This window comes from Salmo trutta, chromosome 27 (genome assembly GCF_901001165.1).
Source record: "Salmo trutta chromosome 27, fSalTru1.1, whole genome shotgun sequence".
Lineage (NCBI taxonomy): Eukaryota > Metazoa > Chordata > Actinopteri > Salmoniformes > Salmonidae > Salmo > Salmo trutta.
In genome coordinates, this window is record NC_042983.1 from 26,719,459 (window position 1) to 26,921,621 (window position 202,163).

Below are 202,163 nucleotides of genomic sequence, written 5' to 3' on the forward strand. Positions count from 1 at the left end.
AAGAAGGCGCAAGAGCGCCTCTTCAACCTCAGGCCAAAAATTTAATCAAGGACAACAACCACCCGAGCCACTGCCTGTTCACCCCGCTATCATCCAGAAGGCGAGGTCAGGACAGGTGCATCAAAGCTGGGACCAAGAGGCTGAAAAACAGCTTCTATCTTTATTTTAGTTATTTTTATTTCACCTTTATTTAACTAGGTAGGCCAGCTGAGAACAAGTTCTCATTTACAACTGCGACCTGGCCAAGCTAAAGCAAAGCAGTGCGACAAAAACAACAACACAGAGTTACACATAAACAAACGTACAGTCAATAACACAAAAGAAAATAAAAATCTCAAGGCCATCAGACTGTTAAACAGCCATCACTAACATAGGGAGGCTGCTGCCAACATACAGACTCAAATCTCTGGCCACTTAAATAAACTGACTTAATAAAAGGTCTCACTAGTCACTTTAAATAACGCCACTTTAATAATGTTCACATAGCGTTATCACTCATCACTTTAAATAAAGCCACTTTAATAATGTTTACATATCCTACATTACTCAACTCATATGTATATACTTTATTCTACACCATCGACTGCATCTTGCCTATGCCGCACGCCATCACTCATCCATTGTCACGTCCTGACCATAGAGAGCTTGTATTTTTCTATGGTAGAGTAAGTCAGGGCGTGACTGGGGGGTTTTGTCTAGTTTATTTATTTCTGTTTGGTTCTAGTTTCTTTTTTCTATGTTGGGGGTTTTGTCTAGTTTATTTATTTCTATGTTGTTCTAGGTTATTTTTTCTAGGTTGGGTTTTTTGTATGATTCCCAATTAGAGGCAGCCGGTCATCGTTGTCTCTAATTGGGGATCATATTTAAGTTGTTGTTTTTCCCACTAGTGTTTGTGGGAGATTATTTTGAGTTAGTGTATGTTGCACCTCTTCGTCACGGTTTGTTGTTTTGTTTATGGTTTATTGTATGTCTTGCATAGTTTCACATTAAACTTTAAATATGTGTAACGATACCCACGCTGCGCTTTGGTCCGTTCCTACACACACTCGTGACATCCATATGTTATTTGTACATATTCTTATTCATCCCTTTACATTTGTGTGTATTTGTGTGTAAAAGGTAGATGTTGTAAATTTGTTAGATTACTTGTTCGATTTTAGTTGGAACTAGAAGCACAAGCATTTTGCTACACTCGCATTAACATCTGTTAACCATGTGTATGTGACCAATAAAATGTCATTTGATTTCATTCCCCAGTGAAAGTTGCATTAGGCTATTAGATGGAGGACTCCAGAGAATCTATGCTTTTAATTAATTTGATTTTACTACAGATTTTTTTGGGGGAACCCCACTCACACTAATTCTATTCATTTCAGTCACTCGGCCAATCTTGGCTCAATATAATGTCATTAGCGATTTTTAGGCATATGCTGGTGGCCACGTAAATTATAGGACGACTTGGGATACATAATCCACGACAGCACATCAGTGTCACAGGCTATTTTTCTAGGGTAGGCCTAATTAGCAGTCGCTAGCAGACAGCAGGTTTATACAAATCTCGGCTGTTGAAAACGAAATGTTAGTCGAAAAGAAATGTGAGATAACGTCTAGATGATTTTTATAGTGGAGATCAAGTTTATAAATTGCTTGGCTGGGCTGATGAGACAGTGGATTGCAGTCAGATGTAACATAGATCATAGATTTAGCCGATGGTAACTTGTGGAATAGACATCGGCTGGAATGCGGTTTTAACCAATCAGCATTCAGGATTAGACCCACCCATAGTATAAAGCTAGCTATGTTCAGTGAGTTACAAAGGACTAACACGACCCAAATGGTCTCAAGTGGAGATCGCAAAGAGCACTCCAAGATTGAATGATGATACCGAATAATGGTTTATTTCGTTTCATGTGTACTATGGCAGCTAAACGCTGAATTACAGTAACACAAACAATATATTGTACTGTTCAAAAGTTTGGGGTCACTTAGAAATGTCCTTGATTATGAAAGAAAAGCACATTTTTTATCCATTAAAATAACATAAAATTGCCCAGAAATACAGTGTAGATATTGTTAATTTTGTAAATGACTATTGTAGCTAGAAACAGCTGATTTTCTATGGAATATCTACATAGGCGTACAGAGGCCCATTATCAGCAACCATCACTCCTGTGTTCCAATGGCACGTTGTGTTAGCTAATCCAAGTTTATCATTTCAAAAGTCTAATTGACCATTAGAAACTCCTTTTGCAATTATGTTAGCACAGCTGAAAACGGTTGTTCTGATTAAAGAAGCAATAAAACTGGCCTTCTGTAGACTAGTTGAGTATCTGGAGCATCAGCATTTGTGGGTTCGATTAGAGGCTCAAAATAGCCAGAAACAAAGAACTTTCTTCTGAAACTCGTCAGTCTATTCTTGTTCTGAGAAATTAAGGCTATTCCATGCGAGAAATTGCCTTGCTTGCTGGCTAGCCAACTATGGCTAACACAGTCATGTCAAATAAAATAAAATGTTGTTGGTCACATACACATATTTAGCAGATGTTATTGCAGGTGTAGCGAAATGCTTGTGTTCCTAACTCCAACAGTGCAGTAGAATGTGTCTGCAGATAGAATAATATCAAAGTAGCGTCATTTGCATTTAATCTGTAATTTAGTGACATTTATTTGGATATAAATGCTACTGTAAAATGAGAAAATGTCATGCATTTTTTAATGTTTATGTTGTTCATAGTTCGGTTGATAGCTACAATATTACTGCCGACATTTAATATAATATTTGTTTAGTGGTGGTGGGGGAGGAAGGGTAGAATCGAGTGGACTTGGGCCAATGCTGCGCCGATTCTGGCCCTAAAATGGCAGCTTTGGCTCAGTTCAGTTTGCCAGATCTGGGCCGATTGACTCGGGCCTAGTCTGTACCGTCATTGATTTCGGACTCTGGCTGCCAGACCATGGCCAGAAGTTTTAGATCTGGCATGCCAGAATCAGGCCAGATGTGGGCTAGACCTTTGTGCTACCTGGGATGGTGCAGTTGGTGAGAAGCAACTGCAGCTACGTGAAGGTGACTTAATCAAAAACTGCATGACCTTTGATCAAATGATTTCAGTAAAGTTCATGTAGTTGACGTGTCGGAAAAATTTTAGAATCATAATGCAACACACTTTGAAAGGCTGTGAATAATGATGGTCAACAACTTGACAAAAGTGATCCACTCCAATGCGCCCAATGAGAAGTTTCCTTAATTGTTAATTTTCTCAAAATCTAAAGACACAACCTAGATTTGAGAACGTGTTTTAAGTAGTTGAACATATTACTCCAACCAAGTGAAAGTGGCAAACTGACACGTTTTTATTTTCGTCAAAAAAACTTTATTTCTAAGGTGTGTCTTTAATTTTGACCGCAAGCACATGCGCAGTTTGGCGCAAGATACCGTTTTTACGCATGCGCTTAGCTAGACAACGTCGCCATGACATCGCTTACAAGCGTTATCGGGGATTTCTATTGGAGAAGCAGTTTCTGCCCATCTTCATGATTGTACTCTCTTTGGCTTCATCGTTGACTGACAGATTTATTTGCATTGCACGCCACCCCCTGCCACTATCTTGACTGCTAAATTGTTTTGTGTGTAGCCCCTCGACCCCGGCGTTGCTGGTTCGTTGGTTTGCAGACGGAAGAAGACACATGAGGTTGTTGTAGGAGCGGGAAAAAATGGCGACGAACATCGACTACAGAGCTAACACATTGAGGAATCGAAATATGGCCTGAGTCTCACCGATTCTCTGTGGAAACGTGTGAGTTGGCTATTCAATCTATTCCATTAACGTCTTGGTAAATGTTCATTGCGGGCCACGTTTTGTAGGTGTTTGCTTCGTAACATTTTTCATATTTCTGAACTGGATCAATAGAAAGGCAAAGGGGGTTCCGATTCCACTCCCCTTGCAATTTTAGTTCCTGTTCGACAAGTGACAGAGCTGGGACCGAAATGGTGTAAACTTGATTGTTCACAAGTTTGATTCTAATAACAAATGCAACAAGTGTTATTTGGTAAATCTGTGCAGTAATCAGAGTTTGCAATATGTTATCAGGGGTTACATTTAAGATAATCTAGATATATTATGTCAATGCAGCCAGAGAACTCAGTTCAAGCTTTGGCTACCTAGCTAATACTGTTGTGTTAAAGCAAATTACCCATTCTAGTATAAGGCTGCAAATGTCCAAATATTCTAGTTCACAATTTCACAAGAGGTGTTGTCTCGCATGTGCCGGATTGTGTGCTGAAGTCTCCTAATCCTTTGATCTGTTGCTGGGTTGAGGATTTCAACGGAAAGATCAACTGACATTTTGTGGTTAATCATTTTCTGGTCCTCTTCGATCTGAGGACTAGGCTTATAAACATGCAACGTCTGAAGACACACAGTGTGGCCACTTAGGTGTGATTGCAAAGCAGTACACAACTCTGGATTTCTTACATACTCATATTATTTGATTTATTCTGTTCGCTCTAGCCCTTAAACGACTTTAGCTATTAACGCGAAACCAATTTACAAATGTGCAGACTGCCCAAAATATTGTTGATGGCATGAATACTTTTTGAACTACAACAAAATGTAAATGATTCCCAATACATTTCAATGGCAATAAAAGTGGCATAGATTTACATCGGAACATTTAGGAAATGTGGGTGTATCTCCTCCACCATTTAAACTATCAACGTTGAGATGTTCAAACTGACCCAATATGGATTGGTTGCGTCGAGAATGTTGATAACATTTATACTTTTTGAACTACAAACATTACACATGAATAAACGTAGGCTTGAATGGGAAGTATTTGGATTTGCCAAATACACCATTTCAGCTATCAATGCCAAACTAACATTGAGATGTTCAGACTGACCCAACTAAATCATAAACTTTTATCAACTATAACTATACAAATGTGCATACATTAGCATAAAATAACCCACCAACAGTAATTATTGAACTGTTCAATCTAAAGATACCAAACCAACTTTCTCAGGTTCAGGCTATGTTCATTTGCATATTAGAACAAATGCCAATTCTAACCCAATAAGTTAAAAACACGAAACCAACTTTCAAATGTGCAGACAGCCCCAACTTAAATTGTTTAAGAAATTATTTTTGATAGCATCCATACTTTCAGTACTAGAACAATATTTAAATGCTCTCCCAATAAATTGCAATGGCAATAAAAGGGCCATAGACTTACATGGGGAACATTTTGGCACGCATCTCCACTTACACGTTTAGGCTATCAACACCAAACCAACATTGAGATTGCTTGCATTCAGATTCTTTATACTATTTATACCTTTTAACTATAACTGTTTTTTTGCTAAAATTAACATTGGTTTGAAATATACCTTGACTAAACCGCTCGTGTCGCGAGCAAAATAAATTTAGAAATCTGTTATTCAATTATTGCACCCACACTGCTCGCGAACGTTTGCGTTGCCAAGGGCTAAAATAGAAGCCCTTTCTATTTCTGACGCAGATCGCACTGCAAGTTCTGCCTCTCCCATCTCCTCATTGGTTTATAGAAGCAGGTACCCACGTGCCATCTCCTTATTGGTTATAGTAGGTGATTGAAAGACAAACTGTGTTGCTGGTCGTCGTGGTAATACTATGAAAGTTTAGATGCCAATCACCATATAAGTTCAAAGATGAAATATGCCTGGAAGGAGGAGAGATGACTAGAAACGATTCGGTTGGCCATTTTATGTGTGGATTAATTGTCGGAGTAGAGGACCTTGTGCATTTCAGGTAAAAGAATAACTCAAGGTTTATATCCCAGGACAAATTAGCTAGCGACAACAAGCTAGCTAAATAGGACAAATTAGCTAGCTAAATTGCCATAAATGTTTAATGCTTTTCGACCTGTCCCCAAATTAATGTCGATATTTTAACCTGCGTGTCGTGATCGCGTTTGGTGTAGGGGGACAAAATAAATGTATGTATGAAGACGGCGCACGCGCGCAGCCGGTTTGGGTTCCGTGTTAGAATCACAGTAATACAGTGGTAGCTATTTAAAATGGTCCTGCTCCAATTAAGCTACAAGAACAACTTTAAAACATTCAGGCTATCCTAACTTCAAATTCTTTAAGGTCTTTATCAACTATATTCATTTAGCATAAAATAACTCACCAACAGTAACCTTTGAACTGTTCAAGCTAGAGACACCAAATCAACTTTATTATGTTCATGCTATCCTATCAATCAATCAATCGACCCTTCACAAACTAGCATGCACACCATATTTTCTTCAGGAAATTTACTTTTCTAGTTAGTTATTATTCCTCGCTCTAGAGCTTAAACGATTTAAGCTATATACACACGAAACCAGCTTTCAAATGTGCAGACATTCCTAACTTAGATTGCTTGAGAATCTTTTTATAGTATTTATACTTTTTATACTACAACCATATTTGCATAAAACTAAATGCTAGTCAATAGCCATAGACTTAAATGGTAAAAAAATGGAGACGCATCTCCTCTTTCACTGTTTAAGCTATCAACACTAAACCAATGTTGAGATGTTCAGACTACTTGCATTTAGATTTTTGATACTATTTATAGTTTTTGAACCATAACCATTTCAAATGTGTATAAATTAACATGGATTTGAATGAGAACCATAGGAATACAGAGGTAGCTATTCAGAAAGGTTCCTGCTCCTTGGCCAATTAAGCTACAAGACTAACTTTAACACATTCAAATCCTTTAAAACCTTTATCAACTACAACTATATAAATTAACAAAATAACTCACCAACAGTAACTCTTGAACCGTTCGCGCTATAGGTACCAAACCTTTTTTCACATGTTCAGGCTATCCTATCTGACCACACAACTACTGACCACACAACTACTGACCACTCCCACACATCTACTGACGACAGCTACAAACACCACCCCAATGTTGACATGTGCAGACTGGCTCAGCGTAGATGGCTTCTACACAGATTTTTGCTATCATTCCTACTTCATAAACTGGAAAGTTTGTTGTATCGCCATTCATTTAAATGGCGGAATGCAGGCCTCAACATTAACTAAAATCACTGACACAACTTTCAGAATGTTTCAACGAAAACATTTTAAGCGCTTAAAACACATTATATGGCTTATTGATTATATTGTACTCACTCTAGCCTACTATACTAGCCCACAGTAACCCACTATAATAACTCCACAACTACAAACCTCAAAATAGGTCATAACTAACACACAGCCTTTGAAAACATACTACTGCTGTCACTCACTACTATTTCACAACCATAAATACTTCAAGACCAGCAAGCACACCACATTTACTTCAGTAAATGTCCTTTTCTTATTTTGTGTTTGTTTATGAATGCATGGACTCAATTATAGCTGGTTGGATGAATGTATGCCCATGGTAAAATATCATGGCCTAAGCTATGTAGTGTGTTTTGCCTACATTACACTTGCCTTTCTGGAGTCACCTTATGTCTTGGTTGTTCAGGACTTAAAGTTAGGCTATTAAAATAGTTATATGCTTTTCCAAGAGGACATTCAGAGCTAGTCATCATAAGATGCAGTTGATTATGGTTATAATGACACCAATCTTGTGTGTTGATAAGCTAAAAGTCACTACTTTTTCAGTAGTGAGAATGTGATATTGTGCACAGAGACAGAACTATAAGAATATCACTAGCAAACCATACGTTTTAAGTCTCGACCTATGACAACTTGTTTAGCAACACTTTTCAGTGTGACTAACTGTACTTACAATTTATTAAATGTATACATGACAGTGAACTTGTGGGACTTGCTGCAAAAATGTTATCTTCAGATCAGCTATAGGCCTAAATCCTATTCAGATAAATCACACCTATTGTCTTATTCAGTTATTTAGCCAAAGTCATTTGGATTGGTTGTAGAGTCGCTCAGTTGTGGAGAAGTTGGTAAATGTCTCCTTTTATCAGTATGTTTGCATTTTGCATGTTTAGTCTGGTTTTGCTAGTGTGTTATGTCATCAAATTATTATGCTCCCCCGTAGGTTTCTCTCCCGTTTGTCAGTAAAGTTCTGGGATCAAGAAACTCGCAGAGCCAGGGGAGATGGAGGAAGGTTTGACTTGTTGTTCTTCTAATTTTTGACTTGTATACTCAATAAAAAAAAATCTGCCAACAGCCAACCCCATAATACAAGTTGTTAACAGGAGAATGGTGAACTCTATCACCTGCCTTTTTAGGTGCTTGGTTGGTCTGGTAATACTTAGACACATAGCACATGTAATAATTAATATCTGATACATGTATTATTCTGCAGTTGTATAGATTAAGCTCTTTTATACACCCACAGATTCCGGGCACCTCGACAAGTCTGATCAAATGACCCACGGTCAACCAGCCTCTCAACAATCCATGTCTCCAAGTCAGTCATTCCAGTGTAACCATTGTGTCCTCCTATTCAAATCAAAATATTTCCTCCTTGAACACATGAAGAAGGTGCATGGCGTTGATGTGGATCCTTCACAAAATGATGGGAGTTGTAATCCCTCAGAGAGTTCCACACAACCTCACAGTAGCACTCTCTACAACAATTCAGAGGAGAGTTTCTCTTGCCGGCATTGTATGTTTACATCTTCCAGTTGGCCTGTTATTGTCAAACATGAAAGAACAAATCACAAGGTTTCGGTAAAGGGTCCTGGTAAGGGCAGGACCCTGAAAACACAGAAACGGTATTTAAGGGGCAAGCTGCTTAATGCCAAAGTGCCACTGCCAGGGAAGAAGAACCAACACAATGTGTCGAGACTCCAATGCAAACAAGGGGAAGTGGGGAGATTGAATTTCCCGAAATCCAAGTCTACCTCAAAAACCATAAACATTCCTAGCTCTAGTCTATTGCTGGAGAACCTGCAAGCTCAAGTGGGATCCTCAGGAAATATTTCCAAATTCAAAATTGCACATGGGTCATCTTTAAATTCCTCACAACTGAAGTTGCCCAACCTCTCAAGGCCATCACGTGCGCATGATGTGACCCTCATGTCACATGCGCCTTTCTTTAGCTATGACCAAGACGGTGGTAAAGGTGTCTCTAAAGTAACTGAAGAGAGATCTCATACAGAAAATGAACAGAAGGGCTCTCACTGCTGCTCACTCTGCAACTTTTCTGCAACTTGGCTAGAAGATCTTCACACTCACCAGCGAAGTGAGCACAGTTACCTTTTTTACAGCATGGGGCTAAGTCTGCTGGACGGAACAGCGACAGAACAGCGGGATCCCAAACCTGAAACGTATAATGAAATGTCACTAACAGAGCCATTGGCTAATGCCACCAAGAAGAGGATGCATGATGACACCGCTTTGAGTCCTGCTAAGAAAAATATCAAAACAAGCCCTGAAAGTACAGTCATCCAAAGCAAGCTGTCAGGGGGCACTGCTTTCACCTTTGAGGTTAGCGAGGATGAAGAGGAGGGGGATGCCTGGAGAACTGAACTAGATGCCTCAGGAACTGAAAAAGATGAGCACAATCAATTGGAAAATAGAGAAAGCAGGGACAAACACAAAATACTTTACCGTTGCAAACATTGTGACTACAGTCACAAGTCATCTCGCAGTTTGAGCACCCATTACCAGAGAATGCACCCTTACATCAGGTATGACTTTCAGTACATCATTAATCCAGATGATTGGACTGCCACCTTCCGTTGCTTGGAGTGTCCTGTTGAGTTTGCCACCCCTGATGACCTCAAGAAGCACTATAGGGATCATCACCGAGAAGCTCCAGATGTGTTCATGATGCGATCAGATCAGCTTGATTTGGTGTACAAGTGCTTTGCCTGCCCATTCACCATTTCTAATGGCAAATACTTGAAACCCCATTACAAAAACAAACATCCAAAACTGAAAATGAGCAGTCCTTTAATGTACTGCAGTTTTACTGCCAAGCCTTCTAAAGACGAACCCTCTAAATCACATTTAGGGCGAACTTCCAGCCTAAAGAATGCAGAGGTTGTCTCTCCTGAGAGATCTCTGTCCCCATGTAAAGAAACTGTTAACATCAACTCTACAACCCTAAAAGAATGTTCTGCTTCCATGGGAGTGGATGAGGAACTGTACCACTGCAAACATTGTGCCTTCAGCAATAAGTCAGTGGTTGTCGTGCTTGTCCACTACCAAAAAAGCCATCCGAAGGCAGGATTGACAATTGACGACATAAAACAAACTCTTGCCACTTCCAGGGACGCTAAGGACGAAACACAGGTGTCTCCTCAAAATATGGTTTTGGAACCATTCAAACTCCCAGAAGTAAAGTCCCCCAACACGTCCCTCTTTAAACCCGATGTTGCACAGGACGATGTAGAGAACATGTTTTTCTGCCAGCATTGCAACTATGGCAACCTCACAGTGAGGGGGGTGTTGAATCACCAAAGGTCAAGACACAGTGATCTCAATGCTACTGTTGAACAGATCCATTTCCATACTGCGGAGGTTCATAGTCAAAGCAAAATGTCACAGGGCATAGGAATAGTCTCACATAGCACTCCCCTCCAAAAAGATTTAGCACAGGAACATGTTTTAAAGCCATTCAAACTCCCAGAAGTTAAGTCTCCTAACACATCCCCTCCCATATCCAATGTTTCGCAGGCAGATGATGAGAGTTTGTATTTCTGCCAGTTTTGTGGCTATTGCAACCCCACAGTGAGAGGTGTTATGAATCATCAGAAGTTGAGACACAGTACTCGTAAGTCAACTGCTGAACGGATCATGAAACATACTGCTGCGATTCGTAGCAACCCCAAATTGAGAGGGGTTTTGAATCATCAGAAGTTAAGACACAGTACTCGTAAGTCAACTGCTAAACGGATCATGAAACATACTGCTGCGATTCGTAGCAACCCCAAATTGAGAGGGGTTTTGAATCATCAGAAGTTAAGACACAGTCATCGCAAGGTGACTGCCGATAAGGTCATCAAGCACACTGCTGAGGCTCATGGTCAAAGTGAAAAGCTTCAGTCTACTGGATTTGACTCATCAAACTCCTCTCTCAAATCCACTGTTGAGAACGAGATAGCTGACTTGTTTTTTTGCCAGTACTGCAACTATGGCAACCCCAGAGTTATAGGGGTTTTGAATCATCAGAAATTAAGACATCGTTGTCTTCAGACATCAACTAGTCAGATCCTTCAATATACATCTGAGCTTCGTAGTCAGAAAGATACATCTCAGTCTGCTGGATTTGACTCCTCTCTCTTCACATCTGATATTGGAAATGAGGCAGGTAACTTGTTTTTCTGCCAGTTTTGCAACTATGGGCATCCCTCAATGAGAGGAATTTTAAATCATCAAAAGAGAAGACACAGTGGACTCCAAACAACACCTGGCGACATCTTCAGGCATACTGCTGAGGTTGCAGGGCAAACCGAAAAATCCAAAAAGTCTAAGAGCGTCAACTTGACTAAGTCTTCTCACATCTTACCTCTTCCTCTTGTGACAGAAGAGGCTGTGTTATTCTGTCAGCTTTGCAACTATAGCAATCGAACCATGAGGGTGGTTGTGGAACATCAAAGGAAAAGACACCCAGATCTTAAAGCAACTGCTAAACAAATCCTTGAATATACTGCTATGATTTTGTCCCAAACTAGCAAATCGCCTAACTCATCTTTCTTAACATCTGATGTTGTCCAAGAAGAGTTAGATAAGTTCTTCTGCCAATATTGTGACTATAACAATCCCACAGTGAGGGGGATTTTTAATCATCAAAGTAAAATGCATTGTGATCTCGAAACAAACGCAGCGCAGATCTTAAGGCATACTGTTGTCGTCCGAGAGCAAACCAACAAATCTCAGCCAAAAGCAGTGAACTCACCAAACTCTCCTCACCTCTTGTCTCATCCTCTTTTGAAGGACGAGGTTGAACACATGTTTTTCTGTCAGCTTTGCAACTATAGCAATCCAACGGTGATGGGGGTTTTGAATCATAAAAGGAAAAGACACCTTGATATGAAGCCAACTGCTAAGCAAATCCTTGAATATACTGCTACAGTTTTGGGCCAAATGAGCAAATCCCACCCAGTACGAAGAAACTCGCTTAACTCATCCCAAGAAGAAGAGAGGAAGTTGTTTTACTGCCAGCATTGTGACTATGACAATCCGACAGTTAGGGGAGTTTTGAATCATCAGAAATTAAGACATAGTGATCTGAAGACAACTGCGGATCAGGTTGTCAGGTATACTGCAATTGTTCCCGGCTCAAATAAAAAATCAACAATGCAACAGCCTAACATGTCCTCCATGAAAGCCTCACAATCTCGCAAGCAGAAAGCTGCACTGCTCAGGTCCTTAAAGTGCCGCAAATGCTCTTATACAACTCCCCATATATATCTTTTGAAAAGACATCTGAGGAATAACCACCAAGAGAAAGCCCCGATCACTACAATTATACATTGGGCTTACGAAGATGGCCATTTACAGGAAGGTTATCACTGTGAGTGGTGTGCTTGTTCACATACTGAAGCGAAGGGACTCCTCCGGCACTACCGGCAACGTCATCCAGATAAAAAAACTGGACTTGAATCCATCATCCTGAGGTTACATGCCGGCCCTAAGATTTCTCGATCTAAAAAAACAAAGCCTAACCCAGAACACAATGAAAAACATGATCAGATTATCCTCAGTTTTGGGGATGTTCCAAAGACCACTCCATCTTTTCAGACCGGAGGAGGTGACACAAAAGTCTATCCATGCCGAGCGTGTCCCTTTAAGGCTACTTCCATGGGGGGTATAAGCAGCCACTACCGTGCAGTTCATCCATGGTCTGTCAAGGAAGATGGGTCTGTGTTAGATGTCATTAGTAGTAGGCAGACCCAAGAACCGGAGATCCATGAACAGCTTGATGTTCATGAAACCTTGAGTTCAAGCGAGACATATAGGTGCCCTGTCTGTTCTGGAGAGTTCAACACCCTCCATGGTATGTCTACTCATTGTGGAAAGAAACATCCAGAATATGATATGAAAGTCCATGAACAGCTTGATGTTCATGAAACTTCAAAGCCAAGCCAGCGATATAGGTGCCCTGTCTGTTCCGGAGAGTTCAACAACCTCCATGGTATGTTAACTCATTGTGGTAAGAAACATCCGGAATATGATACATCAACTTATGAAAGGGAAACTGAAGCGGAACTTAGTACAAGTGAGGGGACTCTGGTATTCAAGTGTTCAATCTGTCCATATGTGAACTCTCACGCTCATGGTGTTCTAACTCACTGCCAGATGAGGCATCCAGCCGTCAAAGCCAGAACTGAGAGACTTGAACAAGAAATTGTACACTTCACTGACCCAAATGAATGCCTGAAAGTCCGATCGGGTAAGCGGATGGGATTGGCAGGCTTCAGGTGCAATATGTGTCCAGTCATCCATGCAAAATTCAAGAAGTTGAAGGCTCACTATGAGATGGATCACAAACGATCTGCCGCAAATATATTCAAACCGGCTTTGAAACAATCTGCTGCCATTAAAAAACAATTGCTCTCCAAATACAGAGGCTCCCAGACCTCAATTGCCCAGGCTGCCATTTTAAAAAATGGGAAATCCATCATAGTCAAGTGCCACCTTTGCAAGTACCTTTGCACTACTAAAAAGGGCCTTGCCTGTCATCTTCGCATTAACCACAGTACAGTGGCTCCAATTGAGGACAAAGAGTTTTCCTACAAGTGTGCACTATGCTCGTATTCAACTTCGATTTGTAAATACCTTGCAGCCCACTATAGGAGGCAACATGGCAATGCTGCTTTCACCAACCACTTTGTTCCAGCATTCAGACCTCACCGCATTCTTCCAAACTCACCGGACCATAAGGCTTCTTTGAGTCAGGAAACCAAATCACCTGGTGAGAAGATAAGCTGTTCCCGCTGTTTTTTCCAATGTCTTAGTGAAAAAGGCCTGGTCTCCCATTATGCGATTTGCCACCCAGGAGTCTCTCCCAGCAAGCACAAATCTAGCAAACTTAGCCCGAATAACACACTGCACTCTCCCCCCAAGCCTAGAAATCATCCCCAGCAACAGAAACCTGTATGCAAATTATTTGATCCACAATGCGAGAAAGGCAAAGCATTGCGTCCAGTTAAATGCAAGAAATGCGTGAAGTTATCTTTCAACTCAAATCTGCTGCTAAGTATCCACTACACCAATTTCCACAACGAAGATTTCACACAAGACTTCACTATACTTTCAAAGTCTTCAGAGGATGGCACAGAGTTCTACAGATGTGGATACTGTAACCTCCAAATCCAGGGCAGTGCGGACCTCTGCTCCCATCTCGACCATCATAATGAGGAGTTTCAGAAGCTGGCAAATGGACAGAAGAGGAAGCAACGCCTCAGTGACCCACCGCCAAAAACCAAGCCTGTTAAGGTAAGTGGCACATAATGCAATAAAGTGCAACCCTATGTGTTTGTGATTGTTTGACAGATGGTAGGACTGTGCAACATTGGAAAAGTAAATCTGTTTTTGCCCTTTATGTAGCCTATGTGATCCTCAACCTTAACTTATTTCTGTCTTTCAGCAGGAAAGACAAGTACTGCCCAAGGTCCTGACAGCAGATGAATCGGACAGTCATTGGATTGTGACACAGGTGGAATCTGTTACAACAGGGATGAGTCCACTGGTGTCCCCTTCCCCTGTCCCATCGACAACAGAACCAGAGGGGGGGTCAGTAGGAGAGGAGTGCAACCACTGCGGGCGAACTTTCATGTCTTTGAAAGGTTTACGCTCACATGAGCGGAGCCATGCAGCTACAGCAGCCCTCAAACGGCTGGACAATGTACCTCATCAACAGAAGCAGATGTGAGAGGAAGAGATTTCTATTGTATATTTAAGCAATAAGGCCCAAGGGGGTGTGATTTGATTTGATATATGGCCAATATACCACAGCTAAGGGCTGTTCTAATGCACGACCCAACGCGGAGTGCCTGGATACGGCCCTTAGCTGTGGTATATTGGCCATATACCACAAACCCCTGAGGTACCTTATTGCTATTATAAACTGGTTACCAATTAGAGCAGTAAAAATATGTTTTGTTATTCTCGTGGTATACGGTCTGATATATCAGCATTCAGAGCTTGAACCACTCAGAGGGGAGTATTTATAGTATGTGATTGATTCCATCTTGTAATGTTACCTTAGGTACCACCATACAACATTCTTGTTTCTATATAAACCATGAAGATTTGCTTAACCATCTGGATAAATCAATATGTGAGATGTCTGCTAATGTCTCTTCAGGTTTGACCGCCATATTAGACATCGACCCGGGACCATCAGACCCTTCCACTGTGGGCTCTGTCGTTACAGAACTACCATCTTGAGCCTCTTGAAGAATCATCTGCTCAAAGTACATGGCGGTGAGGCAACCTTACTGCTACGGCACAGAGGCAACCTTACTGCTACGGCACAGAGGCAACCTTACTGCTACGGCACAGAGGCAACCTTACTGCTACGGCACAGAGGCAACCTTACTGCTACGGCACAGAGGCAACCTTACTGCTACGGCACAGAGGCAACCTTACTGCTACGGCACAGAGGCAACCTTACTGCTACGGCACAGAGGCAACCTTACTGCTACGGCACAGAGGCAACCTTACTGCTACGGCACAGAGGCAACCTTACTGCTACGGCACAGAGGCAACCTTACTACTACGGCACACTGTCATTGTCACAACTTTTCAAAGGCTTAACATATATATTTTTTTATCTCTGTCAAAAGAATCTGATACTGTATGAAATGTTAATCGAAATGACAAAAGCTGTGGAAAACATCTTAAACCTGTTTGCTTTTTTAATCTGTCTTGCTGGAGTAGCTCAGTACCCATCCAAGAACCTCCCTTCCTCTGTGACCGGTAGCGAGAACAAGGAGCACACCCTGAGGGCTGCTGAAGAGACCCAGAACCTGCCAGAACCTCAAGAAGGCAACCAAATGTCTGATGATTCTGAGGAATCAGACCTCACTGAAAGCAAGTGCTCCCTTTTACGTTCATTGTTTAGGATTTGAATTATTAAACTTCATGATTAGATTAGAACACTTCCTCTAAAATAAGCAAATTTGTTATGCAGCATACAGACAAGACAATCAGTAAAGCTATACAAAACCATATTTTTGAAAAATGCATGTCTTGTTATATACTCCTGAAGAGTATTTTGCTATTAGCACCTCCCCTACCTTTCTGTAAATCAGAGAAGTAATCTGCTGAGTGTCTGAATGTAATGTGGTACTAATATCCCGTGTATTTTCCGTTACAGAACCAGTATACTCGGAGCCCCCAGATGTCCAGAGGCAGCTCAACCACTACAGGCAGGTGGCTCAGGCCAAGGCCTCCAGCAGCCCTCCAAGCCCACAGACCACCAGGACCACTCAAGATGGCTTATTCGTCTGTGAGTTTTGTATCTACACCTCAACACACATCAAGAGTATGCGTCGACACTACATAAATCGCCACAATGGGAAAAGGCTCGTGAGGTGCAAGGACTGCTCATTTTTCACAGGCTTCAGGTAATATATTATTTTCAGAAGAATCTGCTCAAATGCCAATGCTTGCCTTTGCTGTGTCATATTTGTTGTTTAGTATACATATTATTGCTATGTCTAAAGAATAGTGATTGAACAAGAAGCACCTGTGACACCTAGTATTGCTACATTAACTGACTCTTTAAATGACGTACAAATGCTTCTCGGTCTCAATTGTTGCCATCTATTAAGCCTCAGTGTGCCATATTGCCAAGTTTGTGATAACATTTTTTTCTCTGAATGCTTACAATAGGAAGAAGTTGGATATGCACATAGAGACGGCACATGCCAGTAGCCCAACAGAAGCTCCTAAGGAGCTACACTGCCCTCTCTGTCTTTACCACACCAAAAACAAAAACCGCATGATCGACCACATCGTCCTCCATCGTGGTAGGTGTTCTTGTGGTATTGTTAAAATAAATCCATGCTTTATACATCATGACACTCATTAGACACCTTTTGTGGCTGTCTACCATTTATTCTGTCTTACACTTGTCAGTATCATACCCAGACTTTACACTGCTGATCCTGGTTTGCTTATTTTTTTTAAACAGAGCAGCCAGTGGCCCCGATAGAGGTGCGTCGTCCGAAGCTGTCGCGATATCTCGAGGGCACCGTGTTCCGCTGCCACAAGTGCACCTTCACCAGTTCCAGTGACAAGAAACTGCTACTGCACATGCTCAAGCACGACGATATCAAGCCCTACAAATGCAGACTGTGCTACTTCGACTGCACACAGCTGAGCGAGTTGGAGGCACACCTGTGCGATAAACACCAGGTTAGTGTTCTAGCTACACTCTCCTTATACCCCCTCAATCATGACTCCCATGCTAACTAGACTGTGGCTCTATCCAGAAACAGCTCCTAAGGCACAGAGGACTGCATAGGTTTAATCAATATTATTGTATATCCACCTTTTTCTCTGAAAGGTGGAATTACACTTGCAGTCCCAAGAGAGTGTGGATCTTTTGAGAAATTAATAGCCCATCAAAGGTCACAACTAGTAAAATGGGTATTGTCACACATTATTTTGCTGATGTTAATTCTGACACACTATGTTGTATCAAGTCTTCTCTGTTGAGTCATTTGTCCTTCTGTATCTGATGTAAATATGTAATCTTCCTTGTGGTGTTCTCTCTGGGAGGTTGTGAGGAACCATGAGCTGGTGGGACAGGTCCATCTGGAGGAACTGGAAACAAGACTGAGCAGAGTCAACGAGGAGGGAGAACAATTCATGGACTGTGAGGAGACCCAAGGGCAACAAGATGACGTGAACAAAGATGGCGATAACGAGGTGGCAGAGAACACAGCCCAGAACAGTGAATTCCATGATTTCAGTAATGACGAGAACCAAGAGGGACAATATAAGCAATCCCATGAGAAGCTAGAGAATGAGGACAAGAAGGTAGAGGAACATTTAATGGACTGTGAGGAGGAGAACCAAGAACCTGGAGAGATGGACATAGAAGAACAAAACAACCAATATCATGAGATGCCAGTGCTTAAAGATGAAGCCTGCAACTATCACGAGATGCCAGTGCTTGAAAATGAAGAGGGCAAAGAGGAAACACACAGTAATCATGGTGTGAGACAGGAAAATGAGGAGGAGGCAGTGAAGACTGACCGTCTAAAACCTGAGTGCAATAAAAAACCGGAGCAAGGGTCTGAACAGGATGAAAAATATGAAGAAAACCCCAAGAGTGGTGAGAAGCAAGATCACGAGGTGGAGGAAAACAACAAGGAAAATGGCAACATATCTTCACCAAAAGGTAAGTCAATTTTGACATGAAACTATTGACATCCAATTAATCAAACTGTTTCTGGTTCCCTGTCAGATGTTTAATTCTCCTTCTTATTCTGTTATCATTCCTGTAGATGCCTCCACTATCCTGAAGATAATAGCGGTGACCAGAAATGAGAAAGCACTTTCCTGCGAGCTCTGTGGCCGAACTCTCATGAACAGCACTGACCTGGAACGGCATGTGATGCGCCATGGCTTGTAACTCTGTGTCGGTGCAGCTGATGAGGATGTATTGACACTGAGGGTGTTGCTGCTTAGAAATGGGAGACATGTCATAACAGGGCTGCTTTTAACAGCAAGCTGAATTTGTGAAGTTCAATTGAATGTTATGTTTTATTGTCACTTGTTGCATACTGTTTCCACCTGTAAATAACTATTCTTGACTGGAGACATTGCAGCTATTGTCGTAAAGGACAGTCTTTCATTATTGTATATTATGTCATGCCAGAATGACTGTTCACATTTCCAACATATTGGCTGTTTTGATGCTTTGTAAATATGTTGATCTTGTTGTCTTTTAACATTTCTGTAATAAATGACTTTATCCTAGAACTATTCTATTTCATAGATATTTCATTTGTGAAAACGCTTTTCCTCGTTTTAGGCTATGAACTGTTTCTGAACCAATCAAGACAACATTTTTAAAGGAGGACAAAGCATTGATTAATGAAATCATTGACTAGGGAAATAAGTGCAATAGTTTTTGTAAATATGTGCAATGGATGGGGAATGGTGGATAGTTGCAACAGCTCCTGTGAATCTGCATTAAGTTCACAATTCATACGTATTATTTTTTCTCATATAAGTAGCCACAGTTTGTGTTCATAGCTGGGCCCAGTATCCCAAAAGCATCTTGAGGCTAAGTTTATCGTTAGAACCATTGAGATCGATGGTTCTAACGAAATGTATGCCTTTGGGAAACTGGGCGCAGGGCGTTGAAACATGCGCGGTGGTAAGCGGCTCATTGGGACCTCCCTATCCCATTGAAGTGTACATTACCTTAGGGTAAGGTATGACGCAAAGAGTCCGCACAGAACTGACCCATGCTTGGATCAGTGGAGGCCTTGCTTCTGTGCGCATACGTCACATTCTTGTCATCGTAAATGATAAATGAAACAAGACACCGCTTCCTGGTCCAGTCAGTTGGAGACTTCGAGAATCAGACGAGTTCACAACCCTAAAGCAAGCTCCTCGCAAATTGATATGCCACTGGATTGAGGGTAAGTAAAATGTATGGGGAATCTCCATGCATGGCTGATCACATTGTAACAACTAAACTCAACTCCATGGTGAAGGAAGTTTCTGATGAACCGTTGGAGTTCATCAGAAACTATTGCACTTCTTTCCCCAGTCAAGGATTTTATCATTGAGTTTATTCAGCTATAACAAACTATGATTACAATAACTGAATTAATTTGCTCACAACTTTAGGATGCAATGAATACCCCTGTTTCCATTTGCGATACATTGTAACCTTTGAGTTGTACTTTATTAAAACGCATTTTATCCATAGGTGTTATCCAACTTTGTAGGCTTAGCCTATCTGTCTAATGTTATGTGTCTGTCACACGTAATAATATCCATATAATTCCAATCTTCAAATGTAGTCAGGTTTTGAGTTTATTTGGTCATGAATGGAATTATATTATTTCCTACTTCCTCGAACATTGTCTTGCCTCACCACCTTGTTTTGTCGTTAACTCATTCTCTGTGAAGAGACTTGCACATCCACCGTCTGGCGAGGACGACTGAATAAGGATGTAAACAAGCATTTCGCTAACCGATTAAAATCAACCACTATTTACCGTAGAGCTGAGCGGCGACTGGTGTGAGCAGACTGGAGCTCCGACGTCTTTATCAAAAACTACAATTTCAGCACCCAAAGAATAGCCCGCAATTACACACGACATTGTTGATAACTTCATCTCTGAATAATGTTTATTTGATATGATAGTGTTTTGCTTTTGTTGTTTTGTTTGCTTTTCATGTATTGTGTATATGTACTGAACAAAAAAATCAATTTTACGGAGTTGAAATTCATATAATGAAATCAGTCAATTGAAATAAATAATGCCCTAATCTATGGATTTCACATTACAGGGCAGGGGTTCAGCTATGGGTGGGCCTTGGAGGGCATAGGCTCCACCCACTGGGGAGCCAGGCCCAGCTAATCAGAATGAGTTTCCCCCCAAAAAAGGGCTTTATTACAGACAGAAATACTCCTCAGCATCCCCCCCACCCCCCCTTAGGTGTAGTAGCCGGATGTGGAGGGTCTTGGGCTGGCGTAGTTACACGTGAGGCCAGTTGGACGCACAGCCAAATTCTCTGCAGTCAGCATGCCAATTGCATGCTCCCTCAACTTGAGACATCGGTGGCATTGTGTTGTGACAGAACTGCACATTTTAGAGTGGCCTTTTATTGTCCCCAGCACAAGGTGCACCGGTGTAATGATCATGCTGTTTAATTAGCTTCTTCATGTGCCACACCCCTCTGGTGGATGGATTATCTTGGCAAAGAAGAAATGCTCACTAACAGGGATGTAAACAAATTTGTGCGTATGGAAAATTTGGGGATTTTTTTTTTTTTCAGCTAATGAAACATGGGACCAACACTTTACATGTTGTGTTTACATTTTTGTTCAGTGTATGTATAGTGTAATTGTTTATTGATGTGGTCATGCAGGGCTCATCAGCGAAAGAGACTGGGTCTTAGCATGACTCCCTGCTTAAATAAAAGTTAAATAAATCTAGCCTAAATCGTAGTATACCCTTCAGGGCAGCAGACTGGGAGATTTAGGATGGCATTAACATTGGAGAGCTGTAATTCCTATGACATGTGAAGGCCCACTAAGTTGTTGACATTTCTTGTCAAGTTGTGTTGGTTCATTGTAGTGAACACCTACAGTGGGGGGAAAAAAGTATTTAGTCAGCCACCAATTGTGCAAGTTCTCCCACTTAAAAAGATGAGAGAGGCCTGTAATTTTCATCATAGGTACACGTCAACAATGACAGACAAAATGAGGAAAAAAAATCCAGACAATCACATTGTAGGATTTTTAATGAATTTATTTGCAAATTATGGTGGAAAATAAGTATTTGGTCAATAACAAAAGTTTCTCAATACTTTGTTATATACCCTTTGTTGGCAATGACACAGGTCAAACGTTTTCTGTAAGTCTTCACAAGGTTTTCACACACTGTTGCTGGTATTTTGGCCCATTCCTCCATGCAGATCTCCTCTAGAGCAGTGATGGTTTGGGACTGTCGCTGGGCAACACGGACTTTCAACTCCCTCCAAAGATTTTCTATGGGGTTGAGATCTGGAGACTGGCTAGGCCACTCCAGGACCTTGAAATGCTTCTTACGAAGCCACTCCTTCGTTGCCCAGGCGGTGTGTTTGGGATCATTGTCATGCTGAAAGACACAGCCACGTTTCATCTTCAATGCCCTTGCTGATGGAAGGAGGTTTTCACTCAAAATCTCACGATACATGGCCCCATTCATTCTTTCCTTTACACGGATCAGTCGTCCTTGTCCCTTTGCAGAAAAACAGCCCCAAAGCATGATGTTTCCACCCCCATGCTTCACAGTAGGTATGGTGTTCTTTGGATGCAACTCAGCATTCTTTGTCCTCCAAACACGACGAGTTGAGTTTTTACCCAAAAGTTCTATTTTGGTTTCATCTGACCATATGACATTCTCCCAATCCTCTTCTGGATCATCCAAATGCTCTCTAGCAAACTTCAGACGGGCCTAGACATGTACTGGCTTAAGCAGGGGGACACATCTGGCACTGCAGAATTTGAGTCCCTGGCGGCGTAGTGTGTTACTGATGGTAGGTTTTGTTACTTTGGTCCCAGCTCTCTGCAGGTCATTCACTAGGTCCCCCCGTGTGGTTCTGGGATTTTTGCTCACCGTTCTTGTGATCATTTTGACCCCACGGGGTGAGATCTTGCGTGGAGCCCCAGATCGAGGGAGATTATCAGTGGTCTTGTATGTCTTCCATTTCCTAATAATTGCTCCCACAGTTGATTTCTTCAAACCAAGCTGCTTACCTATTGCAGATTCAGTCTTCCCAGCCTGGTGCAGGTCTACAATTTTGTTTCTGGTGTCCTTTGACAGCTCTTTGGTCTTGGCCATAGTGGAGTTTGGAGTGTGACTGTTTGAGGTTGTGGACAGGTGTCTTTTATACTGATAACAAGTTCAAACAGGTGCCATTAATACAGGTAACGAGTGGAGGACAGAGGAGCCTCTTAAAGAAGAAGTTACAGGTCTGTGAGAGCCAGAAATCTTGCTTGTTTGTAGGTGACCAAATACTTATTTTCCACCATAATTTGCAAATAAATTCATTAAAAATCCTACAATGTGATTTTTCTGGATTTTTTTTTCTCATTTTGTCTGTCATAGTTGACGTGTACCTATGATGAAAATTACAGGCCTCTCTCATCTTGTTAAGTGGGAGAACTTGCACAATTGGTGGCTGACTAAATACTTTTTTCCCCCACTGTACTTACCTGCCTTATGTGCTTGTCATCGTGTGTGTGGTTGCATCCTCCCCATACACCATTATGTCAACATATACAGCAACTCCAGGGCAGACAGTCAGGATGGTAGACATGATTTTCTGGAAAAAGCAATGTGCCAGCGTAACCTGAACAGCATAAGAGTGCACCAGACCATCCCCCAAAGCCATTTCTTCCTTTAGCCACCTTTCCTTCCAGTTCTCTGCTGCCAATGACTGGAACGAACTGCAAAAATCACTGAAGCTGAAGACTCATATCTCCCTCACTAGCTTTAAGCACCAGCTGTCAGAGCAGCTCACAGATCACTGCACCTGTACATAGCTCATCTGTAAATGGCCCATCCAACTACCTCATCCCCATACTGTATTTATTTATTTATCTTGCTCCTTTGCACCCCAGTATCTCTAATGTAATTGCAAGAGTATGGGCTGAACAAATAAAATCCACAGACGAACCTTTGACTGAACAAAAAAATACAGTTTTCAATGTCTTAGAGCTGATTTAGATTACAATAGCCACAACATCAAAAGATAGTATGTATATTAATCAGATACCAAAAAGTAAAGCTTGCATTCATCATAAATATTCATGCTTGATATTTCCGCCTATTGTATTTCTGTGTTTACGGGTCTATATTTCCAAGATGAATTAAGATCTAATGCTGTTTGTTTATGTAGTGCAGACAACTGAACAGACTACTTGAATTTCAAATATTTGCAATATCAGAGCTTGCCCATCCTCCCTCCAGCCAGGCATTATTCTGCACTTTTTTAGTTTAAGGGGTGTCACGATCTATCAATTTAATCACTTTTGCAGTAAAATATTTTTGCACAACCATCCATTTCATAAATGGTAGACATAAGAGACATGGTTGTGTTTTGTTCTACCGCGGTTGGGGTATCTCAAACTATATCCCTTTTTGAGGACTGGCCGCTAGCCGGGTAGTAGTGCAGTGCCATTTCGTCTTCAAAAACTTCATTCAAAAAAGTTTCCTACTAACATCTCCATTAGGCGCTGACACCCATGTATGCATCCCATACAATTTATAATTTTAAAAAATCCTGTGTTTTTGTTTAATGAAGGAGTTTAATCAGAAAGGAGGAATGTCAAGTGAAATGGGATCTGAAGAGGCCGTTGGCTCCTCAAGAGTCATCAAGAGTGTTTTCTTTGCCCTCCTCTTGGACTTACTGGGATTCACCCTGATTCTACCTCTCCTCCCATCTATACTGGACCACTATGGCCAAACAGAGGTAAGTGCTCATGTTTGTCTGAGTTAAGTGAGCTGTCCTTTATATTACAGTTTAACATTTCAGCCAACTTTAAATTTACCCATGATACATCAGTCATCACGGTTTTTAATTATCTGGAACACGGCCAATGTCTGTTAATAGTAAATGTGAGCTCCCCTCTTAAAATCTAAATTTTCCTCCCCATTATCATCATTAGTTAAATACTTTAATGTCATTGTACTATATTGTGAAAGACAAGCATTATATTTGCAATAATGTTGGGTTATCAATGCAATTTCCCATTTTGGTAATGTGCCAACTCCAGATTCTGACATTTGATGGGTTTCTTTGTACACAGAATTTGGGGCCTCACTCTAGTGAGGACAAGGCATGCTTTGTGTGATTAAACTTTCCCATGAGACAGCGTAACAAAATGACAAACCTGTCAGCTGATCGTGTGTGTGAAATTTATCAGATTCAGGTCTTGCACTCATTTGTAAAAAATATTTTCCCGTTTTCCCTCTAACAGGACAGTGTCTATCAGTCACTACAGAGCATTGTGGACTGGTTCAGGGAAGCTGTCGGAGTTCCGATGGAAACAAAATACAACAGTGTCCTCTTTGGAGGTACAGTAACACAACACACTTTATTTAACTACATGTGGTTGTTACAGTTGAGCAAGATATTTTGATGTCTATATTTTAGACAAATGGCATTGCTCAAAATACTAGCTTGTCTTGTGAATGTCAGAAATAGTGTGGTGTCTGTGTATTAAAATGTGTGACTTAAAATTGACCAGATATTGTGTTATGTCTTAAAATTTGCCAGAACGCTCAACCAGAAAGGACCATAATTACAGATTATGCTCTCTACATTCTATTCTTCAGGTCTGATTGGATCACTCTTCTCTCTGCTGCAGTTCGTGTCGTCCCCTTTAACTGGGGCTGCATCGGATCATTACGGCAGAAAACCGCTACTCATTCTTACCACAGTTTGTGCAATGTTATAGAAATGTAGTTGATTTAAATAAGTGACTTGCCAATTAAGAATATTTCTATTGCTTTTTCATGGCTATGAAACTGGTTAACATATCACTACTTATCTTGGGCAACTCTCTCTGTCCATTTCGGTGTGTTATTTGCCCAGTTTGCCTGCCTGATTTAATATGGTTTTAATTGGTATTTGTTTGTGTTCCAGTTGGGATTGATGTCTTCCTATGCAGTCTGGGCAGTTTCCCGTAGTTTCAGCATGTTCCTTTTGTCTCGGGTGATTGGGGGTATTTGTAAGGGTAATGTGAGCCTCTGCACTGCCATGATTGCTGACCTTCCTTGCCCGAAGGCACGAAACAAGGGAATGGTAAGCACTGTGCATCAAGCTCATGCTAGGATTTTTTTTAAAGCCATACAGTACAGTATATGCCATTCAGGATTGAAAGATCTTAATTGAAAGGAGATTTATATTTTAATAGTATAATGAACCACGGACTATGCTGCTCTGTATTGCACTAATACACTAGTTGGTCTTTCTTTTGGCCTCCTGTATGCATTATTTTAATTTGGCAATGCATATTTTTTTGTTGTTAGATGATGGTTGGAATTGCCTTCTCGTTGGGATTCACGGTAGGCCCACTGATGGGGGCCTACTTTGCCATTAACTCCCGTAAGGAGGAGGTATTCTACCATGGCCCAGCTGTACTGGCCCTGGTCTTCAGTGCTGCTGACCTACTCTTCATCATTGTTATGCTGCCAGAGACCCTGCCAAAGCAGAACAAGGTGTGATTTCATTGGTATACCTCTTAGGAGAAACTGAAAACGGCACACTCAAAACTCATCACGGGTTGGGCAGTGTGCTTCATTGCACAGAAAGTAAAAGCCTTGGTCATTCACTATTATCTTCTCCCAGTAATGTTTTATTGCAATGATACTATACACAGTGTTTAATCCATATTAGTAAGCATTTCTGTTTATTATTTCTGACAAAGACTGGTATCTGCTCAGACCCAGGTTTCCTCAGTGACCTCTGGGATACAGGAATCAGGAGATCTTCTCAACCCAGTGGCTCTGTTCCATTTCTCTGCCCTCACAAGGACAGAGGACCCACCCTCTAAAGAGAGTGAGTACATATTGATTTATGTGATATTTGTACAGTATGAAATAATTGACAATCTAAATACACGGAACAAAAATAAACGCAACATACAACAATTTCATATATTTTTGTGAGTTACAGATCATATAAGGGATCAGTCAATTGAAATACATTCATTAGGCCCTAATCTATGGATTTCACCTGACGAAATACAGATGTACATCTGTTGTTTACATACCAACAAAAAAAAAGCTAGGGCTGTGGATCAGAAAACCAGTCAGTATCTAGTGGGACTACCATTTGCCTAATGCAACGCAACACATCTCCTTCGCATTGATCAGGCTAATGATTGTGGCCTGTGGAATGTTGTCCCACTCCTCTTTAATGGCTGTACAAAGTTTCTGGATATTGGCGGGAACTGGAACACACTGTCGTACACGTCAATCCAGAGCATGCCAAACATGTTCAATGGGTGACATGTCTGGTGAGTATGCAGGCCATGGAAGAACTGGAACATTTTCAGCTTTGAGTAATTGTGTACAGATTCTTGCGACATGGGGTCGTGGATTATCATGCTGAAACATGAGGTGATGGCGGCAGATGAATGGCACGACAATGGGCCTCCAGGATCTCGTCATGGTATCTCTGTGTATTCAAATCACCATTAATAAAATGCAACTGTGTTCGTTGTCCGTAGCTTATGCCTGCCCCTACCATAACCCTACAGCCACCATGAGGCACTCTGTTCACAACGCTGACATCGGCAAACCGCTCAGTTACGACGCCAAACTGCAGTGGTTACAAGCGGTCTGCAGTTGTTGAAGCCGGTTGGGTGTACTGCCAAATTCTCTAAAACAACGTTGGAGGCGACTTTATAGTAGAGAAATTAACATTCAAAACTCTGGCAACAGCTCTGGTGGACATTCCTGCAGTCAGCATGCCAATTGCATGCTCCCTCAACTTGAGACATCTGTGGCATTGTGTTGTGTGACAACTGCACATTTTTAGAATGGCCTTTTATTGTCCCCAGCACAATGTGCACCTGTGTAATGATCATGCTGTTTAATCAGCTTCTTGATATGTCACACCTGTCAGGTGGATGGATTATCTTGGCAAAGGAGAAACGCTCACTAACAGGGATGTAAACAAATTTGTGCTCAACATTTGAGAGAAATAAGATTTTTGTTCATATGTAACATTTCTGGGATCTTTTATTTCAGCTCATGAAACATGGGATCAACACTACATGTTGTGCTTATATATTTGTTCAGTATAAAATATCTATGAATATACATACAGTAATAAATAAAGACCCGCTAGTCTGTAATAATGTATATCTTGTCAAGATTTATGCTTAGTAAGATGGACAAGAATCTATGGAAAGTACTTCATAATAACCAAAATGTTGTGTTGAAATGTACCACAAAGCCTTTTTTATTTGTCCCTGTCTATTTTCTCTTGGACAACAGAAATGCAGAACCTGAAAGTGTTGGGCCTCGTTTACTTCACATATCTCTTCCTCTTCTCTGGTCTTGAGTTTACATTGAGTTTCCTCACCCATCAACGGTTCCAGTTTACAAGGTATGGGTTTAGGGACAAGGAAGGTCAATCCTCAGTCTATTTAGCTCCCTACACTTGAATTTGTTTGAATCTGTTCAACCAAAAAAGAGGCTACCTTAACTCCTTCAACTGTGCTACGATACTCTTCCATTTTTGCAGCATGCAGCAGGGTAAGATGTTCTTCTTCATGGGTATCACCATGGCACTGATCCAAGGAGGATATGCCCGTAGGATCAAACCAGGGCATCACATCAGGACTGTTCGTCTGGTAAATATCGTACTCATTACTACATGGCTAGGAAATCAGCATCAAGAAATCTTTTAAATACTCAAGATTAGCTCTGCTATAGAAAATGTTGCCAAAGTCAGTATTCTTAATGTATTTTAGGCAATCCTATTACTGATTCCAGCATTTGCTCTCATTGGACTGGCATGGAATTTGAAGATGGTTTACATAGGTTTGATTTTATACTCATTTGGTAAGTTTTCATATCTTCAAAGGTCATTTAAAAAATAAACTAAGTATATCCCTGAGGTGATTTTCCTTTACTCAAACATCTTCTTTGTCACAGCTGCTGCCATTGTTGTCCCTTGTTTGACAACGCTGGTTTCAGATCATGGTGAGATTTCTAACTGTACTATCATAACCAATATGCACTCGCTCTCTCTTACACACACACACACACACACACACACACACACACAAATCGAATCATTGTGTCATTGTGTAACATGAAACTCCTCTTCTAGGTTCGGCCAATCAGAAGGGCACAGTGATGGGAATCCTACGTAGTTTAGGAGCCCTGGCTCGAGCACTGGGCCCCATAGTGGCATCCTCAGGTGACTTTCTGCATTGAATGTCACATTTTGTAAGAGGGCAGAAGTATGATGTCAGTTGTCAAAGGCTGTGATTTGTAAATAATTAGAATTTCATAACATTTCTGCTGAATGTCTATTTTATTTTTTTGCTTTGCAGTTTACTGGATTGCTGGAGCAGAGACCTGCTTCATTATCAGCTCAACTTCTTTCATCATACCTCTGGTTTTACTGAGAAGACTGGGAGGGCTCAAACAAGAGTGAAGAGGGTGCTAAACAAGCTTTAACACAGGAGCGTTAAAGGGTTCTACCACGACAGACTGTTTCAGAGATACTCTAGACAGCTTTCATATTGTTTTGTTCATTGTTATTTCATTTGTTTACATTTGTTGGAATGCAAGCTATGATAAAATAAGTACATATATCATTGACAAATTGTGGTAATATTTTTACATTTTTTTATTACAAGTAGTCAATGTATTTTCTTCTCTCTAACCACAAAGCCTTGGCAGAAGATACCGTTACGCTTGTCTGCACTAAGGTCGGATTGCAATCACCCTTTTCCTCCTCATACTAGCAAGCAGTAGCCACCGCAGCCATTATCGTAAAACTAGCAGTATTTCAATCTTCTCAATGGAGCAGTGTGGGTAAAGGTAGGATGGAGTACAGTCACATATCCCATCCCTGCATTGAGGTACGTTTTCCGACCATATCTCGCGCCGGCTCCACGGTGTCTTAATGTAACCATGATTGCGTTCTGACCTCGGTGCAGCTCAGTGTAAACAAGCCTTGCCATGTAAAATTGGCTTTGTATTGTGGTTTCTGATGTTATACCGTTGAAGTATGTGATATCCAGATTTTAAAAAATAAAGAGAAAATATTCTCTCAATGTGACAAAGTATCTTGTAGACAATGAAATAACAGCATCCAAAATACATTCAATAACGACATTTGGGACTAGCTCATAAAATCAGGCTCTACCTTTTAATGTATCTGACTTATTTTGCATATGCTAATGTTTCTGTCAGATTTCTGTAATAGAACTCTATAATCAGCCATTATTTGTTATAATACTATGCTTAATATTGTTGAGTAACACTATGGGAGTATATTTGAGGTACTATTTGTTTATTACTTAAGAAAAGTAAATCAATGAGCTGTTAAAATAATGTTATGATTTTAATTGTATTTTTAAATAAATTGAGATTATTCAAAATATCTATATTTTCTACTATTTAGATATATAAATAAAAAAGTTCTGAGTTTGTTATATTGTGTTGCCTTGCCCTTTATGCAATATACTCTATTTACCACAAAGTGATCATGCAACATCCTTGTTCCCACAATAAAATTCATGAAAACAAAAATGTTTGCTCGTAATTGATGGTTAGGGTTAGCAGTGTGGTTAGGTTTAAAATCACATTTTAGGAAGACCAATTGTAGAAATAGGCAGGGTTTATGACTGTGGCTGTAGTAACTAATGATAAACGTGCAGGTGAGGGCGCTGCTGTACCTGTTGGTCGGTCATATAAGGTAAACTTTACATATAAACTAGCTTCTGAAGCAGAGTACCCATAAAACCTAGCGGTCAAACAAGGAAATACAGTAGTTACAATTGTTTTCCACCATTTATTTTTTCCATAGGGGATTTTAGAAACACTTAAGATATGAGCTGTGTTTCGTGTAGGCTTACCATAGTGTGACATTTTGAGAACTGTGTAAATCTCTCTAGGACAAGGTGACTTGTCAATATATTTGCCTGTATTTACCACACAAAAATGAAATGCTAATTAGCTGCTAATGTGACTATCATAAAGAACTACAAATGCCATGATGATCTGGACGAGACTGCCAAATCGAGGCTAAGGTAAAAATCTCTGGATTAACTAACTAAAGTTAGCTAAATATAGTAATTATTAAATTGGCTACATTTCTTTAAATGGACAATTCTGACAACTGTCTTGTGCAAGTTTTAAATTGACACGATACCAGTTAGCCAAGTTGTCAGCTAGAGATAAAGTGCAGAAGCTTGCAGTGATTTGTAGTTTTGCATGAGAGTTATTTGGATGTGCGAGACATGACATCAGAACAGTTACAGGGTGTGTTAAGTGGCGGTGTCCCATCCTTTCAGGTTGTTGCCCTAAGGAAGGACTAAATATATTTCAATAGTGGAGTGGAGTGTTTTTTTTTTTAATATGATTTTATTTATTTATTTGTATTTTTGAGAGTGTTGTATTACATGGTAGGGTAGGACACGGTGCACTGGGTGGGTTTCACGGAAGAATACTGTACCAAGTTATCTAGCTGAATAAACTAAGTTTGAGCCTATTCCTGGAAACATTGAACCACTGTAGTTTACATCAATTATAATTTCTAAAGTGGAAGTTGGAAAAGTTATATTTGAGTGTTTCAGTGAATGGTTAGTGAGGGAGGCCCTGCTCCCTCGCTTCCCCATTTTAATTCCAATCTCCTTTGCATTAGCGTAGCCTCTCCTGTAGCCTGTCAACTATGTGTCTGTCTATCCCTGTTCTCTCCTCTCTGCACAGGCCACACAAACGCTTCACACCGCATGGCCGCTGCTACTCTAACCTGGTGGTCCCAGCGCGCACGACCCACGTGGAATTCCAGGTCTCCGGCAGCCTCTGGAACTGCCGGTCTCCGGCCAACAAGGCAGAGTTCATCTCAGCCTATGCTACCCTCCAGTCCCTCGACTTCTTGGCGCTGACGGAAACATGGATTACCACAGAAAACACTGCTACTCCTACTGCTCTCTCCTCGTCTGGCCACGTGTTCTCGCATACCCCGAGAGCATCTGGTCAGCGGGGTGGTGGCACTGGAATCCTCATCTCTCCCAAGTGGACATTCTCTCTTTCTCCCCTGACCCATCTGTCTATCTCCTCCTTTGAATTCCATGCTGTCACAGTCACTAGCCCATTCAAGCTTAACATCCTTATCATTTATCGCCCTCCAGGTTCTCTTGGAGAGTTCATCAATGAGCTTGACGCCTTGATAAGTTCCTTTCCTGAGGATGGCTCGCCCCTCACAATTCTGGGTGACTTTAACCTCCCTACGTCTACCTTTGACTAATTTCTCTCTGCCTCCTTCTTTCCACTCCTCTCCTCTTTTGACCTCACCCTCTCACCGTCCCCCCCTACTCACAAGGCAGGCAATACGCTTGACCTCATCTTTACTAGATGCTGTTCTTCTACTAATCTCACTGCAACTCCCCTCCAAGTCTCCGACCACTACCTTGTATCCTTTTCCCTCTCGCTCTCCTCCAACACTACTCACTCTGCCCCTACTCAGATGGTATTGCGCCGTCGCAACCTTCGCTCTCTCTCTCCTGCTACTCTCTCCTCTTCCATCCTATCATCTCTTCCCTCTGCTCAATCCTTCTCCAACCAATCTCCTGATTCTGCCTTCTCAACCCTCCTCTCCTCCCTTTCTGCATCCTTTGACTCTCTATGTCCCCTATCTTTCCGGCCGGCTCGGTCCTCCACTCCTGCTCCGTGGCTTGACGACTCATTGCGAGCTCACAGAACAGGGCTCCGGGCAGCCGAGCGGAAATGGAGGAAAACTAGCCTCCCTGCGGACCTGGCATCTTTTCACTCCCTCCTTTACACATTTTCTTCCTCTGTTTCTGCTGCTAAAGCCACTTTCTACCACTCTAAATTCCAAGCATCTGCCTCTAACCCTAGGAAGCTCTTTGCCACCTTCTCCTCCCTCCTGAATTCTCCTCCCCCCCACTCCCTCTCTGCGGATTACTTTGTCAACCATTTTGAAAAGAAGGTTGACGACATCCGATCCTCGTTTGTTAAGTCAAACGACACCGCTGGTCCTGCTCACATTGCCCTACCCTATGCTTTGACCTCTTTCTCCCCTCTCTCTCCAGATGAAATCTTGCGACTTGTGACGGCCGCCCGCCCAACAACCTGCCCGCTTGACCCTATCCCCTCCTCTCTTCTCCAGACCATTTCTGGAGACCTTCTCCCTTACCTCACCTCGCTCATCAACTCATCCTTGACCGCTGGCTACGTCCCTTCCGTCTTCAAGAGAGTGAGAGTTGCACCCCTTCTCAAAAAACCTACACTTGATCCCTCCGATGTCAACAACTATAGACCAGTATCCCTTCTTTCTTTTCTCTCCAGAACTCTTGAGCGTGCCGTCCTTGGCCAGCTCTCTTGCTATCTCTCTCAGAATTACCTTCTTGATCCAAATCAGTCAGGTTTCAAGACTGGTCATTCAACTGAGACTGCTCTTCTCTGTGTCACAGAGGCTCTTCGCACTGCTAAAGCTAACTCTCTCTCCTCTGCTCTCATTCTTCTAGACCTATCTGCTGCCTTTGATACTGTGAACCATCAGATCCTCCTCTCCACCCTCTCCAAGTTGGGCATCTCCGGCGCGGCTCACTCTTGGATTGCGTCCTACCTGACAGGTCGCTCCTATCAGGTGGCATGGCGAGAATCCGTCTCTGCACCACGTGCTCTCACCACTGGTGTCCCCCAGGGCTCAGTTCTAGGCCCTGTCCTATTCTCGCTTTACACCAAGTCACTTGGCTCTGTCATATCCTCACATGGTCTCTCCTATCATTTCTACGCAGACGACACACAATTAATCTTCTCCTTTCCCCCTTCTGATAACCAGGTGGCGAATCACATCTCTGCATGTCTGGCAGACATATCAGTGTGGATGACGGATCACCACCTCAAGCTGAACCTCTGCAAGACGGAGCTGCTCTTCCTCCCGGGGAAGGACTGCCCGTTCCATAATCTCGCCATCACGGTTGACAACTCCATTGTGTCCTCCTCCCAGAGTGCTAAGAGCCTTGGCGTGACCCTGGACAACACCCTGTCATTCTCCACTAACATCAAGGCCTGATCCTGTAGGTTCATGCTCTACAACATTCGCAGAGTACGACCCTGCCTCACACAGGAAGCGGCGCAGGTCCGAATCCAGGCACTTGTCATCTCCCGTCTGGATTACTGCAACTCGCTGTTGGCGGGGCTCCCTGCCTGTGCCATTAAACCCCTACAACTCATCCAGAACGCCGCAGCCCGTCTGGTGTTCAACCTTCCCAAGTTCTCTCACGTCACCCCGCTCCTCCGTACACTCCACTGGCTTCCAGTTGAAGCTCGCATCTGCTACAAGACCATGGTGCTTGCCTACGGAGCTGTGAGGGGAACGGCACCTCCGTACCTTCAGGCTCTGATCAGTCCCTACACCCAAAGAAGGGCACTGCGTTCATCCACCTCTGGCCTGCTCGCTTCCCTACCTCTGCGGAAGCACAGTTCCTGCTCAGCCCAGTCAAAACTGTTCGCTGCTCTGGCACCTCAATGGTGGAACAAGCTCCCTCACAACGCCAGGACAGCGGAGTCAATCACCACCTTCCGGAGACACCTGAAACCCCATCTCTTTAAGGAATACCTGGGATAGGATTAAGTAATCCTTCTTACCCTCCCCCCCAAAAAGATATAGATGTACTATTGGAAAGTGGTTGTTCCACTGGGTATCATAAGGTGAATGCACCAATTTTTAAGTCGCTCTGGATAAGAGCGTCTGCTAAATGACGTAAATGTAAATGTAAATTTTTTATTTTTTCAAGTAAAGTATAAGGGAGTTGTACTCCAGTCTAGAAGGTGGCGGTAATGCAACATTTATTGGATGCCAACCACTGTTAAATCTCATCGAAGAAGAATGTGTCTCGGTAAGGTTGGTTTTTTAGCGTTCATAGCAATGGTTATGAACTGTACCGCAGAAATGGAATGTAAATCACAGAAATTAGATGTTGTGGTGGCAGCTGCAGAGTATTTGGGTGTACGAGATTTTACTGACAAGAGTTACAAGGTGCGTTGAGCAATAGTGTCCCGGCCTGGTGAATGGTAAGAGAGTAGTGGAATAGTGGTGAGGTTTTAATTCATGGGTGTAGGGTTAGTTGGTACACAATTTTTCTTCCCATTTCTTGTCACAAAGTGTAATGAATCCGCACCAGAACAGTAGGGGGAAACACAGGGCCAGATAAAAAAAAATAGGTGAATAGGGAGGCCGGGCTGACACTCCAGTACAGTAGGCGGCGTATTCACCTTTCAGTTGGTTGCTTTTCAGTTGGTTTCGCCAATACAACGAAGAAGAAGCTTGGGAGAAGGGTGCAATTGCGGCCTGCAATTCGGGGCGTTCCTGCATCCTCTTTATACTTAAATTTTTAAGCTAGGACAGGTGGGAGGAGAGGGCGCTCCAGTACAGCAGGTGGCGTTAATGCACAATAACGTTGGATGCCAGCAGCCGATAAACCTCAGAGAAGAAGAATGCGTGGGCGATACCGGTAGACAGTAGCTGTGTTCGAATAGTCATACTAACCGTACAATTTGTGACGCAATTGAGTATATAGGATCCTTATTGGTCATAATATGTGTATAGTTAGTATGCCAAAAGTTCCCGGATGTCGTACAAAATTCCCCAAAATACGAAGTGTACAAGCAGTGGACACCAAGACATCAGTAGATTTATAATTGAACACATTTATGAAGATTTTACACTATTGTGGAGAGATGTACTGCTTGGATTCTTTACCTACGATAGAAATAAGCTGAAACTATTTTATGTACTTAATTTCATTATTCTTTTGGCCAAATTTCATATTCACAAATGTAAATTTACAAACAAAACACCACATTTTCTTAACTTACAAACATTTATTTAACTATATTTTAAGACAATTAAATATGTGTATGTATGTCCCTTAAGGTCCTTATGTAATGTGATATTGTACCTCCTAGCCCAATTGTCCTTTGTATATTATTTCTATATACTTGTGTTCCCACATGTACTTCCCCTATTGATTTGTTGTTAATCAAAATAAAATACATAAGCAGTGGACACTATTTCCGTGCTTTTATGGACTATAATGCCGTTCTTCACGAAATGGGCGTGGCTTTTCAGATTTTGCAGTAAATTACGGAAAATATGCAGCGGAAGGTCTACGAGAGCGGATACAAGTTAATCGCTTTAACTAATTATGACAAATGTTAATAAAATGTTGAGCAATGTAATAAAGTCATCACTTTTCAAATAAGTTACACGTTATGTTGGCTGACAATTTCTTAGCAACGCTATCCTTACGAACCGCATAGAATTACAGCAGTATTTTATTTATATTTTTGTATGATTATTAATTGTTTTTGTTTGCATTACAGAAGTATGTAACGGTAGGCTAGCTACTGTTACAAGGTTAGTTGGCTACTAATACATCGAACTTGCCAGGCAGTATATTAACTATATGCAATCTAACTACCCAGCGTGTATTGATTTGATTATTCACGTCATTCTTAGATAAGTGGTATAGTCGCGTGCGTTCTCAATGGACATGGTTAATTATGTCTATCTACTCCGATTTCAGATAACTATTGTCTGAGCGTGCCAGAGCGCAGAATAATTGATTAATTTACGAACGTTCAATATGGCCGGTGTCAGTAAACGTCGGCAAAGAAGTGTAATGAAATGATTGTCAGCAGCAGAGTTCAGTCACCAACGCTCTGGATAACATGAAAACAGCCTACACGCTCTGCTAGGGCATGTAGAATGGTCAGAGTGAGTTACGCCCCGAAATGCGGGCTGCACACTATGGAAGCTTGGCGCTACATCATGTGCACTCTGGGTACTCAAATTTTCCACAGCTGACTTGCCTGAGAGTTGTGTTCAACCGATTTCATGCTATGTTTGTACAGTAACTGTGTAGTCAGCTAACTGTGTGTATATATATCCGACAGAAACATGATCATCTGACTTCAACTGGTAATCACGAAACAGGAGATGGACAAGGTAAGATTAGGGATGCGGTTTGTTATTGAGAAATGCCTATAGCTAGCCAAGCGAAGTAGCTAGCTAGCTACGTTCGCTTGCTGAATCCAGGTTGCTAGATAGCAACTGTTGTGTAATACTAAACTGCTATATGCCAGCCAGTTGTCAGTTTGTTTGATTGGACATGACTATCATGAAATTCGACCTCGACGATTTTATTTCTAGCTTATGTAGCTAGCTAAGATTGATAGTCGCTAGTACCGTTACATGTGCACGAGCTAGGCTAACCATAACAAACAAATTGAGCTTGAGTGGATGGGCTAGGTAGGCACTGGCGCACTACTGTATCCCTGACTGGCGCCACTAGCAATTGGAAACCGAGACTTGTTTAACTAACGTGTGTATTCGTGACGTTGCAGACCCAATGTCCTTGGCCATTGCACTTGTGTTAGCTTTGAAATGACTTCCCTTACCTGCTAGTGTTCACGTACACTTGTCGCTAACTTAGACATATGTTTCCTTGTTAGTTAAATTTCAATGTAATATTATTGGGTCATTTCTTATTTGCTTGGTATATTGCAGCAGAGCAAATTGTCACCTGCAGTCCAGCCCTTTGTTCCAAAGGTCCAGCAGGAAGGGAGATTGGAGGCCCCTAAACAACTGACAACTTCATCACTGCCCCTGTCACTAACAAACCCTTATCTGTTAGATCAAGGTTCTAGAAGGTAGGACTATTTCATTTATTTTGCCTTAATTGTTTCCATACATTCCTCTAAACCAAGTACTTGCCGGAGCTGGTGTCAGGTAGTGTGTTTTTAAATGGTAAACTATTTGGTATATTCTGTCATAGAGCAAAAAATAGCTATTTTGCCATTTGTCTTTAGTTTATTGCAGATTGCGTAGCTAACGTGATTGTGGAGTGAACTCTTATTCATTTCTCAATCTCCATCCAGGCATCAGGCTGGTAAGTCTACTTCAGGTGATGACTCGAGAAAGAGCCCCAGGCAGAGGCCATCAACCACTGATGGTATGCGAGGAGACGCACAGAGCAAGCATGGCTACATCAGCAGCCGTCGTACCAAAGGGACAACTGAAACCAGTGCATACACAGCTGGAGAACGACTCATACGTGATCAGCAGACAAAGGTCTGTTTAATTATACTGACCACATTGAAACCAAACTAGAATATAGCTTAATAAAAACTATTTTCTTTAATGTGTATTCATATATCTCAACTGATTTCTCTTCCCCCCCCCCAACTTCACAGGCATCAAAATCTAGTTCTGAGTTTGGTTCTCAGGACAATAACATGATCAGGACATCATTGGATGCACCAAGAAGAGGTAATAACACACGTTGCATATAACGCACAGATATTCATAATGTTTTGTTAATGGTAGGTATCAATGTTCCCTCAAATTGTGCAACTTCCAGCGTGTGTTTACTGTGAACACTGAGGCTGTACCCGCTATAAGTTACAGTTTCAGACAGTGGTCAAGTAGGCTGCTGTGCCTTTTGATCATAATTTAGGCCTTCCAGGGTAGCCTACCATCAAAAAGAATGGAGAAAATGTATCCCATAACATTTTAACATGGAAATAGCTGTTCTATCATCCAGCCTACAGTAGCAACCAATGTGTGGTGGTTAATGTAGTCCTACATTCCATGAGACTTTTGAAGAAAAAAAAACATGCAGGGCTTGACAAGGAGGTGACTGAAAATTATGTTTGATGCAATAAACCACTTTACAAAATAAAATGCATTATTATTACTACTATTACAGAGAATAAGACAAATTATGATACCCTCTGCCTATTGACTACTTCGTTTATTCAAGACCGTCTCAAAATACTGCCCCTTTAAGACAAAAATAAGCTCTTTACCTGACTCGCTTTTCAAAGATGTCTATAAATGTACTTGTTTTGTGCTCTTGTAGGAAGCAATCACTCCCCCATCACTGACTACAAATGATCTATAACTGGGCTAATAACTCACTAACTAGCAAAGGATGTGAACAAATGTGCTCACGTGGCTACATGCCGCTCTCGCTTTAATCTCAAAACAAGTGCAACATGACCTCATGCTGTAAACACAGGCCAGATCAAAGTGAAAGTGTAGTTAAACAGTGTAATTATTCCCTCCAAGGCAATCAAACAAGTGAAATTCAACGGCCCAGACACGAGACGTATGTGGCAGGGTCTACAGGACTACAAAAAGAAAAGCTAGCATGTCATGGACGCCCACATCACGCTTCCAGACAAACTAAACACCTTCTTTGCCCGCTTTGAGGATAATACAGTGCCACCGTCGTTGCCCGCTAACAAGGACTAACCATCTCTGCAGCACTCCACCAATCAGGCCTTTATGGTAGAATAGCCAGACAGAAGCCACTCCTCCAGTAAAAGGCACATGATAGACTGCTTGGAGTTTGCCAAAAGGCAGCTAAAGACTCTGACTATGTGAGACAAGATTTTCTGGTCTGATGAAACCAAGATGTAACTTTTTGGCCTGAATGCCAAGCATCATGTCTGGAGGAAACCTGGCACCATCCCTACGGTGAAGTATGGTGGTGACAGCATCATGCTGTGGGCATATATATTTTTTTGCGACGGACTGGGAGACTAGTCAGGATTGAGGGAAAGATGAGTGGAGCAAAGTACAGAGATCCTTGATGAAAACCTGCTCCAGAGCAGTCAGGACCTCAGACTAGGTTGACGGTTCACCTTCCAACAGGACAACGACCCTAAGCACACAGCCAAGACAACACAGGAGTGGCTTTGGGATAAGTCTCGGAATGTCCTTGAGTGGCCCAGTCAGAGACCGGACTTGAACCCGATCTTACATCTCTGGAGAGACCTGAAAATATCTGTGTAGCGACACTCCCCATCCAACCTGACAGAGCTTGAGAGGATCTGCAGAGAAGAATGGGAGAAACTCCCCAAATACAGGTGTGCCACGCTTATAGTGTCATACCCAAGAAGACTCAAGGCTCTAATTACTGCCAAAGTACATTCAACAAAGTACTGAGTAGAGTCTGAGTACTTATGTAAATGTTATATTTCTGTTTTTATTTTTAATACATTTGCAAACATTTCTAAAAACATGTTTTTGCTTTTATGGGGTATTGTGCATTATGGGGTGTATTGTCTGTAGATTGATTGGGGGGGGGGAAACTATTTAAATCATTTTAGAATAAGGCTGTAACGTAACGTAACAAATTGTGGAAGAAGTGAAAGGGTCTGATTGCATTCCGAATGCACTGTATATACTTTTTCCATTTGCAAGACACTTTTTTTTGTCTTTAGTGTGGTGTTTTATTTGCTTTGTCTGCAGGGGGTTTTAGAGGGACCAGATCTGCCCCAAAGTCATCAGAGAGATCTGAACCTGCCCAGGTGGATCTTGTCACATTTGAGGTGAAAATGGCTGAATTCCCAGAGCTGGGTGGTTTGGCACCCGGCAGTCCTGCACTTCCTGCCCCACAGAAACCTGGAACCTGCTGGGGATCAACCTCACCATCCCTCACCCCCCATCATCAGAGCTCAGTATCCACCAGTAAGGTAGGTCTACTGAGCTATAGCATGCTGTCATAATTTCATAAATTATAAATAACATTTATCTTAAGAAATGTCATGTGATTTTTGGATCTGTAGACTACACCAGTAAGAAAAGGACAAAGACAGGACCCCAGTCGATGCACCGCTTCCAGTGAAAATAGTGATGCATCCTTGACTATCGCACAAGGTACTGGACCTTTTTTAATTTAGCATTCAAAAGTAATGTAATGGTTTGTGCTGTATGCCATTAAGAAAATAATCAATGTACTTGACCCAATCAGGTCAGCCTGTGGAGGTAGTTTCACAGAGCAGTGGCCTAGCAGTGACCTCCTGGGCCAATGTGGCCTCCCAGCCTCCAAAGAAAGTAATCCCCAAGAAAACGGTCAATAATGGCACTCCCTCCCAGGTACTGTGTGTGCTTGATGCAAATCCTACTGTACATCTCGATCTAGCTAAAGTGCTCTCAAACTGATATGTTTAAGCTTTGAAGATTTGTTGAGGTAGAAATGAAGTTGACCAACATTTTCACTTTTGAAGAGAATGACCTTTTGTCTTGTCCTTAATTAGAAGGAAACATCTGTGCAGCAAGAAGAACAAGCCTCTGAGAAGAAGAAAAGGAAGAAGAAGAAGAAATCCAAAATGCCGGGTGAAGGTGGAGCGTTAGAGGAGTCTGAGGACCTGGTCATTTATCAGGAGCCACCCAAGTTTGAGGTGCAATAAGTCACTGTGCTCATGTACATATACTCAGTTTATTAGGTACACCCATCTAGTACCGTGTCGGTCCCTCCTTTGCCTCCAGAACGACCTGAATTCTTTGGAGGCATGGATTCTACAAGGGGTGGCGTTCAAACGTAGCTCAATTGGTATCAAGGGACCTAACCTGTGCCAGCAAAAAAAAATCCCCACACCATTACACCACCGTCATCAGCCTGTACCATTGACACCAGGCAGGATGGGGCCATAAATTCATGCTGCTAACGCCAAATTATGACTCTGCCATCAGCATGACGCAACGGGAACCAGGATTTGTCGGACCAGGCGATGTTTTTCCACTCCTCCAGTGTTGGTGATCGTGTGCCCACTGGAGCCGCTTCTTCTTTATTTTAGCTGATAGGAGTGGAACCTGTGTGGTCGTCTGCTGCAATAGCCTATCCGTGACAGAGACCGACAAGTTGTGTGTTCCGAGATGCTGTTCTGCACACCGCTGTTGTACTGCGCCGTTATTTGCCTGTTTGTGGCCCGCCTGTTAGCTTGCACGATTCTTGCCATTCTCCTACCTCTCTCATCAACGAGATGTTTTCGCCCACAGGACTGCTGCTGACTGAATTATTTTTTTGTTTGTCACACCATTCTCGCTAAACCCTAGAAATTGTCATTCTGAGATACTGGAACCGGTGCGCCTGGCACCGATGATCATACCACGCTCAAAGTCGCTTAGGTCACTTGTTTTGCTCATTCTAATGTTCAGTCGTAAAGTAACTGAATGCCTCTGTCTGCTTGCTTTATATAGCTGGCCACGTGACTCAGTTGGTGCGAACTATTTTTGTGAACGGGGTGGTGTACCTATTAAACTGGCCACTGAGTTGTATAGTTATGTTTTAATAATATGCTCAAAGTGCTTTCCATTGTAAAGAGGGATATTTTAAAACGCTTCAGGAGACCTCCCTTTTTCATATTATTTTTTTAATTTGATTTATTTAACCTACCTAGGGAAGTCAGTTGAACAAATTCTTATTTACAATGACGGCCTACCCCGGCCAAACCCTCCCTTAACCCGGACGACGCTGGGCCAATTTTGCGCTGCCCTATTTTTAATAAATCAAATGTATTTATTAATAGAGACCCTTTTACAACAGCAGTTGTTAGTGTTTATACAGAAACTGAGCCTAAAACCCCACGCTGATATTTAGTATCAAATAAATATAATTTATTTCTTGACTGTTTTATTTTCCTCCTAGGATGAAGAAGAGTTTCCAGACTTGTCTCTGGCCTTCGCTGGTTTAGCCAGAGTGCAAGGCCACAACTCGGTAGTGTTCAGCAACATGGCAAAACTAGTCAACAAGGAGGTATGGAATTAACATTACTCTTGAAAATACAAACCATAAGCATTATAAATGAAATTACAACTTCATTGAATTAATAATCCATACATAATCATGTATTTTTATTTCTGGTACAGGAGGGTCACAGAGAAGGAACAGGACTCCAGCCAGGTGACCAAAACAAGGACAAAGCCACGGCAGGAAAAGCTCTCCCTTCAGAGACAAAGAAGGGACAGGTCAGCACTGAACTTTACTCATTATTTATAGGAAAATATTGAAATCTGATTCAGGCTGGCATATTCTGTACAGACGCTGTTCATGATGTTAGAAGAGCAAATGGGCTAAAAAGGAATAATATAGCCTTAAAGTCAACCTCTGTTGTTTTATAACTTTGTCCAAATGGTTGTTCTTGTAAATGATGAAACCTTCTCATCAGAAAGCTGAGAAGACCAGTGGGAAGAAGAGCAAAGTCCCTGTGCAGCTGGATATTGGGAACATGCTGGCGGTTCTGGAGAAGAAACAGCAAACTCAGAAAGACAAGCAGGACACCAAAGGGGTCATCCTCTCAGGTTATATTACAGCAGAAAAAAACTTCTGTCATTTGTTTTTTTTTATTTAATCATGGAACTTTTAAATGAAAAGTTCTTGAAAAATAGCACTGATGATACAATGCGTACACATTGCTACTCACATTTTGCATCATGCTATTCTAACATCTTCGACACTTGTTACTATGTAGTTGGTGGGTCGCTACCTGTCGGCCATAAGAACGCACTAATCCAGAAGAAACCATGGACACAGGATAAGATAGCCCACAACCCCTTGGACTCGACCAGCCCTCTGGTAAAGAAGGGCAAGCAGAGAGAGGTTCCCAAAGCTAAGAAACCCACACCACTGAAAAGGGTGAGTCTCTCAGACCCCAGCTATCTGGAAATATGTATGGGCTGTGTTATCATTCCCTAGCTTGGATTTACTGACCTTTTTTTACTCCCACAAACATTTTCTGTGATGATTAAATGTTTTTACCCTATTGAATGCTTTGCTGAATGGTGCACTGCTATTGGACGAGATCATGCTTGATAAGCCTTACTTTAGCATGCATTTTAGACCAATCTGTCTTTAAATATGTTTTTACAGTTTGGTACTCTACTGCCGCCCTTTACCTGTATTGTTTTGTCTGTTCAATCTGCAGGTGATTCTCAAGGAGAGGGAAGACAGGAAACAGAACCGTTTGTTGGAGGAGCGGGCACTGCCCCCTTCAAGTGAAGAATCCAAGATGGCCGGCGACATAACAGAGGAGCTGTGTGAGGCCATCAGCATAGACCAGGACCAGCGTGACTCTACAGGTCAGACAACTTCACTTCATAATTTTTAGAGTAGGAAATGTACTTGGTCTAAGTATTTCTGACTAAGCGTAAGAGGTAATGTGTGTGTGTGTGTGTGTGGTACTTCAGATGTAAGCAGCAGCCCTACTAGCCCCTCTGTGCTTGAGGAGGAGCAGTCAGAAGTACATGGGGAGACTGAGAAGGAGGGGGAGACTGAGAAGGAGGGGGAGACTGAGGAGGAGGGGGAGACTGAGGAGGAGACGGAGGAGACTGAAGAGCCAACCAACCAGTCTCAGCCACAGCCCTGCCCTCCCTTTCGACCCAAAATCCACAGCAGGAAATTCAGAGAGTAAGCCATCATGGTTTCCATTTCTTACACTGACAAAATAAGATTCTAAACATATACTCTTAACCATACTGGATGACAAACACACTATTTAAATATTGTCTCCCAGTTACTGCAGCCAGGTGCTGAGTAAAGATGTGGATGAGTGTGTGACCAACCTGCTGAAAGAGCTGGTGCGCTTCCAGGACCGGCTGTACCAGAAAGACCCTATGAAGGCCCGCATGAAGAGGCGTCTGGTCATGGGCCTCCGGGAGGTCCTCAAACACCTCAAACTCAGGAAGGTCAAGTGTGTTGTCATCTCCCCCAACTGTGAACGCATCCAGTCTAAAGGTACAGTATACTCATTAGACTTAACTTCTACAACCTGGGTTTCCTGTGTTGACTGAGATTCCAGGGGTATTATCTCACCATTGGCTCTTAGAATTGTTGTTTTTCATTGTTTATATTGTACATGCAAGAGCAAAATGACAATACCCAGTCCTAATGTATGTAGAAAAAAAATTGAATACTTATCCAAAGTAGGTGAAATCATCTTTTCTCATGTTTTGCCCATTTTTCAGTGTTTACAGTGCACAATGCTAAGGATCATGTATTCCCTCTTCCACAGGCGGTCTGGATGAAGCTCTCCACACCATCATTGACACCTGTCGGGAGCAGGGCGTTCCCTTTGTGTTTGCCCTCTCCAGGAAGGCCCTGGGCCGGTGTGTCAACAAAGCTGTGCCTGTCAGCCTGGTGGGCATCTTCAACTACGATGGAGCACAGGTACGGTCATTCAATAAAACTGGAGGCTTAGTAAGTGCTGCTGGACATTTTTGTTTAGTCTTAATGATACAATGTTGGAGACTTGAGTCACAATGCATGATACAAACCAGAGACTAAGAAGATAATTGTTCTCTTGAAACTGTGAAGTGGTGCGTGCATGGATGTGGTTACAGATTGTCTTTGATTCTACAGGACCATTACCACAAAATGATTGAGCTGTCGTCAGAGGCAAGGAGAGCTTATGAGGTGATGATAGAAAACTTGGAGTTGACATCACAAGGAGAACAAGAGAACCAAGCGGATCAGCTGAGCACTGGGACACTGCCATCTCCACCAGCCTGCTCAGAAACAGAGGAGCCAGAGTACAGTAAGTGAACAAATTCCATTCACTGACTGTCAAAAGCAATTTACATTACGCTAAATACTTGTGTGGAATCTGCCATGACTGGAATCTCCTTTAAACATTTCCCTAGGTTAATTTCCATTTAGCTACATTCCTTGGTGATGCATGGGTAGCCTGATCTGGGCTTAGAACAGTTAGTGTAAATTGTGTCTTAGCTGATAAGAAAAACAGGTATTTACCAAGCCTGTTTCTCTGCTTAGTTTATGTAAGGTGAGGTACTAACTGAATGAAGGACTGCTCAATGATTTTTTATTTATTTTTTTCTTCTCTAAATCCCTTTTTTTTTTTTCTTCAGTAAAACTGTGGAAGAAAATGCTGGAGAAAGAATGCAATCACAAGTTTTTAAACTTTGAGGAGCAGTTTTGCTCTGTCCCCAGGGCCAGTGACTGTAAAGAACAGATGGATGAGAAGAGTTGATGATGGAGACTGTGCCTAAAAACCCACTTGATGCCAGCGCTGACTATCAGTCCTGAAGGAAATACTTGATGGCACACTATAGCACGATTAACCCCCTGATGTTGCATCCCAAATGGCACCCTATTCCTTATATAGTGCTCTATTTTCTTTGCCAGAGCCCTATGAGTGCTAGGTTAGGGAATATTGTGCCATTTCAGATGCTGACAGAGATCAAAATTGATCTATTTCCTGGGACCAAACCAATCACTAGAAGTGACCCATCAGCATGTATCTACACTGCTCCATGATGACCGAGTATGCAGAACAATTTGAGCTAGGTTTATTTACCTAATGTGCCTATATAAAATAGAATCAAAGTATACTTTATCTGTGAATGTTAGATGAGCGACATGACCTCCAGAGGTCTCTTTTTTTTCTTTTTTTTTTACCAATGGAAATGCCACCAAAACTAAGATGTTTTGTTTGCATTAGGCATATTATTTCCTTTGTCAATCATGTGTGTACTTACTGTATAAGGTTGAGATTCAGTGATTGTTTATTTGAGGCTACACCAGTCAACAAATGTCTGCTGTCATATACACTGATATGAATTTTGGTCTTTGACATTAGCCAAACAAAATTATAATTTTATTCTTGAGACAATGTTTTATTTTGTTTTTAAATAATTGTCAATACCTAATGAAGCTGATATAATTTTGTCACATTCTTGTAATAAAGACATTCATGTGCAATACTTTAATAGCATTTTTTTTATTGTTAAATGTAGTCTTTTATAACAGATTAAATTAATTATGGTTCAGTGATCAATAATGATCTGAAGTGATGTACATTGTTTTTACATGTTATTCCTTCTGATGCATCATTTTGAATGTGACTAGTGTCAATGCAGTAAAACTGCCCCCAAATGAAAATGATCAAAGCTGTACAACAAATCAGTTATTCTTGTTTTAAGTAATTACAATATAAAATCTTATTCAACGTTCATCAAATGTCTTAACCAAAACTATCCATATTCAAGAGTTAAGTGAGTTTGCTTGTTACGCTTTCTTGTGTAACCTGTGGTGAAATACATTAATCAGAAAATACCATATTTATCCAGTCACTGTATACAGTACATACAAAAATAATATCCTGAGGAACATGATAGTCAATTCTCTTGTCAGTGAAAATGTCACAATCCTGAGTATTTAATTTTTTTTGCTACATTGCAATGTCATTTCAGACAAAATTACATTTTATAAAATGTGATATAGTGACAGGCTCAACATAACCATTAGATCCTACATGCACTCCCTCTTTTGCAGGCACTGTCATATTAGGTTTACATGGCTTCCGTTGGAGACATTCCTCTGATTGATTGCCTCTCACCTTACAGGAAGTGCAGTTGAGGGGGACCGCTTCTCTCTTGAGCAGCACTACATTATCATTCCCCACCACACTTACTTTGCTATAGTCCTCCTGCCTCTTATCCATCTCGGGTACCAGCACCTGTAGGCCTATGCTCTTTGTCCACCTCTGAACCTCCACACAACCAATGGCCTTCGAGGGAGTGACAATATTCTGTGATGACAAATGTTTGTCATCACAGTTTGATTGGCTCTTGACCACTGTTTCTCTGTATTCTAGATGTTGTCTGGCTAAGCTGTCCCAGAGATCTTTATGATGGCTTAAGGATCGATACTTTCTGGAAATAGGCGCTTGCTTTGGCGTTTCAGTAACATTGTTGAATGGCTTCTTCTGAGGACATGGGAGAGATGTAACGTCAGTGGACAGGCTCTTGGTCTTCCTAAAAGTAGATTTAAGCCCCTCAGAAAAACCCTGTTCCACTATCTCTCTGCCTCCAACTTTAACTTCCTTATTATTAGCCTCCATCAAAAGGCTGTGGTCATAGCAACCATGATCTATGGAGTTCTTTGTCCTTGTTTGTCCATTCTGATGATCTGGTGTCACCTGTTCACTATCAAACACCAGCAGATAGTCCACCTGCTGGTCCTTAGTGGCTATGGTGGGAGGAAAGCCCTGGTTGATCAGAGAGCTTAAAATGTTCTCGGACCGCCCACTCTGGAAGAGAGTTACATAAGATGAACAATACTGGAAGAGGGAAATATTAACATGTAGACCTGCATGTCTAAATTCATGCTCTGAATAATTTGTGTGTGTGTGTGTTTCTGTGCTGTCTGGTGGTTGGGAGAAGAGCAAAAGAAGAATTTAGTATAAGATGGACAAGTATATTGCACTTTACCTTGAGGAGTTGTGTATCTAGTCCTGATATCTTTGGACCAGGAACAGGAGGCAGAAGACAATGCTTCACACTGGGACAAAAAAAGTAAAAAAATATCATTTTTATTGTACTCACGATTTGAATATATTATGGATCATTTGAAAATAATACTTTTAAAATATTCTGTTTAAGGAAAATATATACTATTTTCTCTTCATGGCCAGGGTGAAGGTAACAAGCAGGATTATAAAAGCAGAAAAGACGGTGACCACAATCCAGATCGATCGCTCCTTCAGAATGTCTACAAAACACACACATGGGAGAGAACCGCTTCAGACTGAATTTCAAATGCATACTGTATATCAGGGTTGTGTTCAATTCAGATGTCATTGAGAATGCCTCATGAATTCCAATTCAATTATTGAGTTTGAATTGAAGTAGTAAACATGATACAGAATTGCAATTCAAATTTTAATTAAAGGAAATAGAATTTAGTTCAGTGAAATTCAAATGCCTATTCTATATAAGGTGCAATCTACACAAATATACATCTTGAACATAAAACATCAAACGTTATTTACAATATCAGTCAAAAGTTTGGACACACCTACTCATTCAAGGGATTTTCTTTATTTTGACTATTTTCTACATTGTAGAATAATAGTGAAGACATCAAAACTATGAAATAATACATATGGAATCATATAGTAACCAACAAAGTGTTAAACAAACATAGCCTGTTTACTTTGTTTAGATACTGAAATCAAGTAGCTGACCTCTTGGCATTCTCTCAACCAGCTTCATGAGGTAACATTGTTGGAATGTACCTGGGATGTATTTCAATTAACATGTGTGCCTTGATAAATGTTAATTTGTGGAATTTCTTTCCTTCTTAATGCGCTGATGAAACTGGCTCTCATGAGGACCACCACAGGAAAGGAAGACCTAGAGTTACCTCTGCTACAGAGGATAAGTTCATTAGAGTTACCAGCCTCATAAATTGCAGCCATAATAAATGCTTCACAGAGTTCAAGTAACAGACACATCTCAACATCAACTGTTCAGAGGAGACTGTGTGAATCAGGCCTTCGTGGTCGAATTGCTGCAAAGAAAAGCACGACTAAAGGACACCAATAAGAAGAAGAGACTTGCTTGGGCCAAGAAACATGAACAATGGACATTAGACTGCTGAAAATCTGTCCTTTGTTCTGATGAGTCCAAATGTGAGATTTTTGGTTCCAATAGGTGAACGGATGATCTCTGCATGTATGGTTTCCACCGTGAAGCATGGAGGAGGAGGTGTGATGGTGATTTTCTGGTGACACTGTCGGTGATTTATTTAGAATTTAAGGCACACTTAACCAGCATGGCTACCACAGCGTTCGGCAGCGATACGCCATCCCATCTGATTTGTGCTTAATGGGACTATCATTTGTTTTCCAACAAGACAATGACCCAACATACCTCCAGGCTGTGTAAGGGCTATTTGACCAAGAAGGAGAGTGATGGATTGCTGCATCAGATGACCTGGCCTCCACAATCACTCGACCTCAACCCAATTGAGATTGTTTGGGATGAGTTGGACCGCACAGTGAAGGAAAAGCAGCCAACAAGTGCTCAGCATATGTGGGAACTCCTTCAAGACTGTTGGAAAAGGATTCCAGGTGAAGCTGGTTGAGGGAATGCCAAGAGTGTGCAAAGCTGTCATCAAGGCAAAGGGTGGCTACTTTGAAGAATCTAAAATATATTTTGATTTGTTTAACACATTTTTGCTTACTACATGACTCTATATGTGTCATTTCATAGTTTTGATGTCTTCACTATTATTCTACAATGTAGAAAATAGTAAAAATAAAGAAAAACCCTTGAATGAGTAGGTGTATCCAATCGTTTGACTGGTACTGTATATGCATATAAAATATTGTTGAAACATTTGATTTTCAGGACAAACTATTACATTTAATGACTAAGAATAACAAAACCTGTATACAAATATTATATTTAATTATTCACCTAAATCTTCCCAGAATGCATTATTTTAACCCTCAAGTTGACCATAAAGCCTTCAAAAAGAAGCCAAACAAAAAAAACAGTTGGTGGAAATATAATTGGCTACTCTAAGCACTAAGGTTAAAAGAGTATATGAACATTGTTTCCAGAGAAAAATTATAAATTCTTTGGTATCTGGAAGTGTGACCTGTCAGATTCAATGAAACTCTCATGTTTTATGACTTTGTGGAGTTTCTTTGAATTGCACTGAATTACATTTTACATCCTGTCACTCAAACTAAAATAAAAATTTGACATCATGTGGGGTGTGGCCAATTAGATTAGAATTGAACGGGAGAGGCTTTACGTACACACCTGGTGCTCTAACTGATGACGAATGTCAAGAAACAAGAGTCGACGAACGGATTTAGTTCAGTCGTCCTGATAAGCCCTTCCCAGCTAGCTAGTTTAAAGATTTGGCTCGAAACTTCAGGGATAATTAAAAACTTGTCTGCCGAAGTTGGGACTTGCGAGCTTGTTCAGAATCATTCCATCTTTATCAGGAGTAATTGTTCTTTTTTATTTTACAAAAATGTAGAGGTTAATGTCATAGTTCTACATTTACGGTGAATATCGCTACAATACATATATCCCGCTACTTCCCTCTACTGCGGGAGCGAAAGACACTGTTGTGTTACCGGCTTGCAGTGCATACTCTCCCCATTGAGCAGTAAACTATATAATGGTGACATCCAGACTGTTACTAGTACCCAATACCAATACTACAAGTTATTTCTTGTGAAGGCTGTTATCCTTCTCGAAATGAAATCAAATGGAAAAAATTGGCCACTTTAACTAACACCGCCGACATGTGATACAGCTTCCCAATTTTTTAATTTTTTTATTAAACCAGGAAGGGCTCATTGAGATTTAAAATCTCTTTTTCAAGAGCGTCCTGGCCAAGATAGGCAGCGCCAAGTCATTACAAAAATTACAGACAAACAACATGAAAAACTACAAGTAATCTAGTAAAAACCATAGAATTAACATGGGAAGCAACTCACGTCGGCAAGTTCTAGCCTCTGTCACCCGAAGCAAACAGGCTAGCAAGCACATAGATACAACACCCTTGCAGTGGTCATTCACAACGGCTTGTCCTAGTGTTAACTAATTGGCATGTCAAGGGGACATCCAGATGGTGACCAATACTACAATTTATTTCTCCCTCACCCATCGAAATTAACCACTTTCTTTTACAGGTTTTAACTAGCGCAATTCTGCTGCTGTTGTTGGCAGCTAGCCAGAATAAACGAATAAACTATACTGAACAAAAATATGAATGCAACATGTAAAGTGTTGGTCCCATGTTTCATAAGCAGAAATAAAGGATCCCAGAAATGCACCATACACACAAAAAGCTTATTTCTCTTGTACCATACCAAGAAGTTGATTATACAGCATGATGATTACACAGGTGCACCTTGTGCTGGGGACAATAAAAGGCCACTCTAAAAATGTGCAGTTTTGTCACAACACAATGCCACAGATGTCTCAAGTTTTGAGGGAGCATGCAATTGGCATGCTGACTGCAGGAATGTCCACCAGAGCTGTTGCTTCCATAAGCCACGGCCAATGTCGTTTTAGAGAATTTGGAAGTACGTCCAACCGGAATAAAAACCGCAGCCCACTTGTAAACACGCCAGCCCAGGACCTCCGCATCTGGCTTCTTCACATGCGGGATCGTCTGAGACCAGCCACCGGGACAGCTGATGAAACTGAAGAGTATTTATGTGTGGAATAAAGCACTTAAGTGGGGAAAAACAAATTCTGATTGGCTGGGCCTGGCTCCCCAGTGGGTGGACCTATGCCATCCCAGGCCCACCCATGTCCGCAACCCTGCCAAGTCATAAGAAATTCATAGAGCCTCATATATTTATTTAAATTTACTGACTTCCTTATATGAACTGTAACTCAGTAAAACCTTGAAATTGTTGCATGCTGCATTTTGATTTCTGTTCAGTATATCTTGCTGGGAGGGGCTCATCAGGACGACTGTGTTGTGTCTTTGGCGTCATTAAATTGAAGACTGTTATTTTATCAAATCAATTCTCTGTAATTATTATTACGTGATTAAACTGATCATGTAAATGTAATTAACTAGGAAGTCGGGGCACCAAGGAAAATCTTAAGATTACAAAGTTACACTTTCCTAATATAACTCTTCAGATATTTTAATATCTGATCAATTAGTCTTCTAATTAATGAATTATTCTTTACCTCACGTTAATCTCATTCCAAACGTCGAAAATGTTTGGTTATCTGCACGAACCCAGCCTTTACTATGAATCATCCATACACCAAATGTCTTAATCATTTATTTACTAACTAAACTAAATAATCACAGAAATGCATAAACAAACAAACAGTAGATATGGTTTCAAGGAAATTATAGGGGAGGTTCCCTATCATTGGGGCTAAGCCGATATGGCGGCTTGGTGGACAAAGGGAAGTGGGTGTGGACTGAGAAGGGCGGGAATTACAAGAGTCACTACACAGTTGATAATTATATTAATTGAAATGCTAATCCTTTGCACATGAACGCTCACTCATTCGGGAATAATTGCAATCAATACATATTTACACTCAGTGTGTCGTCGTGATCTCTGTTGGAATCGTCCGTCTTTCTGTTGGAAAGTTCATCCGCCCGTCTCTCTCTGCTCCCATGAAGTCTCTCGTGGTTGGATGGATACTTCAGAGTCCCATTCAGAAAAGTTCTTATAGAATAGATGTTTCGGCGGTTGTCGGTCTTCGCATTCCAGGTCGACATAATTCCTAGCTGCAGACTAGTAATTAGTATCAAAGATTTGCTCTTATTCTGTCGGTATCGATAGTCTCAAAGTTGAACCATTTCCACCCGTGTAGCCACGTGGTTTGGTTAGGAATTCAACCATTACACCCTTAACCTCAGTATAAGCTTTTGTTGTCTCTACTCAAACCTTCGCCCCCTCTGTGATCGAGGTACACATGGTCTAAAGAGGATTTCGCCAGGTGGGTTTTTTATTCGGAACAGTAGAAAAGGGCTGTCCCATGAGCCAGATCATGTCTGTGCTCACGGGGCCGGGCCAATGACTTAGTTACATTTTGAAGGGAATACAATTGTCTCACATTAATGGTTCAAAATCACATTACATAATTTCATCTTTACTCATTCATTTTATACAATAATTAGATGCAAACCTCATAACAGAGGCTCCTGTATAAACAGAGTTATGGTAATGTGGCTGTATTGTCTTTCAATGAGGTCACAACATGAAACAAAACGGACCCGGTCGTAGCTGGCTTCTCCACCGACCGTTTACACATTCTCCAAAACATGGATATTGTTCAGTTCTCAAGTTCTGTGATGTAGAAGAAGTTCCTTTGTTCTACTGTGAAACTCTCTCTCTATACTGCCTGGCCATGAGGAGAGAGTCTCCTCTAGGAATTTGCGACCTGAGATAACAGAACCTGGGTGTAAGGGGAAGAGAGAGGTGGTGAGAGAGAGGGGGATGGTACTCGCTACACCCAAAGAGGGCCACTTCATGACAACTGACTGAACCAAATCCATTCGTCTCCACTTGACTCTCAGCTGCGCAACATAACATTTGGGCACCAGGCGTGCAGGCCAGCTGTAACGGATTACATTTACGTTACTTTCAAAATGTAATCTGTAACAGTTACTGCACGAAAGGCTGTTAACTATTTGTATTTAATCATATCAGTAATGTTAGTTCATCATATAAGAGCTGTAGCTCACCGGTGAAGTGGAGCAGAGCATGCTGGGCGATCTCCAGCTCAGAGAAGAAGATCAGCTCGAGAGAAGTCAAGTGAGAGAAAGTTCCAGCCATCCAGTTAGTTTTCATTGTGTTAGCCAAGGACAGTGTGCGTCCTTATTGCTAAGCAAGTACATACATAATATCTTTCAGGACGACTGACTTAAAACCTAGTGGTAAAACACAGAAGTAGTTCCAATAGTTTCTTCACCATTTTTACTTTGGGGATTTATCAAAACACAACCCAACCAAGCCGCACTTCTTCTTGACACAATGCCCACTTAACCCGGAAGCCAGCCACACCAGTGTGTCGAAGGAAACACCGTACACCTGGCGACCGTGTCAGAATGCACTGCTCCCTGTCCGCCACAGGAGTCGCTAGTGCACGATGGGAAAAGGACATCCCTGCCGGCCAAACCCTCCCCTAACCTGGATGACGCTGGGCCATTTGTGCTCCACCCCATGGGTCTCCCAGTCGCAGAATCTCTAGTGGTACAGCTAGCACTGCGATGCAGTGCCTTAGACCACTGCACCACTCGGGAGGCCCACGCATACTCAGGCTGACTGGCTCTCGTTCAGGCAAATGAGAAATAAGTGCACTCAGGCTATCCCGGAAGGCCAAAGTTAGTTACTTTAAGGAGCAGTTCTCTCTGTGGGTCTAACCCCAAGAAATTCTGGAAAACGGTTAAAGACCTGGAGAATAAACCTTCCTCCTCACAGCTGCCCATGTCCCTTAATGTTGATGATGTGGTTGTTACTGACAAGGAACACATGGCTGAGGTCTTTAATCACCACTTCATTAAGTCAGGATTCCTATTTGACTCAGCCATGCCTCACTGCCCGTCCAACATTTCCTCATCTCCCACCCCTTCTAATGCGACTAGCTCTGATGCTCCTCCCTCCCCTTCCCCACTACAACGTTTCTCCCTGCATACAGTCACTGAGTCTGAGGTGCTAAAGGACCTCCTTAAACTTGACCCCCAAAAAACTATCTGGGTCAGATGGTTTGGATTGTTTCTTCTTTAAGGTTGCAGCCCCTATCATTTTCACACCTGTATCTGACCTTTTTAACCTGTCTCTCCTCTCTGGGGAAGTTCCCATTGCTTGGAAGGCAGCCATGGTGCGTCCTCTATTTAAAAGGGAGAGATCATGCTGATCCTAACTGTTATAGGCCAATTTCTATTTTGTCCTGTTTATCAAAAGTGTTGGAAAAACTTGTCAATAATCAACTGACTGGCTTTTTTATGTCTATAGTATTCTCTCTGGTATGCAATCTGGTTTCTGCTCAGGTTATGGATGTGTCACTGCAACCTTAAAAAGGTCCTAAATGATGTCACCATTACCCTTGATTCTAAGCAATGTTGTGCTGATATTTTTATTGACTTGGCCAAAGATACAGTAAATAATTTCATTCTTTTGGGCCGGCTAAGGAGTATTGGTGTCTCTGAGGGGTCTTTGGCCTGGTTTGCTAACTACCTCTATCAAAGTCTCCAAGGGAGTACCCCAAGGCTCGATCCTAGGCCCCTACGCACTTCTCAATTTGCATCAAATACATAGCTTAGGCAGTAGGAAGCACTCTCAGCCATTTATATGCAGATGATACAGTCTTATACTCAGCTGGCCCTCCCTGAATTTTGCGTTAAACACTCTACAACAAAGCTTTCTTAGTGTCCAACAAGCTTTCTCTGCCATTAACCTTGTTCTGAACACCTCCAAAACATAAGGTCATGTGGTTTGGTAAGAAGAATGCCCCTCTCCCCACCAGTGTGATTACTGCCTCTGAGGGTTTAGAGCTTGAGGTAGTCATCTCATAAAGTACTTGGGAGTATGGCTAGACGGTACACTGTCCTTCTCTCAGCACATAGCAAAGCTGCAGGCTATGTGCCTCCCGTGTAGTGCAGCAGTCTAAGGCACTGCACCGCAGTGCTAGAGGCATCACTACAGACCTGGGTTCGATCCCAGGCAGTGTCGCATCCGGCCACGACCATAAGAGACCCATGAGGCGGCGCACAATTGTCCCAGTGTCGTCCGGTTTAGGGGAGGGTTTGGCCGGCCGGGATATCCTTGTCCCATCGTGCTCGTGGCGGCCCGGGTGCATGCACGCTGACTTCGGTCGCCAGTTGTGTTTCCTTCCGACACATTGGTGAGGCTGGCTTCCGGGTTAAGCGAGCAGTGTGTCAAGAAGCAGTGCGGCTTTGCAGGGTCGTGTTTTGGAGGACGCATGGCTCCTGACCTTCACCTCTCCAGTCTGTACGAGAGTTGCAGCAATGGGAAAAGACTAACTACCAATTGGATATCACGAAATTGGGGAGAAAAAGGGGTAAAAAGTACAACAAAAATAAAAGTGGCAGGCTAAGGTTAAATCTAGTCTTGGTTTCCTCTATCGTAATCGCTCCTCTTTCACCCCAGCTGCCAAACTAATCCTGATTCAGATGACCATCCTACCCATGCTAGATTATGAAGATGTAATTTATAGATAGGCAGGTGAGGGTGCTCTCGAGCGGCAAGATGTTCTTTACCATTCGGCCATCAGATTTGCCACCAATACTCCTTATAGGACACATCTCTGCACTCTATAAACTGGTAATCTCTGTATACCCGTCGCAAGACTCACTGGTTGATGCTTATTTATAAAACCCTCTTAGGCCTCACTCCCCCTATCTGAAATACCTACTGCAGCCCTCATCCTCCACATACAACACCCGCTCTGTTAAAGTTCCCCAAAGCACACACATCCCTGGGTCGCTCCTCATTTCAGTTCACTGCAGCTAGCGACTGAAACGAGCTTAAAAAAAACAACAACAAAAAAAAAAACACTCAAACTGGACAGATTTATCTCCATCTCTTCATTCAAAGACTCAAATCATGGACACTTACTGACAGTTGTGGCTGCTTTGTGTAATGTATTGTAGTGTCTACCTTCTTGCCTTTGTGCCGTTGTCTGTGCCCAATAATGTTTGTACCATGTTTTGTGCAGCTACCATGTTGTGTTTCTGTACTGAAAATGATGGTGCTATGCTTTGTAGTACAGTTGACGTTGGAAGTTTACATACACCTTAGCCAAATACATTTAAACTCAGTTTCACAATTCCCGACATTTAATCCTAGTAAAAAATACCTGTCTTAGGTCAGTCAGGATCACCACTTTATTTTAAGAATGTGAAATGTCAGAATAATAGTACAGAGAATGATTTATTTCAGCTATTATTTCTTTCATCACATTCCCAGTGGGTCAGAAGTTTACATACACTCAATTAGTAGTTGGTAGCATGGTCTTTAAATTGTTTAACTTGGGTCAAACTTTTCAGGTAGCCTTCCACATGCTTCCCACAATAAGTTGGGTGAATTTTGGCCCATTCCTCCAGACAAAGCTGGTGTAACTGAGTCAGGTTTGTAGGCCCCCTTACTCGCACACACTTTTTCAGTTCTGCCTACAAATCTTCTATGGGATTGAGGTCAGGGCTTTGTGATGTCCACTCCAATATCTTGACTTTGTTGTCCTTACGCGATTTTGCCACAACTTTGGAAGTATGCTTGAGTTCATTGTCCATTTGGAAGACCCATTTGCGACCATGCTTTAACTTCCTGACTAATGTCTTGAGATGTTGCTTCAATATATTCACATGATTTTTCTGCCTCATGATGCCATCTATTTTGTGAAGTGCACCAGTCCCCTCCTGCAGCAAAGCACCCCCACAACATGATGCTGCCACCCCCGTGCTTCACGGTTGGGATGGTGTTCTTCAGCATGCAAGCCTTCCCCTTTTTCTTCCAAACATAATGATGGTCATTATGGCCAAACAGTTGTATTTTTGTTTCATCAGACCAGAGGACATTTCTCCAAAAAGTACGATCTTTGTCCTCATGTGCAGTTACAAACCGTAGTCTGACTTTTTTATGGCGGTTTTGGGCAGTGTCTTCTTCCTTGCTGAGCGGCCTTTCAGGTTATGTCGATATAGAACTTGTTTTACTGTGGATATAGATACTTTTGTACCCGTTTCCTCCAACATCTTCCCAAGGTCCTTTGCTGTTGTTCTGGGATTGATTTGCACTTTTCACACCAAAATACGTTCATCTCTAGGAGACAGAACACGTCTCCTTCCTGAGTGGTATGACGGCTGCGTGCTCCCATGGCGTTTCTACTTGCATACTATTGTTTGTACAGACAAACGTGGTACCTTCAGGTGTTTGGAAATTGCTCCCAAGGCTGAACCAGACTTGTGGAGGTCTACAATACTTTTTCTGAGGTCTTGGCTGTTTCCTTTTGATTTTCCCATGATATCAAGCAAAGAGGCACTGAGTTTGAAGGGAGGCCTTGAAATACATCCACAGGTACACCTCCAATTGACTCAAATGATGTCAATTAGCCTATCAGAAGCTTCTAAAGCCATGACATCATTTTCTGGAATTTTCCAAGCTGTTTAAAGGCACAGTCAACTTAGTGAATGTAAACTTCTGACCCACTGGAATTGTGATACAGTGAATTATAAGTGAAATAATCTATCTGTAAACAATTGTTGGAAAAATTACTTGTGTCATGCACAAGTAGATGTCCTAACCGACTTGCCAAAACTATAGTTGGTTAACAAGAAATTTGTGGAGTGGTTGAAAACGAGTTTTAATGACTCCAACCTAAGTGTATGCAAACTTCCGACTTCAACTGTACATGTGCGGGGGCACCCCTTTGATCTCAAATGAGTGCAGTCACAGTCGTGCTGTATGGTCCTGTATAGTAATAAGTCATCCTAGTTATGTTATAGCCATGCTTATAAGAGATGTAAATTGGAGATTGCATTCTGTCATTCACTATTGTATCTTATTTCTTGCTTTACTTGCAGGCCAAACAAACACATACACTTTGGTGGAAGCAAGTTGTCAGACCACTAAGTGCCATAGCCCATCCATACTACATACACTGCGGTGCTGTTTCGTGCCTGTGCATCTTCAGCATTATTAAACAACCTCAACTGGAATCCTACCTGTCTGCCATCTGTGCCCTTACCAGCACATGGGAGCGAACACAAAGTAAAACCTAACCTAAAGAATATACAAGCCGTAACGTAACTTTTGGATTACACAAACTCAGTAACGTAATCTGATTACTTTTACATTACTTTCCCTTTATGCAGCACTTGTCACGTGTGCGCCCTCTCCGGCCCCTAGGTCACCAGGCTGCTTGTTATGGCGCACACCTGTCACCAGCATTTCACGCATAATGACACTCACCTGGACTCCATCACCTCCTTGATTACCTGCCCTTTATATGTCACTCCCTTTGGTTTCTTCCCCAGTCGTCATTGTTCCTGTTTCATGTCGGAGCCGCTGTTTGTGTTTCTTGTTTTGTTCATTTATTAATTAAATGTATTCACTCCCTGAACTTGTTCCCAACTTTCAGCGTTACAGCACTGAACGAGTGTACTTGCATAATCCCTTAAAAGACCAGCAAAAGTACTGTTTGTCCATTTTGAAACGCCGTAGCCAGTATACACCTTCTCAAAGTTGTCAGAATTAATCTAAGATAACTAAAGAAATCTGTTATTAATTCTGATGTTTTTGCCAAGGAAAACAGTCATAATTTTACATCTTACTGCACCAAACATTTTATTATCTCAATGAAATAATTTGCATGAAAACGAGTCGTATAGCGTTGAACGACAAAGACTTTATGGAAGAATCCCTACTGTTGACCAATCACCGACGAAGGGGCGTAGACTTTGGCTTCGAACTTCGGCTTGCCTCCAGAAAAAAATGTTTTGTGGCCAAAACTAAAAAACATTTTTTTTTAAATTCACAAAATGTTGTCATAATATATGTAAGAACTGTTCCAAAATGTTTCAGCTGGGAAGCCTGTACGAGGCACAGGTTATTATCTGGCACAGCCACAGTCATAAAATCTGATTTGAAACCTAACCACACTGCTAACCTTAATGCCTAACCCTAACTTTAAATTGAGAACACAACGCAAATTTCTGTTTTTTTTTACAATATAGACCATTTTGACTGTGCAGCTGGTCCATCTAGCAGAAATCACTCAGTTCTGCCTCCAGGATAAGACTCGTCCCAATAACATCAACCTACCTGCTTCAGAGGCCTTAGAAGACAAAACATGTATTTTAGCAATTGAACGACATCTATTGTAGGATAAATTCATGTTAAAGTTTACATAGCTGGCCATAAATGGATGTTGCATTTTTATTTATGGGTTAGTTATGTAGACTTCTTCTAACCCATCGCTTTCTAATACAGATAATAATATGATTAAATTATATCTTCACATTAAAAACCAAAGTCTGTCAGATTTCCAGTCATTCCAATTAATTCAATACCCCTTGATCTTCAAGAATAGGACTTGGAAATATGGAAATACAGATAAACCAAATTGTTTTACCTGAGCATATCCCCAAAACTAAGGACAAATTAGCCTACTCTATTGTTAATGATTTTGTGGTCATCGAGGACTGATTTGGCTCATTGATTCGAGTTGAAAAAGGAATGCTGCTCTAAAAATGGCATGCTTTGAGCAGTACCGAAAAGTGCTATTTGCATGTGAAAAATGTATGCCATATGCTGTATTTGCTATAAGCCTATTGTTTACCTTTTTGTTGGTGCCACTTTGATATCTCGATAATTTGCAGCTATTTAAGTCTATCAAAAGTGCACCAGTTTGAGCATATGTCTGTTAGGCCTATGGAAATTTTATTTTTGAATCAGCACGAATTAGATTGAGCAATAAAAGCCCCAACTTGTGGTGTTCTTAAATTAAACTTGTTTATGACAGTATGGAGCACAATACTACGGGGCAGTTAAGGGAGGAACTCAAACTTTTATTTGATAGGCTGGGTGGGATCCGCACTTTCACTGCAGCTGTTGCAAAACTTTTCTTAAAGCAAACGGAACAAAACGGGGAGGGACCTACCTGAATTTATCCAATAGAAACTCTTGTTTTGCTTAAACGGTATCCGTAATGAATAAACCCCTGGTCACAAAAACAATGATTGATAGATGGTTGAATTGAAGAAGTTTAAACTATTATTGGGTTAAAATACACATATACGTACATTTGTGAACAGCCATCCACAGCAGTCACTCTCCGTAAAGATCAAATTGACAAATGAGAGCAGCAGTGTGATTCACACCAATGCCCTATGTAGCCTAGATATTGATAAATGCTATCCGTATCTCCTATATGCTACATGACTGCTACACCATTGGAAGACATAGCTTGGACGTTAGCCTATTCCTGCGCTTTTCTCGCAATCCATCAAACACATTTGGTGTGTCATCATAGTGGTCTCTGACTTGTGGTCTGACTCGCTCAGACGGAACAAACTTAAACTTGCGCCTTTTTTCAATGATGATTTGAATGTCATTGGGAAAATGGAAAGGTATCACATATTATTTTTGCAAACATCCTTTCTGAATTTTAAAGTAATCCTAGAAGTAATTATATCGTTTTTTCAAAAGTAGCTGCAATCTGAATACAATATTTTTGCTGGTAACGTAACGGGTTACAGTTTGGGTTCAAATGTGATCCGTTACTCCCCTACCCTGCAGACATGTCCGTATAGCCTCTCTAAAATTTCAACTCATGAGTTGAATAAGAGTCAGTTCCAAAATTCTGAATTGAACACAACCCTGCTGTATATCAACAGTAAGTATTGTATGTCCAAGTATGTTCACTCTGCACTTTCTGCTTATCTGAAATTCTCTTACTGGTGGACACATAACCTTGATCCCATCTGTACATCAACCACCTTGGATGCCACAAAGTGGTACAGTAAGGACCAAGATAGCATAGAATCATTGAGCTCTGCAACTTATTGAGGGAAATAAAATAATCATAAATCTTACAGTCAGGGACCTCTGTGTGTGTAGTGGTGCTCCACTCACTCCAGAGGCTATGGTCTAGTTTACAGCGAAGCTGGACCATGTAGACCTCTCCTGGATGCAGACTGTAGATGATCAGCTGGGTCTGCTTCCCTGAGGCATACTCCTGTAAAGACAAACACAAGGAAACTAAGAAGAGCCTGGACTTGACCAACTGTTTATATAAAGCATCAACTAAATGGATACTAAACAGTTAATAAAAAAGGCAACGTTTACATTTCTTAAACTCTAACTTTATACACATTCCTACATATTGACCCTCACTGAGTAAACTACAATGGAGAGTAAAATAAATAACAGGGAATTTATCAAATCTCTTTTTGCCTTGTCTGTCTACTCTATAGAGTAACCCATCCACACACACACACACACACACCTCCCACTCGCTCTCCTTCTTATTCTGTCGTTTCACCCGTAGTTGGTAGGTTAGAGTGATCCAGCCAGAGTGTGTGTCGGCCTCGTGAGGGGGCTCCCATTTCACCAGGAGGTGTGGACTTTCCTCAGTCTCCACCACAGACACCGTCACATTCTCTGGGGCATTGGGCTGGACTGCATGAAGCACAGTTAGAACACAATTCATTTCTGTAGGGCTCCAACAGGCTTAATCCATATTCAGTACGTTCTATATCAGGGATGGGCAACTGAAGGCCCACCCCGCCTTTTGTAGACCCGCAGATTGTGGAGACCTCAGTCGGGGTTTCAACTTACTGTTGACAATTGGAATAGTAGAATATACAAGGTGCAAGTTCAAAATTTGGTTGTGCATCAGCATGTCAGTCACTGACAGTCACTCAATTAGCCATGTCAGCTAACATGTTTTAGATTGGTAAATGGTCGAATTACTGACCGGGGGGCCCCCCATTGATTTTGTTTGTCACTATCACTCAGATATCATATAAAAACTGCAAACATTTCTCTTCACCTTATGGCAAAATATGTAGAATTGCAGGAAATGAGTTGTAAAACCGCACATTTTCCTCTCTGCCCCATGGCAATATGAGTAGAATTGCATGAGTTATCAAATTACGAAATCTTCTCTCTGCCCCATGGCAAAATATGTAGAATTGCCACGAACTTCCTTCAAAACTGCAAAATGTTCTCTATGCCCCATGGCAAAATGTGTAGAATTACAGGAAATTAACTCTAAAATGTTCCCTCCGCTGTCAAGAGGGGTGCCGTTAAAATGTTTTGCTCGCAAGGTGGGGGAAATATCCAAAAGACTAGGGCCAGCTCTGACTGCATACAGTATGTGGGAATGGATGTGGGTACACAAACCCGCAAGTCCCTGCAGCCCCTTGTGATGAGTTCAGATGTTTTGCCCATCCCTGCTCTATATAGACATAAGAATGGATGTTCGCTCAAACATATGCAAATCAAATCAGGTTTTATAAATGTAAAATCTAAACATAGTAATATTTTGTTTTCCTGTTTTTCAATGATTTATTTGTTTTTTTTTGGTCATAATGGAGTAGAACAACATAATATACAATTCCAGCCACATATCAATAAAGTATCACGTCAATAACCTAATTTGTTTTCTTTGCATTTATCCAATGCCAAAACAAACAACAAGTAAGCCAGAGTCTACAGTGGGGTCGAGAGCATGTAATCACATACTACAAGATATGAAATATGATCTAAGTTATGCACAAGACACAAACCAGTTCATCCTCATTCTAGTCCAGTAAGTTCAGGTGGTTCCTGTGTCCAAACCAGTCAGTGAGTATTTTTCTATTCTCCCAAGTTGATCTCAGGGATACTGCTTTACAGTAAATTGACATATGGTGACTGATGAATATTCTACAAATTAAAAAAAAAAAGTTAATGCATGAATGATCGGTTGATTATTTCTAACATCAGCAGAGCAGCTTACCAATATACATAACATCCACCTCCAGCGGGTCAGAGACAGTGCTGCCCAGAGAGTTGATGGCCACCACTGTGATGTTGTAGTTGACCCATATAGAGGTGTGGCTCTTGTTGAAGAAGCACGAGTTGCTCCCTGCAGCTTGGTAATCTGGACACTCGTACATTCCATCGGAGCTGCACAAAGACAAACAAGACCTTTTCTGACATTCATAGGGGTGAATGCTGGTGATGTGTGCTGGTGCGGGCATCACAGTAAACTTGCATTACATCAATGTAGATAAATACAACACGTGAACACTCAAGGCTGTTTTGCAATGCAGGGCTGATTGGCTGCCCTGGTGAAATTGATAAGTCAGAGGTAACTCACCAACAAAGTTGTGTACTCAGTTGACTGATCTTGCACGTGATAAGTATGGAGACTGAGCTAGTACTTTTCTACAGTCAGTGGATTTCAACGGTGTTCAGTGCTGACACAGGACAGCTTCAGTACACAAATCAATAATGTTGAAGCTGGGTAACTAGAACTACCAAGAGTGGTCTTGACTCTAGACCTACAGATCAACAGTGGACACAACAAAAATATGAATTATTAAAATGAGTGCTACGAACTCTTCTTTCTGGTAATAGAGGTGGTGGGTTGTGGGTAGTCCTCCATCAAAGCCAGGGTCCCACCGGCATGTAAAGGTCTCCTTCTCAGGGGATCTACAGTTGATGAGCACAGGTTTCCCTGGGGGAGAGATACCTGGGTGCACACACATGCCACAGCTGGACATTAGCTCATGACAATATACCTGCACATAACATGTTGTGGAACATCTATATTTATATTCCTGAAAAATGTACAAAGACTCCAGCCACCCGAGACATGGACTGTTCTCCGTGCTCCTGTCCGGCAGGCGGTACCGGTGTATCAGGGCTCAGACCAGACTTCTAAACAGCTTCTATCCCCCTGCCCATAACACTGTTAAATGGTTAACAACTACTGCTAAAATTATTTTTGATTAGATGTATTACTACCACTACAATACTGTTAATTGATTACGATTACCATTAGTTTCAATCTATTTATCCTGCTACTAGTGACTATTACCCCTGTTCACATTTAATATTGCAATTAGTATATTACCATAAGTATTTATATATTCCTGCTACGAGTCACTTTTTAGCCCTGTTTACATCTACACTGAATGTACAAAACATTAAGAACACCGGCTCTTTCCATGACATAGACTGACCAGTTGAAAGCAATGAGTCCTTATTGATGTCACTGGTTAAATCCACTTCAAATCAGTGTAGAAGGGGAGGAGACAGGTTAAAGAATGATTTTTAAGCCTTGAGACAATTGAGACATGGATTATGTATGTGTGCCATTCAGAGGGTGAATGGGCAAAATAAAAGATTTGTGCCTTTGAACTGGGTATGGTAGTAGGTGGCAGGTGCAAGAACTGCAACACTGCTGGGTTTTTCACGCACAACAGTTTCCCGTGTGTATCAAGAATGGTCCACCACCCAAAGGACATCCAGACAACTGTGGGAAGCATTGGAAACATGGACCAGCATCCCTGTGGAATGCTTTCGACACCTTGTGGAGTCCATGCCCTGACAAATTGAAGCTGTTCTGAGGGCAAAAGGGGGTTCAACTCAATATTAGGAAGGTGTCCCTAATGTTTGGTATACTCAGTGTATATCTGCCTATCATGCCTAAACTGACACTCTTGCACACACACACCAACCCACTACTTATGCTTTTTATTAATTTAACCTTTATTTAACTAGGCAAGTCAGTTAAGAACAAATTCTTATTTACAATGATGGCCGACACCGGCCAAACCCAGACGATGCTGGGCCAATTGTGCGCCGCCCTATGGGACTCCCAATCACGGGCGGATGTGATGCAGCCTGGATTCGAACCAGGGACTGCAGTGACGCACAGAGATGCAGTGCTCTTAGACTGCTGCACCACTCGGGAGCCATACTGTTTAAAATTATTACTTGGAGTGAAAACCTACAGGAGGGTCGCTCTCCAGGAACAGGGTTGGAGTGAAAACCTACAGGAGGGTCGCTCTCCAGGAACAGGGTTGGAGTGAAAACCTACAGGAGTGTCGCTCTCCAGGAACAGGGTTGGAGTGAAAACCTACAGGAGGGTCGCTCTCCAGGAACAGGGTTGGAGTGAAAACCTACAGGAGGGTCGCTCTCCAGGAACAGGGTTGGAGTGAAAACCTACAGGAGGGTCGCTCTCCAGGAACAGGGTTGGAGTGAAAACCTACAGGAGGGTCGCTCTCCAGGAACAGGGTTGGAGTGAAAACCTACAGGAGGGTCGCTCTCCAGGAACAGGGTTGGAGTGAAAACCTACAGGAGGGTCGCTCTCCAGGAACAGGGTTGGAGTGAAAACCTACAGGAGGGTCGCTCTCCAGGAACAGGGTTGGAGTGAAAACCTACAGGAGGGTCGCTCTCCAGGAACAGGGTTGGAGTGAAAACCTACAGGAGGGTCGCTCTCCAGGAACAGGGTTGGAGTGAAAACCTACAGGAGGGTCGCTCTCCAGGAACAGGGTTGGAGTGAAAACCTACAGGAGGGTCGCTCTCCAGGAACAGGGTTGGAGTGAAAACCTACAGGAGGGTCGCTCTCCAGGAACAGGGTTGGAGTGAAAACCTACAGGAGGGTCGCTCTCCAGGAACAGGGTTGGAGTGAAAACCTACAGGAGGGTCGCTCTCCAGGAACAGGGTTGGAGTGAAAACCTACAGGAGGGTCGCTCTCCAGGAACAGGGTTGGAGTGAAAACCTACAGGAGGGTCGCTCTCCAGGAACAGGGTTGGAGTGAAAACCTACAGGAGGGTCGCTCTCCAGGAACAGGGTTGGAGTGAAAACCTACAGGAGGGTCGCTCTCCAGGAACAGGGTTGGAGTGAAAACCTACAGGAGGGTAGCTCTCCAGGAACAGGGTTGGAGTGAAAACCTACAGGAGGGTAGCTCTCCAGGAACAGGGTTGGAGTGAAAACCTACAGGAGGGTAGCTCTCCAGGAACAGGGTTGGAAACCTACAGGAGGGTAGCTCTCCAGGAACAGGGTTGGAAACCTACAGGAGGGTAGCTCTCCAGGAACAGGGTTGGAAACCTACAGGAGGGTAGCTCTCCAGGAACAGGGTTGTAGATCCCTGCTCTAAAGATGGTCAATCATCTTTAGAGCTGTGGGGAGAAAGCCTCAATCTGCTCCACGCTGATTTTTTCAGTGGGTAAAAAAAGGCCATCTAATAATTTGGCCAGGTAAAAATGTATTTGAACACGCATTTCACCATCTGACATAATGGCAGCCTTTTGGGCTTTACATATTTTGAACAAAGAGCGATTTGGGAGCCAAATGAGCCGGCTCAAAGAGTCGGAATGCCCATCACTACAGCGCAGGCCCAACTGTCGAGAGGGGTAACGAGGAAAACATTTTTAAAAAAATGACATGCCCTCCTAAAACTGGTTCTGTTTGTGATATTAAGATTCTAACAATGACAGTGTGTTTATATAGACTTATTTACTGTATTACTCTTTAAAAATGGCAGAGTAACTAAACATTTACATTTGTCTTGAGTCATTAGGATGCCCTCTGTCTTTCTAGTGTTAATATACACAATCACAAAGAAAGACATTAATATTCATTTAGGAAGGTAATAAAAAAACATGATAGGCCTACAAGACAATTTATTTCAAAATAACAGAATAGCATGTTTTGAGTTTTATTTATCTGTGCTTAGTAGCCAAGGCCATATCAATAATGAAATCCAATGAAAGGAACTTGTTAGTTTAGCAGACATCATAGGCCCTGCCCTACCACAGTCAACACACATATCTTTTACAGTAAGTGTATAATGGAATAACAGAAGAATATTAAAGGATATTTTTCCAAAATGACTATTGCTGATTGTCGACAGTAGCCTACTTACATGAGGAACATGCATGGAGACACAGTTATTCTTGGAAAAAGGAATATTTTGAACCAGAGACCATGTGCGCAATTTGTAGAGTTGTTTGGCAAAAATAGGTTCATTAGAAACCTTGGAATCTGCTCTTTCTGATAGGGTATAGCAATCAAAACATCTGGCCTGCATGGACCTCTGTAGGATGATATGGAAGAAGTGCTATTTGGTTTGCTCTATTCCCTTCTTTGTCAACGCACAGTGTGCTGGTCATCAGTCTCTTCATTCTCTATTTGACAATTAATAATATTGTCACCCATCAGACTATTGTCAATTGAATCTTGTCTTTAGGCCACATCTATTATTATTATTATTATTATTATTATTATTATTATTATTATTATTATTATTATTATTATTATTATTATTATTATTATTATTTAGTGTGAAATACGTTTCAATATAGTTTAGGTGTATTTTGGACGGGCCAGCTGGGCAGACAACTGTCTTACAGTCAGAAAATACACTCATCTTATTTTAGTATTTCCAGTCTTTTTTCTGTCTGATTCCGATTTACATTTGGTGTCCTGAGGTTTCTTATGACCATTGTTAACATAATGCATGCATCATTTATTATGGAATATTTACACAATTGAAATATCAACGTCAGAATGACTGTCATGGCCATTCAAGTAGTTATGGAATTCCAATGCTCTGAGCTCTAGCTAGCTAGCTGGCTAATTGGTTTGTTTGAATGATACAGCTGGACACCAAACATACAGTAAATTGAAGAGTCGCCTGAAGCTTGAGAGGAATGGGAGATGCAGTAGAGCAAGCATGGGCAAACACCAGTCTCAACGTCAACAGTGAAGAGGCGACTCCGGGATGCTGGCCTTCTAGGCAGAGTTGCAAAGAAAAAGCCATATCTCAGACTGGCCAATAAAAATAAAAGATTTAGATGGGCAAAAGAGCACAGACACTGGACAGAGGAACTGCCTAGATGGCCAGCATCCCAGAGTCGCCTCTTCAATGTTGACATTGAGACTGGCGTTTTGCGGGTACTATTTAATGAAGCTGCCAGTTGAGGATTTGTGAGGCGTCTGTTTCTCAAACTAGACACTCTAATGTACTTGTCCCCTTGCTCACTTGTGCACCAGGACCTCCCACTCCTTTCTAGTCAGGTTAGAGCCAGTATGCACTGTTCTGTGACGGGAGTAGTACACAGCATTGTACAAGATCTTCAGTTTCTTGGCAATTTCTCACATGGAATAGCCTTCATTTCTCAGAACAAGAATAGACTGACGAGTTTCAGAAGAAAGTTATTTGTTTCTGGCCATTTTGAGCCTGTAATCGAACCCACAAATGCTGATGCTCCAGATACTCAACTAGTCTAAAAAAGGCCAGTTTTATTGCTTCTTTAATTAGGACAAGTTTTCAGCTGTGCTAACATAATTGCAAAAGGGTTTTCTAATGATCAATTAGCCTTTTAAAATTATAAACTTGGATTAGCTAACACAACGTGCCATTGGAACACACGAGTGATGGTTGCTGATAATAGGCCTCTGTACGCCTATGTAGATATTCCATTAAAAAAAACAGCCGTTTCCAGCTACAATAGTCATTTACAACATTAACAATGTCTACACTGTATTTCTGATCAATTTGATGTTATTTTAAAAATGGACAAAAAAAAGTGCTTTTCTTTCAAAAACAAGGATATTTCTAAGTGACCCCAAACATTTGAACGGTAGTATATAAACACACCATATACAGTGAGTGAACAAAACATTAGGAACACCTGCTCTTTCCATGATAGACTGACCAGGTAAATCCAGGTGAAAGCTATGATCCCTTATTGATGTAAAAAAATCCACTTCAATCAGTGTTGATGAAGGGGAGGAGACAGGTTAAAGAATGATTTTTAAGACAATGTTTTGACAATTGAGACATGGATTGTGTATATGTGCCATTCAGAGGGTGAATGGACAAGACAAAAGATTTAAGTGCCTTTGAATGGGTTATGGTATTAGGAGCCAGGCGCACCGGTTTGAGTGTGTCAAGAACTGCAATGCTGCTGGGTTTTTCATGCTCAACAGTTTCCCTAGTGGATCAAAAAAATGGTCCACCACCCAAAGAACATCCAGCTAACGGCAGGCCAGTAGTCGAAAACGGGTCATTGATGAAAGAGGACAAAGGAGGCTGACACAAATTGTTGAAGAGCAACAGACAGGCTACGACTAGTCAATTGACAGTCCAGTATAACATTCGTGCCCAAAGACCCATAAAAGAATTCACAGCTCATCGTAGCTTGACACAAATGGGGTATGGCTGCCAATAACCTTACAGAGTTCCACATCTTTCAGCAAAAAACAAGAAACTGCGGTTGCAGTAGGCAAAGGAACAATAACATGGGGCACTGGAGAATTAGAAACACATTGCCTGGTTTCTGCAGTTTCACTCTGATGTGAGGACTAGGGTATAGAGAAAACCACACGAGTACATGCATCCTCATGGCAGCAGTGTATCCATCTGTAAATTCATTTCAGCACGATAATGCCCCATGCCACAAGGCTATGATTGTCCAGTAATGGTTCCACGAACATGACAGTGAATTCAGCTTCCTGCAGTGACCTGCCCAGTCACCAGATCTCAATCCAATTGAGCATCTGTGGGATGAGATAGAGCAAGCTATTCGGAGTAGAGATCCACTACCAGCCATGGGGAAGCATTGGAGTCAACATGGGCCAGCATCCCTGTGGAACGCTTTTGACACCTTGTAGAGTCCATGTCCCAACAAATTGAGGCTGGTCTGAGTTCAAAAGGGGGTGCAACTCAACAGTAGGAAGATGTTCCTAATGTTTTGTACACTAAGTGTACAATGCCAACTTAGATTAATACAATATGATCCCAATTTTTAAAAAAAAGAATTCCCAAGACTAATATGTTGTTTGTTTGCGATGCAGCAACAGTTACATCCATGCCTTTATTATAACTTACCAATGCAGTCCAAGACTTCAGAAAGCAGCAACAACACCAATGCCCCTCCAACTTCTCCCCACATCTTGCCCCTAACCTCACAGACAGTGATGGTGGGCCCTGGAAAGGGATGTGACATCACATGGCTTAAGTTAACGCTACAAAAGTCTTGTTTTACTTGATAAAAAAACAACATATAAAGGGTAAACAATGGCAAACGTGCATAAAGATGGCAGAATTCAGGTATAAACTATGCCCCACGATATGGTTCAATGTGCCAATAAATCAGCAGTCTACTTTTTCGGTTTTTCATATTACCAGCATCTTGAAGCTAAAATTGGGATCATGTATAATGATGACCATACAAAAAACAGAGTAACGGAGAGCCATGTACAATACGGCGAACTTAGCAAAACCATAAACAAATCATAAATATCTCCTTTTAAATACACCATTGGCCCCCAAATTAAATGTAACAGAGGAAAAAATACATAATGATTAGACATCAAATGAATTAGACATCTAACTCATTAACAGCAACATCAATGAAATGCCATTAACCACAAAGTTAAGAAATCCCCCAGTCTTGACATTTTACAAGTAAACACAAGAGAGTGGATCAAAGATGAGACACCTGGTAATGGACTTTGAGAAGGTTGGCAGTTTAAAGCACTGTGAGAGGTAGGGTCCTGTCACTAGGGCCCTTGACTAAGTGATTGTTTTCAGAAGGAAGATAAAGGGTCATGTCGGACACACTGCACTGACCCTGAAAGGGGTGTTGAAAGTAGTATAGCTGGTATAGCTTTCTAAATCATACACATTTATTTAGTAAACCCTCTCACAATGCATACACACATACTATGTGTCTCTGCATGAAATATTAGCGATGCACTTGAGTAAAATGTGTGGTAGTATGTGAAATGATAAGTTGGACACAAACTTTGCAACCATATTCTTCAGGGCTATATTTCTCCTTTATATGATCTAAGGAATTTCACTACTAGTGCAAGAGAGTAAAAAGTCAAATGAAAGAGGAGTTTAAAGAGACCACTAATCACGATAGGAGGGATAAGATGAGCATTTAGGATGAGGAGGGAGGCTATTCTTGTACAATTTGGGATCATTTGGCCTAATTTCAAAACACACTTCTGACAGTTATGATTAATAACAGCTTCATTTACTTACTGAAACATATTTAGTGTTTAGTACTTTTACCCTGTTGGTTAGTCCATCTTTCTGAGTCTCTGCCCTGATATAAACAACTGAAAGACAAAAGACTAACAACCCAAAACAGTCGATAGAAAAGAGATGTGCCTAAGAATGTTATTTCTGCACCCGTGACCCGTCACCACAAACATTGGCTATGACACTGGGTCATTCAAAATAAACATAAATACAGGTAATACAGGTCAATACAGGTATGACTAACCCAGATAATTTACAAGGTTACGTGATGGTAGTTTCTCAGGGCAACGCTTAGGTGGGTTGTGGAGAGCTGGTGTATGACCTCATAGAAAGTTACTGAATTTGCTTTTGGTGTTGTTCAATATAAAATATGGTTGTGAGAAAACATTTGATATTAATAATAAACATTTCTATTTTTTTTATATTTTTTTACAATTACGTTATCTTAACATAAATAAAATGACAGTATCCAAGTGTAAATGTTTATTCGTAATATCGTGAGTTTGGCATACTAGTTATTTATAGGGCTATTTCAGGCCAAGTTCACATTGCCATTGTTTACAAGGCCAAAGACTGTTCCTGGACTATCTACTGTAGCCAACGTAACCCAAATTGTCATATCACATTACTTTAGTCTATAAAGATAAGTCTATAAAATGTAATTTACATGAAGTATGCAATACATGAAATATGTTTTAACTTACATAATGTTGTATTTGAAAAAACATGTACATTTGAGTAAAAAAGTCAAATGAGTTACAATGAAAAAAGGTATAGTACTCACCTAGGTGAAGCACGAATCCACTGGACTCGTGATTAAAATGCTGACACAAGAGGTGGTTTCTTGAATTACATGAATATTTCTTATCTCAACAAATATCACATCTTATTTTGTAGCCTACAGTTGTCGAAGCCTCTGCTGCGTTGGAACAATTCCCATCGCTACCTGTATAGTCAGAGAGGAAGAGGTTTTGCTCCACCCCAAATCTGCCCACGAAAATCAACCCACGAAATAAATATGGAGGTCAATGAGAGTGTCGAATTTGGTCAACAAAAAATGTTATTGCAAATTTTCTACATGGAGCTTACTTGATTGAATAGAAGTTTCGTAATGGTGAGGTTGTTATGAATGCATGGATATAAGTGGACGCACGTGGCATTTTGCCAACTTTGAAAAACGACTTTATATCTGGATATCTACTTATATATTTTAGCATGGACATTGCCATTGAGGGCTTCCACCATTTTGAAGTAGTCAACTAGTTTGGGATTCCTATTAGTTGTGAGCAATCAGCCAATGAAGAAGAAGAAAAATAATCTGCTTTAAATGGAGATGGCCTCAATGGCGCTACCCATGCTCTCGCAGACGCTATAATGGCACAGATTCAAATATGAATCCTCTATCTATCTCTATGGCCCGTTTATCACGCGTATCTGCCCTCATTAGCTAGAATCGTCGCACCTGATCTCGCCACTTCCAGCATGCCTTGCATCTTTGAGGACATGTATTTCTATTGTTAGAGCGGTCACTCTATTATCTTGTCAATATAATAAAGAATCTTTAATGGAGGTCAAATAAAATCAAATGTTATTTGTCCCATGCGCCGAATACAACAGATGTAGACCTTACAGTGAAATGCTTACTTACAACCCTTAACCAACAATGCAGTTCAAGAAAAATAATTAGGAAAATATTTACTAAATAAATTAAAAATTTAATAAAAAGTAACACAATAAAATAACAATAACGAGGCTATATACAGGGGGTACCAAGTCAATTTGTGGGGGTACAGGTTAGTCGAGGTAATTTGTACATGTAGGTAGGGGTGAAGTGACTATGCATAGATAATAAACCGCGAGTAGTAGCAGTGAAATGGTCCCACCTGATCTCGCCCCCACGCTCCTGCTCTCCATCTTTGAGGACATGTATTTTCATTGTTAGAGTGGTCACTCGACTATCTTGTCAGTATAATTGAACATATTTGGTATTACTAACCATTGAAAAATGTGAGATGATCTATGACTAGAAATAATTAAAGTTGAACCAAATAGATTAATACAAATAATTTATTTCAGATGAGGGAACTCTTTAGGCAGTTTATAAGTAATAATAATAGTTTTAAATCGGAATTATTCAACCCAATTTGGGTTTAAATGCGGAAGACACTTTTCAGTTGAATCCATTCAGTTGTACAACTGACTAGGTATTACCCTTTCCATTTCTCTTAATAATGCACCCTTGCTCTGTCATTCGTCCTTTCCTTCAGAGAATATCGTTATCAAGGAGGTAAGGAAGGATGCAAGTTTAGAGTATTGGGCCAAAAACGGAAGACCCATAACTAAACCGAAAGTCCCACCCAGTGGTAGGAGTGTATATCACTATTTGTAAGCTGTTTCAGGAAGCAACACCAACTTGTGTCTTTTTTGGCCCTCCCCAGAATGATCTTCGGAAATCCCCCAAACTTCTGCAGCGACCATGACCATGTATCTACCTCTTCTGTGTAGAACACCTGATTTCAAACTACGACATATTTTTCATTTCACAAATGTTCAGATTGTTTTGCAAGTAACTTTTTCAAATTGACTGAACTGAACTACAGTAACTCGTTGAGATGTCGGATTCATCTGACCGGTCTTTAAACTTACATTTTCTGAAAGAACCTGTCTTGAGGAAACTGTGTGAGGTTCTGGATAAAACCAACAGTAAAGGATGGCGTAAACTCGGGGAGATGGTCGGCAATGACCGGCGTTTTAGGGTGAGGTAAGCCTAATTAAGCAGTCGGACAGCCAGTCTGACGGTCGCGCGTAGTTCTTCCTGATGCGGTATTACCTAACGACCTAAAAGGAATAATAGCGCCATCTTGCGGCCGGTTGGGCTAGTCTGAAGGGTTATTCTTTAAACATGTTAGTTTACTTGTTTGATTTTACAGTAGAAATGTTATCCCTATCGTCAACATACTGTAGTACACCTCCCTCTTTTATCTTTTATAACACAATAATACATGTTATCAGTATTCCTGTGCATTTTTCATATCCTAAGTGTGAACTAACTTGTGAGCTATGTGCCTCTGTTGTTCATATACTTTTTTTCTTATTAAATAGTTTCATAGACAGTGTGTGCATTACTGTGTGCATAAATTCTGCCCTGTCCTCCACTGTGCAGTTCAGATGAGATGGAGATGTGCTCTCTGAAGGTGTTGGAGCTGGAGGGCAGCCCCAGCCGCGTGCTGCTCAGGCTCATGGGAGACAGAGGGTGCACACTGGGCCATCTGGTAGACTTACTACAAACCATGGGCCATACAGAGGCCCTACAGTGTGTCAAACCACCAGGTATACAGAGCATCTTTAGAAGATGTGTTCGCTGACTATTATCTGGTTTGTACTTGGAGGGAAGGCTCAGGATTATAAATGGGTTTAGCGACAAGTTAATCTCGACTCTTGATTTTGGTCCTTGTATGTAAATGTATTGATTATTTATTGCACATATATTTGAATCATTATTGAGAATTTCTTCCCATAATGGTTGTGTTTAGGTATCCAGATCCTCATTCAGCCCCAATCTGTGGCTATAATAGTGGGACACAACCTGCGACTCAGCTGTTATGCTGTGGGAAAGGCTGGTGTTCAATTCCAGTGGTTCAAAACCAAGGAGGAGGTGGGTAGCCTACTAGGGTGTGTTTTGAAGGTAGACCATACTGTTTATGCATTGGTTGTAAACATGTTATTATTAAACATGTTTTCAGATAATCATATTGCTGATATCTTGACCAGATAACATTGTGACAGCTGTGGCTTCATAATGATATATATATATAGATTTTTTTTAATCACCTTTATTTAACCAGGTAGGCTAGTTAAGAACAAGTTCTCATTTACAACTGCGACCTGTCCAAGATAAAGCAAAGCAGTGCGACACAAACAACAACACAGAGTTCACATGGAATTAACAAACATACAGTCAATAATACAATAGAAAAAGTATATATGCAATGTGTGCAAATGAGGTAGGATAAGGGAGGTAAGGCAATAAATAGGCCATAGTGGCGAAATAATTACAATATAGCAATTAAACACTGGGGTGATAGATGTGTGCAAGTAGAGATGTATATTTGATGTATTATGAATTGATCTGACACATTGTGACTTCTCCAGGTACACAACAGTTCTTCTCCAGACCTGGTGATTAGCCCAGTCCAACTGACAGACGCAGGCTTCTACATCTGCAGGGTTAATTGTGGAGACTCCTTTGAGTTCAGCCAGTGGGCTCAGGTGGATGTCCTGAATGTTGCAACATCTTATGGTGAGACACTATCTTTTACCTCCCAATCAGTTCATGGACAACATTGTTATTATGTCTTTCTTCCACCTGGGATTTTTGGAATTTTATTTCTATCAGTTTACGTTTTAATAAGGCTAACATTTTCTACACGTTGTCGGTTCCTCCTTTCTGTGAAAGACAGACAAAACGGGTGCGTTTGCTGAATGCTTTGTAGCACTAACGTCATCTTTTATCCCTCCAAAGCTTTCGCTAAACTCGCCCCCAGAGCGACTGCACATTGAATAAACTTATGTTTTGCATGCAGGGTTGGGGTCCCACTCGTTAGAGGGCAGGCTGAAGGTGGTGATCCAGCCCCAGGGCCAGAGACTGCTGGTGGGGGACTCTCTGCAGCTGGAGTGTGGGGCGGTAGGGAGGCCTATCCCCCGCTACCAGTGGCACAGGAACGGGGTGCCCCTTCACTTTCCAGAGGCCTCCAAGAGGAGACTCACGGTAAGGAGGTCAGAGGAGGATGCTAATATCCTTGAGCGCTTATGTAGAAAGTTCCACTTTTATACTGTTAAAGTTACACTGTTACAGTATATTTTGTAGTTACAGTACAGTAACTCTACAATACTGTTGAATGTTGTACAAATCAGATGAAAACAGTTAGAGTTAGTTGGAATTTTTTTCAAATAGCTTGATATTGTTGGTTAATTCAAACAGATTCCGTATCTGCTGCTGGAACATCATGGAAAGTATCGCTGTGAGATTTGTATTAACAACGAAAGGACGTGGACGAATGAAGTAGACGTTCTAGTGGGTATGTCACAGTCCTTTATTTTACAGTACTATAATGATGATATTGATCCTAGCCTAAACAAAAGGTCTGTTTATCAGTATACAATATGAGCTAAAACAACTCTCATTGAATTTGGTGACAGTTCTTGATGATTACTTACTCTTGTTCTTGAATGAAAGGACCAAGGATATCTGTCCAGTTTTCAGGGGCAATGGAGTGTTCTGAAGGTATAGTTGAAGTGCCTGGTTTCTCTTAGTTTGGCCGTCTGAGATGTACAGTATGTGCATGAATAAAACAGGGCCATGTTGCAAACAATGGGATGGCAAAATGAATCTGTTTTTATAGAGGAGGAGGGTTTGGTTCCAGGTGTTGCATGCATTTTTTTCATCCTTTGGATTTTTGCCTGTTCATTTAATTGATTTATATTTTTGAGAGCACAGCATAATCATGACAATCCCACAGAAAGTATGATATTGTCTGTAATTTGAAAAATTGTCTTTACTTATGCTCAAAATCGCTACATTTCAATTATATAATCATTCACAGCTTTCAGTGATTCAGCTTAGATGTCCCGTATTAATTTCCAATGAATATTTGTAAATGTCCAAGACAGGACATATTTTCAGTGGGTACTCATTTACTAATGGCTAACATTAGGCATGTTGATCCGTTAGGCTTCTGACTGACCCCCACCTAATCGGTGGCACTTTTTACTTTAATTCAGTTGAAATGAAAGCACAGGAAATATAAATTCTAGTAATTGTTCTAAAATTGTTTTCCCACAGATGATGTTTTTGCTTTTGGAGCTGGTAAGTGACGCATTGAATGAATATCTGAGATGATCTATCACTGTTTATTGGACATTGTTTCCAGCACATTACATATAGCAGTTTATCTCCTGAGAATGTTTATCAATCCACCATGTGTAATATCTGTATAATATAATGATAGTGTTGTGATTGTAGGTGTCAATGAACTAATCCTGAACAGCAATCAAGAACCACCTTATGGTACGCAGAACAAAACATGAATCCACCCAGTACTTGGTTACCTTTTATTACTGCTAGAATATCAAATGCCTCTTAACATTTCTTCTGTACAATTTTTTATCCATGTTGGTCAATATGTTTAATTTTTCCACAACTGATTTCAACTCGTAGTCATTGATGGTATTTGTCTCTCATCACAGCGACGGATAAAGTGGCCCTGCTAATCGGGAACCTCTCGTACCGGAACCACCCCCAGCTCAAGGCGCCAATGGTAGATGTGTATGATCTCACCAACCTCCTGCGCCAGCTCAACTTCAAGGTAGTATCGCTGCTGGATCTCACCGAGTCAGAGATGCGCAACGCCGTGGACGAGTTTCTGCTCTTACTTCACAAGGGTGTCTATGGTACGCCATTCATTATTATGGCCTATTAGAGTATGAGAGACCGACCTAGAAGAATTTGATCAGTCAAATATTAGTTTATTTGATCTGATTTAAAAAAATATAGGGAATCATAAAAAATAAATACTAGTTTTAAAAAGTGAAGTCTATTTTCAGTCTTATTTCATTCACTGCTCTATTTACTGTCTAGTTCAATTCACTAACCTTTTCCTAGGTTTGCTGTACTATGCTGGACATGGTTATGAGAACTATGGCAACAGCTTCATGGTACCGGTGGATGCTCCAAACCCCTACCACTCAGCCAACTGCCTGTGTGTGCAGAGCATCCTCAAACTGATGCAGGAGAAGGAGACAGGCCTGAATGTGTTCCTGCTGGATATGTGCAGGAAGCGGTGGGTAAAGACTTGTATACTGTGCTAACCATGATGTTTGTTTTATGTTTATTTGTTTTTCACTACTATTCAATGTCTCTTCTCTGTTAGTAACATGGGACATAGACCACTCACCATTTCCTGTTTGTTGTAATACTGTAACTATTACATTTTTCTTTTTAGAAATATTCATGATGATACAACCCCGAACATACCATTGAGGGTCACAGCTAACATTGTCTTTGGATATGCAACGTAAGTAATCTGATGATTACTCAAATATATGTCTAAACTTCTATTCGTAACATGTAACTTTGTATGAACAAATGAAATGACATATTCCCCAATTCTGTTCCATTCTTCTATTGTGCAGCTGCCAAGATGCAGAAGCGTTTGAGCTGAGCTCTAGTGGATTCACTAACGGTGTCTTCGTCAAGTTTCTGAAGAAACGTCTTCTGGAGGATGAGAAGATCACTGTGTTGCTGGACAGAGTGGCTGAGGGTAAGGAGCAATGGACCAATTACGTATTGGTGAACTAATCATTTAGTAAATGTCACCCCATCTATAGTATTTGTGGTCATGGAGTCAATGTAGCATGAAATATAATATTGATTTAATGCAGTGCCATGCAATATAAGTAACAGGAGTACAGAAACAAATCTATCCTATCCTACCCTGTATACTTCCATGCATCGATTATCATGGCAATAATACTTTGCCTAACAAATTTCTTCTGTGAGAGCCTGAGGCAATGTTATTATGGTGTTGTTTGTGTTATCCAGACATGGGCCAGTTCGATGCCACTAAGGGGAAGCAGGCTCTGGAGATCCGCAGCAGCCTATCAGAGAGGAGGGCTCTGACTGACCCTGTACTGCCTGGTGACAGCTCTGACATGGCCCTGGCTCACAACCGTCAGTGGGCCAAGGCTCACGGTAAGGACACGATCAACCAATGAAAGTAAATGCAGTACATTTCAATTTGAATTGTTTAGCTGAAGCGATCAACGTACTTATTGTGGACATAATGTTGTGTTTTCATTCTAGAACTGCCTGAGAGTATGTCTCTGGACTTTGACTGTGGGGCTCAGATCAAGCTGGGCTTCGCTGCAGAGTTCTCCAACGTGCTGGTCATTTATACCCACATCGTGAAGAAACCAGAGGACATGTTCTTCTGCCAGGCTCACGTCACCAACTTCTCCCCGGTGAGACGCTACAGTCTTTCGCCTTGTTCAATTATGCAAACGTGTTCCTTCCCCAAGCTCCTGTCACCAGTTTCTCACAATTTGTTCCCTGTCCCCTACCCCCTGTGTCCACAGATCTGAAAAGGTGTAGCTAATCCATCCAAGCTTTTCCGATCAGTGAACACCAAAGGGATAGGAGGATAGGGAAAGGAATTTAAAATCAATATGCCACTGATATCATTATGGTTTTCCTCAGCTCTGTTCAATTCCAATGAGAGCGATTGTCTTTCTTGGGGTTTACTGAAACAACATTAGGAGCAGAGTAAAGAGTCTGTCTGCTGAAGATGCTGAGGCTCCAGCACCTGCCTGAAAACTTTGCACATGCAGGTCATCTTGTCCTATAACATTTCCTTTGTTCTGTCCAGGACCTTGACGTTGACCCCAAAGAGATGAACAGGGAGACACCAGAGGAGACTGGCATCTACCTGCTCTCCAGCAGTCTTCCCCAGCACTGCCTGTACACACGCCTCAGCTCTCTACAGAAGCTCAGGGTAAGTGTACAAAAGATAATCACCACTTTCTACATTCTCACATTACTACGACATTATTATATTGTCTTTGCCTCTTTAGTTTGATATCTTGAAAAAAGGTTTTAAAAAAATCAACCTTCCTCTTTATATGTGTGCTCTGTGTCCCCTCTGTAGGAGTAGCTGGTGTCATGTTAGAGCAGAGCTCACCTTGGACAAAACTCCGCTGGAGCTCTAGTATAAACATATTAGGTTAATAAAATGTTATTCTACTCCTTGTCTTCTCCTCTGTAGGATCCGCTGGGGTTTACAGTTTGTCTACAGGGCTCTTTCAAGGCCATGGATGAGCTGGTGGACTGGACCACTGACGTCAACATCGGCAAGCCCCTGATCGCCAGACTAGACCTGTACCGCACCATGAGGAGGAACAGCTGCCTGCAGACCTGCCCCATGCCCCACAGCCCCTGCCATAGCCCCAGAGCCGAGCACCTCCACCACCACCCCCAAGACCTTCTCTCCCCACACTGCTCCAGCCCTTACCTGGATGTGTGCGAGCCTTTACAGGGAGCTGTGGGAGGCTCAGGTTGTGTGAGCTCCACTCTGTATGACAACTGTAGCTTCTCTCGCTATGGCTGTACTAGTAGTGACTCCCCTGGAAGAGCCAGCATTCCCATAGAGACCACGGATGACATAAATGAGCTGCAGACAGTCTTCATTAATAGCCTGCAGTTTAACCACCAGTGATGAGGCCCTCTCTAGGGCCTTGGTAGCCTGGTGCCACATCTGTTTCTGCTGTTTTGCTATCTCCTATGGCCATCAGATCTGGGATCAGGCTATGGTGGATGTTTGTAGGTCTACTCTGTAAATCCTAGTGTATTCCATGGCAAACTCTTTGATACAGTTGCCTGGCTTTAGTGGAGATTACATATATTTAGTACTTTAGACTAGATTTTTAAATTGAAATAACTGTCAGAGTTGTATAGCTGTACTTAAAAGGTAACATATCCAGCCTGCTGTGAAAAGGTTGTTTTTTGCGACTCTTTTTCCTTTTGTTAGATAATGATGATATGTGTAATATTAAGCTTTGCTAAAACGATCTTAACCAGCCTCTTTCATATTCTATAGATGATCTTTAAGAGCAGTTACTAAATGTAATCAAAATGTAATAACTTTATCCACAGGGAGGCGTTGTCTCACTATATAAACCAGAGTTCTGGACATGGATTGTTTTTCATGGGGTTCTTATGAATCGTCTCTATTTATTACAAACGAAAATACCAAATCCAGTTATATACACTGTTTTACAAAGGCTGAAAATTCAGAGGGATGTCTTTTTTAACATGAAGCAATTCAAAGCATTTATAACCATGATACCATTGTTTTTTTCTCCTCCCAATTGTACCCTCTTGCAAAGAAAACATGAGGTTTGCTGTATATAAAAAGAACAGAGAACCTTTTTTAACTACAACAACGAAAATACTCTTACTCCCTCCCAGCCCTGTGATGTTTTTCCTGACCTCTTCCCCACAGCTTTCTGAGAAAGACAGATTAAAAGTCATCTCTTTAACCCTCTATTGACAGATTAGCCAACCTAAGACTGGTTCAATTTAGACTTTGTGTAGAAGGTCTAATATACGTGTTTCGGATCAATCCAAGTCCACAGTCTAGATTAGAATACTTGAAAGCTGGAATATTTCAGGGAAGTCCAACCTTGGAAGTTATATCCTTGGTCAAACTTGGTGCTTAGGAACTAATCTCAAATCAACTGAACCAATGTTTTCTCTCATCACATGACACAGCACTTCTCCTCTGCTTTAGATTTCATCTCAACCATAGTTGCCGACGCTTTCTCCTTGATCTGGTCCATGTCCATGTTCTGTAGGTTCTGTATCTGTCCCAGGATAGAATCCTTCTCTTCCTCCTCTGTGGCGTCCTCGTCCACCATTTTGAGTAGTTCTTCAGGCACGTCGATGTCGTCTCCTGCCAACTCCATCAGGTTTGCATCCTGTTCACTCTAAACACAGCAACAAAGGCACAGGTCAGGCTGGCTGAGTAGGAGTGTATTATACCCATGTACTGTCACAATATCATCATGTTTACATTTTATTGTTTTTCTTCCTGGACTATCTTTTAGCATACAGTAGGTCCTGTTTTTACTGAGGGGATTTATGTCCAACAGCTAACACTTCAAACAACAGCTTAATTTAGCATCACATGTGACCCTCTATGACCCTGCAAGAGAGGGAGACTCCCTGCATAGCCTGTGAGACAGATGGCATACAGACACACACACAGGGCATGTTGGGTCTTGGGCTCAAATGTGAGATATCTGCGATCAGTCTTTTTTTATGCCTTAATCTTGTGACTGTACTTAGGCCTATCTGACTAGCAGGCCTTAGTCTCCTGTGCATGTACTGAGTCACTCTGACACTGACCGACACAACCTCTGCATCATGTTACTAATTTATGATAGTGTTCTCATTTACTGAGAAAATACGTAAGATTATCACCTTATGTTATTCATATAAAGGGAAAATTATATACTGAACAAAAATATAAAGGCAAGTGTTTGTCCCATGTTTCATGAGCTGAAATAAAAGATCCCAGAAATGTTCTATACACACAAAAAGCTTATTTCTGTCAAATTTTGTGCACAAATTTGTTTACATCCCACAACACAAGGCCACAGATGTCTCACGTTTTGAGGGAGCGTGCAATTGGCATGCAGACTGCAGGAATGGCCACCTGAGCTGTTGTCAGAGAATTAAATGTTAATTTCTCTACCATAAGCCACCTCCAACGTCATTTTAGAGATTGGCAGTACATCCAACTGGGCTCACAACCACAGATCACGTGTTACCAAGCCAGCCCAGGACCTCCACATCTGGCTTCTTCACCTGCGGGATCATCTGAGACCAGCCACCCGTACAGCTGATGAAACTGTGGGTTTGCCCAACCGAAGAAATTCTGCACAAACTGTCAGAAACCGTCTCAGGGATGCTCATCTGCCTGCTCGGTGTCCTCACCAGGGTCTTGACCTGACTGCAGTTCAGCGTGCGGTAACTGACTTCAGTGGGCAAATACTCACATTCGATGGCCACTGGCACGCTGGAGATGTCACGACTTCCTCTCCTTGTTCGGGCGGCGTCACCGGCTTTCTAGCCATCGCCGCTCCATTTTTCCATTGTTCCATTTGTTTTGTCTTGTTCCCTGCACACCTGGTTTTCATTCCCTAATCACACTGCATGTATTTATTCCTCTGTTCCCCCTCATGTCTTTGTGTGAAATTGTAATTGTTACGCGTTTGGTGTGTACGCGCCAGGCTGGGTTTTTCCCGTGGTATTTCACGAAGGTTGTTGTAACTTTTGCTAATTTTTTGTGACTGTTTCGTGTCTTGCACTTTTCCTTTGGCTGGAGGTTTTGACGCAGTGACGTCTGTCTGTTTTGTTGCCTCTACCCAGATAAAGTGTGCACCTGTTCACAACTCTCTGCTCTGCTGCATCTGACAGGAGAAGTGTGCTCTTCACGGTTGAATCCCGGTTTGAACTGAACAGAGTACCCCATGGTGGTGGTGGGGTTATGGTATGGGCAGGCATAAACTACGGACAACGAACACAGTTGCATTTTATTGATGGCAATTTGAATGCACAGAGATGCCGTGACGAGATCCTGAGGCCCATTGTTGTGCCATTCATCTGCCTGTTTCAGCCTAATAATGCACACCCCCATGTCGCAAGGATCTGTACAAAATCCTTGGAGGCTGAAACTATCCCAGATCTTCCACGGCCTGCATACTCACCAGACATGTCACCCACTGAGCATGTTTGGGAGGCTCTGGATTGACGTGTGCGACAGCTTGTTCCAGTTCCCACCAATATCCAGCAACTTTGCAAGGCCATTGAAGAGAAGTGGGACAACATTACACAGGCCACAATTAACAGCCTGATCAACTCTATCCAAAGGAGATGTGTCGTGCTGCATGAGGCAAATGGTGATCACACCAGATACTGACTGGTTTTCTGATCCTTTTAAAGGTATCTGTGACCAACAGATGCATATCTGTATTTCCAGTCATGTGAAATCCATAAATTAGGGCCTAATTTATTTATTTTTATTGACTGATTTCCTTATATGAACTGTAACTCAGTAAAGTCTTTGAAACTGTTGCATGTTGCGTTTGATCATTTTGTTCAGTATAGTTTTTTATTATTGAGGGCATTTGTATCAAAATAATTTCTCATCTTGTTTCATATGACATGAGAACGGAGGAGAATGAGACGAGACCGTCTTACCTTTGGTAGTCTGTATTTGTCTCTTAAGCACGTTCTCAGTGTGGCCCTCTCAGCCTTCTTTACCAAGAACTCTGAATCTCTCTCCATCCTATTTTCAGACAAGAACAGAAACCATGTTATCAAAACTATAAAAACGTCTAAGTATATTGTTGAATAGAATATCCAAAATGGTTAAAAGGCATTGTATTTTCACTGTGTGATACTGGTTGCGTAAAGGTTATCATTGTATTTTCAGAGATAAAAATGTGTTTCTAGGCTTTTGTGTAATCATAATTCCTAATGGCCATTGCCATTTTCATATCAGTCAATCACATGTTATTGGTGTCAGTTCTAAATCAAATAAAATATGAAGACTCGGTTTCTAGGGCCGCAGAGTAATACTTTTGTTTGTGTTGATCTCCAGATTATGACAGCATTTGTCAATCCTACCAATTTTAGCAATTGGAGACAGAAAGTAATTCAGAAATAATCTGGATGTGATGTAATCTAGGACTGCATGGTGGTAGTCTGCTTTCAGTTTGACTCTTGTGATATGATCCTAATATGTGGTAAAACATTCTTCACAAAAATGTTAAAATATTTTTATTTTACCTTCATCAGTGTAATACTCTTGACTCAAGGTACATTTACAGGTGGTTTTCTCATTGCATCTCCCTGTTTGGCTTTTATACTTAACATATGGTCTAATTCAAACATTCACTATATATAGAAAAGTATGTGAACCCCTTCAAATTAGTGGATTCGGCTATTTCAGCCACACCGGTTGCTGACAGGTGTATAAAATCGAGCACATAGCCATGCAATCTCCATAGACAAACGTTGGCAGTAGAATGGCCTATCTGAAGAGCTCAGTGACTTTCAATGTGGCCCCGTCATAGGATGCAACCTTTCCAGCTAGTCAGTTCGTCAAATTTCTGCCCTGCTAGAGCTGCTCCAGTCAACTGTAAGTGCTGTTATTGTGAAGTGGAAATGTGTAGGAGCAACAACAGCTCAGCCGCGAAGTGGTAGGCCACACAAGCTCACAGATCGGGACTGCCGAGTGCTGAAGCATGTAGCATAAAAATCGTCTGTCCTCTGTAGCCACATTCACTACCGAGTTCCAAACTGCTTCTGGAAGTAGCGTCAGCACAAGAGCTGTTTGTCGGGAGCTTCATGAAAAGGGTTTCCATGGCAGAGCAGCCACACAAGCCTAAGATCAGCAGTGGAAACACGTTCTCTAGAGTGATGAATCATGCTTCACCATCTGGCAGTCCAACAGACGAATCTGGGTTTGGCGGATGCCAGGAGAATGCTACCTGCCTGAATGCATAGTGCCAACTGTAAAGTTAGGTGGAGGGGGAATAATGGTCTGGGGCTGTTTTTCATGGCTCGGGCTAGGCCCCTTAGTTCCAGTGAAGGGAAATCTTAACGCTACATCATGCAATGACATTCTAGACGATGCTGTGCTTCCAACTTTGTGGTAACAAACCTTTCCTGTTTCAGAATGACAATGCCCCTGTGCACACAGAAATGGTTTGTAATCGGTGTGGAATAACTTGACTGGCCTGCACAGAGCCCTGACCTTTGGGATGAATTGGAACACCGACTGCGAGCCAGGGCTATTCACCCAACATCAGTGCCCAACCTCACTAATGCTCTTGTGGCTGAATGTAAGCAAGTTCCCGCAGCAATGTTCCAATATCTACATTTACATCATTTAGCAGACGCTCTTATCCAGAGCAACTTACAGTAGTGAATGCATACATTTCATACAATTTCATACTTTTTTTTTCTGTGCTGGCCCCCCGTGGGAATCGAACCCACAACCCTGGTGTTGCAAACACCATGCTCTACCAACTGAGCTACAGGGAAGGCTAGTGGTATAACTTCCCAGAAGAGTGGAGGCTGTTATAACAGCAAAGTAGGGACCAACTCAATATTAATGCTATGATTTTTCCACATACCTTTGATCATACAGTGTAGCTCTAATTTTTCACAAAAGGGAAAGTTTAAAACAAAGCTCTGCTCTTGCTTGCTATTGAATAAAAAAATTGCAATTTTAATAATTCCAAGGAGGTTGGGGTCAGATTCAGGAGCATAATTTTCAACGTATTTTCCATTTAATTTCAATTGTATTTGGCTGAATTGAAATGGAATGGACCCCAACCCTAAAGCATTCCTTTTTAGGGTTGCAAAGCTACCGGTAATTTACCGAAGTTACCAGAATCTTCAGTAATTTAGGTAATTAACAGAAAATCGATGGTAACTCTAGTCGTGACTTACTTTTCCTCCACCAGCTGTTTCTGGTACTCCTCTGCCTCCTCTCTAGACATCCCCTCGGTGGCCATGGAGACAATGTTTCCTCTGGTAGGAGGAGAGAGCTGGACTGGACAGAGCTCTACTACTGTAGCTCTTCACCAAACTGCTCCACTACTTACCATCAGCTTCAACTGTGTGAATATCCTACAAGGGGATTTGCAGGCAACACTTTTGTTTTTTCTGTCCTCAAGTTTTGGTCACTGAGTCCCAGCCTTCGACTGAGGGATGGCGTTGTGAAGGGCACGACTGATCCCTGATGGGCCGGCTGACTACATAAGCCCCCATAATCAGAGTCATTTCTGCCAACGCCATGATCTGGATTAATCCTTTTGGGGACAGATTATTTAAATTAAAACATTTAATAAAAGTAATAAATGTAAAGTTCACAGGGACTGCTTTTGAGATGGGTAACATTGTGGTGTAGACTGGTACAGTGGTATATTCCACTACAGACAGGGCAGAGCACTACTCACTAGGCCTAATCCGTGTCATGCTGCTTGTGTGAGTTTGACCTTAATCCCCTTATATCACCAACCATATCCTGAGTCCCAATAGATGTCCCAGACTGAGAGAGTGCAATCTGTATACTATACCACTGAGTAAATCACTAAGTCTGCACTCAGTTAATGAAACTATACTGTCTTGTCCAAAGTAAACAACTTGAAACATATATATTTCATTAGGACATCAAAATTGTGAATACAGAAGTAATTTCAAACGTTGCCAATATTAACACAGGTGATGTTAACGGTATAAATGTGATATTGCACGTATCATTTTGGGAAGTAATGGACACAGACTTTGAACAATGATCTCCAAGATGGCAGGCATACCATGTGACCTATAGCTGTCCTACATCACATCCGACATGACTTGTGTATCTATTTTCCTCCCCTCCCCCCCAAGTCATTTTTCAACCAAATGTTTGTACTGTACAGGGTTGCTGTTGCACAATGGGACAGGACTGTCTGTTCCCTGGGTCTGTGTCTGTATGAATAATAAAGGAACAGCAGTAGGCAGAGGAGGCAGTACGGTGATGCTGAGGGGAAGAACAAGGAGGGGAGGGGGGCCCATAGAGTGAGGGAGTAGCAGGAAGCTGATGAGAGAGAGAGCAGCAGGAAGCTGATGAGAGAGAGAGTAGCAGGAAGCTGGTGAGAGAGAGAGTAGCAGGAAACTGATGAGAGAGAGAGTAGCAGGAAACTGATGAGAGAGAGAGTAGCAAAAAGCTGGTGAGAGAAAGTAGCAGGAAACTGATGAGAGAGAGAGTAGCAGGAAACTGATGAGAGAGAGTAGCAGGAAGCTGGTGAGAGAGAGTAACAGGAAGCTGGTGAGAGAGAGTAGCAGGAAACTGATGAGAGAGAGAGTAGCAGGAAACTGATGAGAGAGAGTAGCAGGAAGCTGGTGAGAGAGAGTAGCAGGAAACTGATGAGAGAGAGTAGCAGGAAGCTGGTGAGAGAGAGTAGAAGGAAACTGATGAGAGAGAGAGTAACAGGAAGCTGGTGAGAGAGAGTAGAAGGAAACTGATGAGAGAGAGTAGCAGGAAGCTGGTGAGAGAGAGTAGAAGGAAACTGATGAGAGAGAGTAGCAGGAAGCTGGTGAGAGAGAGTAGAAGGAAACTGATGAGAGAGAGAGTAGCAGGAAGCTGGTGAGAGAGAGTAGCAGGAAACTGATGAGAGAGAGTAGCAGGAAACTGATGAGAGAGAGTAGCAGGAAGCTGGTGAGAGAGAGTAGCAGGAAGCTGGTGAGAGAGAGTAGCAGGAAACTGATGAGAGAGAGTAGCAGGAAGCTGGTGAGAGAGAGTAGCAGGAAGCTGGTTAGAGAGAGAGTAGCAGGAAACTGATGAGAGAGAGTAGCAGGAAGCTGGTGAGAGAGAGTAGCAGGAAGCTGGTGAGAGAGAGTAGAAGGAAACTGACGAGAGAGAGAGAGAGTAGCAGGAAACTGATGAGAGAGTAGCAGGAAGCTGGTGAGAGAGAGTAGCAGGAAGCTGGCGAGAGAGAATAGAAGGAAACTGACGAGAGAGAGAGAGAGTAGCAGGAAACTGATGAGCGAGAGAGAGAGAAGAGCTCTATGCAGCAGATTGTAAGGGACTAGCTGACTGACTAAAACAACCATGTTTTCTCCCTCGGTCCCTTCCCTTCAACTCATCCTGATCCTGCTTCCTTTCTTCTGGGGAAGCATCTATACAAATAAATAATAATCTGGATTTTATATGTATCAGCTTTGTAGACAGGTCTTTCTGCTTGGCCGGTTGTGATGTGACCTTAGCCAGTTGAAACATTGTGGCTGTGTGTCTTGGCTGTATCAGTACATCTGCAAAGGTGCATTTGATTTGCACAGTAACTGCATTGATGTGGTGTATTCAAGATGCCTTTAATCCTACACTATTATGTATTACGTTGGACCCAATGACTGGATCTGTTGTTGCCTTTGATACTGCATCACAGGAGAGGTCATTTTCCATTACTGAGCCACTTGTAGTGATGTGCTGCTGGCAATGGCTTTGAAGTGGGCACTGCAAGCACCATGTGCTTTACATGACTATTACTGTACATGGCCTACCATTTGTAGCAGTTAACTGCTTCAATGTCAGGTGTAGTGGTTAGACTACTGAGCTTTGAAAAACTATGAACTTTGTGGATGTGCTGATTGATTCGAATGTGGATTCAGTTAAAATGCTTTTGTCTCCATTATATCAATAGAAATTCAACAGCTAGATACTTTATGCTCTGAATATGGACTGCATGGGATCTGATGATATTACTCTGTGTGAATTTCAAGATTAGTTGACACTGGCACGTTAATTCACCCTAAATATCACCATTAGTATATTATTATAAACATACTTTATGTAGCTTGTAAAAAGCAAGCAACAATGTTTATGTTAATTTCTCTTACAGCAGAAACAAATCCTTCCTTGGTTTTGAAGGATCCAGTCACAACAGTCTTTAAGAGTGCAGTCCTGAAACATAACTATTAGTTCTTATTTGAGCCACTAGTTTGTGTTCAGAATTTGATATTGTAGTGTCACATTTGTATTCCATTCTTCACTCAGTCATCTTTTGCTACTTTAGAAAATGTTTGTATTTAATTTTGTCTGAAATTCTGGTATATGCTAATCTGAATGTTTTGTGTATAGTTTACAGATCTATTATAGCTGTATTATAGGGTTGGTTCATTAAATTAAAGATTACAATGTCTAGCCTACATGTGCAGTAAAAATCTATTTATAATACAGGTGACAGTCTGGTTGAAAAAGTTAAAATCTTGAAACCCATCGATTTAGAGCTAGCATGTACAGTTGAAGTCGGACGTTTACATACACCTTAGCCAAGTACATTTAAACTCAATTTTTTCACAATTCCTGACATTTAATCCTAGTAAAAAATCCCTGTTTTAGGTCAGTCAGGATCACCACTTTATTTTAAGAATGTGAAGTGTCGGAATAATAGTAGAGAATTATTTATTTCAGGTTTTATTTCTTTCATCACATTCCCAGTGGGTCAGAAGTTTACATACACTCAATTAGTATTTGGTAGCATTGCCTTTAAATTGTTTCACTTGGGTACAAACATTTGGGGTAGCCTTCCATCAGCTTCCCACAATAAGTTGGGTGAATTTTGGCCCATTCCTCCTGACAGAGCTGGTGTAACTGAGTCAGGTTTGTAGGCGTCCTTGCTCGCACACGCTTTTTCAGTTCTGCCCAGACATTTTCTAAGCCCTTTCTTGAGCTCAGGGCTTTGTGATGGCCACTCCAATACCTTGACTTTGTTGTCCTTAAACCATTTTGCCACAACTTTGGAAGTATGCTTGGGGTCATTGTCCATTTGGAAGACCCATTTGCGACCAAGCTTTAACTTCCTGACTGATGTCTTGAGATGTTGCTTCAATATATCCACAATATTTCCCTTCCTCATGATGCCTTCAATTTTGTGAAGTGCACCAGTCCCCTCCTGCAGAAAAGCACCCCCACAACATGATTCTGCCACCCCGTGCTTCACGTTGGGATGGTGTTCTTTGGCTTGCAAGCCTCCCCCTTATTCCTCCAAACATAACGATGGTCATTATGGCCAAACAGTTGTATTTTTGTTTCATCAGACCAGAAGACATTTCTCCAAAAAGTACGATCTTTGTCCTCATGTGCCGTTGCAAACCGTAGTCTGGCTTTTTTTATGGCAGTTTTGGAGCAGTGGCTTCTTCCTTGCTGAGCGGCCTTTCAGGTTATGTCGATATTGGACTTGTTTTACTGTAGATATAGATACTTTTGTACCTGTTTCCTCCAGCATCTTCCCAAGGTCCTTTGCTGTTGTTCAAGGATTGATTTGCACTTTTCACACCAAAGTACATTAATCTCTAGGAGACAGAACGTGTCTCCTTCCTGAACGGTATGACGGCTGTGTGGTCCCATGGTGTTTATACTTGCGTACTATTGTTTGTACAGATGAACGCGGTACCTTCAGGCATTTGTAAATTGCTCCCAAGGATGAACCAAACTTGTGGAGGTCTACAATTTTCTTTCTGAGGTCTTGGCTGATTTCTTTTGATTTTCCCATGTCAAGCAAAAAGGCACTGAGTTTGAAGGTAGGCTTTGAAATACATCCACAGGTACACCTCCAATTGACTCAAATGATGTCAATTAGCCAATCAGAATCTTCTAAAGCTATGATATAATTTTCTGGAATTTTCCAAGTTGTTTAAAGGCAGTCAATTTAGTGTATGTAAACTTCTGACCCACTGGAATTGTGATACAGTGAATTATAAGTGAAATAATCTGTAAACAATTGTTGGAAAAATTACTTGTGTCATGCACAAAGTAGATGTCCTAACCGACTTGCCAAAACTATAGTTTGTTAACAAGAAATATGTGGAGTGGTTGAAAGACGAGTTTTAATGACTCCAACCTAAGTGTATGTAAACTCCCGACTTCAACTGTACATGGACCGGTAATCCAAATAAACTACCAAACATTACTGGGTATTGGATGGAAGATGGAAGTGAAATTGTTACTATACTTTTGGAGAATGAACAATATCATCTAAACAGAGTATAAGTATGTATTTTTTGTTCCATCAGGTTTAGAGACTGTAAACCAGAAATGTCACTCAACTTGTATGTACATGTATGTACATCTACCATGGTCTATTATAATTGATATTCATAGAGTTTGGGAGAAATGTCCAAATTAGGCATCTATGTTTTACCGTATGCAAATATGCTATGGTAATATTTCACTTCTGCAGGAGTTAAAATGATGCACTTTGCCTATGCTATATTGTATTCCAGAATGGTGGGTTACATGACTACCAGCAATCACCTGTTTGTCAGACTGTATCCCATTGCCAGAGGCCAGAACCCATGATTTTCCAACATCTAATGATGTGGCTAATTGAAATTTGACAGTGAATGTTTCTTAGACTGACAAAACATCTTTATATTTTAGACATATTTTCCTTAGACATGTGCATGTGGAAATTAAGCTATGATTATATCTTCTTTTACAGGTTCAGCATTAATGGAGATACCCTTGGGAATTACTCATGCGTCTTTAGTGGTGTGGACAAGGAGGCGAAAATAGATTTCAATTTGGCAGGTAGTGTGTTGTATGTCATAAGTCGTTGGATATACTGAGACATCTTAGTAAAATATGTTGTTACTTTTTGGATCAACAATTATGTTCATGGACAATACTTTTTTTGCATTTTCACAGAAATAATCCCTGTTTGTATTTGTCCATGTTTCATTCACCATCATACTACCGGTACCTATGAGGTTGTGAAAATAGCAGTGATATCTGAGCAGTGTTTTTGGTTCGGTTGGTGACAGCTTGAGAGGCCTTCTGTTGCCTAACAGGATGTGTGTGTCTGTGGTTTAACAGAAATACAAACATCTTCCTGTTTGACAAGACTTCTTACTCTTGCACTTTTCTAGCCTATCCATCTTCAACTGCACTTATCATTTACACAAATTAGTTTGTGTGCAGCTCCTTATACTTTCGTAAACAGGTCAATTCTCTGCTTTGCTGACAATTAATCCCTTGAAGTCCCCATATGATGCCTGATTATCCAACTCAGATGTAACTTTCTTGTTGCATGTGGATGGTAAATACAAATATAATGATAGATCAGCTTTGTCAGTGTGCCTAAAGAATGGTTGTGCCGTTTTCCCACTGACTAAGCACCACGTAGTGACGAACAGCAGAACATCAGTTTGAAATCATTGGGCTGTGCATTCATTTAATTTCATACACACAGCTGAAATTCAACCCACTGACCTGTATGCAACAGTGTCCATTTAAAAAAAATTGTTTATTCCATTCTACATGAATACATTCTGCCAGATTATAACAGCGATCGATGTACTGTATGTATGCATGCATGCATGTTCAGTTGTGTCCTTTAGTTGATATTTGCCAATATTGAATACAGATGGAAACACTTCAACAGAAACCCTTCCTTCCTCCCACAAACACTAAATTCTCCATGTCAACCTGACCTGTTCAGTAGGAACTGGACCAGGAGCTTGAGGACCCTGTCGTCCAGCCCCACCACAGCCCCATCCTTCACCCCCTCATACAGACGCATGCTGTCTGTCCCCCAGCACACGTTCTTCCTGGGGTTCCCAGCGTCCGTCTCCATGGACAGGCCCAGGGTGTTGAGCTGGTAGCAGAAGAAGGAGAAGTACTGGCCGTCGGTGATCACAGCCTGGGACACAAAAGGCCTGGTCACGTCCTCATGGCTCCAGAAACCTGGTGATGTTTTGTTCAAGATTACAAATGTGCTTTAACAAATGGTGTTAGTCAGAACTATTAAGAATATATTAATTCAAGAGCAGTCAGAGAGAAAACAGTTGAATGGTAAAATGAATTTTTAAAAACGACTGATTATTCTCAGGTAGGTAAGGAGAATAACATCTGATATTCAAGTTATGACTAGACACCTTGATACATGGCCTGTGCTCCTGTCCATGCAAATAGACTGGCAATGCCATTGGCTCTCAGGTAGACCTCGACCTGGTCAGTCAGATTCCGTTTGGCCATTTTGTCCCTGCGGTACCTGTCAGGGACCAGGTGGAACTGGGTGTGGCCGTAACAGCCTGGATCATGAAGTTTGGCTCCTGGGAAAGCAAAGACGAGAAAATAATTATGTTGAAATATACACCCACACAGAATACTTTGACACTACCACCACTAGTGGACGAATTGCAGTTGGTTGATGCACCACCTATGACTATGACAAAGTAAATGGCTGAGGCTGAAACAGACCAGAAACCAGGCAGGCGCAAATACTTTGATCAATATTATTCAATTAACAACCAACACCTTGTGACAATAATTTCACATCCAAAGCCTACTCCAGGGATCATCAACTAGATTCATCTGGGGGACGATTTTTTTCTTGAGTGGATGGTCAGGGTGCCAGAACATAATTAAAAATAAATTTGTAGACAGCAAATTGACCGCAAGAAGCCCAAACAGATATAATATTGGACTAAAACAATTTCAAACCTCACTTACATTTGTATATGATCACATCTCTCCATTATGCGTGGGAATACTTTGGAATAGATTTCCAAAATTAAAATCACTTGGAGTTGATTTGCTGGTGTTTTTACAGTCTTATGTCCAACAATAAAAAAGTAAAAAGCACAAAAACAAATTGCACTGAAAATTTAGTCAGCCAAATAAAAATTTATCCCCCGGGCCACCAGTCCCAACTGGTCTACTCCATTATTACCTGTGAAGATATTGTTCTCATACTGTCTCCTGAACATGGGAAGCAGGTCTGGGGCAAACTTTATCTCTGGGACTTCAGCAGACATCACCACCTCAAGGGGGACAAACTGGAAGAGGGTCAGTGGAGATTCATTTGGAAACTACTTGCACTCAAATGTAGGTAAAAAAAAAAAAACATTTGGCCAAATCCCAGCTTCACATCAATGTTTTATGTATGATAATAGCCAGATGACCACTGAGTTTTGGATCAGTGTTGCTGTGTATGTATCTAGCAGATTTTAACAGGCTAATGTGATGATGCTCCATTAGCCGTTACAGGATAGGTATTGTTTGGCGTAGCACAGAATTTTCCACCAACCTTAACTTGCAGATACTACCTTAGTTCTCAATTCAGCCAAACATTTATCTTCTAAAATGTACATGTCCAGTTGCAGGTGGTTCGATTGAAAAAAATACTCCGTTATTAAAATAAATAAATGTTTGGCGCCAGGAAGTAATCCAACAATATGTACTAAATTTAAACGAGCCACCTGCAACTGGACAAAATTTTTTTAGAAGATACATGTTTGGCCAAATCGATAACAAAGATAGTATTTGCAAATTAAAGTTGGTAGAAAATTCTCTGTGCTTCTCCAAACAGTAACTATCTTGCAACCGCTAATGGAGCATCACATTAGCCTGTTCCAATCTACTAGTGACTGCATGTAGTACCTGTGGAAGTTGTTGAGGTATCCTTAACTGACTGTGTGGCTTATCATCAATCTGGAATCTGATTGGCTCGACGCGGCCACCCCGATGTCCCCTTGGAATGGTCCTCTGCCCTCTCATCCAGTAGAAGCTTACCTGAGGGTCAAGATCTAAACAACAGAAAGTGATGTAAGAGACAGCCAGTCTTTTGCATAGGAGACTGACAGAATCACAACTTCCCCTTACATATAGTGGAGTTAGTGCCACTGATGACTTTTTAATGCTTACATATCATGCCTTGGGCTGAGGGTGGAATCAGGAGGGATTATGAATAAATTAACAAATTAATGGTTTACCTAAACTTGACAGCTGGAGTACAGGGTTGTGTTTGGCCATAGTGTGTGTGAGTCCAGATACCAGGTTTCTCATAAAAGGTGCCACATAATGTTCTTGTTCCCTTTGCAAGAACGGTTGACGTTTCTTCATGTACCAGTTCTCTTGTAAAATTGAATGGCAGACATGGGAACGGATGTCAGCAAATGCAGTTTCGTCAATGGTGGATGACGCATTCTGAGTATCAGACACCGATTCCTCCTTGGTCTCTTCAACAATGAACTTCTCAGGTAAGCCAGGTAGGTATGCAGTCTTTGTGAAGTGCTGATACCATTTATCAGCATTAAGAGCAAAGGTTTGCGGACACAACACATACTTCTTTCGCTGAACTCGTGTGAGGAATGTCAGTTTTTCCTGCACATCGGCGGCACGTATTTTGTCAAGGTGTTCTGCAATCTGACGTCCTTTTGCAGACTTACTTTTAGCGGTCAGCGACGGTACAATGGGAGGGTATACAGGCTCCTGAATTGCTGTTTTTGTATGAACGATCCGGTCGCTTCTAAACACATGTCCATTTTTATGAAGTAATGACTGCAAGGGCAAGCGAGTGCGCGCCGCCATGTTTGTCGCTGATGACGAGGGCGAGGTCTTCTTCTCGTGCGTCTCGTGCAAACTGGTTAAATGCAGACTATCGCCACCACGTGGAGGGTAAAAATAAATACTGCGCGAGCGAAAAATATTTCTGGGCCACTCATTCTCTAGTGTTGTTTTCGGAATGTGTACGCTATTCATGGAATGGTTATTTTAATCGAAAATATTATGTTTACAGCATCTTACACCAATCATGGGAGGCAAACTTTTGAAATTGTAATCGTTTTGAAACACAAGAGAACGTTTAGATTCATGAATACAACTTTTTCATCGGGAGAGGGTTCACACTAGAAACATAGCCATAAAGTCAAAATTGGTTATATCGTAAAAAAAATATGAAAATAAAAATTAGCTTTTTAATTTAAGATTAGGCATACGGTTAGCAGTATGGTTCATGTTATAGTTAAGGTTAGGCTTAGATTTAACATCTGATTTTAAAAATAGAAATTGTAGAAATAGGCGAGGTTTATGACTTTGTGGATGTGTTAACTAATGACGACCCCGGGGCAGAGCAGACATCATATCCGGTAAGATTGCAAATCTCCAAACGGAATTTGCACAGTGCACTCATAGCTATGAATTTTCGCCAACTTTTGCCGACACAATGCTTCAGGAAAAGTGTTTACCATTCACGCATTTTGCGCCCTGCATGCCGAGCAGAGGTAGCTATTCTGAGAATAAACCTAATTGTTTTAATCTTAGTAACGTTAGTTAACACTTTCGTGTTGTTGACTTTCGGAGAACGTCATGGTCATAGGCAGGTGTGGCCTCCAGCTGACACAGTTGCAGTGCCCACTCACCAGGAGATTCGGGCTGTAAGAATGGTTCATGGACGTTTTGCAATTGACGGTGCCGCAGTATCTGCACTGCAGTGTTTGCAATAACATGCCTTCTTCTAAAGATCAATACAGAAGCTAATGCAAAAAAAACCTGCTAATTTGTCAACTTCTGTTTTTGTTTGTCATGTCACAGAGACACTTCTGCATATCAAACACAAAGAATGACGAGGTGCGTCTTGCTGAAGAAGCAAGCAAGAAATATGGATCTCCAGCTCCAACTATCTTTTCCAAAGTGATTGACAAAAGTATACCTGCGGATATCATTTATGAAGATGATAAGGTATACACCGCACACAGACGTATTCACATGCATATGTTTATTTTACTGTACTCCACGTAGACAATATATGATCAATATTCAGCCACAGGGTATAAGGGCATTATATTGATGTTCAATATTTTGGAATGTTATCATGTTTTTCTTTTCCTTTTCTTCAGTGTTTAGCTTTCAGAGATATCAGTCCACAAGCTCCTGTGCATTTCCTGGTTATTCCAAGGGACCCTATCCCAAAAATCAGTGAAGTTAAAGATGATGATGCTGAGGTAACCTACTGATTTGTCTCTACTTTCTCTTTGTCATTTTCTGATTTTGATCACACAAAAGAACCCTATTACGTTGAATTGTGTTTGTACCCCCCCGGTTTCCGCTCAAATTTGTCTCCACTTTTAAAACACTCTTTGCTATTTCATGTAGCTGTTAGGTCACCTCCTAGTGGTTGCAAAAAATGTGGCGAAGAAGGAGGCATTGCACGAAGGTTACAGAGTGGGTAAGTATTAAGATGACCATAATAAGTAGTGTCAAACTACATATGAGCTTCACACATTTCACAGAGACATATTTAGTTGTTATAGAAATGCAGTTACATATTTATCTTCCACAGTGATCAACGATGGGAAGCATGGTGCCCAGTCTGTATACCACCTCCACATCCACGTCCTGGGAGGCAGACAGCTGAACTGGCCTCCAGGTTAACAGATGGACTTCCTGTCTTAGAGGGGTTAGTTTCATGTAAACCTTAAAGAGCAACCAAAAAAACAACTTCTCATTTAGAAAACTCGATATGAGTCGGAAATATTATTCTGTCAAAATTGACTACAATGTGTAAATAAGATAATTGTGTTCATAAAGTCCGTCTCGTCCAAAAATAGTTTTGAAACTTGTGGTCAGGATTGCATCACAATGTATATTAAGGTTGGGTTTGTTTCAATCCTGCCCAAATTCCCACATCTGGCAGCACCCATGAAGTAATCATCAATTAGGAGCTTAATGCCCATGGTCAATTTGGGTTGACTATGGATATCCATATGGGGCTAGTTATGGACAATATGTTAAAATTCCAATAGCTCCAAATGTCAATGAATTAACCTCAAACCAACTATAAATTGTAGAAATTCATATACAAATATTGAAAGCATTTAATGAGAACTTAAAGGTGTGCAACATTAAAATATTGTCATTTACATTGTGTAATTTATTGATGGTCGCTAACTATCCCCGGAGATATGTTATCAAAGTCGAGCCAACTTTGCCACAGTTGCACACCAGCTGGCTTAAGCTAATTGGCTAAATAATTTGGCTAACTCTTCCCACCTGTGAATATACACAAGAGACACCCACATCAAACCACACCCGAAACCAACTCATGTTTGAATTCAGTCATGGCCACTAGCATTTCTTAATGAACCAATATTAAACTGAGGCCAAATCAGGAAGTGCAGTGGCCCTTTAACCTCAGTCACATACAAATATAATGAAGCTCTTGAGTCTGACTATGTGATTTTTTTTTTTTCCCCCCAAAGTTAAATATTTTCATCCTATTTAACTATTGTGTGATATGTTGATTGATGTAATTGTACCGTTTGCCTGTATGTACAAATATGGAATAAACAAAGTTGTGTGACTGATTTAAACAATATTTCTATATTTTGTCAAAATGAAAGCAACTGTTTTGGAGATGTCACAAGCTGGCCCAATTCCATAGGAAATGTCACATACGTTAGATGTTGTTGTTACTATGTGCTCTTTTGATATTGTAGCACCCTTAATATTTCTGGCAGATCTCCAGAAACATTTTGCAGCAATATAACTGAGGCACTAGCGGTTCTGGGGGGGGGGGGGGGGCAACAATTTTGGACCCCCTAAATATGGAGTATGAAATAATTTTTACATAACAAATTTTTGCTCTCGTTCTTTTTTTACACCCGTTATTAGACAGTGGCAACGATGATTATTATGAACATGGTATTTTGCCTGCTAATGCCTGCAATGCAGTGAAGAGAACGATATGACAACAATAACGTCTAATGTAACTGGCCCCAGCTTGCCCCCCCCCCCAGTTGAAATGGTCTAGAACCGCCACTGAACTGAGGGCAGGTGTTGTGTGACTGTTGGTGTGACTAAATGACCTTGGTGCCCAGGATATACTGTAGGTTACTCTGTATCATCTAGAGTGCATGGTTGAACTTTCACCTGCATTTACTAAAACCCCATGTCCATGTTCAGACTATTGCAGTTCTCAAATCGCGCAAACACCCATCAATACATGAACTAAGAATGATACTTTGACCTAAGATACAGAATTTAACCCCCAGAGATACATGTAATAACAGGTCAATAGCAATATCTATTCATCTTAGAACACAACTTGGTTCACATTCATTTGTTAAAAAATGTTCAGTGCAGAGGTTTTTCACAGCACAAAAAGGTATTGTTGCACAATGTTTGTTCCACAGATGAAATATCTGTGTATTCAAGGTATCCTCTTTCCTCATAAACTTTCAGAAGTTATCTTGCTTTATCAATTCATGTTATATCCCAATGATTTAAATCCGATAAGGGCTGAATCGATAACTTGCTTTGGTCCAGTCTAAATGACCAGTGTCTTAACTGAAAGTGGTTGTTTTACTTCATATTCTTTGAATCAGAAATATTTGTCCTCTATGCACAAAAAAAGTTAATGAAATTTGTCTTCACTGTGTTTTACATTCACTTAAAACGGCACAGCAATGTCAACACTGGCTTAACTCAGATCCCTATGCTATAATGTAGTCTGCTACCCCCAACAGCCTCCTTGTCAGTTTCCAGCACATATGGCTGCGGAAGGGAACCTTATTTCAAGTCTATTGGTGGAACGTTAACTAGCCATTTGACCCATAGTAGGTGTGGGGGAAATTACGTAAGAGTGCAGACGGACCTGAGTGGGACGGTACTGTCACCCGTACAAGACCTCCACAGGCTTATCAGCTGCTGTCCTGGGTCCCATGTTGTGCACATCACATCGAGGCCCATCCAAGTTTTCCCTGCACTCTCCTGCCAAGTTGATATCGTATAGCACCTGACTCTGTCTATCCCTGTCTGAACAAGGTCTCAGAACAAGGTAGGATTTCATCTCTGTCTTTTCAATAGAATGGTATTCTGCTGAATATTACTACTCTGGAATTAGTTCATCTCTTTTGTATTGTGTCCTTGGACTCTTTCACAATATGCTTATTTTTTTATGTGCCAGAGCACCACCTCAATCTACATCTCACAGACAGCTCTTGCAACATGTTCCTACAGTCCTTGCTCACATGTCAGAGTGGTGAACAGGGGTCATTTGTCTCTCTGTCTTGGTTTGTGAAATCAATTTGAAACAGTTCTTGCATTATTAACCTTTGTGAATATTTAGTATTAAGACGAATGTGCTAGTCAGTATCTACAGCAAAGCATTGACTGATGCTGGGATGTGTTCAGTTGCGTATAATTGGATGTATTGGTCTAACCATTAAAACCAAGAGTAACTGTGATTTTGACCTTTAGATTGCCCTCTGGTAAAAATAAAGTAGCCTTCACCATTGAATCTCAGTAGCGAAGGCATGTTCAGAGTGAAAAAATGTGACCAGTAGCCTATAATAGCCTCAAGCGTTGGTTGCCTGAGATATACAGTATATACAAGAATGTGTTCAAAGCCAACAAACAAACATGACCTAGCCTACATCTCAGGACATAAATGTAAAACCATGTTTGAACTAAACTGAACCAAGCTGGTTCCTCGTGTTTTATTGTTTGGCCAACAGGCTCGAGCTTCTTCTTTATTGTCTCCTGCTACAAGGTTCCTTGTTAAAACCAAAACTAAACCGTGCTAAACTGGGTCACTCTGAGGCTGTTGCTGTTGGAGAGATAGACACAGACTGTGAGCATTATAAAAATATTTCTAAAATATATTTCAATATTTGAAATGGACATGTAGGAGCATAGCTACCACTGTATATTTTTGTGTCAAGTTGCTACCTTTAATATATCATCTTTTAAGATGTAAGCAAAGAGATTCTATCCAATTGATGTATTATAGTTAATTGTCAGTGATCAGAAATGTTTGCATAATTGTGTGCAAAAGTTTAGTGGCAACTATATTGCCACATAACACATGCAATCGTTTTGCAATTATGATGAACTTTGCCCTAGAGAAATCTTGGCCCGTAGTTATCCGATCTATCTGGTCAGATCTTCTGTCCTTTTCTATTTTAAGTGGTGATAGTTATAGGAATGTCCTCATGAACCAGATTAATATTTCCTATCACTGTTATAAGCTCTATGTCTCAACATTTTAACTGCTTGTTTGGAATTTGAACCGCATCTTTCTCTCCATACATGTTTAAAAACTTCTTGGCAATATTGTATACTCAAGACATGGTCTCGTTATGATCTGAATGTCATAGCTAAACTATAGCGGCTCCGCTTGAAAATTGTCTTCACAATTTCAAGATAAAAACACTAGATGGCATAATTTCACTGAAATTGTTCATCATAGCCTGATTGACTTCATGCCAGAGATAATGACGAGGTATCATGGTCAAGTAACCCAACGTTACAAGTAACCCAACATGTTACTTCATATACACTTCAATACATGCTTTGGGCCTATGCTGTATTTGAAGACATGTAATAACCAAAATATGCACTATGTGTGTGTATGAAGATAACTACTGTACAGAATCTTGACAGATCTATCCAAGATGAGACAAAAACTTTTTTCTCACTATAAATGTATGCCCTTAGCTGTCTCAGACCCTTTTTCAATGTCACTTTCTTGGTCAGCTGTCTTGATGTAACCTACTGTATTTAAGTTAAAGGTTGGAAAAAGCTCTGCAAATTGTTACGCGTTTTTGGCACAAACCCCTTAATTTCGCCATTCTTTATCAATCTAACCAAGCAGTCATTGGCACACTGCCTCTGACACTGTCATGTTGCAATACCCACTCATATAAGGATCCAGGAGGAAACACTTATTTTCTTGAAATTAGTAGAATATCAGGAGCCTTTGCACCACCTAGTTAGAGATTTTATTAATTAGATGATCTAGTGGTTTTTGCATATCTAACGTCGATATTTGACCTCTTTTATTTAAGCAATTACAAGATGTCTGACCAACAGGATTCTGTTGTCACCAATGGGGTTCCTGACGTAGAAACGAGTTCTGAGAGGTATGTGGACCTATCGTAACCTTCTATGTTGAAATACCATTTTATTATGTGTGTGTGCTTCTACACCTGCATTGCTTGCTGTTTGGGGTTTTAGGCTGGGTTTCTGTACAGCACTTTGAGATATCAGCTGATGTAAGAAGGGCTATATAAATAAATTTGATTTGATTTGATTTGATTATTACTGAATATTTACCAAATAATGGTATCGTATTTAATGACTGAGTGTTTGTTAATTTAAAGTATATTTTATTTTCATGTGTTTTATTCTAGTTGTGTGAGTGACATTCCTCTTGGAGAAACCGAACAGTTAGTTCCAGTTGCCAAACTCCAACAGAAGGAAATCTACTCCAGTCCCCTCGTCAACGGAGGAGTAGTAGACCATCCACAACCAAACTCAGAGTCAGAGCCTGATGGAGAAGACGAAGACAGCCAGGAGACAGCTGCTGTAGAACCTGCAGTGATAACCCCATCAAGAATACCTGAAGCACCAGCCAAACTACCCAGATCCCCTGGACAAGAGGGACCTCAAGGGGATCCTCTCTCAGGTAATAGCAGCGTATCATGGTAGGGCTACAAGTTGTTTTTATATATAGGATATTGACTCAACCTAACTGAAGCAGATCAGATGTTTTATCACCTGTCAGAGGCACATGATATATGTTTTGTAATTCATAATACAGCAGCTATAAAGACATTTGTTAAAGAGGTTGACAGAACTGTGCCTGAAAGCATCATCATTTAAGGGTTACAGACACTCATGAACAGTCAGTTATTATTTGATCAATGACAGATTTTTTGCCTGTAATTCTTTTTGTTTTCAGTCAATCAACTTTAACCTTTTCTATTTAATCAGAGCCATGTTCAACACTAAAATATGATTGGTGGGTAGGCAGGGACATTCCATAACTTCCTCGATTGTCTGTGGTAATCTGATACAGGCAGCTTCAAATCCAATTTTTTTTGCTTCACACTGTGACAGCGAAGGAGGGTGGAGTAGAGCTGGACCAGTCTGATTCTCAGACGTAGCCATACCTCCCTGATTTCTGGTCCTACCTGCATTCCACTACATTCTTGTGGGAACAGGGAAGGGGAATACTAATCTCTGAGATTACTCCATAAACAACCAATGATGGCAGGCAACTGCTGCCCCTGCTGTCCCCATACTACAGGTGCCTCGGTGCCTCTGAAGCTGTCGGATGTGTCCCTGGCCACAGCAGAGCAGCTCTGGTGCACCTCCAGGGACCAGGCGGTTAAGCTGAGGATGGCTGAGATGGGGTCGGGATCCGAGGCCCCCATGACTGTCCACCAGATGTTCTTAAAGACGGTGAAGATCTATGGAGACCTGCCCGCGGTGGCGTCCAAGAAAGAGGGGCAGTGGGTCACCCTGACCTGGAGGGAGTACTACCAGCAGTGCAGAGCGGCGGCCAAGAGCTTCCTCAAGGTCTGTATATTGATGTAGTTGTTGGGTGAGTGTATGTGCTCTTTAGTTGCTCTATGGTCTATGCTTGCGTGAGATTTAATAGAAAAGGTTTTCTATGCTTAATGTTATGATGTACTTGTACCTGGATGTGCTCTGAATTTTTCAGTGGCTCGAGGCCTAGGGGTGTTTTTGAACTGCGCCAGTGAATTCTAATAGAATACGAACTATAATGCAGATCGGTTAACATCACTGAATCTTCAAATAGGCTATGGGCTATTTAGAACTCCAGAGACAGGATTATGAATGTTTACACAGCACAAAGAATGTTCTCCCATTGTCATTTCTGTCTCCTTGTAAGAATGGGGCTGGTGAAAACCAACACTTGGGTGTGTTAGATTCAAGCTAAAGTTACTTGTCATGGAGAGCGATAAAGTGGAGTAGTTTACAAAGCATCATATAGGTCAACAGTAAATGAGGCAGTGTGCCACATTCTCATTGATGAAACATTTTTATTTCGGACTCTGTCTCTTCCCCCCTCTACGGTAGTTGGGGCTGGAGCGTTACCATGGCGTCGGTATTCTGGGCTTTAACTCTCCCGAGTGGTTCATCTCAGACATCGGCTGTATCCTGGCTGGGTAATAATAAAAACTATTTTCCATATAGCATGCACTGTCTTACCATGCACTACCCTGCACTATTGTTCATACTGCATTCTGTGAGGCTTAGACAACTTACTCATAGAAGGCTAATTCATCCCACACACGCCAAGGACAGCAATCACAGTCTAAACCACCTCAATAAGAAAGTTGTCTGATCTGACGTGTGTGGTCTGCCAGGGGTTTAGCTGCAGGCATATACACCACCAACTCCCCCGAGGCGTGTCAGTATGTGGCAGACAACTGTGAGGCCAACGTCCTGGTGGTGGAGAACCACAAACAGCTCCTCAAAATCCTCCAGGTGAGACCTCATAACAGGGACTGAACTATAATGTGGTCCTGGTTGTGTCTGCCAAAAGCCATAGAACCTATGCACAGAATTATGCAAATATACATCCATAATTCTGAAGAAAAAAATATTTTTTCAAATTACAATTATCCAATACTGCGCTCTAAATTGTATTTGTAAGTAGATTGAGTGAACATAACCTATTTATATATTTATTGTTTTTGTGCCAAAATGATTCATTATAAATTCCCTACTTTGTTCATACCTTTCAGATTAAGGACCAGCTTCCACACTTGAAAGCTATTGTTCAGTACAAGGATGAACTTCAACAGAAGCTGCCAAACCTGTACACTGTAAGTTTCTATTGAAATGAAGAAAATCTATAAGCAGCATCTTGTCTAGCCAGCCGGGGAAAAAACATTCCTGATTTGCATTACAGATATAGCAATGTTAGTAGCACACAGTGTTTCCTATAATATAGTAGTACATAGTATTTCCTTAAATATTGTATTACACAATATTTCCTGTCACACACTGTAACTGTGAGACTCTTAATCCCTTCACATTACTAAGCAAACTGAGCCAAATCGAGCTGTACCAGGCTGGCTTGGCTACGCATCCACCATAGTTGATGGAACCTTTCTGGAAAGGACAATGTGAAAAGAAAATATCCAAGCCAACATAATACGGTTGGGATTGGCCCTATATTGTGAATCAGGTGTTACTGACTCAACCTCTGTCCTCCTACAGTGGGCTGAGTTTATGAAGCTGAGTGAGGAGGTGTCTGATGAACGGCTGGATGCTGTGGTGGACAGTCAGAGGGCTAACCAGTGTTGTACGCTCATCTACACCTCTGGAACCACAGGCAACCCCAAAGGGGTCATGCTAAGTCATGACAATGTGAGTATTGACAATGACATGATGATGTACATTGCATTCGGAAAATATTCAGACCCCTTGACATTTTCCACATTTTGTTACGTTACAGCCTTATTCTAAAATTGATCAAATATTTATTTTCCCTCATCAATCTACACATAATACCTCAATGACAAAGCGAAACAGGTTTTTAGAAATTTTTGCAAATGTATTAAAAAATATAAACTGATAGCACATTTACATAAGTATTCAGACCCTTTGCTATGAGACTCGAAATTGAACTCAGGTACATCCTGTTTCCATTGATCATCCTTGAGATGTTTCTACAACTTGATTGGAGTCCACCTGTGGTAAATTCAATTGATTGGACAGGATTTGGAAAGGCACACACCTGTCTCTATATGGTCCCACAGTTGACAGTACGTCAGAGCAAAAACCAAGCTATGAGGTCAAAGGAATTGTCTATAGAGCTCCAAGTCAGGATTGTGTTGAGGCACAGATCTTGGAAGGGTACCAAAACATTTCTGCAGCATTGAAGGTCCCCAAGAACACGGTGGCCTCCATTCTTAAATGGAAGAAGTTAGGAACCACCAGACTCTTCCTAGAGATGGCCACTGGCCAAACTGAGCCATCGGCGGAGAGGGGCCTTGGTCAGGGAGGTAAGCAAGAACCCGATGGTTGCGCTGACAGAGCTCCAGAGTTCCTCTGTGGAGATGGGAGAACCTTCCAGAAGGACAACCATCTCTGCAGCACTCCATCAATCAGGCCTTTATGGTAGAGTGGCCAGATGGAAGCATGGTGGTGGCAGCATCGTGCTGTGGGGATGTTTTTCAGCGGCAGGGACTTGGAGACTAGTCAGGATCGAGGGAAAGATGAACGAAGCAAAGTACAGAGAGATCCTTGATGAAAACCTGGTCCAGAGCGCTCAGGACCTCAGACTGGGATGAATGTTCATCTTCCAACAGGACAAAAACCCTAAGCACACAGCCAAGACAACGCAGGAGTGGCTTCGGTACAAGTGGGGCTCCCGAGTGGCGAAGCGGTCTAAGGCACTGCATCTCAGTGCTAGAGGTGTCACTACCGACCCTGGTTCGATTCGGGATAGGCTGTCATTGTAAATAAGAATTTGTTCTTAAGTGACTTGCCTAGTTAAATAAAGGTTAAATAAAAAGTCTCTGAATGTCCTTGGGTGACCCAGCCAGAGCCTGGACTTGAACCCGATCGAACATCTCTGGAGAGACCTGAAAATAGCTGTGCAGCAACGCTCCCCAGCCTCCTAACAGAACATGAAAGGATCTGCAGAGAAGAATGGGAGAAACTCCTCAAATACAGGTTTGACAAGCTTGTAGCATCATACCCAAGAAGACTTGAGGCTGTAATCGCTGCCAAAGGTGTTTCAACAAAGTACAAAGGGTCTGAATAATTATGTAAATGTTATATTTCTGTTTTTTATTTTTAATACATTTTCAAACATAAAAAAAAAAACTGCACTCGATTCAGTATGTGAAAGTGTCACAATTTTGTCCATGTATTGTTCACGGCAAGTAAAGGACAAACAAAACATCTAGCTTATAGTTTTCCTCTGTGGTAAAGGAGGTTGGAATAATATTAGTTGAAAGTCTCATCTGACTCTCTCCTCAGATCACCTGGACTTCAAATGCGGCCGGAGCCATGACAGGTCTGCAACATGGTGTGGAGTGCGTGGTGAGCTACCTGCCCCTGAGCCATGTAGCTGCCCAGGTCAACGACATGTGGATCTGCATGAGATTTGCAGGGGCAACATATTTCGCAGACCCAGACGCCCTGAAGGTCAGAATCCCTGAGTGTTGTACTACAGATAATGATGCTGTGCATTGCTTTCCTTTCAAAATGCTGTTTACGGAGGCAAGAATTGATTGAGGTTTGGTGGTTTGGTTTTGACTGGGTTGAGGAGGGTAGGCCTGGGGTAACTTTATATGACTTGATAACTGCTAACTTTCTGATTTCCTAGGGCTCTTTGGGGACTACTCTGAAAGAGGTGCGCCCCACAAGTTTCCTGGGAGTTCCCCGTGTGTGGGAGAAGATGCAGGAGAAGATGAAAGCCATCGGTGCCAAGTCCTCTGGTATGAAGAAAAGAGTGGCTGACTGGGCCAAATCCATCGGATTGCAAGCCAGCTACAGTGCCATGAATGGGTAAGGATTTATGTCAGGTTCTTGTTGTTCATTAAACCCACACTTCAGAAAGAATGTGTATTTTCAGTGCATCAAATTATTTTTTATTTGTTTCACCCATTGATATGATCTTATCAATAACATTAGAAAAAAACATGCATCCTCACTCAAGCCCAAATAATATTTTTTACATCTTAAACTAGATTAAATTCCAGCCATAATATTTTCCACAATGTGTGGTATTCCTCCGTGTTTGCTGTGGATAACAGTGAGAACCTGGTGCCCTGGGGCTTCATGCTGGCAAACAACCTGGTGTTTAAGAAAGTTCGCTGGGCCTTGGGTCTGGACCGCTGCAGGAACTGCTTAACGGGGGCCGCACCCATCACTAAGGAGACTCTGGAGTACTTCATGAGCCTTAGCCTCCCCCTGTATGAGCTGTATGGGATGAGTGAAAGCACTGGCCCTCACACCATCTCCTGGGAGAATAACTTCAAGATCATGAGGTCAGCAACTGGAAAACTAGGATGTGAACTGCCATTTGTAATGACAGTTACATTAATTAATTTGTAGTTGACAAAGCTATCATTGCATAATAGCAAATAATGAATTGATACTGATAAGCCATCAGATATGAAGTGACATCTAATAATCCTTCTTGCTTTTCGGTCTCACCATATGAAGAATTGATATCATGATGTTGTCCTCAGCTGTGGAAAGGTGGTGGTTGGCTGCCAGACCAAGTTGGACAAGCCAGACGAGGATGGGAATGGTGAGATCTGTTTCTGGGGGCGTCATGTGTTCATGGGCTACCTGAATGAGCCAGAGAAGACTGAGGAGGCCCTGGACCAGGAGGGCTGGCTGCACTCTGGAGACCTGGGCAAGCACGACAAGGACAACTTCCTATTCATCACAGGGAGGATAAAGGGTATAGTACTTATTTATAGTTTATTTTGTAGATGTATATACAGTAGCCATTATACAACATGGCTACCAGTGCTGGGTGTCAATGGGAGTAGGATGCAGTTGCTCCTAGACACTGATCGAAGTAAAGTTTTGTGTACCTTCTCTTGATACTAAGTCTGTGCCTTAGGTTAACTCCCCCATAAGAAAAAAAACTATAGTATACTATGCTCTACATACTGTAGTATTACTATATTTATATAGTAATATATACTACACTTGAGTGTTTTTGTGGAAGTCCTTTGGGTGGTGGACCATTCTTGATAGTAGAACACCTATATTCACTATACTATACTATAGTATAGTATTAACTGTAGTGTTTTTGTATAATGTAGTAAAGTTTACTATAGTATGAATACTGTATTGTATATGATATCTATAGTAATTACAGTAATGTTTTTTGCAGATAATACTGTAGTATTTACTATAGTGTTTTTTGTTTCAATATCTTTGACATAGAAGTGCGGACATGACTGTAGTAAACTATAGTATTCACTGCATAGTATACTGAAGTAAAGTTTACTATAGAATAAATACTGTAGTATCACTATAGTAAAAACTATTATATATACTATAGCAATTACTGTAGTGGTTTTGCAGATAATACTGTAGTATTTCATGTTTTTTGTTTAATTTTCTTTGACAAAGACGTGGGGGCTTTCTCCTTGAGCAAATTTTCCATAACCTGTTTGTAGGTAGGTAAATAGTACTGGAGTCTGAACGGATAATTCAGAGCCTCTGCTCTTTTCTATAACCTGTAGGGAAATCAATATATGGTCTATACTTTGCATGTAGGTGTGTCATTCATGGGTGGCACAAATAGGAATATGGGGGATGGGAATGGGTTGAGTATATGCAAATGAAATACTGTAGTATTACTATAGTTAAAAAATCTTACTGTGGTATTTACCACAGTGTTTTTTTTGTGGAGAATACCATAGTATTTAATATACACTGAGTGTACAAAACATTAGGAACACCTTCCCAATATTGAGCACCCCCTTTTGCCCTCAAAACAGCCTGAATTCGTCTAGGGCATGGACTCTACAAGGTGTCGTTCCATAGGAAGGCTGGCACATGTTGACTCCAATGCTTCTCACAGTTGTGCCAAGTTGGCTGGATGTCCTTTGGGTGGTGGACCATTCTTGATAGTAGAACACTGTGTAGACCTATGATCCAAATATCCTCTTGAAAGAAATCTCTTGTCCTGCAGAGCTGATCATAACAGCAGGAGGAGAGAACATCCCACCTGTACCCATTGAGGATGCAGTGAAAGCAGAGATCGCCATCATCAGCAACGCCATGTTGCTTGGAGACAAGCTGAAATTCCTCTCCATGATGCTCACGCTCAAAGTAAGCGCTCCAACGTTAGATGTGTCCTGTATTGCCAACTCTTATGGTCATTGGCTTGCTTTAGAATTCTCGCTTTTGAATTATTAAGCAATTAGAATATAATTATACAGCACGAACATTTCTGGAACCAGGCTATTTGATGTTTGCTCTGTTCAGCAAATACTACAAATCCTGGATCGCTCCTAACCTTTGACCCCACTCTCCCTCCGTAGTGTGTAGTCGACGATATTGGCGAGCCGACAGACGAGCTGACCCCAGAGGCTGTGGCGTTCTGCCATCAGCGTGGCATCACGGCAACCAAGGCCTCTGAGATCATAGCCAGTAAGGAACCAGCTATTTACAAGGCCATCCAGGAGGGCATAGAGCGTGTCAATGCTAAGGCCGCCTCCAATGCCCAGAGGGTCCAGAAGTGGGTCATTTTGGACAGAGATTTCTCTATATCTGGGGGAGAACTGGGTGAGTCAGTCAGTGTGAGAAATCAGTTGCTGGTTTTTATTGGTTGGTTCTGTCTGTTTGAGCATGTGACAGAAGAGAGCAGTGAATAGTCTTGGATTGCATTTTCTTCCTCATTTTAGTGAGTTGATTTTGTGTGCTTCTTGTTCATTGTGGGATTAAAATCAATATAGTTTAAACTAAACCTAGATAACTAAACCAAAGCTAGTCTGTGAGGTTGTAGATAATGAGCTTTTTCATAATTTGACACACTTTTACAAAGAACTCTTAGAGAGAAAGAAGTAAGTGTTTTGCCAGTGATGTTTATCATGGACAGTATCTGACGAGGCAGTCTTGTGACTGGTTTATACCAAACAACATTCCTGTAGATACCATTGCATAATCTGTCTTCCAAGCTGTTAAGTAGGTCACATGTTGTGATTGAAGAAGCACGGGAAAGAGAGTACAGTCTTTTTGAGAGCACAGTAAGTCTGATTGAATATCCATTGTTTTGTCTATCTTCTCTCCAGGACCTACCATGAAGCTAAAGAGGGGGGTTGTTGTCAAAATGTTCCAGGAGAAAATCAACAAGATTTATGGAATGGCACAAGAATAACAGAGGAACTCAACACGGACTAAAGAACACTTGAGGACTGTAGTTATTGGGCTATTAAATGCATCTGTAGACATTTGAATGTGTCTCGTTTTCCAGTAACTAGAGAATTATCCCATTGGTATCTGCTCCATATCAATATTTAAGCTGTTTTAATGTACATAAGATTTCACAGCATTGATATTTGCACTTTTTTGTAAATAAACCTTATAATCATCATCGCCAAATCTAGTGTCCACAACTGTAAAAGCAGTTTGTGCTTCTTGCAAGCTACACTGCAAAAATGAACTATTATTGCAACCATGGCAACAGTTTCAGTCATATCACTATCATAGGCTTTTTAGTTTATTATTTGTTAAATATATGAACATGTTTGCAAAAACCACTCTCAAAATGTGTCAGGAGAATCTAAGGAGATACCAAGGAGAATCAAAATGTAGCAATGCTATACTGTACCCACTTCAAGTAAAGGAGAATGCCTCAAAACAAAATCATTGTATCATTAATGTAATGTTTGTCAAGTGATTCCATCATTATTTGGATGGTATAATGTATTATTTTCATTTTATTTTAGCCAAATATTTTCCATGTACATTATAATCAATATTAAAATGTTTATTTTTATGTGTTAAATGAACATGATCAATAAAAGCAAAAAGCAAACAAACTGTTCTGGACCCCCCAGAAAAACATCACGTTGGTAGTATCTCACATGCACCTTACTTGTTGTCCATGGTAGTGTCTTTGTTGTTTAATTTGAATAGCAATTATGAATTTCCTCATCAGAGGACGGTGCCTGTGATGTGACAGCTACTGTATGACGTCATAGAAACCATTTGACAAGAGGTTCTGCTGAGATAGCTCATGCTGAACTAGATATGTACTGTATGTTCTTATAGATTTCCTACGAATGTCTGCTACTTGTCTTTTACAGGTGACCCCTTAATTATTGAAACCTCCATCCTGAGTAAATTAGGCAAGAGCCTATTAGGTTGATGGGGAACTCCCTGGACAGTGGTCTTATAATGCTATGTATTACAAACTGGGATACATACCCCACCATGAGAGGTGTTGTGGAAAAGTGATGTATTACAGTGACACTGAGCACCAGTGTGGTTGGTCCTCCTGAAGTACTGTATCTAAACCTACTGATGTCACCAAACTACAGAAACCCACTGTAAAGTTTGTAATTATGGTAACTGAAGCCATAAGTGTGGAGGTTCCACACGTGTCCTTTAAATTCTTATAATACTAGAATTACCATTGAATTATCCCTAGTTTTGCTACCATGCTGTGTTGTTGTCTTAGGTCTCTCTTTATGTAGTGTTGTGGTGTCTCTCTTGTTGTGATGTGTGTTTCGTCCTACATTTTAATTGTTCATCCCAGCCCCCTTCTCAAGCAGGAGGCCTTTCGTCTTTTGGTAGGCCGTCATTGTAAATAAGAATTTGTTCTTAACTGACTTGCCTAGTTAAATAAAGGTTCAAAAAAATACAATTTCAACTGGCCTCATGCCCCTTTATAATTTCCCTTCAAAGATATAACAGGATTGACTAGGTGAGTCCTATACAGTTGGTTTCTGGCATACTGTTTGCACATATCCAATCCTTTCAGATTTTCACAGAAGTGTGAAGGACTGTCAGTAGTGTGGGTGACAGACAGTAGTGGTCAGTTGTGATTGGGAAGAATGTCATCTCAGAGCCTTCCAGGTCATTAGCTTCGTCAACCAGACTGACTGCTGCTCTCATGTTTGGTCTCAGCGCAGTGTCCTAGTTTACAAGGCTTCAAGGCTACTGCAGGACAAAGAGAATTTCAACAGACAAATTGGTCAATCAACGACAGGTCAAAGTCATTTCACAATTTATTAGTGGGGAAAGGTTGCTGATGGCTGCATGCTGATTGCACAAAGTTAAATTCCATAGGGTCTTACAGCAAGATAGGCAACTGACTTTTCTCTGTGGTTGAATATAAGCCAAATCTCCCCAAAAATGTATGATTGTATGTAATGGGTCAATCAAATGATCCTTCGACAGAACAGTGAGCTCCTTACTGACCGATATTCACACCTGCACCAGTAACCTTTGGTCAATTACACACCTACACACAGAATGCTGACCTACCTGGGCAAACATTTGTTAATTATGTTCAAAATGTGTATTACAGTATTCAATTAATCAATAATATCTGACTAGCGTTAATGATGAACAACTACAAAATGGAAAATGTGCTATTTTACACCATATCAAGTGAGTCCAAAAAGTTGTACCCTCACAGTAATGATGACAGTTAATGATACGGTAATGCCCCCATGTGGTAACAATTTATGACAATACCTTCATAGTGCAGATTTACCATGAACATACAGCGCATTCGGAAAGGATTCCGACCCGACAGCTTTATTCTAAAATTGATAAAATACATTTTTCCCCTCATCAATCTACACAGAATCCCCTTGACAAAGCAAAAACAGTTTTTTAGAAATTTTAGCTAAATTATTCAATATAAAAAACATACCTTATTTATATAAGTATTTAGACCCTTTGCTATGAGACTCGAAATTGAGCTCAGGTGCATCCTGTTTCCATTGATGTTTCTACAGTTGATTGGAGTCCACTTGTGGTAAACTCAAATGATTGGACATGATTTGGAAAGGCATACACCTGTCTATGTAAGGTCCCACAGTTGAAAGTGCATGTCAGAGCAAAAACCAAGCCATGAGGTCGAAGGAATTGCCTGTAGAACTCCGAGACAGGATTGTGTCGAGGCACAGATCTGGGCAAGGGTACCAAAAAATGTCTGCAGCATTGAAGGTCCCCAAGAACAGTGGCCTCAATCATTCTTAAATGGAAGAAGTTTGGAACCACCAAGACTCTTCCTAGAGCTGGCCACCTGGCCAAACTGAGCAATCGGGGGAGAAGGGCCTTGGTCAGGGAGGTGAGCAAGAACCCGAAGGTCACTCTGACAGAGCTCCAGAGATCCCCTATGGAGATGGGAGAACTTTCCAGAAGGACAACCATCTCTGCAGCACTCCACCAATCAGCACTTTATGGTAGAGTGGCCAGACGGAAGCCACTCCTCAGTAAAAGGCACATGACATCCCGCTTGGAGTTTGCCAAAAGACACCTAAAGACTCTCAGACCATGAGAAACAAGATTCTCTGGTCTGATGAAACCAAGATTGAACTATTTGGCCTGATTGCCTAGTGTCACATCTGGAGGAAACCTGGCACCATCCCGTATGGTGAAGCATAGACAGGTTCTGATGTACAGACAGGTTCTTGATGAAGACCCGCTCCAGAGAGCTCAGGACCTCAGACTGGGTGAAAATTCACCTTCCAACAGGACAACAACCCTAAGCACACAGCCAAGACAACACAAGATTGGCTTCGGGACAAGTCTCGGAATGTCCTTGAGTGGCCCAGCCAGAGCCCGGACTTGAACCCGAGCAAACATCTCTGGAGAACCCTGAAAATAGCTGTGCAGTGACGATCCCCATCCAACCTGACAGAGCTTGAGAGGATCTGCACAGAAGAATGGGAGAAACAGGTGTGCCAAGCTTGTAGAGTCATACCCTGGAAGACTCGAGGCTGTAATTGCTGCCAATGGTGCTTCAACAAAGTACTGAGTAAAGGGTCTGAATACCTATGTAAATGTGATATTTAAGTACATTTTTTTTATACATTTGCAAAAATGTCTAAAAACCTGTTTTTGAGTTGTCATTATGGGGTATTGTGTGTAGATTGCAGAGAGGAAAACACTATATAATCCACTTTAGAATAAGGCTGTAACATAACAAAATGTGGAAAAAGTCAAGGGGTCTGAATACTTTCTGAATGCACTGTAATTGAGCAAAATACTTAAAATTATGTAATTTATTTTTCAGAGTCCCTAGACTTCAATGACTTTTTCTACCATTTTAAATGTTTGCTTCATGCCAAGTCACAAAAATATAGCTTATGTCTTTATAGGGTAACAAACTCCACATCATAAATGGAATAAAAACATTTACACATTTTGCTCAAACCAGCAGAAACACATTTAATAACATTTTCACAATAATGAAAATAGCACAAGATGGTAAACAATATTACAATTAAAAGCTGAAACAAACAGAACATTGATAGCGTTTCATTCATTTTTGGTTGTGATGGCAACCGCTTTGTTGAACCAGACATCGGTGTTGAGGAGGAAGAGCATGAAACGAGCCACATCACCCCTTCCTACAGCACTTCCTATAGGCAGGCCATTGGAGTCAGGAACAAAGTAGCCCTCGTGGGTAAGGAACTCTTTACCTAGTGAAAAGAACAAAGTAAATAGAGACCCATTTGTTCCCATCATCATTATGATTGGATAAGAGGTCCATTTCACTACCACAAGTCCCTGCACTTTTCTCAGAAGACAGAACTATGACTAAATTAAACCTTTACACTTATGGGAATTGGCCATGGTAGCAATAACCATGGTAGCAATCAAAAGGGAAACGTTTAGATTATGGGAAAATCATTAGGCTAAAATGAGGACAAAACAGCTAATCTGACACAAGACAGATTAGCTGTCTGACATCGAGCTCTGACATGGAGTCCAAACATTACGCTGCTGATTTTATGTGCATTTTACATTTACTGTACTTGGTGCTGCATTTGTTGATCAACCAAATCTGAAAATACTCTGGATACATTCAGTAACATAAGAATATTCATGGTAATTTGGGGTAGGTGCAACATAAGACTAAACAATGACAAGGGTTTGAGTGAGAGGACTAACTGGTGTCTCCAAGTGCCCACACACCTCTCTAAAGTGTACACAGTTCCTATGTCAGTTCAATGTACTTTTATGACTCAAAGAAGAGTCTTCAACTATAAGGTGCTATTTTGAACTCTCCTAGCTGTGCTGTTGAGGAACTAGAGCAAGCACACTTGTAGTTGTTTTGTTTGGAACAGAGCTCTGCATCCCCACCATCACACAATTACTCTTGTTGTTTACGCATTCCAGAAACGGTCCATTATAAATCGCAATCTGAGTCAGGTGGGCATCATTTGAAAGTGTGTCCTATTGCCAACACGGCTAGCTAAGTTACAAAATACGATTTTAGAGTAGTAGGCTTTCACGAGGCAATTCAGACAAGCAGATGGTAATTTTGGTCCACATAGGATAGAGTCACAACTGCATTCAGATGCATGTTCCCTGCCAAATTTCTTCACAATACAACAAACATAGGCTCATTCTGTTCAGAACAATTCAGGGAAAGACGCCATGTCATCTTGTAACTGTACATCAAGCATAGTGCTCATAAACGTTGACACATTGGCTTGCTTTTATGACATCAAAGCGGTATTTATTATAATCTTCAATGTCTCATTTTTCAAAAATACATTGAGTCCTCTTTATTTATTTTCCTTCACTCAGAAAACAAAACATTTGCAAAAGGGATGGGGGCAACTTCTTGCCGTGCACGGTGCTCAAGTTCAGAACCGCTGTCAGTCAAAACCAATACTGCGCTGTGAAGCAGAGACCTTCAGCTCTGACATCATGTACAGCATAGCAACTGAATTCCAATTTAGGTGCTTATAATGATCATGTATTTTGTAAAGCGCTTTTCAATATATGGAAGTCTCGAAGTGCAAAAAATAAAAGATAAAAAACAAATAGTAAAAAAAGGTAATAATATTGGACATAACTAGACAGTGCAACTGTCCAAGGAGCACAGCTATCAACAGAAAGCCTTCCTAAAGAGAAAGGTCTTTAGTCCTGTTTTAAAGGAGCCCAGAGTCTGGTACCTTCAGGTGGTCAGGGAGGGCATTCCAGAGGCTGGGGGCAGTCAAGCTGAACGCCCCGATCCCCTAAGGAGCACAGCTCAGCTATCGCTTGATAGGGGTTATGGAGGGAGAGCAGTTTTCGTGAATACACTGGAAAGTCAGCCCGAGTGTTTTGAATACAATCCAGAATGAGACAGGGAGCTAGTGCAGAGATGCTAGGATGGGGGTGATGTGATGGTGTTTCCGCACTCTCATCAGGATCCTGGCAGTGCTGTTCTGGATGTAATGGAGCTTCTGGAGACTCCTGCCTGGGATCCTGATGAAGAGTGTGTTGCAGTAGTCCAGCCTTGAGGAAATAAAGGCATGGATGAGCTTCTCTGCATCCGACTGAGTGAGGGTGGGACGGAGTTTGGCAAAGTTCTTGAGGTGATAGAACGACAATTTACACAGTTGTTTGATGTGGCTGTCAAAGTTTAGGGAGGAATCAAGCTTTACACCCAGATTGGAAACTGAGGGGGAGAGAGTGATGCTCTGTCCTACAATGGTGAGGTATGTTATTGGTGAGTGCTGGACCTGGTAGGGGGTGCCAACAAGTAGGGCCTTGGTTTTGCTGCTGTTCAGTTGAAGGAAGTTTTGCATCTCCTTAAGGCAGGTGTTCAGATGGGCACATGTATCAGAGGGACTTGGAGCAGTTTTTATATGCAGCTGGGTGTCATCAGCATAGCAGTGGAATGAGATTCCATGCCAGCTGATGAAGTGACCGAGGGGCAGCACGTACAGGATAAACAAGATTATCATCTTATTAGTGTACAAATGCCATTTTCAACCTGTATATGGGTACGACTGTAAAGAGCTAGCCATGGAGGGTTACTGCTGAACCTGAAAGTGGTTCAGTCTTACGTGATGACTTAGGTGATTACTGTAAGTCAATATTTTAGAAACATGCATACTGTATGACAAAATTAATCCTGTAACAACAAAAATGTTGGAGTCTTTTAGAACAATCTTTAAAAGGTGCAATGCAACAGTTTTCATCTCAATATCAAATAATTTATTGGTAACAATTAAACACCTTACTGTGATTCTTTTCAATTAAAATTGTCAAAAAGAGCAATTTCTCAAGCAAGAATTTTGCTAGGACTGTCAGAGCGTTCTGAGTGGGGAGGGGAAAACTGAAAACTAGCTGATATTGGCAAAGAGGTTTGGAACTCTCTTTCTTATTGGTCTATTTAATAATGTACTGCCTACTGAAGTAATCAGGCAGGCCAAAACACAATTGACTCATTTTACTAATTTACTACCTACTGATATCACCAGGCAGGCCAAAACTCCATCCCACCACAACAGTCTTTTCAAGCAGCTCTTACACTAAAAGGGCATTATGAGCATTTTCACAATATTATTCCAACCTCATTGTGTGGAAATATAAAACACAGAAAAATCATGTTTTTGACTGCACTTGGCCTTTAACCCAGCTCCAGAATACAGTATACACTACATTGTGAGCAGGTGTATGTGGACACCTGCTCATCGAACATCTTATTCCAAAATCATGGGCATTAAAATGGAGTTGGTCACCCTTTTGCTGCTATAACAGCCTCCACTCTTCTGGGAAGGCTTTCCACTAGATGTTGGAACATTGCTGCAGGGACTTGCTTCCATTCAGCCACAAGAACATTAGTGAGGTCAGGCACTGATGTAGGGTGATTAGGTCTGGCTCACAGTCTGCATTCCAATTCATCCTAAAGGTGTTCGATGGAGTTGAGGTCAGGGCTCTGTGCAGGCCAGTCAAGTTTTTCCACACTGATCTCGACAAACTATTTCTGTATGGACCTCGCTTTGTGCATGGGGGCAATGTCATGCTGAAACAGGAAAGGGCCTTCCCCAAACTGTTGCCACAAAGTCGGAAGCACAGAATCGTCTAGAATTCCATTGTATGCTGTAGCGTTAAGAATTCCCTTCACTGGAACTAAGGGGCCTAGCCCGAACCATGGAAAACAGCCCCAGACCATTATTCCTCCTCCACCAAACTTTACAGTTGGCACTATGCATTGGGGCAGGTAACGTTCTCCTGGCATCCGCCAAACCCAGATTCGCCATCGGACTGCCACACGGTGAAGCATGATTCATCACTCCAGAGAAGCTTTACACCACTCCTGCCAACGCTTGGCATTGCACATGGTGATCTTAGGCTTGTGTGTGGCTGCTTGGCTATGGAAACCCATTTCATGAAGCTCCCGACGAACAGTTTTTGTGCTGACGTCGCTTCCAAAGGCAATATGGAACTTGGTAGTGAGTGTTGCAACCGAGGACAGATGATTTTTACACGCTATGTGCTTCAGCACTCGGCGGTCCTGTTCTGTGAGCTTGTGTGGCATACCAGTTCCCGGCTGAGCTGTTGTTGCTCCTAGAAGTTTCCACTTCACAATAACAAGTTTGGCGCCACACCAAACTGGAAGTCTTCCGACTAGCTTGGAAACACAGTACCGTGCAGTATCGAAGAGCCCTCCCTGCTGCTCGATCATCCTATTTTTCCAACTTAATTGAGGTAAATAAGAACAAGAAATTTCTTTTTGATACTGTCGCAAAGTTAACTAAAAAGCAGCATTCCCCAAGAGAGGATGGCTCTCACTTCAGCAGTAATGAATTCATGAACTTCTTTGAGGAAAAGATCATGATCATTAGAAAGCAAATTATGGACTCCTCTTTAAATCTGCGTATTCCTCCAAAGCTCCGTTGTCCTGAGTCTGCACAACCCTGCCAGGACCTAGGATCAAGGGAGACACTAAAGTGTTTTAGTACTATATCTCTTGACACAATGATGAAAATAATCATGGCCTCTAAACCTTCAAGCTGCATACTGGACCCTATTCCAACTAAACTACTGAAAGAGCTGCTTTCTGTGCTTGGCCCTCCTATGTTGAACATAATAAACGGCTCTCTATCCACCGGATGTGTACCAAACTCACTAAAAGTGGCAGTAATAAAGCCTCTCTTGAAAAAGCCAAATCTTGACCCAGAAATTATAAAAAACTATCGGCCTATATCGAATCTTCCATTCCTCTCAAAAATTGTAGAAAAAGCTGTTGCGCAGCAACTCACTGCCTTCCTGAAGACAAACAATGTATACGAAACGCTTCAGTCTGGTTTTCGACCCCATCATAGCACTGAGACTGCACAATTACCTTTTAATGACGTCAGACCGAGGCTCTGCGTCTGTCCTCGTGCTCCTAGATCTTAGTGCTGCTTTTGATACCATCGATCACCACATTCTTTTGGAGAGATTGGAAACCCAAATTGGTCTACATGGACAAGTTCTGGCCTGGTTTAGGTCTTATCTGTCAGAAAGATATCAGTTTGTCTCTGTGAATGGTTTGTCCTCTGACTTATCAATTGTAAATTTCGGTGTTCCTCAAGGTTCCGTTTTAGGACCACTATTGTTTTCACTATATATTTGACCTCTTGGGGATGTCATTCGAAAACATAATGTTAAATTTCACTGCTATACGGATGACACACAGCTGTACATTAATGAAACATGGTGAAGCCCCAAAATTGCCCTCGCTAGAAGCCTGTGTCTCAGACATAAGGAAGTGGATGGCTGCAAACGTTCTACTTTTAAACTCGGACAAAACAGAGATGCTTGTTCTAGGTCCCAAAAAACAAAGAGATCTTCTGTTGAATCTGACAATTAATCTGGATGGTTGTACAGTCGTCTCAAATAAAACTGTGAAGGACCTCGGCGTTACTCTGGACCCTGATCTCTCTTTTGAAAAACATATCAAGACTGTTTCAAGGACAGCTTTTTTCCATCTACGTAACATTGCAAAAATCAGAAACTTTCTGTCCAAAAAGGACGCAGAAAAATGTATCCATTTTATTTATTTTTTATTTTATTTAACCTTTATTTAACCAGGAAGGGCTCATTGAGATTTAAAATCTCTTTTTCAAGAGCATCCTGGCCAAGATAGGCAGCGCCAAGTCATTACAAAAATTACAGACAAACAACATGAAAAACTACAATTAATCTAGTAAAAACCATAGAATTAACAAAGAATATAACAAAATCAAAAACAGCAAATTAAAAACATTGACATGTCAGGGAATCAGTCTCAAGATCATTCATCAGTGATTTAAAAATACCAAATCGGGACAAGTTCTTCCAGTTTAAAAGTATTTTGTAAGGCATTCCAAGACGATGGCGCAGAGTACATAAAAGCCCTTTTACCAAATTCAGTTCGGACATTTGGAACAGTTAGCAGGATAAAGTCCCGCGAACGAAGAGAGTACCCACCACATTTCTGAACAATGCCTTTGTTACTTCTAGGTTGGACTACTGCAATGCTCTACTTTCCGGCTACCCGGATAAAGCACTAAATAAACTTCAGTTAGTGCTAAATACGGCTGCTATAATGACTAGAACCCAAAAATTTGATCATATTACTCCAGTGCTAGCCTCCCTACACTGGCTTCCTGTTAAGGCAAGGGCTGATTTCAAGGTTTTACTGCTAACCTACAAAGCATTACATGGGCTTGCTCCTACCCATCTTTCCGATTTGGTCCTGCCGTACATACCTACACGTACGCTACGGTCACAAGACGCGGGCCTCCTAATTGTCCCTAGAATTTCTAAGCAAACAGCTGGAGGCAGGGCTTTCTCCTATAGAGCTCAATTTTTATGGAATAGTCTGCCTATCCATGTGAGAGACGCAGACTCAGTCTCAACCTTTAAGTCTTTACTGAAGACACATATCTTCAGTAGGTCCTATGATTAAGTGTAGTCTGGCCCAGAAGTGTGAAGGTGAACGGAAAGGCTGGAGCAACGAACCGCCCTTGCTGTCTCTGCCTGGCCGGTTTCCCCTCTTTCCACTGGGATTCTCTGCCTCTACCCCTATTACGGGGGCTGAGTCACTGGCTTACTGGTGTTCTTCCATGCCGTCCCTGGGAGGGGTGCGTCACTTGAGTGGGTTGAGTCACTGACGTGGTCTTCCTGTCTGGGTTGGCGCCCCCCCTTGGGCTGTGCCGTGGCGGAGATCTTTGTGGGCAATACTCGGCCTTGTCCCGGGATGGTATGTTGGTGGTTGGAGATATCCCTCCAGTGGTGTGGGGGCTGTGCTTCGGCAAAGTGGGTGGGGTTATATCCTACCTGTTTGGCCCTGTCCGGGGGTTTCATCAGATGGGGCCACAGTGTCTCCTGACCCCTCCTGTCTCAGCCTCCAGTATTTATGCTGCAGTAGTTTATGTGTCAGGGGGGCTAGGGTCAGTCTGTCACATCTGGAGTATTTCTCTTGTCTTTTCCGGTGTCCTGTGTGAATTTAAATATGCTCTCTCTAATTCTCTCTTTCTTTCTCTCTCTCGGAGGACCTGAGCCCTAGGACCATGCCTCAGGACTACCTGGCTTGATGACTCCTTGCTGTCCCCAGTTCACCTGGCCGTGCTGCTGCTCCAGTTTCAACTGTTCTGCCTGCAGCTATGGAACCCTGACCCTGAAATACTTATTTCCCTCATTAAAATGCCAATCAATTTATAACATGTTTGACATGCGTTTTTCTGGATTTTTTTGTTGTTATTCTGTCTCTCACTGTTCAAATAAACCTACCATTAAAATTATAGACTGATCATTTCTTTGTCAGTGGGCAAACGTACAAAATCAGCAGAGGATCAAATACTTTTTTCCCTCACTTTATATATAGTGTATCTAAACTAGAACCTATTCATCTGTCTTACCTGTGGCAGGTAAATTCTTGAGACCCGGTGGCCTGACAACTGTCCAGTTAACATCCTGTGTCTTCTTCAGAAAGTGCTCCATCTCAAACATATTGCTAAGGACACTTCGGATCATTGGCAGCAGCAGGAAGCGGATGAGGTAAGATGACTGTGTGCCAGAGTTAGCTATGGGGATGAAAATGAGAAGAAGATAAGGGAATGCTGTTTCACAATGATAAAAACACGCAACTGACTTTGTACATTAAAAAGGCAACATGATCACTGACGAAATACAGTCATGGCATTGTTTATTTAACCCTTATTTTACCAGGTTAGTGAGGCTCTATTCATCCCTTGGTGGATTGAGGCCTAAGTAAGTAAGTTACCAGGTAAGTTGACATAGAACACATTCTCAAGTTGTTCTCAAAAGTAATCAGTTGTATTTTACTTTACTTACGGTCAGTGTACCATGAAGTCATGGTGATAATGCGGTTCACTTTGGCCTCTCTCATGGCGTTTACTGCGGCCCTCATAGACAAGGTGTATCCAGTGACTCCGGAGAGAAAGGATGCAGGGAACCCCAGGCAGGATATAACTGCATCTTGTCCTTGGAAGTGAAGTTTTAGGCTGTCTTCTGAGAAGATATTGCCCTCAACCACCTGACAGAACAGAGAAAATAGCAGTATTATGGTATAGGCTATCTCAGGCCCGGGGTAAGGATCACACTTCATAAAGCCTCTATAAAAAAACATTACTGCTGCGTACATTACAGAGGAAATGTAAAAAGACATACAATTGGTGCTCAGACAAGACATTACATTATTTACCTTTAATTTATCATGTTGCACTGTCAATTTCCCTGGGTTCCTGACAATGGCAGTGACAGTGTGTCCCTGCTGAAGAGCTTGGTTCACCAGATACTGTCCCGTCTGTCCAGTGGCTCCAAGCACGGCTATCTTCATCTTGACACTCGGAAATGCACTCTAAAATAAAATAAATATAATGTATGAAATATAATCATTCACAGTCAGAGGGTCAATCAAACCATAGCCAGATACTTTTCTGTAAACAGAAATCCCGACGATGATAAGTTACAAAAGCATGAACTCACATTTACAACAGTGCAAGTTTACAAGCAAGGGTGTGCAGTGGGCGTAGCACGACTTATCACGTGAATAGACTGTGTAGCAACACCCACATTTTTCATAACTGCTTGAAACATAATCAACTTAAAATGTATTAGTTCTTATTCTTCTATTACAACAAATGTCCATTTGCATTTACTGTCCATTATCATTTCATAGTTGCAGAAATAATCATTTTCAGATGGATACAACACAGACAGTGTGATCAGACCTCGTGCCACACAGTCAAATGGACATTTACAAGAGGTCTATTTACACAGTAGATGGCAGTGTGTACTTGTTCATTATTCCACTAACAAACCAACCCACCCCAATGTCACCAGAGCCAACTGCATCTCTTTTCATAATGGGCATAACAAACAGCCTTATAGAGAGCCATAACAAAGCTGATCATAATGAAATATGATACATTTTCAGTGAGGAAAACCCCCGATTTGTTATCTGAAAAGTAAACTTGGACTTTGAACTGTTGAAATTTAAAAGGCAATACTGAGAAAACATGAATTGATTGTTCATTACTTTTATAGACTGCCTCCTGCGTTTGCCTGTAAGGCCCTTCAGTAGACAGAATTAAACCAGGATTAATCTAGGGGGAAAATTGACTGTGTGACATGAGGTCTGATCACACTGTCTGTGTTGTATCCATCTGAAAATGATTATTTCTGCAACTGTGAAATGACAATGGACAGTAAGCTAACGCAAGGAATATAAAAGGCAGCATTATGAAAATCAAACCAAGAAATTAGAAAATGTCAGAAGATATATTTTATTTTATCTGATAGGCACCACATGCACTGAAAATAACCTCCAGACTCTGGCTACACTGCACAGGAATAATCTTATATACAGATGTCATGTTTCATTTCATAACTCATGTTTTGCAGCAAACTTGATTGAATTTCCCATGTCCTAGCCCTTGGCGATGACCAAATTACACAAGGTTTGTAAACTGTTAGGCTTTACCTGCACAATCTACAATACTCCAAATGGTTCATGCATAGCAACATGGCTAACCATGTAGGGTAATTGACTCACAAATGCGATCAAACAGTCCGTTTGCTCCAACAGTAATGTAAAAGCTTATGTATTAAAGGGCATCATACAACCAAGTTGTGTTGTGTAATTCTTTTCCCCAACCCAGTTAAGCCAAAACCACGCCCCGTTATTCAGAGGAGCGTTCAACAACGCTTTGAGCGCTCTCCAAGTCCGGAAGTGAATCTCACGTAGCGCGAAATTTCAGTCACTCATTAATAACGTTTTCCCTTGTATTTCAAGTTTGAAAAATAAAATAACATAATGTCGTGGACAGAGCTAGCCATTAACGTCCCTTAACGCTCAAAGACAGATTCAATGGCTGTAGCATAGCGTATTCGACTGAATTATTAGCTAATAAATATTTGAGAAATTATGAATAATAAGCATATGCTTTTACCTGATAGACTACTAAGGATAATATACCAAATTAAAAATACCGAGCTAGTAACGTTAAGTATATATTATATGCTATATTGTAATTCCTTCGCCACCATGGCTTATTTATTGCCTTAGCTTACCTCATTTGCACTCACTGTATATAGACTTTTTGTTTTCTTTTGTTCTACTGTATTATTGACTGTATGTTTTGTTTATTCCATGTGTTACTCTGTGTTGTTGTATGTGTCGAACTGCTTTGGTTAATCTTGGCCAGGTCGCAGTTGCAAATGAGAACTTGTTCTCAACTAGCCTACCTGGTTAAATAAAGGTGAAATAAAAAGTAGCCTAGCTAAACTTAGCTGACCTTCAATTGATGGAATTCAGCAGAGTTCTGAGACATTTTTACAACTCATTGAAACTCTTAAAATAAATACATGGGAAAATGTTACCAAACATGATAATAATAGGCCTGCATTATGGTTGGCAACTAATTGTTAACTTACACTTTCCCGTTTCCATCCTTACCTTGGAAGGCCACTGTCTCTGCGCTGATCTCCTGTGAGTGAGACAACGCTAACTAGCCAATGGGAGCGTAGTAGAACGCCCCTCTGAATAACGGGGCGTGGTTTTGGCTCAAACTGCGTTGGGAAAAAGACAGACACTTGCACGTGACTTGGATGCATTCAAGATCTGCAATGTTTCACATTGTTTCGTCTTTTGATTGAGCCCATCACGATATAAATACTCAATGTTACTTTTTGTAATCACAGTCACAATTATGTCTTTCTTATGAAGCATTGTTTTGATGTAGGCTTAACGAAAAAGGCTTTTTTATGAGAAAATTATAATGGAACTGTTTTGCTCTGAGACTGGATGTGCGTTCAGTTAGCTTGAACGTTTGCTACGTTGAAGAACGGTTTGTACTGAACGACTCGTTACCCCCGAACGTTATTGTATGTTCTGTGGCCATGCTAACAGCGTTCCCCAACTGGTTGTGCAGTATAGCACCGTTTCCGTTGAATTGAACGTTCCAGAACGTAAAAACGTACTGTACGCAGACCAGGCTTGGATCCACGGCAGTTGTCAGATGATCTACTCTCACCTTGAAGCGGCAATCTGCAGTTTAAACAACACCAACAAAGGTCAACACGCCACAGATTTGGCAAACGGCTGAGGCTGGAGAAACGTAATCACGGAAATTCAAAGACAGAGCTATTGATGAAAGAACTGACCATCCATGAGATCATTCAAAGTTTTAACCATGTTTTGAAGCTATACAGAGTTTGTTTACAAACAAAGATATAGATTGTAAGATATATTCTACAAGAATCATTGCTATATATCATTCATGTAAATGTCCAAAAATGTATGTTACAATCGCAGATTGCCCCTTTAACCATGCTCACAGGCACTACCCCAAAAGAGAAACAAAGGAAGTCATGGAGAAGTTGCAACCATTTGAATTGGAACGCACAAGTTCCTAGGCTACTGCCATATCCGCGAAAAGGGCACGATGTTGTCAACATTGCTCCTGCTCAGTCTGGTCGTTTCATGTGAGTCAGACTTCGCTCCAGCTGTGGTCAACGTCAGCTTGGATGATCCCCCAGAAGTGCGATGGGCGTCTCTATTTAAAGTTTTTGATGTCGACTACCTGGTGAAAGCAGGTGCTGAAGTGATTGAGTAAGTGCTTAAGGCGGAATGCCTATTTACAGAAGTTCTAGTTGCCTCCAAAAGTTGGTTTAATAATGTTTGTATCAAACTGTAAAATATCGATTTTTGCTTTAAAGTCACATGATGGACAGGACTTTTGATTATGTAGCCTAAACCTGAATTGCAGAAGTTTTGCCTCTACTTCAGTATATGGACATTGATCAGACTTAACCATTTATTTTCACTTACCATTCAATATGTCAAATATGAGAAAATATGCCATGATATGTTGTTTGCATAACATCAGTGCTTGCAATTTAATTATGTATGAATATCTGCAGGCATACAGTATGTTGACCCACACAATGTGTTGCGCATGGTGTTGATTAATTTGAACACCTAAAACGTTTTTAAAAAAAAATGTGTTGCAGTGCCACCGTTCCAAAATGGGTGCATCATGCGATAACTCCGATTGTGGAGGCCTTGGAGAAGTATGTACCTCCTCCATACGCAGGGGAGATCAGAGGAATGGCCTCATATTTTCGAGGGAGCCTTTCCGATGTCATCCTTCTCAACTTTGCCTATGAAATATCAGCGTATGTATGAATTGATCTGCTTTACATGTAGGCCTACTGATACAAATGCCATTCAACCAGTAGAAACAAGAATGTAGTCACAGCTTCTTGTTGTCAGAATCACAAAGAAGAAGAATGAAAGTATGTGTTGTAAGAACCCCCCCTTTCATGACTTAACACACTCCTATTGCATCCGTAGGTTTTGCACTAGTATTGTAGCTCAGGACACAAGTGGACGTTTGTATCATGGCAGGAACCTTGATTACCCACATGATATTCTCCGGAATCTCACCATCAATGTTCTCTTTCTGAAAAATGGAACGGTATGTTACACATGGTTACACAGCTCAACCTTTACATCTGCAGTTTCACTTCTGCAAGGCCAAGGTGTCAATCAGCCGATAATGCCAGAGAACTTAGTTTGGGCACTGTGAAGTAAATCTGGAGTGTGATGTTAGGCTGAAAAAGGGTCAAGTAAAATCACCACCTAATTACTCAACTTTTCCAGGTGGCTTATCGTGGTACGTCTTTTGCTGGCTATGTCGGGCTGTGGACCGGACAGAGTCCAAATAAATTCACAGTCTCTGGTGACCAGCGTGGTAAGGGTTCACTTTATCTAATTGTCCGGGACACATCCATAAAGGTGTGAGTCAGTCATTTAAGGCAGTGTGTTATCATCAGGTGAAGACCACTGGTGGAATTGGTGGAAGAATTGGGTCTCTGCTTTCCTGCTGAAAAGATCTCCAGTCAGCTGGCTGGTGAGAGAGGTAAGTCAGGAAGTTTAACCATTAACATCCACAAAAATCAACACTTTGCTAACCACAAATTACTATTATGGCTTGTCTATTAACCTACTATTGTGGCTTGTCCTTTCTTGTTTTTCTTCAGACGTTGGAGGAAGCAGCAGACTTTCAGGATGCTGTGATGCGGCTGTCCAAGATCCCAATCATCACAAGTGTGTACTACATCGTTGCCGGGGTAAAGCCTGGGGAAGGAGTGGTGGTCACCAGGGACAGGAAGGGCCCAGCTGATATCTGGCCACTGGAACCCTTAAATGGAGGGTAGGAAATGAGGGGTCTCTTCCATAACACAAATTGTACTAGTTTGTTTTAAGAGCTGCTGAGATTTATAAAGCCGAGTTATGCTAACTTTTATCATTGAGTCTGACCCATATTTCCAACCTCCCATTTTTATCTTAAGTCAATCAATCAATCAATCAATCAAATGTATTTATAAAGCCCGTTTTACATCAGCTGATGTCACAAAGTGCTATACAGAAATCCAGCATAAAACCCAAACAGCAAGCAATGCAGATGTAGAAGCATGGTAGCTAGGAAAAACTCCTTTAGAAAGGCAGGAACCTAGAGAGGAACCAGGCTCTGAGGGGTGGCCAGTCCTCTTCTGGCTGTGCCGGGTGGAGATTATAACAGTACATGGCCAAGATGTTCAAACGTTCATAGATGACCAGCAGAGTCTAATAATAATAATCACAGTGGTTGTAGAGGGTGCAACAGGTCAGCACCTCAGGAGTAAATGTCAGTTGGCTTTTCATACCCGATCATTCAGAGTTAGAGACAGCAGGTCCGGGACAAGGTAGCACGTCCGGTGAACAGGTCAGGGTTCCATAGCTGCAGGCAGAACAGTTGAAACTGGAGTAACAACACGACCAGGTGGACTGGGGACAGCAAGGAGTCACCAGGCCAGGCATACTTAAATTCACACAGGACACCAGATAAGACAGGAGAAATACTCCAGATATACAGACTGACCCTAGCCCCCTGACACACAAACTATTGCAGCATAAATACTGGAGGCTGAGACAGGAGGGGTCGGGAGACACTGTGGCCCCATCCGACGATACCCCCGGACGGGGCCAACCAGGCAGGATATAACCCCACCCACTTTGCCAAAGCACAGCCCCCACACCACTAGAGGGATATCTTCAAACCACCAACTTACTACGCTGAGACAAGGCCGAGTATAGCCCACAAAGATCTCCCCCACAGCACGAACCCGAGGGGGGCGCCAACCTGGACAGGAAGATCACGTCAGTGACTCAACCCACTCAAGTGACGCACCCCTCCCAGGGACGGCATGGAAGCGCACCAGTAAGCCAGTGACTCAGCCCCCATAATAGGGTCAGAGGCTGAGAATCCCAGTGGAGAGAGGGGAACGGGCCAGGCAGACAGCAAGGGCGATTCGTCGCTCTCGTGCCTTTCCATTCACCTTCACACCCCTGGGCCAGACTACACTCATCATAGGACCTACTGAAGAGATGAGTCTTCAATAAAGACTTAAAGGTCGAGACCGAGTCTGCGTCTCAAACATGGATAGGCAGACCATTCCATAAAATGGAGCTCTATAGGAGAAAGCCCTGCCTCCAGCTGTTTGCTTAGAAATTCTAGGGACAAGGAGGTCTGCATCTTGTGACCATAGTGTACGTGTAGGTATGTACGGCAGGACCAAATCGGAAAGATGGGTAGGAGCAAGCCCATGTAATGCTTTGTAGGTTCAGAGTAAAACCTTGAAATCAGCCCAAGCCTTAACAGGAAGCCAGTGTAGAAAGGCTAGCACTGGAGTAATATGATCAAATTTTGGGGTTCTAGTCAAGATTCTAGTAGCCGTGTTAAGCACTAACTGAGGTTTATTTAGTGCTTTATCCAGGTAGCCAGATAGTAGAGCATTGCAGTAGTCTAATCTAGAAGTGACAAAAGCTTGGATACATTTTTCTGCATCATTTTTGGACAGAGTTTCTGATTTTTGCAATGTTACGTAGATGGAAAAAAGCTGTCCTTGATATGTTCGTCAAAAGAGAGATTAGGGTCCAGAGTAACGACTAGGTCCTTCAGTTTAATTTGAGATGACTGTACAATCATCAATATTAATTGTCAGATCCAACAGAAGATCTCTTTGTTTCTTGGGACTTAGAACCTGCATCTCTGTTTTGTCTGAGTTTAAAATTTTAAAAAGTCTTGGAAAAGATGTTTGCAACTCAACTTCACTCACACCTCAGCACTAACAAGCTTTATATATATATATATTAGTTTAAAAAATATATTAGTTTAAAAAATATATTTTTCTATTAACTTGTATTTTATGCACTTTTAGATAATTCGCTTTTCATTATACAAGAATAAGCAAATGTAATGTATTACAATACTATCAGCAGATATTGGGCTTTTAAAATAAGATGCCAAAACATATCGGGGTGTTCACTCTTGAATGTGTAAATTAAGTGTAGTGTCCTTTCCTACTATAGGTGGTTCAGAGTAGAGACCAACTTCGATCACTGGCTGCCGCCTCCTGCAAAGGATCATCGCAGGTAAGCATAATGCTCACTTTACATGACTCCATAATTGCATTTTAATTGATTTCATGTGAATGGATGGCTTATGTATCTTTCTTCCAGAGATGCAGCCAACAAAGCATTAAATGCAACTGGTCAAGATAATATCAATATGGATACAATGTATAAGGCAAGTAGATAGATGCTTGTATGCTATTGGTGAATATTTGTTTTGATAGTATTACATTTGACAATGTTATACTGTATCATTGACTATATTTGATTACAAGTTATCCTAATAGCAAATTCAGAAATGCAGTATTCAGACCCCTTGACTTTTTCCACATTTTGTGGAATAATAATGACAAAGCCAAAACTGTTTTTTTGAAATGTTTGCAAATTTATTATATATAAAAAACTGAAATATCACGTTTACATAAGTATTCAGACCCTTTACTCAGTGCTTTGTTGAAGCACCTTTGGCAGCGATTACAGCCTCAAGTCTTCTTGGGTATGACGCTACAAGCTTGGCACACCTGTATTTGGGGAGTTTCTCCCATTTTTCTCTGCAGATCCTCTCAAGCCCTGTCAGGTTGTATGGGGAGCGTCACTGCACAGCTCTTTTCAGGTCTCTCCAGAGATGTTAGATCGGGTTCAAGTCCGGGCTCTGGCTGGGCCACTCAAGGACATTCAGAGACTGGTTGGCTGTGTGCTTAGGGTCGTTGTCCTGTTGGAAGGTGAACCTTGGCCCCAGTCTGAGGTCCTGAGCGCTCTGGAGCAGGTTTTCATCAAGGATCTCTGATTGGTGGAGTGCTGCAGAGATGGTTGTCCTTCTGGAAGGTTTCCCATCTCCGCAGAGGAACTCTGGAGTTCTGTCAGAGTGACATTCGGGTTCTTGGTCACTTCCCTGACCAAGGCCCTTCTTCCCTGATTGCTCAGTTTGGCCAGCTCTAGGAAGTCTTGGTGGTTCCAAACTTCTTCCATTTAAGAATGATGGAGGCCACAGTTTTCTTGGGGACCTTTAATGCTGCAGACATGCAGATCTCTGCCTCGACACAATTCTGTCTCGGAGCTCTACTGACAATTCCTTCGACCTCATAGCTTGTTGTTTTTCCTCTGACGTACTGTCAACTGTGAGACCTTATATAGACAGGTGTGTGCCTTTCCAAATCATGTCCATTCAATTGAATTTACCACAGGTGGACTCTTTTGAGTCTCATAGCAAAGGGTCTGAATAATTATGTAAATAAGATATTTATTTTGGGTTTTTTTAAAGAAAAAAAGGCGCCTGAGTATAACTATTTTTTTTATTTTTATAAATGGTTTAAGCATCTTAAATCAGTAATTTTGTCTCCCAGGTCCTGTCAATGAACCCAGTATGTAACAGGTAAGGAAGAAGACGTTTGTTTATTATGTCCTCATTTCTCTCTGTGGCATTCCCCAATGTGAATCACTGTGTGTGAGCAGCAGGAGGGAGGGTTTCTTGTGCAACGAACATTGCTTTCACTTCCCTTTGCCTTACCACAGCAATAAAGTTAATAGGCCTCTGTTATGAAACTGTCTGAAAAAATGGCTGTAGTATATTGCCACTGAAGATCTGAGTAGAATTGTCCCTGTTTTGAAGCTTTTCATGTCACACTGGTATTTAAGTAGGTTTCCATCTTACCCATACATCTTATCCATACATGCACTAATTGTGATTTGTATGTTTCATATAACTTTCTGTGGGTAGATGGTGTGTCTTATATTAAAAATATGTTCCTTGTTTCTCAGGATTACTGTTTTCACAACAACAATGAGTGCAGCCAGCCCTGAGAAATACAACACAGAGGTCAGACCAGAGGTAATGGAACTACTGACAGGTCTAATCATTGGCCCTCGGTTGTGTCCCAATTAGGGCTGTCTTAGTTCATCAGTTAACTTTTTGTAATGTCAGTGTATCGTGATTAATCGCATTGTCAGAAAGCATTGAAAATCCTCTGAAAACAACCAAAATACATCATCTATACAGCTAAAACAATGCGATGTCAAAACAAGTTGACGTTGAGTATGGTTACATGCACACAATAATGTGATTAATGTGGATAGTCAGATTAATAATTCAATTAAAACGTTTACATGCTTTGCAAGAAGAAAGATTTCCCTAATTATCCTGTTTGCATGGACACATCTGAAATCAGGCTACCTGATGGCACGGTCTTAAAAGCAGAAAATCGGCAATCAAAATAAACGTTCTACCACAGCGACCATGTTATTTTTGAGAAGCATATTTGATTCTGAGTACGGACATATAAAGTTTGTATGTGAAAACTACTTTTAAGACGCATACATTCAGTTGTTCCCAACTCACTTCACTGAGCTAAAGAGGGAGGATCGCTTGGCTGCTGCTAGCACATGTGCAGATTAGATACACTGCTGGAATGCAGATTAAGGTGTTTAGATGTCCTAATAATTAGAAAGTAAAAAAAATATATATCAGCTTATGCTCACTTCGATTTTGACCTTACACCAATTAAGATGAGCAGAGTAAGGTGTTTACATGACTATTGCATAATCAGTTGTATTAGTGTGCATGTAAACATACTCATCGAGGTTAAAGAAAGTGTGCTTTATAAATGAACCTGATTTTGCTAACCGTTACGCTGAACAAAATCAAGACGTCAATATTCTTGTAAGGCTATCTGTATAAAAACAATCTTAATTTACAGCTCCAATTTGAACAAATTCTCAATTTGCGATTAATTGTGATTAATCACAGCAAATTCTGCGATTTAACTCGATTGTTTTAAATTGTTTGACAGCCCTAGTCCCAATACAATACACAGCGTTGGGCTAGTAACCGAAAGGTTGCAAGTTCGAATCCCCGAGCTGACAATGTACAAATCTGTCGTTCTGCCCCTGAACAAGGCAGTTAACCCACTGTTCCTAGGACGTCGTTGAAAATAAGAATTTGTTCTTAACTGACTTGCCTAGTTAAATAAAGGTAAAATACATTTTAAAAAACATTATAGTTGGTTACTTAGTAATAGTTGATTTACTTACAGTATGCTTTATATAATGTAATTATATTAACCCCATTGCCCTACTAACTAAGCATATGTCCATTCTCAATGTTCTATACTATGGTGTAAAGTTCTGTAAATTAGACCTAATGCATTATGTATGGTCATGCTCACATCACTGATATTGCTGATCAAAACATTTGTCTGACATGCAAAGCATCATTGTGGTTGTTGATTTAACCTTCTGTTTCCTGTGTTTCCAGGGCTGCCATAGCAATGAATAAAGCTGAGTCGTGGACCAAAACCATGATTATGTTGTTGTCCAGAAAGGGCAGAGCAGAGATTTTCTGCATTAAAAGTGCCTTCCTTTTTTATTTTTTTATTCCATGAGTTATTTGTCATGTATTTTTTTAGGTGATCAAATTAATCTCTTTTTTACCCAAAATGTGATTTGGAAATATTAATTACGATTATGTCCACACACATTGAGTCTAGTATTTTAGAGTGGTGAACATGATTATATTTAAATAAAGCTCATTTAATTTTGATGATTTCATGCAACATAAAATGCCTTATGTGAATTATACAGACCATCCACTGTCAAAATGAATAATAAAACTTGTAATAAAAATTCAATGTCTCTACATTATTGACCTAGCAGAGAGCTACTGTTACTGCCACAAAATGAATACATCGTAATACAAACATTTTGAATTTTAGAAATAATACAGAAACAATGTCTCTGGTGCCTGCATGTGAAATATTCCTTATTTAGAGAAGAATGTTAAAACACGTGTTACGTTCCCCAGTTTCTGTGTTGTGGGTTTGTGTCTATGTATGTGTGCATTTCAGGAAAATGGATTCCCCCAAGCAGCTGATTGGTCGGCCCCATTGCGGGTTGGAGCTCTTGTCCCGCCCTCTCGTCAGGAGATACAGCTGTCTGCAATTACAGACTCCTGCAGCTGGATAAAAGCCAGTGTTCCTTTGTCAGGAAAGAGCTTCTTTGTATGTCCTGTGTTTCGTTGTTGGTCTGTATAACTTTTTGTGAAGGATTTTGTAGCCGGTCCTGCTGAGGTATGTGTAGGCCGAAAGGAATGGGTTTGTGATTATTGAAATTATTCACTTTGAAGTTATTTAATTTGTTCCCATGGGGGAAGGGGAAGGCACCTTGGGAGTGCTTAGGCAAGAGGCCTGCGGGCAGACATATTCCCGTAGTATGTACTCTGTCTATGCACACTAGGTAAGACCTTGGCGGACCACCCCCAGTATTTTGGTTGGCGTGCCAGGTGGTGTTAAAGTTAGGTAAGTAGTGGGTAGGCAGGTAAGGTAGAAGCGAGGACTCTTTAATTTTCTTTGCTTTGTTCCGTCCAGCCCCTTTTCCCCACATTACCGTGTTAAGGAAATAAATTCCCAGTAAACAGTAATATTCTCTGCCTCTGTCATCCTTACCTGCAATCACATACCTCTTTCACTCCACGGGGAGTTGAGTGTAGCAGGGTGTTGCGTTCCCTCCTTCAAGAGTCGTATGTAACAACATGTCAAAGCCTGAAAATATTTTTGTAAGTACAAAGTATACCTTTTACATCTTTCAGAGCTGATAAAGTACATGAATGATAGAACCTTACACAGGATTAAACACTATTTTCTAAACGTAATGAAGCTGTTTTGACAAAAAACACAATGATGCTTTGCATGTCAGCCCTAACAACTATACAATACAGTAGGTCTATTCCATGAACAATAATGTGATTTATAGTTTGAAAGAAATCCCAAAACTAGATGAGCAACGAGACATTCAAAGTAACACCTCAAAACCCAATGTTTTGATCTGCAACATCAGTGATGTGAGCATGACCATACATAATATATAACATTGAGAATGGACATATGTTTAGTTAGTAGGGTGATGGGTTTCATGGGAACATGACCATGCACAGAATATAAAATGTAGAATCTAATGTATAAAGCAGTTGGAGAATGGACAGGTCAAGTAAGACAGCGATGGGGGTTGATGGCTGGTGTGCAGCTGCAGTCCCGGGTCAGATACACAGAGGAGATGATCAGTGTGTTGAATTCATCCAGGTAGAGCACTGGCACCAGGTGTTGGGATGCAGGTTTGCAGCAGGAAACCTAAAAAAGGAAACGACACTACACTTAATTTACACATCCAAGAGTAAACACCCCGATATGTTTTGGTATCTTATTTTAAAAGCCCAATATCTGATGATAATATTATAATAATAAATTACATTTTTAAAGCCCTTTTCAATATACAACAATAACCAAAAAGTGCATAAAATAAAAGTTAAAATAGAAAAATTGGTTTTAAAAAACAAAGCAAATATATATATATATATATATATATATAACCATACCATAAAGCAACAATCAAAGTCTAGGAGGAAGGGTAGACCAACCGATAGAGTCTTTTAAAAACCCCAACAGTCTAAACAGCCCTGAGATGTCATGGAGTTCCAAAGGTGTGGTGCATGGCAGGAAAAGGCACGGTCCCCCATTGTTCGGAGCCGGGTCCTGGGTGCATGAAGCAGTTTGGCGTGGCTTGACTGTAGGGTGCGTGGAGGTTTGTAAGTGGGGAGTAGATCTGACAGGTAGGCAGGCCCAATGCCATTTAGGGCTTTGTAGACCAGGAGGAGAATTTCAAAGTCAATTCTTTGAGGGACAGGTAGCCAATGGAGGTCAGCAAGGATGGGGGTGAAGTGGACAGACTGGTGGAACCCACAGGCCAACAGTGTGGAGCGCACCTTTCCTCACAGGACTCCCCTCCAGAGGTAATGCATGTGCCCCTTGTACCGCGGTGACAACTTAAAATAACGTTTAAGCTACACTATAAAACACTGAAACTACACAAACAGATTGCAGGTGCCACACTGCAAATGCATCACTAAGCAGTAATGAGAAGAGTTGGCATGTGATTTTCAAGTTTTTAGTCAAACACACATTTTGCAAACACAATGCACATGTGCTGTTATTCCATCTGACTTCCATGGAAACATCTATTGGTGCTTTGTCTGTACAAGGGATCAAATAGAATGTCTTGTTGATCTCAGTACAATGTAACATGTTTAAAGGTTAGTTCCTTGATGATCTGATTGGTTTTCAAACTAGTTCACCCAGGAAATTGTAGACTCAAACAGACAGAGCAGATATCTTAACAACCAAATATGATTTCAAGGGCAAAATTAAGACACTATGTGACTACCCTATGTCTTCCTTTTTTTACCACAACACAGCTGTTGCACTTTCCTTATGTATTTGTTTTCTTACCTCTTTCTACCCCCTGAACAAATCTGCTACTGGACAGATAACACTTGATTACTTAATTGTTTTCCTATAGTCTTTCAGTTCAGATGATCAATCTCTCTAGGAAGCAACCTTGCTAAGAAACATAACTATATTAAAATACTGTAGCTTTTTAAACTGTTATCTGATGGCTACTTACAGTACAGTGACCTTTCCTACTATAGGTGGTTCAGAGTAGAGACCAACTTCGATCACTGGCTGCCGCCTCCTGCAAAAGATCATCGCAGGTAAGCATAATGCTCACTTTACATGACTCCATAATTACATTTTAATTGATTTAATGGGAATGGATGGCTTGATGACATCCAGAGATGCAGCCAACAAAGCATTAAATGCAACTGGTCAAGATAATATCAATATGGATACAATGTATAAGGCAAGTAGATAGATGCTTGTATGCTATTGGTGAATATTTGTTTTGATAGTATTACATTTGACAATGTTATACTGTATCATTGACTATATTTGATTACAAGTTATCCTAATAGCAAATTCAGAAATGCAGTATTCAGACCCCTTGACTTTTTCCACATTTTGTGGAATAATAATGACAAAGCCAAAACTGTTTTTTTGAAATGTTTGCAAATTTATTATATATAAAAAACTGAAATATCACGTTTACATAAGTATTCAGACCCTTTACTCAGTGCTTTGTTGAAGCACCTTTGGCAGCGATTACAGCCTCAAGTCTTCTTGGGTATGACGCTACAAGCTTGGCACACCTGTATTTGGGGAGTTTCTCCCATTTTTCTCTGCAGATCCTCTCAAGCCCTGTCAGGTTGTATGGGGAGCGTCACTGCAAAGCTCTTTTCAGGTCTCTCCAGAGATGTTAGATCGGGTTCAAGTCCGGGCTCTGGCTGGGCCACTCAAGGACATTCAGAGACTGGTTGGCTGTGTGCTTAGGGTCGTTGTCCTGTTGGAAGGTGAACCTTGGCCCCAGTCTGAGGTCCTGAGCGCTCTGGAGCAGGTTTTCATCAAGGATCTCTGATTGGTGGAGTGCTGCAGAGATGGTTGTCCTTCTGGAAGGTTTCCCATCTCCGCAGAGGAACTCTGGAGTTCTGTCAGAGTGACATTCGGGTTCTTGGTCACTTCCCTGACCAAGGCCCTTCTTCCCTGATTGCTCAGTTTGGCCAGCTCTAGGAAGTCTTGGTGGTTCCAAACTTCTTCCATTTAAGAATGATGGAGGCCACTGTTTTCTTGGGGACCTTTAATGCTGCAGACATGCAGATCTCTGCCTCGACACAATTCTGTCTCGGAGCTCTACTGACAATTCCTTCGACCTCATAGCTTGTTGTTTTTCCTCTGACGTACTGTCAACTGTGAGACCTTATATAGACAGGTGTGTGCCTTTCCAAATCATGTCCATTCAATTGAATTTACCACAGGTGGACTCTTTTGAGTCTCATAGCAAAGGGTCTGAATAATTATGTAAATAAGATATTTATTTTGGCTTTTTTTAAAGAAAAAAAGGCGCCTGAGTATAACTATTTTTTTTATTTTTATAAATGGTTTAAGCATCTTAAATCAGTAATTTTGTCTCCCAGGTCCTGTCAATGAACCCAGTATGTAACAGGTAAGGAAGAAGACGTTTGTTTATTATGTCCTCATTTCTCTCTGTGGCATTCCCCAATGTGAATCACTGTGTGTGAGCAGCAGGAGGGAGGGTTTCTTGTGCAACGAACATTGCTTTCACTTCCCTTTGCCTTACCACAGCAATAAAGTTAATAGGCCTCTGTTATGAAACTGTCTGAAAAAATGGCTGTAGTATATTGCCACTGAAGATCTGAGTAGAATTGTCCCTGTTTTGAAGCTTTTCATGTCACACTGGTATTTAAGTAGGTTTCCATCTTACCCATACATCTTATCCATACATGCACTAATTGTGATTTGTATGTTTCATATAACTTTCTGTGGGTAGATGGTGTGTCTTATATTAAAAATATGTTCCTTGTTTCTCAGGATTACTGTTTTCACAACAACAATGAGTGCAGCCAGCCCTGAGAAATACAACACAGAGGTCAGACCAGAGGTAATGGAACTACTGACAGGTCTAATCATTGGCCCTCGGTTGTGTCCCAATTAGGGCTGTCTTAGTTCATCAGTTAACTTTTTGTAATGTCAGTGTATCGTGATTAATCGCATTGTCAGAAAGCATTGAAAATCCTCTGAAAACAACCAAAATACATCATCTATACAGCTAAAACAATGCGATGTCAAAACAAGTTGACGTTGAGTATGGTTACATGCACACAATAATGTGATTAATGTGGATAGTCAGATTAATAATTCAATTAAAACGTTTACATGCTTTGCAAGAAGAAAGATTTCCCTAATTATCCTGTTTGCATGGACACATCTGAAATCAGGCTACCTGATGGCACGGTCTTAAAAGCAGAAAATCGGCAATCAAAATAAACGTTCTACCACAGCGACCATGTTATTTTTGAGAAGCATATTTGATTCTGAGTACGGACATATAAAGTTTGTATGTGAAAACTACTTTTAAGACGCATACATTCAGTTGTTCCCAACTCACTTCACTGAGCTAAAGAGGGAGGATCGCTTGGCTGCTGCTAGCACATGTGCAGATTAGATACACTGCTGGAATGCAGATTAAGGTGTTTAGATGTCCTAATAATTAGAAAGTAAAAAAAATATATATCAGCTTATGCTCACTTCGATTTTGACCTTACACCAATTAAGATGAGCAGAGTAAGGTGTTTACATGACTATTGCATAATCAGTTGTATTAGTGTGCATGTAAACATACTCATCGAGGTTAAAGAAAGTGTGCTTTATAAATGAACCTGATTTTGCTAACCGTTACGCTGAACAAAATCAAGACGTCAATATTCTTGTAAGGCTATCTGTATAAAAACAATCTTAATTTACAGCTCCAATTTGAACAAATTCTCAATTTGCGATTAATTGTGATTAATCACAGCAAATTCTGCGATTTAACTCGATTGTTTTAAATTGTTTGACAGCCCTAGTCCCAATACAATACACAGCGTTGGGCTAGTAACCGAAAGGTTGCAAGTTCGAATCCCCGAGCTGACAATGTACAAATCTGTCGTTCTGCCCCTGAACAAGGCAGTTAACCCACTGTTCCTAGGACGTCGTTGAAAATAAGAATTTGTTCTTAACTGACTTGCCTAGTTAAATAAAGGTAAAATACATTTTAAAAAACATTATAGTTGGTTACTTAGTAATAGTTGATTTACTTACAGTATGCTTTATATAATGTAATTATATTAACCCCATTGCCCTACTAACTAAGCATATGTCCATTCTCAATGTTCTATACTATGGTGTAAAGTTCTGTAAATTAGACCTAATGCATTATGTATGGTCATGCTCACATCACTGATATTGCTGATCAAAACATTTGTCTGACATGCAAAGCATCATTGTGGTTGTTGATTTAACCTTCTGTTTCCTGTGTTTCCAGGGCTGCCATAGCAATGAATAAAGCTGAGTCGTGGACCAAAACCATGATTATGTTGTTGTCCAGAAAGGGCAGAGCAGAGATTTTCTGCATTAAAAGTGCCTTCCTTTTTTATTTTTTTATTCCATGAGTTATTTGTCATGTATTTTTTTAGGTGATCAAATTAATCTCTTTTTTACCCAAAATGTGATTTGGAAATATTAATTACGATTATGTCCACACACATTGAGTCTAGTATTTTAGAGTGGTGAACATGATTATATTTAAATAAAGCTCATTTAATTTTGATGATTTCATGCAACATAAAATGCCTTATGTGAATTATACAGACCATCCACTGTCAAAATGAATAATAAAACTTGTAATAAAAATTCAATGTCTCTACATTATTGACCTAGCAGAGAGCTACTGTTACTGCCACAAAATGAATACATCGTAATACAAACATTTTGAATTTTAGAAATAATACAGAAACAATGTCTCTGGTGCCTGCATGTGAAATATTCCTTATTTAGAGAAGAATGTTAAAACACGTGTTACGTTCCCCAGTTTCTGTGTTGTGGGTTTGTGTCTATGTATGTGTGCATTTCAGGAAAATGGATTCCTGGATTCCCCCAAGCAGCTGATTGGTCGGCCCCATTGCGGGTTGGAGCTCTTGTCCCGCCCTCTCGTCAGGAGATACAGCTGTCTGCAATTACAGACTCCTGCAGCTGGATAAAAGCCAGTGTTCCTTTGTCAGGAAAGAGCTTCTTTGTATGTCCTGTGTTTCGTTGTTGGTCTGTATAACTTTTTGTGAAGGATTTTGTAGCCGGTCCTGCTGAGGTATGTGTAGGCCAAAAGGAATGTGTTTGTGATTATTGAAATTATTCACTTTGAAGTTATTTAATTTGTTCCCATGGGGGAAGGGGAAGGCACCTTGGGAGTGCTTAGGCAAGAGGCCTGCGGGCAGACATATTCCCGTAGTATGTACTCTGTCTATGCACACTAGGTAAGACCTTGGCGGACCACCCCCAGTATTTTGGTTGGCGTGCCAGGTGGTGTTAAAGTTAGGTAAGTAGTGGGTAGGCAGGTAAGGTAGAAGCGAGGACTCTTTAATTTTCTTTGCTTTGTTCCGTCCAGCCCCTTTTCCCCACATTACCGTGTTAAGGAAATAAATTCCCAGTAAACAGTAATATTCTCTGCCTCTGTCATCCTTACCTGCAATCACATACCTCTTTCACTCCACGGGGAGTTGAGTGTAGCAGGGTGTTGCGTTCCCTCCTTCAAGAGTCGTATGTAACAACATGTCAAAGCCTGAAAATATTTTTGTAAGTACAAAGTATAATATATATTTTTAAATACACCTTTTACATCTTTCAGAGCTGATAAAGTACATGAATGATAGAACCTTACACAGGATTAAACACTATTTTCTAAACGTAATGAAGCTGTTTTGACAAAAAACACAATGATGCTTTGCATGTCAGCCCTAACAACTATACAATACAGTAGGTCTATTCCATGAACAATAATGTGATTTATAGTTTGAAAGAAATCCCAAAACTAGATGAGCAACGAGACATTCAAAGTAACACCTCAAAACCCAATGTTTTGATCTGCAACATCAGTGATGTGAGCATGACCATACATAATATATAACATTGAGAATGGACATATGTTTAGTTAGTAGGGTGATGGGTTTCATGGGAACATGACCATGCACAGAATATAAAATGTAGAATCTAATGTATAAAGCAGTTGGAGAATGGACAGGTCAAGTAAGACAGCGATGGGGGTTGATGGCTGGTGTGCAGCTGCAGTCCCGGGTCAGATACACAGAGGAGATGATCAGTGTGTTGAATTCATCCAGGTAGAGCACTGGCACCAGGTGTTGGGATGCAGGTTTGCAGCAGGAAACCTAAAAAAGGAAACGACACTACACTTAATTTACACATCCAAGAGTAAACACCCCGATATGTTTTGGTATCTTATTTTAAAAGCCCAATATCTGATGATAATATTATAATAATAAATTACATTTTTAAAGCCCTTTTCAATATACAACAATAACCAAAAAGTGCATAAAATAAAAGTTAAAATAGAAAAATTGGTTTTAAAAAACAAAGCAAATATATATAACCATACCATAAAGCAACAATCAAAGTCTAGGAGGAAGGGTAGACCAACCGATAGAGTCTTTTAAAAACCCCAACAGTCTAAACAGCCCTGAGATGTCATGGAGTTCCAAAGGTGTGGTGCATGGCAGGAAAAGGCACGGTCCCCCATTGTTCGGAGCCGGGTCCTGGGTGCATGAAGCAGTTTGGCGTGGCTTGACTGTAGGGTGCGTGGAGGTTTGTAAGTGGGGAGTAGATCTGACAGGTAGGCAGGCCCAATGCCATTTAGGGCTTTGTAGACCAGGAGGAGAATTTCAAAGTCAATTCTTTGAGGGACAGGTAGCCAATGGAGGTCAGCAAGGATGGGGGTGAAGTGGACAGACTGGTGGAACCCACAGGCCAACAGTGTGGAGCGCACCTTTCCTCACAGGACTCCCCTCCAGAGGTAATGCATGTGCCCCTTGTACCGCGGTGACAACTTAAAATAACGTTTAAGCTACACTATAAAACACTGAAACTACACAAACAGATTGCAGGTGCCACACTGCAAATGCATCACTAAGCAGTAATGAGAAGAGTTGGCATGTGATTTTCAAGTTTTTAGTCAAACACACATTTTGCAAACACAATGCACATGTGCTGTTATTCCATCTGACTTCCATGGAAACATCTATTGGTGCTTTGTCTGTACAAGGGATCAAATAGAATGTCTTGTTGATCTCAGTACAATGTAACATGTTTAAAGGTTAGTTCCTTGATGATCTGATTGGTTTTCAAACTAGTTCACCCAGGAAATTGTAGACTCAAACAGACAGAGCAGATATCTTAACAACCAAATATGATTTCAAGGGCAAAATTAAGACACTATGTGACTACCCTATGTCTTCTTTTTTTTACCACAACACAGCTGTTGCACTTTCCTTATGTATTTGTTTTCTTACCTCTTTCTACCCCCTGAACAAATCTGCTACTGGACAGATAACACTTGATTACTTAATTGTTTTCCTATAGTCTTTCAGTTCAGATGATCAATCTCTCTAGGAAGCAACCTTGCTAAGAAACATAACTATATTAAAATACTGTAGCTTTTTAAACTGTTATCTGATGGCTACTTACAGTACAGTGACCTTTCCTACTATAGGTGGTTCAGAGTAGAGACCAACTTCGATCACTGGCTGCCGCCTCCTGCAAAAGATCATCGCAGGTAAGCATAATGCTCACTTTACATGACTCCATAATTACATTTTAATTGATTTAATGGGAATGGATGGCTTGATGACATCCAGAGATGCAGCCAACAAAGCATTAAATGCAACTGGTCAAGATAATATCAATATGGATACAATGTATAAGGCAAGTAGATGCCTGTATGTGTTTGGTGAATATTTGTTTCAATAGTATTACATTTGACAATGTTATACTGTATCATTGACTATATTTGACTACAAGTTATTCTCATAGATAATCCAGAAATATAACTGTATTTTTTCAGAAATGGTTTATACATCTTATATCAGTAATTTTGTCTCCCAGGTCCTGTTTCTATGCACACTCACTGGACCCTACACACTCACTGGACCCTACACACTCACTGGACCCTACACACTCACTGGGCCCTACACACTCACTGGGCCCTACACACTCACTGGGCCCTACACACTCACTGGACCCTACACACTCACTGGACCCTACACACTCACTGGACCCTACACACTCACTGGACCCTACACACTCACTGGGCCCTACACACTCACTGGGCCCTACAAACTCACTATGCCCTACACACTCACTGGGCCCTACACACTCGCTGGGCCCTACAAACTCACTCACACACTTACTCCATCATCTGCTCACACACATAATATTCACATACATTTATACTGACTCCACACACACGCACACCCACTCACATACAAGCTGCTGCTACACTGTTTATCTTATATCCTTTTGCCTAGTCCTCTTACCCCTATATATATCTACCTCCATCAATCCAGTATCCAAATTGTAAATATGGTATTGGAACTGACCCTGTAATAGTATACTTACTTACTTATTGTGTTCTTCATATTTCTTCTTATTTGTTGTGTATTTTTTCTAGTATTACATTGTTATTGATTGTTGGGTTTTGAGTTTGCAAGGCATTTCACTGTACTTGTGCATGTGACATTGAAACTTGAAGGTATGTAACAGGTAAGGAAGAAGACGTTTGTTTATTATGTCCTCATTTCTCTCTGTGGCATTCCCCAATGTGAATCACTGTGTGTGAGCAGCAGGAGGGCGTGTTATTGTGCAACAAACATTGCTTTCACTTCCGTTTGCCTTACCACAGCAATAAAGTTAATAGGCCTCTGTTATGAAACTGTCTGAAAAAATGGCTGTAGTGTATTGTCACTGAAGATTTGAGTAGAATTGTCCCCGTTTTGAAGCTTTTCATGTTTTCATGTCACACTGGTATTTAAGTAGGTTTACATCTTACCCATACATCTTACCCATACATGCACTAACTGTGATTTGTATGTTTCATATAACATTCTGTGGGTAGATGGGTGTGTCTTATATTAAAACATTTTCCCTTGTTTCCCAGAAGTACTGTTTACACCACAACAATGAGTGCAGCATGCCCTGAGAAATACAACACAGGTCAGACCAGAGATAATGGAACTACAAACATGTCTAATCACTGACTCTCAGGTGTGTCTCAGTTGTGTCCCAAAATCCAATGTTTTGATCTGCAACATCAGGGATGTGAGCATGACCATACAAATAGGTCTTATTTACAGAACTCTACACCATAGTATACCATAGTATAGAACATTTAGAATGGATATACAGTTGAAGATGAAGTTTACATACACCTTAGCCAAATACATTTAAACTCAGTTTTTCACAATTCCTAACATTTAATCCTAGTAAAAATTCCCTGTCTTAGGTCAGTTAGGATCACCACTTTAATTTAAGAATGTGAAATGTCAGAGTAATAGTAGAGAGAATGATTTATTTCATTTTGTATTTCTTTCATCACATTCCCAGTGGGTCAGAAGTTTACATACACTCAATTAGTATTTGGTAGCATTGCCTTTAAATTCTTTAACTTGGGTCAAACGTTTCGGGTAGCCTTCCACAAGCTTCCCACAATAAGTTGGGTGAATTTTGGCCCATTCTTCCTGACAGAGCTGGTTTATCAGAGTCAGGTTTGTAGGCCTCCTTGCTCGCAGACGCTTTTTCAGTTCTGCCCTCAAATTTTCTATGGGATTGAGGTCAGGGCTTTGTGATGGCCACTCCAATACCTTGACTTTGTTGTCCTTAAGTCATTTTCCCACAACTTTGGAAGTATGCTTGGCGTCATTGTCCATTTGGAAGGCCCATTTGCGACCAAGCTTTAACTTCCTGACTGATATCTTGAGATGTTGCTTCAATATGTCCACATAATTTCCCTTCCTCATGATGCCATCTATTTTGTGAAGTGCACCAGTCCCTCCTGCAGCAAAGCACCCCCACAACATGATGCTTCCACCCCCGTGCTTCACGGTTGGGATGTTTTTCTTCGGCTTGCAAGCCCCCTTTTTCCTCCAAACATAACGATAGTCATTATGGCCAAACAGTTCTATTTTTGTTTCATCAGACCAGAGGACGTTTCTCCAAAAAGTACGATCTTTATCCCCGTGTGCAGTTGCAAAGCGTAGTCTGGCTTTTTTTTATGGCGGTTTTGGAGCAGTGGCTTCTTCCTTGCTGAGCGGCCTTTCAGGTTATGTCGATATAGGACTCGTTTTACTGTGGATATAGATACTTTTGTACCTGTTTCCTCCAGCATCTTCACAAGGTCCTTTGCTGTTGTTCTGGGATTGATTTTCACTTTTCGCACCAAAGTACATTAATCTCTAGGAGACAGAATGCATTTCCTTCCTGAGCGGTATGATGGCTGCGTGGTCCTATGGTGTTTGTACCTGCGTACTATTGTATGTACAGATGAACGTGGTACCTATTTCGCAACAAAGCATCCTTCACTCATGCTGTCAAACATACCCTGGTAAAACTGACTATCCTACCAATACTTGACTTCAGCAATATCATTTACAAAGTAGCCTCCAACACTCTACTCAGCAAATTGGATGCAGTCTATCACAGTGCCATCCGTTTTGTCACCAAAGCCCCATATACTACCCACCACTGCGACCTGTATGCTCTTGTTGGCTGGCCCTCGCTTCATATTCGTCGCCAAACCCACTGGTTCCAGGTCATCTATAAGTCTAGGTAAAGCCCCGCCTTATCTCAGCTCACTGGTCACCATAGCAGCACCCACCCATAGCACTCGCTCCAGCAGGTATATTTCACTGGTCACCCCAAAAGCCAATTCCTCTTTGGCTCCCTTTCCTTCCAGTTCTCTGCTGCCAATGACTGGAACGAATTGCAAAAATCACTGAAGCTGGAGACTCATATCTCCCTCACTAACTTTAAGCATCAGCTGTCAGAGCAGCTTACAGATCACTGCACCTGTACAATGTCATCTGTAAATAGCTCATCCAACTTCCTGATCTCCATATTGTTATTTTTTTTGTTGCTCCTTTGCACCCCAGTATCTCTACTTGCACATTCATCTTCTGCACACCTATCACTCCAGTGTTTAATTGCTACATTGTAATTATTTCACCACTATGGCCTATTTATTGCCTTACCTCCCTAATCTTACCTTACTTGCACACACTGTATATAGATTTCTCTTTTGTGTTATTGACTGTACGTTTGTTTATTCCATGTGTAGCTCTGTGTTGTTTGTGTCACACTGCTTTGCTTTATCTTGGCCAGGTCGCAGTTGTAAATGAGAACTTGTTCTCAACTGGCTTACCTAGTTAAATAAAGGTGAAAAAAAACAAAAACCTTCAGGCGTTTGGAAATTGCTCCCAAGGATGAACCAGACTTGTGGAGGTCTACAATAAGGTCTTGGCTGTTTCCTTTTGATTTTCCCATGATATCAAGCAAAGAGGCACTGAGTTTTAAGGGAGGCCTTGAAATACATCCACAGGTACACCTCTGTAAACAATTGTTGGAAAAATTACTTGTGTCATGCACAAAGTAGATGTCCTAACCGACTTGCGAAAACTATTGATTATTAACAAGAAATTTGTGGAGTGGTTGAAAAATGAGTTTTAATGACTCCAACCTAAGTGTATGTAAACTTCTGACTTCCACTCTATGTTTAGTTAGTAAGGCGATGGGGTTCATGTGAGTATGGGAACATGACCATGTACAGTACATAAAATGTAGAGTATGGATCTTATTTAGAGAGCTCTATACTACAGTATAAAACAGTTGGAGAATGGACAGGTCTATTAAGTACGGCGATGGGGGTTGATGGCTGGTTTGCAGCTGCAGTCCTGGGTCAGATACACAGAGGAGATGATCAGTGTGTTGAATTCATCCAGGTAGAGCACTGGCACCAGGTGTTGGGATGCACGTTTGCAGCAGGAAACCTAAAAAAGGAAAGGTCACTGTACTGTAAGTAGCCATCGGATAACAGTTTAAAAAGCTACAGTATTTTAATATAGTTATGTTTCTTAGCAAGGTTGCTTCCTAGAGAGATTGATCATCTGAACTGAAAGACTTCAGAAATACCATTAAGTAATCAGGTATGATCTGTGCAGTGGCAGATTTGTTCAGGGGGTAGAAAGAGGTAAGGGCACATAGTGTCTGAATTTTACCCTTAAATCATATTTGGCTGTTAAGATATCTGCTCTGTCAGTTTGTCTACCATTTCCTGGTTGAACTAGTTTGAGAACCAATCAGATCACCAAGGAACTAACCTTTAAACCTGTGACCTTGTACTGAGATCCACAAGACATTCTATTTGATCCCTTGTACAGACAAAGCACCAATAGATGTTTCCATGGAAGTCAGATGGAATAACAGCACACGTGCATTGTGTTTGCAAAATGTGTGTTTGACTAAAAACTTGAAAATCACATGCCAACTCTTCTCATTACTGCTTAGTGATGCATTTGCAGTGTGACACCTGTAATCTATCTTTGTGTAGTTTCAGTGTTTTATAGTGTCGCTTTAATGTTCTTTTAAGTTGTGGTGCAAGGGGCACATGCATTACCTCTGGAGGGGAGTCCTGTGAGGGAAGGTGCGCTCCACACTGTTGGCCTGCAGGGTTCAGCTGTGTGGTGCAGGCTGCACACTGGGTGAAGGTAAACCTCTCTGGGTAGATGATCCAGTTCTCCCAGCCCAGGTCTAGCAGAGGCCGATAGACAACGAACCACATGTCACTTCACATATGGGAAACCATACTGGCAAGGTTTTTCAGTGTTTGTCAAACCTTGTATGTAGATCTTAGAGACCAGTTGACAGCAGTGTGGCCCTGTTGTATTTCCAGAGAACTCTTGCTGGGAGTTCCCTGCTGAAATAGAGAATAACAGTCAGTGTTGGGAAAGTTACTCTGAAATATAGTTTACCAAGCTATCAATTACTTCACACTGGAAGATGTTAAGCTAAACTAATGCTACCGCTAAGAAACATATATTTTACTTAACTAAAGTTACTTTGAAAAAGTAGTTCACTACATCCAAACTACTTCGTGAAAAATTATTATATCTAAGTCTAAAATTTCATAGACTACAAATTGCAAGAACAGTTTACTCAGGAGTCAGATGTTAACATAATGTGTAATTTAGCCTATTAAACACGAAAACAATGTTTCAAGTGAAAATTAGGAAGGTCTGATGCCGAAAAATAAATTACCCATATTTTTTGTTATTTTTGCAAAAAAAGTAGTGTGTAGTTCCAGTAGTCTATTTCTATTGGCACAAGCACTGTTCACACCCCTCTTGTTGGCGGAGTGAAAATTTTTCAGGTTTAAAGCTTAATTCCTGCAATTCTATACATTTTGCCATGGGGAGGGGGGGGGGCAGAGAAAATGTTGCAGTTTTAAAGCTAATTTTCTTGCAATTCTATATATTTTGCCATGTCTAATGTGTATTCATGGAATATTTCAGTGACTCAACCATTACAACAAAATCTATGGGCAAAAAAAACCTAGCTAAAAAACATTAGCTGAAATGGGCTAGTTGATCTGTACATTTCTGACAAGTTATGAATAGCTCTCTAAGGTATATAATGACTGACATGACAAGAGGAAAACTTAAGATGCTCTACCCAATTTATAAATTGCACCTTGTGCATTCTACTATCACAACGTTCAAGAGTAAGTTGAAAGCCAGACTGAGTTCCTTAAAAAATAAACTGAGCTACACCACTACATAGCAAACAAGTAATGAACTAGTGAAAACACTACCAAGATTTAAATTTAGTTCAACTACCACCAAGCTACTGCAAATGTAATTAAATTACTAATTGAACGAACAACAATAATGTCAGACTTCAACAAATCTGTGTAATAAGTGACTCAAACAAATGGTGGGAATCTCAGACTATTATCTAATGTAATAAAAGTGTTCACTATCAGTGATGCTCTTCTGAGTTACATTACACAGCTTTACCGTTGCTGTCCAGTGCTGTCTGAGAGTCACTGCGTTGGGTTGTGAATGCAGTCATCCACTGCTCCCTGAGTGAGGCCAGTCCAGTCCGCTCCGTCTGAGGCTCTCTCTGCAGGTTCAGACCCCTCAGAAGGAACTGTTTGATGTCTGACAGGGGTTCCCCTTGGCAACTGCAACAAGTCAATAAGGGGACCATTACTCCCCAGATGTTTACATACAGTAGCCTACCTGACAATCAACATCTCAATAAAATGCATTTCCTTCAGCCAAGAAAAAAAGGCAACAATCTTCCCTCATGCCTTCCACAATTTTGATACAATATGCATATATTTATCTAAGACATAGTTTGACATTGAAACCATAATAAAGACATGATTATACACCAGGCTTATTGACATCATTGTGTGTTCAGAGAGCAGGATGACATTGATATGTTTTTAGAATGGGTAAACGTCTGGTGTCTAAAGTTGTAATAACACTTATTTTCTCATCAAAACACCCCCTTTTACTGATTACATTAGCATGTCAGGTTTAAAGTACATTTCTTTAAATTAACTTATGTCTAGCTATAACATAATCAGAATAGGTTATAAAGTAGGTTATACTTCAACCTAATAACTCCCAAAACTGATTGATGTCATCGACGATGTAGATCATTGCATCAATGAAAAACATGCATTCACTGTGAATTTTAAGGTCACATTGACTGATAACGCACAGTGATGTTCCATAATGTATTGCCTGCATAATTGTAATTATCATACTCTCGATAACAAATGACCCCCCAAAAATGGAATACAACATTTGCCCAACAGCCTGCTAAGAAAGAATGTCTATTATCATTTTCTTCAATCATGTCTTTGATTATGACTTCCTTGAGAGTATCTACTCCAGGTGTGTCTCACCTGTTCAGAGTGATGACTGGAGCAAAGTCTGTTGGAGTTGCTTTGGGTTTCTGCCCTGAGGATTTCAGAATAAAAGTTTCTCCCAGGGGCCAGCTAGAGAGCACAACCATCAGATATCTCAAGATAATCATCTTTCTCTGCAGACAGATTGACATCCAAGTCAGAATCCAATCAAATCTTTGGTGTGGTTCTTGTAGTCCTGTTCAGAGAGGAAAAGAGTTTGTTGACTGCTTTGAGATGTTTTTGAGTGAAATGATGCTCGATGGTCTGATGATGATTAATTGTGTAGATGATGATGAGGAGTGACCTTTTGCTCGTCGTTAGAAACATGGGAACATGAGTATTATCTATTCACACACCAGATTGACCTTGGGAGATTTCACTGTCCTTCTAGTGTGAGATGCCATGACGGGAGAGATAGAGACAGATACACACACGCATGCATGCGCGCACACACACACACACACACACACACACACACACACACACACACACACACACACACACACACACACACACATACAGAGAGAGAGAGAGAGAGAAAGGACACTTTGTTTTTCTTTGACTTGTCTTTATTGGCCATGGGGTGTACTACCGAGTCGATGTAGCAGTTTCCTCCAAGATGATAAGCCAGCAGGTGTTTTTTGGGAGTAAACATTGAACTGTTCATAACACTCTTGATGTAGGAAATGAGGTGCATTCAAGTTAACAAAACCTCAGGAAAAAAGTATGTTATGGAATAAATTCTAACACGATACTGTACAGTTGAGCCATGCTCATTGTCATCTGCCATGTCTCTCCACACAACTTCATTTCTTCATCCTGGCTCAACCCTAACAATAGCCATAACACTAACCCTAACTTTATGTCCACACCTTGGCTCAACCCTAACAATAACCATAACACTAACCCTAGCTCCATGTCCACATCCTGGCTCAACCCTAACAATAACCCTAACCCTAGCTCCATGTCCACATCCTGGCTCAACCCTAGCAATAACTATAACCCTAACCCTAGCTCCATGTCCACATCCTGGCTCAACCCTAACAATAACTATAACCCTAACCCTAGCTCCATGTCCACATCCTGGCTCAACCCTAACAATAACTATAACCCTAACCCTAGCTCCATGTCCACATCCTGGCTCAACCCTAACAATAACTATAACCCTAACCCTAGCTCCATGTCCACATCCTGGCTCAACCCTAACAATAACTATAACCCTAACCCTAGCTCCATGTCCACATCCTGGCTCAACCCTAACAATAACTATAACCCTAACCCTAGCTCCATGTCCACACCTTGGCTCAACCCTAACAATAACTATAACCCTAACCCTAGCTCCATGTCCACATCCTGGCTCAACCCTAACAATAACTATAACCCTAACCCTAGCTCCATGTCCACATCCTGGCTCAACCCTAACAATAACTATAACCCTAACCCTAGCTCCATGTCCACACCTTGGCTCAACCTGGCTCAAACCATCATGCTGCCCAAAGTTAAATAAGGTTGGAGTAATGGAGAGGACAGTGTTTCACTATCACAGGTGTGTGATCTTTTAAATCAACAAAAATATATCTACAAACAATCGTTACAGCAACAGAAAAATTGCTTCAAGAGCTTTCTCCAAATACTGGTGGTCTCAACTAACAAAATAATGGGTGATCTGACTAGAAAGGTCCAATACCTGAACAACAGTTTTCAGTTCTACCAGGGAGAGGTGAATGTCCTGAAAAAGACTTGCAATAAGATGACAACAAACTCTAAGTCCACGCGAGATGACGTCAGCACTGTCTGTGAACCAGTGGCGGTCGGAATCGTTTAAGATGAGGGAGTACGGTAATGTTTTTTGAGGATGGCCTTATTTCTATTACAGCATATTGGATGACTGTCATTCATATTCCCTTCACTCAGTTCAATGTAATATCGATAAGTTTAGGCCACTACATGATACTAGAATTTTCACTATACACATCATGAGGTTATTACAAGCTAGGCTATGAATAAAAGTTTACAACGTACAGTGCATTTGGAAAGTATTCAGACCCTTTGACTTTTTCCAAATTTTGTTACGTTACAGCCTTATTCTGAAATGGATTAAATAGTTTTTTTCCTCTTCAATCTACATACAATACCGCATAATGACAAAACAAAAACAGTTTTTTAAATAAAATGTGTATATATATAAAAAAAAAGAATGAAATACACATTTACATACAGTACCAGTCAAAAGTTTGGACACACCTACTCATTCAAGGGTTTGTGTTTATTTTTACTATGTCACGTTCGCTATCTTCAAACTCCCTGTCGTAAATCAACCAAGGCGCAGCGTGCTTGTAATTCCACATCCTTTTATTGAAGTGAAACCAAACAACACAATAAACAGGTAAACAGAAATGAACGTGACGCGAACGTGACGCAACTGAGGCGCACACAAAACACACACAGAAATAATAATTACCCACAAACACAGGTGGGGAAAAGGCTGCCTAAGTATGATTCCCAATCAGAGACGATAGACAGCTGCCTCTGATTAGGAACCATACTCGGCCAAAACAAAGAAATACACCACATAGAATGCCCACCCCACATCACACCCTGACCTAACCAAAATAGAGGAAATAAAACATCTCTCTAAGGTCAGGGCGTGACATACTATTTTCTACATTGTAGAATAATAGTGAAGATATCAAAACTATGAATAACACATACGGAATCATGTAGTAAGCAAAAAAGTGTTAAACAAATCAAAATATATTTTAGATTTTAGATTCTTCAAAGTAGCCACCCTTTGCCTTGATGACAGCTTTGCATACTTTTGGCATTCTCTCAACCAGCTTCACCTGGAATCCTTTTCCAACAGTTTTGAAGGAGTTCCCACATATGCTGAGCACTTGTTGGCTGCTTTTCCTTCAGTCTGTGGTCCAACTCATCCCAAACCATCTCAATTGGGTTGAGGTCGAGTGATTGTGGAGGCCAGGTCATCTGATGCAGCACTCCATCACCCACCTTCTTGGTCAAATAGCCCTTACACAGCCTGGAGGTGTGGTGGGCCATGTCCTTTTAAAAAACAAATGATAGTCCCACTAAGTGCAAACCAGATGGAATGGCATATTGCTGCAGAATGCTGTGGTAGCCCCGCTGGTTAAGTATGCCTTGAATTCTAAATAAATCACCAAATGGGTTTGATGGATCGCGGAAAAAGAGCAGGAATAGGCTTTTGTAGGTTACAGTCCAAGCTATGTCTTCCAATGGTATGACTGCTGTCGGCATCCAACGTTTATCCAACTTGAATAAACTCTTGGAGGTAAGGATGACAGAAGTGGTGTAGTCTACAGTGATACGGATATCACTTATTATTGATATCTACATAGCGCATTGATGTGAATCACACTGCTGCTCTCTCATTTAGCTATTTGCGCCTTAACAGGTTGTGGTTGTTGTGGATGGCTGTTCACAAATCTAAATGTGTATTTGAACCCAATAATGGTTGAATTCAAGAAGTTTAAGCTGCCTATCAATTATTGTTTTTGAAACCAGTGGACAGCCAGTGAAAAAATGCGCTCTTGCAACAGCTGCACAGTGCGGATCCCAGCCTATGGAATAATAGTGGGTATTTTATTGCTCAATCTAATTCATGCTGATAATTTTCTTTAATCCATAGGCCTAATGTTCAAACTCGCACACTTTTGATAGACTTAAAGGGGCAATCTGTAGTTGCTAAATCAATTTTTGGACTTATAAATTATATATATATATATCCATTGATTCTTGAAGAATATAACTGATAAATGCCTTATGAGCTTAGTTCAACTGTCACACTCCATGAGAACCCAAAATATAAGCTGTTTTTTCTCCAATGTTTGTAAACATTGTAAATGTTAACAAACACTGTATAGCCTCATAACATGGTTAAAACAATAATTTTGATATCATTGATGGTCAGTCCTTGCATCCATAGCTCTGTCTATTAATCTGACAGTGGTTACATTTCTCCAGGCCCATCCCTCAGCTTTTTACCCAAACAATTTTGTTTTTTTTCATTTTTGGATTTGCCCTTTTCAACAGCTGCATATTATCAAGATATCAAAGTTTCACCAACAAAAATGTAAACAATAGGCCTATAGCAAATGCAGCATATGACATTCACTTTTCACATGTAAATAGCACTTTTCAGTAGTGCTCAAAGCATGCCATTCCATGAGCGCAGCATTTCTTTTTCTACACGAATCAATGAGCCTAATTAGTCCTCCATGACAACAAAATCATAAACAGAGTAGGGCTGGCTGATAAGTCCATATTTAGTTTAAATTAAGTTTTTGTCACTGTCACGACTTCCGCCGAAGTCGGTCCCTCTCCTTGTTCGGGCAGCGTTCGGCGGTCGACGTCACCGGCCTTCTAGCCATCGCCGATCCACTTTTCATTTTCCATTTGTTTTGTCTTTGTCTTACACACCTGGTTTCAATTCCCCAATTACTTGTTCATTATTGAACCCTCTGTTCCCCCATGTTTGTTTGTGAGTAATTGTTTATTGTATTGCGGTCCGTATTTGTGGCCTTGTATTAATACTACGTGTATTGTTATATTATTGAGTAAAATTACTTTCATTACTCATATCTGAAGTCCTGCGCCTGACTCATCTCACCAGCTACACACAGACGCATTACTGTCACTCTGTATTTAGAAACCAAGTGAGATCCCCTCTAACAAACACACAAACTTCATACCTAGCAATCACGTCGATACAGACAGCTGTAATCAACGATGAAGTCATGGTATGTCCCCAAACAACACATGTTGCCCTTTAACAGGTACAGTATGCCATCCTTCTATATAAAGAACAGTCTACTCTAGCCGCATCAAGTCATTAGCCAGCCTAATCCACTTGAGGCTTGTTGCCTTGATTAAGCCATAATGCCAAACAAGCCACACCAGAGAACAAGAGAGCAACAAGAGAGCTGCCATATGGAATAGCAGCACATGATGTCAGTAGTGAAGTATAATATTATTGTCCACCTCACTAGTATGTATGATCTCAAACCTTGACTTGATGTGTGTGGATTGAAGAGAAATGCAAAGGTGCAAATGCTCCAAGAATACATACTGAGACCAACCGTTCATGGCCAAAATACTTGGGAACTTGTTGACAGAGTAGCGCCGGTGACCAGGTAAGTTGTTTTTTCTTTGAAAAAAGCATTTACATTTTCATATGGCTATGTTAAAGGGGCAATCTGCAATACTACATACTCATTGATTCTTCAAGAATATAACTTATAAATGCTTAATGAGCTCAGTTCAGCTGTCATACCCTATCAGAACCCAAGATATATGCTTGTTTTATCGAAACAGTGGCGGCGTGACCGCTTCGTTATTGTTCAAACCGCAGATTGACCCTTTAAGATGGTCTCTTACCATTTTAGTGTTTCATGAATGAAGAAAGTGGAAGAGAAGAAAAAGAAGCAGAATAAAATGAATATCTCAAATTATTATGGGAAGTAAGATGTTTGATAACAGACGTAATTAATTCAACATTAATTCCATAATGTTCCTCTTGTCAGCTCAATCAGAGATATTGTGATTGTCAGATTTTATGTGATAGACTTTTCATTTGTCTGTTTTTCTTTGATCTTATGTACATTAAACCCCCTAGTCCTTTAAAAACGACATTGACTTTCCATTTCAGAAACACAATCAGCTTTTGAAACACAGAAAACAATACTAACAATGTCATAGAAACAACAGTATTTCCCATAATGGTTTGTTACATGATAGCCACTGGTATATAAATACATTTCAGAAACTAAAAGTCACAATACATATTATAGGCCTTACCAAACTTGCCAAAGGGTAATGTAAAACTGTTTCAACATCAATTCCATAGAAGTCATGGCATAAGTATGCCTTTATAGAATTACATAGTCTCTACTGTAGGGTTGAGGTCAATCAATGAGGCCCGAGGTGAGCCAGAAGATAACCAGATTAAAACGTTGCTCTCATTGGTTTCTTTGTAGTGGACATGTTTGTCTGGGTCGGATCTATTTTGGTCTTCCAGTGTTTGGCAGTGTGACATGGCCCAGTTTCTATAAATTGTGATTCTTAATATGTTTGCCTGACAGGAATAACCATGGGATGTGGCGTCGCAAAGTCGAACCAGTTCCATACAAAAAAGGGGGGAAAAGGTAGGCCTAACCTGACAGTTGGGAGTCTTGATCATTGGCCTTTATGTTCTACAACAGTGGTATTCAAAGTCGAGGTCGCGGGGATCCTGCAGTGGGGTCGCAAAAATGTTGAATTTTTTTTTTTTTTTAATACAAGAAATAAAGAGTACAGATTATTGTATGGGACAATATACAAACGTTTTTGAGAAATATCATTTGAAAAAATAAAAGTGATTGAGTTAATATAATTATTTGTTTCATTTTGTTTAATTAGAATTGAGTGGGATGGGGTCATGACAAATTCTTGGGAAAAAAATGGGGTCCCTAGAAATTCTGGCGGAAAAAGTGGGGTCCCCACTGAAAAAGTTTGAATACCACTGTTCTACAAGCATGAATCATGTTTACATCTTACTTGTGTCATAGGCTAGCAGGTAGCTTAGCGGTTAAGAGTGTTTGGCCACTAACTGAAAGGTTGCTAGTTCGAATCCCTGAGCTGACTAGGTGAAAAATCTGTTGATATGCCCTTGAGCAAGACTTAACCCTAATTGTTCCAGACTGAATAAGATCAGCTGCTAAAATGTCATTGGTGTTGACATATGAAATGTATCATAACCACATTTGTATTTTTTTCACCTTTATTTAACCAGGTAGGTTAGTTGAGAACAGGTTCTCATTTGCAACTGCGACCTGGCCAAGATAAAGCAAAGCAGTTCGCCACATACAACAACACAGCGTTACACATGGAATAAACAAACATACAATCAAAAATACAGTAGAAAAATCTATATACAGCATGTGCAAATGAGGTAGGATAAGAGGGGTAAGGCAATAAATAGGTCATGGTGGCGAAGTAATTACAATATAGCAATTAAACACTGGAATGGTAGGATGTACATAAGATGAATGTGCAAGTAGAGATACTGGGGTGCAAAGGAGCAAGATAAATAAATAAATACAGTATGGGGATGAGGTAGATTGGATGGGCTAATTACAGATGAGCTATGTACAGGTGCAGTGATCTGTGAGCTGCTCTGACAGCTGGTGCTTAAAGCTAGTGAGAGAGGTAAGAGTCTCCAGCTTCAGAGATTTTTGTAGTTCGTTCCAGTCATTGGCAGCAGAGAACTGGAAGGAGAGGCGGCCAAAGGAGGAATTGGCTTTGGGGGTGACCAGTGAGATATACCTGCTGGAGCGCATGCTACGGGTGGGTGCTGCTATGGTGACCAGTGAGCTGAGATAAGGCGGGGCTTTACCTAGCAGAGACTTGAAGATGACCTGGAGCCAGTGGGTTTGGCGACGAGTATGAAGCAATGACCAGCCAACGAGAGCGTACAGGTCTCAGTGGTGGGTAATATATGGGGCTTTGGTGACAAAACGGATGGCACTGTGATAAACTACATCCAATTTGTTGAGTAGGGTGTTGGAGGCTATTTTATAGATGACATCGCCAAAGTCGAGGATCGGTAGGATGGTCAGTTTTATGAGGGTATGTTTGGCAGCATGAGTGAAGGATGCTTTGTTGCGAAATAGGAAGCCAATTCTAGATTTAATTTTGGATTGGAGATGCTTAATATGAGTCTGGAAGGAGAGTTTACAGTCTAACCAGACATCTAGGTATTTGTAGTTGTCCACGTATTATAAGTCAGAACCGTCCAGAGTTGTGATGCTGGACGGGCGGGCAGGTGCGGGCAGTGATCGGTTGAAGAGCATGCACTTAGTTTTACTTGCATTTAAGAGCAGTTGGAGGCCACGGAAGGAGAGTTGTATGGCATTGAAGCTCGTCTGGAGGTTAGTTAACACAGTTTCCAAGGAAGGGCCACAATACCTCAGGAAGGATAGAAAAAAGCATCCACTGATAATGATTTCCTCTAAATTATTCAAAAATATTGTATTCTGTTTATCAACTACGGTAAGATATTCTAACCATACACCCCTCTATTTCTCTTCCATAAAATAATGGAAGGTGCAATCATCGCAGGTAAACTCAGAGTCCAGGAACCATATGGTTCCTCCTAATCTGAAGACGGTTTACATCAAATCTATTAAAGATGCAGTCTGGGATCGTCGAGTTAAAAGGGCAATCTGCAGTTGCTACATAATTAGTTCTTTTTTTACTTAGAAATTAGTTATACAGTATGTACCCATTGATTCTTGAAGAATATAACATATTAATGCCTCATGCGCTTAGTTCAACTGTAGTACCCCATCAGAAAATATTCGCTTGTTTTACTCCAATGTTTGTAATAAAGTAAATGTAAACAAACACTATGTAGCAGCAAAACATGGTTAAAACTATCATTTTGATATCATGGATTGTTAGTCCTTGCATCCATAGCTCAGTCTATGTATTTGAGAGTGGTTACATTTCTCCAGCCCCATCCCTCAGCTTTTACCAAAATAGGGGCGGGGACTTCGCTTTGTTATTATTTCAATTGCTGATTGCCGCTTTAGGCAGCGTAAATGGAAAGCAATTCCCTTTTAAACACTTTACTCTCTATGCGTATTCTGACATTGAACTTAAGCATGAGAATATTATGCTATTCACCTGCTATTTGTTTTAGGTGGAGATTGAATAAATGAATGTGTGGCAGATATGTGTTTACAGATACCTCGTATTCAGACTTTGACTTAATTCCCTAATAATTCCACCACCTTTACATGCGAGGATTCCATGAATAAAGTCTAACGATCCTGCCGGTTACAACTTGATAAGAGCTATTGAAATGAGCTAGGTAAATGAGTAATCCGTTTGGATAAGGGAATTGTAAATATAAATGACAATTGTTTTAGACATATTTTTATCTTATAGACGCTGGAGGCAAATGTGAAACCACTCATATAGCAGCAAACTGAAACAACATATCAACTTTCCCATATTAAAGTTAATGTGCTGTGCTATTATGCAGAATTAAAATTGTACAGCCTTTTAACTTGCAGGGATGGGTACTCTCGAATGTCTTACTTATAGACTATCTCGACTTTCTCTATTTCATATTTCTATCATGTTAAATATTAGCCACTATCAGTATCGACCATCAGTAGGTCTAATAACCACACATATTCAACTGTCAATTTATTGTAAGTTCCCTTCCGTTTGTATAGCCTACATTTTCATTTCATACTTTGTTTCGTTTACTTTCATTTGCTTCCTGTGTAAACGCTGTCATGGCCATGTGGTTGTTGCTGAGGATCGTTAGCTACAGTTGATAACAAGGTTTGAGGTCGGACATATTAGTGAGGTGGACAAAAAAAACATGTAGGCTAATTAAATTGTTATGGAGCAGAACGCAGACCAAACTGTAACCGTTTGAAGCCGATGGTTAGTGCAGGCAAGTGCAGGCAATAGACTATTGTACACTATTCTCCCTATTATAATTCTATGTAGACTTATCTTCCAACATTACCATGGGTTGAAGAACTGACTAAGGCAACTTTCAGGATGAATCAAACCACTGTATTTTTGATTAATCAATATATTTTGTGCATAAAAGCTCTCCAAACCTGTTTTTTATGATACATAAATAATTTCCTGACCTTAAATAATCTACAAGATCAGAGTATTTATTAATCTACCAATTGGCGGTGAAACGGAGACGAATGTGCATATATTTAGATGCATTTCTTTCATTGATCCCTAATATTCTGAACCCGTTCTCTCCATATATTCTAGTGAGTCTGTTGACAAAATTCCAACTAAAAGGGACATCGTATTTAAAGGGATGGCTCAAGATATATGTACTGGAAACCTTATTGAATAAAAACTCTACGAGAAAATATGTTGGCCAGCAAGTGGTAGGGTTTTCAGCAGTTGAATTACATTTATTTCGATCGTGCAAGGTAACCACACCTGCAGAGTGCTCTACGTGACTGAATAAGGTAAGTTTGAAAACCAAATACTGAGAAGTGCATAGGAAAGGCCTACATTTCCTAAGTCTGAATCGGCCCCTTACAAATTAGTAACATATTGTATGAATTGGAATTCTTTACATATCATACGAATTACAAAAACATTTCGTAACATATCATACGAAATGGATGATGTACTACACAATTTGGCAAAATTTCCGGGGACCCATTTTGGCTCGTGAGCATTACTTTCAAAACTACTGGCTGATATTATACAAATGCTTTGGAGCATCACTTTAATGAGAGCTGACTAAATTTCTGTCTGGTAACCATTTCAGGGAACAGTGCCGGTCCACGGACTGGAGGTTGAGAAACATTGATAATGTATCCACTTCTCTATGTGCTTTATAAAGACTCCAACACAATTATCCAACTACAGCCAACTAAATATTGATGATGATCTACAGCCGGTTGGGTTGGCTATAGTTGGATAGATGTGTAGGAGCCTTTAGAGGATGTGTGTGCTCTTTTTTATTTTAGCGATGTTCAAGCAATTTCTACAAAGATAAAGAATTTCCCCCTAGAAAATGTAGACCAATTTGCAGTATACACAGAATAATGGTGACTTTACCTCCTTTATCTGAAATCCTAACCTGTTTGTATGTGTGTGAAATAATTTAATGCATTTTCTCTTATTTTTCTGTATCTGCAACGCTACATGAAGCCATCACATGTAAGCCCACATGCTTCCCTTCTATGTTGATGTTGTTTACTTGTAAGGTAGCAGGTAACAGGAAACAGATGGAATGTTTACTGCAGGGTCAGTCTGGGTCAAAGGTCAAGGCTGTAGTGGTCTGGCTTTTGTTGGACAGTATGTTGTTGTGTCCCATTAGCAAGGGTGGACTGGGACCAGAATCGGTCCAGGTATTTGTTACATAATGGCCAGACCTGGCGTTGATAAATCATGGCAATCAATGATCTGTCCTTGTTATAATACTGTTGTGATTATATATCTAATACTCTACTGTTGTGACCCACCCAGAGACATACAACCACATAATGCATGAACATACACAGGCATGTTTGTGGGTCTAGGTCTAGCACTGAATGGTCTCTCTCTATTCTGTCCAACAGCGATGAAGGCAGCTGTGTTGATCCAGCGCTGGTACCGTCAGTATGTGGCTCGTATGGAGATGAGACGCAGATACACCTGGAACATCTTCCAGTCTATAGAATACTCTGGGGAGCAGGCGCAGATCAAAGTGAGACACTGTAGTCACCCTGTATATTAGTGTACAACTGCCAGAGACTTTATGGCACAGTTGGTAGTGTACTTGCCCTCCAACTACATGGTAGCTGGTTCATGCCCCTCCCCCCAACTGTTCCCCATGAATTGGTACACTACCTTCGAAGCAGTGGAGGCTGCTGAGGGGAGGATGGCTCATAATAATGGCTGGAACGGAACAAATGGAATGGCATCAAACCATGTGTTTGATGTATTTGATACCATTTCGCTCCAGCCATTACCATGAGCCTGTTCGCCCCAATTAAGATGTAACCTCCAATTAGTATCCTCCTGTACTTCGAAGGACATGGCAAAATGAAAGTAGAAGAAATAAGAAAGTAAAAGATTGATTAACATTAGATGTTTTTTAAGAGAAAATGCAATATTGCAGGCTAATACATTTTAATTTACGTAGCAAATAAATCATCCAAAAAGTGCAATATTAGTATTTACTTTGTGTGAGGAAAGGTTACATAGTAATTCAACTCAATCATACAGTTCCTCTGGTGAATACCTACTTATAGAATACTTTGTGAAACTTTGCTAAAGAAAATGTCTATCTCTCTCTTCTCTATGCAGCTTTACAATTTCCTTGGCTACCTCATGGACAACTTCAACCCAACTAGCACTGAACGTAAGACTTTTCCTGCCCTTCTGTTGTGGCTTTTGTATACAATTGGGACCCTTATTTCTGGTTTCATGAATGTTGTCATATTATACCTGTGGTTTCTCCACTACAGGCAACTTAATCTCCCACATATTCAGAGAAAATGAAGTGTGCCGTGATGCAGAGTGGGAGAGGCACTTCTGCTATAAGAATATTGAGGTGCCAGAGATCTACTCAGGTCCCCGTCTTATCTTCCCTCTTACTGTGGAACAAGTGGCTGCCATGGTAGAGGCCTTCAGGAATAAAAGAGTAGGTGCATTTATGTACAGTTAGAATGAAATTGATTCTCTGTTCCTAACTATAGTGCTTTAGCTTTATCACAAATCCCCTTCACTACACAACTGTTTCTCCCAGTAGCAGCTCCACTCTCGGTACGTTCTCCAACTTCTCCTGGAAACATGGAAGTTACTCCGAAAGCTGCCAAACATCAGTCGAATCTCCACCTGTCACAGCAAAGAAATCACAGTTTGTGGTGAGTAATAAATCACCACAGTTTTTTGTTGTTGTCTCGATTCCCCTCATTGAGGAGAGCAACCCTTTTCAAATGTTTTTTTTATATACCTTAAATTATACAAATATTAGTAAATGAGCTACTGTAATAGTTATATCAGTGTATTGATACAGCATTGTTTCATCCAAGGTGATTTACATGGGCAGCTTGAAGACCTGCTGTTGATATTTTACAAGGTACTGTGTGTCATCTGCTACAATTTATCAGCTAATTACATATGAAATTAAATCATAATTTTTGTTGAAACTTTCCCCCATAACAGATATGAAGATATACATTTAAGATATTCATAGTCTGTTGTGTTTATTGTTTCCCCTGTAGAATGGCATGCCATCATTGGAGCGGCCATATGTTTTCAACGGAGACTTTGTTGATCGAGGCAAAGATTCCATTGAGATTCTCCTCATCCTTTTTGCCTTCCTGCTCGTGTATCCAAACGATGTTCACCTCAACAGGGGAAACCATGAAGACCATATTGTCAACTTGAGGTATACAGTCAAAACACTGATTATGTACGAATTCAATCTATTTAATAATTTAAAAAATCATATGTTTCAACTCTGGTATCTCTTTGCCGTTTGTTTAGGTATGGCTTCACCAAGGAGGTGTTGGGGAAATACAAGGTAGGTTTCATTTTAGAAAAGTTAAATAAATAAAGAGCACATCCTGGTGAAGTGTTGACTAACACAAGATGAACTTGTAGTGGGCAGTAATATTTGACATGTGCATATAATACATATAATATATAATATAATAATATATAATATAATACAGTGCATATGATAAATAATACCTCACATGCGACTCGTAATAAGACTAAGCAATTAGCCTATTAAAATGTTTATCTGACTCCATAAATATAATTAGCAATATGCAGGAGACTACAGTTGAACCATGCACAATCAAGTATTTTGTATTCAATAACATAATAATACTTTTAGAAAAAATTGTTATCTTTAATTTGCTATCAGTAGCAACAATGAGAATAGAAAGGTTCAGAACTTTTGTGAAACATCATAACACAGTTGAAAAATATATGGCTAATAACAAATATAAATAAATGGATGGTGTTAAGAGATAGATGGGAGAGGTTGAGTGGAGCTGAAGGGTGGGATTAAAAACAAAATAACTAATGTGAAATATACTGTGTCTGTAAATTGTATATAGGTTCCCCAGAGGGGGAAGGGCTGACCAGTCTTTGGGCATTGTCCTATCCTTGTGTTCCTGAACCATTTGCCATGCAGCTCCAGGTGACAGAGAACTCACAAATTAGGACCTTGCCCACAAGCTCACTGAAGTCTGATGTCAGTCTCATGTAGGACTGTAAATACGTGCAGGATGTTCTGAAGAGTTTGTTGACCATATGGCATTAAATCCTCTTTATCCTACTTATAAAACATCAGGAAAATCTCTTTGCTATCTAAATGGTATCTTTATTTAATACTTTGATAACTTGGAATCACAACTATAAACTGCAATTGGCTTGCTCATTGCTCAGAGTTTAAAAGGGGTGTATTTTCACATTCAATGTGGGTCATTCACTGACTCCTCTGCGTAACGTCCATTAAATGGATTAAGAGGTTGCTAAATAAGATGACTTAAGGTCATTAGTGTTCTCTCAATGTGCCGGTTACAGGTTACAGTGTGAGTCAGGATGATCAGTGGCTTTACTGTACTTTCGCCCACGCAGCAATGCACTCTTGGATCTTTACCCAGATTCTAAACATGCATCAAAACAGTACAGCTAAAGTGATTATTTGTTTACACTGGTTTAAAAGCCAGATCAGTTTGACATATATTTTTTAAACACAATTCCCAACTTTGCTGGCACATATAGGGACAAAATGTCACACTCCTCTCATCTATTCAACAATGCAGTGATTGATTATAATTGTAGTTAATTTCCCTTGTCCTCAGATGCACGGCAAGAGGATCCTAAAGCTGCTTCAGAAAATCTTCAGCTGGTTGCCCCTGGCAACAGTCATCGATCAGAAAGTGTTGATCCTGCATGGGGGCATCTCCAACACCACGGACCTCTGCCTCATAGCCAGAGTGGACAGACACAAAGTGAGTGAGACTTTCTCTAGACAAGTGTAGTTTCAATCAATCAATCACTCAATCAAAAATATGGTGGCACATACACTGTACAAACACATGAAGAAAAGGGAAAACGGTCAATTTCCACAGACTGACAAAGAGGACAGATGTAAATTATTTCATATAATTGAAATAATGCCTTTGTGTTCTCTCTCCCTACCCGTTTCTCTATCTCTATTTCTCTGTCGTCTCCCAGTACGTGTCAGCCCTGAGGCCTCCTAAGAAGAGGACACAATACCCAGTGAGTCAGTCCTCTGTGGACTTGGACATGGAAGACGACCTGTCAGGCATCAAGAACAACCAGCGCCGGGTCTCCCTGATCAAGGCCAACTCCTTCGGACCCCGGGATGGCTTCCAGCGCCGCTCACTCCAGGACTTTTCCGGCAGGGTCCCCCGGACCGTTGACGAGGAGATAGAGGTGCGGCGGAGGCAGTCCGTCTTCATCAAGGGCGGCTTCAGCCACAGTCAGGGGGATCTCAACACCCTGGCCGTCTCCTCTGCGTCGCAGGAATCCACCGACACAGCAGACACTACTGTAGAGGAGTGGAAACAGGTGAGGAATTCCGGCTGGGGATGTGTTGCACACTAGAGAGGTGGTTTGGTGAACTGTGCTGTGTGATGAGTAACAGTAACCTTGTCTGAGACCTGACGACTTTAGCCTTTAGCTCTATACAGGTTCGATACTCGGTCAGTTACTCATGATTGGTTGTTAAACACCACCTCAGCACTAGGAGTGCTCTATCCTCTGTTTGTGTATGTCGCAGATTGACATTTATTGTCATGACTCTTGCCCTTGAGCCAGAACTGAGAGGTTTCCACGAGATCAAAGGTAGGCAACCCTGGTCCTGGAGTGCCACAGGCGTTAGATGGACCAGCTGCAAAATTGTCTATATCATATAAATTAATAAAAACAAAAATCTTAGTTTAAGGCATTAAGGATTTACAGTGTGGTTAAGGTTAGGGTTAAGGTTAGGGTTAGGTTTAAAATCAGGTTTTATGACTTTATGGCTGTGCCAGTTAGTCACTACTCTGCAGAGCTGCTTCCAGGGCAAGACTCATGAAAGTCAATGCCAACCTGCTTACAGTCACTTACTTAGTCACTGGTAGACAGACTGTAAGACAGAGGACCGTTAATCCGTCAACCTGAATAACAATCTTGCTTTCCAATTTGCCGTCTGTCTTATAAGCAGACACGTTTCAGGACAAACCCTCATTTTACAAGAGTAGCCAACTACATTTTGTTCTCTTCCCTTTAACTCAATGGTGAAGGTTAATGTGTCTTACAGTACAATAGTTATTCAACTGAATCCATCACATTATTTTAAGGAAAATCTGTCTCTTAAAGGGTGAACGATTGTCAGCAGTATGTAGTATATACTCTGATATAATATAAGCGCTGGCTAAAAGTAGTGTACTGTTTAGGGAATAGAGTGTCATTTGAGATACAGCCATGGTCTTCTCACCTCTATATCTACTTATAGCCCTATACCAGTCATTTGTTTACTGTCATTTTTGTTTTCCTTATGATAGCCTATTGTAAAGTCCTTGGGTCTGACAAAAATGCTAATCATTTTACAATGTATTATTTATATGACTAGATTCTGGACCTACTGTGGAGTGACCCAATGTCTCAGAACGGCTGCATACCCAACGAGGTGCGGGGAGGAGGCTGCTACTGGGGGCCAGACGTCACCCAGGACTTCCTGGATAGACACAACATGCAGCTCATCATCCGCTCCCACGAGTGCAAGCAGGATGGCTACGAGTTTTGCCACAACCGCAGGGTGAGAACAGCCAGGCTAAAGGTGTCTAAGGGTTTACATAGGATGGGTAAGACTAGGGCCTGTATCCAAACAGTGTCTCAGAGTAGGAGTGTGGATATATTACACTTCCCCCTGTCCATATAATCATATTCATTATGATCTAAACGGCAAATCTGATGTCAGATCAGCAATACTCTGAGACGTGACCTGATCATAAAACACTCTAGACCCTCATTATACGCTATAAGTAGTTTGTCCTCATCAGGTCATGTGGCCAGGAACAATTCCTGGCCTTGGTAATGGCATATTTTGAATGCTAAGTCCCATTTATGCCCACTATGCCCACTGCCCTGTCGTGACATAAGCCTACACTAAAGTCTTATCTCTTATCTCACAGAGGGGAGCAGTTGCTCCACCATACTTTTGAGCTAATATTCTATAAGAGTAACAGGTGCCGGTAATCAGCTCCGGTGAGCTCCTGCCTAAGTCTAGCAAGGGTTGTAAAGCTGCTCATTTGCTTTAGTCAGCCTACATTTGTGTGCTTTGAAAGTGCAGTACGAGAGGTTTCTGGAAACTAAAACACTGCTTTTCACTGTTTGGTAATTCTGTATTGTTTGCAATTTGTACAACAGGTCCTCACCCTGTTCTCTGCCTCCAACTACTATGAAGTGGGCAGCAACAGAGGGGCCTACGTGAAACTGGGACCAGACCTAGTGCCTTATTTGATTCAGTACCAGGCTAGCAGTATGACTCGAGAACTCACCCTCAGGAAAAGGTAAGCTACAACAGACAATGGAAAATTATTTAGATTAATAAGATATAGATTATTAAATTGACGTGGACAGAGTCTGATCTGCTCTCCCTGTCTGGACTACAGTGTGGGGAAGGTGGAACATTCAGCTCTCAAGGTCCTGCGGGAACAGCTGTTTGCACACAAGTCTGACCTCGTCAGTGCCTTCCAAGAGTTTGACAAAGACAAAACAGGTGTCGTATAAATTGACATAGCCATGTTCCTCCAAAGGATTAAGATTTATGTGATTAAAATATATTTTGATTTGTTTAACACTTTTTTGCTTACCACATGATTCCATATGTATTTTTTCACAGTTCTTATGTCTTCACTATTATTCTACAGTGTAGAAAATAGAAAAAATAAAGAAAAACCCTTGAATGAGTAGGTGTGTCCAAACTTTTGACTGGTACTGTATATATATATATACAGTTCATCAGACCCCAGGACATTTCTTTAAAAAGTACATAAGTGTGTGTAATGTATATATGTAAGTATATATATATATATATATATATATATATATATATATATATATATATATATATATATATATATATATATATATATACACACAATTGAAGTCGGAAGTTTACATACACTTAGGTTTGAGTCATTAAAACTCATTTTTCAACCACTCCACAAATTTCTTGTTGACAAACTATAGTTTTGGCAAGTCGGTTAGGACATCTACTTTGTGCATGACACAAGTAATTTTTCCAACAATTGTTTACAGACAGATTATTTCACTTATAATTCACTGTATCACAATTCCAGAAGTTCAGAAGTTTACATACATTAAGTTGACTGTGCCTTTAAACAGCTTGGAAAATTCCAGAAAATGATGTCATGGCTTTAGAAGCTTCTGATAGGCTAATTGACATAATTTGAGTCAATTGGAGGTGTACCTGTGGATGTATTTCAAGGCCTACCTTCGAACTCAGTGCCTCTTTGCTTGACATCATGGGAAAATCAAAATAAATCAGCCAAGACCTCAGAAAGTAAATTGTAGACCTCCACAAGTCTGGTTCATCCTTGGGAGAAATTTCCAAACGCCTGAAGGCACCACGTTCATCTGTATAAACAATAGTACGCAAGCATAAACACCATAGGACCACACAGCCGTCATACCGCTTAGGAAGGAGACACGTTCTGTCTCCTAAAGATGGATGTACTTTGGTGCGAAAAGTGCAAATCAATCCCAAAACAACAGAAAAGGACCTTGTGAAGATGCTGGGGGAAACCGGTACGAAAGTATCTATATATCCACAGTAAAATGAGTCCTATATCGATATAACCTGAAAGGCCGCTCAGCAAGGAAGAAGCCACTGCTCCAAAACCGCCATAAAAAAAGCCAGACTACAGTTTGCAACTGCACATGGGGACAAAGATCATACCTTTTGGAGAAATGTCCTCTGGTCTGATGAAACAATAATAGAACTGTTTGGCCATAATGACCATCGTTATGTTTGGAGGAAAAAGGGGGAGGCTTGCAAGCCGAAGAACTACATCCTAACCATGAAGCACGGGGGTGGCAGCATCATGTTGTGGGGGTGCTTTGCTGCAGGAGGGACTGGTGCACTTCACAAAATTGATGGCATCATGAGGAAGGACAATTAATTGGATATATTGAAGCAACATCTCAAGACATCAGTCAGGAAGTTAAAGCTTGGTCGCAAATGGGTCTTCCAAATGGACAATGACCACAAGCATACTTCCAAAGTTGTGGCAAAATGGCTTAAGGACAACAAAGTCAAGATATTGGAGTGGCCATCACAAAGCCCTGACCTCAATCCCATAGAAAATTTGTGGGCAGAACTGAAAAAGCATCTGCGAGCAAGGAGGCCTACAAACCTGACTCAGTTACACCAGCTCAGTAAGGAGGAATGGGCCAAAATTCATCCAATTTATTGTGGGAAGCTTGTGGAAGGCTACCCAAAATGTTTGACCCAAGTTAAAGAATTTAAAGGCAATGCTACCAAATACTAATTGAGTGTTTGTAAACTTCTGACTCACTGGGAATGTGATGAACGAAATTAAAGCTGAAATCAATCATTCTCTCTACTATTATTCTGACATTTCACATTCTTAAAATAAAGTGGTGATCCTATCTGACCTAAGACAATTTTTACTAGGATTAAATGTCAGGAATTGTGAAAAACTGAGTTTACATGTATTTGGCTAAGGTGTATGTAAACTTCCGATTTCAACTGTATATGTGTATATGTATATGTATGTGTGTGTGTGTGTTAAGCAGTCCCCTCCTCCCTGTCTCCAACACAGGGCAAGTGTCTCTGAATGACTGGGCTACGGCGGTAGAGAGTGTGCTGCATCTAGGCCTACCCTGGAGGATGCTGCGCTTTCAGCTGGCCACCTGCAAGACCCCGGGGGGCATGTTGGACTACCAGGAGTGGTTCCAGGAACTCTCCATAAAAGAGCCACAAATGGAGGTAATGGCATGTTACATCTGTCATTTAACTTCCATATTGACGATACTGATCAAATCCTTGTGGATGTACATACTTCTGTCCCAACAGGCTAATTGTGTTTGTCTTGTCCAAGCATACATGGTTATATAGCATTCTGTGGGAACACAGCTGTTATGTCATGACACACCTCTTATTTCAAAACCTGATGCCATAGAAAATAATTGGTGTCGTTCTATAGAGTGTTCACAGACAACTCTCCCCTTGATTGCCTATGCAGCACATCGATCAGGGTTTGCTGGAGACCCTGTACCGCCATCGCGCCACCTTGGAGACCATCTTCAGAATAGTGGATTTAGACAACTCAGGTAACAATACTCCTTTACTCCGCCTTCATTCCATGTGTTGTTTCTTCAGGTGAATGTTTTGATCGCACAAGACATGACGTCAGCTACCGGTTACCGGTGTTGACTCAATTATTTGTTTGGGACGCGTAGTTTGCATACGTACATATGTAAGTACACTCAGACACATGTCGTACTTATTGAGGCCAACCTCCCTGTAGTCTGTCTGTGGGGTGTTAAAGCTAACGTCAGCAGTAGGTGGTGGCTGATTTAGGATTAACCCACTGGTTTTCTAATACCACATCCAGCCAACTGACGCCAGTCCTGCTACTTATCTCTCCCCTCATCCCACTGGCTCTCCATCTCTCCTCCCTTCCCCTCTCCCCCATCTTTCCTTCCCCTCTCTCCTTTCTACCATTCTCTCCTGCCTCTCCCTCCCCACTCTCTCCCCCTCCTCCCGCCTCCCTCCAGGGTTCATCACAATGGAGGACTTCCGTCAGACGTGGAAGCTGCTGAGTGCCTTCTTAAAGATGGAGATCACTGACGAGGCTATCTCGGACCTGTCCGTCACCATAGACACCAACCAGGACGGCAACATTGACATCGATGAGTTCATGGAGGCCTTCCGGCTGACAGACAAGAAAAGCAGGCTGGAGAGGGGAAAGAGCATGTTTATGGGGACCACCACTGACCTGACCAAACTGGAGGCAGACCCCAATATATGAGTGATTAGTGGGACTGGAGGGGGATCCCAACAACTATGTAGTAGTTTGAATAAGTTTAAAAAAAGTGCAGACACTATCCACTCAAGACACTATCCACCCAAGACACTATCCACCCAAGACCAACAAACTACTACTAGTGGGAGAAGTTCCGTATGGAGAGAGAGAATGTAAGAGACTGCTTGTTTATTACCTCAGGGGCTATGGAGGTAGAGCACAAACAAACAAGCCAACAAGCTGCTTTGATCATTGACGCACATTGAGACACTGACACTATGGAGTGTTACAGCAGTGTCGATTAGGCTAGAAGGTTGATAGCAGACAATCTCCTTGGTGATTAGAGAGAATGATTGGATTTTATTTTCGTCATAGGTTGAAGTTCAAGAAGACACTACAGAGTGATGTAGTTTTGGATTAATTCAGTATGTATGCAGATGCAGAGGCCAACAATAAATATACACAACGTCGTCAAAGTTTATGTCCTTCCAAGTGGAGTGACTTGCACATAATTTGAAACTTTCAAATATGAAAAACATGATATTTTTGCCAGGTTCATGTAAATAGATCCGGACTGTTATTGGTGCCTTAGTGATAGAATAGGGAAAACATTCCATCATTTTAGTGAAACTCTTATTAATGTACTGATTGAATCGTGTCATTGCCAACCTGTCCACCTGTTCACTGGATGTGGCAGTAAGGTTATATATCTCCATGGGGACATTGGTCCTTTCCAGTGGCGACCAGTCATTCAGGGCAGGTGGGGCTGTTTTGAGCCCCAACTGTTATTTATATATTATTTATATATATTATTTATATATATATATATATATATATATATATATATATAGTACCAGTCAAAGGTTTGGACACACCTACTCATTTCAAGGTTTTTACATTTTTTGACTATTTTCTACATTGTAGAATAATAGTGAAGACATCAAAACTATGAAATAACACATACAGAATCATGTAGTAACCAATAAAGGGTTAAACAAATCAAAATATATTTTAGATTCTTCAAAAAGTAGTCACCCTTTGCCTTGATGATAGCTTTGCACACACTTGGTATTCTCTCAACCAGATTCACCTATAATGCCGTCTTGAAGGAGTTCCCACACATGCTGAGCACTTGTTGGATGATTTTCCTTCACTCTGTGGTCCAACTCATCCCAAACCATCTCAGTTGGGTTCACGTCGGGTGATTGTGGTCATCTGATGCAGCACTCCATCACTCTCCTTCTTGGTCAGATAGCCCTTACACAGCCTGGAGGTGTGTTGGGTCATTGTCCTGTTGAAAACAAATTATAGTCCCAGTAAGCGCAAACCAGATGGGATGGCATATTGCTGCAGAATTCTGTGGTAGCCATGCTGGTTAAGTGTGCCTTAAATTCTAAATAAATCACTGACAGTGTCATCAGCAAAGCACCCCCACCCCATCACACCTCCTCCTCCATGCTTCACGGTGGGAACCATACATGCGGAGATCGTCCATTTACCTACTCATCAGACCAAAGGACAGATTTCCACCGGTCTAATGTCCATTGCTCATGTTTCTTGGCCCAAGCAAGTCTCTTCTTCTTCTTGGTGTCCTTTAGTAGTGGTTACTTTGCAGCAATTTGACCATGAAGGCCTGATTCAGGCAGTCTCCTCTGAACAGTTGATGTTGAAATGTGTCTGTTACTTGAACTCTGGGAAGCATTATTTGAGCTGCAATCGGAGGTGTAGTTAACTCTAATGAACTTATCCTCTGCAGCAGAGGTAACTTTGGGTCTCCCTTTCCAGTGGTGGTTCTCATGAGAGCCAGCTCAACATAGCACTTGATGGTTTTTGCTACTTCACTTGAAGAAACTTTCAAAGTTCTTGAAATTTTCCTCATTGACTGACTTTCATGTCTTAAAGTAATGATGGATGGTCATTCCTCTTTTCTTATTTGAGCTGTTCTTGCCATAATATGGACTTATGGTCTTTTACCAAATAGGGCTATCTTCTGTATACCACCCCTACCTTGTCACAACACAACTTATTGGCTGAAACGCATTAAGAAGGAAAGAAATTCCACAAATTTAATTTAACAAGGCACACCTGTTAATTGAAATGCAATCCAGGTGACTATCTCATGAAGCTGGTTGAGAGAATGCCAAGAGTTTGTAAAGCTGTCGTCAAGGCAAAGGGTGGCTACTTTGAAGAATCTCAAATATAAAATATATTTTGGTTACTACATGATTCCATATGTGTTATTTCATAGTTTTGATGTCTTCACTATTATTCTACAATGTAGAAAATAGTAAAAATAAAGAAAAACCCTTGAATGAGTAGGTGTGTCCAAACCTTTGACCTGTACTGTCTATATTTCGTTGTTGCCTGTTTTGCATGTTATTTTGGAATTAATATGTGTCACAGTTCGCAAACAATGTAAAAATATATAATTGTGTTAATAAAGCCGCATACAAACATGGTCTCTTTTTTGCTTTATTGAGTATTGGACATAAACATTGGACATAAACATTACACAACAAGTTGGAAATCGCTAATTCAACAATGAGTGGTGTGGAGCAATCACTAGCCTGCTATTCAGTGGAGTGGGTGTGTGGTCCAAGTCTGGGTTAAAGGGTCTCTTTTCCAAGTTTAAAAGGAAAAACATTCACATGCCATGAGCCAGAAAAGTTTGAATACATTGGCCATACTGTCAATCCAGCATGACTTCTGCCACATTCAAAACAACTGGAAACTCAGAACTGGGAAATGTCAGATGTCTGTGAGTTCAAGACAACTGGGAGCTCTGAAAAAAATAAGCACCGACTGGGAAAATAAGTTTTGAACGGTCATCCAACTCGGAATTCCAAGTCGGGAACTCGGGAACTCGGGCCTCTTCTAGAGCTCCGACCTGAAGATCACTGACATCATGATTCAACCTTGTTCCCAGTTGTCTTGAAAGCACCATACATCCAGAGAATGCCAGATTTTGATGACAAATAAAGAAGGACAGCCGCGCCACCTTCCTGTTCAAGTGAGCACAGCACAACAAGGTGAGTTCAAAAATGTATTGTATGCTGCTGCATAAATGATGTAATATTCCAGGAATATATATGTATACTGTAGCTAAGAAAGTAATACTAAGTGAATGTTGTGTAGTAAACTGTTAGTAGCCCATGTGCCTCACCCTAATAATTTGGTCCCTTTTCCCCTCATAACTTAGCCCACTGTTCTGACTTGGTGGTGCACATGTACCCTACAGCCTGTTTTAGAGAAATGTAATCATCAAATATTGTAAGAGCTTTTATTGTCTGCTTAAATGCACCCTTTATTTATCCTACGGTTCTGACTTGGTGTACAGGGAGAATACTGTAAGAACGGCCCAAGTTCTGAATTATGTCGCTGTACATTTAAAAAGTGCTGAACAAATATTTATATTGACTACGTCCGTCCCAGCTCGCTCATTAACGTCTTAATCTAAATTACGAATTGCCTCGTATCCGCTCGTCGTCCCCTTATGCAATACTTTATACATCTCAATTGTCAGTTTTAAACCACATTTGTTTAAGCAAGTCAGCCTTATCATCTATGTTTTTTTAAAAGCAGTAAATGAGTCTGAATGAACTGTTTCGCTGCCAGACATGGCTAGGTGTAGCAGCGGTAAGGATTCACTCCATGGTGCTGAAAAGAAAGCTCTGCTGTTGGGACAGCTTTATGTAGGCCCTAACAGTTTGTGGGCACCATTTGTTACCGTTATAGTGCGTTATAATGTATTGTTTAGTGTTGTGTTGTGGCTTTGCTGGCATGCATCCCAACTTTTGCCCCACCAAGATTTACATGTTAAAATCGCCATTGGTCCTTTCTCAAAAGAGCAGACCTCAAGCTCAGCGGCACATTCTGGTTTACTGTATAAACACCACCATAGAAGAGGAGATGGCACCAATTACCTCTCCAGCTCTTTTTTGCCTGTCTTGGACCAATTCTTTACTAAGCCCCATAATTCCCTCAATAATTATTTTTTTAAAACATGCAATTTTTGGGCAAGCTATGACTTGCCAGATGTTTTGTTCACTTTTGAGTATTAATTTTCATTAAGTTGCTGTTGATGCTGTAATGTTATTGAACATATTTAAAGATGTCAGGAATAATTGGTTTGCTCAAGGTGTGAAAAATGCTGAACCCAAAGATAAGGCAAACGACTTCTATATTTAAAGGTTTAATAGACAAACAATAGACAGGTATATGCATATGGGGAGTCAGACCCGTTCCTCTGAGAGATTCGTAGCAATCTGCGAACTTCCTCAAGGGCAGGCAGGCATAAATACTGCTGCTTATCTGTTTATTCTCCAAGTGTTAACCGGCTCCTGGTCAAAACATTAGTCAAGGTTATCTACACTGGGTCAGAGTATACTGTATATTAGACATACTTAAACGTGCCTATAGCTGGGTTACAGGGGGGGTGGGGTTAGAAGGATGACTATATCCTATCCCAGGTATTCCTTAAAGAGGTGGGGTTTCAGGTGTCTCCGGAAGGTGGTGATTGACTCCGCTGTCCTGGCGTCGTGAGGGAGCTTGTTCCACCATAGGGGTGCCAGAGCAGCGAACAGTTTTGACTGGGCTGAGCGGGAACTGTGCTTCCTCAGAGGTAGGGGGGGGGCCAGCAGGCCAGAGGTGGATGAACGCAGTGCCCTTGTTTGGGTGTAGGGACTGATCAGAGCCTGAAGGTACGGAGGTGCCGTTCCCCTCACAGCTCCGTAGGCAAGCACCATGGTCTTGTAGCGGATGCGAGCTTCAACTGGCATGTTTACCTATGGGTAATTCATCCAAGAATGTCAGGTAGAACGTGTGTGTGCGATGTACGTTCCTGCGTAGGTGTGTTTCACAAATACAATCTTGATCACATGATAGCGAACTTGGTACTGATATAATGGGAGTCATTACAAATGTTAGTTTGAAGCAACCATAAGTTTCTTTTTTTGAGCTACAACAGAATACAGTTACTGGAGTGCATTAGTGGCAGATATTAGATTACATCATATACCAATACAGTAAAATAAAACATGTATGAAACATCCGAAGGAAAACATGGTATTATCCTTGGATTTATCATAAAATACATTGTGCAAGCAGCTCAATGCCGTTTAAAAAGAAATTAGGACGTGAACACTGATCTCTTTACTACTAACCACCAGATGGCGCACAAACCCCATTTGTTGTTCACGTGCATATATCCAATCAGATATAAGGCCGTCTCAGTATTCTATTGCTATCTCTTTCTGGTTTTTACCGATAGTTGAAAAAGGATTCATTTCAGCCACATCGCTTTCACCTGTCAAGACTATGATACAGCCATGGGTAGAAGTGTTCCATTTACCCTAAACTCTTCCTGCATGAGCTTTTCTTGATGAATCAATATTGTTTTATGGAGAGGAAGACCATCCATTTGGGATGTTATTTCTGAAGGTTAAAAAGCATTTTATTGGATTTTCAGAATTGATTGAGAACGTAATTGCTCTGTTGGCGATCCACAAAAAAAAACGAAGCCCAATAAATATTAAAGTGTGAATCACAAGGAAGAACCACACCTTTTATGACATGGAAATATTAGTTGAACAAACCAGTGGCTTGAAGCAGTACTTTCTTGGCTTACCCTTCTGTGACCTAGACTCACAAACAATTATCATAAGCATCAGGAACACATTTCCTAAAGGATTTTGAAATGAATGACCATTAAGTCATGTCTCAACAGAAAGAATAAAAGGACCAGAGAGAGAACACGACCTGGTTACACCCACACATTGCAGACAGTGCCCAAACATGCACTGTTGGAGCTAGGAACACAAGCATTTCACTACACTCGCAATAACATCTGCTAAATATGTGTATGTGAACAATACATTTGATTTGATTTTTATTTCAAAACAACTATGGTAGAAGATATGGAGAACCATGCCACAAGTGTCCATTTCAAACGTATATAGGACAAATAAAATGGCTTATAGGAATTCTGAGCCTGAGGTCATGTTAGAAGAGGGACAAACACCACTATTATCTGCAAGGCGAGGTTTTCAATGTTTTGAGACTACTGTGTTCCTTAGTTTCTCAGGAGCCATAAAGGGCCTATGGGGTGGTTGCTAGCTGGCCAATAAGGTGAATGACCACCAAAGACTGCCCTCCGGCCCTCCTCTCAGTCACAACCCCCACATCACACATGGGTGACTAATGACTGCAAAGACAGGCTGGGAGCGCATCAGGGGACATGCATTGTTACTGGTCACCCTAGGAGATCTGGGATACTATTTACTTTGGCCTCTTCTAAACCAAGTTAAAAACCTGCTGTTGGAACAGAACCTAGGTCTGGAACTCCGAGGCTAGCCCAAAAGTTATAAGTAGGCCTAAGCTTGATGGTTAAGATGAGATCATCGCTAGGGGTACTACTAAGGAGGAAAACATTAGTATTTTGTTCAGTTAAAGCTGTAGTTTCTGACCATTTATTGTATAGTTAAGCTGCACAAAGCTCTCATCCTGAATGGAACGTTACAGCATTTCACATACGATCTGGAGGAACATGCCATCTATTCGATGACAAGAGGAACCACAGACTATGAAACCTGATCAGTGAATCTGGCCAACACAAACCTCCTTTGTATAGTAGTCTAAATGATCTGTATAGTAGTCTAAATGATCTGTATAGTAGTCTAAATGATCTGTATAGTAGTCTAAATGATCTGTATAGTAGTCTAAATTATCTGTATAGTAGTATAAATTATCTGTATAGTAGACTAAATGATCTGTATAGTAGTCTAAATGATCTGTATAGTAGTATAAATTATCTGTATAGTAGTCTAAATGATCTTAGTGCAGTCATGACTATTCAGATCTGCTGTGTCATGGTTGTTAAAATGTGAGTCATGTTTTTTTCACAAAACTCGTAGAACTCATAACCAAACTCCCAAAGTGATTTCCCTCAGTTCTCAAAAACGAAATGCATATATTCTAATATACTACACTTTACAGTGCATTTGGAAAGTATTCAGATCCCTTTCAAAGCGAAAACAGGTTTTTAGAAATGTTTGCAAATGTGTAAAAAAACAACAACATATACCCTATTTACCTAAGTATTCAGACCCTTTGCTATGAGACTTGAAATTGAGCTCAGGTGCATCTTGTTTCCATTGATCATCCTTGAGATGTTTCTACAACTTGATTAGAGTCCACCTGTGGTGAATTCAAATGATTGGACATGATTTGGAAAGGCACACACCTGTCTATATAAGGTCCCACAGCTGACATGTCAGAGCAAAAACCAAGCCATGAGGTTGAAGGAATTGTCCGTAGAGCTCCGAGACAAGGTTGTGTTGAGGCACAGATCTGGGGAAGGGCACCAAAACATTTCTGCGGCATTGAAGGTCCCCAAGAACACAGTGGCCTCCATCATTCTTAATGGAAGAAGTATGGAACCACGAAGACTCTTCCTAGAGATGGCCGCCCAGCCAAACTGAGCAATCGGGGGAGAAGGGCCTTGGTCAGGGAGGTGACCAAGAACCCGATGGTCACTCTGACAGAGCTCCAGAGTTCCTCTGTGGAGATGGGAGAACCTTCCAGAAGGACAACCATCTCTGCAGCACTCTACCAATCAGGCCTTTATGGTAGAGTGGCCAGATGGAAACCACTTCTCAGTAAAAGGCACATGACAGCCTGCTTGGAGTTTGCCAAAAGGCACCTAAAGACTCTCAGACCATGAGAAACAAGATTCTCTGGTCTGATGAAACCAAGTTTGAACTCTTCAGCCTGAATGCCAAGCGTCACCTTTGGAGGAAACCTGACATCATCCCTATGGTGAAGCATGGTGGTGGCAGCATCATGCTGTGGGGATGTTTTTCAGTGGGGACTGGGAGACTAGTCAGGATTGAGGCAAAGAGGAACAGAGCAAAGTGCAGAGAGATCCTTGATGAAAACCTGCTCCAGAGCGCTCAGGACCTCAGACTGGGGCGAAGGTTCACCTTCCAACAGGACAACGACCCTAAGCACACAGCCAAGACAACGCAGGAGTGGCTTCGGGATAAGTCTCGGAATGTCCTTGAGTGGCCCAGCCAGAGCCCGAACTTGAACCCGATCGAAAATCTCTGGAGAGACACGAAAATAGCTGTGCAGCAACGCTCCCCATCCAACCTGACAGAGCTTGGGAGGATCTGCAGAGAAGAATTGGAGAAACCCCCCAAATACAGGTGTGCCAAGCTTGTAGCGTCATACCCAAGAAGACTAGCTGCCAAAGGTGCTTCAACATAGTATTGAGTAAAGGGTCTGAATATGTATGTACATTTTATATTTATGTTTTTTATGTTTAATAAATTAGCTAAATGTTTTTAAAAACTGTTTTTGCTTTGTCATTATGGGGTATTGTGTGTAGATTTATGAGGGGGAAAAAACAATACATTTTACAATAAGGCTGTAAAAAAATGTGGAAAAAGTCAAGGGGACTGAATACTTTCCGGAGGCGCTGTATATATACAAAGTATGTGGATACCCCTACAAATTAGTGGATTTGGCTATTTCAGCCACACCCGTTGCTGACAGGTATATAAAATCAAGCACACAGCCATGCAATCTCCATAAACAAAGTGCCAGTAGAATGGCCTTACTGAAGAGCTGTGACTGTCAACCTGGCACCGTCATACTATAGGATGCCACCTTTCCAACAAATCAGTTCGTCAAATTTCTGCCCTGATAGAGCTGCTCATGTCAACTGTAAGTGCTATTATTATGAAGTGGAAACGTCTAGGAGCAAAAACGGCTCAGCCGCAAAGTGGTAGACCACACAAGTTCACAGAACAGGACCACAGAGTACTGAAGAGTGTAAAAATCATCTGTCCTCGGTTGCATCACTCACTACCGAGTTCCAAACTGCCTCTGGAAGCAACATCAGCACAATAACTGTTTGTCTGGAGCTTCATGAAATTAGTTTCCATGGCCGAGCAGCCACACACAAGCCTAAGATCACCATGTGCAATGCCAAGCATCAGCTGGAGTGGTGTAAAGCCATTGGACTCTGGAGCAGTGGAAACGCGTTCCCTGGAGTGATGAATCACGCTTCACCATCTGGCAGTCCGACGGACGAATCTAGGTTTGGCGGATGCCAGAACACTACCTTCCCCAATGCGTGTCAACAGTAAAGTTTTTTTTCTTTCTTTCTTATAGGATAGATCAGCTTTATTGCAAATAGATTATAGCTTCCATCAATGTAATTGTCTGCATCATTTCCAATCCCCCATAGATTTTTTTGCAAATATATATATATATATATATATATATATATATATATATATACATATATACATATATATATATATACACACACACACACACACACACACACACACATTTTCCACTAACCCTACCACCCCTCCCCTAATTGGAGTAAACTAATGAACAACACTTAAGCTTCTACTTCCAGCTTTTACATACTTGTACATTTTACAGACACAATCTATTTTACAATAATAATCTGTAAAGTTTGGTGGAGGAGGAATAATGGTCTAGGGTAGTTTTTCATGGTTCGGCTTAGGCACCTTAGTTCCAGTGAAAGAACATTTTAACGCTACAGCATACATTCTAGACGATTCTGTGTTTCCTACTTTGTGGCAACAGTTTGGGGAAGGCCCTTTTCTGTTTCAGCATGACAAATACCCCGTGCACAAAACAAGGTCCATACAGAAATGGCTTGTCGAGATCGGTATGGAAGAACTTGACTGGCCTGCACAGAGCCCTGACCTCAACCCCATCAAACACCTTTTGGATGAATTGGAATGCAGACTGCGAGCCATGCCTAATTGCCCAACATCAGTGCCCGACCTCAATAATGCTCGTGGCTGAATGGAAGGAAGCAAGTCCCCGCAGCACTGATCCAACATCTAGTGGAACTCCTTCCCAGAAGAGTGGAGACTGTTATAGCAGCAAAGGGGGGGGACCAACTCCATATTAATGGCCATGATTTTGGAATGAGGTTCGACAGGCAGGTGTCCACATACTTTTGGTCATGTAGTGTGTGAAGGCACCAACAAATACCACAAGCAGAAAAAATATGTTAAACTACTACGGTCTCCATGTATTAAAAAGTAAAACTTTAGTATTTAACGGTAGTGTATTAAAAGCAAGGAAGACTGAAAAAATGAAGTCATCAACTGTATTCTTTGCATTCATTGCAAATTTATTTATTTTTGCAAATACACTAAAAATGTTTACAAAAGCATTATATAAACATTTGTGCAGTGTAAATTAACAAAAAATTATGGATTACTTTTGAAATAGTTTTGCACCCAACATGACGATTGTCATTTTCAGCAGCAAAAAAATATAAATCTCAGAAGTAACATGAAATGTCTGTTAGTCGGTGACTGAGAAACTTACACGCAATGACATGTGAACATTATACAGTTGCTACACTGCTTAAAACAAAAATCGGTAACTTGAAAGTAAATTGATGAAATAAAAGGATTTATGGCACCAGCGTTCTTCTTCCCTGAAGGAGGGCTTCATTCATCTATGGGTTAGATTGTGTGTACACTTCCCTTGTTCCTGTTCTGGCACCAAGGCAATCTCCCTACACATGTATACAGATAGTCAGCCTTCCAATTAATCACTCCAGTTTGACAAAACTGTGCATTAGCTCCACAAAAATAGGTCTACATTAGCTTATTATCCTATACACACACATTCACAACCATCAAGGAATTCTCTCAGAACATTTGGGGACTTTGCTACTCTCACTGATGGATCAATATATCACATTATGAACCATCTTTACAAGATGCATTTTTCTGTGAGAAACATTTCATGATACAAACTGAAAATGTGTGCGATAACCCCCGTTGAATATTAAAAAATAAACTGTACTTAGAAATGAAACAGGACCACAAAACATGTACACTCGGGACAAATATAACATTGAACATATGGATACATAAATATTGTGTCAGATTAAAAAACATTTATAAAAAATTGTACATAATCTTGTATTGCTGTGTCAATACATAACTCCGTTTTTTACCCTTCACATTAGAGATGCATTTTAACCCTTTGAAGTTCGCTTGATATTAATAATCCTGATCAAATTGTAAAAACCACATGTTTTGGCCTTGATGGGAGAAGCACATTACTCAAACACTGTTGTAAATACACAGAGCCTGTGGGCCCTGGTCAAAAGTAATGCACTGTATAAGATATAGGGTGCAATTCCAGACGCAGCCATAGTGTAGAAGGTAGGCAGGCGCTGGCACAACCGTTATCTCCGAGGAGAGTAAACACGAGCTGGAACAGATCCATGTAGGTTATCTTTGGTCAAGCACAGGGGAGCGAATGGACTTGAATGATTGGGTACAAAAGGTGAATGGGACTAGTCAGTCAGACAGTGGTAAGTATTGGCTCAGGTGTATGTGTGTGTGCGCACGTGCACACAGTTCAGGTTTAAGGTCTTATAGATTCAAGTCAATAAGGATGGTAAGATATACTGTGATGATTAAACAAGTAAGCAATACATGCACAAGGCCATGATTGCTTGTATATTGATTGAGCTGAAAAGGCCTATTGTTTATTGGTCCTTGACATAGAATATAACCAGGACCAAAGTTTCAGAGAGTATGCCCAAAACCATGTCTGACAGACGTCCTTAATTGCACAACCAAACTCATGCTTGAAAAAATAAAATAAAAATATATATTAAAAACAAAATATTAAATTTGTTTACTAGGGCATCCCATCTAGAACTCCAGAGTTTCCAGTTGAACAAACCCCATCATCACCCACAGAAACAAGTATTATAAATATCTAAATTATCCCAATATGGACAATTCCTCATGTTACAATGTGTTGCTATCTATAGTTATGTGCTAATTCCAGTAAATGACAGCAAGCTTTGGGCATTGTATCCTGCTCAAATATTCTTCGATATTTAAAGAGTTGCTTCACAGAGACCAGACATAGCAATTCATAAGTTGATACTGGTTTCCATTGGAACAACCTTAAACAGAATATGAGCATGGATGGCTCATCCATAGAAAAATACAAGTCCATAGGTTATGGCAATTAATAGCAGCAATAATAGATACAAAAAAAAAAAAAAAAAAAGAATATTCAATGTACTGAAAAGTAAGTAACAAAGGCAAAGTGTCCATCTAGAATAACACTTCAGGAACCACATTGAAAAACAACCCGGGGCAAACTACTGAAATACACAGAAGGACCCTTGCATTTTATATAACAACCCCCAAAACATACAGGGCATGTTCTCTTTTTTTGGGAAAGTGCAGGAATTTTCAAGTTGACAGTATTATGGCCTTAGTTCATTTTTTCCAGAAGCAACTGCCAAAAGGCTTGACACGACACAGAGACTAGTGACCAACGATGGCCAAAAAAATATCAGACAAAGAGCGTTTCAAGTGCCATGTTCGTCTGAATACCTACAGCTCCTTGGCAAGCCAGTTGACTCTGACATAACATGCACAGCAGAAGCGGTGTGCAGGGCCCGACTGTTTACTCTACAATTCACCTGTGTTTTCTTTATGGCGCACCAGTCGGTGTTTCTAACAGTGTTTCGTCTTTATGTGAAAACCTGGTCACCTTGTTATGAGGACTGTACTATCAATCCAAATTGTGCTTTCTCCAAGTATTGATGCAGACACACAAAAGTGGGTCGACACTGATGTTAAAAAAAAAGTGTCTTCGGCACACCTGTGACTACTTGCTGGATTAGGTCAGGGGTAGCCAGACATTTCCCCATTGCATATGTACAACTATTAAGATATCCAGCTTTTTACCATATCAACAAAGAAACACTGAAAATTGTAAGGCAGAAAGTTGGTTCAAGTCTCCCTTGTAAGTTTTGTGGGTATGTTTTTTTTCTTACAATTTCAATATGAGATGAAAGTTTAGGCCATATCTACTTTGGCTATTAATCATCCTTAATGGGAAAGCAGCTATTTACTAATGCCTTATCTGAGGAAATGTCTAAGATTTAAAAAAATTCTGTCTCAAACTAGTGTTGGGGAAAAAGGTGAAGGGAAAGGGAAAACAATCTAAATGTCTAGTTTCTCAGTTGTCATACTACACTGAGCCTGCGTCAAGAAAAATAGTCACCCATAGTCCAATCAAAAACAGGACACTGCATGGTAAGACATGCACACAAACTGTCACAAATTCTATTTGATAACAACTTGGGTGTGTGCACTGACGGATTCATCCCAGGAAAAGGAAATGTATTATAAATAGTCCATTTCTTTTTTCTTCAAAAAGTACATGCTAAGTACAGTTTTACTAGCAAAACCACTTCTATTCTGAGTCAGTGAATAATCAGTTACAGGGAGGGAAGAATACCAGATGTTTTAATCTGATGGCTGTTTGAGGTGACTTCACAAACACTGATACAAAGAAATGTTTCAGGACCCTCTTGTCTTCATTAAATCAGGTGAATACTACCCATCAGTCAGTGCAAGGCTGATAGTGACTGCTCAGTGGTTGTTATTAATAAGTGAGAATACTGCCTAATTTGATACTTATTCCCTCGCAGAAAATACTCAAAAAAGCTTTGTCCTGGCTGTCCAAGTGTTCCTTCATGAACCCAGCGCTGAGCCCAACAGAACAGAGACAGAAGTGACAGTAGTAGTAGTAGTAGTAGTAGTAGTAGTAGTAGTAGACAGGAGTTGTCGTTTTGCACTATGGCAGGCAGAAAGACCATGCTCAGCAGGATAGTCAAGAGCGTCATTGAGAAGAGCAGCATCTTGATTGACATGGACATTTATTGGGGTTGTTGCCCAAAAGTGAAAACCCCTGGCCGCACTGCAAAACCCTGCCTTGGTTATAATACAACGCCCAGGCTGCTCCGCCACACAATACAGCCTGCATCAACACTTCTGAGCCTCCACGGGAGACATGGCGATGTAGGAGCCGTTCCTCATTGGCTGGTTGGTGTAGTTGTTTTCTGATGGTTCAACCTCTGGTTTGTCGCTGACTTGAGTGTAGGCCGTTTCATCTTTTGCCGTCTGAAGAGGGGAGGACATTTTGTAAACGACAAAGCAGAAATCAACCATGAAAACAACAAACATTTTATATATTTACAACTAAATCGGAAATATATTGCAATGGTAGATAATAAACTAATTGTGGATAAATCATTAATTAATGTCACTGTACAAAACCAACAAACTCAAAATACTTTCAACTTAATGAATACCACTATGAAGCATGAATGTTAAATAAATGTTTATATTATACTTAAAGATATTAAAATAAGCAATAAGCAAGAATTGCTAATAACTGAACGAAAATGACAAATGAAGCAAATGAAGACTTACAGTAAAAGAATGAAAAGCTTCAGTAAAATCAATACGTTTTACTTCATTCTAAAACAGAAAGGAAAAAGGGGGGGGTTACAGAAATGTTTTATCATAGCTGGAATCCTTAGTTGATACATTCATCTTTGGTCTTATAAATGAACGATAAACTCATTGATTTTGGAAAAAATAACTTATGACTCAAAAGCTTATTTCAACTGTCGTACCCCATCAGAACCCAAAATACAGGCTTGTTTTACTCCAATGTTTGTAAGCCATGTAAATGTAAACAAACACTGAAGCCTCAAAACATGGTTAAAAGTATTTTATATCATCAATGGTCAGTCCATGCATCCATGTCTGGTGGTTCTGTCAATGGCTACATTTCTCCAGACCCATTCCTTAGCTTTTTACCAAAACACAGCTTTGTTAATGTTTGAATGAAGGATTATAGCTTTATTTGATATTCCAAGCTATGACATGTGAACTTCTACTAAGATAACCCCTATCGAGCCGAGTCACAACTGATGGGTGGGGAATGGGGTCAGAGGGACTAACCTAGACAAACACAGATAAGTGTTGAAAGTACCCTGGCTATCCTACAGAACTATTGTTACTAGAGTTCAGAGCACTCTTTGGCCTGTACGGTAGTGTAGACTATACACGGTCATCATTGTGACTGTCTATCTGCCAACGGGGACTGCTAAATTAAGATCTATACTTCCTGTTTTGACCTCAGTTATTTAAAATTGTTAGAAAGGCCAGCAGCACTATCATTTCATACAGAGATTACAGAAGGCAGCACATGTTGACTATGTGAGGTTCCTCATGCACGGTGTTAACTGAACATGCAAGGAGATGGAGAACTCAGACACCAGACCACTGATGTTAATATAGAAGAATAAATTGTATATAAAACAGATCAAACATGCAAGAGCACAGTCAAAGCTAACATAAAACCTTTGTTGTGTCAATGCACCATTCAATTCTAATCACTTAGAACCTCCTGGGACAACTGACATATTGTGAGTGACGTGCACAATTTACACTATATTTTAGAGAAGCTTATGAATATTATAGATTTTTTGCTACAAAAAAAATGTGTTTGGGGTCTCCTGGTAATAAGCGCAGGGGTAGAGGACAGGTCTTACCTTCTTCTGGCGAGACCTGCAGACCAGGACGACTAGGACAATGAGCAGGATGGCTCCCATGCCCACGATGAGCAGAGGGAAGTTGGACACCAGGGTCACGATGAGCAGCAGGGTCCTCATCTGGGCAGCAGAGTCATCATCAATAGTAGCCGTCTGGGGGAAGGAGGGGGGGGGGGGGTCACTAAGGTTATTAACCTGTCTTTAATATGTTGTTATTAACTGATCTTAATAATAGACTAGAAGGTTCTCTCTAGCTAAATATCTGGATTTTTGTCTAATACAACTTAATTTGACATGTCTTGGCTGCACGTGAGGCTGACTGAATTTCTCAAAATAAATTGGAGCGAAAGGAAGGAGATAAGTCTTACCTCATTGACAAACATGATGGGAAAAATGATCTCGTTTAGATGTTTGGTTTCGCTGTGGAAGAGAAAATGAAGTGAGGACTTGAGGTTCAACAATAGGCCTTTTCACTCAGTTCGTATGAGGGATGAGAAGGGTCAGTCTGGCAAACTGTTCAGATTGCTATACTTACGGGAAGCCTTGAACTCTGTTCAAAATTATATTGAGCTGGGCCCTCTTGCAAGCACGGATGGGAACCCCAGTGGTCTAAAAAAAACAAAATAAGGCTTTAAAATGAAGTAATATAAACTTATTCAGTTAGAACTGGCCCTTTCCAACATGGAGGCATTAACACATACAACATGTAATAGAGCTATTAAATACAGTATACTTATACTCACAATGAGATTATGTAAGTGTATAGGCCCCATAACTGATCATGCATATTGGCCTCATCACTATATATGGTAGATAAAATGTTTGTTCATACCGGGTTAAGGTCAAGGTAAGTCTCGTGCTCCTCCTTGTTGGGGTGCAGTCCATCAACAGCATTGATGTACTTGTCATCTGCCTGATAAAAGTGGGGGAACGACACCACGATAGGTGCACCTATGGACAAGAGGAAGGAGATGGGAAAGACACACGATTTAAGACAAAACACCACAAGCAACCTATATGATCAAATAGATCAAATGTCCTTATCCTGGACTGCCATAAGAGAGGATTAGGCAAAACAAAGTCCAATGTTTTAATATTGGGGCTCTAAAAGGGAAACATCAAAGACAAAATTGAGAGATTGATAACGTGTGCATGGAGATAACGGAACAAATAGCAAAAATGTGTCAAGTTCCTTCCTTGCCATTGGAAAGGCGGCCTGTACCGGACATGTTCTGATACAGTGAAATTATGGACGGGTTTTTACAACCCAAGACAAAACGATTCCTTTGAGGTCAGAATGACCATTATGAAGTTCCACAAGGTACTACTCATAGAGACACCATGTAATGTGTTACAGTGTGGGAGCCAATAACCCTCACTAAGGAATATGGAAACTCTTCAAACTGCTATATCTGACAAACGGAATTCAAACCACCACAAGGAATTAATAAAGGGTCCTATTCACTTTGTAGCCCGAGAGGACGCGGTTAAAACAGCCTCAAATCAATAGAACCGTGATTTCAGCATTACGAACACTGAGGAATAACTTTGCCCCGATTGTTGAACTTTCTCTGCACCACACTACGAAAGCGGATGTTTCTTAAAAATATATCTCCTTCCCTCACGAGACTTAAGGGTCACAGTAGTGCATTTATATGCCATGTGATCGTTTTATGAGGGCCTTTGGAGATTATCCTTATCCTCAAATTCAAGTGTTTTATAGCCCTCATCCAGAGTTAATCATTCACCATCTACACTACTATGAAATCTGGATCCTCAAACATGGACATTTCTGATATCTATTGGAGCTTGGATTGCAGTTAGAACTAGGGCACATATAATGTTATGCCAACCAGGGTTGTGACAGTAATGAACCATCTCTTACCTTCTCTGCAAACACTGACTTTTAGCACTCCGGTGCCGAGGCAGTCCCCAGCTGGCACACAGAAGCCGGCGTTAGTGGGGTTCTCCTCAGGACTCTGCAGGACGTCGTGGGGCGGGGCGAAACGGTAGGCTGGGATGCCCTTCACGTCCACGTCCTCAACATAACCCAGATGGATAGACCTAAACCCCAGAGGCAGGTAAGAATAAGGAGAAGAACACATAAGCTGTGTAGGAGTTTCTCAGTTCACAAAACTTACAGCAGGAATTTGGAATTCAGTTCGACACATGTCATTTTGCAGAGGAGATTGTGAGGTCTGTGTTAACAAATGTGTCACCTACTGTGTGGAACATTGGGTAAATATGAGAAGACAAAGTATAACGGTCTTGATTGAGTCAAAGCTCCATTTTATATTATGTGCCTCTTCTCCAGATTCTCCTCACGCATTATGGTGTTGGTTGAAACATGCCCAACTCACACCTGTTTACCATGGCCAGGGTGTGGCGTGTTCTACAGCGGTTTACCAGTCCGATACGAATACGAGTCAGTCGTTTCTCGATAATTCTTGGCTGTCACCTAAACCACCATCCCCCTCTGTACTGGCTGCTTTGACTGTAAACAAATAATAAAACTACAGACAATACAGATTTGGAGATATAACTGACGTACCTGCAGAGGTCAGCCGCAAAGATGTACAGTAGCTCTTTCCTAGACAACAGAGGGTGGAACACACTGCCGTCCGTCCCGTTGATCATGTTGCTCTGGTTAGAGGACCACCACGACATTTCACTGTCGATAGGGGAAAGGTATGGGATATGTTAGACATCAAGAAGAAGCTTTCGTTTACACAAGGTTATTATAAAACAACATGGCGGGGCCAGATACTGATTTCATTTAAAACGCCTGGAAGCGGTTTTCTATTTCTGATATTTAAATATACGAATTTGCAATCTGCTCTGTCATGACAGGGAGCAAATCAGTTTATCCTTGGACTTTGAATACTTGATTTGGACAGATCCCAATTCATTCCCGTTCAATGTCACAGGGCAAGGACCAAAAAGAAAAATGCTGACATGAGAAATGTTTTTTGAGAACCATTAACTACAACAACATGAAGGTGGAAAACAGAGGGAAATAAAGGTCCTTACGTCAATCCGTTCCATGTGTCTATTCTGCCATATTCCATGTAGTCACGTTCGCCAGTCAAGAACACAAACTCTCCTTCATGAGTTCCATTTTTCTAGGAGAAGAGAGAGAGAAAGACAATAGTTCAGTTAGACTGTCATATCAAAAGGAATACATCCAACATCCAGGAGAACAGTGGACAGGTACAGAATTAGACACAGACACGGACTCTTGATAAGCAGAGGGAAAACAATGCTGTTAAAACGGTCATTTGGGAAGGAATGTCAGTGTTTAAAGTGTCTGGTTGTAGTTGTTGGAACTGTACTGACGGGGGATATTGTGCTATAGAGGGAAAAAAATGCCACTGCATTACTGTAGACTGCCTATCCTGTTCTGTTTTTCCTTCTCGTATTACAGTTTTATAGGCAGCGGTAAGAGACTGTAGTTGACCAAAACGGTTGACAAATGCTTTGACAGTCGAGATTTTACAATTTAGGTAAAATTCTACCCAACGTCTAGATCTTTCAGGGGAATTCCAAATAATGCACAATTATCTGGTTTGTGGAACCTGAGAAAACTATTCACATTGTTATTGCATGAGGTGGAATAGCAGATGTGAGTCTCCATAGACACGAGTCTCCCAGAAAAAGGGTAAGTAAACAGCTTCATCAGCATTTTGTCATTTTCACTCCTCCCAGGCCCTACCAACAGAGACCTCCTCCCAGGCCCTACCAACAGAGACCTCCTCCCAGGCCCTACCAACAGAGACCTCCTCCCAGGCCCTACCAACAGAGACCTCCTCCCAGGCCCTACCAACAGAGACCTCCTCCCAGGCCCTACCAACAGAGACCTCCTCCCAGGCCCTACCAACAGAGACCTCCTCCCAGGCCCTACCAACAGAGACCTCCTCCCAGGCCCTACCAACAGAGACCTCCTCCCAGGCCCTACCAACCACCTACTGGTTCAATGACTAAAGGATTTCTAGTGCACTTTCACAACTTTCGGTTAAATCACAAATTTCAAGACCGGCCATTAGCTAAGGTTATGACTTTAGTGAATGACTGTATTCAGAAGTGTAATCTGACTAAGCATATTTCAAGGTTTTACTAAACACAAACAGTGCCTACCTTCCACATCAGCCCAAACATCTCATCCACCTCTGGCCTAATGCTGTGGATTTTGGTGAGCAGAGGGTCCTTGAAGCCCCACAGCACCTCGTGGACAGTGCGGGTCATGAAGATCTCCACGCCGATGGACTTCATATACATGGAGACAATGGTACGCAGCAGGAAGGAGTAGGAGTTCAGCTCACTCATCACCGCCTGTAGAGGGAGAGGAAACCGAGAGAGAAGGGGTTAGAGCTCACATGCTATCATACCACTAGTAACAAAATTATAAACAACGTTTCTAAGTCTATAGCTTTTGTTGCTGTCTAGACTCTGGTCTGGTTCTCATTAATGGAAATTGGATTATGTCCATGAAAGTGTCTGCTATAAAGTAAAAAGTTGGTAGGAACAAGTCACCAAAATGTCATAATACACCATTTAGCATAATGCTTGGAAAGTCTACTGGAATGATGCAGTAAAGGAATGTCAATACAGGGTTACAGTGGTTATACTGGGACTCTTGAAAGGTTAAACTTAACCAAAACAGAAGAGGATACACTTGTGGAATAATTCACACCCTCACCCTCAACTCAAACTGTGTTGCACTACAGTTTATAACACACTATATTGCAGATACAACGTGTCCATGGCAGCTAAGATACAGGGCCATAAGCGAAGACTGTACAAGTATACCAAATGTAGAGGTAACAAGCAGAGGCCGAGAGAGACGCATACTAACTCACCACAGCTGGGATGTTGACTGTCCTCAGAATGTCGACCTCTGGATTACCTCTGGACTTCTCTGGGACGAAGACAAAGCTTTTGGGATTCAGGGCATAAACCTTGGTTCCATTTTCAAGGAAAGTCACATTTTCCCTGGGTCTGTATTCCCTGTTATGGAAAGATGTGGATATGAGGATTAAGTCGGTCCACATAGATGTTCACATGGGGATGAAAGACATGTTCAAACAAGTCCAGCAGCAGGTTCAGCAGCATGGAACCGCTTTCATTCAATAGGACTTTCCCAAGACCTGAATTACCAGCTTCCCATGATCAAACAAACAGATAATAAAACAAATACATTGTAAGCCGAATTTTAACTTGAGATGCGCACATGCAAAAACCTTCCATTGGCATCGATACATGATTTCCACTTAAGTCAAAGTTATGATTTTGGATCTCAAGATAAGATTCAGCCCTGTGTGAACTGAGGCCTCCTAATTTCAAAGGACAGCAGTGAGTGTGTTGTCAACCCACCTGTAAGTGTAAGGTCCAATCTGGGTGACCACTGCCTTTCCCCCTGCTAAGAACACTTCTGGATTGGTCACGTTGAAGAAGTAATACTCCATGTAGACTGGAGGCGGCGGGTTCTTCCATGACTCAAATACTTGGCTTGCCTCTGTCAAAGTCAATTCCTAAAAAAAAAATATTGTAATAGAGAAATACAGTTATTTAAGGACGGTCCAAAACAACAATGATCTCTCCAAGTGTAATTTTTTTATTTTTTTTATTTCACCTTTATTTAACCAGGTAGGCAAGTTGAGAACAAGTTCTCATTTACAATTGCGACCTGGCCAAGATAAAGCAAAGCAGTTCGACAACATACAACAACACAGAGTTACACATGGAGTAAACAACATACAGTCAATAATACAGTAGAAAAAATAAAATAAGACTATATACAATGTGAGCAAATGATGTGAGATAAGGGAGGTAAAAGCAAAAAAATGCCATAGTGGCAAAGTAAATAAAGTATAGCAAGAAAAACACTGGAATGGTAGATTTGTAGTTTGAAGAAAGTTCAAAGTTCAAATATAAATAATATGGTGCAAATGAGCAAAATAAATAAAATAAATAAATACAGTAGGGGAAGAGGTAGTAGTTTGGGCTAAATTATAGATGGGCTATGTACAGGTGCAGTGATCTGTGAGCTGCTCTGACAGCTGGTGCTTAAAGCTAGTGAGGGAGATAAGTGTTTCCAATTTCAGAGATTTTTGTAGTTCGTTCCAGTCGTTGGCAGCAGAGAACTGGAAGGAGAGACGACCAAAGGAGGAGTTGGCTTTAGGGGTGACCAGAGAGATATACCTGCTGGAGCGCGTGCTACAGGTGGGTGCTGCTATGGTGACCAGTGAGCGGAGATAAGGGGGGACTTTACCTAGCAGGGTCTTGTAGATGACCTGGAGCCAATGTGTTTGGCGACGATTATGAAGTGAAGGCCAGCCAACGAGAGCATACAGATCGCAGTGGTGGGTTGTATATGGGTCTTTGGTGACAAAACGGATGGCACTGTGATAGACTGCATCCAGCTTGTTGAGTAGGGTATTGGAGGCTATTTTGTAAATGACATCGCCGAAGTCGAGGATTGGTAGGATGGTCAGTTTTACGAGGGTATGTTTGGCAGCATGAGTGAAGGATGCTTTGTTGCGAAATAGGAAGCCAATTCTAGATTTCACTTTGGATTGGAGATGATTGATGTGAGTCTGGAAGGAAAGTTTACAGTCTAACCAGACACCTAGGTATTTGTAGTTGTCCACAAATTCTAAGTTAGAACCGTCCAGAGAAGTTATGCTGGATGGGCGGGCAGGTGCAGGCAGCGATCGGTTGAAGAGCATGCATTTAGTTTTACTTGTGTTTAGGAGCAGTTGGAGGCCACGGAAGGAGAGTTGAATGGTATTGAAGCTCGTCTGGAGGGTTGTTAACACAGTGTCCAAAGAAGGGCCAGAAGTATACAGAATGGTGTCGTCTGTTTAGGGTAGTACATTTGAGGGATAGAAGGAGCATTGGCCTAAAAAGCTATTTGAAACAGTAACCCCATTCATCTCTAAACTAAAGATATTTTGGCTTTCAAAAGCTATTTAATTTTTGATTTCAGCTACACCACCCATCAACAACCCTTTCACGTTATACCAGGAGAGAGCACACACACTGCAAATAATGTAGTGAAGACGCAATGCCAGCACACCAAAGCCCGCAATGCCAGCACACCAAAACCCCAGGGGAAGGGGGAAAACGCCTTCGTAGGTGAATAACTGTCAGAACAAGAATAAAACCTGAGTGAAAACAGCAAAGGAGGAGGTTTGGGCGAACCCCAGCAGGCTGATCAAGGGATGATTGCATTTTTCCTTAAATGACCACTCACCAAATTGGCAGCATGACAGTTTGAATAAACAATACGGAGTAGTAGCACTGTCCTATTGGTCATCATATGACTAGATGAGTGGTTAAATGTGTTCAGATAAGTCTCTCACACCATAGTAATCCATGTGGGACTAAATTTGTCCTGTTTTTGAAATGCGGCAATGATCAGATAAAAAAAAAAGCTTACCGGTAAATTCTAGGGCTGGGAGGATACCAGTATCGCAATACTCATTAGTATCGTGGCAAGGAAATAAAACGGGTTTAACTTCCTTAGGAAAACAACCCTAATATTGCAAACAAATATAATTATGTTATCATCCAGAGTCACATGCATTTATTATCTAACTATAGAACACAATATTTTACATACAGGTTTTTGAAGGACCAAAGAGTTGTCTGCTTCTTGTTTTTATTTTTGCCATGGGAAATAAATATTGCAATACTGGTATCATCCCAGCTCCAGTAAATTCCACCACAATTCCACAGCATTTTAAAACACCATTAGTGTAAACTTTTTTATTTAACTAGGCAAGTCAGTTAAGAACAAATTCTTATTTACAATGACGGCTTACCCAAACATGCATTCAATCGTGTTTAACATTAGCCCACATTACAAATGCTTGACTAGAAAGACAGTTTCAACCCGGTCTGGTCTCAGTCTAGATATGGGTGTTTACTATGTTGCGTCTAGTCTCAGACTAGATATATAAAACGATACTAATGAGTATTGCGATACTGGTATCCTCCCAGCCCTAGAATTTATCCGGTAAACTTAAAAAAAAAAAAATCTGATCATTGCCGCATATAAAACGTTTGGTAAGGTTACTTAAGACAAAAACGAAAGGAGGATGGGTGGGCGTATAACGGAAATGTCGAATCTCATCAAGGACAACGTTAGCATTTTAGCTAATTAACAACTTCTCAACTACTTAGTACTTTTTTTTGACCTACTTTGCAAGTTAGCTAACCCTTCACTCTAACCCTAAGCCCTAGCCTAGCTAACATTAGCCACCTAGCTAACAGCCACAAGAAATTGGAATTCGTAACATATCTTACGTTTTGCAAATTCATAACCCCCCCGTCCTTTACATAAGGGGTTACTGATTGCCTTCTCTGTCCCTTGAGTAAAGTGTACATGAGAAAGGCCTTTACCATTCACACCGCTCACTCGCTCATCTTGAGGTCTCAGAGAAGCTCAGTTGTCGCTTTTAAGGTGTGGCTCAACACGGATGCACAAACTCGTTTCCCGTCCAGACTTTTTCAGTCATTGAGCCAATGGACTGTCCATTTAAAAGTGCGTCTCAGAAGAATTATATGCATAAAAAAAATTTACATCATATTTGGTGGCAAGAATTAAGCAGCAGTGGGCCACCGCTACTAAATGAATATAGGGGAAACTGGGTACATACTCCCTACAGAGTCCTAAATGATCTGACAATAATTTTGCCTCATACACACATTCTGACAAACACACTACACAACACAACTGGGCAGAAGGTCACCACTCACTAGCTAGAGCATTGAACTGGGGGCATGCTCCTCTGGGGGAAAGCAGAAGGCTGTTGCTTCACTTAGACTAGTCAGTTTTAAACATAACTGGAGTGGGCATATTGAGCCAGTGAAATAGGCTGTTTCCAGCACAAGACATATGAATCAACTCAATTAATAGGCCATTTCATGCTGTACAGCAAAGTATGAAGGCTGTGGAGTCAAATATCGCTTTGCATGGAATAAAGATATCCCTGAGATCTTGAAATATATAACAAAATAGCATATTTGATGCTGAGAAGCCATTTCCCTTTAATTTTACTAGATCATTTGAGTCACCTGAAAGTTGTGAAAAGTCAAGCCAAACTAAGCCAGCTATTCCAATCATGCGTGTTGTATTGGCTGCATTTATAGTTAGAATCCGCAGTTGAAACAATTAAAGCAGTCACTCTGCCCGTTTTGGTAAAAAGCTGAGGGATGGGCCTGTAGAAAATGTAACCATTCTCAAAATCATGGATAGAGCTATGGATGCAAGGACTGACCATCCATGGCATTACAATTATACTTTTACCCATGTGTTGTGGGTGTACAGTGTTTGTTTACAAACAACGGATTAAAATAAGCTTATATTTTGGGTTGATGGGGTATGACAGTTGAACTAAAATCTTGAGGCATTTATAAGTTACAGTACATTCGGAAAGTATTCAGATACCTTGACTTTTTCCACATTTTGTTACGTCACAGCCTTATTCTAAAATGGATTAAATTGCCCCCCCACTCAATCTGCACACAATACCCCATAATGACAAAGCAAAAACAGGTTGCGAATTTTATGCAAACGTATTAGAAATAAGAAACTGAAAGTTACATTTACATAAGCATTCAGACCCTTTACTCAGTACTTTGTTGAAAAACCTTTGGCAGCGATTACAGAATCGAGTCTTCTTGGGTTTGATGCTACAAGCTTGACACACCTGTATTTGGGGAGTTTCTCCCATTCTTCTCTGCAGATCCTCTGAAGCTCTGTCAGGTTAGATTGGGAGCGTTGCTGCACAGCTATTTTCAGGTCTTTCCAGAGATGTTCGATCAGGTTCAAGTCCAGGTTCTGGCTGGGCCACTCAAGGACATTCAGAGACTTTTCCCGAAGCCACTCCTGTGTTGTCTTGGCTGTGTGCCTAGGGTCGTGGTCCTGTTGGAATGTGAACCGTCGCCCCAGTCTGAGGTGCTGAGCGCTCTGGAGCAGGTTTTTCATCAAGGATCTCACTGCACTTTGCTCAGTTCATATTCCCTCAATCCTGACTAGTCTCCCAGTCCGTGCCACTGAAAAACATCCCCACAGCATGATGCTGCCACCACCATGCATCACCGTAGGGATGGGGCCAGGTTTCCTCCAGACGTGATGCTTTCTATTCAGGCCAAAGAGTTAAATCTTTGTTTCATCAGACCAGAGAATTTTGTTTCTCACGGTCAGAGTCGTTAAGGTGCCTTTTGGCAAACTCCAAGCGGGCTGTCATGTGCCTTTTACTGAGGAGTGGTTTCTGTCTGGCCACTCTACCATAAAGGCCTGATTGGTGGAGTGCTGGAGAGATGGTTGTCCTTCTGGATGGTTCTCCCATCTCCACAGAGGAACTCTGGAGCTCTGTCAGAGTGACCATTGGGTTCTTGGTCACCTCCCTGCCCAAGGCCCTTCTTGGTCATGGAGGTGACCAAGGTCACCTTCTCCCCCGGCCAGCTCTAGGAAGAGTCTTGGTGGTTCCAAACTGTTGGAGGCCACTGTTTTTGGGGACCTTCAATGCTGCAGACATTTTTTAGTAGCCTTCACCAGATCTGTGCCTCAACACGTGTGTAGATTGATGAGGAAATTTTATTTAATCTATTTTAGAATAAGGCTGTAACGTAACAAAATGTGGAAAACGTGATAGTCTGAATACTTTCTGAATGCACTGTATATTCTTCAGGAATCAATTGGTAGGCTATATATTAGTCTAAATGGATGTAGCAACTATGGATTCTAGTTTTAAAGCCAAACACTGACTACATACACGAAAGGTGAGTGTGAGAAAAACACCACCAACATGTGATTCAGACTCATCTTCAGCAGTATGGTGCCAAGTTTCACAATCAGTGATGTCTGTTTTGTTTTTATAAATCAAATGGAGTCCCTCTCAAACGGATACAATTCCCAAGAGTGACCGTTTCTCTGCAACACTAACTTTTGGTAAAGTCAAGGCCTAGATTAGAAGAATTCCTGTTTTTAACACCCTCGAAAAAAGTCTCTCAAAGGCTTCCATAGATGTCATGTTTACATCATTTCGCTCTTAGAAATGCTTCAAACCTTGATCTCACAAGCACAGGCAAGCAGGGACAAAGGGCTGAGGGTTTATCAATCTTATCTAAAATCAAAAAACTCACTATTTTTGTAGCTGGTGGTTGAGGATGGGTCACATGAAGAGTGGTAAAGACATTAAAACATAACCATCTGGTTCACTCAAAAAGAAATGAAAACCTGACATGAAACATCTGTGGGAGTTGTGGTTTGATAACGTTTCTCAAGTCCATAATAAATGTTATTCAGTGTCATGTTTTCCAGTCTAGAGGATGACAAACTGTTTGAATGAAAGTTAACATAGGTCATACGTTTAAATCGTTGTCAACTTTTTTTTAACGGGGACAGAGGGTTGTTTTCCAGGCAGAGCAGTCCTCTAGACCTAGATCAGGCAAGGGCTGAAACAATGAAACAGACTAATGCTCACTGTTGTTTTAAGATCCAGGAAAGTCGTTCTATGAGCCGTTTTAGATATAAAAGTGGTACAGTTGTGGATGGACATTCATTCTTAATTTATCTATTATCTTTTCAGTCACCGGCAATATGTCCACATAACACTCCTGCACTTTATTGAACTTAAAATACAGGTAGGCCGATTGACAACATCAACAATATTTTGTTTCATTTCATGATGTTATGTATTCTAGGTCTAGGGTGACACCATATCCCAAATAAACCCAGACCCAAATTCATTTAACAGCGGCCACGAAACGAATGTTTATGTGTCTATACCCTATGACAGTCTGACATTTCTGCTGATGTGGGCATGACACTTTAAGAAAGAGGGCTTCTCAGATGCGAGAGATGTTCAACCTGGTAAGCAAGAAGGATGAAGAGTGAAATGAGGGAGCGGGACTCAGCCTTCATGGTCTCTCTCCCTTCCCCCATCCATGCGCACGCACCTCCCCCAGACTCTTCTCTGACGAGATTCCAACCCCTTACTGATAAACCCAATAAACCACGAGGAAAGCTCTTAGAATTTTAAATCCCATTCCCAAATAAATTATATTGTGACAGACAGGTAAATGAGATGAATACCCCGCAAATAAAGATGCAGCAGTAGACTTGTATTTCAACTCATCTGTCAACCATTATGTATAATAAAGCAAATGAAGTGAGTGGGCTTTATTTTACTGTTGGAATAAAACAGGCTGCTTGCCTACAGTGCACTAATCCATGGTGATGATGATGTTACCGCCACGCGCTGTGACAGGAACATACCTGGCATTGTAAATCAGCCGGTGAGATTCAATCAGGCTATACATTGAGTTTAAATGCTAAACGCCTTGCAGAGCTGTTCAAGAGGGTTGAATCAATATTGCGGATTTATGAATGATACAATGTTGCTTTCCTACCACACAAAAAACATCACTGGTTGGTGGTAAAGCATGCAGCACTTGTAAATTGTCGACCTTGGAAGGCATGCTGCACTGACCCATGTTGGGTGGGAGAATGACTGGAGATACGGATTGAGCAAACAAATACTGTAACGTTATCTATCGAACATCATCACCTAATAACAAGGGATGGGAAATGTGACTCACCGTCTGCTGTTCAGTGCAATTACAACTAACAAATTAAAGTCACCAGACTATAAAACTATCAAATGCATGTTTGAAGTGGGAAAAAGTTGCAACTCACCTTTTTTAGCCGGTTGTGAATCATTGTTTGGAAGACTTGAGCCACCACCAAGGTGATCCCCACTATCAGTAGGTGGGCGCAGACAATTCCAGTAGCGTAAATTACACAGGATCTCCGAGTCATGATGCCAGCCAACTATCAAACTAATTTGGCAAATGTGAAATTACTTACCAAATAACATTAACGATAATACTTTAGGTTCTGATCTTTAAGGGTTTATTTTACTCAAAAGGTAGCCGCTACTTCTCACTTTGCCTCTTACACTACAGCGAAACTCACTATACGAATTTCAAAATTGCTCGTTGATATGCATCTACTTGCAAACTGTCTTCGAAAATAAGAAATGCTGGTAGTTTCCTTAGTGTCATAGAACAATGTTCTTCTCCCCATACAGCCGTTTTCCTAACGAGAATCGACTGTGTTATTCGAAGGCAGCGGGAGAAATAACAGTGCTGAGGACGGGTGCCAGACCTCCACTCCCTCCCTCACCAGATTCAAATGAACTCGGTCATGCGAAGAGGTTCGTTTTGGTGTCTGCTGGGCGGTGGGTGTGTTAAAATGTAGCGTGCTTTCTGTGGCTGAGGTCACTGTTTTACTTTTTAGCACCAGAAACATAAGACGGCACAAACTAAATAACTACGATTTGCCCTTGATTTGATCTACCTACATAGCGCTGTTTTGTATTAGGATACATTCAACCAAGCAAAGATTTGAAAGTAAACTTGAGGTTCTGACGTAATTTGAGACCAATTCACTTTCATGTGTAACTATGCAAGTAATATTCTTTCAAGAGATAGCAGTGTATTTATTTATATACAGATCAACAATTTACATTGTTACATCATACAAAACAGAACGCAGGTATTAACAAGAAAAAACTAAAGCATATACAAAATATAAATTAAATAATAAAAAAATTAACAATTCTAGTGCAATTGTAATCACTCTGAAAAAAATCTTATTATAATGATTCAGGAAAATGTTATTCTTGTTGTTTGTTATTCACTAGGGTTAATGTTTTAATAAGATCGCTAAATTCAATTAAACATGTGTAATTTTGGTATAGAATTTTGTTTGTTAAGAGATAGCAGTGTAGTAAAGTGAAGCTAACAACGTCTGACAAAGAGCTTGTGAATGAATTAGCAACGCATGCTCGTTCACATGTGATGTCACACTAGGATTGCTACTAGTTAGTTAGTAACTTTCTAGACTGAGAGAGTGGGGTGTGTAGCCTAGTCCTGCTATACTACTGCCACTTATTTTTAGCAGGGTGCCGTATAATATTGGATAACTATAAAACATTAAAAAGCACATTGCATCTGATGTGGTGAGTTAGCTAAATGAATGTACACATGATTCTGCCTTCATACATGTTTGGGAGTCATCGACCGTTACTTCTCAACATGAAATACCGCTATCTCGCCTCATCATCATCAGGTCTCCCTTAAATAACCAGCATGAACATGAATAATGTGTTATTCAGAGAACCAACGATAGTTGACGTGAAGCTTTTGTTCACTGAGCAGTAAACATGATTGGCTAACAGCTTCCCGGACCACCATCCTAAGACCACCCCTGGTGGGTTATGATTGGACAGACGAGGTTGAGCGTGATGCAGAATTTGATCGACTGATTTTGGGGCGGGGCTCGTTTAAAGGGGGACTGTCAGGGTGATTCGCTTGCACTGCATCAGATGTACTCACAGAGCTGGAAATCTCCCCTACTACCCAGTCCAGCCAAGGTCGAGGGAAAATAACAAATAAGTACAGACATACTACTTGAAATAATTTATAATTTCAGCAAATAGTTCTGTTTTTCCCTTCTTTTTAAATGTTGTTACATTTCCTTCGTTTGCACAATAATAGGCTACTGTTGCAATGCTTAGTAAAAACACTAATGACAGAATGCCAAAACTTTATACATTTTTTATTTAACCTTTATTTTATCAGGGAGTCATACTGAGACCACGGTCTATTTTACAGATGAGCTCTGAATTACATACATTACAGAAAATACACACATCAATATAAATGCAAAATACAAGCAGAAAGAAAAACATGGTCATAATAAACAAACACATTCATCAGTAATAAGGTCCTCAAGCAGCTTTATGAATTGCCCAAGATACATATACGGTATGTCTATACTGTATAGTGTCTATTATTTAAATCAATGCAGTAAATTAAATAAGGCAAGTCAAAAAAAATGTTTTATAAGAACACAGAGGATCAAAAACAGGGATGGGCAACTGGTGGCCCGCGCCCCCAGGTCAATTTCCAAAGACAAAAAAATATATATTTTTTGGCTTAGAACCCCAAAATACTTCACCTGTGGGTACACAGATCCACTGCGGCCCCACCCCCCTCAAAGTTGCCCAACCCTGATGTAAAATATGTGTGGGTATATAAAGGGTGTGCAGCATTCTTATGGCACCAGGAAGATACAGAGTTCTATCAATGTGCACACTGGACCGTTTCAGTATAGACCATTCTAGACCAGAGGCTATTTACAGTAAGCTATAGAGTTCTGCACACAAAACAGAAGATGTTTGTTAGAATAGGAAAATTCATGAATAGATTTTATAGCCTAATTGTGATATCAGTGGCAGGTAAATAGAGGATGAACTACAGAAGCAATGCTTGCTGCATGGGGCCTTGACATAGCTGAGAACCAGTCTTTTGTAAACTGACAATTGCCAGGGGACAGTTATCAAGTTTTTTGTTTAATTTGTTTCACAGTCACACAAGTTAACCTTCAGAGACAGATCACGCCATGTTTCAACTAGATGTCCGGATGAGACGTCTTCCTGTTTCATGCTCAAGCTCATTGCTACCATTAAGGGGGTTTCAGGACCTTTTCAGGACCTATTTTCAAAGGACATTTTTGCCTTTTGGATGCTGTGGCATTCACAACTTGAGATGGACGGTTGGGTGTAATGGGATACGTTTAGAGCACATTAAGAGCAACCATCCTTATTTACAGACAACACCTTCTGCTTGACTC

General features: G+C 41.0%; 14 protein-coding genes and 1 long non-coding RNA gene across 32 annotated transcripts; 9 read left to right on the forward strand and 6 right to left on the reverse strand.

Moving 5' to 3' along the window:
* The first annotated feature begins 3,453 nt into the window (after positions 1-3,453).
* On the forward strand, positions 3,454-18,901 carry LOC115164752 (zinc finger protein 462). Of its 3 annotated transcripts, none has more exons than XM_029717518.1 (11): positions 3,471-3,791; positions 8,040-8,108; positions 8,343-14,395; positions 14,547-14,827; positions 15,267-15,385; positions 15,842-15,994; positions 16,281-16,530; positions 16,799-16,935; positions 17,100-17,323; positions 17,690-18,314; positions 18,421-18,901. In XM_029717518.1, exons 2-11 carry the CDS (start codon positions 8,099-8,101, stop codon positions 18,546-18,548), a joined length of 7,980 nt encoding a protein of 2,659 aa, XP_029573378.1. In that variant the 5' UTR covers positions 3,471-3,791; positions 8,040-8,098; the 3' UTR covers positions 18,549-18,901. The 3 variants fall into 3 exon arrangements, with proteins under 3 accessions (XP_029573380.1, XP_029573378.1, XP_029573379.1); XM_029717519.1 differs by having other exon boundaries at positions 3,479-3,791; positions 14,550-14,827; XM_029717520.1 differs by lacking the exon at positions 18,421-18,901 and having other exon boundaries at positions 3,454-3,791; positions 17,475-17,824.
* Positions 18,902-19,449: 548 nt separating this feature from the next.
* On the forward strand, positions 19,450-29,928 carry LOC115164754 (major facilitator superfamily domain-containing protein 10). The gene is made up of 13 exons (XM_029717521.1): positions 19,450-19,566; positions 23,951-24,118; positions 24,627-24,723; positions 24,985-25,088; positions 25,295-25,453; positions 25,681-25,869; positions 26,095-26,209; positions 27,655-27,766; positions 27,905-28,013; positions 28,134-28,224; positions 28,318-28,365; positions 28,496-28,585; positions 28,722-29,928. The coding sequence occupies exons 2-13, from the start codon at positions 23,972-23,974 to the stop codon at positions 28,823-28,825; spliced, it is 1,365 nt and encodes a 454-aa protein (XP_029573381.1). The 5' UTR covers positions 19,450-19,566; positions 23,951-23,971; the 3' UTR covers positions 28,826-29,928.
* Positions 29,929-36,144: 6,216 nt separating this feature from the next.
* On the forward strand, positions 36,145-45,940 carry LOC115164755 (selenocysteine insertion sequence-binding protein 2). 3 transcript variants are annotated; one of them, XM_029717523.1, is made up of 19 exons: positions 36,145-36,212; positions 36,325-36,376; positions 36,938-37,080; positions 37,309-37,501; positions 37,624-37,699; positions 39,689-39,912; positions 40,006-40,096; positions 40,191-40,315; positions 40,477-40,620; positions 41,868-41,975; positions 42,089-42,187; positions 42,388-42,520; positions 42,691-42,854; positions 43,144-43,297; positions 43,406-43,625; positions 43,732-43,952; positions 44,230-44,384; positions 44,577-44,751; positions 45,083-45,940. In XM_029717523.1, exons 2-19 carry the CDS (start codon positions 36,368-36,370, stop codon positions 45,202-45,204), a joined length of 2,556 nt encoding a protein of 851 aa, XP_029573383.1. In that variant the 5' UTR covers positions 36,145-36,212; positions 36,325-36,367; the 3' UTR covers positions 45,205-45,940. The 3 variants fall into 3 exon arrangements, with proteins under 3 accessions (XP_029573383.1, XP_029573384.1, XP_029573382.1); XM_029717524.1 differs by lacking the exon at positions 36,145-36,212 and having other exon boundaries at positions 36,222-36,376; positions 43,406-43,464; positions 43,501-43,625; XM_029717522.1 differs by lacking the exon at positions 36,145-36,212 and having other exon boundaries at positions 36,222-36,376.
* A 1-nt stretch (position 45,941) lies between these two features.
* Positions 45,942-72,363, reverse strand: prlrb (prolactin receptor b). Of its 4 annotated transcripts, XM_029717529.1 has the most exons (9): positions 71,826-72,363; positions 69,878-69,976; positions 63,592-63,724; positions 62,987-63,156; positions 61,490-61,662; positions 61,078-61,219; positions 47,630-47,726; positions 47,447-47,516; positions 45,942-47,265 (listed from the first exon to the last, which is right to left on the reverse strand). In XM_029717529.1, exons 2-9 carry the CDS (start codon positions 69,939-69,941, stop codon positions 46,423-46,425), a joined length of 1,692 nt encoding a protein of 563 aa, XP_029573389.1. In that variant the 5' UTR covers positions 69,942-69,976; positions 71,826-72,363; the 3' UTR covers positions 45,942-46,422. The 4 variants fall into 4 exon arrangements, with proteins under 4 accessions (XP_029573389.1, XP_029573386.1, XP_029573388.1 ...); XM_029717526.1 differs by lacking the exon at positions 71,826-72,363 and having other exon boundaries at positions 61,526-61,662; positions 69,878-70,590; XM_029717528.1 differs by lacking the exon at positions 71,826-72,363 and having other exon boundaries at positions 61,117-61,219; positions 69,878-70,590.
* Positions 72,364-73,295: 932 nt separating this feature from the next.
* Positions 73,296-80,786, forward strand: malt1 (MALT paracaspase 1). Of its 3 annotated transcripts, none has more exons than XM_029717532.1 (17): positions 73,296-73,797; positions 74,205-74,371; positions 74,575-74,696; positions 75,194-75,341; positions 75,625-75,809; positions 76,023-76,119; positions 76,278-76,325; positions 76,884-76,907; positions 77,064-77,108; positions 77,288-77,491; positions 77,703-77,880; positions 78,043-78,114; positions 78,233-78,360; positions 78,642-78,791; positions 78,903-79,060; positions 79,465-79,590; positions 79,861-80,786. In XM_029717532.1, the coding sequence occupies exons 1-17, from the start codon at positions 73,781-73,783 to the stop codon at positions 80,308-80,310; spliced, it is 2,319 nt and encodes a 772-aa protein (XP_029573392.1). In that variant the 5' UTR covers positions 73,296-73,780; the 3' UTR covers positions 80,311-80,786. The 3 variants fall into 3 exon arrangements, with proteins under 3 accessions (XP_029573392.1, XP_029573390.1, XP_029573391.1); XM_029717530.1 differs by having other exon boundaries at positions 73,297-73,802; XM_029717531.1 differs by lacking the exon at positions 76,278-76,325 and having other exon boundaries at positions 73,298-73,802.
* Positions 80,787-80,790: 4 nt separating this feature from the next.
* LOC115164759 (complexin-4-like) lies at positions 80,791-86,384 on the reverse strand. The gene is made up of 3 exons (XM_029717533.1): positions 86,121-86,384; positions 83,859-83,946; positions 80,791-81,580 (listed from the first exon to the last, which is right to left on the reverse strand). Exons 1-3 carry the CDS (start codon positions 86,183-86,185, stop codon positions 81,353-81,355), a joined length of 381 nt encoding a protein of 126 aa, XP_029573393.1. The 5' UTR covers positions 86,186-86,384; the 3' UTR covers positions 80,791-81,352.
* Positions 86,385-92,372: 5,988 nt separating this feature from the next.
* Positions 92,373-95,563, reverse strand: mrps30 (mitochondrial ribosomal protein S30). Its single transcript, XM_029717536.1, has 5 exons — positions 94,929-95,563; positions 94,597-94,742; positions 93,887-93,992; positions 93,090-93,266; positions 92,373-92,898 (listed from the first exon to the last, which is right to left on the reverse strand). The coding sequence occupies exons 1-5, from the start codon at positions 95,524-95,526 to the stop codon at positions 92,636-92,638; spliced, it is 1,290 nt and encodes a 429-aa protein (XP_029573396.1). The 5' UTR covers positions 95,527-95,563; the 3' UTR covers positions 92,373-92,635.
* Positions 95,564-96,064: 501 nt separating this feature from the next.
* hint2 (histidine triad nucleotide binding protein 2) lies at positions 96,065-98,309 on the forward strand. The gene is made up of 5 exons (XM_029717537.1): positions 96,065-96,218; positions 96,529-96,675; positions 96,834-96,938; positions 97,090-97,162; positions 97,277-98,309. Exons 1-5 carry the CDS (start codon positions 96,132-96,134, stop codon positions 97,366-97,368), a joined length of 504 nt encoding a protein of 167 aa, XP_029573397.1. The 5' UTR covers positions 96,065-96,131; the 3' UTR covers positions 97,369-98,309.
* A 1,255-nt stretch (positions 98,310-99,564) lies between these two features.
* Positions 99,565-111,306, forward strand: LOC115164760 (long-chain-fatty-acid--CoA ligase ACSBG2). Of its 2 annotated transcripts, none has more exons than XM_029717534.1 (15): positions 99,565-99,772; positions 101,784-101,858; positions 102,129-102,403; positions 102,995-103,299; positions 103,825-103,913; positions 104,115-104,235; positions 104,496-104,576; positions 104,974-105,123; positions 106,744-106,911; positions 107,093-107,274; positions 107,523-107,756; positions 107,961-108,178; positions 109,427-109,566; positions 109,779-110,022; positions 110,529-111,306. In XM_029717534.1, the coding sequence occupies exons 2-15, from the start codon at positions 101,794-101,796 to the stop codon at positions 110,612-110,614; spliced, it is 2,358 nt and encodes a 785-aa protein (XP_029573394.1). In that variant the 5' UTR covers positions 99,565-99,772; positions 101,784-101,793; the 3' UTR covers positions 110,615-111,306. The 2 variants fall into 2 exon arrangements, with proteins under 2 accessions (XP_029573394.1, XP_029573395.1); XM_029717535.1 differs by having other exon boundaries at positions 103,028-103,299.
* A 3,313-nt stretch (positions 111,307-114,619) lies between these two features.
* Positions 114,620-125,246, reverse strand: LOC115164766 (flavin reductase (NADPH)). 6 transcript variants are annotated; one of them, XM_029717543.1, is made up of 5 exons: positions 125,153-125,246; positions 122,897-123,052; positions 122,527-122,728; positions 122,091-122,255; positions 114,736-114,899 (listed from the first exon to the last, which is right to left on the reverse strand). In XM_029717543.1, the coding sequence occupies exons 2-5, from the start codon at positions 123,029-123,031 to the stop codon at positions 114,736-114,738; spliced, it is 666 nt and encodes a 221-aa protein (XP_029573403.1). In that variant the 5' UTR covers positions 123,032-123,052; positions 125,153-125,246. The 6 variants fall into 6 exon arrangements, with proteins under 6 accessions (XP_029573406.1, XP_029573403.1, XP_029573405.1 ...); XM_029717545.1 differs by having other exon boundaries at positions 125,131-125,185; XM_029717541.1 differs by lacking the exon at positions 125,153-125,246 and adding an exon at positions 124,250-124,344.
* Positions 125,247-125,984: 738 nt separating this feature from the next.
* Positions 125,985-133,776, forward strand: LOC115164765 (N-acylethanolamine-hydrolyzing acid amidase). Its single transcript, XM_029717540.1, has 11 exons — positions 125,985-126,307; positions 126,709-126,873; positions 127,052-127,175; positions 127,361-127,451; positions 127,534-127,619; positions 127,741-127,913; positions 130,112-130,174; positions 130,262-130,328; positions 131,497-131,525; positions 131,912-131,981; positions 133,404-133,776. The coding sequence occupies exons 1-11, from the start codon at positions 126,141-126,143 to the stop codon at positions 133,422-133,424; spliced, it is 1,056 nt and encodes a 351-aa protein (XP_029573400.1). The 5' UTR covers positions 125,985-126,140; the 3' UTR covers positions 133,425-133,776.
* Positions 133,777-137,999: 4,223 nt separating this feature from the next.
* LOC115164769 (uncharacterized) lies at positions 138,000-140,285 on the forward strand. The gene is made up of 3 exons (XR_003869980.1): positions 138,000-138,034; positions 138,421-138,490; positions 139,913-140,285. It is a non-coding gene; the product is annotated as an uncharacterized LOC115164769 (long non-coding RNA).
* Positions 140,286-147,129: 6,844 nt separating this feature from the next.
* Positions 147,130-150,527, reverse strand: LOC115164767 (bone morphogenetic protein 6). Of its 2 annotated transcripts, none has more exons than XM_029717548.1 (5): positions 150,398-150,527; positions 149,496-149,662; positions 148,316-148,393; positions 148,097-148,230; positions 147,130-147,470 (listed from the first exon to the last, which is right to left on the reverse strand). In XM_029717548.1, the coding sequence occupies exons 1-5, from the start codon at positions 150,505-150,507 to the stop codon at positions 147,330-147,332; spliced, it is 630 nt and encodes a 209-aa protein (XP_029573408.1). In that variant the 5' UTR covers positions 150,508-150,527; the 3' UTR covers positions 147,130-147,329. The 2 variants fall into 2 exon arrangements, with proteins under 2 accessions (XP_029573408.1, XP_029573407.1); XM_029717547.1 differs by having other exon boundaries at positions 148,316-148,396.
* A 4,802-nt stretch (positions 150,528-155,329) lies between these two features.
* ppef2a (protein phosphatase with EF-hand domain 2a) lies at positions 155,330-171,530 on the forward strand. 2 transcript variants are annotated; one of them, XM_029717538.1, is made up of 18 exons: positions 155,330-155,568; positions 156,517-156,579; positions 161,126-161,134; positions 161,536-161,663; positions 162,266-162,320; positions 162,427-162,602; positions 162,711-162,825; positions 162,994-163,040; positions 163,186-163,352; positions 163,451-163,487; positions 164,782-164,931; positions 165,158-165,514; positions 166,560-166,745; positions 167,357-167,499; positions 167,602-167,708; positions 169,798-169,964; positions 170,221-170,308; positions 170,756-171,530. In XM_029717538.1, exons 2-18 carry the CDS (start codon positions 156,525-156,527, stop codon positions 171,007-171,009), a joined length of 2,241 nt encoding a protein of 746 aa, XP_029573398.1. In that variant the 5' UTR covers positions 155,330-155,568; positions 156,517-156,524; the 3' UTR covers positions 171,010-171,530. The 2 variants fall into 2 exon arrangements, with proteins under 2 accessions (XP_029573398.1, XP_029573399.1); XM_029717539.1 differs by lacking the exons at positions 155,330-155,568; positions 156,517-156,579 and adding an exon at positions 159,956-160,431.
* Positions 171,531-181,161: 9,631 nt separating this feature from the next.
* scarb2a (scavenger receptor class B, member 2a) lies at positions 181,162-199,678 on the reverse strand. Its single transcript, XM_029717549.1, has 13 exons — positions 199,161-199,678; positions 191,825-191,982; positions 191,311-191,458; positions 190,589-190,783; positions 189,485-189,576; positions 189,006-189,125; positions 188,340-188,518; positions 187,287-187,405; positions 186,990-187,063; positions 186,823-186,874; positions 186,455-186,607; positions 185,325-185,372; positions 181,162-185,012 (listed from the first exon to the last, which is right to left on the reverse strand). The coding sequence occupies exons 1-13, from the start codon at positions 199,281-199,283 to the stop codon at positions 184,875-184,877; spliced, it is 1,599 nt and encodes a 532-aa protein (XP_029573409.1). The 5' UTR covers positions 199,284-199,678; the 3' UTR covers positions 181,162-184,874.
* Positions 199,679-202,163: the final 2,485 nt, after the last annotated feature.

Coding starts and splice junctions, on each gene's coding strand:
- LOC115164752 (XM_029717518.1), top strand. Junction 14,396..14,546: donor CAAAAACCAAGCCTGTTAAG/GTAAGTGGCACA, acceptor TCTGTCTTTCAG/CAGGAAAGACAAGTACTGCC. Junction 17,324..17,689: donor ACCTGTGCGATAAACACCAG/GTTAGTGTTCTA, acceptor TCTCTCTGGGAG/GTTGTGAGGAACCATGAGCT.
- LOC115164754 (XM_029717521.1), top strand. CDS start 23,972: ATGTCAAGTGAAATGGGATCTGAAGAGGCCGTTGGCTCCTCAAGAGTC. Junction 28,366..28,495: donor AACGCTGGTTTCAGATCATG/GTGAGATTTCTA, acceptor CTCCTCTTCTAG/GTTCGGCCAATCAGAAGGGC. Junction 28,586..28,721: donor CCCCATAGTGGCATCCTCAG/GTGACTTTCTGC, acceptor TTTGCTTTGCAG/TTTACTGGATTGCTGGAGCA.
- LOC115164755 (XM_029717523.1), top strand. Junction 37,081..37,308: donor TTAGATCAAGGTTCTAGAAG/GTAGGACTATTT, acceptor ATCTCCATCCAG/GCATCAGGCTGGTAAGTCTA. Junction 40,097..40,190: donor ATCCTTGACTATCGCACAAG/GTACTGGACCTT, acceptor TGACCCAATCAG/GTCAGCCTGTGGAGGTAGTT.
- prlrb (XM_029717525.1), bottom strand. CDS start 70,052: ATGTTGTTTTTTTATCAAGTAAAACAAGACTTTTGTAGCGTTAACTTA. Junction 63,725..69,877: donor TGAAGTCTTGGACTGCATTG/GTAAGTTATAAT, acceptor GTGTGCACCCAG/GTATCTCTCCCCCAGGGAAA. Junction 63,157..63,591: donor CTCTATTACCAGAAAGAAGA/GTTCGTAGCACT, acceptor GTCTTTGTGCAG/CTCCGATGGAATGTACGAGT.
- malt1 (XM_029717530.1), top strand. CDS start 73,654: ATGTCGGATTCATCTGACCGGTCTTTAAACTTACATTTTCTGAAAGAA. Junction 76,908..77,063: donor TGTTTTTGCTTTTGGAGCTG/GTAAGTGACGCA, acceptor TTGTGATTGTAG/GTGTCAATGAACTAATCCTG. Junction 78,361..78,641: donor GCTGGACAGAGTGGCTGAGG/GTAAGGAGCAAT, acceptor TGTGTTATCCAG/ACATGGGCCAGTTCGATGCC.
- LOC115164759 (XM_029717533.1), bottom strand. CDS start 86,185: ATGGCCACCGAGGGGATGTCTAGAGAGGAGGCAGAGGAGTACCAGAAA. Junction 83,947..86,120: donor AAACAGCTGGTGGAGGAAAA/GTAAGTCACGAC, acceptor GTCTGAAAATAG/GATGGAGAGAGATTCAGAGT. Junction 81,581..83,858: donor ACAAATACAGACTACCAAAG/GTAAGACGGTCT, acceptor TGCTGTGTTTAG/AGTGAACAGGATGCAAACCT.
- mrps30 (XM_029717536.1), bottom strand. CDS start 95,526: ATGGCGGCGCGCACTCGCTTGCCCTTGCAGTCATTACTTCATAAAAAT. Junction 94,743..94,928: donor ACTCCAGCTGTCAAGTTTAG/GTAAACCATTAA, acceptor TCTGTTGTTTAG/ATCTTGACCCTCAGGTAAGC. Junction 92,899..93,089: donor AGCACAGGCCATGTATCAAG/GTGTCTAGTCAT, acceptor AAACATCACCAG/GTTTCTGGAGCCATGAGGAC.
- hint2 (XM_029717537.1), top strand. CDS start 96,132: ATGAATTTTCGCCAACTTTTGCCGACACAATGCTTCAGGAAAAGTGTT. Junction 96,939..97,089: donor TTAAAGATGATGATGCTGAG/GTAACCTACTGA, acceptor TATTTCATGTAG/CTGTTAGGTCACCTCCTAGT. Junction 97,163..97,276: donor GCACGAAGGTTACAGAGTGG/GTAAGTATTAAG, acceptor TATCTTCCACAG/TGATCAACGATGGGAAGCAT.
- LOC115164760 (XM_029717534.1), top strand. CDS start 101,794: ATGTCTGACCAACAGGATTCTGTTGTCACCAATGGGGTTCCTGACGTA. Junction 107,275..107,522: donor AGCTACAGTGCCATGAATGG/GTAAGGATTTAT, acceptor TGTGGATAACAG/TGAGAACCTGGTGCCCTGGG. Junction 108,179..109,426: donor CATCACAGGGAGGATAAAGG/GTATAGTACTTA, acceptor CTTGTCCTGCAG/AGCTGATCATAACAGCAGGA.
- LOC115164766 (XM_029717546.1), bottom strand. CDS start 123,031: ATGAAGATAGCCGTGCTTGGAGCCACTGGACAGACGGGACAGTATCTG. Junction 122,729..122,896: donor TGCAACATGATAAATTAAAG/GTAAATAATGTA, acceptor CTGTTCTGTCAG/GTGGTTGAGGGCAATATCTT. Junction 122,256..122,526: donor GACTTCATGGTACACTGACC/GTAAGTAAAGTA, acceptor TCATCCCCATAG/CTAACTCTGGCACACAGTCA.
- LOC115164765 (XM_029717540.1), top strand. CDS start 126,141: ATGTTGTCAACATTGCTCCTGCTCAGTCTGGTCGTTTCATGTGAGTCA. Junction 126,308..126,708: donor GCAGGTGCTGAAGTGATTGA/GTAAGTGCTTAA, acceptor AATGTGTTGCAG/TGCCACCGTTCCAAAATGGG. Junction 130,329..131,496: donor ATATGGATACAATGTATAAG/GCAAGTAGATAG, acceptor TTTGTCTCCCAG/GTCCTGTCAATGAACCCAGT.
- LOC115164767 (XM_029717547.1), bottom strand. CDS start 150,507: ATGGTTGTGCTCTCTAGCTGGCCCCTGGGAGAAACTTTTATTCTGAAA. Junction 149,663..150,397: donor CCAGTCATCACTCTGAACAG/GTGAGACACACC, acceptor GACTTGTTGCAG/TTGCCAAGGGGAACCCCTGT. Junction 148,397..149,495: donor GACAGCACTGGACAGCAACG/GTAAAGCTGTGT, acceptor TCTCTATTTCAG/CAGGGAACTCCCAGCAAGAG.
- ppef2a (XM_029717538.1), top strand. CDS start 156,525: ATGGGATGTGGCGTCGCAAAGTCGAACCAGTTCCATACAAAAAAGGGG. Junction 162,321..162,426: donor CAACCCAACTAGCACTGAAC/GTAAGACTTTTC, acceptor TCTCCACTACAG/GCAACTTAATCTCCCACATA. Junction 165,515..166,559: donor CTGTAGAGGAGTGGAAACAG/GTGAGGAATTCC, acceptor TTATATGACTAG/ATTCTGGACCTACTGTGGAG.
- scarb2a (XM_029717549.1), bottom strand. CDS start 199,283: ATGACTCGGAGATCCTGTGTAATTTACGCTACTGGAATTGTCTGCGCC. Junction 191,983..199,160: donor TTCACAACCGGCTAAAAAAG/GTGAGTTGCAAC, acceptor TTTTTTTTTTAG/GAATTGACTTTGACAGAGGC. Junction 191,459..191,824: donor ATTGGACCTTACACTTACAG/GTGGGTTGACAA, acceptor TTTCCATAACAG/GGAATACAGACCCAGGGAAA.